The 222,085-nt window shown below is 42.1% G+C and overlaps 9 protein-coding genes and 1 non-coding gene across 15 annotated transcripts in view; 4 read left to right on the top strand and 6 right to left on the bottom strand.

Moving 5' to 3' along the window:
- CLSTN3 (calsyntenin 3) overlaps nt 1–34,259 on the bottom strand; it is a 42,440-nt gene extending 8,181 nt beyond the window's left edge. Inside the window, exons 1-13 of the mRNA XM_060762578.2 lie at nt 34,035–34,259; nt 21,817–21,939; nt 16,292–16,487; nt 13,472–13,680; nt 11,657–11,806; nt 8,840–9,025; nt 7,024–7,293; nt 6,423–6,535; nt 6,123–6,285; nt 3,670–3,726; nt 2,955–3,112; nt 2,580–2,728; nt 1–39 (exon numbers count right to left, since the gene is read on the bottom strand). The exon at nt 1–39 is cut by the window's left edge and continues 188 nt beyond it. Coding sequence (XP_060618561.2) covers nt 1–39; nt 2,580–2,728; nt 2,955–3,112; nt 3,670–3,726; nt 6,123–6,285; nt 6,423–6,535; nt 7,024–7,293; nt 8,840–9,025; nt 11,657–11,806; nt 13,472–13,680; nt 16,292–16,487; nt 21,817–21,939; nt 34,035–34,107 — 1,886 coding nt within the window. The 5' untranslated portion in view covers nt 34,108–34,259. The remainder of the gene's footprint in view (nt 40–2,579; nt 2,729–2,954; nt 3,113–3,669; nt 3,727–6,122; nt 6,286–6,422; nt 6,536–7,023; nt 7,294–8,839; nt 9,026–11,656; nt 11,807–13,471; nt 13,681–16,291; nt 16,488–21,816; nt 21,940–34,034) is intronic.
- Nucleotides 34,260–44,143: 9,884 nt separating this feature from the next.
- RBP5 (retinol binding protein 5) lies at nt 44,144–62,389 on the top strand. Its single transcript, XM_060762587.2, has 4 exons — nt 44,144–44,381; nt 49,245–49,423; nt 57,529–57,630; nt 62,187–62,389. The coding sequence occupies exons 1-4, from the start codon at nt 44,309–44,311 to the stop codon at nt 62,238–62,240; spliced, it is 408 nt and encodes a 135-aa protein (XP_060618570.2). The 5' UTR covers nt 44,144–44,308; the 3' UTR covers nt 62,241–62,389.
- A 9,630-nt stretch (nt 62,390–72,019) lies between these two features.
- C1R (complement C1r) lies at nt 72,020–100,179 on the top strand. Its single transcript, XM_060762580.2, has 11 exons — nt 72,020–72,200; nt 75,684–75,918; nt 76,194–76,386; nt 80,539–80,676; nt 86,908–87,104; nt 88,366–88,513; nt 88,603–88,724; nt 91,419–91,497; nt 94,494–94,634; nt 97,369–97,443; nt 98,636–100,179. Coding segments are annotated over exons 1-11 (2,160 nt in total). The 5' UTR covers nt 72,020–72,198; the 3' UTR covers nt 99,466–100,179.
- A 2,041-nt stretch (nt 100,180–102,220) lies between these two features.
- LOC132767523 (complement C1s subcomponent) lies at nt 102,221–113,781 on the bottom strand. Its single transcript, XM_067464338.1, has 7 exons — nt 113,192–113,781; nt 111,025–111,152; nt 110,411–110,615; nt 109,852–110,029; nt 107,484–107,621; nt 105,197–105,271; nt 102,221–103,276 (listed from the first exon to the last, which is right to left on the bottom strand). Exons 2-7 carry the CDS (start codon nt 111,042–111,044, stop codon nt 102,504–102,506), a joined length of 1,389 nt encoding a protein of 462 aa, XP_067320439.1. The 5' UTR covers nt 111,045–111,152; nt 113,192–113,781; the 3' UTR covers nt 102,221–102,503.
- A 3,570-nt stretch (nt 113,782–117,351) lies between these two features.
- LPCAT3 (lysophosphatidylcholine acyltransferase 3) lies at nt 117,352–139,439 on the top strand. Of its 2 annotated transcripts, none has more exons than XM_060762591.2 (13): nt 117,352–117,595; nt 127,601–127,708; nt 127,818–127,924; nt 128,066–128,159; nt 128,428–128,465; nt 130,648–130,826; nt 131,053–131,161; nt 133,375–133,461; nt 133,675–133,841; nt 135,898–136,045; nt 137,427–137,585; nt 138,882–139,008; nt 139,111–139,439. In XM_060762591.2, the coding sequence occupies exons 1-12, from the start codon at nt 117,367–117,369 to the stop codon at nt 138,996–138,998; spliced, it is 1,542 nt and encodes a 513-aa protein (XP_060618574.2). In that variant the 5' UTR covers nt 117,352–117,366; the 3' UTR covers nt 138,999–139,008; nt 139,111–139,439. The 2 variants fall into 2 exon arrangements, with proteins under 2 accessions (XP_060618574.2, XP_067320437.1); XM_067464336.1 differs by lacking the exon at nt 117,352–117,595 and adding an exon at nt 123,904–123,923.
- Nucleotides 139,440–142,799: 3,360 nt separating this feature from the next.
- EMG1 (EMG1 N1-specific pseudouridine methyltransferase) lies at nt 142,800–149,560 on the bottom strand. Its single transcript, XM_060762593.2, has 6 exons — nt 149,350–149,560; nt 148,865–148,966; nt 147,010–147,151; nt 144,074–144,132; nt 143,845–143,994; nt 142,800–143,074 (listed from the first exon to the last, which is right to left on the bottom strand). Exons 1-6 carry the CDS (start codon nt 149,470–149,472, stop codon nt 142,961–142,963), a joined length of 690 nt encoding a protein of 229 aa, XP_060618576.2. The 5' UTR covers nt 149,473–149,560; the 3' UTR covers nt 142,800–142,960.
- Nucleotides 149,561–149,655: 95 nt separating this feature from the next.
- On the top strand, nt 149,656–162,076 carry PHB2 (prohibitin 2). Its single transcript, XM_067464337.1, has 9 exons — nt 149,656–149,745; nt 153,633–153,776; nt 153,861–153,945; nt 154,398–154,477; nt 155,828–156,012; nt 156,261–156,390; nt 157,886–157,992; nt 158,386–158,460; nt 159,245–162,076. Exons 2-9 carry the CDS (start codon nt 153,650–153,652, stop codon nt 159,323–159,325), a joined length of 870 nt encoding a protein of 289 aa, XP_067320438.1. The 5' UTR covers nt 149,656–149,745; nt 153,633–153,649; the 3' UTR covers nt 159,326–162,076.
- Nucleotides 162,077–163,080: 1,004 nt separating this feature from the next.
- PTPN6 (protein tyrosine phosphatase non-receptor type 6) lies at nt 163,081–207,556 on the bottom strand. 4 transcript variants are annotated; one of them, XM_060762594.2, is made up of 16 exons: nt 207,392–207,556; nt 205,187–205,267; nt 196,526–196,651; nt 192,007–192,201; nt 180,947–181,169; nt 179,429–179,545; nt 176,445–176,558; nt 174,754–174,850; nt 173,713–173,792; nt 172,608–172,757; nt 171,696–171,827; nt 170,094–170,248; nt 167,699–167,766; nt 166,287–166,438; nt 165,140–165,237; nt 163,081–163,917 (listed from the first exon to the last, which is right to left on the bottom strand). In XM_060762594.2, exons 2-16 carry the CDS (start codon nt 205,198–205,200, stop codon nt 163,797–163,799), a joined length of 1,842 nt encoding a protein of 613 aa, XP_060618577.2. In that variant the 5' UTR covers nt 205,201–205,267; nt 207,392–207,556; the 3' UTR covers nt 163,081–163,796. The 4 variants fall into 4 exon arrangements, with proteins under 4 accessions (XP_060618577.2, XP_060618578.2, XP_060618579.2 ...); XM_060762595.2 differs by having other exon boundaries at nt 196,526–196,648; XM_060762596.2 differs by lacking the exons at nt 205,187–205,267; nt 207,392–207,556 and adding an exon at nt 197,437–197,756.
- Nucleotides 207,557–213,368: 5,812 nt separating this feature from the next.
- On the bottom strand, nt 213,369–218,027 carry C2H12orf57 (chromosome 2 C12orf57 homolog). Of its 2 annotated transcripts, none has more exons than XM_060760843.2 (3): nt 217,912–218,027; nt 215,719–215,895; nt 213,369–213,812 (listed from the first exon to the last, which is right to left on the bottom strand). In XM_060760843.2, exons 1-3 carry the CDS (start codon nt 217,979–217,981, stop codon nt 213,664–213,666), a joined length of 396 nt encoding a protein of 131 aa, XP_060616826.1. In that variant the 5' UTR covers nt 217,982–218,027; the 3' UTR covers nt 213,369–213,663. The 2 variants fall into 2 exon arrangements, with proteins under 2 accessions (XP_060616826.1, XP_067320436.1); XM_067464335.1 differs by lacking the exon at nt 217,912–218,027 and adding an exon at nt 217,726–217,805.
- A 325-nt stretch (nt 218,028–218,352) lies between these two features.
- Nucleotides 218,353–218,414, bottom strand: LOC132769545 (U7 small nuclear RNA). Its single transcript, XR_009630870.2, has one exon. It is a non-coding gene; the product is annotated as a U7 small nuclear RNA (small nuclear RNA).
- Nucleotides 218,415–222,085: the final 3,671 nt, after the last annotated feature.

The following is a 222,085-nucleotide window of genomic DNA, read 5'->3' as shown; positions in this document are numbered from 1 at the left end:
ACATCTGGGATGGAGACACAGGACTCCTCACTGAAGCATCTAGTGGGAGAAAGAATCAGTCTGGATTTTGTCGAAAACCAGTCTCCCATTCATAAATCAAAGAAACTTTTCTTTAAGGCATAGTAAAGGTAACGATTTCCCCTTGGCATTAAGTCTAGTTGTGTCCAACTCTGGGGGGTGGTGCTCATGTCAATTTTTAAGCCGAAGAGCCAGCGTTGTCCGTAGAGGCCTCCAAGGTCATGTGGCTGGCATGACTACATGGAGCACTGTTACCTTCTCACCAAGGCCATACCCTATTGATCAACTCACATTAGCATGTTTTCAAACCACGGCCCCTCCTTTAAGGCATACAGCATTATTATTATTATGTTTATGTTGATGTTTATGATGTTTATTTATGTCCCGCTTTTAACATACGGAGACTCAAAGTAGACCTGCTTATTATATGAGATTGTTGAATATGGTTTCATTTACATACAAAGAGCCTTGAGTATCATAGAATCATATAATATCATATCATAGAATAGCTCTGGAAAACCTAGAAAATGCCTAGAGAAGTGTTTTCAATCCAGCTACCATCAGAAGCTTCATCAGAAATTTACAATTGATTTATGCTGGCAACATCGAGAGAAAACATATCTTGGTATTTTCTAAGTCCTCCAGAGTGATTCTATGGGATGCCTCAACCAGACACCCAAAACAGCGTTTATTCAGGTAAGAATAATAGGGTTTCGGATTATGTGAAAATTGTATTACGTAAACGATCCTGGGAAGGATCCCTCACATAATATGTGTGTTTACTCTATGTGTTTAAAGAAATCTTGATATTCCATCCCTTTCCAGCGTTCACCACTACCTAATAAAGAGAATTTACAAAGTAAAAATGGAAAATAGCAATTCATATTAAGAATAAAAAATGAGATGTGTAAAAACAAGAGCATATTGTAGAAAAATATTTTGCTAGTTAGATTTGACAGGTGGATGGTAACATCCTAATATTTTCATATTTTCATTCAAACAGTATGCAATTTATGTATTTTAATATTTATTCTATACAGCACTATTACCGGAATATTTTCCTATAAACTGCATCTTATATACACACATGTGTGTGTGTGTGTGTATATATATGATTTTAAAAATGACAATAACAGAACTTCTATTCTGTTTTCACACTGTTGAGTTGAGCGTCAATGTTTTTACCAGTTTTAACATATTTTCCACAAAATAAACTTCTCAAAATAAATAAAGATGGGTGTTACCTCCCCCTGGACCCAACCGCTTGATATGTTATTTCCAAAACATAATTGTTTTCACTGCAGGTTTGCTCCCTTGCTCTCCAGCAAACACATATTCTATTAATTTATTCCATATAGTCCAAAATAATTTAATTTCCAAATCCCTTTTTTAGTCTTAATACCACATGTCAATTTATCATTTACTTGCCACCCCCTGCCATGCGTTGCTGTGGGCCAGTCTGTGTATATGAGTTTTGTGTGTGTATATATATGCATATATGTGGGTGTATATATTTGTGTATATGTGTATATATGTGTGTTTGTGTATATATGGGGTTTAGCGCATGAGTTGTAATGTATTTGGGGTGGTGGTGGTTTCAGTACCTTCCACTGTGTTTTTCCATGTTTTTATGAGTGATGGTCACTCATTTGTCCATTAGGTGTCTTCTGGCCAAATTTCATGTCATTTCATACAGTGGTTTTTTTATTTATATTAATCCCACAAATGAACATTACATTTTTATTTATATAGATTCCATACTTTGTACCAAGTTTCTAACTGAAAATCATGCTTTTCGTTCCAAATTTTAGCTATTATCAGCCTTGCTGTTGTTAGTAAATTGGAGATTAGCTCCTTTGTTTCTTGTGGTATTTTAATATTATCATATATCGACAGTAAAGATATTTCTGGTGTGCATCTTCAATTCTAAGATGCACTCCCCGCCTCCATATAAACAACTCTAAAAATAGGTGTATCTTAGAATCATGGGTGTGATATATATAGATGGGGGGAGCTTTTTTCGTGTTGGTGTGCATCTTACAATCGAAGGCATCTTAGTCCCCTTCTACACTGCCATATAAAATCCAGATTATTCAATTTGAACTGGATTATATAGCAGTGTGGACTCAAAGCAGGTAATATGGGTTTTATATGACAGTGTAGCAGGGGCTTTAGACCAGGAGAAATACAGTAAATGGTTTACAAACACACTTCTCTAAACCACCTTGTTCACTGGTGGTACTGGACAAAGAAAATCCTGATAATGTGTATAGCCTCCAAACTAGGCATGGGCAAACTTCAGCCCTCCAGGTTGAAGTCCAAAACACCTGGATGGCCGTAGTTTTCACATACCTACTGCAGACCCTAAAGCAGTGGTTCTCAACCTGGGGTCCCCAGATGTTTTTGGCCTACAACTCCCAGAAATCCCAGCCAGTTTGCCAGCTGTTAGGATTTCTGGGAATTGAAGATCAAAAACATCTGGGGACCCCAGGTTGAGAACCACTGCCCTAAAGTGAAGTAACATGCAGAGTTCTTAAACAACTGAAAGTGTTGTTACTTACTTGACTGTAGTGGTTAGCTTGAGGGGTCGGACTCCAGGAGTAGCAAAACGCAGAGAGTTCATGTAGGCGACATGCTGGATTGCATGGTTGAAGGTTTCAACATCGTCACCCTCCAAGGTAAGAAGAGACTGAGAGGGGTTAACATGAACCTGTGGTGAAGGAAGGAAAATGGTTCTGAGGTTGGCCATTTGGCAAAGATCCAGGCTAGTGGTCAAGAGACATACAGGAGGAGACAAGGAGGTTTTGCTGTAGGCAAGAGCAGGCACAGTCTGGGAAGCCAAGCCAATGTGCTAGCAGAAGGGAGGGAGGTAGGGAGAGAGGAAGGAAGGAAGGGAAGAGGTTCATGCCACCGGAAGAAGGCAGGGAAGGGTGTACCTTCATCCCTTTGCCGAGGCTGTCAAAGTCGCTGTAGTCCAGCCCCTCGCGACAGGCATAGAGACATTCAATCACCTCCCGGCTCTCAAGGCTGCCAGGACGTGCAGTGAAGCCAGCCAGGTAACCGTGGAAGTAGTGGTGAATCAGCAGAGGGTCTCCTAAGGGGGATACAGGAGGAGGGATGGTGTGAGAGACAGATGAAAAGAAAGGAAGGGAGGGGGGCACTGAACAAAGACAGCAAAATAATGAGAAATGGAAGGAGAGACTGAGAAAGTTGGAAGGGGAGGGAAAAAGTCTTTGATGCACAGCCAGCAGAAAGACAGAGCGACCAGAGCAAAGAAGGTGGAGGCTGGGAGTATGTGTGCAGACCTTGTTCGCTCTTTGTAGTTCCAGAGCAGAACAAATTCCCCAAAAGTTAGTCTGGGAGAAAGACACAATGAAAGGCAAATGGTGGAGAAATCTCAGAAGGAAACATGTTCTCTTTCCTTATTGACCTCTTTTTCTCATCGGCCAGCTTTGATGCATTCTGCCCCAGATTCGAGTCCTCTTACAAACCACAGAGATTAAACCACCATTGTGCTCAGAAGAAGCGTCTGTCCAAGTTGTCAAGGTGCCAAGACCTTTTTCCCAGGAGTGAGGGAAAGGAAATGGTCCAGAGAGTATGGGAAATGTCATGCGTGAAGAGGCATGCTTGGTGACACCGAAGGCACTGTACCTTGCCCCACATCTGTGGCATTCTCATTCACTTTTATTTTCTCTTTGTTTTTGTCTTCTGCAAAAGAAAATACATTTCAGAGCATTGAACGAGAGTCTCTCACTGAAAACTGCCTGGGAACCAAGGAAAATAGCACTCCTGAGATTTTCCAACCACCAGGTTCCCTGCCTTGCATACAATTCACTGGAAGAGCAAGCAGCCAAAAAGTCCAAGTTCAAAGATTTCTGTTGCCATTTGAAAACAAAGTGATGTCCCAGATGTGAGAAAAAAGGCAAGAAAAACTTCCCAGTCCTTAATTTCCAAGGTGGAAATCTGAAGACCATTTTTACTAAGGCAACCAAAACAGTGGCCATTCCACTGGCACAATGGGTTAAACCCTTGTGCCAACTGAACTGCTGACCTGAAGGTCGGCGGTTCGAATCCATGAGATGGGGTGAGCTTCTGTATGTCAGTCCAGCTTCCCATGCAGGGACATGAGATAAGCCTCTCACAGGATGGTCACAGATCTGGGCATCCCCTGGGCAATGTCCTTGCAGACAGCCAATTCTCTCACAACAGAAGTGACTTGCAGTTTCTCAAGTTACTTCTGACATGAAAAAAGTGACCATTCCAATAATCTTACATCTAGAATACACTAAGATGTGGATGGAAACACATTTTTTCTGGAAATAACAGAATCTGTGTCACATAATACTAAAGGACACTGTGTGCTCGTGTCACACTAAAGTCATCCTTCCACATTTGCAGTTTTGATTTTGGTGGATTGATTATTCACAGATTTGATTAAAATGTTCTTTCTAGCAATCTCTAGTTCCTGCAGTGGGAATCTAGTCATGCTGAAGGACATCGAGATTTCCAGAGAGAAAACATCTTTTGAAATCCCTAGATCCTCCACTGCAATTCTATGGTTAGCTTCCAATGGACTTCAACCACAAAGCCATGCCGGAAGATCTCAAATTTCCTAAAGTAATGTTCTCTCAGGTTTTAAAAAAATAGCTATTTCTTTATTCACAGTTTTTACTTTCACAGAAAGGGACAGAGTTTCATCTATGCTGACGATTGTGCCATCACCACTCAAGCAGGGAGTTTTGAACAGAAGCTCTCCGAAGCTTTAGGTGCTCTTATTGCCTATTACAGGGGAAACCAACTGATTCCTAATCCATCTAAAATGCAGGCACATGCTTTTCATTTTAAGAACAGACAAGCATCTCAAGCTCTGAGGATTACCTGGGAAGGAATCCCACTGGAGCATTGCAGCACACCCAAATACCTGGGAGTCACTCTGGGCATGATCTGACTTACAAGAAGCACTGCTTGACTATCAAGCAAAAAGTGGGTACTAGAAATAATATCATACGAAAGCTGACTAGCATAAACAAACACAGTGAAGACATCTGCCCTTGCGTTTTGCTACTCGACTGAATATGCATGCCCAGAATGGAATACATCTCATCACATTAAAACAGTAGATGTGGCTCTTAATGAGACATGACACATTATCATGGGAGGTCTATGCCCTACACCACTGGAAAAATTATATTGTTTAGCCAGCATTGCACCACCTGGCATCAGTTGGGAAGTAGCAGCCAGTGATAAAGGACCAAGGCAGTGACATCTCCAGCCCATCCTCTATTTGAATATCAGCCAGCAAACTAACACCTTAATAGCTTCCTAAAATCTACAGGGATACTCACAGGAACACTTAAGCAAGTGACAGTACAAAAGTGGCAGGCTAAAACCTTGAATCTCAATCAGTGGCTGGTACCAGATGAGAAACTCTGTCCTCGGCACACAGAAGGCTGGACGACTTGGAAGGAGCCGAACAGACTGTGCTCTGGCACCACGAGATGCAGAGCCAACCTTAAGAAATGGGGCCACAAAGTGGAGTCCACAAACATGTGAGTGTGGAGGAGAAGAGCAAACCACAGACTACTTATTACAATGCAGTCTGAACCCCACCACATGCACAATGGAGGACCTTCACACAACGACACCAGAGACACTCCAAGTGGCCAGTTTCTGGTCGAAGGAAATTTAATATAATGCCAAGTTTTTATAACCGCAGTCCCAATTCACTTCAGACACGATAAATAACATAACTTTCACAGAGAGTCCTGTGCCCCTAGCCTCCGTGAATGTGGAGGGCTGAGTATATAATAATGTAACAGCTTTTATATATTAACAGTTAGCTAATTTACAAACATGAGCTCTTCATGTGGGTAATAACATTTAGGTTTGACTCAATACTGCACAGATTTCAGTATATATTTCTCTAAAATAGGTCAAGTATTTTTAGCTGGAAACTTTTAAAGTGTTTTCTGAAAAATCTTACATTTTCCTGCTCCTTTTAAATATGAAGAAATCTCGCATGTCTGCCTTTTTAAATAGTCAAGGGCTTTAAACCACCAGTTCCCGTTCTCCCTTTCTGTCTGTAAGCCACAGGGAGTACTTACCAGCCCAGCAGGCTCCGATCATGAGGGAAGATTCACGCCGTGGGGAGTGGATGAGCCCATTGTCATGGATCAGTGCTGGGTCATAGGAGACACCATCCACATAAAGAGTAACAGTGGGGAATTCCAGGTTAAGGGCATAATGGTGCCACTCATCATCACAGACCTGCACCCAGAGAAAAAGGACAGACCAGTATATACACATGGTATGTGTCTGTGCATGTGTGTATAAACAAACAAACAAAAAGATATGGAGGGAGGTGGGTCAAAAAGAAAAGAATAAATAAGGCATCTCTTCCTCACCTGCTCCAGTTTCCAGAGGAATTTGACAGGCCTAGCACTCTCCAGCAACGGCCAGTAGAGAAAAGCTATGCGGCATCCATGCACAGCCAGAGAATAATGGGAGTAGCCATCCTCTGCAGATGAATACAGAAGGGACATCTGACAATCACCAACAACAGCAGCAGAATTCCAATCAATCTGCCCTAACTGATCTGAGATGATTTACATGCTCTTTTGTACGCCAGTGTGCCCTCTTTACCAAGGATAGTCTCGGCAGGGATCACAGTTCGATGAGAATCACCTTTGCATAGAAAAAAAACCAATGCTATTATTGCCGAGAGCCCCATTGTTCCTCTCAATCTCTGTCATTTGTCTGAAGACAAAGGAAAAAGCCTTCCCACCTGCCATCATTCAGAAACAGACAAAAAAGCAGCATGTCCAGGTGCACCTGAAATCTAAGCAGTAGGCAAGTGATGAGAAACAAAGCAGGAAGTGTGGCACACACAGATCTATCCTAAAGCCCACTGCCATCTTCCTGCAACTGCTGCCCAAAAGAACTATCTCGTTCCAACTAATAGTAGGGCTAGTAGCTCTTGTTTCAGATAAAGAGGAGCATCCTCACCGCTCTGCATGGTGCTGCAGATCACTGTCTCCTCCTCCCTCTTGCTCTTGCTTGGTGCCACGCCATGTTTCATCCACAGAGACAAAGTAAAATGGTCACTCAGTCCTTCGAGAGCACCAGTTCCACTGCCAATGGGCACCTGGGTGGCCTGGCTGCCATTGAACCAGTAGATGAGACTGCTATCCTGGCTGTAATGGACCGAGAGACGTGCCGTCCAGTTAGCCATGGGGCTAGGGACAGGCAGAAGGTCAATCTCACCTGTGGCAGCACCTGTGGACAACCAGAGAGGATAATAAGAAAATCCATTAGGTGAAAAGTGCTAGCAAGAAAGCCAGGTCCAACCTGGAAAATCCATTTTGATTACTCCAAAAATTTTCTTGAACAATCAAATTGGAAATGAAAAATATGAAAGCAGTGCATCCATACAGTGCACTTATGTGGCTCCCATTCACTTCAGTAGAATTTGTCAGAAATATTAAAAATTAACTAGATGTTTTTAGTTTAAAAAAACGTGAGTCAAGCACTGAATGGGTTACATGGATGCAATGTCTCAGCAAAAAACTTCCATTCAATATAAATAGGTGTGCTTGTAGCTTAGTACGCCTCAGTGTTAGTTGCCCTCTGTATGAGAGAAGCCTCAGTGTGAGATAAACCTCAGTGTTAGTAGGCCTCAGTGTGAGGTAGGCCTCAGAGTTAGTAGGCCTCAGTGTATGAGAGGCCTGATGTGAGAAGGCTTTGGTGAGAGAAGCCCCAGGTTGAAGGCCTCGTGTGTAAAGCTCCAGTGTGAAGGCTGCTGTGCGTAAAAAGCTACTGTGTGAAGCTTCTGTGTAAGTTCGGTGTGAGAGGATGTTCAGTTAGAGGCCTCAGTATGAGAAGGCTCCAGTGTCCTCAGTGTTAGTAGGCCTCAGAGTTAGTAGGCCACAGTGTATCAGAGATCTGGTGTGAGAAGGTTTCAGTGAGAGAAGCCCCAGGTTGAAGGCCTCGTGTGTAAAGCTCCAGTGTGAAGGCTGATGTGTGTAAAAAAACTACTGTGTGAAACACCTCTGTACATTCAGTGTGAGAAGAAGCTCAGTGAGAGTGAAGCTGTTTGTCTACATGAGAAAGTAGCCCAGTGTGGAAGCAAAGAAGGAAGCATAAAGAACTTTCTTTGTATTGTGGAAACCTTGTTCTTGTAAATAGTGCAACCATATTATTTTGCTATAAAGAAAAGCCTCCTAAGGAAGATATAACATTGGTCTGTGTGTTTTTGTTCTTTTTATCACTTTTGGCTATTGGTGCTGGGTCATGCTGCTACTAATAAGCTACTCTGCAGTACATTTGTAAGGAGGGTATTTTGTTAATAAGCCCACTCATCCAACAGATCTTGCACAGGAGAGCATCTCAGTAGATTGTGCTCAGTAGTCAGATCACGGGCCAACAGTCAATATACTTTTAGTACAGCATAAATACACACCTCCTTAGTTATGCCATAGATCCCATACTTGCACATCCAATTGTACAACAGTCCTTGAACTCAGTTATTCCACAATAACCAACCAGTTCCCAAACCACCGACTCACAAAGGAGTGAGAGGGCTCTTTGTGCCTCCTTCTGGTGCAACCAGCAGCACTGGGATCGCAGTGATGCAATCTTACAATTGTGTGGTACTCCAATTGGATTCTGGTCTCCATGTCAATTACTCTATTACCCAGGAAGTAAATGTTCACATGAATTGGCCATGGATGTCTTCGGAAGGATGTCTCCATCCACTTGTAACACAACCACTTGCTCCTTCTCTCCTCCTCCTAGCATAGCTTGGGGTTAAGATGATACGTACCACAGAGTTTGCGCAGAGACTTCTCAGAATAATTGTCACGGTCACAGCCTTTGGCCACGTGGTTTGTTTGCAGTTCCACAGTTGCTTGGATGTTCCAGAGGGGCTCATCACATGTCTCCAGGTGAATACTGGGGAAAAGAGCAAGGCTGCCTGTCCCTGGGGTGTACTCAATCCTCTTATTCCAACCTGTTGCAAGTTTTTAAAACAAGAAAATGATATTAGGCCAGGGTACTCACTTGGCACACCTTCCAGAGGTCAAATTAACTGCTTGCCACTGCTTCTGACAGGATTAGTTGCTGGTGGTATAATTAATTATGTTCTTATGTCTGATTGGTTTATACACTTATGTGTTAAGGAGTTTATTGAGTGCTTCATATTTGTTAGCCAACATCCTTGTGGTTGGGAGGTGGAGACGGAATATTTTCCACAACATAAAAACAGTGTCCACTCTACTTCAGTAGATCTTATTATACTGTTGGTCTGAAGGAGGCAAAGGGGAGGCTATAAGCATGGGGCAGATGCCCTTTGAGGATTCCTGATTACTACCACAGAGATCCTCCTGACTCTCCTGGCCCTTTTCAATGCTTTGAATGCAATTTTCCTCCTTTTTGGCAGGAATTTGGACTGGAAGACCCATGCGGTCTCTTCCAACTTTATGATTCTATGATTCTAATTGCTGCCACATTCCAGGATGTTGGAAATAGCAACCTCCTTCAAACCTCCACTACTTATTTGTTATGTATATAATTCAGATTGCTTACGGTATTGTATGTGTGTGTGTTGGTATGCAATTCTCCTTAACTCTATGTTGTGAAAGGGACTGCAGACCATGTGATCAGATCTGGGATTGTTCAGGACTCAGACTCCATTTTACAAACAGTATGTTTTCAGACACCAGTAGAAACAGTACAGTTTAGAAATCAGTAGAAACAATATGCTTTTAGAAGTCAGTAGAAACTAAAAGCTTTAGAGAACAGAGACGCTATTAGACTCTCAGAACAGAGAGATGCTTTTGACTTTGGACTGATTATAAGAACGATGTCCTGGGTTACCTATACAGAGAAACAACTTCAAATTCTATCTGTAACTGGTCTGATAAGCAATTGTACCTGTATGCTGAATACATGTAGTTTGTGAGTAAACCAGCTTTTAAAGAAGTCTGCTTATGTTTGGTCTCTTGAGAGCGTTATTTAAACTAGTATGTTTTGAGGGAGAGTAGATGTTTTTTGGACAACTGAAATAACGCTTCTGAAACTCTGATATCTATCTGTCTGTCTATCTATCTGTCTATCTGTCTATCTATCTTTGTGCATTGGCATATCTTTGTCCCTAACAGTTCAAAGAGATATCTATGTATATCAGTTTAACAGCTGAGAAACCTAGTTGCCTTGCATGAATACTAGTGGAGATTTACCACTAAGGAGAAGGTTGACTCAAGCGAGTTTTTAACTCTTCTCAGGGAGATTCCTGATTTTCCCAAATGGTGGTGAATGCCATTTTCCAGAAGGTTATGGAGATTTCCATTTCCCAAAAGGTTATGGCATCATTTTTCCAAAGCAGGCAGCCCCACCATCAAGCATCTGATGAACTCAAACACTTCACTTCTACGATTTGATGCAATAATCAGATCTGAAGTCTTTCGAAATTTAATAGCAGAAAAGTGTTACTCAGTACTACAACTTAAGGAATATTATAAAAAAATAATATGAAGAATTCTCCCTCTCTTCTCCTAAGCATAAGGACTTGTTGCAGATAGAGTATGTTCAGAATGGGAAAGCCCCCACAGGCTTTGAGAAGGCACATCAGTCATATCTTTCCTATGTGCTTTTTAATACTCTATTTTATGGGTATCACAGCACACTCAGAAACATATTAAATGCACATGTATCTGACCTGAGCCAACCCAGATAGAGGTGCAGAGAATATTAAGCTCAACACCTGGATCCAACATCTATGCACCTCATCTCTGGTAACCTGGCTGCATTTTTGGTTGTGCTTATAAGGTTGTGTTTGTGGGTGAGCCTAGTAGAATCACAGCCATCTAAAGTAACCCATAGCAAAACAACAGTTGTTCACTGCCCACCCATCTGTATGGCAACAGTCACTCTAAAGAACAAGTGGGTTGAAAACATGAGCTTCTCCCACTGAATCACATGTAGTCTGAAGTGGGGAGTGGGTGGGAGAGGAGAAATAGCTATTATTTACTTTATACATTTGCTGCATTTGTAGGCTGCCTTTTTCCTAAAGAAGGATCAAAGCTGGATTCCAAATATTCACAATATTTTTTACAATATTCATAATAAAAAACAAACTAATTAAAACCACCACATACAGTAATGATGCGATGTATGGAAATAATGATTATAATGAATTGTTGTAGGTTTTTTCGGGCTATGTGGCATGTTCTAGAGGCATTCTCTCCTCTCCTCTCCTAGACCATAACCATATAGCCTGAAAAAACCTACAACAACCCAGTGATTCCAGCCATTAAAGTATTCGACAATACAATGATTACAATAATGATAACAGAAACACAAAGTGTTTCTCTTGGGACTTCCTCACACAATTGGGCCGAAAGTGGGGGAAAGCAGCAGACAATGTGGGACATTGGAGGGAACCATCCTACTCTGTTCCTTCCCATTGAGTTCCATGTTCTGCTATCCCACGTTCTTTCCCCCTTCAGGTCCATCTTTATTTTTATTTATATAGATTATTATTAATAATAATTTTTAAACGCAATCAAAGGATTCAGAGAATGGTTATGGAAAGTCAAGTGAGGAGGGGGAAGGAAATATACCTGTAAAAAGGCCTTCCTACCTTGCCAACTGGGTTTACAAGTGGGCTTCACCTGAATCTCCACCTCTGCATCATCGGAGGCCCGTTTCTTGCCACAGTCATAGGCCGTCACAGTAAACCTATAGAGGCGGTCGCTGCTGTACTGCAGTTTCTCTGTATTCTCAATGTTCCCTGGCCAAAAACAATAAATGTAGGTTACAAGGCTGAAGAACATCACAGCAAACCAGGAAAGTATTAATTGTACATGATGGGAGTATTAATTGTACATGATGGGAGACCACATGAAAAAGAGAGAGGAGGAAAGAAAGCAAAAAGGAACTTAATAAAAATAATTCTGTACGCTCATAGTATCATAAGTACCTTTTCTTTTCAAAAGAAGGAAGGAAGTTGTGTGTGGATATGAATGTGGAAAGGGTGAAAACAGAGAGAGAGAGAGAGAGAGAGAGAGAGAGAGATAAGGGGCACATGCTGCTAATAATTTCAGTAATAACCCAAGCAACAGAGTCAACTTGTTTCCATCCTTTTGAGACACTCTGCACTATATGTGGAAGCAGTCAGGCTTCTGGTACACACATTGTAGGTACATATTTATTATTTGAACAGTCAAGAGAAAACTCTGTCCATGATATGTTTAGGGAATTCAGATCTGCCCTTCCCAGTTTTATGTTTTTTGCAAGAAACAGCAAAAGAGCACAACACTGCACAGTCTAAAAAACAAGACAGAGAACCTATAACTACTGAAGAAAGGAAATAATGTGAAGGGCCGGGGGGGGGGGGGGGTGTTCTTCTTGAGTTGATATATTGCAGCTGTTGAACTGCTGACCTGAAGGTTGGCATTTCCAATCTGCAGGATGGGGTGAGCGCCCAATGTTAGCCCTAGCTCATGCCAACCTAGCAGTTTGAAAACATGCAAATGTGAGTAGAACAATAGGTACTACTTTGGCGGGAAAAGGCAAAAAAGACACTCCAAGCGGTCATGCCAGCCACACAGCCAGGAGATGTCTATGGACAATGCAGGCTCCTCGGTTTGGAAATGGAGAAGAGCACCTCTCCTAGAGCTGGATATGAGCACTGCCTCCAGAGCCGGAAATGAAAGGAGAAGCCTTTACCTTTGTCTGTGTATTTGTGTCTCATTGTATTGCATTGTAACAAGGCACTGAATGTTTGCCTGTGTCTGTTTATATGCTGTGATCCACTCTGAGTCCCTTCGGGGAGAAGGGTGGAATATAAGTTGATTATTATTATTACTATTATTATTATCATCATCATCATCAACATCATCAACATCAACATCTTCCATAGAGTCCAGTAGATCCTTCCTTTACTGAACTGAACCCTGAAGTATGTAAGGAAACATTCACACACAACAAAGTCACGACATTTGCTACTCATCCACCGGAAAAATCAGCATGCTGGAAATAATGTGAACAAACCTTCTTTTAAAAAAAGGTTGTGATCAGGACCAGCAGTGTGACAGTGGGCCTAGGGACTGCTTAAACATCTTACATTCCTACCACTGTCCCACTCGGTAGAAACACTGCCAAGAGCTTTCTCAACCTGTGAAAGAAAGCTATGGGGGTCTTTGGCTGTGCTGAGTGAACAAGCGGCTTGTCAAGGAAAATTATAAATAGCCACATAGAAAAAAAAGAGTCAGCATGCACATTTTGTCCTACCCCATGCCTTGCAACTCCTCCAGTCCAAAAGCTGAATTGCAATTTGAACAAACAAACAAGAGACCATATTTTCCCGTTTCCCTTTAAAATCACAGCATCCAACTAATTCCAAAATCTATATGTTCCATAACAATATTCTCCCATTTATGTGGCATGCTCTCACCGTCATTGTCAATGAGGAAAGGGACATTGGGAGTCAGGATCTCATAGTAGCAGATCTGGCTGTACTGAGGGGAGCAGTCGCCATCAATGGCCTCCACGCGCAGGATGCGGTCATAGAGCTTTCCTTCGGTCACTGCAACATGATAAAGCTTATCCACAAAGACTGGAGCAAACTCGTTGACATCATTCACACGCACATGAACAGTGGCCCTGAACAAAAGAAAGTCAATGAAGAACTGAACCCATAAACTCTTACAATCATAGAATAATAGAGTTGGAAGAGACCTCATGGGCCATCCAGTCCAACCCTTTACCAAGAAGTAGGACAATCGCATTAAAAGCACCCCGACAGATGGCCATCAGCCTCTGTTTAAAAGCCTCCAAAGAAGGAGACTCCACCACACTCTGGGGCAGAGAGTTCCACTGCTGAACAGAAGGCAGGTCTTCTTCCTAATGTTCAGATGGAATCTCCTCTCCTGTAATTTGAAGCCATTCTTCTGCGTCCTAGTCTCCCTATGACTTCCCCCCTCATATGTATGGCCCTCATACACATGGCCCGCATCATGTCTCCTCTCAGCCTTCTCTTCTGCAGGCTAAACATGCCCAGCTCTTTAAGCCGCTCCTCATAGGGCTTGTTCTCCAGACCCTTGATCGTTTTAGTCACCCTCCTCTGGACATATACCAAAGAAGAGAGATGCCACACCATAAACTTCGCTGGTTCACTGCAAAATGGAATTTTCCCTATGCTTTTCCTTTCTAAAGTACAAGAGTGAGTAGTTACCTAGTGATCAGAGGAATGCCCTCTGCACTTGCTTGGGAGTATTCTTCCTTGTTAATGTGCTTTGTAGTTGGTAATGAAAGAGCCTGGGACTAAACCGAGGTTGTGCTTGGCACAAATTTAAATCCTGGTTGAGTCATGTTGCCTCAAAGAAATAGAACAGAGCTTTACAAAATGTGTGTTGCAACCCGTTAGTGTGCTGACTGTAGTATGTAGGTGTGTAATGCAAATATAATGGGCCTATTTGAAATAAGCAATAAATCATATATTTTTTTAAAAAACATCAATGAAACGTTTTTATGAGATACGTGTCCCCATACATTTTGGTATTACAATTTGTGTGTGTCTGTTTATCTCTTAGGAGGGACTGGTTTAACCTTCAGTTTGCTAGTAAAACTGAATTACTGTGTCACGAAATGATGCGTGTCTAAAAAGTGTGTCATCAACATGAAATGTTTGGAATGCTCTGAAGTAAAATCTCAAAGCACACAAAACCACAGTTCAAAGCAGAAATATTAGAAACACATTTTCCCAGACTCCCCAATCAATCAAGGCATACAGAAAATGCAAACATCAACAGAGGCTTAATGGGATTTTTTTTCCTTGCTAAAGGCAAAAAATGATCACTGGTCAAGACACCCAAGAAACCAATCTGATCCAAGGTGCAAAAGTATATGCTATGAGCCAGAAAAGGGGAAGTGCCTGTTTTGCATGGAGGAGATGCCAGGCTGGGTCCCTAACGTCTCTGGGCAGGACCAGAACTGCTCTAACATAAAACAGCTTCCTTGTGGTCCTATTCCCACTCCAGATGTCTCCTGTGATGGGTTGTCTTAGGCCCCTTCTACATTGCCATATAATCCAGATTATCAAAGAAAATAATCCATATTAACTGCTTTGAGCTGGATTATATGAGTCTACCATATCGAGCCCCCGGTGGTGCAATGGGTTAAACAGCTGAGCTTCTGAACTTGCAGACCAAAAGGTTGGCAGTTTGAATCCAGGGAGTGGGGTGAACTCCTGCTGTTAGCCCCAGCTTTACTGCCAACCTAGCAGTTCAAAAATATGCAAAAGTGAGTAAATCAATAGGTATCACTTTGACGAGAAGGTAACTGTACTCTGACATGACCTTGGAGGCGTCTACGGACAATGCCATCTCTTCGGCTTAGAAATAGAGATTAGCACCACCCCTCGGGGTTGGACATGACTAGACTTAATGTCAAGGGGAAACCTTTACCTTTTACACTGCCATATAATCCAGTTCAAAGTAGACAATCTAGATTTTATATGGCAGTGTAGAAGGGGCCTTAGTCAGCATCAGATTCCTCATCCTACCTATCGCCATCCAATATCAGGTTAATAATATTGACCCATCTTATAAGGTTTTTGTAAATGTTTACAAGAACAGAGGAACTGCAGTCCCATAAGCTTGTTTCCCTTGTAATAATAGTGGAGGGGAAGCTTCTGTGAAGTCTTCTCTCTCTGCCCATCAATCCTCACTGACAAACATTCTTCCCAGGTTAATTTGTCATCATATTTTCTGCAGTCATCTTTAGAAGTAAGTGAAATGAGTCTGTGAGGGAGTCTTGTAGGACGGGAAGCGCTTACATAGGAATCAGTGGGCACAGAACTGCTCAGGTCTCTCCATCTGCAACCACCACTATTTACTGTCAAGCATCCCATCACCACTGTCACATTATATCAGCAAACACAAGTTTCATACACAATTTGAGGCATCACATAATTCCATCCTACAGTTTGAGGTATTTTTAGAGCATAAGAAAATTACCTATGAATCTACACAGATCACATTAACAAAATGTATAAACAGCCAAAAGAAAACAGCATTCGACGGGCTGGATTAAAACCTAACTATGCTAAAGATTTTTAAATATCACGGGGATCTGATACTGCATATTTCCTGAATGAAGAGGTTTTTTTTTTCCTATGGGACTTAGTTCAAGACCGTGTCTCCTAAAACTTCTGAAAAGTTAAGGGGAAAGTAGCATCAGCATCACTCTGAATCTAATAAATCTTCAGACTTACTTGTGGGACTTCTTGGTGTTTGCACCATCTGGTCCTTCCCCACAGTCATAGGCCTGGATGGTGAAAGTGTGCTCCTTGTGAGCTTCGCAGTCCACTGGCTCTTTGGCCCGGATCAATCCCTCACCCGTTGCTTTGTCCAGAATCACTGCTTCAAAAGGCACCCCTGCCCCATGGATCCGGAATCCACATATTTCACCTATGTTCCCAGAAGAAGTAATTGGGAAGAGGCAGACAGGGAAACATAAAGAAAAACAATCAGGTACGGAGCAACAATTCCTCCTTTTCTGTAAATCAGATCACATCCACTCCACCCTGCCTCTCAGCAACACCTAGTTTCCTGTCACAGAAGATATCTACCTTGCAAATTCAATTTGGACCATGTCCATTAGATGACTTTGAAACATACTACAGTTGAGTCTCGCTTTGCTCATCCAAAGTTCTGTATTATCCAATGCAGTCTGCGTTCTACCCGGATCCATAGCTGTTTCAATACATTGCAAAGATTTGTGGCTAAATTCGTAAATCAGTAATTACTACATAATGTCACTGTGTATTGAACTGCTTTACTGTCAATTTGTTGTAAAAATGATGTTTTAGTTCTTCATTTGTACAATCATAACATAATTTAACATTTAATAGGTTTTTTTTCTTATTTCCTCCTTATTATCCAACAATTTTGCATATCCAACGTTCTGCCAGCCCATTTATGTTGGATAAGTGAGACTCTACTGCATAAAAAATCAATTTTTAATGGTTTCCTTTACAACACATTGCTTATTCCTCTGTTATTTTCCCTTTGCCTTTCAGTGAGTCAGGTGATCTCTAGATTTGTGTAACATTTGAAAAATTCCACTCAAACTGCCTCTAAAACGTCCCCTTAGATTAGAATAACTTTTAAAAGTATTGTAGTTCTGTCAATCAGGCAAACTCCTAGCAGTGCTTTCCACATCTTAGAAGCTGGCAGAAGACCAAGATACAATATTTCCTCCTGTAGCGGGAAGTTTTCCTGTCTCACTCATCGATATCTCTCTTCCTACTTCTATACTGCTCTATGAAGAAGTAATCTAACTTCAAACTCCAGACTGTAGGTCAAACAAGCTTAAAATATTGATGGTTTTCAAATAAACATATACCTTTGTATGGATAAATCATATTTTTGTCCTGAATTTGTGTTTACTTGAGCTTCTTTGGTGAGATTTAAGTATCTGAACCAAGGTAAAAAAAGTTTTTTTATTATTTATTCCATTAACATTTGCTGGAGTGATGCTGCACTACACTGATTCCATCGGGACATCCATGGTGTCATGCAGATCCAACCACCAGTGAGAGCAACGGATGCTGCGATTTGATTGGTGCAGAGGCGGCCCTAGGTAATTTTTAATGGTAAGCAAACAGTATTTTGGCGCCCCCCCCCCCCCCAAAACCAATCACTATCTATCTATCTATCTATCTATTAGGCCTGGGTAACAACGCAAAAAATTGTTTCTAAAATCGTTTTGTAATTGGGGTTTTTTTTTTGTTTCGATATTTAAAATAATTACAAAATTTTCAAAAAAAAAAGTTCGGTATTTACGAAATTTCGTAAATATTTACAAAACATTTTGTAAAGATGGCGCCCTTTTTTTCAATATTTTTTCAATATTTTTTCAATATTTTTTAAATTTAATTATTAATTTAGTAGAATAGGGAGGAGAAATTAAAATTATTATTAAGGAGGGAAGGCAGGCACTCACTCTGGCGGGCCCTCTAATCAAGGTGGTCAGTTGAAACATTCACACCTCGCTCCAGCAGACAAGAGTCCTTTGTCCCACCCTGGTCATTATTCCACATAAATATATAAACCCTTTTTCCTACTTCCAACAGACCTCACTAGTAGAGGATGCTTGCCATAGATGCAGGCAAAACGTCAGGAGAGAATGCCTCGCTCGCCCCTCTCGCTCGCCACTCGCTCGCCCCTCTCGCTCGCCGCTCGCTCGCCCCTCTCGCTCGCCGCTCGCTCGCCCCTCTCGCTCGCCCCTCTCGCTCGCCGCTCGCTCGCCCCTCTCGCTCGCCGCTCGCTCGCCCCTCTCACTCACCATAGATGCAGGCGAAAAGTCAGGAGAAAATGCCTCTAGGCCATGGCCATATGGCCTGAAAAAACCTACAACAACCCAATCAGGGACATCTGTAATCACCTCTCAACAAAAGATTGCTCCAGGCACTGCCAGGCCATCAAATGCTAATCAAGGTGGTCAGTTGAAACATTCACACCTCGCTCCAGCAGACAAGAGTCCTTTGTCCCACCCTGGTCATTATTCCACATAAATATAAACCCTTATAAATATAGACTTCACTACCTCTGAGGATGCTGCTTGCCATAGATGCAGGCAAAACGTCAGGAGAGAATGCCTCGCTCGCCCCTCTCGCTCGCCATAGATGCAGGCGAAAAGTCAGGAGAAAATGCCTCTAGGCCATGGCCATATGGCCTGAAAAAACCTACAACAACCCAATCAGGGACATCTGTAATCACCTCTCAACAAAAGATTGCTCCAGGCACTGCCAGGCCATCAAATGCTAATCAAGGTGGTCAGTTGAAACATTCACACCTCGCTCCAGCAGACAAGAGTCCTTTGTCCCACCCTGGTCATTATTCCACATAAATATAAACCCTTATAAATATAGACTTCACTACCTCTGAGGATGCTGCTTGCCATAGATGCAGGCAAAACGTCAGGAGAGAATGCCTCGCTCGCCCCTCTCGCTCGCCATAGATGCAGGCGAAAAGTCAGGAGAAAATGCCTCTAGGCCATGGCCATATGGCCTGAAAAAACCTACAACAACCCAATCAGGGACATCTGTAATCACCTCTCAACAAAAGATTGCTCCAGGCACTGCCAGGCCATCAAATGCTAATCAAGGTGGTCAGTTGAAACATTCACACCTCGCTCCAGCAGACAAGAGTCCTTTGTCCCACCCTGGTCATTATTCCACATAAATATAAACCCTTATAAATATAGACTTCACTACCTCTGAGGATGCTGCTTGCCATAGATGCAGGCAAAACGTCAGGAGAGAATGCCTCGCTCGCCCCTCTCGCTCGCCATAGATGCAGGCGAAAAGTCAGGAGAAAATGCCTCTAGGCCATGGCCATATGGCCTGAAAAAACCTACAACAACCCAATCAGGGACATCTGTAATCACCTCTCAACAAAAGATTCCTCCAGGCACTGCCAGGCCATCAAATGCTAATCAAGGTGGTCAGTTGAAACATTCACACCTCGCTCCAGCAGACAAGAGTCCTTTGTCCCACCCTGGTCATTATTCCACATAAATATAAACCCTTATAAATATAGACTTCACTACCTCTGAGGATGCTGCTTGCCATAGATGCAGGCAAAACGTCAGGAGAGAATGCCTCGCTCACCCCTCGCCCAAAATCTGGCTACCAGTACCCTCTAAAATAACCCTCTAAAATCAGAACAATAAATAAAGAGCAACACTAAAAAAAGGGGGGGGGGAATTCCTGACATGAAGCAATCAGGGCCAGTTAACCGCTCCCAACAAAGGATTCCTGGGCAGCAACTAGCTCGGCTTCGAAGCTGCAAGGCCATTAAATACTCATCAAGATGACCAATTGCAACATTCACACTTACCTCAAGCAGACATGAGTTCTTTTTCCCACCCTGGACATTCCACAGATATACAAACCCCACTTGCCTAGTTACAAACAGACCTCACAGCCTCTTGAGGATGCCTGCCATAGATGTGGGTGAAACATCAGGTGAGAATGCTTCACCAAGCACCAAAGAGCATTCTGAACTCCACCAATAATAGAACTGAACCAAACTTGGCATACAGGACTTTCATGACTAACAGAAAATACTGGAGAGGGGGGTTGGGAAAAATAGACCCTGACATTTGGGAATTGCAGTTTACCAAGCACCAAAGAACATTCTGAGCTCCACCAACAATAGAATTGAACCAAGCTTGGCATATAGGACTTCCATTACCAAATACTAGAGGGGTTTGGGGGAGGCATGTACAGAAGATGACATTTGCAGTACCTTTTGACCAGGCCTCCTTGCTGCCCTGAGAGGGGTCCAGGCTCAGCTGCAGGGAAGGAAAGGGAAAGCGAAAGAAAGAGCCTGGCTGGCTGGCTGGCTGGCTGCCTCCCTCCTGGCAGCAGCACGTGGAGGGAGGGAGGGAGGACTTCCCTCTCGCCTAGTGGGCGGGGCCTGCGCTTCTCCATTAGAAGAAGGCTGTGGAGGGCGCATGGGGCCTGCAGGAGGAGGCGTGGCCTAAGGACAGAACAGCGCCCCCTGGCAAAAAAAGTATTCCGCCACCGCTTACTTCGAGTAATGGACGGGCCGCCCCTGGATTGGTGGCTTCCCTGAGCTGTGCTCCACTCGGCCTTCCCTCCCACTGCCAAGTATCGACCTAGAGAAGTTGGTGCAGCAGAACTGCTCTACCATCTCTGCCATTTCCAGTTACTGTGCCATGACCTCACCACTAGCTAGGCATAGCCCAAAGTTGCTTCAAGTCACGTATACCTTATAGATTGACGGTACTGGGAAATTTTACCAACCAGCCCCCTTTTGACCCTCAACTTAGTACTGAAACTAGGCTGAGCTTGGATTGGGGCTGCTGACTTCTTTGCTGACACTCATCTTTTGACTCTGTTCCTCTTGGGCTTTAATGGGAACTTTTGGTTTTATTTTGTTTTCAGATTTTTAACATTTATTTATTTTGTGAAGACATCTCTTAATTTTCTTGCTGGCTCGTGGTTATCACTGATGACTGAGCTTAGCGAAATATACTATTTCATTGATGAGTCTCCACAATAATTGTAATAGGTTTTAAATGGTTTTAATGCTCAATACTTATTTATATCTTATTCCTGGACGTTATCATGCTTTGTGTGATTTTTGTCTTGTATTATATGTTTGTGTCTCATTGTAAGGAGGCATTTAATGTTTGCCTATGTCTGTTTATGTTTTTTTTATTTATTTAAAGCATTTATATTCCACCCTTCTCATCCCAGAGGGGACACAGGGTGGAGTACAACATACAAATGGCAAACATGCAATGCTGGGACATAAATAAATTACATGCATACATAAACATGAAAAAGATTTGTCTCAACATTAAAATCCACTGCTTAAACTTTCTCGATCAACCGCATCAAATCTAGTTAGCATGGTAAGGTTTCCTATTGCTGCTTTATATGCTGTAATCTGCTCTGAGTCCCCCCCCCCCCCCCCGCCAAACAATCATTGATATATATTTTCTGTTCGTCGTGGAAGTTCTGTGTGCCATATTTGGTTCAATTCCATCATTGGTGGAGTTCAGAATGCTCTTTGATTTTAGGTGAACTATACATCCCAGTAACTAACTACAACTTGCATATGTCAAGGTCTATTTTCCCCCAGAGCACGTCAAGAGCGCCCCTGGACAAAATCAACTATACTGCGAATGCTTACTTTGCATAATGGGTTGAGCCACCCCTGGCCACAAGTAAGGTCTCCCTGCCTTCTTTCACCCATTTACCTGCATAGCGCAATGGCGCATCCTTGTCCAAAGCAAAGAGTGGTGGGTTCAGCAGGACTGTATTGTCATTTTCCATGACGATACCTTGATACTCAGCCTCAATCCAGGGCTTGTGCTTGTTGGCTGTAAGAGTTGGGAATGGGGAAGAAGAAGGAAATAGGATGAACATCATTCAGATATGCTTACTAGTTGACAATCATAATCTTCTCTTTACACGTTACTGCTATATTGAAACCTCTATGTATTTTGCATTTTCATCAAGTTATGAAAGAGATATCACAAAAAGAAAGCATACATAAACATTATTAATCCACCCAACCATCCATCTGAGATCGCAATGATTAAGGGTGCAATCCTATTCATTTACTTGGCAGTGTATCCTGCTAAAAGCGGTATAGGACTGGGATGCACATCCAGTTTCAAACAACATGGTGTAAATTAGTTGCAAGTAAGACAGGACTTATTTCCAGTGAACTGTGATTTAGAGACAGGGTTGGCACGCTAGCCAATATGATATATTGTTCCAAGAGTCCCAATGTGCAGTTGGCAGCTATGAGCAAGGGCAATCTGCACAGACACCTGGCTTGAAAATAGCCCAAGTGAAAAGAATCTAGGAATCTTAATAGGCCACAAGCTGAACATGAACAAACAGTGAGATGTGGCAGATTTTAAAAAAAACCAATGTGATAGGAGTACAGTGTTGAGATCTGGGGAAAGCATAGCCCCACTCTATTCTGCTTTGGTCAGACCTCACCTGGAAGACTGTCTCCAGTTCAGGTACCAGATACAATTCAGGAAGGATATTGACAAGCTAGAATATATCCAGAAATGGGTGACCAAAATGATCAGAGGTTTAGAAACCAAGTCCTATGAAAAATGGTTTAGAGATCATGATATGTATAGCTTAGAGAAAAGAAGGCTGAAATCGGACATGATATTGAAATGTTTGAAAGGATGTCATGCTGAGGGGGAGCTTGTTTTCTGCTCCTATGGAGACTGTTAGTCTTATCATATGGGGCGGAAGAAACATTCTAGGGTAAAAAAAAGTTTGGGAACCACTGGAGGTGAAATCAAATAGGTCGAGGGACCAAGAAGAATGAAGAAGAACCATTCACCATCAGGTGATTCTGAGCCTGGGCTTTGCCTGATACGATTAATACAGGTGAATAGGGAGGGGGTTCCTTAAGTTTGGCCTGAGTTCTCTGCAGAAAGAATAAAATAAAATACCTAATAAACCAAATGACAGGATGATCACAAGAAGAGATACGGTAGATCTCTCACCAGCATAATGTCCCAAGTATACTTGGTTTCTTTCCAACAAGGCAGAAAGGGTGGGGAGCACAAGATGCTCCAGGAAATAATATTTCTGAATTACCACCATTGAGAATGGGATAGGGGTTGTGGTACCCCAGATCAAAAGCTGGTGAAGCCATCAGGCTGATAGTGGTCCTGACAAATGGAACAGAATGAAACCATTTTGAATCCATCAAAATGCATCTCCTGCTATGAACCATCTTGGAGGTTAAGATCTTCTGGGGGAAACCCTGCTCTTACTCCCGTCTCCGTTGCAAGTGCGGTTGGTGGGGATGAGAGACAGGGCCTTCTCAGTGGTGGCTCCTCGGCTCTGGAACTCCCTCCCCAGTGAGATTAGATCAGCGCCCTCCCTCCTGGCTTTTAGAAAGAAAACAAATAAATGGTTGTGGGCCCAAACAATGCAGTGCAATGAATAATTAGTAAATATGTACAATCATAATCGGAATGGCTACAGTGTACTATTTTTGGATCATGTGATTTTAATATTTATACTCGAATGTTTTTAATGCTTTGCTTTAATATTTAAAAGTTGTTTATGTCTTATGTTTAATGGTTTTAATTATTTTAATTTATAATTATATGTAAGTGTTTAGTCATTACAATTTCTTTCTTTCTATATGTATATGGCACTGGATTTTTGCCATTAATATGTTGTAAACCCCCCTGAGTCCTGCCCCCCCCCCCGGGGGTGAGAAAGGCAGTATATAAATATATTGGTAGTAAATAAATAAAACCGGGACTGTGGTGCAGCTGGCTGGGAGCCAGCTGCATTAAGATCACTACTGACCGAAACATCAGCCCGGGTCGGAGTGAGCTTCCGACCAATTTTGTGTAGCTTTCTGTCAACCTTTGCAGCCCAAAAGACAGTTGCATCTGTCAAATAGGAAATTTAGGTACCGCTTATGCGGGGAGGCAAATTTAACTAATTTACAAGGCCGTAAAAATCTCCAGCAAGCATGGAAAGAATGAGGAAGTACTTCATCAATGTCACAAATGGTCGGTGAAGGGACAACTTCCCTGATGGCCAGAATACCCTCAAGAAAAGCTGGAATGTGTCTGTCTATATATGTTGTGAGTCTATGGCATTGAATGTTTGCCATGTATGTGTGCATTGTAATTCGCCCTGAGTCCCTTGCGGGGTGAAAGGGCGAAATATAAATACTGTAAATAATAAATAAATAAACAAATAAATAAACAAATAAATCCTAGAGCACCCAATCTAGCTAGTATTGGTGAAAGTTTTGTAGTTCATTGCCTGTTAAGCAATTACTAGACAGATATGCACAGAGAAGGAGGGAGAGAGAATTAGCAGAGCTTTTCTTTCCTTATTCCAGTCCTTTTCCAGACATACCAAACATCTTCATGAAGCAAGAGCAGCATTCAAATTTGTTCCATTTTTCTTATGCTTTCAGACCTTGTTTCACAATACCAGATACATAATTAGTTGCAGGGTTAATACTGTGGTGAATGGAAGTATCTAATCTCTTTAACATTCCATTTTGTTCTGACAGCGCCAAATGCTCTTAAGTGCATGGGCATTATTTGTCAGTCATGGGCTGGGCAAAGATTTCTACTTTGAAATGCCTTCTCCTGAGAATCTCAATGGTATTAAACCAATCCCGACTGTTTCGTTTCGTTTTATATAACATGGATATAGAGGCAGATAATCTTCACTTTGATTGGAAAGCTCTTCAAGGTATTTCACACTATGAAATATAAACGTAAAATCATCTAATCTTCTCACATCTGCAGGAGTCTACCGTATACCACGCAGCTGTGGACAAGTCTATATATGGACCACCAAATGCAGCAAAGCCCAAACACGACTCAAGGAACATGAAAGGCACTGCAGACTAACTCAACCTGAGAAGTCAGTCATAGCAGAGGACCTGATGAACCAACCTGGACACAGCCTATTATCTGAGAACACAAAAATGCTGGACCACTCTAACAACTATCATGTCAGACTACACAGAGAAGCCATTCAAATCCACAAGCATGTGGACAATTTCAACATAAAGAAGGAAATCGTGAAAATGAACACAATATGGCTACCAGTATTAAAAAACTCTAAAATCAGGACAGTAAATAAAAAGCAACACTCAAAAAGCAGGGGAATTCCAGACAAGAATACATTAGGACCAGCTAACACCTCCCAACAAAGGATCCCCCAGGGAGCAATCAGCCAAGCTTTGAAGCTATAAGGCTATTAAATGCTGATCAAGGTGGTCAGTTGCAACATTCCCACTTGCTTCCAACAGACATCTTTCTTCCACCCTGGACATTATTCCACAGATATATAACCCCACTTGCCAAGTTTCCAACAGACCTCACAACCTCAGAGGATGCCTGCCATAGATATGGGTGAAACATCAGGAGAGAATGCTTCTGGAACATGGCCATACAGCCAAGAAAACTCACAGCAACCCAGTGATTCTGGTCACGAAAGCCTTCAACAACACAATAATACATTTACTTCCCATATCTCTATGTGGCTCTGTTTGTGGTTGAAACAGAGATATAAAACATTATTCAAATATGGTTCATATTTGTGTTTTGGACTATGGATTGTCCTGGGTAGTTGTGAACTTTGCTTTCACGTGTGTTTCAAGTAGCTAAAAACAGTTTCCACACAAGCTGAGGAATTATTGCATTGTCGAAGGCTTCCGTGACTAGAATCACTGGGTTGCTGTGAGTTTTCTGGGATGTGTGGCCATGTTCCAGAAGCATTCTCTCCTGACATTTCACCCCCATCTCTGGCAGGCATCCTCAGAGCTTGTGAGGTTTGTTGGAAACTAGTCAAGTGGGGTTTATGTATCTGTAGAATGTTCAGGATGGGAGAAAGAACTCTTGCCTGCTTGAGACAATTGTGAATGTTGCAAATGGCCACCTTGATTAGCATTTAATGGCCTTGCAGCTTCAAAGCCTGGCTAGTTGCTGCCTGGGAGAATCTTCTGTTGGAAGATGTTGGCTGGCCCTAATCAATTCTGTCTGGAATTCCCCTGCTTTTTGAGTGCTGCTCTTTATTTACTGTCCTGATTTTAATCAAGGTGGCTATTTGCAACATCCACACTTCAAGCAGACAACAATTCTTTCTCCCACCCTGGATTTTATTCCACAGATATATAAACCTCACTTGCCTAGTTTCTAACAGACCTCACAAACTCTGAGGATGCCTGCCATAGATGTGGGTGAAACGTCAGGAAAGAATGCTTCTGGAACATGGCCATACAGCCCGGAAAACTCACAACCACCCATTTAATTATTATTTTTTTAAATGAAGAATCATACAGACGAATACATTTTACTTCATGACAAGTTCTAAAATTTTAAAGTCCTTGAAGAGAGGAAGTAATTGTTATCCCTGCATTTAAGGAGCTGCAGAGGTCAGATCTGGAAAATGTCACCACCAGACAGTTTAAAACAGAGGCTTTGATGGCTTCCGGTAGAATATCATTGTCATTCCCATGCCATCCGTAGACCTGCCTTCTCTCTTTGAGGAATTTTGTAACCAAACAGTCCCTGGTCTCAAGGGCTTTGAAGCCACACGTTCGACAACAGAAAAGGTGACAGAAAGATCTGGACACGGGCATGGAATAGCTAAACCAAAGCCTGGAGGAAAAAGACGGAGGGAGCTTTCCATCATTCAGGTTTGTTGGGGAGTCTTTGGTGTGTACCTCGTAAAACGTACACCAATTGCCCTGTATTCCGCTCTCGCTCTGTATCCATCCCCAGCCCCTGCATCCCTTGTTCTGTCCTTGCGTGTGCCATGTTCTCTATGGCCCCTCCTCATTGCCCGAAGTGCTAATCTTGTTGCCTGGACCCAGTCCAAATTCAACATTGAGGCAGCAGCCAACAGAAGGCTCTGAAAAATGTCACCGTCCCAGAAATAGAAAATTAATCTTTATCACACAACCTCCAGGGCACAGAAACAGAAGAGGTTGGTGGGTAGAGAAAGGGGGAAAGAAGAAAAATCATTACAAACGAACACACCCTCCCTACTCCATCCCCCAACCAATCTCTATCAAATGGGGTCTCTGAGATTAGATCACAATGGCCTAGTTACAACCCACCACCCCGCCCCACTCTCCCCTTGATCTAGGCTTATCCTTCACAGATAGAGATGTGCCTCCCTCCATTCACAACCCTGGGAACATCCTGAAGACTTTCAAAATGGAAGGGGAGGAAGGTATCGGTATCCTTGGAAGTAACTGCTTCCCATCAGAAAACAATCCTTGCAGCAGAACTACTACCAGCCTTAGCAGAGCATCCCCAATGACATCGTAATAGGCAGAGGTAGCTCATGCCTCCGAACTAAAAAAATGAATTCCAACAGGGAGAAAGGGAAAGGGACTACGTTTCGTCAGGGAGAAAAGACATGTGCAAATACAGGATGGGTGCCGTCTGGGTACAGGATGACAGGATGGACACACCTGAAAAGGAACAAGGCATCTTAATAGTCTACAATTTAAACATAAAGTAACCATGTGGTTACCATAAGGATCCCCCAGTGATGCAGCAGGTTAAACCACTGAGCTGCTGAACTTGCTAACCAAAAGGTCAGCGGTTTGAATCCAGGAAGCAGAGTGAGCTCCCGCTGTTAGCCCCAGCTTCTGTCAAGCAAGCAGTTCAAAAACATGCAAATGTGAGTAGATCAATAGGTACTGACTCGGTAAGAAGGTAATGGCACTCCATGAAGTCATGCTGGTCACATAACCTTGGAGGCATCTACGGACAATGCTGGCTTCGAAACAGAGATGAGCATCACCCCCCAGAGTCAGACAAAATTAGACTTAATATCAAGGGAAAACCTTTACCTTTACCTTTAATGACTGTCTGTCCTTCTAGCTAAATAACTCTGCGACCTCATCACACAAGGCATGGGATCCATTGTTGGGAAGGTAATGCAGTCATGCCAGCCACGTGACCTTGGAGGTGTCTATGGACAACGCTGGCTCTTCAGCTTAGAAATGGAGATGAGCACCACCCCACAGAGTTGGGCACGACTAGACTTAATATCAAGGGGAAACCATTGAAACTTAATATGGTTGCCAAAAGTAGTATTATGCCTGCATCATCAGGATCTCAGGCCCCTTCCACACTGCTGAATAAAAATCCCCCATTAACTGCTTTGAACTGGAATATAGGGCAGTGTGGACTCAGATAACCCAGTTCAAAGCAGATCTTGTGGGGTTTTCTGCCTTGATATTCTGGGTTATATGGCTGCGTGGAAGGGCCCTCAGTGTCCAGGTGGAAGGAAGTAATAGAAGGATTCTATTCTGCCTTGTTCAGACTTCATCTGGAGTCCAGTGTGCATTTCTAAGCACTGCAGCACAAGGGTATTGGCAAGATGAGATGTTTCAAGATCAAATTATCAAAAGGTCTGGAACAAGCCCTTTGTGGAAAAGCTTAGTAAGGCCTGGTAAGTTTAGCTGTTGAGAAGACTAGGAGGTAACTTGATAGCAATCTTTAAATATCTCAGAGGCTGTCAAGGAGATGATGGAGCAAGCTCATTTTCTGATGCTGCAGAGACTAGAACAAGAACCAGCAGATTCAAATTACAAGAAAGTAGATTTCTAAAATGTAGGGAAATGTTCCTTAGTGTAAGAGCCGTTCAACAGTGAAATAGTTTTGCCTTGAGGCTGTGGATAGACTCCCTTTGGAGGCTTTTTGGACAGAGATTGGATGACCAGCTCTTTACAATTGTGTGTTCCTGCATGGCAGGGAGTTGGACCAGGTGACCATTTTTTTAGTCCTGTCTACTAGTTCCCTGATTCGATGATTCGCAAAGCACATTAGTCATGCTGACCCACACACAGAGGAGCTGTTCATCACTGCTGGAGAATCCCACAAGAGGATCTTCAAGGACATTAATTCATAACTAATCACAAGGCAAGACAAAGCAAGAGAACCATTTCAGAAGAATGGAATCAGAGCCCTTTTAGGAGGGACAGAGCGCACGTTGATATATTTGACCCATTTGGGTCAATCCAGTGCCTTTGGTCTCACTGAAATCCACAGTTCCTGCATAAAATCAAGATAGGCTTACGTAGGTGACACTTTGGGGAAACTGGAGTTGGTGTCAGTTAGTGGGAAGACTGTATTTTCTACCAGAGAGAGAAATCATCTTGGGCTGGTCCTTGTGCCACTGGGTTTGCAATCAAACCATACATGTGGACTTATATGTGGAAACCAGATGTGCAACAGCTACCATTTCTACAATCCCTCAGTTTAGGCCCCTTTAACTCTGCCATATAAAATCCAAACTATCTGATTTGAACTGGATTATTTGGCAATGTAGATGTATATAATCCAGTTCAAAGAAGATAATCTGGGATCATATCTTGGGACATAGGGCAGTGTAGATCTGCCCTAAGAAAAGGTGCTGCCATAGAAATAGAAATAGAAATGGAAGCAGCAACTTATCCAGCTTCCATGTGAACGTGTCTGAACTGACCTTGGTCCTGAATGTCCCAAGCAATCCCACACAAAGGAAAACTGAACTATTGGTATATACCAGGGGTTCTTGGCTTTTTTTCTTTTTTTGCCCAGGGACCACTCTCCAACATTAGTACCAAAATGGTTACGAATCAGTTCTTGGTCAATTTTAGATTCAGACAGGAAAGCTTAGAGAAGATAATTATGCTGGGGAAAATGGAAGGAAAAAGGAAGAGGGGCCAACCAAGGGCAAGATGGATGGATGGTATCCTTGAAGTGACTGGATTGACCTTGAAGGAGCTGGGGGTGGTGATGGCTGACAGGGAGCTCTGGCGTGGACTGGTCTATGAGGTCACAAAGAGTCAGAAACGACTGAACGAATGAACAACAACAACAACTTGGTTATTTGGGATGCTGATTCAGAAAATAGCATTGGATAGACCACATCAGCTCCAGTTTCCGATACAGAACATATGCCACCCAGTAGCCGCCATCTGCTCGCCCACAGAAAATTATATTTAATAAGCTTTGGCACTATAAGGTTTCGTGAGACCAGTCACTCTCGTTACAATGGTGTAGTAACGGTGAGGCTGTGGATCATACTTTAGTTCTTGTGGACCATTGGTGGTCCATGGACCACTGGTTGGGAACCACTGGTCTATACTACTGTTTCTTAAACTATAGGTCCTGACCCAAAATAGGGCCCCTACCACACAGTTTTATATCCCAGTATATCAAAGCTGAAAATCCCACATTATCTGAGTATGGACTCAGATAAACCAGGGCTCTTTCACACTGCCTTATATCCCAGAATATCAAGGCAGAAAATCCCACATTATCTGAATGTGGACTCAGATAACCCAGTTCAAAGCAGATATTGTGGGATTTTCAGCCTTTATATTCTGGGATATAGGGCTGTGTGGAAGGACCCTGGGTTCTCTTTAACTCAATGTTGGGATTACGAAAAAATTAGCAATAGTAAAAGGTTTCTGAATGCCATCCATTTAGACAAACCTGTAACAACATGCAGTGTTTACAATCGACTCTGCCGAAAATGCTTCAGCTGTGTTTCATAAAAAGGAAAATTGGCCTGTTTGGCAAGCCTTACAAATGCTGATTGTTTGATTTTTATATCTATTTTATATCCCTGGGGTCATGTAAACATTTTGTGGGCAGAATGGGATCAGAAGTGGAAACATTTTTAAAATACTCCGATATTTACTAATTCCAGAGTGTAGAGATAATACATAGAAATTAAGCTTGTTTCTGTCTCTTATAGTACGAGATCTTAGTAGTCACCTACCAAACATCATGGATGTGCAAGCATACATCAGAGCAGCACAGAAAGAACCTCCGGTTTTACTCCCAAAGATAATGTGGTGGTGACTGCTAGCTCTAGTATCGATCAAAAAAGCTTTTATATACATATATGTGCATTCTCGACTAGTTGCTGAACATCTACCTTCATTAATCTGCTGTTTACCATCTTCTAGTCAAATTTTAAGAGATTTTAAGGATTTAATATGTTGTAATTGTGTGAATTGCATTATGTATTATGTATTGTTTATTTAAGTGTTTTTGTATTTTTTATTGAGCTTGTTTGCGATTTATTATATGTTATCCTCGGCATTCAATGGTTGCTACTGTGTTTTATTTTGTTGTAAGCCACCCTGAGTGGGGAAGATAGGATGGTCAATAAAGTATTATTATTTGAAACACAACAAGATGCTGGCTGTTGTATTGGATCACACATCGGACACTTCCCAAGTGTCTAGGACTGTGTGATGTATCAGCGAATAATGCGTGCAGATCCCAGTAAGATGGCCTTTTGCAGCTGGCAGATGGTAATCTTGTCAGCGCTGATTGTGTTTAAGTGCAGGCCACGGTCTTTAGGCACTGTACCCAGTGTGCCAATCACCACTGGGACCATATTGACTGGTTTGTGCCAGAGTCTTTGCAGTTCAATCTTTAAATCCTATTATTATTATTATTATTATTATTATTATTCAGATAAGATAGAATGACACAAGTCTGTCCTATCAAAACCTACGACCATTTGGTATCCAAGCATGTGCCCTTGAATACTAGATGCTGGGAGCTAGCAGTAAGATAGGTGTGTAGCAGGCACTCATTTTTGTCTTGAGAATGCATCTCGAAACAGTATGCTGGTTTGTGCTAGTGGGATAACTCTGTGTACTAGTGGTAAATGAGAAGTAGGCACTGAAGGACATAGTCAGAATCAGAGAATCGTAAGGATGCACTGCAGTTTGGGATGAGGGAGCATCAGTCGTGAAAGAGCCAAAGATGCAGCTCAAACCTCATTAGGTGCTTAAAACCTAAAATGGAACAACAGAGGCCCTGTCTACATTGCCATATAACCTAGTTCAATCTGAGATTCTGGGCCCTTCCACACAGCCATATAACCCAGAATATTAAGTCCCCTGGTGGCGCAGCAGGTTAAACCACTGAGCTGCTGAACTTGCTGACCAAAAGGTTGGCAGTTCAAATCTGGGGTGCGGGATGAGCTCCTGCTGTTAGCCCAGCTTCTGCCAAACTAGCAATTTGAAAACATGCAAATGTGACTAGATCAATAGGCACCACTTCTGCAGGAAAGTAATGGCACATCATATAGTCATGCTGGCTACATGACCTTGGAGGTGTTTACGGACAACACCAGCTCTTCAGCTCAGGAATGGATATAAACATCACTCCACAGAGTCAGGTATGACTAGACTTAATATCAGGGGAAACCTTTACCTTTATCAAGGCAGAAAATCCCACAATATCTGCTTTGAAGTGGGATATCTGAGTCCACACTGCCATATATCGCAGTTCAAAGCAGATAATGTGGGATTTTATTCAGCTGTGTGGAAGGGGCCTCTGAGAGCGGGGGTGATGCAGCAGGAAGCCACAGACCATCTTGTGAGTCAAAATACTCATCTCATCAGGCTGATTTCAGGCTTGATGTAAAATGATCCAGCATTCAGAAAAGAAAAAAAAAAACCATTTGCCATCTCTCCTTTGTCATCAGGTTGCAGTGTGTACCTCTAACCTGAGCCATTCCCTGCACATCCCTTCCCATGTCCCTATGTTAAGTCTCCTTATTTCAGACATGGAAGGAAAAGCGAGGGTCAGCAGTGTGAGTGCAATGCAAAAAGATACCCCTGTTGCTGGGGTAACAAGCTAATGATGGAGGAACACATCCTCCCCTGTTCCCATTGGCCACGGGAAGAGCCCTCGGCACTTCCCTGGGGAAACAAGCATCGAAAAGAGGCAAAGCTAGCCATTCTGGGGGGTTTGCATGCATTTGGGGAAGGACAGGAGGAGATCTGTCCCGCAGGGTCTGCAAAACCAGGAGGCAGGCTGAATCCTAATGCTGCTGCAGAGCTCCCTCTCCCTCCCTCCCTTTTGCTCTCAATGTTCAAGGGAGGAGGACTCTCAATAGATGTTCTTCACACTCCCCTTGTGCTTCATGGGGTGGGGAGCATGACTAGGGTTTCCTCCACCTCCCCAGAATGTATGGGGCTCAACATAGGTGGGACCAGAGCAGGTCACACATATCCTTAAGGAGCAAGGACCTCACAACCTCTGAGGATGTCTGACATAGGTGCAGGCAAAACGTCAGGAGAGAATGCTTCTAGAACATGGCCATATAGCCCGAAAAACCTACAACAACCCAGTGATTCTGGTCATAAAAGCCTTTGACAACACAAGGAATCCATGGCTATCTTTTTCCTTGTACATAGAACCACCAACTTACACCTCGCCTTCTCCCACACAAGGTTGGGATGTGGAAAGCTTGTTTTGCATCCTCTACATGCAACACCCTCACAATGTTCAAGGAAGGAGGACTGTCAATAGATGCTCTTCACACTTCTCTTGTGCTTCATGAGAGTGGGGAGCATGACTAGGGTTTTCTCCACCTCCCCAGAATGTATGGGGCTCAACATAGGTCACACATCTTACCCTCACAACCTCTGAAGATGCCTGCCATAGATGGAGGCAAAACGTCAGGAGAGAATGCTTCTAGAACATGGCCATACAGCCCAAAAAACCTACAACAACCCAGTGATCCCAGCCATGAAAGCCTTGGACAATACAAGGAATCCATGCCTTGCCTTTCTCCTTGTAAAGAGAGCCACCAACTTACACCTCCCCTTCTCCCACACAATGTTGGGATGTGGGAAGCTTGTTTTGCATCCTCTACATGCAGCCCCCCCCCCCTCCACCTTCCACAGATGCCTCCATAATCACTAATGCAGGTGGAGATGATAGATGTGGCAGTGCTGGAGGGGGTGGGCAAAGGGAGCCTCCTCTCCTCAATGCAGCCTGGAGGAGAGGCAAAACAAGGGGTGTGTGCCCGCGGAGGGGCGCCAAATGGATAGGAGGAGGCAATACGCATGGTGGGGATGAATGGAGGGATGAAGGGTGGAGGAAGGGGCCGTCGGGGCGCCTCCCCAGCTCACCTTTGTTGCCCAGGGCGCCGGCGGAGAGGAGCAGGAGCGGCAGGAGGCAGGCCAAGGGCTGCCCGGACCCCATCTTGCAGGGAAAGAGGGAGGGAGCGGGGTCTCTCTCTCTCTCCTTCTCTCTCTCCGGGTGGCTCTCTGGCTGCCTGCGCTGCCTTCTCTGCCCTGCCCTGCCCAGCCCCGCTACTGCAGCATGATGTCAGCAGCGCCCGACGCTGATTGATGGGCGCGTGCAGCCAATGCGAGGGGCGCGGGAGCCAGGTGCTGCAGGGGGAGGGACAAGGGGGGTCCAGATTGGCAGGGCGGGACGGGGAGGGGCTTGCGGGGAAGAACAGGTGGGGGCGGGGCTAAGAAGCGCTCCCTCACTCAAGCACAGGCATGGGCGAACTTGGGACCTCCAGATGTTTTGCACTTCATAGGCATAATTTCGCTTTCCAGGTGTCTTGGACTTCATGGACAAACTTCATGGCCTTCCAGGACATGCATGGGCTAACTTGGGACCTCCAGGTGTTTTGAACTTCAACTCCCACAATTCCTAACAGCCAGGAGGTTCCAAGTTTGCCCAAGCATCGGGAGGGCCAAAGTTTGCCCATGAAGTCCAAAACACCTGGAGAGACAAATTTGCCCATGAGGTCCAAAACATCTGGAGAGACAAAGTTTGCTCATGCACCTGGAGGGCCGAAGTTTGCCCATGAAGTCCAAAACATCTGGAGAGCCAAAGTTTGCCCATGCACCTGTAGGACTGAAGTTTGCCCATGAAGTCCAAAACACCCAGAGAGCCAAAGTTTGCCCATGCACTCATAGGGCTGAAGTTTGCCCATGAAGTCCAAAACGGCTGGAGAGCCAAAGTTTGCCCATGCACTCGTAGGGCTGAAGTTTGACCATAAAGTCCCAAACACCTGGAGAGCCAAAGTTTGCCCATGTACTTGTAGGGCTGAAGTTTGCAATGAAGTCCAAAACTCCTGGGGAGCCAAAGTTTGCCCATGCACCTGTAGGGCTGAAGTTTGTCCATGAAGTCCAAAACACCTGGAGAGCGGAAGTTTGCCATACCAGCTCAAGGACCTCCAGAACTTGCTTTCTTGGTACCCAGATGCTTGGTGGCCAATGACAGTGCAAACCCTCAGATTGGAGGGGAAAAAACTTTTTCCAAGTTTGGAGAAAGTTTGTAATGGGTTCAGTTCAGCTCAGTTCCCTCCTAGGAGTGGCTATGCAATAACTACAGTCAAGGGATGAGCTTTAGTGTGCTGAGCCAACCCTTTGGGGGGAAATTGCTGGTATGTGCTACCCTCTGTCAATCAGTGTTGTATGTCAAAGCAGGAACGTCACCCCAGGACAAAAAAAACAAAACAAAAAAAAGCAGTAAGCAGTTTTTTAAAAAAAAAATATTGAGTTTCAAATTCAATAACATAAAAAGGATAGAAAAAAAGAGTTACCAAAAAAAAGGAAAACAAAAAATACAAGGTGAGAGAATTTTTTTTGACTTAATACATACAGATAATCAAACTATATATCACCCAAGTGAAATGGAAAAAGAAAAAAAGCTTAATAAACAGTGATTAAAATTTGACAGTAAGCAGTTTATTGAAGGATAAATGTAGCAAAGCAACAAAATTGCTAAAAAATAGAATAAAAGGTAAAGGTTTTCCTCTGACATTAAGTCCAGTCATGTCCAACTCTGGGGGTTGGTGCTCATCTCCATTTTTAAATCAAAGAGCCGACGTAGTTCGTAGGCGCCTCCAAGGTCATGTGGCCGGCATGACTGCATGGAGCACTGTTATCTTCCCATCGGAGAAGTACCTATTGATCTACTCACATTTACATATTTTGAACTACTAGGTTGGCAGAAGCTGGGGCTAACAGCGGGAGCTCACGCCACTCCCCGGATTCAAGCCTGTGACCTTTTGGTTAGCAAGTTTAGCAGCTCAGTGCTTTTACCCACTGTGCCACCCGGGGCTCCAAAAAGAGAAAACCAAAATAGATCAAATAAATGTTATTCCAAGATAAGAGTCAATCCATAAACTTCCAGGTAACAAGGTAAAAACACAAGGACCAGGTTATATAATCTCAAAAATTAGGCAGCATGAAAATTCAAGAAATCAAACTGGAACTTATTTATTTTATTTATTTCAATTACTTCTACCCCGCCCTTCTCACCCCCGAGGGGGGGCTCAGGGCGGCTTACAAACGAAGGCACAAGTCGATGCCTAAATCAATAAACAAACAATACATAAAAGCAATTTAAACGATTAACAAGTTAAAAACATTAATACATAGTAAAATAGCAAAACAATCTCATGCTCAGTGTTCAGAGTCCGTTTATCCATTCCATTCCGTTCGCCCTTGTTTATCGTCAGATCTTCCCTTAGCTGCCAGAATATCCAAAAGCTTGGTCCCATATCCAGGTCTTCAATTTTTTTCTGAACGCCAAAAGGGAAGTTGCTGTTCTAATCTCCCCGGGAAGTGAGTTCCACAGGTGAGGGGCCACCACTGAGAAGGCCCTGCTCCTTGTCCCCGCCAACCTCACTTGTGATAGTGGCGGGGTCGAGAGCAGGGCCTCCCCAGACGATCTTAAATTTCGAGATGGGATGTAGAGGGAGATCCGTTCGGACAAATACACTGGGCCGGAACCGTATAGGGTTTTGTAGGTCAAAACCAGCACTTTGAATTGTGCTCGGAATTGGATCGGCAGCCAGTGGAGCTGGCGTAACAGAGGGGTGGTATGCTCCCTGTACACCGCTCCGGTGAGTAATCTGGCTGCTTCTCACTGGACTAGTTGAAGTTTCCGAGCAGTCTTCAAAGGCAACCCCACGTAGAGTGCGTTGCAGTAATCCAACCGGGATGTAACAAGAGCGTGGACCACCATGGCCAGATCTGACTTCCCAAGGTACGGGCGCAGCTGGCGCACAAGTTTTAATTGTGTGAAAGCTCTCCCAGCCACCGCTGAGACCTGGGGTTCCAGGCTCAGCGATGAGTCCAGGATCACTCCCAAGCTCCGAACCTGCGTCTTCAGGGGGAGTGTAACCCCGTCTAACACAGGCTGTAACCCTATACCCTGTTCGGCCTTACGACTCACCAGTAGGACCTCTGTCTTGTCTGGATTCAATTTCAATTTGTTAGCTCTCATCCAGTCCGATACAGCGGCCAAGCACCGGTTCAAGGGCTGGACAGCCTCCTTGGTGACAGGTGGAAAGGAGTGACAGATTTGGACATCATCTGCGTAAAGATAACATCTCATTCCGAAACTCCGGATGATCTCCCCCAGCGGCTTCATGTAGATGTTAAATAACATCGGGGACAGAATTGAACCCTGTGGGACTCCACACAACAACGGTCGCGGAGCCGAACAGGTGTCACCCAGTAACACCTTCTGGGTCCGTCCCTCAAGGAAGGATCGGAGCCACTGCAAGGCAGTGCCCCCGAGCCCCATGTCCATGAGGCGCCCCAGAAGGATACCGTGATCGACGGTATCGAAGGCCGCTGAGAGGTCCAGCAGAACTAACAGGGACACACTCCCCCTGTCAAGCTCCCTGTGCAGATCATCTACCAAGGCGACCAAGGCTGTCTCAGTTCCATGTCCCGGCCTAAAGCCAGACTGTGCCGGATCTAGATAATCAGTGTCTACCAGAAACCCCTGGAGTTGTGTTGCCACCACACGTTCCATGACTTTGCCCAAATAGGGAAGATTGGAGACTGGCCGATAGTTGTCGAATTGAGTGGGATCCAGTGATGGTTTCTTCAACAGCGGTTTTATAATAGCTTGTTTTAAGCTCGCTGGAAATTTTCCTTCCTCTAAGGAGGCATTAACCATCACCTTCACCCACTCTGCCAATCCCCCTCTGGCTTCCTTAATCAGCCAGGATGGGCAGGGGTCAAGGATGCATGTGGTGGGTCGCACCTCTCCAAGGATCCTGTCCACATCCTCAAGCTGAACCAATTGAAAAGAATCCAACAAAACTGGACAAGCAGATGCTCTCGTTACATCCCCAGAGACTGCCGTTAACATGACGTCAAAACCCAACCGAATCCGCTCAATTTTATCCGCGAAGGATCGAGCAAATGCTTCACAGCGAGCCACCGAGTTGTCCGAGGCCTCGCCTTTTGGCGGATTTAACAGGCCCCTGACAGCTCGGAAAAGCTCTGCTGGACGATTCTTCGCTGATGCAATATTGGCTGTGATGAATGTTTTCTGAGCTGCCGTTATTGCCACACCGTAGGACCTTAAGAAGGCATTCAGGTGTGTTTGGGCTGGATTGGTGGGGTTCCGGCGCCACACGCACTCTAACCTCCTCTTCTTTCGCTTCATCGCTGCCAGCTCCTCAGTAAACCAAGAGGCTGGTTTAGCTCGGTTACTCGAGAGGGGGCGTTCCGGAGCGATAGTGTCAATTGCCCTGGTCAACTCACTATTCCAGCGAGAAACCAGAGCATCGACAGCGTCGCTAGCCAAGGAGGTGGAAAAATCCCCAAGAGCCGTCAGGAGTCCATTTGGATCCATAAGTCTCCTGGGGCGGACCATTCTAATGGGTCCACCACCCCTGCAAAGGTTAGAAGGCACAGTTAGTCTAAAACTGATCAGGTGGTGATCGGTCCATGGCAATGGAGCGATGGTCGGCTCCTCCATCCCGTCACCTTCATCCCATCCCTGGACAAAGACCAAATCCAAGGTGTGCCCGGCACTATGGGTGGGACCAGATATTAGCTGGGACAGGCCCATGGTTGCCATGGCGACCATGAAGTCCTGAGCCGCACCAGAAAGAGAGGCCTCAGCATGGATGTTGAAATCTCCGAAGACCAGAAGCTGTTGGAAGCTCAACGCCATGTCCGAGACCACTCCCAATAGCTCAGGTAAGGAGACTGTAGTGCAGCGGGGTGGTCGGTACACTAGCAGAATCCCTATCCTGTCCCGGTCACCAATCCTAAAGCCGGCACATTCAAAAGAAGATGATTGTGGGATGGGACACCTGATCAAGGGGATAAAATCCTTATAGACCACTGCGACTCCACCTCCCCGCCCTCCAAGCCTTGGTTGGTACTGAACAGAATAGCCTGGTGGACAGAGTTGGGAGAGATTAACCTCTCCCCCCTCGTCCAGCCCGGTTTCTGTTATACAAGCCAGGTCGGCTCGTTCTTCTTGAATTAGATCTTGAATAATGGAAGTTTTTCCATTCACTGACCTGGCATTGAGCAGCACCACCATTAGCTTGGAGGGGCCACCATCCTGGCACCTCAGTTGTATTTTGTCAGGAGAAGATTTTGGAATTGCCAATCTGTTTTTATTAATTTCGGGCCGAATAGTAGTGTTAATTTTTGGAGTTGCCAATGTCCTATTGAAAACTTGGCAAAACTTGGCAAAACTTGGCAAAACTTGATGCTCGAAAGTCCAATAAACAAGACAGGAACTTGACACAACTTGATGCATGAAAACTCAATTAACAAAACAAGAACTTGGCAAAACTTGATGCATGAAACTACAAATCCACTTGATGAACCAGGACTGTCATGAAGTATCAACTTTGAGACTAAAATGAAACCTTCCCTGGAATCAGTATAAAACCTTTCCTGGCCTCTGAAATGAAAGGAAAGCATTTCACTTGTCCTTAACATCAGATAAGGCTTTCTTATCTCTTTTCTCCTGAAGTCGGTGTAACCTCTGGAAAGTCTGGGAACTATGTCTCCATTTACAGAAGTCTAGCTCATCCTCATTATATTCTGCAGCTGACAAATCATCCTCAGAGAAAGACTGCTGTGACCTGTTCCCAGGAATTTGACTTTGTGTAACTGCAGGAGAAACAGTCTGTTCATCAGCTAGCTCAGACCCCTCTTCTGAGCCTAACTCAGGCCTAGCAAAAGCCTAATCCCCATTGCCAACAGACACAGTCCCAGAAGAGCACTCATCCCCATTGACATTAGACACAATCATAACCAGGCCCTTCAGCAGTCTCCCATAGGCAGGCATGAGCAAACTTCAACTTCCACAATTCCTAACAGCCATTCTCAAGTAAATAAGGCCCCAACTGGTAAAATGAGAAAACAAGTAAACTTCCCAGGCAGGCACAGGGCAGCTTGCTCATTCACAAGGCCACAAATAGGGCAGCCAGCACATTATTGCACATACTGATGAAGACAGGATCGAAGAGCAGTGGGCACTGGTAGGCAGAGAAGCTAGCTGCTCGGGAGAAAGCAGAAAGATTGCACGAGCAGCTAACCATTACATCAGAAGGATGGGGGAACAGATCAATACAAAAGATGGAGGAACTGATCAATATGAAAGGGAGGCCCTTGAACACAAGAGATCTCACAGGGGGATTGGAAAGAGAAACAACCAGACCAAGAGATATCCACCACCTCCAGTGGGTTGGAGAGATGCAGTGTGCACTGGAAATGACAACCTTCTTCATGCCTTCTCTAGTAATGTTTATCTATCATCCTGTTGCTTACTGTCTCCCTCTCTGTATGTTCTGGTATGCAGCTTCCTTTACTCTGTGGTTCCTGAGAAGTTATAAAAGGGGCTGCAGGCCATATGATCACTACAGATACACTACACAGACTACTACAGACTACTTCAGACCTCAGATCATACGCTTGCTTGCTGTTTTGCTGTAAGAGATATTCTAGCTGGATGGCACTGAGAATTATCTCAAACATATCTGAAACTGGACTGATAAGTTTTGTACCTGTGTATGCTGAACACATGAAGGCTGTGAGTAAACCAAATATGTTATTTTTTTCAAAGTCTACTTCATTTTTTTCTCTTGAGTGCATTATATAAAACAAGTTGTTTTATGGGACAGTATACACACACACACACAGCACTGAAAACACTTCTAAAGCTCTGCTGTTTTTATGCACTGGCAAACCTCTGTTTTCCTAACAGATCAGAGGCAAAGGGTTATTCAGTCTGACAACCGAAACCTTAGCCTAGCATAATTATATCTGGTTGTACACCACAATGGAAGATTCTACTCTAAACCATTTTTGGCTCTTCTCTGAAAAGTTGTACTTTTCTAAAAAGGTTATGATCTCCAAAATGTGATTTTCCAAAAGGTTATGAATGCCATTTTCAAAAACACTATAAACATTACACAATCCAACGACAACATTTCTTTTTTCCCTGTATCATATCTCTCTTTTTAAAATTTTTTTGATTTATAATACATAAAGGTACTGTTCCATTCTCTGTGCAGAGGCCACTAGGGGGTGCTAAAGGGAGAAGAATATATGGGGGGGGGATTGATGGAGTAAAACCATTTCCTGTTTGTGTTGGTCATTCCCCCTCCCCCCTTCCTATATCATAAACAAGGGTTGTTTCCATGGCAGGGACATGGATGGGGAGAATAAAAGGAAAAGGGGGATTTTTTCTGCCTTCAATCCACCCTCGTAAAATGGACTATCCTTCTCTTTAGTGCCCCCTAGTGGCCTCCGTCGGGATAATGTAACAGTAACGGTAAAGATAAAGGTTTTCCCCTGACATTAAATCTAGTTGTGTCCAATTCTGGGGAGTGGTACTCATCTCCATTTCTAAGTCAAAGAGCCAGCATTGTTCAGAGACACCTCCAAGGTCATGTGGCACCCAGAGTACATGGAGCACCATTACCTTTCAGCTGGAGCGGTACCTATTGATCTACTCACAGTTGGCCACATATGATTGTCTTCCAAGGGAAATCTTGGAGGTGGGCCTGTGACTGTGTAGAGGCCTATTCTGGATATGCATGGTCTTTCACATTGAGGACATAGATTTCTGGATGAAAGGTGGTCACGACAAGTGTTTGCTAGACACACCTTCATCTTGTCACATTTTGTACTTTTTCCCTCTTTTTCGTGCCTCTTCAAAATCTATAGCTCTGTTGGTAACAGTTGACCTCCAATTACAACACTCAAGTGCCAGGGATTCCCAGTTTTTGGTGTTTATGCCACTTTTTAAAAGTTAGCTTCAATCCCATCTTTAAATCTCTTTTTCTGTTTGCTGACATTCAATTTTCCATACTTCAGTTGAGAATAAAGTAGCTGCTTTGGAAGATGGTGGTCGGCAATCTGGTCAACATGACCAGTCCAGTGAAGTTGATGACAAACAAGGTGCTGCAACAGCCCTTTGCATACTCTTTAGAAACAGTTGTTAACATTTAGTAAAACTTTTTAAAATAGTAACTGGACTTAATTCTGGAGAATCACTGGATTTTTAATAAAAACAAGAACATCACAAGACTAAGCTCTTAGCCTGTATTACAAAGGCCATCATTCTTCTGAGACAAGCCAGCTCTTGAATCAGAGGTTTTTCCTTCTCATTGGACATTTAATTCTGCTCCTTTTTTCTTTTTCTTTTTTTTGGTTGTGTCGGGAGCATCCTGTTGTGAGAGAATTGGCTGTCTGCAAGGACGTTGCCCAGGCCTGGATGATTTTGATGTTTTATCATCCTTGTGGGAGGTTTCTCTCATGTCCCCGCATGAGGAGCTGGAGCTCATAGAGGGAGCTCCTGTGATGTGCATCCTGAGGGAATGTGGGACACGCAGTTCTGGGCTCCCTGGCACATGGTTGGTTGGAGAGAGTTAGAGTCAGTAAAGGACACAATGTATCACTTCAGAGAGGAAAAAGTTAGTAAAGGGTTACTTTTTATTGGGTGATTGTTACAAAGAGGCTAGAGGAAGTTAACATAGAGAGAAAGAAAGTGTTCTTTGTTGAAGCAGTTGCTGGTGCCACTGTCCTGCAGACTCTTAGAAAACTTGTACTTCCAGGAACTGTGGAACTCCCTGCTGTGGTCAGATCAATTTGAAGGCAGGGGTCTCCATGTTCGGTGACACAGTGGTCTCTAGTCAAAGTGGTCCCTGGTCCAGTGGTTCCTAGTCAAGTGGTCCCTGGTCTAAGTGGTCCCTGGTCTACGTGGTCCAGTGGTCCCTGGTCTACGTGGTTCCTGGTCTAAGTGGTTTAAGTGGTCCCTGGTCTAAGTGGTCCCTAGTCCAATGGTCCTTAGTCAAAGTGGTCCCTGGTCAAAGTGGTCCCTAGTCAAAGTGGTTCCTGGTCTAAGTGGTTCCTGGTCTAAGTGGTCCCTGGTCGAAGTGGTCAAAGTGGTCCTTGGTCCAGTGGTTCCTGGTCCAGTGGTTCCTGGTCCAGTGGTCCCTAGTCAAGTGATCCTTGGTCAAAGTTATCCCTGCTCAAAGTGATCCCTGGTCAAATGGTCCCTGGTCAAGTGGTCCCTGGTCAAATGGTCCCTGGTCAAAGTGGTCCCTGGTCAAGTGATCCCTGGCAGAGGTGACCCTAGGTAATTTTCAATGGTAAGCAAGCAATATTTTGGTGCCCCCACCCCCACAACCTTTCACTGATATATATTTTCTGTTCCTCATGGGAGTTCTGTGTGCCATATTTGGTTCAATTCCATCATTGGTGAAGTTTATTTATTTATTTATTTATTTGCTTTATTTTTTATACCGCATTTTTCAGCCTAAATCGGCGACTCAATGCGGTTTACAATACAATTTATATTATAGTTCAGAATGCTCTTTGATTGTTGGTGAACTATACATCCCAGTAAGTACAACTCGCATATGTCAAGGTCTATTTTCCCCCAAGAGCGCCTTAAGAACACCCCTGGGCAACATCAAATGCTTACTTTGCGTAATGGGTTGAGCCGCCCCTGATCCCTGGTCAAAGTGGTCCCTGGTCACAGTGGTCCCTGGCTGAAAAAAGGTTGAGAATCACTGGTATAAATGTTAAACAATAAAGGAGCAAGCACACTCCCTTGAGTGATGGGGATCATCTGGGGACCCAAATTAAGTAAAACCTAAAAAGCATGGACCGCTATGTGAAAAGATTGTTTTTTACCCCCTGTATCCACGGATTCTCCATGTATGGATTCAAGGGCAACTCGAAAGCTGGAGTGGCCCTTGATGAGGATGCGGTTGACCTTTGGGGTTTGAGCTTGAGCCCATGGCAGCCTTTGGAAACACTGGGTGGCCTCTTCTTGCTCCCCAGCAGTTCCCTGGGCCATTTCTCTCGGGGCAAAGGCTGCTCTCCGCCTTCGAAGGGCCTTCCTCCCCCCCCCCTCCTCCTCTCCTCCTCCTCCTCCTCCTCCTCCTCCTCCATGGGGCCGGAACTGGGGGACTCTTACGGCGGAGGGGCGCCGCCTATAAAAGCCAAGGAAGCAGGCAGGAAGCAGCCCGCCGGGTGCAGTCTTTCTCTCGCTCTCTTTCCCGACTTGTGCCGCAGCTCTGCCAAGTGCCCATTCCCCTCTCTTCCTCCTCCTCCCTCTCCATCTCCTCCGGGTCCTTGGCTTCTCCGGCGCCCCGATGCCTCCCAACCTCACGGGCTACTACCGCTTCGTCTCCCAGGACAACATGGAGAACTACCTCCGCGTCTTAGGTGAGCACAGCCGCTCCCCTCGGGTTTGGGATTCCACCAAGACATACGGGAACCAATCAAGGCTGCCTTGGGGCATGTGCAGAGGGCGTGCTCAGCACCCCGACTGAGCTGCTGTTACTATTATGATTAGCTTAGGTACCCGGCGATGGCCACGTTAGAGATTTGGTAAGGAGAAGCATCTGCATTGTTAGGTTTTGGATCTTAAGGATGGACTCATTGGGAAATGTTATCAGGATGTGGGTAAACTACAACTCCCAACATTCTGGATCAACACCCCCCCTCCCCAAATTCCAGAGATTGAAATGTGGATTCATAGAGTTGGAAGAGACCTCATGGGCCATCCAGTCCAACCTCCTGCCAAGAAGTAAGAAATTTGCATTAAAAGCACTCCCGACAGATGGCCATCCAGGCTATGTTTAAAAGCCTCCAAAGAAAGAGCCTCCACCACACTCCGGGGCAGAGAGTTCCCCTGCTGAACAGCTCTCACAGTCAGGAAGTTCCTCCTAATGTTCAAATGGAATCTTCTTTCTTGTAGTTTGAAGCCATTGTTCCCCGCCCTAGTCTCCAGGGCAGCAGAAAACAAGCCTCCTCCCTCCTCCCTATGACTTCCTCTCACATATTTATACATGGCTATCATGTCTCCTCTCAGCCTTCTCTTTTTCAGGCTAAATAAGCCCAGCTCTTTAAGCCGCTCCTCATAGGGCTTGTGGAGGGATGGGTGCTTGCTTTGCAGTTTGTAAGGGCGGGTCAAAATGTTTTGCCTCCTGTGTCGTAAAAACGTTATGAATGAATCTCTCACAGCAGAAGTTACTCCAGATCATAGCCTGAACTGTCCTCTAAACAAAACTACCGTTCAACATAGTCACCATCCACTTGGACATATTGGCACCATCGTTTAACCCAGGCATCGAAATCATTTTGGAAAAAATGCAGGGTTTTGCTTCATGATCCATGATTTTAAAGCTGTTTTAACATCATTCAAGTCATTGAATCTGGAACCACAGTAGGTTGTCTTTCAGAGGTCCAAACTTGTCAAAGTCAGAAGGGGCCAAATTATAGCCATTCTTCAAGCAATTATGGATTTGGGTCGCTGTGAGTTTTCCAGGCTATATGGCCATGTTCCAGAAGCATTCTTTCCTGACATTTTGCTCACATCTATGGCAGGCATCCTCAGAGGTTTGTGAGGGCTGTTGGAAATTAGGCAAGTGAGGTTTATATATCAGTGGAATAATGTCCAGGGTGGGAGAAAGAACTCTTGTGTGTTGAAGGCAAGTGTGAATGTTGCAATTGACTACCTTGAATGGCCTTGCAGCTTCAAAGCCTGACTGATTCCTACTTGGGGAAATCCTTTGTTGGGAGGTGTTAGCTGGCCCTGATTGTTCATTGTCTGGAATTCCCCTGTCTTCTGAGTGTTGTTCTTTACTTACTGTCCTGATTTTACAGATTTTTTTAATACTGGTAACCAGATTTTGTTCATTTTCATGGTTTCCTCCTTTCTGTTGAAATTGTCCACATGCTTGTGGATTTCAGTGGCTTCTCTGTGTAGTCTGACATGGTGGTTGTTAGAGTGGTCCAGCATTTCTGCATCTCAGATAATATGCTGTGTCCAGGTTGGTCCATCAGGTGCTCTGCTATGGCTGACTTCTCTGGTTGAAGTAGTCTGCCGTGCCTTTGATGTTCCTTGCTTCATGTTTGGGCAATGCTGCTTTTGGTAGTCCCTATGTAAATGTGTCCACAGTTGCAATGTATATGGTAGACTGCTGCAGCGGTGAGAGGACCCCTCTTGTCCTTTGCTGATTATGGATTTCCTTCTCAGTGCACAACCTTCTTTTGCCAGAAATTAAATGACAACTCTTTTAGCTTCAGATTCATGGTTCTCATCAGTCAATCTGGAAAAAGAAAAGACTATCAGTAGAGTAAGCTTACCGCTATCCTATCCTGCATAGATAATCCAGTAGCTCTGAAAGAAAGAAAAGTTAGAGCAGTGGAGGCATTACTTTTTGACCCACCCACATACATATGTAATTGTGATCTAGGATGGCATTTAATTTCATTGTATGCTTAAGTGGCCGAGGGGGAAAAGGATGGGGTGTTAGGAATTCTGGGAGTTCATGTCCAAAACACCTCGAGGGCCCAAGTTGGCCCATGCCTGGGTTAGGCTCTTAACTAGTCTGTTGTTTCCTACCCGTAAAAGAAAACTGGATCACAAAACTTTTATAACTGGCAGAAATGGACAAGTCGTCTTGCTTGATTAAGGCAATGTCAACTGATACCTTTTTGAAAAGAATGGGAACCATTGATACAATTCATAAAGACAAAAAAGGGAAAGCTTAAGACTCTGGCAGGTTTTGAAGATTAAAAAATAAGATAATAAAGTAGAATGAAGAAGCTGTCTAAAATGATTGACGGGAATATAACCATTTTACTTTCATTCTGATTGTTATTGTTTTTCAATGGGAGGGTTTAAATGGATGCATATAGCGATACAAATCAGAGGAGGGGAATAATTAACTTTAAATACACTAGCTTTGGTACGCGGTGTTGCCCGGGTTTTTTTGAAAAAGTCAATTTTGTTAATTGTACAAAATGCATAAGGTTGGACCCATTAGGGACTTGTGGGTGAACTACAACTCACATAATGCCACGTTAACCCTGGAAAACTTCATCAGTACTTAAAGTTTCTTCTGTTGGGCAAGTTTGCTCTAGATGCATCATTGGTGGGGTTCAGTGTGCTCTCTAGCTGCAGGGTAAACTTCAACTCCCGCTATGGTGAGTCAAGTTGAATTAGTCTTGGGTGTTCTGTGTGCCAAGTTTGGTCCAGGTCCCTCATCGGTGGAGGTTACAGTTTCTCTGGTTGTGAGTGAACTACAAATCCCAGAAAGGAAGGTTAGTCCCCCCCCCCCCAAAATACACCTCCAGTAATCCAATTTTGGCATATCAGGTATGCGTGCCAAGTTTGGTCCAGATCCATCAGTGTTTGGGTTGACAGTGATCACTGGATATAGGTACAGCTCCCCCAAAAGACATCCATTATTTTTTGCTGGTTATGGGGGCTCTATGTGCCAAGTTTGGTCCAATTCCATCTTTGGTGGACTTCAGAATGTTCCTTGTTTGCAGGTGAACTATAAATCCCAGTACCTACAACTCCAAAATGCCCAGGCCAATTCCCCTCAAAACCCACCAGTATTCAAATTTGGGCATATTAGGCATGCATGCCAAGTTTGGTCCAGATCCTTGGTTGTTTGTGTTCATAGTGCACCCTGGATATAGGTGAACTATAACTCCTATAAATCCCTCCAAAGACCTCCAGTGTTTTTTGGGGGGGGGGGGGTTTGGTCATGGAGGTTCTGTGTGCCAAGTTAGTTTCAGGTCCATTGTTGGTGGAGTTCAGAGTGCTCTTGGATTGCAGGTGAACTATGCATCCCAGTACTCATGGTGAATTCTACCCAAACTTCTCTAGTATATTCCGTTGCTGTGTGCCATAGAAAGGAATAGAAAAGAGTTAAGGGAGAGGCAGTGGGTGGGCTCATGCAAATCCCACACTAGTGGAGAGAGTCAGAAATACTGGGATGTCTGTGGTAGAGGCATAAAATTTAGGATGGAAATGTCTCTGTATGAAAGCCTTCACTTAGTGGGCAGTATGGTGTTTGTGGAGGACATTGACATGGCTCTTGTATATGTTTACAGTGCTCGCAGTAACCTGCAATGTCATCGGAGGGAGGGCCATTGGTGTCTCCTGAGTAGTGGGAGCTATAGCTGTTTGTTGAGGCAGGCACCTGTCTGTGTAAGTGGACATCCAGCCATACACACATCCATATTTTCACTTTTGTTATGTGTGCAGATAGATGGATTGTATAATCATAGAATCATAGACTCATAGAGTTGGAAGAGACCTCATGGGCCATCCAGTCCAACTCCCTGCCAAGAAACAGGAAAATTGCATTCAAAGCACCCCCGACAGATGGTCATCCAGCCTCTGTTTAAAAGCCTCCAAAGAAGGAGCCTCTACCACACTCTGGTGCAGAGAGTTCCACTGCTGAACAGCTCTCACAGTCAGGAAGTTCTTCCTAATGTTCAGATGGAATCTCCTTTCTTGTAGTTTGAAGCCATTGTTCCACATCCTACTCTCCAGGGCAGCCGAAAACAAGCTTGCTCCCTACTCCCTATGACTTCCTCTCACGTATTTATACATGGCTATCATGTCTCCTCTCAGCCTTCTCTTCTTCAGGCTAAACATGCCCAGCTCTTTAAGCTGCTCCTCATAGGGCTTGTTCTCCATAATAAATAATATTTATGTTGCATATATATAACAATGCAATCTCCTAAGGCAAGTTGGCGAGTAAAATACATATTTATTGAAACTAATGTCTTTTAAGTACACAGTTGTCATGTGCCCCAGAGGCCCGCAGGATTGAAGACTGACAGGTTGTTGGTTCAAATCTGGGGAGAGTGCCAATGAGCTCCCTCTGTCAGCTCCAGCTCCCCATGCGGGGACATGAGAGAAGCCTCCAACAAGGATGATAAGACATCAAAACATGCAGGCATCCCCTGGGTAATGTTCTTGCAGACGGCCAATTCTCTCACACCAAAAGGTACTTGCAGTTTCTGAAGTCACCCCTGACACGGAAAAAAAAAGCTGTCATGTCTAAACTGCCTTGAACAGGAGTGAAGGAAGCAAGATAAATGTTTGCAGTTAACTGTATTTTTGTTTCAGGTGGCCCTTCCTTCCTTCCTTTCCGGGGTCAATGGTGGGGTAAGAGAGAAATGGAAGAGAATCAATGGGATTGTTTAGTGCATGTGAAATATTACTGCATGTGCTCCCTTCTTATCTGTCCTACTTACCTCTTGTGTCATCCTGTTTAGACATCAATGTTGCTCTAAGGAAACTGGTTTGTCTTCTGAAGCCAGACAAAGAGATCATCCACAATGGAGACCACATGACTATCCGCACATTAACTTCGCTTCGGAACTATATCATGGACTTTGACCTGGGGGTTGAGTTTGAAGAAGACTTGGGCCCCGTAGACGGACGCAAGTGCCAGGTAAGAGACGGAAAAAAGCAGTGCCTCTGGGGTCACGGGATCAAGTCTGGTCTGTGCTAGAATGACGTCTAGAGCTCTGTTGCCAAATTTGTTTCAGATGACAAGTTCTTGGCCATGCGATGCGCTGGCTCAGCGGAGCTCAAAGCCTGGCTTGTGGTTCTACCTGACCTGCAGAAAGAAGGCCATTCACATGTTATGAAAAAAGTTCTCATTTGTGCAAAGACAAAAGAACAAGTCCGATGAGTGGTCTATTCACTTGACTAGGGGGTTGTAGAAATGCTATTGATGGCCCCTAATGTGCTGCAATGCAAGAACACTGCTCCTGTCTCTTCTCCCGTGTCCCCTCACTCACTCAGTGAGATAACCTGGATGCAAATGATGGCTTTTTTGTTGTGCAGAGTAGCCTTCAGGTTAGGTGAGGACTTCCCAACATGTGGGCCACCAAAATTCTGCATTGCCAAACACTTTATGACACACTAGCCATTCCCTGCCATGCATTGCTGTGGTCCAGTCTGTGTATATGTGCTTTGTGTGTATATTATGTGTATATTATGTATATGTGTATATATGTGTGTGTGTATTTGTGTATATGTGTGTTTGTGTGTGCATATATGTATGTGTGTGTGTGTATGTGTGTGCTTGTGTATATGCATATATATGTGTGTGTATATGTATGTGTGGCACAGTGGGTTAAAGTACTGAGCTGCTGAGCTTGTTGACCGAAAGGTCACAGGTTCGATTCCGGGGAGCAGCGTGAGCTTCCCCTGTCAGCCCTAGCTTCTGCCAACCTAGCAGTTCGAAAACATGAAAATGTGAGTAGATCAATAGGTACTGCTCCAGCAGGAAGGTAAGGGTGCTCCATGCAGTCATGCCAGCCACATGACCTTGGAGGCTCTTCGGCTTAGAAATGGAGATGAGCACCACCCCCCAGAGTCAGACATTACTAGGCTTAATGTCAGGGGACAACCTTTACCTTATCTGTATATAGGTGTATGTGTATGTGTGTATATGTGTATATTTTTGTGTGCTTGTACGTATATATATATGTGTGACTGTATGTATGCGTGCATGTGTATATGTATATTTCTATGTTTATATGTGTATATTGTGTATATGTGTGTGCTCATGTATATGCATATATGTGTGTTTATATGTGTATGTATGTGTATATGTATATAGGTGTATATGTATGTGTGCGTATATTTGTATATTTGTGTGTGCTTGCGTATATATGTGTGTGTGTCTGTATGTGTGGATGTGTGTATATATATATATGAATGTATGTATATATGGTTTATTTGGGGAGATTTTAAAGTCCGTTCTCCTGGTATTTTTGTATGTTTTAGGGGTGATGGTCACTCATTGGCCTAATAGGTTTATTGTGTCCAAATTTGGCATCAATTTGCCCAGTAGTTTTTGAGTTATGTTAATCCCACAAATGAACATTACATTTTTATTTATGTAGATATATGTCAAGCTCAAGGCCCATGGGGTAAATCTCCAGACACTGGACTACAACTCCTGTATTCCACACTATTAGACATCATGACTGTTGTGCTACAGCAGGCATGGGCAAACTTGGGCCTCAAGGTGTTTTGGACTTCAACTCCCACCATTCCTAACAACCCCAGGCCCCTTCCTTTTCCCTTCCTTTCCCCTTTTTAGGAATGGTGGGAGTTGGAGTCCAAAACACCTGGAGGGCCCAAGTTTGCCCATGCCTGTGATACAATAATATCTGGAAGAGTGCATTTGCTTAGTTAGGATAGTGGGGTTTCCATTTAGACACAAGACTTGTAAACATGATGTCCAACTTTAAAATGTCCTTTAGCTTTTCCCCAACCTTAGAGCCACAAGCGCTGTGGAGTTGCAATTCCCATTATCCCCATTCCACATGACGGATAAATGTGACGAGAGTTGGCATTCAATCACATCTGGGGAGCCAAACAAATAAGTGCTGACCGCTATGTAAAAAACAATAATAGTTAGCCCTCTGTATCCATGGATATATCCATGGGATGTAAACAAACCCTGTCCCTGCATAAAGGGTAGGCTGGGGTTACTTTCTTTCTAAATGCCAGTGATTGACAGCAGCTTCTTTTTGCTAATGAAGCCTGGATGCAGGATAAGTACCCCTCCTTTGGCTAGGCACAGCTTTCAGCAAAGGTTCTTGAGATGAAGATGCCTGGCAGAAGAAGGTAGAGTGTTACATAAGAATAATTCAGGAACAAAGAACATCTTGAATATTCAGAGTAATTGGACTTCGTTATCTTGGTCGTCCTTAACCAAGGGGTTGATTGGAAGGGAGGCTCAAAACATCTTGCCATTGCTTTAAAATAGGGGTAGGAATGCTGTGGTCTATTATTATTACACTGTATTATTATTATTATTATTATTATTATTATTATTATTATTATTATTATTTGAAACACAACAAGATGAGTCCACAGCAGACAAGATCACTCTGCTGGCTGTTGTATTGGATAACACGTTGGGCACTTCCCAAGTGTCTAGGACTGTGTGATGTATTGGCGAATAATGTATGCAGATCCAAGTAAGCTTGCAGCTTGCAGATGGTAATTTTGTCAGAGCCAATTGTGTTTAAGTGCAGGCCAAGGACTTTAGGCACTGCATCCAGTGTGCCAATCACCACTGGGACCACTTTTACTGGTTTGTGCCAGAGTTGTTGTTGTTGTTGTTGTTGTTGTTGTTATTGTTATTGTTATTCCCCTTCAGGGGAGATACAGTGTGGTATACATAAAATAATAATATTAATTTTATTTATACCCCACATTTCCCCCTGAGGGGACTCAAGGCGGCTAGCAACCGCACTCTTTTAAAACTATATATATATATATATATATATATATATATATTAAAAGAAACACTTTAAATAGTATTGTGTACCTGGTTACAAAAACAGTTAAAATATAATAAATACAATTAAAATACATTTTAAACACATAATCCCCCTCCCAAAATCCCACTCACAACCTCCCTAGCAGCGTGCCTTAAAGGGTAAAGGTTTCCCCTTGACATTAAGACTAATCTTGTCCAACTCTGGGGGGTGGTACTTATCTCCATTTCTAAGCCGAAGAGCCGGTGTTGTCCATAGATGCCTCCAAGGTCATGTGGCCAGCATGACTGCATGGAGCACCATTACCTTCTTGCCAGAGTGATACCTATTGTTCTACTCACATTTGCATGTTTTTGAACTGCTAGGATGGCAGAAGCTGGGGCTAACAGTGAAAGCGCACCCCCATCTCTGGATCTGAACTACCAGCCTTTCTATCAGCAAGTTCAGCAGCTCAGCAGTTTAACCTGCTGTGCTACCGGGGGCTCTTCTCCTTCTCCAAATCGCTGCTGGTAGAGAAAGGTCTTATAATTGTTTAGTAGACAATTTCTACTAGAAAAGATGGAAACTCTAGTTCAACCAAATTTGGAGACCACATCCCTAATTTAGGACAAGGACAGTGAGCCCAGTTCCCCTTAGGTATTCTTCAGTACCAGCTTGAAAATCTCAAGACTTCTGGCCAAGTTGATCAATGCTTATATGAGTTAGCAACTAAAACATTTGGAGAGCATCAAGTTGTTTGCCACTACTTTGAAGCACCATGAGCATCATGATTTTACCATCTAAATTGCACATGTAGTAGTTTTAACTCCAGTTTAAATCTAGGAGCCATGGTGGTGCAATAGGTTAAGCTCATGTGTTGGCTGAACTGCTGACGTGAAGGTCGGCAGTTTGAATCCGTGAGATGGGATGAGCTCCCCTCTGTCAGCTCCAGCCTTCCATGCGGGGATGTGAGAGAAGCCTCCCACAGGATGATAAAACATCTGGGCATCCCTTGGGCAACGTCCATCAGATGGCCAATTCTATCACATCAGAAGCAACTTGCAGTATCTCAAGTCACTTCTGACACGATAAAAAAAAAGTTTGAGTCTGGACCACAGGAGGGAAATGTTAACACTCTTCCCAGGGTCTTGGGCTGGTTACACTTGCATCTTGCACTTACTCCAAAGCCAAATGAGCAAACGTTTAGTTGTCAGTTGATGTCTATTCTATTCCATTCATCAAATTTCATGGATGAGAAGGAATTTGATACAGCGCTCCTGTCAATCCTATGGCTCATCTATTTTCACCGTTCAAAGCTAGCTTCAAACTGTGGATTTGTGTGTGTGTGTGTGTCAGGAACGACTTGAGAAACCTTGTGGGAGGCTTCTCTCATGTCCCCGCATGGGGAGCTGGAGCTGACAGAAGGAGCTCATTCGCACCTTCCCTGGATTTGAACCTCTGATCTGTTGGTCTTCAGTCCTGCCGCCACAAGGGTTTAACTCATTGCACCACCAGGGCTCCTTTCAAATTGTGGGGGCTAGATAGTACATATCAACAAAGTATGCTGCAGGAAAGGGCATCAATCAAGTTTTGGATATTGCAGATTCAGGAAGCAATTCAAGGCAGCCTTTCATAGCTAGTGTAATCACCTTCCTCAAACCTGTTCCTGGAATAGTATTCTAATAATCTGCACAGCAAAACCGTTTTCTACCAAACCAACCTCAATGTCCAGTGTAGAAGAGGCCCTAGTATCATGGAAATGACAGAACAATCAGCCAGAGAGCCAAGCCAATCCTTGCTTATCAGGCTTGATCGGTTTGCTGGTGTGAACTACCTAATCACCCCGACTTGTCACCGGATCAGGAAAACCAGGGAGTTGTTAGCTGTATTATCCAAATGAGGACACAGTTGGCATACTAATTGTTTCTTAGAGAGAAAACAGCATCATCATTTGGATAACACGGCAATCCTGCTACAAGTGGAAGTGACTGTACAATGTATACCAGCAATCCATTCATCTATATAAATAAAAATGTAATGTTCATTTGTGGGATTAATATAACTCAAAAACTACTGGTCGAATTGACAGCAATTTTGGACACAATATACCTGTCGGGCCAACGAGTGCCCATCACTCATAAAAACACCGAAAAAGACAGCAGAAGGGACTTTAAAAGCCAAAAAACCCCAAAAATGCATTACAACACAGGGATGGTTCATCTATATAAATAAAAATGTAATGTTTGGTTGTGGAATTAACATAACTCAAAAACTACTGGTTGAATTGACACAAAATTTGGACACAATACACCTATCAGGCCAACAAGCGACCATCACTCATAAAAACACCGAAAAACACAGCGGAAGAGATGTAAAAAGCCAAAACACAAAAAATACATTACAACACGGGGACGGTTAGTCTATATAAATAAAAATGTAATGTTCGTTTGTGGGATTAACATAACTCAAAAACCAGTGGATGAATTGACACAATACACCTATCAGGCCAACAAGCGACTATCACTCTGAAAAACACTGAAAAACACAGCGAAAGAGATGTAAAAAGCCAAAAACCAAAAAAATATATTACAACATGGGGACGGCTAGTCTATATAAATAAAATGTAATATTTGTTTGTGGAAGTAACATAACTCAAAAACCACTGGATGAATTGACACCAAATTTGGACACAATACACCTTTCAGGCCAACAAGTGACCATCGCTCATAAAAACACTGAAAAACACAGCAGAAGTTATTTAAAAAGCCAAATAATAAAAAATACATTACAATGTATGCACAAAACCATATATATACACATATACACAAATATATATACACACAAAACACATAAACACAGACTGAGCCACAGCAATGCATGGCAGGGGATGGCTAGTATTTGATAAACCTGGGTTTGCAGGGATTCCTGGCTGACTGTGCAATTGTGTGAATGTTGCCAGTAGGTCAGTTCCTTCAGTTTTATGAGCATTCTCTACATCATTTTCTAGGTCCTTTCCTTTGTATGAATGCAGCCATTTTCTAAGCTCAAGCAGGCAGACCTCTTCATGGAGACAATTTTCAGCAGCTTACATACATTCTGACCAATAATGAGAGAGGAGTCATTTCTTTGTTTTTGTTTGGGGATGTTTTGGAATTTCAAGTGGATCCTTGAGCCATTTTACAAACAAAAGGCACATGAGCCAAGTCTCACCTCTACTATATTTCATATCCTGTTCCAGTTCATTAAAAAAAGCCAAAAGCACCTCTGGGACGCCTGAAATAGCATTTATAACATTGTTCTGAAATTGCTCCAGCTCAGGCCATAAAAGCTAGATGCCGGAGCCATATAAAAGCTGTGGGTAAAATGTTATTTCTAAAATTCTAAAAATGGGAATGACTTACTGTTCCCAGTAGGATTTTCACAATTTCAAGACACATGAAAACATGCTCTAGTGTTATCTGTTCAATACTAATGGCTTTTCTGGATATTGTGAAGATTGAGTCAGAATGCTGAACACTTAGAATGGTTCTGAGTGTTCAGACAATCCTTTGAATGCTTACGTTATCTTGTAGCCTTTATAACAAGGTGAGAATTGTGTGGCCTTCAAGGTGTTATTGAACTCCAAACCACCCAACCTTGGCCAGCATAGCCAGTGATCCAAAATGTTGGGAGTTGCAGTCCAAAACATCTGTAGAGTCACCTAGTTCCCAGCCCTACCTGACCAGGCAAGGGAATAATAATAATAATAATAATAATAATAATAATAATAATAATAATTGATCGTGTTAAGAAACAAAGTATGGATTGTCAATACAATCCCAAGTGACAGCAGGATTGAAGAGAATTAACTGGAAAAGTTGACACGATATGAGGATTTAAAGATTGAACTGCAAAGACTCTGACACAAGCCAGTCAAGGTAGTCCCAGTGGTGATCGGCACACTGGGTGCAGTGTCTAAAAACCTTGGCCTGCAGTTAAACACAATCGACGCTGACAAAATTACCATCTGCCAGTTGCAGAAGGTCACCTTACTGGGATCTGCACGCATTATACGCGGATCCATCACACAGTCCTAGAGACTTGGGAAGTGTCTGACGTGTGATCCAATACAACAGCCAGCAGAGTGATCTTGTCTGCTGTGGACTCATCTTGTTGTGTTTCTAATAATAATAATAATAATAATAATAATAATAATAATAATAATAAGTATTAGATATGTATTTGTATCATATTTCAGTTCTTGCACTATGTATTTAAATATTTTGTGATGATGTGTTTTAATGTATGTACAATATTTTATGATATGTATTTTATAGTGGTGTGTTTTAACTTCTGTGCTCAGCCTCAAGCCATGAGGAGAGGTGGGTAACAAATACAAAGTTGTTGTTGTTGTTGTTGTTGTTGTTTGATGCACAACAATATTAGTTTACAGCAAACAAGATCACTATACTGGTTTTCATATTTGATCACACATCGGACACTTCCCAAGTATCTAGGACTATGTGATGTATTGGTGAATAATGTGTGCAGTTCTGAGTAGGGTGGCCTTTTGCAGCTGACAGATGATAATTTTGTCAGCGCCAATTGTTTTTAAGTACAGGACAAGGTCTTTAGGCACTGCACCTAGTGTGCCGATCCCCACTGCGACCACCTTGACTGGCTTGTCTTTGCAGTTCTATCTTTAAATCCTCATATTGTGTCAGCTTTTCCAATTGCTTCTCACCAATTCTGCTGTCACCTCGGATTACAACATCTATTATCCATACTTTGGTTCTCCCCCCCCCCCCCCCCACGATTGTGAGTTCAGGAGTATTGTGCTCCAAAACTCTGTCAGTCTGAATTTGGAAGTCCCAGGATAGTTTGACGTGTTCATTTTGTGTAACTTTTTCAGACTTGTGATCCCACCAGTTTTTTGTCGCAGGTATTTGTGACACATTATTGTTGTTGTTGTTGTTGTTATCATCTCACTTGGCAATTTGCAGAAGAGCTTGAGACAGAATGTATGGCTTACTTAACTATTAAGTTCATGGTAAAAGTGAGTTTCAAAAGCAAGCCCTCCTCTTTCATAGGTTAGTCTTGTAAATGGATATGAAGTCCCTAATAACTGGAGTAAACATACCCTGAAATAAGATGTACTTTAGGTAACTAGTCTTCCGATTATGTGTATGTGCCTCAAAAAATATTTTGCTGCATTAAAAAAATGGTATGTTTCATTTTAGCTAATGCTGTCATTTATCTTTCCTATGACTTCCTCCCCACCCTACATCTTCAGACAATTGTCGCCTGGGAAGGAGATCAACTGGTGTGTGAGCAGAAAGGAGAGAAGCGAAATCGGGGCTGGAGACATTGGCTAGAAGGGGATCAACTTCATCTGGTGAGAAAGGGACTCCAATCTGCTTTCCCCACCACAGAGGAAGCCTTTGAGAGGTGGCTACAGACATTTTCAGAAGCCTTGCCTTGGAAATCCCAAGCGAGGCCCCATGAGTTATGTGTGCCTTCTCTGGAGGCAATGGCCCCTTGACAAAAACATCCTTCCCAAGAGTTCAAAAGTTGACTTGGCTGAGCTCAGCAGGAGCCTCCCATTGTCCTCCTCTCCCTTCTTTGAAATTTGACAACAGATCATGGGGTGCTGTTTAAGGAAGGGTGGAGTGATTAAATCAAAGTGCAAAACCTTTGTGCATGATGTGACTTAAAGTCTTGGTATCATCACTGCTTGCAAACAGTCTCTGTGTGCCTGAATGAGAGGCCACAGCCATGCGTTCAACAGAGGGTGTAAGGAAGGATTAATGTTATCTCCTACCCAGTAGGGATGTGTATATCTTTCCATGCTGTGCTCTGTCTCCCAGCCGCATTCAAAGAGGAGATCTCCGCCATCTGTGTATCTATGGGGCAGCTGTGCTGAATCAGTAGAGTAGAATTCCTGGGAACAGCTCAGTTGGAGAAATGCCTGCAGGCAGAGATGGGAGGCTTATCACACAAGAAAGGGAAGCACGATTCTCCAAGCCTCTGCAGGGAATCAGTGCCAGCCTCACCATACAGCAGATGCTAGGTTGCATAAGAACAAACATTTCATGAAACGAAACCTTGCAACTGTATCTCGAAGAAGCTACAAAACAAGTTTATTTAAAGCCTGAGAGATGCCTTTAAAGCAGTGTTTCTTAAACTAGGGCTTGGGACCCCTGGGGGGGGGGGGGCGCAAGGGGAATTCGGAAGACACACATACACACACATATATATATATACACTAGCCGTCCCCTACCACACGTTGCTGTGACCCAGTCTGTGTATATGTGTTTTGTGTGTGTATATATGTGTTTATGTGTGTCTGTATTTGTGTATATATGTGTGTTTGCATATATGTGTGTGTGTATATATGTGTGTGTATATGTTTGTGTATTTGTGTATTTATATGTGTATATACATATTGTGTATATGTGTGTGCTTGTCTGTATGCATATTTGTTTGTATGTATGTGACTATGTGTGTGCATACATATATGTATATGTGTGTATATATGTATATTTGTGTGTGCATGTGTATATATATGGATGTGCATGCATATTTGTGTGTGGTTGTGCATATATATACGTGTGTGTGTATGAATATTTGTATATGTATATGAGTGTATGTGTATTTGTATATATGGTGTATTTTGGGGGGTTTTAAGTCTATTCCAATGTTTTGTGTGTGTGTGTTTTTAGGACTGATGGCCACTCGTTGGACTGGTAGGTTTATTGTGTCAAAATTTCGTGTCAATTCAACCAGTAGTTTCTGAGTTATGCTTCTCCCACAAATGAACATTACATATATATATATATATATATATATATATATATATATATATATATATATATAATATCTCAGAAAATGTATTTCTGATGCTCTTAGGTTCCCATTGACAGAGAAGGCTGAAGATCTCTTCCCCTGTCCTTCTCTTCCTTTTTGGAAACAGAAGGCGAATCCTCCCATGAAGACCTCCACTGCTGTGATTGGCCAGCCTCTCATCAAAGAGGAGGGCTATTTCTGAGATCCAAGTGGGGAGGGGACAGCAAGCGTGGTTAATGCATGGCAGTGTGGTGCGCATGTGTGGGCAAGGGAGAGTGCGAGACTGGAGAGAGTCCCTTCAAGACATGGGGGTTCTGTGTGGGATGTTGGCCCAATTCTATAGTTGGTGGGGTTCAGAATGCTCTTCGATTGTGGGTGAACTATACATCCCAGCCACTACAACTTCCAAATATCAAGGTCTGTTTTCCCCAAGCTCCACCAGCGTTCACATTGGGGTATGTTGAATATTTGGGCCAAGTTTGGTCCAGATATATCATTCTTTGAGTCCACAGTGCTCTCTGGGGGTAGGTGAACTACAAATCTAAAATTTCAAGTCAGTGCCCACCAAACCCTTCCAGTATTTTCTGTTGGTCTACAGAGTTCTGTGTGCCAAGTTAGGTTCAATTCCATCATTGGTGGAGTTCAGAATGTTCTTTGATTGTAGGTGAACTATAAATCCCAGCAACTACAACTTGGAAGTAACAAAATCAATCCCACTGCCCAACCCCACCAATATTCAAATTTGGGTGTATTGGATATTTGTGCCAAATTTGGTCTGGTGAATAAACAATACATCCTGCATATCAGATATTTACATTACAATTCATAACAGTAGCAAAAATACAGTTATGAAGTCGCAACAAAAATAATTTTATGGTTGGGGGTCACCACAGCATGAGAAACTGTATTAAGAGGTCGTGGCATTAGGAACGATGAGAACCACTGCTTTTAAGACTTCTGCTAAATCGACTGCTATGCAACAATTTATATAAACAGAACCCCTTCACTTTGGAGTACAAATGACAGAGAAGTAACAAAATACATATTCCATTCATTAGTTTCCTAAAACATATTAAGAGAACTGTGACTCTCAGTACAATGCTTACCCCCAAAACATAGATATATATAGAATGACAAACAGTGAATTTTCATTGGATTAGGATTTCCCTCCCCTTGGCTGAGTTAAGTATCTTCAGATGAAAAAAAAAAAAGCTTCAGTTTGATGATATCTTTATTAAGCTGAATAGCAAGTGCTAACATTTGAAGCTCACTGGTCCCTCTATGACAGTGGTTCTCAACCTGTGGCTCCCCAGATGCTTTGACCTCCAACTCCTGGTAAACTGTCTGGAATTTCTGGGAGTTGTAGGCCAGACACCCACAGGTTGAGAACCACTGCTCCTCTATGACAACTTGACTTTAAAAAGCTAGGTAAAGCTTTATAATTTGGCTTCTATTAGTACACTTTTATCTCCAGAACTGACATCATGAGACCTTCCCAGGAAGATCAGTAACCTTTGCCAAAAAGGAGCTTTATAGCTCCTAACTCTAGGAGCCCCAGGCGGTGCAATGGGTTAAACCCTTGTGCCAACGGGACTGCTTACCAAAAGGTTGGCAGTACAAATCCAGGGAGAGGGATGAGCTTCCGCCTTGTCAGCTCCAGCTTCTCATGCGGAGACATGAGAGAAGCCTCCCACAAGGATGGTAAAACATCTGGGCATCCCCTGGGCAACGTCCTTGCAGACGCCAATTCTCTCACACCAGAAGCAACCTGCAGTTTCCTCAGATTGCTCCTGACACACACAAAAAAGCCAACTTGAGAGGATCAGAACACTCTCAAAGTAAAAGGTTGAATAGCTACCATGGAAAACAGTCATTTTTGTGCCCCTCCTTTCTGGGCTTTATTTATATTTATTTATTTATTTACTGTATTTGTATACCGCCTTTCTCAGCCAATTGGCGACTCAAGGCGGTTTCCAACTAATCAGTATACATAAAAACATAATATAGATAAAAACATTAAACAATATGAATCATCACAAAAGCAATAAAAACAACATCGGTGTCTCATCAGCTTTGTTCCTGTCGCACCTACTTTTTGCTGGGAATGAGTTAAATTGACAGCCCAGACTATGGCATGAACACTCTCTCACTGTTTCTTTCATCCTTCAACAAAGAAGAATTGCTTTATTTCATACTGGAAGTGATGCAGTTTTGCTTGCAATAGAATTCCAACAGCCTGAAGTTTACATTCTGTGAGTGTCAATGACCTGAAGGCACCAGATCCCATCCCATCATGTGGATCACATGATCACTTCTCTGAACTTGGTCCTTCCTTAAGTATGTCGTTCTTGTGCTTTTGACAGAACTCTATTTCCACTGCATGCCCAGGGCAAACACAACACTCTGACAGCCTTTAGAAAAAGTTTAAAAACCTGGCTTTTTCGGTGTGCTTTTGGGGACTGAACAGTCAATTTCCATGCCATGTCCCATCCCAAGTCCAACTTTTTTTTCTGATTATCTTCATCTTATCTGTCAGATGAAGATTAATTCTACTGTTATTTATTTTATTTTATTTTATTTATTTAGACGTTTTATATACCGGTCTTCTCACCTCCGAGGAGGGACTCAGGCCGATTCACAACATGTGTTCATATACAGTAATATACAAAACAGCACAATGCATCATCATTATACACAAACCATAGCACTTTCTACCTATCTCACTTATGGTTTTTATCAATTTGTATCCACTTTTAGTCATGGGCCTCATTCTCTTTGTCTAATTCTATTACCATTTTATCATCTGTTTTTATTATGATTTTGTTATTATCATTTTACTATGTTATTATTAAGTATTTTATTTAATGTTATTGTTTTGTTTATATGTATTTTTGCTCTAGTGTAATTCGTTTGGGCTTGGCCTCATGTTAGCCGCCCCGAGTCCCATCTCAGGGAGATGGTGGCCGAGTATAAATAAAGTATATTGTTTACGGAGAACCCCAACACATATGGCAACCACGCCATTCATGGAACGATATGCCTTGTGAGAAATTCTCTTTGAAGCCCAGGAATAACAAGGTCTTGTTTTCTTTTTTCTCTCCATAGCGTATGACAGCAGAGGATGAGGTTTGCATCCAGGTTTTCCAGAAAGTGAAGTGATCCCAAACTCCTCATTTGCCTTCGACCAAACATTAACTTCTGGATGCAGTTGGCATTAGAACTTAAACATAGGACCAAAATCAAGCAAATGCCTTCTCACACGTTGTCTTAACATTTTTCTTTTTGATTAAAATAATATCAATGTCCAATGCCTCTGGGTAAATTACTTCTTGCTAAGTGTTGACTCAGCTGTTTAGTTTTCCTCCTGAGTTTTGAAATATGTAAACCATTCATCTTCCCCCTTCCTTTGTGTTGCCTCTTACGTCAGAATGATACTCATATTCTCATTGTGAAAGACCATGCGGATCCAGAATAGGCCTGTACAGTCACTTATGGGCCCACTGCCAAGACGCTTCTCATGGAAGACAATGCTACTTGACCACGGGTGATAGCCTATGGTGTGCCTTGGCACCTCAGGCTACAGTGAGTACAAGATTGAAGACATTTCCATGCAAAAGGGAAAGGTCTAAGGCAGTGGTTCTCAACCTTTGGTTCCTCAGGTGTTTTGACTTACAACTCCCAGAAATCCCAGCCTGTTTACCAGCTGTTAGGATTTCTGGGAGTTGAAGGCCAAAACAACTGGGGACCCACAAGTGAAGAACCACTGGTCTAAGACTTAACATTCCCCCTTCTACACTCAGGGATAGTTTTAAATGGAGGAGTATTCACTCTGCATACCACAACTGTAGTTTGAAGCATTATAGCAAAAACACATATTGACCATATTAATAAAGCAGTGGTTCCCAACCTGTGGTTCGCGGACCACCAGTGGTCCATAAGAACGAAAATATGGTCAGTGGCCTCACCATTACTACACCATTGCCTCGAAACCACGCAGCAATGAGAGCGACTGCTCTCGTGAAACTGTCTTATCGTGCCGAGGCAACGAGGATGTTGGGAGGGGAGAGGCTGACTACCCACAAAAGATTACCACTATCACATCAGCTCTAGATTATCAAATATGGTTTTCTGTGGGCGAGCAGATGATGTGTTCTGTATCAGAAACTAGAGCTGATGTGGTCTATCCAATGCAGTTTTCTGAATCAGCACCCCAAATAACCAAACTGAATCTAAAGTTGACCAAAAACCGATTCGTAACCCTTTGGTACTAATGTTGGAGAGTGGTCCTTGGTCAAATGGTCCCTGGTCAAAGTAGCCCTTGGTCAAGTGGTCCCTAGCCAAATGGTCACTGGTAAAGTGGTCCCTAATCAAAGTGGTCCCTGTTCCCTGGTCAAAGTGGTCCCTGGTTAAAGTGCTCCCTGGTCAAGATTCTCGTTGGTCACTGGTCAAAGTGTTTTCTGGTCAAAGTGGCCCTTGGTCAAAATGGTCCCTAGCCAAGTGGTCACTGATAAAGTGGTCCCTAGTCAAAGTGGTCCCTGTTCCCTGGTCAAAGTGGTCACTGATCAAGTGCTCCCTGGTCAAAGTGCTCCCTGGTCAAGATGCTTGCTGGTAAACTGGTCACTGGTCAACGTGGTCACTGGTCAAGGTGCTCCCTGGTCAAGGAGCTTGCTGGTCAAGTGATCTGTGGTCAAAGTGGTCCCTGGTCAAAAAAAGGTTGGAAACCACTGTAATGAAGAGTAGGGGATCTGTTTACTATGCAACCAAAACAACAACAACACCTCTATGCAACTTTTGTTTCCCAAATGTTGTCATACTAACAAGATTGGGTGCTGGGATAAGAAGATACCCTGCAGCAGCTCAAACAGAGAAAGGATGGAGCTTTCCCTTGCTTTCTGCAGGAGGAAAATCAATGCCAAGGCAAATGCTAGCAAGCAGAGGCATGAGCGTATAAAGATGTATTAGCAACTGGGTTGAAGGAGGGATGTTTTGGGAGGGGCAAGTCTTTTGTATGCAGGGGAAAGGGGCAGGCAGGGGAATGGAGCTTGAAGTGGCAGCAAAACCCATTTCAGAATAAGAGTTCTGGGATCCCAGGCAGGCAAGCAAGAAGGAAGGAAGGGGAGTGGACTGCTACGAAAAAGGAGGTTCTCAGTATGTGAAGTTTTCTTTAAAATGATATTTGCAGTTCAGTAGTGAACCTAGCAATATAAACTATTTTATTAAGAAAGCGTGGGTGGTGGTAAGGCTGATGCAAAGAAAATCAGAGATGGGAAACATGATGCTGCATGCCCCAGAAAATCCAGCTTTAGGCTGGTAGCAGTAATGTTGAGCACGGCCAGAGAAAAGATGGAGCTCAACAGCGCTACCTGCTGAAAGCAGATAAGGGTATCCATGATCCTTGCTATCAGCAAGCGGGCAGCAGCTTCCTATACCTTGACTTAGTATGGATGCCACACCTACTTGGAGCAACATGACCACAATGAGTAATATTACCCAGAGCATCAGAGAACAATTCAGGTCTTCTTGCGCCAATGCAGTATAGGCCATCCTATGGCAGTGATGCCCCTCTACAGTCGACATTGGTCAAGCAGGACAGTTTCCATGCAGGAGGGTAAATGGACACAATTGCTATTAGAAGTAGCCGCAGAGCGTTTCAACCTTCCTGGACAGAACAGTGCTGAATTTACAGGCTGAAATAACAAACGAAAAAGGAAAATTAGGAAGAGAAACAGCTGGATTGAACAATACGAGGGTTACAAGATTTTTTAAATACAAAGATTGAATATATTTTAATAAATCTTACATGGACTGTAGCATTACATTATATTTCCACATAATCACCATTCAGTTCAATACATTTTGTCACCCTTGGGACGAATTTTGATGCCTGAGTCATAGAAATTTCTGTCCCCCCTTTTCAGACAATTCGTCACTTGGATTTTCACCTTGTCATCTTCAGAAAAGTGTTTTCAACCAAGGTGTTCCTTCAATTCAGTGAACAGATGATAGTCACTGGGTGCGAGATCAGGGCTGTGACAAGAGTGGCTTAAACATCCCAACCAAATGAAATAAACTTTTGTGTTGCATGAGTGGTGTGCGGACGTGCATTGTCATTTTATCTTTTCATCATGTTATTTTGCATCTGTTTATTTCATTTTCTGTTATTATATTTATTTTATTTTGATGTTATTATTTGCTGTTTGTATTTTATTTTATTTTGTTGTACTGTACTTCTGGGCTTGGCCTCATGTTAATCGACCCGAGTCCCCTTCGGGGAGATGATAGCAGGGTACAAATAAAGTTTATTTATTAATTATTTGTATACTTCCCCTCTCAGCCTTCCGGCGACTTGAGGCGGTTACAAGGCAAAATTATTATTATATTATTATTAAGGAGACAGATTTCTACAGTCAGCATACCATGATGTTTGTTTTGAATGGCTCTGTAAAGATTCTTCATGGTCTCACAATATATTCCGTACTCATTTTGTCATATGCTGTCTTGATATTACATCCTCTCCATATACTGAAATGATTTCACAACGAATCACAGCGGTGTCCATGTCCTTAGCATTTAGGTAGCGTATTACAGCGCGAACTTCACACTTAGAAGAAACGGAATGAGGATGTTCATCTCTAATCTTCACCACAATGTCAGTTGATGAGCTACTGATGACTGGCACTGCTCATTTGCTTCTGCTGGCTTCCCACTACACGGCAGTGATACCAACTTCCCCCATGAAAATTCCTCATGCCTTTTAACCTTTCTTTCTGGATAGCCCTCGTATTCACAAATTCCAATCATTAGAAGAGGGTAAAATGTGTTAACTCACGATTTCAGCAAAGTGTGGATAGCAATGTATGATATCAGAGAGGAGTGGGCAGGCCTATTTTCTACTGACCTGGAGGACAAGGCTTAATGGTTTTAAGATACAGATGGGGAAGATTTCATTCGAACATTAGAAATAATTTCTTGACAGTAAAGCCCCATCTACACTGCTATATAAATTACAATTTATCTGCTTTGAACTGGATTATATGGCACTGTGGACTCATATAATACTGTTCAAAGCAGAAAATTCAGATTATTTGTGTTGATAATCTGGGTTATATGGCGGTGTAGATCCAGCCTAAGAGTGGTTTTGCAATGGAACCAATTGTTTAGATAGGTGGTGGGGTTTCTTGCCTCTGGATGTCTTCAGAAAGGAGTTGGAGAACTAACTAGTCAGGATGCTTCAGTGGATCCCAACTTGTGGGTCTCGAGGTGTTTCGGACTTCAACTCCCAGAAATCGCAGCCATCTTACTAGCTGTTAGGTTGGGAACCACTGCATGATCCTGCATTGAGCGGTGGGTTGTACTTGATAGTCTATGGCAGTGGTTCCCAACCTGTGAGTCTCCAGATGTTTTGACCTACAACTCCCAGAAATCCCAGCCAGTTTACCATCTGTTAGGATTTCTGGGAGTTTAAAGCCAAAACATCTGGAGACCCACAGGTTGAGGACCACTGGTCTATGGCATCTTTACCAACTCTATGGCCCCTTCTACACCGCCATATAATCCAGTTCAAAGCAGATAATCTGGATTGTATATGGCAGTGTAGAAGAGGCCTTTGATTCTATGATTCCATGACTCTATCCCCAGGTGTAAAAAAAATTGCAACCTAAGAACCATTAATTTTATTTTGTCAAATATCAGACTGTGATCAGGCATTGCTCCAAGGTGAAACTATAGTCATAAAGCTTTTCATTCTGCTCAGAGAGACCACAAGAGTATTACTTGTTGGAAATGTTACTTGATTTCTGCTTTAGTTTTAATGTTGTGTAATACTTTTCCTTTCAAAAGGAAATGGTGACAGTATCCTGAGGCAAATATAATAATGTCAAGCGTATAAAGTAACAAGAAAATATAATAATGTCAAGCGTATCATTTAACAAGAAAACTACTGCAATGACATCAGTCAGGTTTAAAGTAAGAAGGAAAAATAGTAGAATATATGTAAAAGTGCTAAAATGTTGAGCTATGTTGAAAAGCATTGCTATCAAATGCTGAAACACGTACAAATGCTTGTATAAGAGATTCCAATGCCCTCCAAAGATGAAATATAATCACAGCGCCTTGGTATGGTATGCATTAGGCTTGTTTGATTAAAAAAATGGCTCAAAACTTGTTTCAGCTGGTGGTTCGATTCTAAAGTCAATTCTGATTTTCACAGAAAAAAGTGTTCAAAACTTTTCAAAACTTCTGAGACTTCCAAATCCTTTCGTTAATGGTTTGAAAGTGTTATTTCTTGTTTCATTGGGTGATCTTTACTTTGAAAGTAGTTGTTTTACTCCAGAAGCAGGGAAAAGCAAGCAGAGGAAATTCCTTCCTTTTCTGGTTTAAAACTGGCTTCTCTGGCTTGAGCTGAGGCCAGGGACCAGAAGCATGGAAAATCTGAATAATTTCCGACTCACTTCATGAGTCGTAACGAAAATGCCGGAAAAAGCTTCAGAAGGTCAAATGGACTTCCAGTTTTCTTAAAAACTTCAAAATTGCTTCCAAAAAGGTAATTATTCCAACTTTATTCCAAATTACGAAGATTCCAACGGTACCTAGCCATGCCTAGTACGCATTGATATCCATTTAAGTGCAATGTACTACAAGTAACATGCTTGTATATTGCAGATGCCACGTTTCTTAACAGTGTAAGAAATAGTCCTCATAAGAAATAATATGCCTAGTCCAAATACTGTCTATAGAAATAAGATGCATATGTTACATAATGTGCACAGCATGCCTAAAATGAGATGTCTATCAAAAGGCGTAAAACAGTATAAATGAATAGTTTTATTCTATATGTAAAAGATACAATGTTTGTTCTCTATTTCTCTGTTATATAAACTTCCAAAAGTCCAAAGCTTAAGGGAAATGCTGGCATTGATATACCCACGTTGGTCAATCTTGTTGTTTATAACTCAGGATTACCAAAACGGTGAATTTTCAATACCTTTAAGCTAATATAGACTGATAAGCATAAGGCAAAGGACCTTTCATCCTTCAACAAAGAAGAACTGCTTTATTTCATGTTGGAAGTGATGCCGTTTTTGCTTGCAATAGAATTCCAGCAAAACAGCTTGAAGTTTATATTCTGTGAGTGTCAATGACCTGAAGGCACCAGATCCCATCCCATCATGTGGATCACATGATCATTTCTCTGACTTGGTCTTTAGAGCCATGTATCCTGGTGGCATCATGACTCTTATGATGGCAATGTTCATATATTCATTATGCATATGGCTACTGTAGCACTATTGTGATACTGAACTGTAGCATGACTGTCTTGTCGAAGGCTTTCATGGCCACAATCACTGGGTTGATGTGAATTTTCTGGGCTGTAGGGGGTCTATTCTAGAAGCATAGTCTCCTGATGTTTTGCTCACATCTATGGCAGGCACCCTCAGAAGTTGTGAGGTCTATTGGGAACTAGGCAAGTGGGGTTTACATATCTGTGGAATAATGTCCAGGGTGGGAGAAAGAATGCTTCTCTGTTGGAGGCAAGTGTGAATGTTTCAATTGGCCACCTTGATTAGCATTGAATAGCTTTGCAGCTTCAAAGCCTGGCCGCTTCCTGTCTGGGGGAATCCTTTGTTGGGAGCAGTTAGCTGGTCCCAATTGTTTGCTGTCTGGAATTCCCCTGGTTTTTTTTTTTTTTTTTTTTTTTTAGTATTGCTCTTTATTTACTATCCTGATTTTAGAGTTTTTTAAGCTGAAGAAACACAACATGCAAACTATCTACAGACCCACTAAGAAAATCCAACAAATGCTACGTTCAGCAAAGAACAAGAGGGATCCTCTCTCCTCTGCAGGAGTATACCGTATACCATGCAGCTGTGGACAAGTCTACATAGGGACCATCAAACACAGCTTTGTGAAACCAAAGCAAGGAACATGAAAGGCACTGCAGACTTATTCAACCTGAAAAGTCAGCAGAGCACCTGATGGACCCACCTGAAACAGCATATTATTAGAGAACACAGAAATGCTGGACCACTCTACAAACCACCATGTCAGTCTACACAGCGAAACCACTGAAATCCAAAGCATATGGATAATTTCAACAGAAATTAGGATAGCAAATAAAGAGCAACACTCAGAAGACAGGGGAATTCCAGACAAGAATCAATCAGGGCCACCTCCCAACAAAGGATTGCTGCAGCCAGGCCTTGAAGATGCAAGACTTTTCAATGCTAACTAAGGTGATTACTTGCAACATTCAAACCTGCCTCAAGCAGGCAAGAGTTCTTTCTCTGGACATTCGACAGATGTATAAACCCTACTTGCCTAGTTTCCAAAATGAACAAAATCTGGCTACCAGTATTAAAAGAACTCTAAAATCAGAACTGTAAACAAAGAGCAACACTCAAAAAACAGGGGAATTCCAGACAGGAAGCAATCAGGATCCAGCAGAGTAAATCATCTGGAGTTAGTGGAGAGACCTTTGAATGAATATCAGAAGGAACTTTTTCAGAGTAAGAGCTGTTCAACAACGGAACCAATTACTGGGTCTCTTTTCTCTATATGTTTTTTTTAAAAAACAAAAACAATTATGCACTGAGTGTGTGTGAGGAGGGTTGGATTCAGTAGCCTGTGGGGACTCTTCCAACTCTGCAAGGGAAGATGTTTTCTTGTTCCACCACCCATACAGGGCTTGCTGTGGAGGACATGGGAGAGAACTGTCGCTGCCTACTCCCAGACTATGGGATTACCTTCTCTGTGGTATCCAGTTGGCACTCTCCCTGCTGTCCTTCTATTAGTAGACAATGTCCTTTCTATTTAAGGAGGCGTTTGGTTTTTAATATGTTGTGGCAGATGGAGCTTTTGATGGCTAGCACTGTTGTTTTCATTTTATTATGTGTGGGGTTTTTTTGGAATTGCATTTATATGTGCATTTTTGACTTGTGCTTTTTAAAATAGAAGTTTGCTTTGTGTTTTAACTTCTGTATTGAGAGCTTTTTAGTTGTATTGTGTTTGGACACTGCTTTGGATTTCATGGCAGAATGGTGGGATATAAGTTTTGCTTCTTTGTGTTTACTCCCAATAATAATACTTCTATGTTTATGTCCTCCAAATCTATATACCGTATATACTCGAGTATAAGCCTACCTAATTTTATCACAAAAAACTGGGAAAACGTATTGACTCAAGTATAAGCCGAGGGTGGGAAATGCATCCACTATGGGTCAATTTAAAAATAAAAATAGATACCAATAAAATTACATTAATTGAGGCCTCGATAGGCTAAATGTTTCTGAATATTTACATAAAACTGTAATTTAAGATAAGACTGTCCAACTCTTATTAAACCATTATTCTAACCTCCTTCAATGTAAATGTACTTATTATTAAAATAATAAATATAATAAAAATAATAGAGTAAAATAATTAAAATGCAATAAAACAGTAATAATGGAGTAAAATAATAAATGTAGTAATAATGGGGTAAAATACTGTAAATGTAATAATAATAATAATAATAATAATAATAATAAATAGATTAAAATAATAAATGCAATAATAATAATAGGGTAAAATACTGTAAATGTAATAATAATAATAGAACAAAATAATAAATAGAATAATAATAGAGCAAAATAATATACATATAATAATAATAGAGTAAAATAATAAATCTAATAAAATTATACTAATAACAGAGTAAAAGAATAAATAACCTTGACTCGAGTATAAGCCGAGGGGAGCCTTTTCAGCCTAAAAAAGGGGTTGAAAAAGTAGGCTTATACTTGAGTATATACAGTAAATAAAAATGTAATGTTCATTTGTGGGATTAGCATAATTCAAAAACCACTGGACGATTTGACACCAAATTTGGGCACACTGAAAAACACAGCAAAAGAGACTTTAAAAGCCAAAAAATAAAAAATACTTTACAACGCATGCACAAAACCACATATATATACACAAACACACATATACACAAATATATACACACACATATACACACACACAAAACACATATACACAGACTGGGCCACAGCAATGCTTGGCAGGAGACGGCTAGTTTACCATAAATGATCAGAATGTAAATATATGCAAATGCTCCTCATAAAACCGGGAGTTTTTGTTTATGTGATGATGAAATTCTGGTACTTTGACAAAACAGTAGGTGACACACAACACATAGAAACGTGAGAGCTACTGCACGTATGCATCTGGTTTAAGTAGAGTCAATCATAGAAAAGTTATGATCATTTGGATGTAATGTATGAGTTTCTAAGGGCCCTTCCAGACAGGCCCTATATCCCAGGATCTGATCCCAGGTTTTCTGTTTTAAACTGGATTATATGAATCCGCAATGTCAGATAATCTGGGATAAACAGAAAACCAGGGTTCATATCCTGGGATACAGGGCCTATCTGGAAGGGTAGCAGCTTATTAAAACATTGCTTGGGCTCCCAGAGACCAAAATGCATATTTTAAAATCTTTTAATTGTATTGTTGAAGGCTTTCATGGCCAGAATCACTGGGTTGTTGTAGGTTTTTTGGGCTACATGGCCATGTTCTAGAAGCATTCTCTCCAGACGTTTCACTAAATCTATAGTAAGCATCCTCAGAGGTTATGAGAGTTTTGCTTCTTTGTGTTTACTCCCAATAATAATACCTCAATGTTTATGTCCTTCAAATGTACCATAAATGATGTTTCGCCTCCATCTATGGCAAGCATCCTCAGAGGTGGTGAGACCTCACAACCTCTGAGGATGCCTGTCATAGATTCAGGCAAAACGTCAGGAGAGAATGCTTCTAGAACATGGCCATATAGCCCGAAAACCCTACAACAACACAATCTTTTAATTCCAAGCACTTATCATACTCCAGCAGGAGGCAGCAGAGGACAATTTAAAATAAATCTTTTAGGTTTCCTTTAATGCCCAAAAATTTCCTCTATTGCCCAATAGATTTTGGAAAAGTTGTCTTTCTTCCCTCTTCTTAGTATGGTCTGCCCCAGCCGCACTAATTCACAGCTAACAAGATTAAGAGTTTACTGAAATCTCTGCTTTCAACATGCACGTACAGACTATATGAACTGCAGAGAGAAAGAGGGGATTACGTCCAATCTACGAACATGTGAGTGTTGACTGTGCGGGAAAGGAGAGGGTGGCATAAAAGGGAGGAAGCCGAATAGATGTCTAGTTGACAAAGATAAGAAAAGCATTAGGGGCTGGAATCCCCTATCAGCTTATACTTAACTAAGTACTTAACTCAGTAACTTCTCCTGTCCTGATCCTTCCAAACCTAACAAAAACATCAATCAGCCTTGCTTTAGTTGGTGGCAGAATGAACCTTCTTCTCTACAAGCAGTCATAAGTAAAGTAATTTGGGGGTGAGTTACGACGTAGGTAGTAGTATCCAAATTATAACTGGGTAGTGATAGAGAATATGAAGCAGTTACTATAACGGGCTGACATCTCCCTGCCAAAGATTGGAATTGAAGCTATACAGAAGCCAACAGTGTGATGCAGAAGCTTTAAAAAGGCCAATACGATTTTGGACTGCATCAAAAGGAGTATAGCGTCTTCATCAAGGGAAGTCATGGTGCCCCTCTATTCTGGTTTGGTCAGACCTCACCTGGAGTACTGTGTCCACTTCTGGGCACCACAATTCAAGAGGGATATTCAAGAGTTGGAAGGTGTCCAGAGGAGGGTGACTAAAATGATCAAAGGTCTTGAGAACATGAACCCCTATGAGGAGCGGCTTAAAGAGCTAGGTCTGTTTAGCCTGCAGAAGAGAAGGTGTCTTAAGGGTGAGGGAGGAGGATTGTTTTCTGCTACCTAGGACTCAAAGCAATGGGTTCAAATTATAGGGAAAGAGATTCTACCTGAACAATAGAAAGAACTTCCTGACTCTAGGAGCTGTTCAACCGTGGAACTCTCTGCCTCAGAGTGTGGTAGAAATTCCTTCTTTGGAGGCTTTTACAACCTCATCAGATGGACAAAATTGCCTATCCTATGCCATTTTGACTTCACTTGAGGCATGGAGCCCACCGACTCCCATCACATAATGTTGATCTACTTCTGGTGGGGCTCCGTGTCTCATGTGAAGTCAAAGTGTCATAAGAGGCAGTGCTGGCAACATGGGAGGCTACCCATGTAGCTCAGGAAATAACAAGGGGAAGCCGGGCAGTGACACGTCCCCCCATGGGATAAGGTTAGGGGCGATGCGGAGCACTGGGTTCCCAAGCCCCCCCCCCCCCCCCCCCCCCGGATTCAACACGAGCCATGGTAAATCCCCCCGCTATCACCCAGATCAGGGAATTCCTTGTGATGAGGTCCTAAAAACAAAGCCTGGATGGTCATCTGTCAGGGATGCTTTGGTTGTTCTTTTCCTGCATGGCAGGGGGTTGGACTGGATGGTTTTCCAAATCTAGGATTCTAGGATTCCACATCAGGACCATACAATATTCTTGGGAAAATGTTGTTACTTCCAGTTTTGAGAGATTCAAATTCACAGTGTTGTCACCAATGGTCCCCATATCCATGAGGTACTGATTCATCCCTTTCTAGAACAAGTAGAGAGATTTTTAATACAGCTGAGTATTTCTCAAAATGTCAATATTTCTCTCAGAAAAATTGAGGTCTAGTTCACCAACATATTGCTCACCAACTATACGTAGCTCCTTAAAGAGAAGAAACATAAAGGAGGGTTTTTGTGGGGTAGTAGATCTCAGGAAGCTGTTTTGTGATTTAAGGCATTGACTTCCTGGCTGATATCTGAACAGAGGATGGTCCGGAGAGGTCAATGCCTTGGTCCTTTCATTACCAGCTGCTACTTCTTGACGGATATCAGGTGGTGCAGTATGGGCTAAACAGTATAATTTCTCCAACGGTGTAGACATCCTGTGATATTGCGGCATTTGCCAAATTCAGCAGCTCTCATTAATGTGGAGGTCTTCAATGCAGAATTAGTATTCAGCCCTTTGGCTGAAAAAAAATCCCCTGCTATTAATTTTATTGATAGAATGTAAAATTATAATACAACTGTAATAAAGTGAGATATGGGCCCCTGGTGGCATGGCGAGTTTAACCACTGAGCTGTTGAACTTGCTGACCAAAAGGTCGGCACTTTGAATCCAGGGAGCGGGTGAGCTCCTGCTGTCAGCCCCAGCTCCTGCCAACCTAGCAGTTCGAACATGCAAATGTGAGTAGATCAATAGGTACTGCTCCGGTGGGAAGGTAATGGTGCTCCATGCAATCATTTTATTTATTTATTTATTTATTTCAATTACTTATACCCTGCCCTTCTCACCCCCGAGGGGGGACTCAGGGCGGCTTACAAACAACGGCACAATTTGATGCCTGAATCAATAAACAAACAATACCTACAACAATTTAGACAGTTAACAAGTTAAAAACATTAGTACATAATAAAATAGCAAAACAATCTCATGCTCAGTGTTCAGAGTTCCGTATATCCATTCCATTCGTCCATGTTTGTCGTCAGATCTTCCCTTAGCTGCCAGCATGTCCAAAAGCTTGGTCCCATAACCAGGTCTTCAGTTTTTTCCTGAACGTCAGAAGGGAGGTCGCTGATCTAATCTCCCCGGGGAGTGAGTTCCACAGGTGAGGGGCCACCACTGAGAAGGCCCTGCTCCTCATCCCCGCCAACCTCACTTGTGATAGTGGCAGAGTCGAGAGCAGGGCCTCCCCAGACGATCTTAAATTTTGTCATGCTGGCCACATGACCTTGGAGGTGTCTATGGAAAATGCTGGCTCTTCGGCTTAGATATAGAGTTGAGCACCACTGCTCAGTCAGACATGACAAGGCTTAATGTCAAGGGGAAACCTTTCCCTTTACTAAATAAAGTGAACTAACGCATTATAAAATTATACATTTTTTAAAAGCACCCTATTCATTTATTTTCTAACTAATAAACAAAATTTACACCTGACAACACACAAACATGTAAACACGAAAAGAAAACATGCCAACACAGTGACATACACTTAACATTTTATACTAAATCAAGACTAACACACATAAAGACTGGTCTACAGACTTCTAACTCTCTGTCTGATACTACAAGTTCATAAATCCCAGAAGTAATAACTCCTCCCCACCCCCCAAAAAAAGTTGGAGCATATTATTCAGTAAATCCCCAAATACTCTTAAATAGTCAAATATTCCTTCTCTATCAGCCTAATCAATTTGACCATCTCAATTAGTTCACAGATCTTTGTTAGCTGTTATCAAAACTCTGATCTTCAATCTTCCAGGGGCCCTTCCACACAGACCTATATCCCAGAATATCAAGGCAGAAAATCCCACAATAACTTTTTTGAACTGGGTTATCTGAGTCTACTCCACATTCTGATAATGTGGGATTTTCTGCCTTGATATTCTTGGATATAGGGCTGTGTGGAAGGACCCCAGGAGATCTGCATCAGGAAAAAGTTCATTCAGAAAGTCCTCCTCTTCTCTTTCACTTCCCTTTCAATGTATCTCAATTCAATGTATATCAAAGGATTTTGTCCAACACTGCTGCCTACTTCAGAGTTCTGGTTTCTGGTTTCATTATGTTTTCCATTTCACTTTTGCTCACTGTGTTTATAGGTTCCCTCTGCTGCTCCTGTCCCTGCAGGGAGCTTTTCTCTTTGGAGCAGCCAGTCCCTTGCCAACCTCAAAGAAGCTTTATGGAGAGGTCACATCCCCCAATTTCCCAAAACCGTATCCAGACAACAACATCAGCACCTGGGATATTTCAGTACCAAAGGGCTTCAGGGTGAAGCTGAATTTCTGGCAATTTGATCTGGAGCCATCGGAGGCCTGTCAATATGACTATGTCAAGGTACTTAAGCAGCAACCCATGTGCCACTGGGTAAACAAGGGCACCAAAAACTCGACTGAACCAAACTGTCTGTATTTTGATATCCTGCTTTAAGCTACAGCCTTCCACTTTATCAAGTATTCTGGTTTTCAAATCCGCATCCTCATGCATTTTGATGTCAGTTGCTTAAGCTGTCCTTTTGTGTTTGTAGAATTACTGGTGGGGTTCCTTGGATCTTGGTTGATGGGTTCTACACTTTCCAATGTTTGTTCCTTCCTCTTCTTGGGCTCTGATAGATCACGGCAGACAAAAAAGACCTTGGTCGGTTCTGTGGTCAGATAGATTCAAGCACTGGCAACCATCCCAGAAAGAGAGAGTTCTTCTCTGCTGGGAACCGAATGCAGCTCCTGTTCCACTCTGACTTCTCCAATGAAGAGAATGGCGTTGTTGTCTCTTACAAGGGATTCTTAGCTTACTATCAAGCTGTTGGTGAGTATGGAGTCTCTGTATTAGCACAGAACTAAAACAAACAGAACTAAAACCACTGGAGCCCCCAGTGGTGCAGTGGGTTAAAGCGCTGAGGTGCTGAATTTGCTAATTGAAAGGTTGCAGGTTCGAATATGGGGAACGGGGTGAGCTCCTGCTGTTAGCTCCAGCTTTTGACAACTTAGCAGTTCAAAAACATGCAAATGTGAGTAGATCAATAGGTACTGCTTCCAAGAAGGTAATGGCACTCCATGCAGTCATGCTGGCCACATGACCTTAGAGGTGTCTACGGACAACGCTGGCTCTTTGTCTTAGAAATGGAGATGAGCACCACCCCCAGAGTTGGACACAACTAGACTTAATGTCAGGGGGCAACCTTTACATTTACCTTAAAACAAACAGTACTGGCCAGCCTAACTATAGGCAGATGCCTGGTTTGAGCAGTTATGGAGGTAGCTTGACTCTATGCTGAGTCAATGGTGGAGAGAGAGGTGGTTTGGGTCGTTGGAAACAAAGAGAGTAGCTTCCTGGTGCCAGGCACCAAAGTCTGGCTTCTCAAGCAACTAGATAATATGGTGAGCAGCGCAAAGTAATTCTCTGAAATTATTTTTTTTTCATTGTCCAATTTTTCAGCTGCTTTCAAAATGTTTTCAGTTTCTTTCTCTTCCTTCCACTATCCCGCTCCTTTGCCCTTAGCTTACCTCATTTGCTGGAAACTGAGTTCAAAGTGCAAAGGTAGTTTCCACTCCATCAGCAATGGGGAAGGGGAGAAAAGAGGGCTGAATCTTCCCCTTCCCAATGGCTCACGCAAAAGCAAATTCTCCACTTCTGATCAGCAGCTCCGAGGGTATAGTTGGAGAATAATAGATCCCAAGGTTCTGATCCAAGTCCTGAACTGGATTGGTGCCTTTCACCTATTCTGGGGATGGTGGGCAGGTATGGGTCTCCAAGAGATTCCAGGGAAAGTAATGAAAGGCCATTTGCAAGTCTTATTACCAGCACGTGAAATTAGCTGTAACTATTGCCTAAAGAATGCATGGAAATAGTCACAAGAATGATCTTTAACTAAACAATAGGAAACAAACTACAGGAAAGGAGATTCCACCTGAACATTAGGAAGAACTTCCTGTTCAGCAGTGGTACTCTCTGCCCGGAGTGTGGTGGAGGCTTCTTCTTTGGAGGCTTTTAAGCAGAGGCTGGGTAGCCATCTGTCGGGGGGGTGCTTTGAATGCAATTTTCTTGCTTCTTGGCAGGGGGTTGGACTAGATGGCCCATGAGGTCTCTTCCAACTCAATGATTCTATGGTTCTATGAACACCCAAGGCTTACTCGTTTATTTATTTGTATTCATTTAATTAATTGGCATCCCACCATTCTGCCAAAATGAAATCCAAAGCAGTGTCCAAACACAATACAACTAAAAAGCTCTCAATACAGAAGTTAAAACACAAAGCAACCTTCTGTTTTAGAAGGCACAAGTCAAAAATGCAGATATAAATGCAACCCACACATAATAAAATGGAAACAACAGTGCCAGCCATCAAAAGCTCCATCTGCCACAACATATTAAAAACCAAACACCTCCTTAAATAGAAAGGACTTTGCCTACTGACAGAAAGACAGCAGGGAGAATGCCAGCTTGGTCTCAAAGGGAAGGTAATCCCATAGTGTGGGAGTAGCCACAAGGACAATTCTCTCCCATGTCCTCCCCAGCCAGGCCTATGTGGGTGGTGGAATAAGAAAACATCTTCCCTTGCAGACCTTAGAGTTTGGGGACTCTCCTGCCAGTTGTCAAATCATTGAATCATAGATCTCTAAGGGTCACAACAGGCCACTGAATCCAGCCTCCTCACACAATACTTTTTGGAGAATTATGATCTTTGGAAAGGCATGACCTTTTTAGAAATCATAACCTTTTGGAAAAATGATGCCACAACCTTTTGGGAAATGGAAATCTCCATAACCTTTTGGAAAATGGCATTCACCACCATTTGGGAAAATCAGGAATCTCCCTGAGAAGAGTTAAAAACTCGCTTGAGTCAACTTTCTCCTTAATCATAAATATCCACTAGAATTCATGCAAAGCAATTAGGTTTCTCAACTCTTAAACTGATATACCTAGATATCTCTTTGAACTATTAGGGACAAAGATATGCCAATGCACAAAATACACACACACACACAGAGTAGAGTTTCAGAAGTATTATTTTCAATTGCCCAAAAAACATCTTCGCTCCCTTAAAACATCTTGCTTTAAACCATGGTCTCAAAAGACAAAAATGAACAAACTTCTTTAAAAGTAACATAGTTGGTTTACTCACAAACTTCGTGTATTCAGCATACAGGTACTTTGGATATCAATCCAGTTACAGATAGGATTTGAAGCAGTTTCTCTGTGCAGATAACACAGGGCATCTTTCTTATAATTTATAACAGCCCATAGTAAAAAGTACCTCTCTGTTCTGAGAGTCTAATAGAGTCTCTAGTCTGAAAGTCAAATGGAGTATGAGATCTAAAATGGAGTCAGAGCTGAATAGTCCCAGATCTGATCACATGGTCTAGTGGAGGCTTGAAGAAGGTTGCTATTTCCAACAATACCCAATGCAGGAAATCTAACCAGAGCATCCCTAGCAGGTATCTGTCCAGGTTTTTAAATATATATATATAGAAAAAAGAGACCCAATCACTTAGATAATTGGCTCTGTTGGCTCTTACTGTTAAGATGTTCCTTCTAATATTCATTCAAATCTCTCTCTTCGGGGCTCAGATGCCTTGTTCTAATGCAGTGTTTCTCAACCTGGGGGTTGGGATCCCGGGCCGGGGGGGGGGGGGGGTCATGAGGGGGTGTCAGAGGGGTCACCAAAGACCATCAGAAAACACAGTATTTTCTGTTGGTCATGGGGGTTCTGTGTGGGAAGTCTGGCCCAATTCTATCGTTGGTGAAGTTCAGAATGCTCTTTGATTGTAGGTGAACTATAAATCCCAGCAACTACAACTCCCAAATGTCAAAGTCTATTTTCCCCAAACGCCGCCAGTGTTCACATTTGGGCATATTGAGTATCCATGCCACGTTTGGTCCAGATCCATCACTTTTGAGTCCATAGTGCTCTCTGGATATAGGTGAACTACAGCTCTAAAACTCAAGGTCAATGCCCACCAAACCCTTCTTTGTGCCAAGTTTGGTTCAATGCCATCGCTGGTGAAGTTCAGAATGCTCTTTGATTGCAGGTGAACTATAAATCCCAGCAACCAAAACTCCCAAATGGCAAAATCAATCCTCCTAACCCCATCAATATTCAAATTTGGGCGTATATGGTATTTGTGCAAAATTTGGTCCATGAATGAAAATACATCCTGCATATCAGTTATTTACATTAGGATTCATAATAGTAGCAAAATTTGAGTTATAAAGTAACAACAAAAATAATTTTACGGCTGGGGGTCACCACAACATGAGGAAGTGTAATAAGGGGTCGTGGCATTAGGAGGGTTGAAAATCACTGCTCTAATGGATCCTTTTCCAGGCATTGTGAGATCTTCTTGATCGGCCTACATTAAGATAATCATAGAACTAATAAAGAGAGCAGAGAGGCCATCTAGTCTGCACAAGAATCCACAGTGAAAGAATGATTTCATAGGAAACGTTCATCTCAATAAAGGATTTCCTGAAGTATTCAGTCACAGCACACATGAATTTCTGGTTTATAATGTGCACAACAAAACACAATGATAAATTATTATTATTATTATTATTATTATTATTATTATTCTGACACAAAAACAGTAAGACACAGCAAACAAGATATATAGGCTGGATTTCATATCACAAAATCACGAGTTGAACACTTTCCAAGCATTTAGGAATGTGTGATGATTGTTATTATTATTATTTATAAATATCTGGGGTGGGTATGGGGACTTCTTAGAAACTGCTTTTGTATAGTCAGAGGTTAGGAGTGACAAGGGGATGGGGGGCACGTCTCTTTTCTCCATGGACCTTAACTTCCACGGAGAAGCCTTAAATCAATCCTCAGGCTAAGGCTATCGACTGCTAACTTTAAAGTATTTTTCTTACTGAAAGGTAGAATACTGATAATGATTAAATAAGCAGAACAAATATTTGATTGTCACTTTCTTCCCTATGGCAAATTACCAGATTTGAATGAGTGTGCCCAGCGAAATGACATCGAAGATGGTCCTCAATGCCAGCACTTCTGCCACAACTATGTCGGGGGCTACTTCTGCTCCTGCCGACCTGGCTACCGTCTCCAGAGTGACCGGCATTCCTGTAAAGGTGAGAGAGCTCGTATCTCCCCAAGGAAGCAGAGAACAGAGTTCATATAGACTGTGAGAATAATCTGTGAGTTGCCAGTTGAAATCTGCGACCCTACCCAATGTGACCTTGGGTAATATTAAGCCTGTCTCTTGTCGGCAATGTGTGGAAAGCATTAGAGAAAGAACAAGTGAAAGAATGTATGACTACATGGCCTCAAAACATTGGATAAAATATTGAATTGCACAGCTTCTGCCAACCTAGCAGTTCGAAAACAGATACAAATAAATATTACTATTTCAGGTTTATTTATTTATTTATTTATTTGCTTTATTTCTATACCGCGTTTCTCAACCTATATTAGGTGACTCAATGCGGTTTACACAGAATTAATTACCACACAATAACAATTAAAACATAGCATACACAACAGCAAACACACAACATTCATACAATGCCTCGATCTCAAACAAGATCCAGTCTCATATCCTTATGCCGTTCCTATGTTCAGTTTACCGTCATTCTGTGTGCAATTGCGCTGATTAGCCAAATGCTTGCTCAAAAAGCCAGGTTTTGAGCTTCTTCCTAAATGCCAGCAGTGAAGGGGCCTGTCTGATGTCGCTTGGTAGGGCATTCCATAACCGAGGGGCCACCACCGAGAAGGCCCTGTCTCTCGTTCCCGCCAGCCGTGCCTGTGACGCAGGCGGAACCGAGAGCAGGGCCTCCCCGGACGATCTTAATGTCCGCGTCGGTTCGTAGGAGGAGATGCGTTCGGAGAGGTAGGTGGGGCCGGAACCGTTTAGAGCTTTGTAGGCTAGTGCCAGCACCTTGAATTGTGCCCGGTAGGGAATTGGCAGCCAGTGGAGCTGGCTCAACAGAGGAGTGGTGTGCTCCCTGAGAGCTGCTCCTGTTAGCAACCTGGCTGCCGAGCGCTGGACCATCTGGAGCTTCCGGGCAGTCTTCAAGGGCAGCCCCACGTAGAGCGCGTTGCAGTAATCTATACGGGATGTGACCAGAGCGTGGACTACCGTGGCCAAGTCCGACTTCCCGAGGTACGGGCGCAGCTGGCGCACGAGCCGAAGCTGTGCAAATGCTCCCCTGGCCACCGCTGAGACCTGGGGCTCCAGGCTCAGCGATGAATCCAGGGTCACACCCAAGCTGCGAACCTGCGTCTTCAGGGGGAGTGTAACCCCGTCCAACACAGGCTGTAACCCTATGCCCCGTTCGGCCTTTCGACTGACCAGGAGTGCCTCTGTCTTGTCTGGATTCAACTTCAATTTGTTCACCCTCATCCAGTCCGACACAGCAGCCAAGCACCGGTTCAGGACCTGAACAGCCTCCTTAGAAGTAGGTGGAAAGGAGTGACAGAGTTGGACGTCATCTGCGTACAGATAACACCGCACCCCGAAACTCCGGATGATCTCTCCCAACGGCTTCATGTAGATGTTAAACAACATGGGGGACAGTATTGAGCCCTGCGGAACCCCACAAGACAATGGTTGTGGGGACGAGCAGCTGTCCCCCATCAACACCTTCTGGGTACGATCCTCTAGGAAGGACCTGAGCCACTGTAAAACAGTGCCACCAAGGCCCATTCCCGCGAGGCGTCCCAGAAGGATACCGTGGTCGACGGTATCGAAGGCCGCTGAGAGATCCAGCAGGACCAACAGGGACACACTCCCCCTGTCGAGCTCCCTGCGGAGATCATCCACTAAGGCGACCAGGGCTGTCTCGGTACCATGTCCCGGCCTAAAGCCAGACTGTGCCGGATCCAGATAATCCGTGTCTACCAAGAATACCTGGAGTTGTGAGGCCACCACACGTTCCAGGACTTTGCTCAAAAAGGGAAGATTGGAAACAGGCCGATAGTTGACGAATTGAGTGGGGTCTAGTGATGGTTTTTTCAACAGCGGTTTTATTACAGCTTGTTTTAAGCTGGCTGGAATATTGCCTTCCCGAAGGGAGGCATTAACCACCACCTCCACCCACTCGGCCAATCCCCCTCTGGCCTCCTTTAGAAGCCAGGATGGGCAGGGGTCTAGGATGCATGTGGTAGCTCTCATTCCTCCAAGTATCTTGTCCACATCCTTGGGTTTCACCAATTGAAATGAATCCATCAAAATAGGACAAGCAGATGCTCGTGTTACATCCTCAGAGACTGCCGTTAACGTGGTATCCAGGTCAGAGCGGATCAAAGCGACTTTGTCCGCAAAGAACCGAGCAAATGCTTCACAGCGGGCCGTCGAGTTGTCAGGGTTCCCATCTGGAATGGTGGGGTTCAATAGCCCTCTGACAACTCGAAACAACTCCGCCGGACGGTTCTTTGCGGACGCAATATTGGCCGCAAAGAAAGCTTTCTTTGCCGCCTTTATTGCCACGGCGTATGCCCTTAATAGGGCAACAAACCGTGTTCGATTTAACTCGCTCGGGTCCGAACGCCACACGCGCTCTAGTCTCCTCTTCCTTCGCTTCATCGCTGCCAGCTCCTCGTTGAACCAAGGTGCTGGTTTAGCTCGGCTACTTGAGAGGGGACGTTCCGGAGCAATCGTGTTTATGGCCCTAGTCATCTCCCCATTCCAGAGAGACACCAGGGCTTCAACAGGATCACCAACCGAGGTAGCAGGAAAATCCCCAAGAGCCGTCAGGAATCCGCTCGGATCCATAAGCCTCTTGGGGCGGACCATCTTAATGGGTCCCCCACCTCTGCAGAGGTTGGAAGGTGTGGTGAGTCTAAATCTGACCAGATAGTGGTCGGTCCATGGCAACGGAGAGGTGGATAACTCCTCAACACCGCCACCTTGCTCCCATCCCTGACAGAAAACCAAATCTAATGTGTGTCCCGCACAGTGGGTGGGGCCAGATACTTGTTGGGACAGCCCCATGGTTGCCATGGATGACATGAAGTCCTGGGCCGCTCCTCCTAGGGTAGTCTCGGCATGTACATTGAAGTCCCCCAGCACAAGAAGCCGTTGAGACTCCAATGCCAGGCTCGAGACCAACCCCGCTAGCTCAGGTAGGGAGACCGTAGTGCAGCGAGGTGGGCGGTACACTAACAGAATCCCTATTCTGTCCCGGTCGCCCACCCTCAGGTGGACACACTCGAAGTTGGTTGACTGTGGAATGGGGCCTCTGGTCAGAGGGATAGAATTTTTGTAGACCACCGCAACTCCGCCTCCCCGCCCTCCAGGTCTCGACTGGTACTGTACGGAGAATCCTGGTGGACAAAGCTGGGTCAAATTAACTCCTCCAGCTTCATCCAGCCAGGTCTCCGTAATGCACGCCAGATCTGCCCGCTCCTCCAAGATTAAATCGTGGATGACAGATGTTTTGCCGTTGACAGATCTGGCGTTCAACAGCACCATCTTCAACCCAGAGGGACTGCCAACCTGGGTACACCCACTTACCAAGTCAGGAGACCGATTACAGGTGATTAAGTTTTTTTTCCTTCTTTCCCTAGGCCGAATTTGGGTTGTTAGATTTTTGCTATTTCTGGGCCGAATTAGCCGAATTAATGGGCTCCCTTTCCCGTATCTCCCCCTCCCCGCCACGGACTCTATGGGGGCCCCCCGGCCAGTGGAATGCCCTTCTTCTGCCATATTGCACTTGGAGTTCAGAGTTTCATCCCATGATTTGTACCAGGTTATTTGCTTTTGCCACTCAGTCTCAGTCCAATTCTTTCCTATTCCTGGAATGCTAATTCCAGGGTCCCCCCACTCGTTCCACCCTCTATTGTCCTCCCAATCCACCAGTAACACAGTAAGCAGAACCCAAGGGAGGAATGCTGACATTGGGGAACAGAGTTGATACAGGGTTGAGGTAGGATGTTAGGCTTCAAGTAGCAGTAGATTTTAAATTGCTAGGTCTTAAAGTGCTAAAAATTTAGTCTGAAGCTGTTAAGGTGCATAAAGAACTGTTAAGGTGCATACAATAACGCGTTATCAGAGACTGAATTGCTATGGTGGTCACTTAGTAACCTTAGTTATACAGGGTTAAAGTGCAAGATGTTGGTTAAAGTGCTGATCGTTGTTTAACTTAGCAGCAATTGGCCCCTATAAAGTGCTAACAGTTGGAAAATTTGGCAGCAATAGATCAATAAGGTGCTGGTGGTTGGAAGACTTAATAGCGTTGGCTCATATAAAGTGCTGGCAGCTGGCAGAGAATCAGCGTTGGCTCAGATGACAATTTACTAGCGCAATAAATGTGCAAATGTGCAAATTGATCGAATAGTCCTCAGTCCTATTGGTGGATGTAAAGCCCAGTTGGTCTCTCTCCTCCCCCTCCCACCATCAGTGTCAGGGTCGGATGACTGAGGGCCTTGCAATAGAGTGACGGATCGCTAAGATGGCCACCGGAACTGCTGATGAGCTGGATAATTCCGGAAATGGAGGCAGTAACGCGGTGGATGGCGTTACAGTAATGGCGGTTGATCACAAAACATGTAACAGCAGCTATGTAGCAATATATATAGTTCCAACCGCTCAGGAGTCAGCCTAACAACCGTGAAGTCAGTGATGCTGGTTAGGAGCGTTGCAGGCTAGAAGAACACGATCGCCGCAAAAGATCTTGAAAACGCTGAGTCACCACGCGGCGTTGGTCAGGCTCTCCCAGGAAGGCGCCGAGTCACCGCTGGCTCACCCAGCTGAGCTTGCCCCAGCGATATCAGCGCGCGGGAGAACCAGCCGGGACGCCTCCAGACCTCGGGCAAGTTGGAATGCGAGGCCTGTCTCAGTTGGAATCGCGGAAGAATCACACCTCCGAGTGCAGAGGAGTCCCAGCTTGACGCGGAGGGATCGGCACAACGTCCGGGGAGCGGGGAACGGAGTCACGCTGGGGACGCAGGCTGAGGGTTCAGGTGGAAATCAGGGCCGGATCACGCCGTGGGTGCAGATGGATGATGCAAAACGGCCAAGTCGCTGGTGCCGCAGCACTCGAAGCGACAGCCAGCAGCCCCAGCAACTCTCTCCGGCTCGGCAGTCCCTCGGCAGTTCCACAACCCGCTCCGACCAGCTCAAGCCGCGGGCCGGGTCCGAAGCACAACAACGCAGGCAGCACGGCGTACACTGCCGAACTCCAAGGGCGGCCGCCCCGACCTCCCTCCGGTAATCGTCACAACGGATGGTAGTTGGCGAGCTGGCGGTTAGATGTTCCAGGCCAGGCTAGACCGAGCAAGCAGGCTGGGAGGGAGCGTGCTAGGCCGTATCGGTAGTAGCGGCCTTCGCTCTACCTCCTTCTACTCCCTTCTTCTTTCCTCCCTGGTTTTCCTACCAGGGAGGTTGGAAGAAGATTGCTATTTCTAAGAAAATAAAACACTTCCCTCAAGAAAAAAATGTATTAAAACAGTGTTGGAACTGAAAATGGATACGTTATCAGTACTAAACAACAAAAAAGACAATAGACATTTTCCTAAAAGAATGAAAAATATTTGTACTGTTTTTAAAAAGAAAATGTAAAAATACTTGTGTGTTTTAAAATATGTAGATTAATGGGAATGTCAGGTAGAAACAGATAACTTTGTAAGAGTTAGTGGTATGATAACAATATTTTTACCATATGTCTCTTAAGTAATGAGGTGGGAAATCAATTGTGGTTGCTTTTTATGTAGTCCCCCGTTTTATTCTAGAGTTGATAGGGCGAAAGTGGGAGGTGGGTTCATTTTTTAGTCTTTAATGTTAGATCGGATGTGTTGGGAATATAAGGTATAACATAATCACCAACTTCCTGGAGCCCCTGGTGGCACAATCCCTTCTGCAAGCAGGACTGCTGACTGAAAGGTTGGCAGTTCAAATCCGGGGAGAGGGGTGAGCTCCCACCTGTCAGCTCCAGCTTCTCATGTGGGTACAGGAGATAAGCCTCCCACAGGATGGTAAAACATCTGGGCGCAAACTGGGCAACGTCCTTGCAAACTTTCCAAGTCGCTTCTGATACACACACACACAAAACCAACTTCCTTAATTGTATAATGAGGTCCTATATTGCTTGAATATAAAAAGCACTTTTCCCTAAGGTTTAAAAACGATTGGTTGTAAATGTTATTGTGACAGTTCCTTCAAGGTACTTTAAACACTGCAACGATGATGCAGATGCTATCATTGCTCTGTTACTCAAGGGATCCGTACTAAGGATGCACTGTCATGATTAAGTGTTGAAAGAGGAAAGGGTTCCATGTTGTGGGATATCTACAAGGCACAGCTGCTACAAAGACAGTGCTCTCCCAGCTTTTAATGCATCTTCTTGTGCTTCCTTGTCCTGCAGTGGATTGCAGCAATGAACTATTCACAGAGCCCTCGGGGCATCTATCAAGCCCTGGTTACCCTCAGCCCTATCCAGCCGAGCTTCAGTGTAACTACAGCATCCGAGTGGAGAAGGGGACATCCATCACGCTCCAGTTCCTGGAGCCCTTTGAAATCGACGATCACCCACAAGTTCGCTGTCCTTATGACCAACTCAAGGTAGGCCAAATCAAATCACTCTGCATTACCCAGCCCTCCTTCTTGCTGTCTGTACTGCTCTTCAAAATGTTGCTTTCCCCCTGAGATTGTTTTATTGTAGCATAAACATTCATGGATCTCGGTGCACTTCTTCAGGTGCACAATTGGAAATATCTCTGCTCCATTGAACCATTTCAACCTGCATACTTGATCATACAGACCAAATATGGTCTGTTCTTCTAGTAAGACCGAATATAAAATATTAATATTTCGCTCTCATTCCATAAATACTTATAGGCCCTCTCAAATACCTTAGACAAACACACAGATTCTTTGGTCCATCTACACTGCCATTGTAATGCAGATTGAACTGCAATCCAGTTCAATCTATATTATGTGAGTCTACAACAGGGGTCCTCAAACAAAGGCCCGAGGACCGGTTATGGCCCTCCAAGGTCATTTACGTGGCTCTCACTCAGGGTCAACCTAAGTCTGAAATGACTTGAAAGCACACAACAACAACAACAACAACAACAACAACAACAACAACAACAACCCTATCTCATCAGCCAAAAGCAGGCCCACACTTCCCATTGAAATACTAATAAGTTTATATTTGGTAAAATTGTTCTTCATTTTAATTATTGCATTATTTTAAGTGGGGGTTTTTTTGCACTACAAATAAGATATGTGCAGTGTGCATAGGAATTCATTCATGTTTTTTGCAAATTATAATCTGGCCCTCCAACAGCTTGAGGCACTGTGACCTGGCCCTCTGTTTAAAAAGTTTGAGGACCCCTGGTCTACACCATCATATAGTGCAGTTCAAACTGCATTATATGGCAATGTATATAGTAGGGCCTCAGATAGCTTATTTCATTCAGAACATAACCAAAATAATCCCCAGCTGTTTTCTACCAGTGATTCTCATTCTTTGGCCATCCAAATACTTGTAAAGCATCCTCCAGAAGCTAAAGTCAGCATGGAATAAGAATTGTACAGGAATTTCAGGGGAGAAAGAAGTCCAAAAGGTCAGTGATTGAGAACCACACTTCTTTAATTAGCATCTGACTGATGCTCTGTATGAGAAATGAGCAAAATATTAAAGGGTTGTTGTAGGTTTTTTCGGGCTATATGGCCATATTCTAGAGGAGAGAATGCCTCTAGAACATGGCCATATAGTCCAAAAAAATCTACAACAACCCATTGATTCTGGCCATGAAAGCCTTTGACAATACATTAAAATATTAAAGGCATTCCCAAACCCTCCATTTCTCACTAGATCCAAATTGGAAATAAAATAATTGGCGAGTTCTGCGGCACGGTGCCTCCAAAGAGCATTGAAACCAACAGCTCGTCGGTAGACATCCTTTTCTTCACAGACGAGTCAGGATTCAGCCGTGGGTGGAAGATCCAGTACAGCACAGAAAGTAATGTATTATCCCCGTCCAACAGACTAAGAGAAATAGTACCTAGCCATCTGCCAGGGCTTCCTTCATCTCTTTCTTATTTCCATTAGGAATCCGGTGCCCACAGCCAGTGACAAAGGATGAGTTCACCATCATCAAAGAGCCACAGCCTGTCTATCGATTTCAAGACTACTTCATTGTGAACTGTCAGACTGGCTATAACCTGATGGAGGTGAGGCACATTTATTGATCAGCTGCTTCGCTTTGTCTCTTTCAGGGATCAGCGGTCCTTGCTTATGGCAACTTCTTGCTTATTCAGGCCCCATTCATAAAGATTTCTTCTTTTTTACATCTCACCCTCTTTCTTATAGGAACAGATTAAAATATTTGTTAACATATGCAAAACATTTCTTTCAGCAAAATTCCCCTGGTGTTTGCAAATCCGGTGGTGGATTGCACAATTTTTGGCCAGTTAGAAAAAGCCAAACATGGAAGAGAGGGAAACCGAAAGTAGAACGTAATAGACAAACAGAGCTTAAATGAATCCAGAAGTCAGCCTCAGGGCATTCAGCTCTAATGTTTTTTGCATGCGTAGAGTGTGTTTTCCTTACTCCTGGATGACCATTGTTTTCGCAGTATCCCTCTCAAAAAATACAGAATAAGGATACCATGGCGTAGTTGTGTTCCTTCTGAAAAGAGAAAAACACCAATTGCTCTGTTGATAGGGCGGTTCCACACAGTCCTTTAATCCAGGAGCAACTGGGTTTCTTAAATGCGATTGTGCCTGGGTTAAAGTCCACACACGCACCAGAAGGGCACCAGGACACAAATCAAAATCTCCCAGGAAAGCCTTTTTTTAAAAAAAGAAAGAAAATAACTTACCCAGCCGCCATTCGCCCTTCTCCAGAGCTCTCTTGGCACATAAAAATGATGCATCAGAAGGAGGAGGGCCGGGAAGGATTTTCAGTCTCCCCTCCTTCTCCTAGCACACCATTCCTACACACCAGAAAAGAAGGAATGGCGGGTGAGTAAGTTATTTTCTTTATTAAAGGCTTTTTAAAGGGATTTTGGGAGCAGATGGGATCTGCCTTGGGTTTGTTGGACTCCAGGAGCCAAAGAAACCCGAGACAGGTGTGTGGATGGGCACCAGAAATTGCATAATACGATCCCCGGGCCCAATCCACGCAGTGCCCGCAGCTGGATTGACCCGGGTTTTCTGAAAGTCCTGGGTCTTTCCAGTGGACAAATTACCTCGGGACAAAGCAGGGGTTTCCTGCTTTATCCCGAATGCATTCGTTTTTACCTGAAAGTCATTTGAACGCCCTACTTAAAAACACAGGAGGACGCACATTTTGGGTGCTGTCTAGATATGTCCTTCTATATCATTCCCAATATTTTAACAGCATTTTAAAATCTAAAAAAGGGGCTATTGCATTGATCATTCAGTCCTCTTACAATGCTAGGAAACTGAAAGACATTCAACCATAGAATTTGCTTGTGGTGTGAGACCAGGTAACGAGGGTTGGGCTTTTAAAAGGGGTGTGGTTGGGATTTTATGCTGGATATAAAGTTTTAATGCATTTTAATATTTTTTATGTTTAGTCATTTTAATGTCTTGAATTATTTAATTGTTTTGAAAAGATATATTTATATTTTAATATATTCACATTGTTTTTATAAGCACTGTATTATGTTTGTGTTAGCTGCCTTGAGTCCCTATGTTGAGAAAAAGCCAAGATAAAAATAAAGTAAATAGAATTAAAATTACAATAAATAAATGTTCTAAGTAAAATCAGCTCTTCAGTTGGTGACATTTTAATTTTTAATTCCAGTGTGTTAAATCTATATCTTAGATGTGCTTATTTATTCATTCATTCATTTATTTATTTACCACATTTATATTCCGCCCTTCTCACCCTGAAGGAGTGTCAGGGTGGCTCACAGCAGAGGCACTATTCAATGCCTTGGAAACATATAAAATAATACAACAAATACTTTAAAATCACATAATTAAAACATATCACTTAAAATAATTACTTAAAATCACACTGTTCAAAAGCATATTCCAGGAGCCATTCCAATTGTCATTGTTCAGTATTGTACTGAGAAATCGTTGTTGCACTGGGAATCACTGTGCAAATGTTTGGTCCCACAGCCAGGATTTAATTTACTTCCTGAAGATCAGAAGGGAGGGAGCTGATCTAATTTCCCTGGGGAGGGAGTTCCATAGCCGGGGGGTCACCACCAAAAATGCCCTGTCTCTCATCCCCACTAGTTGCACCTGCGAGGGGGGTGGAATCGAGAGCAGGGCCTCCCCAGACAATCTTAACCTCCAAGATGGTTCATAGGGGGAAGATACATTCAGACAAGTTTACACTATAGAATTAATGCAGTTTGACGTTAATTTAACAGTCATAGCTCAATGCTGTGGAATTATGGAAGTTATACTTTGATGAGGCACCAAAACTCTTTGACAGAGAAGGCTAAAGACCTTGTAAAATTAAATTAATTATACAGTGTAGATGTACCCTTAGTTCATAGCAAACTCATTAAAATCAACAGCACTTTGATTAACCACAGCTTAATTTTAGGAATTGGGGCAACCATCCATAAGCCTAATTAAAATCTACCCTAGAAGAGGAGAAACCTGTTATTGATACACATTGAAGCACTGGGTTGAGGGATTTTTCATTGGCAGAAGAAACAAGAGATGTTTATCCTCACAGCCCTTATGCTGTCCTACACTCATTATGAAAATGGTCTCCCTTCTCATTGTCCTAGACACATTTTTTTTTAAAAAAGCGCACAGGCATCTTCTGCAGCACTCCATGTCATGTCCCATGTGGCCTTTAATCATCAGGGCTGGAGATAGACTTAAAAAGATCCCATGGGCTAGGCTGATTCTCTGTTGCTTTCTCCGGAGTAGGGACGGAAGAAACTGTCATCCTTCACCTCGGTCTGCCAAGATGATGGGACCTGGCACCGCTCTATGCCACGGTGTGAAAGTGAGTAGCAGACTCTCTCTACTGTTGCTTTCAATTGGGCCCAGATTGCTGATCGTATTATATAGGAAATTCCGGGAAATTTTGAGATATGGGTTAAATGGGAGCATGCAATCCAATGTATTTTCAATTTCTTAAAATATATTTATTTGGTTTCCTACTGCCCTTTTGAACATTTCTCATGAAAGGTTCCCACTCTGTGTGCAGAATGATTTTTAAGGGGATAGTATTTTTTTAATGTTACTCTTAATTGCTATCAAGTCAACTTTGACTTATGGTAACTTTGTCTTATGGTGGAATAAAAAATCAGGTCAATGTGGGAATTTGCATTCCCCTTAACTTCTGGTTTAATGTGAGTGTGGTGTGAGTGTGAAGAATTATCAGGGAAGGGATAACTTTTATTGGCTCTTGCTTTGTTTGGTTAAAATAGCTCCCAGGATGCTCTGTTCTTTAGACGTAGGCACAGGAATTCTTTATGATTTCACTGTTGGATGAGAAACCAGTTTAAAGGGTTGTGATTGCCAGTGAATAACTAGGTGTTGAAGTATCTTGCAGTGGGAAAACTGTCCTATGCAAACATCTACATATCACACTACTGATAGAGGTAAATATGCATCATGGCTGGTTGAGTCCTTTTGGAAAGGCATGACCTTTTAGAGATCATAACCTTTTGGAAAAACAGAATCACCATAACCTTTTGGAGTAAAATGGCATTCACAACCATTTGAAAATCATAACCTTTTGTAAAATATGATCTTCCAGAGACTTGTTTGAGTAAAATCTTTAGTGGTATATAATATCCACATGTACTTATGCAAGGCAATTTCACTTTCAGCTGTTAGTCCAGGCATGGGCAAACTTTGTAACTTGGGGGCTGCATGCTAGCATTCCCTGCTAGGAAAACAGGCTGCCCAGTGATGGAAGGAAGGAAGGAAGAGAAGGAGGAAGGGAAGAGAGAAGGAAGGAAGGACAGAAGGAGGAAGTGAAGGGTGGAAGAAGAAAAAGAGAGAGGGGGAAGGAGGAAGGAAACAGGGAAGGAAAGACAAAAGGGAAGGAAAGAAGGATGAAACTGTGGAAAAGAAGGATGGAAGGAAAAAGAGGATGGAAGAAAGGGTTAAAGAGAAGGAAGGAAGGGAGGGAGGGAGGGAGGGAGGGAGGGAAAGGAAGAATAAAGGAAAGAGAGAAGGAAAGAAAGACAAAAGGGAGGGAGGGAGGGTGGTAGGGACGGATGGAAGGAGAAAGAAGAAGGGACGGGAGGGAGGTAAGGAGGAAGAACATCGAAAGGAAGGAAAGACAAAAGGGATGGAAGGAGAGAAGGATAAAAGGGTGGAAGGGAAGGATAGATGGATGGATGGCAGGAAGGGAGGGAGGGAGGGAGGGAGGGAAGAGAGAAGGAAGAAAGGACTAAAGGATAGAAGAGAAGGTGAAAGAGGAAAGGAAGGAGGAAGGAAAGAGAGAAGGAAGGATAGGATGGTGAGAGAGAGGAGAGCTGAGGAAAGAGCACAATGGGCCATATCCGGTCCTCGGGCCAGCGTTTGCCCATACCTGTGTTAGACTGATAACCTGGTTGTCTCTGATCTGTTAGAAATAGGCATTATGCCAATGCACAAAAACATAACAGTTCTTCAAAATATTCTTTTCAATACCCCTATATTATGCTCTCAAAAGACAAAAATAAAGTAGACTTGGTTTAAAAAAAGTAACATATCTGGTTTACTCATGTGTTCAGCATAAATGTACATAATTTGTCAATCCAGTTACAGATGGATTTGAAGTGGTTTCTCTGTGGAAATAACACAGGGCATTTTCCTTACAATCAACAGCAACATGAGTTTGCTCTTTACAGTCCAAAGTCTAATGGCATCTGCCCTTGAAAATGGAGCCTGAGCTCTGAGCAGTCTGATCGGAACATGTGGTCTGCAGCCCCTCCCACAATCTCAAGAAAAATAGAATAATGGGAAAGCTGCATACCAAAACATATATATATACAATACAGTAAGCAAACATGATCATATACAAAACAAATTACTAGTGGAGGCTTGAAGAAGGTTGCTATTTCCAACAAGTTGTTATCTTCCATATGGAAGATACCCACTTGGAGTTCATTTCTTACCCCAGGAAATGCGAAATACATCCTATGATTTTTGCAATCACTTTACAAATAAAATATTTTCCTGCAGTTTGATTAACATTTGGTAAGAACCCTAAAAAATGAGAGACAAGTTCCACCCTCTGTAAGCTGCTTGTTTTTTTTCTGATTGTTACAGGCATACTTTATCCTTTTACCTATGAATGAGAAAGCAATTTAAGTCGTGTGATTGTCAATGGATAACTAGCAAGATAGGGAAATGTCCCTCTTTCACTCCCCCCCCCCCTTAAAAAAGCAAAAGCAAAATAGCATCAGAGGGAATCACACAATTAACAATGCATTGTTGGTGGCAGAGTTGAGATGCTTCATACCCATTAACTACAGTTTGCCAAACTACCACTGAGTGCTGGTGCTGGGTTATGATAACATTTGATCTCGGAGAGATTTGCAAAAGAAATACAGGCAATCACCAAGTGACAAATGATATATTGGTAAGAACGGGAGTGAGACAACAGGAGTTGAGTGAAATAGTTCCCTCAGGCGGGAAATTCACTCCTGGAAAAGTTATCATGGGGGAAAAGTGTCTTCACTGAAGCTTTCTCACCAATCCTTGTATCCACAATAAGCCATTTTTTTCAAAATCTAATTATCACAGGGACAGAAAGTAAGGTGAAATCTTCTGAACAGGGGCTGAAACAGCAAAACAAAAGCCACAGGGGTGTTAACCCTTTCCTATGTGATCCACAACTAAAAAATATATATTTTTGGTTGGAGGTTACACTTAAAAATGTACCTGTTCCAAATAAAACTTAAGAACAAACTTAAGAACAAAGATACAGAACCTGTCTTGTTTGCACCTTTGGGACTGCCTGTGCTCACCTCCCCTTTTACTTTCTGTTTTATCTTGTAGTTGTGAATTGTGGCAAACCTAGAACCCTGAAGAATGGAGCTTTTGATTACGTGTCACAGAAAAGAAATAACAACTATCAGTCCGTTGTCAGGTACCGCTGTAATGCACCGTATTACCATCTGGTCACCAACACAGGAAGTGGTAAGTTCTGGTGTATCAAGAACCATGGCATTTATATCCCTCCCCGTCCTGCTCTGTTTGGGGAATACCCTGATGGCACCTCCTCTTTCCTTCCACAAGGGCCATTTAACATCAGGGCAGTACAAGGTGTAACTTGAGCATTCTTTTTTTTTCATGCTTGGCAGAAGTTGCAAAGGCTGCAATGGAGTTTCTTTCCATCATAGGTCATTTCTGCCTTAAAAACATAGGCAGGGTGTGGTGGATGCAAATGCTGTTAATGTTTATCTGTTCATACGTTTCTCCCCCTACATACCACCAAGGACCTTAAGATCATCTGGCGAGGCCTGCTCTCGGTCCCACCACCATCGCAGTCGCGTTGGTGGGGATGAGAGACAGGGCCTTCTCCGTGGTGGCCCCACGGCTGCAGATCTCCCTCCCTTATGAGATTAGATCTGCCCCATCTCTCCTGATCTTCTGGAAGAAACTCAAATCCTGGCTGTGGGATCAAGCGTTTGCAGAATAGACTGATTTACTGGTGAAGATAAGGTTTTAGTGGACCGCAGTAGACTGATTTGGATGACCATTTGAACCGGATAAACTGTTTTAATGTATATTTATAACTGTTTTTAATGTATGCTAATACATGTATGCTAATACATAAGTCTGCCCACGCAAAACAGGTGAACGTAGCATTGAACGAAACATGCAGAATAATCACAGGATGTCTTAAATCCATACCTGTTGATAAACTCTACAAGCTAGCTGGCATTGCCCCCACCCCCATGTGCAACGGGAAGTTGCTGCTAAATGTGAGAGAAATAAGGTTAAACACTGTGAAAACCACTCACTACATGGCTACCAGTCTCCTCCCAGTAGACTCAAATCAAGTAAAAGCTTTATGAGAACTACCACTCCTCTTGGCGTCCCCCCGCAACAGCAAGGATATCCCTCTGGGTATAAACCAGGAAATCCAAACTGGATGCCCCCCTCGCGAGGGTCTTCCTCCAGGGGCAAACCAAGAATGGGCAACAGGGAAGTCCCTGAATAGACTCAGAAGTGGGGTGGGCAGATCAAAAGACAACCTGGCAAAATGGCACTACCTAAAAGAATCCCACACCTTGTGTGACTGTGGAACAGAACAGACAACTCTGCATCTGCATGCTTGTCCACTGTGCCCTGCCTCGTGTACAGAGGAGGAATTGTTGGAGGCTACAGATAACGCTGTTGCCCATTTTTGGTCAAAAGATATTTAGCCACCAGTGCACCTTCTATTTTTATCAGTTTTATACTAATTTATGCAATGCTTTTGATACAAAATAAATGTATGCTAATTGTATTTTATGTTATGTTATGTTATTATATTGTAACAGCATTGAATAGTTGCCCGTTGGAAGCCATCCTGAGTCCCTCTTTGGAGGCTGAGAAGGACGGGGTATAAATGTTCTAAATAAATAAAATAATGCACGTGGGAAGTAGAAAAGAGGAAACAATAGCCTCTATGTCTGCTTCCCTCTTGTTTTCTTGGTATCCCAACTGTGTTGTGAGTGCCGTGTGCTTTGTTCAAAATGGATCAGGTTTAGGAATCTCTGGGGTATCAACAGTTACTAAGCCAAGCTGTCAACCAGGTCTAGGGGCTGCTAAACTAGTGGTTCTCAACCTGTGGGTCCCCAGATGTTTTGGCCTTCAACTCCCAGAAATCCTAACAGCTGGTAAACTGGATGGGATTTCTGCGAGTTGTAGGCCAAAACACCCGGGGAACCAGAGGTTGAAAACCACTGTGGTAGAGTCATTTTGCAGAGGTGTAACTGCAGCAACAACAACTGCCCTGCAACTGGAACAAAATAAATTGCAGAGCCTTGCAAAGTTTAGTTTTGGATGGCAACTCCTAGAATCCCCAAGGAATGCTGGTGTGAGAGTGTGGAAGTTGTTGTCAACAAGTACCTTCCTAAATTATTACCTTTTGCGACATCATCCAAGCACAATTCATTGATCGCGTCTCCTTTTATTTTGTCCACTTCCCTCTTTTTTGTTTACCTACCTTGATCCTACCTTTTTCTCTTACTTCTTGCCCACCCCTTGTCTTCACCCTCTTTCTTTCTCATAGTCTTCCTTCGATCCTATTCAACAAACATCTGCAGATAGAAAATAAACTATATAAGGGCCAAATGGAAATCCCACAGTCAACATACCCTAAATAAAATTTAGTGATCAGGAGAAGCTACGAGTTGAGATACCTCATAACCATCAACTACAATTTGCCAAACTACTACTGAGTGCTGGAGCTGGGTATTTCCATGCCACATCATACTGACATGATCTTCCCTTAGCTAGCAGAATGACTCCTCTCATGGACTAACACTCTTCTCCCCATCTTGTTTAGAAGATACCTCCATGAACCAGAGTTCATCCCATTCAGTGGAGATTCCTGACTCCATATTTTAAGAGGGATGGAGAGGCTGCCAAACCACTGCTATTCACCTAAATCTGGACCAAGCTTTGGGAGCAGGAAGAAACTCACCTGTGCACTATAGTCCTGTATAGCAGAGCTTCTCAAACTGTGCTCCTCCAAGTGTTTTGGACTTCAGCTCCCAGAAACCCCAGCTATCTTACCAGCTGTTGGGAATGGTGGGAGCTGAAGTCCAAAACATCTGGAGGAGCACCATTTGAGAAACTCTCCTCTATAGAATTGGAAGATCTATAGATTATGTGACATTTCTGCAGAATTTGCTTCCATTCTTCTCATTTCCTCCCTTAGATACATACACCTGCTCTCCTCAGGGATCTTGGAAGGATGAAAATGACCAGGAGGAGATTCCAGTCTGCCTGCCAGGTAAGTGAGGCGCCATATTCTTTCTTCTCAAGTTGGCATAGAATGAGTGCAGCAGTGAGCTGCTATAATTAAGGAGCAAGGCTGCATAAAATACATTAAATTTCAATCCAATTTGGGCCACTTTGGGCGAAGTCAGGGGATATTCCAAACTCCAGAACATTCCCAATTTTGCCTAAAGAAACCAAAACTAGATACCCCCCCCCCTGCAAAAACAAAACAAAACAGAATACTCATCCAAAGTTGTTGTGTATCATGAAGACAGATAGTGGTAGATACGTGGAAGTCCAGGTTTTTAGACCTGTATAGACAAGCAATAAAAGAGGTTAGGATAGGTGGATAAGGCATGAGCAGATTTTAGGTAATTGAAACAATCATTAACCATACTATTGCTGCTCCCGTCCCTCTAAGACAGTGGTTCTCAACCTATGGGTCCCCAGGTGTTTTCGCTTTTAACTCCCAGAAATCCTAACAGCTGGTAAGCCTTTGATCATGAAATAAGCAAAGGTGTATCTCACTAACTCGTTGTCTGATGAACAGCCAAACTCATAGGGACTGAGGAAAGCCCATATGGGGAAACCAAACTAAGGTCCCTTCCACACAGCTGTAAAAATCCACATTGAACTGGATTATATGGCAGTGTTGACTCAGATAATCCAGTTTAAAGCAGTAGTTGTGGATTATCTGCCTTGATATTCTGGGTTATATGACTGTGTTGAAGGGCCCTAAAGTTGCCATCTCCAGTAAAGGGGGAATGGATGTTGGGGAGACATATAGTCTTTTGATTCTTGAAAACACTCTGGGATTTCAGCCATTTCAATACCTGCAGTGCCCTCCTCTGGTTCCGTAATGTGAAGGCAGAAATGTGACAAAAGTAATAGGTGTATCAATAAAAGTGAAAAGCAAAAGGAAGACAATACCAGTACTTGAGCAGGGCATACAAGTAAGAGTAAAGCCGGGAGAGTTTGCAGAGCTGAGGGCCCTTCCACACAGCCATATAACCCAGAATATCAAAGCAGGAAATCCCACATTTTCTGCTTTGAACTGGAGTATATGGCAGTGTGGACTCAAATAATCCAGATCAAAGCAGATATTGTGGGATTTCTTGCCTTGATATTCTGGGTTATATGGCTGTGTGGAAGGGCACAGAGAAGTAGGATGCAGATGCCTTTCTGAACTTTGCTTTCCTTTGCAGTGTGTGGAATGCCAGACAACCCCATTATAGAAGTCCAGCGAATAATTGGCGGCAAAAATGCACCTCCTGGCAGCTTCCCATGGCAAGCCATGACCATCATCTCTGGGCGCGCAGGTGGGGCATTGCTGGGTGACCGCTGGATCCTGACAGCTGCCCACATTGTGTTCCCCAAAGGCCAAAGTGACTCTGAGGAGACCCAGAGCCTTGAAGAGGTGGCTGAGAAGGCTGAAATATTCCTGGGTCACACCGTAGTGACGGACCTCTTCAAGCTCGGCAATCGGCCTGTCCTCCGGTTGTTTGTGCATCCAGACTATAATCCTGACGATGAGCAAAATTTTGATGGGGATATTGCACTCATTGAGCTGCGGGACCCAGTGACCCTTGGCCCAAATGTGCTCCCTGTCTGTCTCCCAGATCCAAGGAACAATTCGTTTTATGATCCAGGGTGGATGGGTTATGCTAGTGGCTTTGGAGTGGAGAAAAATATCCTTGCTAACCAGCTGAAATATGCACCAATCCCAGTAGCCAATCGGCTGCTGTGTCAGGAGTGGTTGCAAGGGAAGAAGATTAACAAGAAAGATCCAGTCTTCACGGCCAACATGTTTTGTGCAGGCTCTCCTAATGAAGGGAAAGATACCTGTCAAGGTGACAGTGGGGGGGCCTTGACCGTGCGTGACCCCGTGACCCAACGGTGGGTAGCCACAGGCATTGTGTCTTGGGGCATTGGGTGTGGCAAAGGGTATGGCTTTTACACTAAAGTCTTCAACTATTTGGACTGGATCAAGGGCATCGTGGGAAAGGACTGGGAGTCAATGCAAGCCCTTTCTTGATGTGCCCTATGATTTAATGAATGGTAACTTTCATTCTTTTCTATTTCTTCATCTTCAGTGTGTTCATTTTTCTTCCCAAAACCAAGGTACACCTCCACCCCACTTTGAATAAACACATATAGCTTTAACCCCATCTGTTAAACAATTCTTCCTCAACCTAAGCTTTAATTGTTTGTTATATTAATTAATTCAACCATATAACACAGTGGTTCTCAACCTTCCTAATGCCATGACCCCTTAATGCAGTTCCTCATGTTGTGACGACTCCCAATCTTCTGGTTGTATGGCCGGCAAGATTGTTTGGAACGTCTCTTTGCCTTTCCCCGCCAAAGCAGTACATATTTGTCTACTCACATTTGCATGTTTTTGAGCTGCTAGGTTGGCAGGAACTGGAGCTGACAGACAGGAGCTCACCCTGTCTCACGGATTCAAACTGCTAAACTTCAGGTCTGCAGTTCAGCAGCACAAGGATTTAATCCATTGCGGCTTCATTATGAAATGAAAAAGAATTATTAGCCAATTTCTGATGGCTGTTTTCTCCCTGCTGCAATATCTCTGCTAAATAATATTAATAAAATTCACCCACATTTCTAAAACCTGCCACATTCTTTGTCACATCTTGAAAGCTCCCAAGGAGTGATTCTCTGTAACTTTTATTTGTATGTATCTTTCCAGAACAGCACTGTTCAGATATTAAACTTACTGTTGGCAGAACTTGGAATTTTCTTTAAAGACTCAAATGTTTCACTGTCGTAACTATACTCATCATGCTATCTCAGTCTCCTGCTATGTTTACATTATCAAGATCCACAGCACAATATTGTCATGGCTTAAGTCAGTGGTTCTCAACCTGTGGGTCCCTAGGTGTTTTCACCAACAACTCCCAGAAATCTCAGCCAATTTGCCACCTGTGAGGATTTCTGGCAATTGAAGGCCAAAACATCTGTTGACCCACAGGTTGAGAACCACTGGCTTAAGTCATATTGTGTATATGGCTCTTTCCCCAGCTGGGTGATCTCTGGGAAGTTCATTCCTTTGCCGATTAGGTCAACTTCTTGATGTTTCATTTCTCGTGTGCCACACTGTCTCAAACCTGGATGGCTTCAGATGTCATATTTCAGATGAGTCACAACACCCTTCCTCCCACGAGTCAAGCATGCAGTGTCTATTGAGTCTTCCCTGAGAATCATACCAGACTAATACCAGCCTCCATATGACCCACCAACTGCCTTATGCTGAAATGCCATCTTTGTACTGATCTTGTTTTTGCGTTCTCTCCACACTTATTCTCTGTACAAAATGCAATCCTCCCTTTTCATCTGATGTCTCTGCTACTTCCAGAAGACTGCAACTGCTATCCTCATTTCTACTCTTTTTCCTTTTCACTAGCCTGTCTTAACAAATACTCAAGGACTACAATAGGTTGAATCAAGGTGAAAGCAGTCTCAGCTCCTTTGTCTAATTGGGACTGGAACAAAAATTATCCTTTCACTGTAGGGTCTTTTAACAGACTAGAGTTTTAACCTAAAATAAATAAACGTTATCAGTATAAATCTGGAGGGTGGGAGGGATGGAAGGGCAAAGTGCAAACTTCATGGAGCTCTGTTCTAGGGAGTGCGTGGTGAAGAGAGGAGGCCAGCAAACCAGAGAGGGGTAAACAAGAGAGGGGTAAACACCAGAGAGGGGTAAAATTTGCACAAAACGTCAACATTTGAAAGTATCAATATCCCCTCAGATCAAATGACAACAAGATAGCACTTGCAGTTTTGCATTTGGGGTTCTTAATGTAATCAAACACAATATGTCTTACAAGAATGATGATTTATTATTTCAAATTAGCTGTACCCTCCATGTGTAGCTGTGGCCAACCTTCCCTCCCTCTTTCTCTTCTTTCTTTCTCTCCTTCCCTCCTTCTCTTCCTCTTCCCTTCCTCCCCCCTTTTCTTTCCATTCCTCTTTCTCCCCTTTCTTCCTTTTCTACCTATTCTTGGACTGCAACTCCCAGCAGTCCTCCTGATCGATCTATCTACCTACCTATCTCTATCTAATCTATCTATCTGGAACATTACTGGGAGTTGCAGTCCAGGAATAGGAAATTGGAAATATGCATGGATTGGGATGATCTCAAAGAAATCTAAAGAGAAGAAAGCTTGGAGCTTGGAAGCAGTGCATTTGGATCATCCTTCTCTCCTAAAGAGCCTGGTCTAGGGAATGCTGGGAGCTGTAGTCCAGAAGAGAGTATGGATATGCTATTGTGTGTTTTGTTTGCCAGGGGGAGTCGTTTTTGCTCATGCACTGTAGCATCTTTTTGCTTTTTTGGCTTTTTAAGTCTCTTCTGCTGCATTTTTCAGTGTATTTATGAGTGATGGTCACTCATTGGCCTGATAGGTGTATTGCATCCAAATCTGGTGACAATGTGTCCAGTGGTTTTTGAGTTATGTTAATCTCACAAACGAACATTACATTTTTATTTATATAGATGATTTTTGTTTTCAGAAGACCTTCCAAGCATGCAAATATAGCCAGACAGATTGCTTTGACAGTGACATGGAATTATTTCAAGGGTAGGTTAAGGATATCATCATCAGAGACAAGGAGGTGCTCCTTGTCTCTGATGGACAGAGCATACGTTTTTTTCCCTTTGCACTTCAGGGACAGTAAGCAAGGAATTCAAGTCCTCTCCGCAAGGATTTCAAGGGGCACTCACACAATTCCAAAACCTCATTTCAGGAAGAACAAACAAACTCACAACCCACTGAAATAGAAGGGAATTTATTTTGAGTGTTCCTGTCTAGATAATGCTTGTGATACCAATGCTGATGAAAAACAATTTCTCTCTCCATTGGGAACACCCACCAGTCACAATTAAGCACTCAGAGCTGTTGCTATTCTGCTTTTCAGAAAAAGAGAAGAAAACAGCCAAGGTAAAGCATATAAACCTTGGCTCCAATCATCTCTTTAGTGGACTAACCCTTGAGAATGAACAAATCGAAACAGTTAGCGTCTAGGAGAACAACTGAGTCCTGGATGTGGATGCAACTAGTCTTTGTATTGGTTCATGATCTCTACAATCCAGTCCACATAGTTTGCCACCTTCGTGTAAAGGCCATAAGTGCCACATTTTGGTCCCCAAGAAACTAGGCCGGCAACATAGTAACGGGTCTCATTATGGGGATCTTGAATGACATATGCCCCACCACTATCCCCTTGACAGCTGTCCTGCCGGCCATCCCCAGCACAAATCATATTATCTGTGAAGACATAGGTCAACATATCTGCGGGGGAATCCGGCTTCACTCTTCGGCACACCTCCATCTCTTGCACTGGGACCTTCGCTGCCTTCAGTTTCATGGATTTTCTTTGTCTTTCTGTCCTGCCCCAACCAGTTACAAACCCTAGGGTCCCAATCTGAGGATCATAGTCAGAAGATGTGCCAGGAAGGCAGACTGGAGAAATGGTGGGACCCAGTGTCACGGGTTTCTTCAGTCTCAGCAGAGCAATGTCATTATCAAAGTTAGTCCAGGGTTCTGTTGCTGTTGTCCAGTTGGGATGAATGAACACATGATCCACATCTAGTGGGCTAGCTTCCCTCAATGCACTGGGGCCAACTAAGAACAGGCCAGCATAGATAGTTGGGTTTGGGTTTGCATCCAGCAATTGGGCTGCTGTAACTATCCAGCGGTCTGAAATGAGAGCTCCTCCACCTTGTGGACTGTAAAAATAGACATGCCAAGGGAAGTTTCCTGATTTAGCAAATACACCTCCAAAAATCCGCCCTGTTTCTTCAATGGGTGTATGGGGAACTCCACAGACTACAGAAAGAAAGTAAGACACAAGAACTTGTAAGCACTAGAGAGACAAGATCCAACAATTTATAGTGATATTTACATATTTATATACATATATAGAAATGCTCTGTAATAGTGTCTTGGCATGCACACTCTTCCTAACATCTCCTTTGACTGTTGTCTATTTATATTGCCTCATAACACTGACTGGGTGCTATTAAAAATTGAGCTGCCCTATGATCCTACCTCTTTATTACAGTACAGATAATTTCCACAACCTTATGCCCTTCAATATGTACTGGATTACCACTCGCATCATCTCCTGTCATTATGGACAATGCTGCATTCGAAGACATCTAAAGCATTCGGAAATGTATCAAATCCATTTTAAGTGGGGTAGTTCTACTGTCTGATGTGAGACAAACATTCCCAATGACACTACCTTCTCTCCAGCTCCCCTCACCTTGCTTGAATTCTCCTTACCTTGATATTAATCCCTAGAAGAAGTCTACACATTAGTGATGCCTCAGGGCTGCATGTCACATTCCATGAAGAAGCAAGATTTTGCACTTGGGATTCAATGATGCTAATTATATATTTGCTTTGTTCAAGTTTATCTTGTTTACTTTCCCATTCTTTGTACATTGATGTAGAGATACAAAGACCATGGGCCACTTCCAGCTGCTTATTTAAGGGCTTTTAAAAATTATCTTTGTTGAGTTCTTGTGTCTTTTGCTCAGTTCAAATTATCTCCTGTTAAACACCTGCCTTCACAAATACCTCTCTAATTGGATTGCTGTGAGTTTTCTGGGCTGAATAGCCATGTTCCAGAGACATTATCTCCTGACGTTTTGCCCACATCTATGGCAGGCATCCTCAGAGGTTGTAAGGTCTGTTGGAAACCAGGGTGGGAGAAAGAACTCTTGTCTGCTTGAGGCAAGTGTGAATGTTGCAAATGGACATCTTGATTAGCATTTAATGGCCTTGCAGCTTCAAAGCCTGGCTGGTTGCTGCCTGGGGGAATTCTTCGTTGGGTGCTCTTAGCTGTCCCTGATTGATTTTAGCAAGAAAATTCAATGCTAATCAAAACAGCCAATTGCAACATTCACACTTGCCTGAAGCAGACAAGAGCTGTTTCTCCCACCCTGGACATTCTGCAGATATATAAACCCCACTTGCCTAGTTTCCAACAGACCTCATTACCTCTGAGGATGCCTGCCATAAATGTGGGCAAAAAGTCAGGCGAGAATGCTTCTGGAACACGGCCAAACAGCCTGGAAAACTTACAGCAACCTAGTGATTCTGACCACGAAAGCCTTTGACTACACTTCCTTAATTCCCCCATATAAAGCTCCCTGGTCAGATTTGTTAGACTCTTAAAAAACATTATTCTTAACCTCTATGAGATGCAAGTCCTCTCTAGCCAGAACCCCAACTTCATTAAACCTCAGACTATGATCCAAATAATTCCTGGCAGCACCACCTGTTATTCACTTCTCCTATCCTTCTTGCCCTTGAATTGGAATGAAACATGAAATGACATGACAACGTAAGCATCAAGCGTCCTTCCCTGAAATCCCAAGGGATCTCCCAAAGGCTATTCCTTACAGTCTCATTGGTCTCCACATGGATCAAAAGGAAGGGGAAATGGTCTGTGGCTTTGACAAGCCTTTTCAGTGACACAATTATGTTGTGTTGGGCACAAGGTTACTCCACTAACCCATTTGCTCTTCTTTGGAAAAAAATTCTTGTGGCAGATAGTATATCATAACACTATCACAATACTGTTGTGCTTGATGCCTTGTCTTATCAGAAAAAGGGAAGCTACAAACTCTGTAGGTATTTGCACTCCTGGGCTTCAGCTATGTTTCACCTCATTCTGGTGCAGAACTACAAAGCCTATAAGTGGCCCCTTCCAGTGGGATGCAAAATTCGGCATTGTACCTGGGATGCAAACCGGAAGCTCTGTTTTCTCTTCTTCATCTACCCATTTCCCATTGGCTGAACACCGATAGATTCCTTCAAAAATAAAGAAACACAACAATGAGTTTCTTTAGAGTCAATCTTAAATTTAATCCAGGAAAGTGCTTCCTCTGCTCGTAAATATTTATTTATTTACGTTATTAGTATCCCGCCTTTTTCAGCCTGAAGGTGACTCAAGGCAGTTTACAGTCGGCAACAATTTGACACCCCAGCAGACATAAAATATAGTTAAAAACGTTTAGCATCTTCTTCTATATATATAAAAATGCTCTGTGCATAATGAGTACCTTAAAAACAAAAGAACCAATGAACGAAATCACACCCAATTTGGCAACAAAACGTCTCACAACACAAGGAGTGACCATCACTCAAAAATTATGATTTTGTCATTTGGGAGTTGTAGTTGCTGGGATTTATAGTTCACCTACAATCAAATGGCATTCTGAACTCTATCAATGATGGAATTGAACCAAACTTAGCACACAGAACTTCCTTGACCAACAGAAAATACTGGAAGGGTTTGGTGGACATTGACCTTGAGTTTGGGAGTTGTAGTTCACCTACATCCAGAGAGCACTGTGGACTCAAACAATGATGGATCTGGACCAAACTTGGCACAAGCACTCAATACTCCCAAATATGAACACAGATGGAATTTGGGGGAAATAGACCTTGACATTTGGGATTTGTAGTCACTGGGATTCACAGTTCACCTACAATCAAAGAGCATTCTGAACCTCACAAATGACAGAATCAGGGCAAACTTCCCCCACAGAACCCCCATGACCATCAGAAAATACTTAAGGCCATCCAATCCAACTCCCTTCATCAGGCAAGAAAACGTAATCAAAGCCCTCCTGACAAAGAGCCATCCAGCCATAGATATAGATAGATAGATGGATAGATAGATAGATAGACGATAGACATGCCTAAAGACATGGCTATTTGACGATAAATAAATAAATAAAGACGATAGATAGCCTAAAGACATGGCTATTTGAGAAGGCATTTAACTGAGCGCTACATTAACTGGTAATGACAACTGGAACGGTATATGGATTACGAGATTGGTTATGATTCTACGATAAGATGGAGCGGATTATTTTAGTGTAATTATATTATTGTGTACTAGTGATATGTTGATTTTTCGTTATCGCTTTATTGTAAATTGTCTTTTATATGTTGTACACTGCCGTGAGTCGCCCTAGGGCTGAGAACGGCGGTCAACAAATGCAGCAAATAAATAAATAAATAAATAATAGATATGATTCACACACAGAGAGATATAGTATCATAGATTTGAAAGGGACCCCTAAAGAAGGACAGTTATGTGTTGCATGTTCCAGAGTAGGCCAGCCAGACAATCTCCACATCAACACTGACAAAGAAACAGCAAGAAATACTGTTTACCCACAAGCGTAAAGAAATTACATATATTAGAAACCAACACTTTCTCATTACTTTATTTTCCAGATCAACAGACTGGGCCACAGCAACACATGGCAGGGGACAGCTAGTATAATATAAAAACCATACAAAACCAATAAATAATAAATAATCAGCATCTCCTTTCTAAAATCATTTTCCAGTCGCATCGTCAAATCGTTCCATGGTTCACATTTACCTGTTACGCTCCATTTGCAAAAGCTTGCTCAAAGAGCCAGGTTTTGCCTTTTTAATGAAATGTCAGGAGGGAGGGGGCTGATCTAATATCCCTAGGGAGGGCGTTTCATAGTCGATGGGCCAGCACTGAGAAGGCCCTGTCTCTTGTCCCTGCCAGACATATCTGCAAAGGAGGCAGGACTGAGAGCAGGGCCTCCCCAGATGATCTTAGAGTCCTAGATGGTTCGTAAGAACACATACATTTGGACAGGTAAGCTGGACCGGAACCAGATTACCTGTCTAAATGTATCTCTCCTTATGGACCATCTAGAACTCTAAGATTTTCTGGGGAAGCCCTGCTCTCAGTCCCGCCTCCTTCACAGATGCGTCTGCAGGATTGCAAAACATGGATTAGTACTATCTCCCAGTTTTAATGAATGCTGAATATGCCATGCTTTGTAAATAAACCTAGAGACCTTTTGTCTGAAATGAAGAAATATGGATGAAATTTCTTTCACACAAATACTGGAATGATGTAAAAATAAAGCACTCTTTAATACAGTGCACGACAATACTATAATCCTCAATTCTGCCTCTGAAAGTCACCAGAAGATGAATTGAGAGGAATGAATTGAATGGGACTCACCGCTTGCATTGCTGTTTAGTGTATAGTAGGGCTCACTGCATACGTAGCGGATAGTGGCTTGGTAATGAGTCTCCTCAGATTCGGTCAGGTAAACGACTGCTCCATTTTCAGGATGATGAGGCATACCACAATCGACGGCTGCAAAAACAAAGTAGGATAAGGTTAAAATAAGGCTCACAGGACCCTTCTACATTGCCATATAATCCAGACTATCCAGATAATCCAGATTATCTATCTTGAACTGGATTATCTGAGTCTACACTGCCATATAATCCAGTTCAAAGAAGATAATTTGGATTTTATATTGCAGTGTAGAAGGAGCCTCAGCTCCTCACCTATTTAACCCGTGTTCAAATAAGACTGAAGAAAGCCATTTCTTCCTCCTGTGTGTGTTGCATCACTTACACAAAATCTTCCAATCTTATCATCACATCCCTTTCTGGAACTAAGGCTCCTTCCACACAGCTGAACAAAATCCCACATTATCTGCTTTAAACTGTAATATATGACAGTGTAGACTCAGATAACCCAGTAGATATTGTGGGATTTTCTGCCTTGATATTCTGCATTATATGGTTGTGTGGAAGGGCCCAAAGTCTAAAACAACATCAATTCTTTCTACAAAGAACCATCCCAGATATCAAGTCATAAAGAAAACAGATGATTGTTTAACCAGTTATTGTTAATGTGTCAAGCATCAATCTGCCAAAAAAATGCTGCCAATTTCCAAGAGAATCTGATTAAATTAATCCCATCTCACTGGAAGTCAAAGAGAAAAGGTATGTTAAAATTGGAAATGCAGGTGAAACTCTGGGCTTCTTTGACATCCTTCCTAATTACAGTCTATACAAAAGGTGCTAAAGAAGTCTGCATCATAACCACTGGCAGCAAAAAGCAGCACTGTAGTGCTTTGTATCATTGCTGATGGTCATTGTATTATATTGTTGCCATTGTATTTAATTTTAAACTGGGAAAATGTACCCAAGAATGTACTCCAAAGATGTCATTGGAAAAATGGATGGATGGATAGGTGACTGGAGGGCTCGTGGAAGATTGGCTAAGTGTTGCATGCGGGAACATGAGAGAGAAGCCTCCCACAAGGATGGTAAAACATCAAAACACCCAGGCGTCCTCTGGGCAACATCCTTGCAGACGGCCAATTCTTTCACATCAGAAGTGACTTGAAGTTTCTCAAGTTGCTCCTGACACGAAAAAAAAAGTCTGTACCTATACATCTGGACATTTTAAGACCATGTGAAAAATCTGCAAGAGCACTAACATTTCTGGCCATTTCCTGATCTTATAACCTAGGTGAACACTGGAAGAAAGAATAATAGGGATCAATGGGCTACGAGAGTTGAATGACAAGTAGTGCCTCCACCTTCGTTACTTGGGTTTGGATGGGAATATTTGAATAAATCAAACGCAGAAATAATCCTTAGAAGGTGCTCTTTAACTACCACTATTCACTTTTCCACATGATCACCACACAATTGGATACATTTTTGCCAATGAGGAACATGTTTTCTGAAGCCGTCATGGAAGAAGTCGACACTCTGTTTCCACAACCCATCATGCACAGAACTTTCGATAGCCAAGCAAAGCAATAATGTGACACATACGTTCTTGTGAAATGCCTATTATGGCTTAAAATTTCTCTCTGAGTGATATGACAATCGTCCTGAATCAATCTGTCAAGCTTTTGCTTGTGAAACTTGGTGCTTGCTGTCACAGGATGTCCAATGCTTTGTTTGTCATGCAAGTCAGATGTTCCCACCTCAACATCTTTACTCACCCAACAATGCACAGTACTCACATCAACACAATCACCATAAACAGCTTGCATTCTCTGATGAATCTCCTTTGGGGTGACACCTTCTGCCCTCAAGAATTCAATGATCGCATTGACTGACTGTCTGCACAGGGTTCCATACTTTGCACTTTAGCAACACAACCATTCAATGCTAAGACTTTCCACCAAAATGGAACTGTAGAAGAGAGTCTACTGAACAAGCCAGTGCCTGTCGCATACCACTACTGCCATCATTGACGAGTTATGAAGGTGGAGGCATTACTTTTCATTCAATCCTCGTACATCCCTTGCAACAGAGTAGGTGTGTATGTAGGTGTGTGTGTGTGGGGGGGGGGGGTATTGCTTTGACCTGTGATGATAATCCTGCTACAGTTCAGGGGTATTGAAATTTAACCATAACTGTTCTTAATAGGCTGACTTTGTCCACAGATGACGTTTGAATTTTCAAACCATGCAAACAATCTTAGTTTCATGCTCAGTGAAAATCATGCCGCCCCGCAGCCTTTCCATCCCAGGGCACTAATGCTTAAATACAAATAACAGCCAAGAACTTACCCACTGCAGTGTAATAAGCAGCAAACCCAGTGAATCTTCCTTCATTAGAAAAGTCAGACTGAAAGATGACAGTCAAATTATTGTAGAGGATATGAAATTCCATCAGGACATGTGAACCAGGGTAATGTCTTGTCCTCTGACCACAAAGTTGGCCCTCAACACGACTACCAGACAAGACCTAAAAGAGACAGATAGACCTTGGTTTCTGCAACTGAAACGTTGGTTGTCATCATTATACCTGGCTGGCACAACACATATCCATATACATTTACTTATATTCAAATTAATCATACTTTGAGTTGGTCCATTGAAAACTATGGACCTAAGTGAATTAAGATTACTTAGACCAGTAGTTCTCAACCTGTGGGTCCCCAGATGTTTTGGCCTTCAACTCCCAAAAATGCCAAAACACCTAGGGACCAGAGGTTGAGAACCACTGCCTTAGACCTACTATGCATATGACTCAATCCAGATCTAAACCAGAATACCCTCTCCATATTAGGCTGGGATCATCCCACCTCAGTTCTACAGTGCTCTAAGAAAGGACATAGCTCTTTACCTTCACAAAATCATGCTCGCAGTTTTGAGATGGTTCTATATCCAAGTGGGTGAAGTAAAGGTGAATACCATAACCTGGAGGAACACTTATTCCCCAAAACTCTAAAGCATTGTTGGGATATGCCTGAGGATAGTTTGGAGAGTGGATCCCTCCATCCATGGAGAATGCCTCCGTGCAAGCCAGGAGGGACCAAATGATGAAACTCCTAGAGATGGGGGGGAAAGAAAATTAAGTTGTTTGCTACTTCTATACTCAGGCCCCAACTGCCTGTACTCCAAGAGCCTAGAAGAGTCTGCATCACCGCTTGGTTTCTCAGCCTTCAATTGTAGTCCTACTAACCACCTTTCTACTGACTCAAGTTGTGCAAAAATATAGTTTGGTCTGAAATGCTTCAGAGCAGAAGAACAGAGGGGTGTTTTCGTGTCTGAGATGAACAGCTGAGAGCCCAATCCACCTGCAAAGCTCTGGGAGAAATATCTAACCTCATGGTTAAAGGGGATTGTTGTTGAGCAAAATTGTTTTGGGAAGACATAGGTGAGAGAGGGGATAGGTGCCTTGGCTTGCAACACCTCCCCCTGCCCTCATGAAGTATGCCATGGACTTCAATAACTTACCACATTTGTAAAATCTCCATTTCAATCAACTTCTTTCTCAAAACCAGAATGGTAGAACTTCAGATTTCAACAAACACAAGTCACTTCTGAGTCAATTGTTCTTTTCCACCTCTTCCTCTGAAATAGCCCTGCAAGGTTGACAAGAAAATGGAATTCCAGTTCACAGAGAACTAAGGAGTTAAGGAATCTAGGACTTAAGAAGGAAAATTGATTCTAAAACAACATTCTTTACTACTAATGCTAATAATAATACAATATAAGAATTACGGTATATATTTTATATTACATGTGATATAGTATAATATATATAATAAACAAACTAGTCCAATGTGGGCTAGGCAAAACTACGGTTAGGTGAATCTGTAATTGGTTAAGCGGACAAACCCAGAGGGTGATTCTCCCCAATGCTTCCTCTTCATCCTAGAAAGAAATGACGAGCAGAGCCATAAGCAGGGCTCCATCCTGGGCCCAGTCCTGTTCAACATCTTTATTAATGACTTAAATGAAGGGTTAGAAGGCATAGTCATCAAGTTTGCAGAGGACACCAAATTGGGAGGGATAGCCAATAGTCCAGAGGACAGGAGCAGAATTCAAAACGATCTTGACAGATTAGAGAGATGGGCCAAAACTAACAAATGAAGTTCAACAGTGGCAAATGGAAGATACTCCACTTTGTCAGGAAAAATGAAATGCAAAGATACAGAATGGGGGACACCTGGCTCGAGAGCAGTACGTGTGAAAAAGATCTTGGAATCCTTGTGGACAGCAAGTTAAATATGAGCCAACAATGTCATGTGGTGGCAAAAAAAGCCAATGGGATTTTGGCCTGCATCAATAGGAACATAGTGTCTAGATCCAGGGAAGTAATGCTACCCCTCTACTCTGCCTTGGTTAGACCACACCTGGAATATTGCATCCAATTCTGGGCACCACAATTGAAGAGAGATATTGACAAACTGGAATGTGTCCAGAGGAGGGTGACTAAAATAATCAAGGGTCTGGAGAACAAGCCCTATGAAGAGCGGCTTAAAGAGCTGGGCATGTTTAGCCTGAAGAAGAGAAGGCTGAGAGGAGACACGATAGCAATGTATAAATATGTGAGAGGAAATCATGGGGATGAGGGAGCAAGCTTGTTTTCTGCTTCCCTGGACATGGAACAATGGCTTCAAACTACAAGAGAGGAGATTCCATCTGAACATGAGGAAGAACTTCCTGACTGTGAGAGCTGTTCAGCAGTGAAACTCTCTGTCACTGAGTGTGGTGGAGGCTCCTTCTTTGGAAGCTTTTAAACAGAGGCTGGACGGTCATCTGTTGGGGGTGCTTTGAATGCAATTTTCCTGCTTCTTGGCAGGGGGTTGGACTGGATGGCCCATGAGGTCTCTTTCAACTCTATGATTCTACTAATACTAATACTAATATTGTGTTGTGCTAATAATGTAATATATTGTACACATATAATATTGATTATAATATTATAATGTAATACAATATAATAATAATAATAATACAATATAATAATTATATATTTCATATTACATGTAATATTACTAATAATATTACAGTACAGTGGTATAGTGCAATATGGGAATGTATGGTACTAATATTGTGCTATGCTAATAATATAATATATTGTGTATATATATAATATTAATAGTAATATTATAGTGTAATTTAATATAATAATACAATATAATAATTATATATTTCATATTACATATAATATTACTAATAATATTACAATACAGTGGTATACTACAATATGGGAATGTATGGTACTAATACTATGCTATGCTAATAATATAATATATTGTATTTACATGTAATCTGTAAGCCGCTCTGAGTCCCCTTCGGGATGAGAAGGGCGGCATAGAAATGTCGTAAATAAATAAATGCCACAATGTACATATTTCCACAAAGCATCAAGGAACACTTGAGCACAAGGTCAGGCATTGAGCAAGATGGGGGGCCAAGAAGACCACCTTGTCACAGAGTTAACTTCCAGATCGCAACCCAAGAGTGACTAATGCCTCCAGTCCCAAAAAGTCACATTATTTTAGGGAAAGCACTATCTTTCCCAGTATAAAGGATGGATGAATTCCATAACAAGAAACATTTCACCCATATCCTAATATCCAAAAATCTCAATTTCATTTTTTTCAGAGGTTACCTTTTAGTCCTTCTTTCTTCAGCTGTTTCTCACCTGCCTCTTCTATTTCTCTCTTCTTTTTTCCAAACAACACATACTGTAGGAGGTACTTGATAGGTTTGTACTGAATTGAAGAACTCTGCTCCCCTCTGCTGTTTGACAGTGGCATCCTTCATTCCCTTGCATTGGAAAACAATATCAAAAGTGAAAGCAGTGTAATCTAATTGCACCATCTCTATTTTGGCAGGGTGAAGTTTGGATTTTTTTTTTAATCCTCCAAAGAGGTCATATGACTTCTGAGAAAAGAACTGAGGGAAATTCCAAATTCCTGTTGAAAAAACCAAACTGTGATATTAGGCAACCAAACTGGAGAAATGCCTTAAAATCACTGACCTTCTCATCTGTTGATCATTCAATTTAGGTTTATCATGTCTCTCTTCCACACACAAGAGTATTTCATTCCCAGGCCTCATCTACACTGACTACTTAACTCAGTATGGAGTCAGATCAGACCCCAGACGGCTACCCAGTGCATGAGGGCTGATCCAATTGCTAAACAAGGCTTTCACTTGGTTCCAACCAAGTGAATAGGAGCCCCTGTTGGTGCAGTGGGTACCGGCAGGTCTGAAGACTGACAGGTTGCAGGTTTGAATCCGGGGAGAGTGTGGATGAGCTCCCTCTGTCAGCTCCAGCTCTCCATGCAGGGACATGAGAGAAGCCTCCCACAAGGATGGTAAAACATCAAAACATCTGGGCATTCCCTGGGCAACATCCTTGCAGATGGCCAATTCTCTCACACCAGATGTAACTTGCGGTTTCTCAAGGTGTTCTTTTCCATGGCTGAAAGCTTTGGTGACCATTTCCGCTACCTTGGCAGCCACCTCTCTACAAAAGTCGACACTGAAACACAACACCGCCTGAGCTCTGTAAGTGCAGCATTTTTCCAAATGAAGCAGAGAGTGTTTGAGCACGAGGACATCTGTAGGGAGATCAAGGTGCTTGTTTATAAAGCTATTGTCCTCCCAATCCTGCTATATGCCTGCGAAGCGTGGACTGTCTACAGACGTCACACTTAACTCCTGGAACAATTCCATCAGCAATGTCTCTGAAAAAAACCTGCAAATCTCTTGGGAAGATAGGCAGACAAATGTCAGTGTGCTGGAAGAAGCAAAGACCACCGGCATTGAAGCGATAGTCCTATGCCATTACCCCAGCTGGACTGGCCATGCTATCCAAATGCCCTATCACCAGCTCCCAAAGCAGTTACTATACTCCCAACTCAAGAATGGGAAATGTAACATTGGAGGACAGGAAAATATATTTAAATATGAGTTTAAAGTCAGCCTTCAAAACTGTGGTATAGACACCAAGTATTGGGAAGCCCTGGCCCTTGAGCACTGTGACCAGCAGTGCTTTAGAATTCGAAGAGACATGAACAGAGGGTGAAAGGGAGAAGCGTGCCAAGAGGAAAACGCATCAAGCCAACACTGACCGGGACCACCTTCCACCTGGAAACTAATGCCACCTTTGCGAAAGAACATATGGATCAAGAATAGGGCTCCACAGCCACTGACAGACCCACCACCAAGACACCAGATATACGGTTGTGTGGGAGGGCCCAATATCTGCTTTGAACTGAATTATCTGAGTCCACACTCAGATAATGTGGGATAATCCAGTTCAAAGCAGATATTGGGCCCTTCCACACAGTACTTGGAGGACCTTTATCCTCAGGCTACAAGGGATCGTCTAAGTAAGTTTTTAAAGAAGGACTCCTAAGCAGGCAGCTACTGTAATGTATACCTTTTTTTCAGCTAAATTTTACATTCACCAGGAAATACTTTTTATGGTTTTGGGGTTTTGAAAATTGAGGTGGGCATTAGATTTGGTGGCCCATTAGACTTGAGTAAATATGGGCATATATTAGCTTTGGATCCCATAGGGAAGGGTTAACATTTGTTTCATTGTCTGAAGAGAAAAATGATAGGTGATTCAAAATTGGACCAGTTATTACATGCTGAAGATAAACATCCACTTCCCTCTCCCCCTTCCTGCCCAATAGTAACTTCCACACAGTTGTATAAAATCTACATTGAACTGGATTATATAGCAGTGTGGACACAGCCCTATATTCCAGAATATCTGTTGCACTCCAGGACAGGGAACGCCCTCTGATTTTAAACACCACACTGTTGGATGGAAAATAATCCTTTTATTGAAGATAATTAAAAAGCAATAAGGTAAAAAAAACACTTTAAAGAAATAGGTAAATCCAATTAGGTAGGAAGATAAGCAGGAACAAAGTAGTCCAGGGTAATAGTCCAGGAAATTCCATAAAAACAAAGGCAAAACTTCCCAAATAAAATGCAAGGAATCAAGAAACATGAACCCAAGGCATGAATGTAGAGCATAAAATTCAAGGATCAAAACCATGAAACAAAGGCACTTAAAAATGAATTTCCCAAGCAAACTTGCACGATCAAGAACAAGATCTTGACTTGATTCCAAATGATGCGTCATCTGACTACATATCCTGTACTTGGGACTTTTATCTCCTCGTTAGCTAAGTCTCTAGCATTCAGAAATTGGTTTCGTTTTAACTGTCAATTTCTTATTTTTTTTCTCTCGGAGCCTAGCAGACCGCCAAAGCCACTGTTCAGCTCTCCTGTTTTGACTAATCTCCTTGTGCCTATCTATTTGCTCATTATCTATCTGCCCATTCATTTCTGCAGCTGGGCCAGGTGCTGAGCTGTTTTTATGTTCCCTATTATGGGAACTCTCTGGTAACAATTCAGAAAGCACACCATTATCCCTACACTCTTCAGGGACATTCTCATGGGAAACCACACTTTGAACAGGAATCTCCTGGTCATTCTCTGCATCAAGATCACTGACCAAACCATTGCCACCTTGCAACTCATTGACATCACTCCCCACATCCAAAGCACCCTGATCCTGGAAAACAATTACAGGCCGAACTCCAACAATATCAAGGCAGAAAATCCCACATTATCTGAGTGTGGACACAGATAACACAGATCAAAGCAGATATTGTGGGATTTCCTGCCTTGATATTCTGGGATATAGGGCTGTGTGGAAGGGCCCAATATCTGCTTTGAACTGGATTATCCCACATTATCTGAGTGTGGACTCAGATAATCCAGTTCAAAGCAGACATTGGGCCCTCCCACACAGCCCTATATCCCAGAACATCAAGGCAGAAAATCCCACATTATCTGAGTATGGACTCAGATAACCCAGTTCAAAGCAGATATTCTGGGATATAGGGAAGGGCCCAATATCTGTTTTGAACTGGATTATCCCACATTATCTGAGTGTGGACTCAGATAATCCAGTTCAAAGCAGATATTGGGCCCTCCCACACAGCTCTATATCCCAGAATATCAAGCCAGGAAATCCCACAGCATCTGAGTGTAAACACAGATAACCCAGTTCAAAAAAGCAATGTTTGTGTGACTGTGAAGCAGAACAGACAACTCTGCATCTGTATGCTTGTCCATTGCGCCCTGCCTCATGTACAGAGGAGGAATTGTTAGAGGCTACAGACAATGCCGTTGCTGTTGCCCGTTTTTGGTCAAAAGATATTTAGCCGCCTGCACACCTTTATCAGTTTTATACTAATGTATGCAAAGCTTTTGATACGCAATAAAATAACCCAGTTCAAAACAGATATTGTGGGGTTTCCTGCCTTGATATTCTGGGCTGTGTGGAAGGGCCCGCAGAATAAACGCGCGCGGCCATATCAACAAAGAGAGGGGAAAGGGGCGGGGCTAGCCTTGCCGAACGTGGGCAGACCGGGATGTTTAATATTCATGAGGTGGGCGTGGCTTGTAGGAGGAGCGGTCGGTTGGCCTCCTCTGGGGCCCCGCCCACCCCTCCCTCCTTCTCCCCTTCCTGCCCGATAGTAACCTCGGCCACGGCTCCTACCCGGAGCCCCCTCCCTGCCGGGCTCTCTCCTGTCCCGGCACAGCCAATGAGGAGCCGAGATCCGCCTCGCGCTCCTTCCTCCCCGATGGGAGGGGACCTCCCCTTTCCCTCCTTCCGAAAAAAAAAAAAGAGGGTGTGGATAACCTTTGCCTCAGTTAAGCGACGAGGTTCGTGGCTCCGCCCACCTGCCACCTGTTAGCCAATGGGAAGCGGGGAGAGGACGCCGGGGGCCAATCGGCTTGGCAGGAATGGGCGAGGGGGCGTGGCTGAGGTGCGGGCCCGCGGCGGCGGCGGGGCTGCTGCTGCTGCTTGTGGCTGGAGTTGCCGGGTTCGAGGGGGGCCTCGCGGCCGAGAAGATGGCAGCAGCGGCAGGAAGCAGCGGCGCCTTCCGGATAGGCGGCACGAGCCTGGCGGAAATCGCGGCGTCGCTAGGCTCCTCGGAGCAGGCGCTGCGCCTCATCCTGTCCATCCTCATGGGTGGGTAGCAGCTGTTGCTGAGGAGAAGCCTCTTTTCCTGTGTGTTGGGGGGGGGGGGTGGTTGAGGACCCCGACTCAGGCCCGGTTTCTTGGGAGAAGGTCCCTCAGGGTCCCTCCAGGCGCCCCCTCGGCTGCTACAGGTGTCCCTTGGCCTGCCTTGTGCCACCACCAACCCACTCGTCGCCTTCCTCACACTTTGTACAGTTGCAGGTTGAAAGCCCGCCTTTTGGTAGGCCGAGGGAGCCCAGAATCTAGGCAAATTACAGACAGAATAGGTTCTATAGGTTTGTTCTTAAGTCGAGTTTGTATGTAAGTCGGAACAGGTACTTTTTAAAGCAGGCCTGGGCCAACTTGAGGCCTCCAGGTGTTTTGGATTTCAACTCCCACCATTCCTAACAGCCTCAGGCCCTTTTCTTTTCCCCCTAAGCCGCTTAAGCTTAAGCGGCTGAGGGGGAAAAGAAAAGGGCCTGAGGCTGTTAGGAATGGTGGGAGTTGAAATCCAAAACACCTGGAGGCCCCAATTTTCCCCTTACCTGGCCTAGGGAAAGATTAACACCTCTGTGAGCTTTGTTTTTCTATCAGTGCCACTCTCAACCTTGCAGCCTCCTCAGGACCCCTGAGGAGGTCGCGAGGGGGTTGTCAGGGGTCGCCAAAGACCATCAGAAAACACGGTATTCTCTGTTGGTCATGGGGGTTCTCTGCTGGAAGTTTGGCCCAGTTCTGTCATTGGTGGAGTTCAGAATGCTCTCATAGTAGGTCAACAATAAATCCCAGCAACTACAATTCCCAAATGTCAAGGTCTGTTTTCCCCAAACTCCACCAGTTTTTACATTTGGGCATATTGATTATCCGTGCCAAGTTTGGTCCACATCCATCATTGTTTGAGTCCACCTGCATGTAGGTGAACTACAACCCCAAAACTCGAGGTCAATGACCACCAAACCCTCCCAGTATTTTCTATTGGTCATGGGTTAGACCAGGGGCCCTCAAACTAAGGCCCGAGGGCTGGATGCAGCCCTCCAAGGTCATTTACCTGGTCCTCACTCAGGGTCAACCTAAGTCTGAAATGACTTGAAAGCACATAACAACAACAACAATCCTATATCATCAGCCAGAAACAGGCCCACACTTCCCATTGAAATACTAATAAGTTTATATTTGTTAACATTGTTCCTCATTTTAATTATTGTATTGTTTTTTACACTACAACTAAGATATGTGCAGCATGCATAGGAATTCATTCATGTATTTTTTTTTTCAAATTATAATCCAGCCCTCCAACAGTTTGATGGACTGTGACCTGCCCCTCTGTTTAAAAAGTTTATGGACCCCTGGGTCAGACAATGAGCAGCATTTCTCAACCTGGGGGCCGGACCCCTGGGGGGGGGGGTCACGAAGAGGTGTCAGAGGGATTGCCAAAGACCATCAGAAAACACAGTATTATTGTTGGTCATGGGAGTTCTGCATGCCAAGTTTGGTTCAATTCCATCATTGGTGGAGTTCACAGTGCTCTTTGATTGTAGGTGAGCTATAAATCCCAGCAACTACAACTCCCAAATGGCAAAAATCAACCCCCTGCCCTGACCCTACCAGTATTCAGATTTGGGCGTATCGAGTATTTGTGCCAAATTTCATCCAGTTAATGAAAATACATCCTGCATATCAGATATTTACATTGCAATTCACAACAGTAGCAAAATTACAGTTGTGAAGTAGCGACTAAAATAATTTTATGGTTGGGGGGTCGCCACAACAAGAGAAACTGTACTAAAGGGTTGCAGCATTAGAAAGGTTGAGAAACACTGCTTTAGAACACTTCACCTCACTTTCTGTCCCTGTAATCATTCGGATTTTGAAAAAAAAGTGTTTTGTTGTGGAAACAAGGATTGGTGATAAAGCTTCAGTGGGCACACCTTTTGCCCAGGACAACTCTTTTAGGGATGAATGTCCTTTCCAAAGGGCAGATTTCTCTCCCACCTTTGTTCTTGACTACGAGTCATATGTAAATTGGATGTCTGTAATGTTTAGTTACGATTAATTTTAAATATTATTTGCATTTTCAATTTATTCTGTATTTGTGTGGCATTCGAATGGTTGCTACTTATATTGTGAGCTGCTCCGAGTCCCCACAGGAAGATAGCGATACAAATAAAGTTGATTGATTAAGGTTAGTTGTTAAAGCTGTCTGAAATGCTTTCTTGCATCATAGAGTTGGAAGAGTCTTCGTCGTCCAGTCCAACCCCATTCTGCCAAGAAGCAGGATAATTGCATTCAAAGCACCCCCAACAGATGGCCATCCAGCCTCTGTTTAAAAGCTTCCAAAAAAGGAGCCTCCACCACATTCTATGGCAGAGAGTTCCACAGCTGAACAGCTTTCACCGTTACGCAGTTCTTCTTAATGTTCAGGTGGAATCTCCCTTCTTGTAGTTTGAAGCCATTGTTCCGTGTCCTTTTCTCCACGGTAGCAGAAAACAAGCCTGCTCCTTCCTCCCTATGACTTCCCCAGCCATATTTATACATGGCCCTCATCATGTCTCCTCTCAGACTTCTTTTCTACAGGCTAAATATGCCCAGCTCCTCATAGGACTAGTTCTCCAGACCCTTGATCGTTTTAATCACCCTCCTTGCCTGCTTTCTCTTACTTGAAACTTTTGGTGCTCATACTGTAGAGCAGGAGGCTTTGTGAGGAAGCAGTAATATCGTACTTCAGAGCTTTCCAAGCATTTCATGTGGGTGACACACTTTTTAGACAGGCTTCATTTCATGACACAGTAATTCAGTTTTACTAGAAAACTGGAGGTTAAACCAACCCCTTATAAGCGATGCAGACACATACATAAATTGTAATATTGAAATGTATGAGCACACAACATAGCTCATGAAAAACTTTAGATTTTTAGAAAGATATACATTATTGCTGATTTCACATACTCACGTTCCTCCTTACATTTGCACAACACACCTCAACGCTGCAGGTGCCACACGAATGTGTCTTGACACACTGTTTGGAAACCTCTGCTATACTCTGTTAATGCATCTTAAGAAGCAGATAAAATCTATGAGAGCTCATGCCGAACCATTTTGTCTTAAAGGTGCAGCTAGATTCCTTCCTCCTCTTCTTTTTTATACTGAAAAAGATTAACATAATAGTTTGAAAAAATTGTGTGAATCCTTCACCTTAGGTTTTGGTTGTCATGCAAAGTGTTCTGTTTAACTGTTTGTTATTGCATTTTTAACTATGTTTATAGTTGGTAAACTTTTTTTGTTCATTCTGGGTTCGGTTCCACATCTAAACTGCCCCAAGTCCCTTTAGGGAGATGGTGGCAGGGTATTATTACCATTAAAAATGGCAGAGAGGCTGTGCTGCATTTCCATCGGTGAAGTTGCCAGAGTTCTCTGGAAGGGCCACATGTTGCGGAGTCCATTGCATCACAAGCCACTCTTAGGCTGGACGCAGAGAAGGAATTTATGACTTTCCAGTGCCCATCCCCAGAGAATAAGGCCTGCTTTAGAGCAGTGTTTCTGAACTCCATACTCCTTGATTTAATTTACCCCATACATTCCCACACTGTGCAACTTGGATAAGAACCAAAGTTGGGGCCATAGTCCAATCTGACATTAGTGGAGAACTTGTGCAAGACATTGTATATTCAGTTTTAAGTCTCCAATGCAGGGAAGAGGCAGCATGTGGAAGAATTGTTCTTTGGCATGGACTTGCACAAGTTCCCTGTGTGTACAGCTTCATTGGAACATGGCTAAATCATTAGTGTTGGGAGAAGCTTGTCTCTGGCTAGTGAAGAATCGTTTGTTGCCTTGAGATTTGAGATTTTCTCCTCAGGCTGACAGGGAATTTGCCATTTGAGAGCCAGTAGTTCAAACTGCCCCTTACTTTTGTGTTTCTGTGGTCCATAAGCACTCTGAAGTCAGGATGGTGGCTCACTTTACCCAGAGACCTGTTCAGTTGTAGTTGGGCATGTTAAAATTTCTGTATTTATAAAGAAGAAAACACTTCCAGATGAGGTGTTCCTTGTATTTAGGCCCTGTATAAGGAAGGTTTCTTGTGGAGAGTGGGTGGAAGTTGTCCTGTTTTCCTTAATGGATTTTCTTTAGTAAGAAGACAAGAGAAAATGGAAACGTGTAGAAAGCCTGCTTATTATGTCATCAGACCTTCTTGTAAACGTCCAGAATGAAGCAATGCAATTGCACAATAAGAGCCCGACCTGGAAGCATCCAAATACCTTTCTATATTTTTGCTTGCATTAAAACCAAGCATGATTGTACACTTATTCAGATGTATGCCCGAGTTCTGTGGAACTTGGACCATTTTTCAGAAGCCAATCTCACTTGTTTTGCTAATGAATAAACATAAATGTAATAGGGTTGTTACACAGGAGCATCTTCAGCACAACTACAAAGGAGCAAAAGTATCCAAACCTGACAGGGAACTCTCTTTGAAGGCGTGGTTGTTCTACTAGCAGAACAGCTTGGGAATTCTGGATCATAGATAAGTAAGTGGGGAGATGCTGATCTGTGGATTTTTCTTGATGCTATCTGATGAAATCAGGCCCTCCCCAGATGCAACGCATTTTGCCTGTGGGTTATTATAACCTACAAGTTTCACAATTCTTTCCTCTTCCTGTTCTCAGTAAAGAACATTTGTAGTGGCCTCTGGTTCTTTTTCATATCTTGATAGTCTTGAACTTCTGTAGGAGATATGCTAGGATTGTGAAAGTGAAACCCACCTATATATGAGGTATGTAGAGTATCCCCATATCTCATTACATTCTAATGTCTCAAAGGCGCACCTTAAGTTTCCAAAGTCTGCCAGAGCGTAAGGATCATGATCCTCATTCCCCCATGCATATAGATATACTTGTCATCCTTCCTCCTTTCTCTCTCATTTCACTTGTTGCCCAAGTTTTATTTTCTGCTCAACCTCTCTTCTAAACAACCCAATACCATAGCCCACTTTCTTGGCCACAAAGGATAGATGAAAAGTGTTTCACCTGTTGCCTGTTTACTTAGTCAATACAGAATAGTTCATTTCCACGAAGCCTGGAAAAATAAAACAAAAATCATAGAACTCCTGAAAGAAAAGAGGGTTTTAGGTCTGCTCTAGGATGAGCTTTTTCAGATCAATTCTAGCTTCTCTCTTTTTCATTTTGAAGTTATATATTTCTGTCATCTTTCAAAAATAGAATAGCATGCTTTAGACACTTACATACTCTGGTTGCCTCACTCTAAAGCTTAAACCTGTGCCTGACGGCGTGACGGCTTTTCTCCTCCCTCACACACCTGCACTCCCTATCTTGCAATTTATTTCATCTAGCCTGTTTTAAAATGAGGCTAAGTAAGGACTAGTATGTGTGAGACACTGTCTCTACATGTATCAATGCTGGCATTTTTATGTCTACCAGCATTGAGGATTTGCAAGAAGGTACTGCTGGCTCAGCAGTCGTGTGCAAATGGATTGTTAGGATTCACTACAACTCTATGCAGTGCATTTTTTATCCCAGTCGTTGCTTTTCTGTGTGGTCATTCATGTTATAAATTCAAATTCCCAATTATGCTACTTAGCATATGGGTTACATTATAATCTGATTTTGACAATTTGCATCTGTTTGATCGTAGAATAAGAAACACATCTCATTGAGTTTGAATCAAGTTTAGTCATTCTTGGTGAGTGATATAAGCCTCCTTATCACAAAAGGTACAAGATCTCTAAAATCTAGTATAGCACGCTATTTTTCCATGATTCTGAAAATTATATAGAGACAGTACTTCCAGGATTTCTCTACTGACTTTATCATCATTATACCGATAGTATGTGTGCTATCATATTTATGATTCTGTGGTATCTTTTATGTTTTTCAAATAGGAAAGAAAATGGCACTAGCACAGGTTGGTTGTATACGACCAGTTATAGATAACTATTTAATCATCTTAAAACGGAAACTTTGGTAGTTCTCATTAGATGCATTAGTATTAATATATTTTACTGTTAGCAATGTTTAAAGTCAGCTTTATTCCTATCAACCCTTACATGTGGTTGTGTAGTTCCATAACCCATCTCTCGAAATTTTAGCAAACTGCCAATTCTACTTCTGAAGAAGACTTTTGGTTCATCTAACCAGAGTCTTATCCGCTCCGATTGCAGGAGCTCTTCAAGATCTTAACAAGAGACAGATCTTTCCTATCACTGTTCCCTGAGATCCTCAACCAGAGGTGTCAGAGTTAGACCCTGGGATCTGCTGCATGGAAAACACGTATTCTGTCACTGACCTGTGACCCTTCCAAGGTGGCGGCCCAAAGTCTCAGTCAGTCTGAAGTAAGCATAAGTAATGATATTGTCTCTGGTTGTTCTCACCAATGTGGCTCATGTAGTTGTAGTAAAGACAGAATCGTTTAATATAATAGTCACTGTTGAAGTCGAAGATTAAATTCATATTAGATTCTTATAGTGTAAAACACAATCAAATTACTGTTTTCAGCATCTCCTGTATGTACTAGTAGGTCTTGCAGTGGAGAATATTCAAATAGAGAACAGGCTATGTTTGTTTATTAGTTTCCTTTTATTTCAGAGTTTTTTTTTCCCTGCCCCTCATCCTGGGGATGGATTATGATGAGGGGGGGGGGGAACTATAGTCAGAAAATGTAAAGCTTACATAACACCCTAAATGCATCAAAATTTATGAAAGCAGAATTAAAATCATCAGGAGAGATAAAGCATTTTAAGTTAGAAGGCTGAAAAAATTAAAATGTTAAAATGTTATCAAAGTAAGCACCTGGCAAGCTTTGCTAGGAGACCACTGCTCCACCACTGTCACTCCCCATAATGTCTATTCACTCATAGCTGCTTGTCACATTTCTGATAGCAGATCCTGTGGAAAATAATCCTCTGCCACAAATCATATTATATGTAAAAGCACATGCAGGGACAGTGTACCAGAAGGTGGGGACAGTTTACTGATTGCTTATCTTACTAGTCCAGTGTATAGAGTATTGTGAGTGAAGACGATCCTCTTTTTATGTTGAAAGAATAATCAAATTCCCTAGTACTATTAGTATTTTGAGGGCCTGAGTTTGTGATTAGTGCTGTTGTTAGGGCTACTCCTCCATAGTCAATTTGGCAAGGACTAACTACATGGTACTTTCTGTGACTTGTAGACTTTGACAGGATCAACTTTTTTTTTTTTTTTTTTTTGCTTCTGGATATACTTTGAACATTCAGAGAAAATTACTAGTGATATCCTTGCAAAGTGATAAGCATACTATTTCACAGTACAATGTGCCAGAATTAATGTGGTCCATAAAATGCTGTGTGAGGTGGCTTTTTTCATTTGAGAAAAGAGCACAAGCTGTCTAACACTGGGGATATGCATTTGGTTTTGTCACTCTTTCCAGAAACTAAGACTGGTGTTATATAACTTGTATTATGGCTAGTACATTATGTACCAGGTGCCCCCCTTGTCAGTTCTGGACAAATAAGTTGGGTAGTTATTTGTAATGTCTCAAAAACTATTCAGTCTTTGGCATATAAAGTATAGGGCAGTGGTTCTCAACCTGTGGTCCCCAGGTGTTTTGGCCTACAAGTCCCAGAAATTCCAGCCAGTTTACCAGCTGTTAGGATTTCTGGGAGTTGAAAGGCAAAACATCTGGGGACTCACAGGTTGAGAACCACTGGAGGGGGAGTAATTGCTCTGATATGCTTCCAAGATCATATGAGTTCACAATGAAATTCCCGTGGAAAATTTGGGCTACTGCTAATAGTGCTCCATTCTAAAATATTAGTCAGAATAGGGAAGATGGAGGAGTTTACAAGAGAGTGGAATAAATGGCCTTCCAAATGTTGTTTTCCTTTTAATCTGCTGCAGCCATTTACACAAGGCAAGAAATGGTTGAATTGGTAGTTCAGCATCATCTGGAAGGTCACACAATTCTGCCCTCAGTTTAAAACCTTTCCATACGTTAATTATTAAATTATTCCATATGTTAATTATTAAACATCACATCCAGAGTTATTTGTGGGTAGTATGGATCTAGACCTTTGGAGTTTGAGTTTATAATATCAGTGACTTGCCAAAGAGACATTTCATTTTTCAGACATAAATAAGAAAATAGGTATGCTGAAATATACCACTTCATTCAAAAACCACATTACATTGTAAACATATGGTAGCTTGATAGTCATGCATGGCATGACTGACTGTCCTGGAGAGCAATGACTGTAGTAAAATTGCAGGGTACTTGTAAAATTGTAGTGCCGTAGCTCACTTGTCTAAAGAGTTAAATGCAAAACTGGAAAGGTCATAAATAAGAAAAATGTCAGAAGTACTCTTTTTCATACCTCCCAGATCACATCAATTTTTGTCTAATTTCAGAAGCTAAGTAGGGTCAGGCCTGATTTGGACTGAGGTGAGAGTCCACCAGGAATTTTCATTTGCCTAAGAGTGGTTCCCGATCGCTTCTCAGAACTGCTACTTACAGTACTGGGCTAAAGGATATCATCTAATTTAATGTAAGGCAGTTTCCTAAAATGTTAGCAGTATAAAAATCTGCTTGATGATTTGAAAAAAAAATCACACTCTACACATTTCATTATATCTCAGAAAATCTATTGCAGTCTGAGCAGTTATCTTCACTGCAAGCATTCTGAAGTGAGAGATGGTATGGACCCATAGGACAGCATGTCGCATTTCCGTTCACTTGTGCAGTGGGACACAGATTGCATTCCCTTGCAGGATTTGTGGAGGTTGCCCAATAAAGGCATTTTCCTAATACACATGTAGAATTTGGCTATTTCCCGACACAGCTAACCCTGCTTTTAGTTAAGTTTTATTGGATTACTATCAATCGTATTAAAATATTTTATTACCACCAGATATTGTGTAACCATTACCAGAGGGGTAGCCATGTTTGTCTACATTATATAACCATTAATTCAGATGTAGAAAAAGTAAACCCTTTCAATGTTGGACTGTAGCTTCTAGCATTCCTTACTTTGGCTATGCTGCCTAATGTTAATGGGAACTGCAGTTAAAACAGCAACTATAAAGCCAACCAATGCCTGCCTTAGATTACTATATCTGTGGAGTATTTGGAAGAACAGTAAGTGAGTGCTACTTATTATGGACAGCAGCTTAATTAAGGCTGGCTTTGGAAATGGTCTGTGTTTCTTTTGGAAAACCGTAGCACACTGTCAGGGTTTTCACCTGAATTGTCTATCTGATTGCGATCAGTGTATGCAGTTTAATGTTTATTTGTTGTAGGTACACTTTTACAAACTTTGATATTGGAAGTTGTAATGAAGGATGCTCTCAGTGGCTCCTTGTGATAGTGATTGTGTATTACTATAGAGACAATGTGACTCTTGCTACCAGCACAAAGATGCTTTTATGCTCTTGTCCTGTTTGTATGCCTCCAACATGTGTCTTAATGGCCAGTATGGAAAGAGAAAGCTAGATTAGATAATTATCTACTCCAGAATAGTTCTGTTCTCTTAATAAAGTTTCTACTATAATGTTAATAGAAATTTATTTTATCAAGTTCCTCTGTTGTGTTGTGTTAAAGCAAGGACAGTGTATTTAATGCATGCCAGCTTATACAAAGAAAAAAACCCTCTATAATCTTTATGAGAGCAAACCAAAATACTATCAATCAGTGAGCATTTTTTGGAGTTTTCAAAAACCTTAGTTTTGGAATAGCTCTGTTGCGAGGATAGTAATAACTACTTTTACATCTTTTCTGTAAACTAACCCCAGTATCAGATTCCATATTGGCAATCCTCTGTACAGATTGGGCTAAAGCTAAAGCTCAATCTTGTACAAAGAACACCATAAAACTGTCCAGAAGGTTTGCAGCTATTATAGGATTTGAGCAGGAGTTCATTGTCTGTGTTCATTGTATACTGTGCAACCATCAAAAGGATGTGTGAAGTTCAGGTTTTATGTCCTGTCCCTTTTGTGTTTGTGTAGACTGATTTGTGTTCCTGTTTTCTCCCTTTAGGATACCCCTTTGCCTTGTTCCAGCGTTATTTCCTTTTCCAGAAAGAGCTCTACCTCATTCACCTGTACAACATATTAATGGGGATCTCAGTTGCCTACTTCAACTTTGGTAAGGGGGCTGAGAAGATGGCTGCCCAACTCGTGAGTACCAGGGTGTAGGAGGGAGAATTATACTGCTTCTTTGTTTGGTTTCTGATTACTTTCATTTGCCTTTTCAGGGACAATGTTCTGTCACTCGCTCATATGTGTCTTAGTCCAGTTTCTCATACTGAGGCTCATGGGTCGCACAATCAGTGCAGTTGTTACTACCTTCTGCTTCCAGATGGTAAACATTTTATCTTCTTTTTTATCTTTTTGGTGGGATCCTGCTTTTGCTCTCTTCTGTTCTGTTCAGGAACTTTTGGGGAAGTGAGGGAGGACATCAAGCCTGGGTATTGATGTATCATTATGGCTCATGATTTTTCAGGTGTATCTGATGGCCGGCTATTACTATACTGCCACAGAGCACTATGACATCAAGTGGACCATGCCACACTGTGTCTTGACTCTCAAGCTAATTGGTAAGCAGTTCTGTTTCATCGTAATTCCAGTACTGAAATGTCACCTCGTATTCACACAAGTTTGCCGTGCTGCATTGGTAGGCTTAATGTAACATTTTACTTGAAGAACATTCTTAGTGCATTTTCCATGGAGTCCCAGCAGTTTCTCAGCCGGAGAGTAATCTAATCACACTGATTGAGCTCCCATATTAGACACTTTGGAGTTAGATACACCCAGACTCTTCTGGTACCGAGTGGCTTCATCATATGTTTATGTTTTCACCTCTAGGTCTGGTCATTGATTACTATGATGGTAGGAAAGAAGTGGTAAGTGAAATCCAATTGCTTTCTTTCCTTCATTTACTGAGGAAGTTGGTCCAGAGAGTGACTGGAGAATTAAGATGGGTTACTTGTGAATGTGGGACTTCCTATCAGAATACTCCATAAAGTATAAAAACCATTCACTTGTTAAAATACAGTTTGTGAGGAAACCTGGAAATTCAATTTTTCTGAGCATTCACAGGCATGTAGAAATGTGTTGGCCTGTTATCTACCGTATATACTCGAGTATAAGCTGACCCAAATATAAGCTGAAGCACCTAATTTTACCACAGAAAAATGGGAAACCATATTGACTCGAGTATAAGTCAAGAGTGGGAAATTGAGGCTGTAGAATTGGTTGAATGAGGAAAAACGTGTTAATATAGGAAGAGAGGCAAAGGCCTGAGAACTAACGTGTATCCCATAAAACATTCCTTGTATATTTTGAACAGAAAGGGAAGAGTGTCCCAGAAAGGCTCTTGGGTTCATTTGCCATGGAAGGTGACTGTGATGTGCCTCCCTAGGTCTCCTTCTACCACCCTTAAAATGAAAACCAAAGACAGAGTCTGGCAAATCAGGAGGCAAACTGTGGGCAGAGGCTACCATCTAGGACTCTCACTGAGCCCAGTCTCAGTATGGAACCCAAGGAAATTAGCCAAGAATAGAAACAACCTCAAGCCAAGCAGAAACTAGACTTCTGTTTTGAATCTGTCCTCCCAATCTCAGTTTTTACTCCAGAGGAACATTCTGAAAGACATCAGGGGAAATCTTGGGATTTGATGTCCTAACAAAGGTAGATATCTCCCCAATCAGTTTTATAATTACCATATATACTCAAGTATAAGCCGACCCAAAGATAAGCCGAGGCACCTAATTTTACCACAAAAACTGTGAAAACAGATTGACTTGAGTATAAACCGTGGGTGGGAAATGCAGCAGCTACTGGTACAAATAGATACCAATAAAATTACATTAATTGAGGCATCAGTAGGTTAAATGTTTTTGAATATTTACATAAAACTGTAATTTAAGATATGACTGTCCAACTCGGATTAAACCCTTATTTTAACCTCCTTCAATGTAAATGTGCTCACGTATCCTTCCAATAAAAAGAGAGTAAAATAATAAATGTAATAAAAACAGTAGAGTATAATAATAGATGCAATAAAATAGAGTAAAATAATGTAAATATAATAAATAGAGTAAAATAATAACTGCAATAACAACAACAGAATAAAATAATAAATAACCTTGACTCAGGTAAAAGCCATGGGGGGCTTTTTCAGCCTTTAAAAAAGGTCTTTAAAACTCTGCTTATACTTGAGTATATACGGTACGTTGATTTCAATTTGTAAGCTGAAACACTTGCTAAATGCTTTCACATATATTGAGGGAGGTGTCAGACACCTAATAATATGTGTATTAATCAGTGGGCTGATGGGAATAATGACAAGAGAACCAAATTCTAACTTTTTGCACTATAAAACTGGGCTTCTATACAGACCTGCTATCTTCAATTATTTGGCAAAGGTCACAAGTAATATTGGGATGAACTAAGGGAAAAATCAGAAAGTTTTTGTAATGTCTCTTTATTCTTGCTTATCCAGCCCCTTTCCAAAACCTCCACTTTTCCATATCTGCCATGTGTCGTTGGCAGGAGCATTAATCTGTGTATATAAGGGGGTTTCTTAATCTCTTAAAATGTGTGATATATTTTGTTGATATGCATATCTGGGGGAATACTGAAAATTGGGCCAAGTCATATTCTCTACAGTTGTATCCCTGTTGTGCCAGGTCCTGCTGCAGTTTCTGTAGCTCCAAAAGAAAGAGTTAGAAAATTGTACTGTTGGCAAGCACTTTTTGCCCTTGGCAATATATTGGTTTCCCAAACTATTTTTGCTTCTTAATGGATAGTAAATACCATAATAGTTTATGATAAGGATTATGGATGCGAGTGTAAAGCATGAAAAGGCCATGGAGATGACTTGTTTGGTTGACCATATAGGATTGGGTGTCCTTGAGGACTTTTGTGAGAAGAACTCATTTATTTGTTTATTTATTTATTTACTGTATTTGTATACCGCCCCTCTCAGCCCTCAGGAGACATGAGGTGGTTTACAAGGCAAAATTCAATGCCCCAAAAGTATAAATACAATTTATGCTAATGTTGACATTTTTATTCTTATAGGAGAGCCTCACTCCTGAGCAACAGAAGTATGTTGTTCAAGGAGTGCCTACTTTACTAGAGGTTGCTGGCTTCTCCTATTTCTATGGTGCCTTCATGGTGGGGCCTCAATTTTCCATGACACGATATCAGAAGTTAGTAAGAGGAGAGTTGACAGATGTTCCAGGCCAGAGACCCAACAGGTAATCTTCTTATGTTGAAACCCCCCAAACACCAGCTCTCAAACACATGAATGTTTAAGAAGTGCTATTAAGATGTGCTATTCTTTGTACATGTTAACACTACCATCACACTGTTCTGAGATGCACATTGCAACAGGGTATTTCAAATCCAGCACGTTCTTCTCCCATATTTTGAAATGCTACACTTCATAAGGTCTATTTTTTTTCTTTCTGACACTCCTTTCAGCTTTGTGCCTGCTCTTAAGCGCATGATGCTGGGCCTCTTCTTCATGGTAGTCTACACTGTGGCAGGTCCATACTTCCCTGAGGAATACATGGTCTCTGATGATTATCTGGTAAGTAGTCCCACAGGGGAATGAAGTTTGAAATAAAATATATTAAAACCTAAGGTGATAAAAGTATGAAATTATTCACTCCTATCTAGCAGTTTTGAATGAGGAGGAACAGTCACCATTCCAATGTGACGTAGCATTTATTGTTAGAATCATAGAATCATTGATTTGGAAGAGACCTCGTGGTTCATCCAGTCCAACCCCCTTCCAAGAAGCAGGAAAATCACATTCAAAGCACCCCCAACAGATGGCCATCCAGCCAGTGCTTAAAAGCCTCCAAAGAAGGAACCTCCAACACACTCCTGGGCAGAGAGTTCCTCTGCTGAACAGCTCTCACAGTCAGAAAGTTCTTGCTAAAGTTCAGGTGAATCTCCTTTCCTGTAGTTTGAAGCCATTGTTCCCTCCTCCCTAAGACTTCCCCTCACATATTTATACATGGCCATCATGTCTCCTCTCAGCTTTCTCTTCTGAAGACTAAACATGCCCATATTTTTAAGCTACTCCTCATGGGGCTTGTTCTCCAGACCCTTCATCATTTCAGTTGCCCTATTGAACAAGAGCAGAAAAAAACCCCCCAAATTTCCTTTTGATTGTGAAGCTCGGACTAGTTTATGACAAACAGCATTGTTGTAGTGTGCCTCCAAGTCATTTTCAACATTCTCATCCTAAGAGAAGCTTATCCTGGAGGTTTCTTGGCAAGATTTGTTGGGGACAAAGGATGTCTCTGCCTTCCTCTGAAGCTGAAAGAGTGGGACTTGTACAAAGTCACCCCATGGGTTTCCATAACTGAGTGGGGATTTGAACCCCGATCGCCAGAAACCTAATCCAACACTCAAACCACTGCAACATACATCTGAGCGAATATTACAAATTTACAGCATTGTTAGGACTAGAATACCTAATAACCTCAAACAATATTATGTTCTTACAATTTATATTACAGTCCCTAGCTGGAAAATTATTGGGACTAGCTTGTAATACATCAGAGTCTGTTATTCAATGCAGTCATAAGGGCATGTGGCTATATATATATTGTTTATACTTATGAAAGATGTCAGCTAGTACTTTCTGTCATAGAAGAAACTTTGTGGTCTTTTCCCATGTTTCTTTTCTGAGGCATCAAAATGGTATGAGAATCAGCATATCGCTAGTACAAGTACACAACTGCATGTTACATCTAGGAGTACATGAGAAATAACACTTAGTATCAGACTTTCGCCCAAAGCTTTAAATAATTCTGATTTTCTATTGTTATATGCTGCTCCAAAGGTTCAAGTGGCTTATGGAGCATAAGCAGTGGTTTCACTCAGATACAGACCTCACAAGGTGAATTATATGATAAATATGCACCCACAAACATGTTATGTTCAATGTGTTATCGAAGGCTTTCATGGCCGGAATCACTGAGTTACTGTTAGTTTTCCAGGCTGTATGGCCATGTTCCAGAAGCATTATCTCCTGACGTTTCACCTACATGTATGGCAGGCATCCTCACAACCTTTGAGGATGCCTGCCATAGATGTGAGTGAAACATCAGGAGAGAATGCTTCTGGAACATGGCCATACAGCCTGGAAAACTTACAGCAACCCATATATTGCTGTTAGGTGCCTCCAAATGATATTTTACTTACAGCAACTCTAAAATGAGCCTATCATGGAGTTTTATTCACAAGATTTATTAAGAGGCAGTTTGCTTTTGTCTTCTTCTGAGGCTGAGAAAGTGTGACTTGCCCAAGGTCACCCCAGTGGATTTCCATAGCCGAGTGGGGATTCAGATCCAGGACTCCAGGTTGTAATCCAGTATCCAAACCATTGTACCACACTGGATCTGAAATAATATGTATGCCAGTCTGTTCACTGTTAACATCTTCTCTGGCTTGATCCACTTGTGTCTGTTCTGTTTTTACATTATGAGTGCCATCGCTTTTGACAAGAATGGCATAACTGATGTATTGTCAGATTCTAAGAGCCCAATGTAACAATAATAACCACTTATTTGAAAAGCTTCCTTAAATTTGGAAGAAAATATAGCCAGCTGCCTGAGAATCAATCCACAGACCATTGTGATGTAGTGTTTATTGTTGAAATAGAACAGAAAAAAATCTAAGAAATGCATACAAATAAATAAACAAACAATTACTGTGTATTAATTGTGCAAGTCCTACCTCCGACTTCCAGGACAAGTCTTACCTTAGTAATGTATTGTCTTCCTACAGAATCGGCCCTTCTGGTTTCGCTGTGCTTATATACCGATGTGGGGCAAGGTGATGCTCAACAAGTATGTTACCTGCTGGCTTATTACGGTAAGGCTGCAAATAGAATAATAGAATTACAGGGTTGGAAGAGTCCAACCTCCTGCCATGCAGGAAAAACACAATCAAAGCACTCTTGACAGATGGCCATCCAGCTTTTGTTTAAAAGCTTCCAAAGAAGGAGCATGATGTAGAGGACCTGTTCCTCCCATTGGGCAAGGCAGGGTGTTCTCATGTTGTTACTGTATGTAACTCTCATTGCAGGAAGGAGTCTGTATCCTAACTGGTCTTGGATATAATGGAAAAGATGAAAACGGGAAGCCCCTGTGGAACGCGTGTGCCAATATGAAAGTCTGGTTATTTGAGACAACTCCCTATTTTACAGGAACCATTGCCTCTTTCAACACGAACACCAATGACTGGGTGGCCCGGTAAGAACTACTGACAGACTTTTGGAGAGCAATTGTAGTTGGAGAAGGTTGACCTTCCTATGAGAAAGGCTATGCAGATTATATGTGTCTCATCCTGAGGATACAGGCTTTATTTTTGAAAACACATTTTTAGTTTTGAGTAATGTGGCCAATTTCTTGCAAGCCTTCCAGAAGACAAGGAGGTTTAGTAGGAAATGCCAGTGATTACAAGTAGTGTTTCAGTATTTGGTGTAATTACTTTGACTTCTAGAATAGCCAGTGTTAAATAGAATTACCAAGCTAGTAACTGAACACAGTATTTTGTTTTGTATTTTTTCTTTCTTGTTCAAAGCATTGGAAGGCCAGACTTACTTGTGTGAGCAAAGCAGCTGCTGTGTCATGTGCCCTCATACCATGCATATAAAACTTCTAAAGTAGTCCTTACCATTAGAATCTCATGACCGTCTTCATATCTCTTCTCTGCTCGAGGGAATGGCTTCTTGCAACAGGGTGTAACATCCCAGTGGATATAAACCTGTGGGTCCCCAGATGTTTTGGTCTTCAACTCCCAAAAATCCTAACAGCTGGTAAACCTGCTGGGATTTCTGGGAGTTGTAGGCCAAAACACCTGGGGACCCACAGGTTGAGAACCACTGCTCTAGACAGAGAGGAGCCCCAAAACACATAGAAACTAAACTGCATATTTAGTGAGTAGAAACATATGTTGCCACAAACAGTAAAGCTGTTTTCAAGAGAATAAAACCAAACATTACAAAATACAGTCAAGACGAATGTTAGCACAGCAATCACAATGCAATTTCCAGTTATACATCTAAGCATCATTTACTACTCCAAATTATTATCCTGGCGCGATATACCATGTTTACTTAATTGTAAAATGCCACCAGTTGTAAGATGCATCCTAATTTCAATGCCACCAAAAATAAAAATACAAAAGATACAACTGTGATTCTGAGATGTTTATATGGGGGGAAAGTGTTTCTTAGAAATGAAGAAATGTAGTAGCAGTATTTATTTATTTGTTTGATTCACTTGTATACTGTTTTTCTCACCCTGGGGGAGGGGGGACGGGACTCAAAGCAGTTTCCATCATATTTGTGGCAAAACTTAATGCCTCACATACAAATGACACCTAACTTAAAACAACAATAACATATAACTATCAATTAAATCATAAAAACGTAGCAACATTTGGACATTAAAACATAGTTAAAAACATATTAATGTAAACATTAAAATCATATAATCCAAAAATCGTAGTCCAGGCCATTCAAAATATCGAATATCAATCAATATCATAATCCCTGATCATCATTCCTTGTATTGCTTACTGCTCAAAGGCTTGGTCCCATAGCCAAGTTTTTACTTTTTTTCTGAAGGCCAGGAGGGAGTGTGCTGATCTAATTTCATTGGGGAGGGAGTTCCATAGTTGAGGAGCCACCACTGAGAAGGCCCTGTCTCTTGTTCCCACCAGTCACATCAGTGAGGGAAGTGGGACCAAGAGCAGGGCCTCCCCAGACCATCCTAACCTCCGAGATGGTTCATAGAGGGAGATACATTCGGACAGGTAAGCTGGGCTGGAACCGTTTAGGACTTTATAGGCTAAATAGATTTTGCATACTTCTGGGCAACTCATGTTTTTAAATGTTTTATTGGGAAAATAAAACAAAAGTCTTGTGAAAAGAGAAGTCTTTTATTATCTTAAGGATCAACCAATTTATTTCACATTACATTTGACGGATTACATTTTCGATGAGCTACACAGTTCCTTTTGTGTGTTTAATGGTACACATGTTTAAAAGATCTAACGAGCACCCCTCCATTAAATCAAAAAACAAAGTTGTAGGAATTTCAAGGAAAACAGAGGGTAAGTTTAAGACAGGGTCCAGTAAAATATTTATGGCTGATGTAGTCTTTTATTTATTTTTTCTCACATTGAATAGACAGAAACAAAGGAAATGCTGGTGCTCATCGACCTTTTCCCACACTATCTGATTAAGTATCCTTCTGGAGAAAATAAATAGTTGCCAGTAAAAAGTAACATTTTGTTTTACAGCTATATCTACAAACGACTGAAATTCTTGGGAAACAAGTTGCTTTCACAAGCCCTATCCTTACTTTTCCTGGCTATCTGGCATGGGCTGCACTGTGGTTACTTGGTGTGCTTCCAGATGGAGTTCCTTATCGTCATTGTGGAGAGACAGGTGAGGATCCTTTGAGGGCTCAGTGCTGATACTATTCAAACTTGTACTTTGTGTCCACCATCAGATGAATGTGAACTACATCATGCAATAGCTGAGAATGGGGAGGTATTCTTGATAACAGTGATATGATGCTTATGTGCTTCCTAAGTAGCATCAGCAGCATCCATGTAGGTGCTGGGCTATTTTTTTCAGGTTACTTAAGCTGCTTTGTGAGAAGAGAAAGAAGTTGTAAGATGCTCGTGCATTTCTGTATTCCGAAGACTGTATTTACTTAGGCAAGAAAATGCTTTTGAGGCCTGGGGGCTTACTTCCAATATTGTGAGGGTCTCAGGAGGCTCTGGCCCCATCTATACCGCCATATAATCCAAACTGCATCGAACTGAATTAAATAAGTCTGTGCTGCCACATAATGCAGTTCAATGACATTCTGAAACTATAATATACTAGCCGTCCCCTGCCATGCCTTGCTGTGGCCTGGTCTGTGTATATGTGTTTTGTTTGTGTATCTATGTGTATATGTGTGTGTATATATTTATGTATATGTGTATATAGGTGGTTTTGTGCATGCATTGTAATATATTTTTTAATGTTGGGGCTTTTTAAGTCTCTTCTGCTGTGCTTTTCAGTATTTTTATGGGTGATGGTCACTCGTTGACCTGATAGGTGTATTGTGTCCAAATTTGGTGTCAATTCGCCCAGTGATTTTTGAGTTATGTTAATCCCACAAGCAAACATTACATTTTTATTTATATAGATAGATGGCAATGTCTATAAGGCCTGTGTTCCAGCCACAGACGGGTCCTGCAGATTTGAACAATCACAAAACACAGTTCTACGCATGGCTACTTAGGAGTCAGTCTAGAATCACTTATATATAACAACAGAAACTTGTAGGCCAAATCTAGCCTGTGGTGTGGAGGTTTCCCTTCCTTGCTGGATAGAATGCACGTCTACTTTAAATGATGGATCAAACTAATGCAGATTAAATAGCTTGCATTGCTTGACCATGGTAAAGTCAATTTGGAGAAATACAGTCTTTCTTGGGTGGAAATCTAACTCAAAAGCAAAGCCATTTCAAATTGCTCTTAGTCAATATTGAATTCAGACCATGGGTTATTTTAAGATATTAAACTCAAGCCTGTCTACAGACTGTAATCGGCAAATGTAGTCTGCTATTTATGACAAACTCTAACTACCAGCACGCCAGTACAGTTATTGCTGTACCCCAAGCTGTTGTTACTGCAATCAAATGGGAGTGAAATTGCAAAGCATGAATTGTGAGAGGATGGGAATTGAAGGTTTTTCAGGTGCTGGTATAGGTTTTTTGGTTGGCACAAAGCATGATTGTTTCTGCTCTAAAGAAACCATTCTTTTGTTACAGATGATTAGCCTGGTGCAAGACAGCAAACTATTGACTGCATTGACTTCAGTCACTATCTTGCGACCTGTCTTCTATGGGCTTCAACAGGCAGTCCACTGGATGTTTATGGGATATTCTCTTGTGCCATTTTGCCTCTTCAGTTGGGAAAAATGGATCAAGGTATAGTCTTTTGTCAACTTTATAGTTCATAGCCATAGGTCATCACACTTTTGTACGTAAAATTAAAACACATATTACCGTATATACTCAAGTACAAGACGACCTGAATATAATCCAAGGCACCTAATTTTACCTCAGAAACCTGGGAAAATGTATTAACTTGAGTATAAACTGAGGTGGGAAATGCAGCAGCTACTGACAAATTTCAAAATAAAAATAGATACCAATAAAATTACATTAATTGAGGCATCAGTAGGTTAAATGTTTTTGAATATTTACATAAAACTGTAATTTAAGATAAGACTGTCCAACTCTAAACCATTATTCTAACCTTCTTCAATGTAAATGTGCTTATGTATGCTTCCAATAATAATAAAGTAAAATAATAGAAAGGTAATAATAACATAATAGGGTAAAATAATAAATGTAATAATAGAGTAAAATAATAAATGCAATATTAATAATAGAGCAAAATAATAAATGTAATAATAAATGATTAAAATAATAAATGTAATAAAAATAATAGAGTAAAATAGTATAAATATAATAACAATAATAATAGAGTAAAATAATAAATGTAATTAAAATAATAACAACAGAGTAAAATAATAAATAACCTTGGCTCGAGTATAAGCTGAGGGGGGCTTTTTCAGCATTTAAAAAGGGCTGAAAACTTGGTTTATATTCAAGTATATACAGTAGAATATGAACTTTAACTTAGTATGCCATTTATACTTGTCAAACAGCAGCCATTCATTAAAATAACCCTAAAATTGTTTTCAGATTTTCCTTCTACTTCTTAAAATGTTTAGTTCTTCATTTTCTAGCAAACAGAGCAGAATTAGCAAGATGCATAGTCATAAAAATCTCACTCCCTCCTAGCAATGTACAGATCTCTTCCAAGAGGAATCTGTTTGGCAAAGAGTAGAAGAAATGCACAAGGAATAGAAGTCTTGTGAGCATTTTAATAACTGCTGATATCACCCACTTCAGCAGACTTGCAGATATAGGACCTTTAGTGTGCCATACTGTTAAACCTGAAATCTGAAAAACAGTAGGCATATTAAGGAACCACAAAGCAGTGGATGCTTTTCTTAAGAGAGCCACAGAGAAGAGTCTGAAATAGGGTTTTAAACCAAATGTCCTTTTGTATAAAGGATAGCATGTAGAACAAGACATTTGTGTGGATACACATAAGGGACTAAAATCCTGAAGAGACTGAATTCTGCTCACACTTATTGTTAGCGAGAAGAATGATCAAGAGGCATAATACTGACCTTGTGTTTTTCTTCTTAGGTATACAAGTCTATTTATTTCATAGGGCATCTATGGTTCTTCACCCTACTGTTGATAATGCCTTACCTCCGAAAAATACTAGTGCCACAAAAAGAAAAGTTAAAGAAAGATGAGTAACAACCAAAAGGTAAAGAGAAATCCTCCTGGACTGTTTTGCTGGGTTTAAAAAAAAATCTGGGATGGGTTGTTGATGGTACATATCCAAAAAATGTTGTTTTTCCTCTTTCAGATTGTACCATGTGTGCATTTATTATGGAGATTGTTGAAGCATCACCTGCCAAATTTGCCAGCGTCTGCCCTTACGGAGTGACTAAGGGAGAAGAGAGCACAGGGGTTAGGATCCCAGCACGAGGGGGAAGAGAGGAACTGCTGCGAACTCCTCCTCCCCTTTGACAGATTGCCTTATCTTTCAACTTCTCTCCATCGACACTCCTGTCTCTGGAAATGTCAGATGATTGTAAAGCACTAAACGCAGCTGCCATTTGAGAATGGAGCCACTGCCTGACTTTTTCTACTTTCTGATTCTGCTAGATAAAATTGGTCCCAGTTCATTTTTCATTGCTGCCTGAACTGCCTTTTTTCCAACATTTTTAGGAGTTTGTTTCTTGACTTGGGGGGGGGGGGGGTCCCAGCCTCCTTGGCCCATGGGCATGGGTTGTGAACAATATCTACTCTATCTACAAAGTGGCTGCTACATGACACATGGCCATTTCACAGAAGACAAGAATGGTGAGAGACAAGGAAATTGCCCAGTAATCTCATTAGGCAGAAGTGGGATTGGAACACCAAAAACAAAATCATGACTATGGATCCAGTTTTCTATAACAGAACATTCATTTTACAAAAGGCAGTCTCTCAACCAGCTAATCCAGAAAGAAAGAAAAAACAGGATAGGGAGAAAACATACACGGGTATGACAGAATAGCATGGCCCTGCTCTTTCTGCACCCTGTGTGCCTTCCAGTTGCCTGTTGACTTAAGGCAGCCCCAGGAGTATCTTAAGCAAGGAGTACTCTCAGATGCTTTTTCAAGTCCCTTCCTCTGAAATAAAGCTTTTATTACCTGGCATTGCTTGGCAGTCGTCTCCCAAGTGGACTGACCCTGCTTAGCTGCTAAGATCCGACAGAATCTGGTGTATTTAGTGAGAGAAGAAATCAAAGACTACCTCTGCAGTATTCTCATTCTTAAGGAAGAGCAGGATTGGTTGTGGGTCAGAAGAAAAACGAATATGTGAATGAGCAGATCTCTCAGGAGAATAGATTATGCCCTCTCTTACATGAAGGCACTGTTAGGGATATCTACCCTAAAAATAGCAGAGCATCCAAAAACAAACAGGATACAAAAGTTGAACATCAACTCATTAACAAGCAGAGTGTGAAATGCCATTGGTTGTGGTTGTAAAGAATTTGGAGTTTAGGCAGGCAAAAATGCAGAGTCCAATCTTTAAAAAAAATCACAAAAGTATTGTCGAAGGCTTTCATGGCTGAAATCACTAGGTTGTTGTAGGTTTTTCAGGCTATATGATCATGTTCTAGAAGCATTCTCTCCTGACGTTTTGCCTGAGTCTGTAGCAAGCATCCTCAGAGGTTGTGAGGTGAGGATGCTTGCCATAGATACAGGCAAAACGTTAAGAAAGAATGCTTCTAGAACATGACCATATAGCCCAAGAAACCTACAACAACCCAAATCACAAAAGGTTTATTTACAATAAGAAGAAATAACTGCATCTATATAAATAAAAATGTAATGTTCGTTTGTAGGATTAACATAACTCAAAACCCAATTTACAAATTGGACACAATACACCTATCAGGCCAACGAGTGACCATTGCTCATAAAAACACTGGAAAAAAACAGCAGAGGAGACTTTAAAAGCCAAAAAACAAAAACCCCATTACAACGCCTGCGCAAAACCACACACTCACACACATATATACACACACACAGAGACACACACATATACACACACAAAATACATATACACAGACTGGGCCACAGCATCGTGTGGCAGGGGACAGCTAGTATCTTAATAATCAAGAACTGGGTCTGAACTACTCTTAATACCCATCTCATCTCAGGTTTCAAGAGAGGGAAAAAAATACCAATCGTACATCTCTCCTGACAAGCAGAGAAAGAGCTCAAAGCAGACAGCACATATTCAAAATGTAGGGAATTGATGGCAGTTTTTAGAAAGGCTTGCAGTAGAAAAGTATCCATTTTACACAACCTGTCAAGATAATAACAGAAACAGAAGAAATAGATACATTCCCAAGTGTAATGCAGGAGACATGGGGGAAGGGAACCTTTACCCTATTCTAAGCTAACTAAACTGTTCCTCATCGAGGACTTGAGACTTGGGCAGTGTGGGGTTGAATTCCAACAGGCACCCCTTAGATTCATGGATTGCCTCCAATAATAGTGTAATATGAATTACATCAGCAGATGAAGGTGAAGATGGGATGGAAATAATAGTATCCTGCCTCCCCTTGCAACTCAAGGCAGGATACAACAGGGTTAAAACAAAGAGGATACTATTAAAATACAACAAAATACACACAAAACTATGCAAGTTTTGCAATAAAATGCAAGTTAAAACGAGTAGAGTCTCACTTATCCAACCTTTGCTTATTCTGTATTATCCAACAGTCTGCCTCCCGCCCAGATCCACAGGCAAGGGAAGTGGAGTGTATCCTGTGGAATGTCCAGGCTGGGAGAAAAAAGAATTCTTGTCTGTTTTGGTGCTAAATTCGTAAATGCAGTAATGTAAAACATGATATTTTGGTGCTTAATTTGTAAAATCATAATGTAATTTGACGTTTAATAGGCTTCTTCTTGATCCCTCCTTATTATCCAACATTTTTGCTTATCTAACGTTCTGCCGGTCTGTTTATGTTGGATAAGCGAGACTCTACTGTAACTGGGAAGGCCTGCTGGAAGAAATTGGTCTTTTGTTGTCTTAAATTCTGACAGCTGATTTTCACTGTCAGATCTTTTCCAGCAGGTTGTTCTATAATCTTGGGGCTGGTGGGAGTAGTCACCCCCTAAAGGATCTCAGTGTTTGGGGCAGACTGTGTTGGAGAAGGCGATGTTGTAGGTAACCTGGACCCAAACCATGTAGGGCTTTCAAGGTCAAAACCAAAATATTTTGTATTTTGCCCATAAACTAATCAGAAACCAGTGGAGTGGCATTAGGACATGTGTAATGTGATCACTCCTAGATGTTCTTGTAACCGATCTGGCTGCCTTATTTTGAACCAACTGGAGTTTCTGAACTTGGTACAAAGGCAGCCCAATGTAAAGCACATTGCAGAAGTCCAACTTTGAGGTTACCAGCGCATGCACTACCATCTTTATCTCTTCCAAATCCAGGAAGAGGAACAGTTGGCATATCAACCAAAGCTGATACTAAACACTCCTGACTGTCGTATCTATATGGGCTGACACTTGGAGAGACGGGTCCAGGAGCACTCCCAAGCAGCAAACATTCTTTCAGGGGCAGCGCAACCCAATCCAGAACTGGTTGACAGACCTCGATCCAAGACCCTTGATAGCAAGCACCTGCATTGCCTGGATTCAGTTTCTATTTGTTTTTCCTCATCCAGCCCATTACCTCCTTCAGGCATTCATTGAGAGATGACACGCTATCCTTAGCTAGAGCTGTTAAGTTACACAATCAGCTATACATATACCTGGTATGTACACTTTAACTAAAGTAGCTATTCTTAAGCATTCTTGAGTTAATTAGCATGGGAAAGGGAGATTTATAGCAGTCAGAATTAATACTAACACTTTCATTACCCAGTCAAGAAAGATTCCATTTTTAATTTTCAGTCGAAGTTCTGGGAAGGGAACCTAGCCACGCTTGGTGAACATGAAACTGCCAGTTTTTTTAGATTACCCCTAAAGACAGACAAAACACTATGTTCAAAAATAGTTTATTTGCTATAGAAGAGAACAAAGGAATGCCAAGGTTCATATATTCCCCAAAACAAGGAATGTGCCATGTAGAACCCTAAAACATCACTTTGGAAGGTGAAGAAACAGACTGAGTCCAATGAAATGAGATTAACATGGGAAAGCTCACACTACGCCCCACGCTTCTTCAAAAGCTGATGTGATCTTGGCACACGTCAAGGCAGCAGAGAGTGGATAATTGCTGATTGAAATCATTTTCTCTGTGTAGTCAACGTTAAGCTGAAAAAGAAAGACAGACAGCTTTCATATATTACAATGTATTAATTATAGTAAGAGGGTGCAGTGAGTCCAGAGCCAACCATTAACCCTGGGATTGTTAGCCATAAAAATTGCTAAAACATATAAACTCAAAGTGGTCAGAAGTAAACTGATTTGGAAATGCCCTCCCTGCTGGAAAGGCAATCTATCTTTTAAATAGGTTATGGGCCTCCATGCACAATTTAATACTTTTTTAAAATATATTATCCAGAAGGGTCCTTTCAATTCTTTTTTTAGACCAGAAAAGTAGTGGTTTAGTGTTCTGAAAGGTTCAAGGACTGCAAAAACAGCTTGAGGAATCCTGTTTGGCCCTAGGTTGTACTTTGATGTCCTCTACTGTACTACCAGAGAGCCAATGTGGTATATATTGGTTTGAGTGCTGAATTCTGGATCAGCTGTGTAAACCTACTGAGTGACCTACAGCAAATCGCAATATACTGCCTCAAAGAAAAGAAAAGCCCTTGCAAAGAAAATCTTGATCAGAAACTTCAAAAGCACACAAAACAACTGGAGAACTGCAAAACACACTGAGCTATATTATTAGCTTGTTAGTAAGACAGTTCCCGTTCCTTCGCTATGTACAGTTTTGTGTACTTAATAACACAGGGACTGTTTACAGTATATCTATCCTATATGAGTACAGCATATTTGTATTGTCTTGCCAGCAACCCATCTGATGAGTCTGAAGTGTAATGCTTGCTTTGCAAGACACTGTTGTATGCAGCCCTTACCGAGCCATGAGCAAACGCTCCTACAACAATAGCTATGGGATCTGCAGTCGGCACTAGGTCACGCACATCTGTCACAGTAGGAACTGAAAAGGATGTGCCAATCTTCATACATCCCACAGGAAGATGATCTGTCACTGGATTTTTAATTACCTATGAAAGAAAAATATGATTAGATTATCAATATCAACAGCCATTTCAGAGACTCACAATATACTAGTAAAGTTATTACCTTTAATAATTTCTGTGGTCCATCAGCAGCTCTGACACTGAATTTATGTAACAACTGAACTAAGAGGAAAGAGATGTAAGATGCTTATATTAGTTGCAAGACAGAAGTATGCCTCTAAGGCACATGCATGGCATCTATCCGGATTCTTGGCCCTGCTTCTTTTTGCCCAGTGATCTGTTGAACCCTTTCCTTGGAACAACCTTCCACAAGTCATGATATATCAAGTTCACCAACCAGAAAAGACAACTAAATAGGTATTCAACATCATTCATTTTTGTAGTTCCAAAAGTTTGAATTGGTGGAGCACATTTAATGCTGGGTTTTTTTTTAAAGTATTGTGTCCATGGTCCACCAGGTAATTTCTGATTACAGCCTCTATTATTCCTGATCACTGGCCTATGGAGAGGACTAATGGTAATTGGAGGGAACAGATTCCCCATCCCTTTTAGCAGTTCGTATAGCCTTCAGCTCAAAGCAATTACCAGAGTGCCAGTGGAATTGAGATGCATTAAGGCAGATTTGGAAGAGCTGCTTGTGTAGCTAGACCACCTCTGTTGCTCAGAGGTTCTGCTGACTAGTAGAATTACTACTAGTTCAAATGGTTAAAAGTAACCTTCAATATAAGATTAATCATGCCTCAGGATATTAATGGTCGGAAAGGTCAATAAAAGATCTAGCAGTATTCCTGATAGTGAGCTTTCCTTGAGCAACTAACTGGCCATTGTGTTCAGAGAACAATGGGCTAGATTCAAATCCTGCCTTTTCCCTAATACCAATATTCATGGCAACTTAAAAATTACAACAGATACATTCTGGTCTCCACATCCATAGGTTCTGCACCCACAGATTTAACCAACCATAGTTCAAACACACAGAGGCAGACAAACACATACTCATATTCTCAAACTCTCTCTGACACTCCATGCGAGTTATCTGACATTATATAAGGGATGCCATTTTGGTAGGTCATTGTAGGAACTTGAGCATTTTTTGGTATTTAGCAGGGGAAGGAATTTCCGGAACCAGATCCTAGCAGTTACCAAGGGCCCACTGTGAAATTTAAAAACATTTTCAAAAGAGAAATAACATGTGCAACCTTATTGTTCAAAAACAAGCAATAAATAGAATTAAAATTCTTCAAAATAAATCCATCCAAACAAAATCAGAACAGCATTCCAGTTACACAGCACACTCTAAATTGCAGTCAATTTCCCTGAAGCTCTTGGGAACCCAGGCCCAGTCATTTAGGGATATAAAACCCTTCAGATAGTCTGGACCCAGATGTCTAGAACTTTATGTGCCTTGGATCTATTTTGACATGGTTTCTATTTGTAAATTTTTGAATTATCAAATTGCTACATGTGTTTCCCTCAAGCTGTATTAATAACCCAATGGTTTATCTACTGAAGTTCTGAAAGTTCAGGGTTTTTCCACCTATTTTTGTGTGGATTTATTTGAACTTTAAAAAAATCTGAAGTTCAAATCAATCCACTCAAAAAATTAGGTACAAAGATACTCTTAGGCCTCAGCGCACAACGTCTTCATACTTTTAGCATTCATTTTCCTCCTAACTTCAACGCTCTATGGGAAGCTTATCCACTTTTGCCTTCAGTTTCCTTTATACTCCATGTAGCCTACCGTTGACTTCTTCCTACTACAGAGTTTCTAATTCTGTTGCTTTGTGTAATTTCTTCCCATTAATCTTATCTTAGTTTCTAGTCTTAGGAGCTGCATAATCCTTTCTAACCAAATTGAGTTTATTTCTCATTGAAGGTGATCCTTTTGTCAAGTGTACTGCAAGAAATAACTTTTCTCTCCAGAATGAACCTTCACTGTGACATTATCATAATGTACAGGGTGAGGCAGCATAACTTCTTTTTTTAAAATGCGCGCTATTCAGTCGGTTGAAGACATAGCGCAGCGCTAGTGGTCTCATTCAAGAGGCGGGAATATAAAGTTTTGTCCTGACACAGTTCAGTCGCCATCATGCGTTGGAACAGTGAGGAGCGTGCTTTTGCCATTGAGGCCTACTTTTCCATCGGATTTGGAGTGGCCGGCCCACTCTCCAGATTTGACCCCTTGTGATTTTTTTCTATGGGTTTTTTGAAATCCCGTGTTTATGTGAACCGTCCAAGGACCCTACAATCCAGGAAGAAATTGCCAACATAATGCCTGCTATGCTGGCAAGCCATGACAAACGCCAGAAATCAGTTTACTCGGTGTATGGAGAATGGAGGACGTCACCTACCTAATTTAATCTTCAAAACTTTAGGTATGCGCTTACATTATAAAAAAAACCTAAAAATTTCTGATTCATACAATGGGTTTTATTAAGTTTTTAAAAAAGGAAGCTATGCTGCTTCACCCTGTATGAAGTACAGGATGATTCAAAAAGATGGACCTGAACTGAAATGGCTATATCTCTGCAATCACAAACTGCTCATGAATAAAAAAAACAAACTCTTACTCTTTGAAAGGGTGAGGCAGAGTTTCCAATTATTATTGCTAGATGCCGCCTCTCCTAATACACCAAGAGCCTTAAGTCATTTGCAAGAAGGCAACCCCTACAACATAAGGCTTAATGAGATATTCTTCATTTGCGGAGTTATCTTTTAAATTTGATTCTGGCTCAAAATGCTTAGTAAAACTTGATAACGCACTAAACTGTTTGTAAATTTTTGCGTAATTGTAATATGTTGCTATCATGAATTACACGGCTTTGAAACTGGATCCATCAATTTGAAACACTCTGTACTTTCCAGTGCCCTCTCAAGAAATTCAACTACCACTTCGAGGTTACTACAGATCCAGTAGCAGTGAAAAGTGATATGCAGCTACAAGAAAAAAAGGCCCGCAAACCTGGAATATTTAAACCTGAGGCCCTTCTCATTCAGAGCATTTGATTAGAGGAGAAATTATAGATTGCATTCTCTTACCCATCAGGCCACAGAAGCGATCAAACGTGCGAGGGATTCTTGTCTGTGGGTTAACTTCAATCAGAACATTCTTTTCTGTGTGGATATAAACCTGGAGAAGACCAGCTCGGTTCAAAGGACTATCCATGAGCATCAGGAGGCTCTGAGGGGAAGTGGGAAAGGCAAAGGATGTCATAAGAAGAATCAGGCTTGTTTTCTGCTGCCTTGAAAACTAGGATTCAGAGCAATGGGTTCAAATTACAGAAAAGGAGATCCCACTTGAACATTAGAAAGAACTTCCCGACTGTAAAAGCTGTTTATCAGCAGAACTCTTTGCCTCGGAGTACAGTGGAGGGTCCTTCCATGGAGGCTTTTAAACAGAGTCTGGATGGCTATCTGTTGGGGGTACTTTGTGCTTTTCCTGCATGGCAGAATGGGGTTGGACTAGAAACTTCCCACTGGGCACACAGAAGACTTGGAAGGCACAGAAGAGACTGTGCTCTGGGACCATCAGATGCAGGGCCAATCTTAAGAAATGGGGCCTCAAAGTGGAGTCCACAACATGTGAGTGTGAAAAAGAGCAAACCACAAACCACTTACAACATTGCAGTCTAAACCCTGCCACATGCACAATGGAGTGTCTTCTCCCAGGGACACCAGAGGCACTCCAAGTGGCCAGCTATTGGTCAAAGAACGTTTAATATACAAGGGTTGAAGGAAAAGTAATGCCTCCAGCTTTGTTTCTTGGGCTTGGATGGAAATGTTTTAATAAATCAAACGCAGAAATAATCCTTAGAATGTGCTCTTTAACTACCACTATTCACTTTCTGAAGACGTCACGGAAGAAGTTGACACTCTGTTTCTGCAACCAGCATCTCACAGTTCTCTCAATGTTTCCATCAGAAGCATAATGATGTCCCCACAGATCTTCTTTTATTATCGGAAACAGATGGAAGTCAGACGGTGCTAAATCTGGACTGTATGGAGGATGTCGTATGATGGTGAGATCCAGTCTCTGAAGTTTCAAGTCTGTGCACTTTCATTTCAGGCATCAGCATCCTGGTTACCCATTGTGCACAGAACTTCCGATAGCCAAGCAAAGAAATAATGTGACCCACATGTTCTTGTGAAATGCCAATTGTGCTTGAAATTTATCTCTGAGTGATATGAGGATTGTCCTGAATCAATCTGTCAACCTTTTGCTTATGAAACTTGGTGATTGCTGTAACAAGACGTCCAACTCTTTGTTTGTCACGCAAGTCAGATTTCCCACCTCAACATCTTTAAACTTACTTGGCCAATGACACACAGTACTAACATCAACACAATCACCATAAACAGCTTGCATTCTCAGATTAATCTCGTTTGGGGTGACCCCTTCTGCTGTCAAGAACTCAATGACTGCACGTTGCTTAAGTAACATTGATCGACAGTGTGCGCAGAGTTCCATACTTTGCACTTTCACAACTGTTCATTGCTAAGGCTTCCCGCCAAAATGGAACTGCAGAGGAGTCTACTGAACAAGCCAGTACCTGCTGCATACCAGTACTGTTGAGGAGTTACGAAGGTGGAGACATTTTTCATTCAACCCTCGTGATGCCAAGTTTTTAACGTCATGTTTTCTAAAATACATTATAACGGTAACAATAATACTAAAACTTTATTTATATTCTGCTCTATCTCCCCGAAGGGACTCAGAGTGTCCCTCAATTTGCTTCTGACACAATAAATACATAACAAAAAAATAAAATGTTGATGACAATTTGTTTGAAACAGAACTGACAACACCATTTGAATGGCATTTTCACAAAAGGACAACCAATATTCCAAATAAGAGCGAACAGCATATAGCAAACTATGCTTTACAAGGAATTACCTGGTGTGTGATGTCCGGTCGAACCACTCCAGGGTCCCGGCCGCTTCGCAGGAGCAATGATTTATGCTTGTCGCAGTTCAACAGCTCATACGTTTTCCCAACCTGGAAGTGTATTTTCAAATTATTTGAAAATTCTACTTTTTCTTCACAGAGATTACAATAAATGCAGCGTAGATCAGGCGTGGGCTAGCTTGGGCCCTGCAGGTGTTTTGGACTTCAACTCCCACCATTCCTAACAGCCTCAGGCCCCTTCCTTTTCCCCCTCAGCCGCGGCTGAGGGGGAAAAGGAAGGGGCCTGAGGCTGTTAGGAATGGTGGGAGTTGAAGTCCAAAACACCTGCAGGACCCAGGCTAGCCCAAAACAGGGCCTAAGTTTCCCCTTGCCTGGAGGGCCTAAGTTTCCCCTTGCCTGTAGGCGCACTTCCCCAAAGACTGAGCCCAAACCACAGTCCCTGAAATGTTGATCCCTTCTGCTGCCTTCCAGACCTTCACTGTCTCCAGGGAGGCCCCTTCCAGGATGACCAGGAGCCGCCTCCTCCCCGCGCGCTGCGGATCCGGCCCCGCATTCCTGTCTCCACTCAGGCGCTTCCTCGATGAGTCCTCCGCCATCTTCGGCACGCTCGCTGGTTGCCCGGCTGCCTCAACTTCCGGTCTTTGACCTCCCACTTCCGCTCAACATCCTTCCCGTGCTCAGCTGACTCCTTTCACTCGTTTATTCTGAAGGAATTTAATCAGGAACCGGAAGTACAGGGCAGAGGCGAGAACTTCCGAGGCGCGTGCTACCCGAAGGGGGTTTCGTCACATCCGGTGTCCTTCTCCCTTCAGAGCGACGGCGTGGTGAGCAGCGCGAGCCAAAGGGCGCAAGCAAGCAAGCAAAAGGTGGTGAGTGGAGCTCAGTCTCTCTGCAAAGTTTAGCTCAGTCGGGGTTTGGAATGTATTTTGGTAAAAAGGTAAAGGTGTTCCCCTGATATTAAGTCTTGTCGCGTCCAACTCTGGGGGGTTGGTGCTCATCTCCATTTCTAAGCCGAAGAGCCGGCGTTGCCCGTAGACACCTCCAAGGTCATGTGGCCGGCATGACTGCATATCGCGCCGTTACCTTCCCGGAGCGGTACCTATTGATCTCACATTTGCATGTGTTAGAACTGCTAGGTTGGCAGGAATTGCGGCTGACAGCGGGAGGTCACGCCACTTCCCAGATTCATAAAATTATAGAGTTGGAAGAGACCTCATGGGCCACCCAGTCCAGCCCCCTGCAAAGAAGCAGGAATATTGCATTCAAAGCACCCCCAACAGATGGCCGTCCAGCCTCTGTTTAAAAGCTTCCAAAAAAAGGAGCCTCTAGCACACTCCGGGGCAGAGAGTTCCACTGCTGAACAGCTCTCGCAGTCAGGAAGTTCTTCCCAATGTTCAGATGGAATCTCCTTTCTTGTAGTTTGAAGCCATTTGTCCACATCCTAGTCTCTAGGGCAGCAGAAAACAAGCTTGCTCCCTCCTCCCTGTGACTTCCCCTCACATATTTATACATGGCTATCATGTCTCCTCTCAGCCTTCCCTTCTGCAGGCTAAACATGCCCAGCTCTCTAAGCCGCTCCTCATGGGGCTTGTTCTCCAGACCCTTCATCATTTAGGTTGCCCTATTGAACTAGAGTGGAAAAATATCCAAATTTCCCTTTGATTGTGAAGCTCGGACTAGTTTATAAAAAACTGCATTGCTGTAGTGTGCCTCCAAATCATTTGCATTCAAAGCACCTCCAACAGATGGCCATCCAGCGTCTGTTTAAAAGCCTCCAAAGAAGAAGCCTCTACCACACTCCAGGACAGAGAGTTCCACTGCTGAACAGCTCTCACACTCAGGAAGTTTTTCCTAATGTTCAAATGGAACCTCCTTTCTTGTAGTTTGAAGCCATTTGTCCACATCCTAGTCTCCAGGGCAGCAGAAAACAAGCTTGCTCCCTCCTCCCTATCACTTTCTCTCACATACTTATACATGGCCCTCATCATGTCTTCTCTCAGCCTTCTCTTCTTCAGGCTAAACATGCCCAGCTCTTTAAGCCACTCCTCATAGGGCTTGTTCTCCAGACCCTTGATCATTTTAGTCAGCCTCCTCAGGACACATTCCAACCTGTCAATATATCTCTTCAGTTGTGGTGCCCAGAATTGGACACAAAAATGTTGGTCAGCAAGTTCAGCAGCTCAGCGGTTTAACCCACTGCGCCAAAAAAAACCCCAAAACAACAGCGCTGTGCGTCTTTGGCCCCATTGTTCTTTAAAAGTTGCCAGATCGGTATTATTACAGTGTGTAACAAAATTAGAGGGGGGAAATCCTGTTCCTGATTTGAAACTTTTGTTTCATGTTGCAGTCCTTAATTTGAAAGTTGTTGTTGTATTCCAGACACTTCGTTTTGGTGGCTGCCATTTTGAACTTTTCCTATGCCGTTTTGAACCATGGCTGCAGGCCGTAAAAACAAAGTTTGTGCAGCTTAATAAATCTTTCCCCATATTTTTGTGAAAGTGAAGAGACATAGGTTGGAATAGTTAAAATCAGTGCTATTTGTTTTTGCTTGACAAATATTCAACACACTTGCTAATAACTACTTAATTACTTAACAAATGTATGTGTATTTAATTCAGCAATTGCATATGTATTAACCACTTCTTGATTTGCCAAACAACACTGTGTGTATTGCTAATTGCCTAACAATTTTTTTAAAAAGCATGACCTTTAAGGGATCATAACCTCTTAGAAAATAATATTTATAACATTTTATAGAAGAGTCAAAAACCTGTTTGAATAGAATCTTCTCAAGCGGTATACATCCAAATGTAATCATTCAAGGCAATTGACTTCAGTTGTTAGGCTGAAGCAACCTGTTATCTCTGATCTGTTAGGAAACAGAGAATAGGCCATTGCATAAATAGCAGTTCTTCAGAAGTGTTTTTCAGTGCCCAAAAATATATCTACTCTCCCATAAAACAGCATGTTTTATAATATGCATTCAAGAGTAGAATTTGGTAAAAAAATAACATATTTGGTTTACTCACAACCTTAATGTGTTCAAGGTCATAATAATAACAACAACAATATAAAACTTGCTGCCTTCCAGCAAGTTTTATATTCCAGTCTCTCCCCAAAGGGACTCAGGGCAGTTTGCACACAAAAGAGGAAAACATTCAATGCCCAAACATGTGCAAATACATCAAAGTAATATGACATAATACAAAATAATAACAACAGTGAACTAATCAATACAAAACTTATCTGTGCCATCCGATCAGAGTATCTCTCTTAGAATAAACAGCAAGGCAAGTGTTTGCAATTCTGCGATCTGAGCAGTCCCAAAGTCTAAAGAAGTCCGTGCTCTGCTCGTTCCAGAGCAGATCATGTGGTGTGCAGCCCCTCCCACAACTTCTCACAAAAACAGAACAAGGAAAGAAAGCTTCATACCAAAACATACATACAATAAGTAAGCAACAGGATTATAGATTTTAAAAAATACTAGAAGAGGCTTGAAGAAGGTTGTAATTTCTAACACAAATTGGTATTGATTGCTGCTGTGCCTCGCCCTGAAAGTTAGTTTTATCTGGCTCTAACAGCCTCCAAGTTTGACCCCGCAAAGAATTTAATGAGCTGTTTTTCTGGGCATGGGTGAGGTAATGAGAATGGAGGTCTGGTCAACACAGCAAGATCATAAATCCTCTCTTGGAAGGTAAGAAATGTAGGAGATGAATTAGTTTAGCACTGATTCAATGAGCCTGAAGTATGCATGTGCTCACAATATACATTGATGAGCTAATGTGCTTATATATATATATATATATATATATCACACACACACACACATATACGAACATGTACACATACATAGAGAGCCCACTGCCAATGTTGCTGTTACTCATCGTCCAATGAGGTAATGGTTTTTGATGCCTGCACACAGCAATTTGCTGTTTAAAATTTCTTTGTATTCTGATGTCTGCTCTCAAATTGTGGAGGTGCTCATCGTGGGAGTTCTACCTCCAAAGAGAAGCTCTCCCTTATTCACTATGATCAAACACATTCTTGAATGTTTACTCTTTGGCTAACCATTTTTAAAATTGCATTTGTTTGTCATACACTTTTCACTAAAACTGAGGCTTACGGTGGCCTAAAAGCACGAAGTTGCAAATAAAATGCACATAAAGAAAAATGCTCTTAACAACTTACAGAGTTAAAGTATGTATAGGCAGTCCCCAACTTGCAAACAAGATAGTTTCTGTAGGTTTGTTCTTAAGTTAAATTTGTTTGAAAATCAGAACAGGTACATTTTTCAAGCATGTATATTAGTTTTGGATAGGATAGGGAAGGGTTAACACCCCAGTGGTGTTTCTTTTGCTGTCTGTTCCACTGTTCAGAAGATTCCACTTCACTTTCTGTCCCTGTCTGTTATCATTGGTTTCTGAAAATTTTGGCTTCGTGTGGAAGCAAGGATTGGTGCTACAGCTTCAGTGAAGACACCTTTTCTCCATGATAACTCTGCCAGAGGTGAATTTCCCTTCCAAGGGATAGATTTCTCTCACTTCTTGTTGTCTCACCTCTGTTCTTAACTGAGTCATTGTAAGTCAGATGTGTATAACTCTGGGACTTACTGTAGAGAAATATATGTACAAAACCTATAACATTTTGGTGGGATTGTATTTTGTTGAGAGTCATGACCAGAGTTTCAAAAGTTTGAATAAGGAAATTTTAGGGATGACTGAAATAGAGCATTTTAATTGTCGTTTTATGACCCTAGATCTGGTAAAGGCTGCCATGGCTCAGAGCCTGAAGGATTTTGCAGGCCGCCTGCCCGCTGGCCCCCGTGGCATGGGCACTGCCTTAAAGCTGCTTTTGGGAGCTGGAGCTGCTGCCTATGGCATCCGTGAGTCTGTCTTTACAGGTAAGGCACTTCTATGGTTGTGGCATCTTCTTACTGTATTTCTGATGGCAAACTTTTACTGATTTTTTATTATTATTTCCACAGTGGATGGTGGCCATAGAGCGATATTCTTCAATCGCATTGGTGGGGTTCAACAGGACACCATTCTTGCAGAAGGACTGCATTTCAGGTTTCAATTTAGGAATTATGTTATAGGAAGCACATCTATTAAAGAATCATATTCCTCACCAGCGCTTTATATGCACAAATCCCCCAAAATGTAGTGTGGTAGTATGGGGCTTTATCATCTTATTACAATTTGCTATGTGGTCAGTCATTGTGCCATATTTTTCTTCCATGTATTTCGTTCTACAAAACTGTAATGATGACTTTTTAAATATTGTATGTTTGGATGATGCAACTGGAAAATGATTTTAGTCATGAGATGCTGAGGACTTGTATTTTATTGTTCGTATTGCTCCTATTGTTTTTATATGGGTTATATGATATGTTAATGTTTTTAATTATATTTTATGTTGTTGGGGGCATTGAATTATGCTGATTGTAAACCGCCTTGAGTCGCCTTCAGGCTGGGAAAGGTAATATATAAATACAATCAATAAATAAATATTCTCTCTCCAGAATTCCGTGGTTCCAGTATCCAATCATTTATGATATTCGAGCTCGGCCTCGCAAGATATCTTCGCCAACAGGTTCCAAAGGTAAGGGTGTAGAGGTGCATTCTACCCCTTGTGTGCCTTATCCTTCAAAAAACCAGGATGGTGTACATAGCTTTGGGTCATAGAATAATAGAGTTGGAAGAGACCACATGGGCCATATAGGCCAACCCCCTGTCATGTGGGAAAGGTACAATCAAAGTACCCCTGACAGATGACCATCCAGCCTCTGTTCAAAAGCTTCCAAGGAAGGAGCTTCCACCGTACTTCTTCTCCTTCGTCTTTACTATAATCCTGTGTTTTGGAGAAGGCTTCAGGACAGTGTATATGATGAGTTTTGACTTGATGTCATGAATAAATATGATATATAGTTTGACTGGAATTGTATGGAAAATGAATGAATGGGAGCTAAAAATTTTGGAGACAACTGCTTGCTTGCTGGATTGTCAATTAAAAGTTGCTAATGAGAACTGAAATGGTTGGCCTGCCATAGTAAACTGTAACAGTAATAAGAAAAATGTTTACATCTGTTTATCTGTGGCAATGGCTTTAGGTTAAGGAAATGTTTACAAGATTCCTTATGTTAAGAAGGAAGTCAAGACAAGGCTTGCGTTTATCAACATCAATCAAGGAGAGTCAATATCTGCCGGGAAACTGATGGAAATTAACATGTTTCAGGATGAGAATATACCATAAGTCTGTCAGTAATTACTGAAAATGTCTATCAGTAATTTACAATTTTGGGACAACATCAGCAAAATATTGCTATATAACAGGCATTATTACAATCCAAAAATTGTGACAAACAGAGACGCTGTTCACGTTCTGTGCTCTGCTCCATTGGGAAGGAGAGTGATCGTGTGCCTTGGAGTGTCAAATCTGCAGTGGAACGCAGTCTGCACTTTGCCTCCTCTTTGGAGTCATGTTCTTTTTGGCATTTTGACATTGTGCTTAGGGAAAGGATACATTTTGGAAGTTTTGAAACTATGCATTGGCAGATTTGCAAGGAAGCAGTCTGGCCTAAGTGATGTTCTTCATGGAGGAAGAATGGTAAAATAGTGATGTATGCATGCTGATGGAATAATGTTTGTATGGGTAAGTGAATGCTGCGTAAAAATGTAATTTTTGTTTGTTAGTCAATGTAAGTGTAGGTTGTTTGTGGATCCAATGTTGTTACATAGAATCTGTGTGTCTGTATGTCTAAAATGTTGTTCTGTAAAAGTTATGATACCCTTTCTCTTACTGGAAAATTGCAATAAAAAGAACCCATGCTTTAAAGTTATTGAAAAGTTATCCATAACAATGAGACCTGGGTTTATGGCTGAACTGGGAAGAGAAGTAGATTTTAGAGAAATAAAACTCACTTCTTCTCTGGTGTTTTGACGCTTATTCTAGACTTGCAGATGGTGAACATTTCCTTGCGGGTTTTGTCACGCCCCAATGCTTCAGAATTGCCCAGTTTATACCAGCGCCTTGGTATGGACTATGAAGAACGAGTCTTGCCTTCCATTGTCAATGAAGTGCTCAAAAGTGTGGTGGCGAAGTTTAATGCCTCCCAGCTCATTACTCAACGAGCTCAGGTGAGTTTTCTTCCCATATGGGCAGACCTAATTGATCTGGTTCCACTTCTCGCAGGAGATTAGGCTTTAAAAGTGTGGGAATGTCAGTCATAAGGCTGTGGATCCTTCATGCTACTTGTATCATTGTTGGAAGCATCAAGGGGCAGGTGGGAAACTCCTAAGCACTTTTGAGACCCTTCTTGAGCTGAAGCTCTCAGGCTCTGCTCATAGAGATATATGCCGACCACAGATTGCCATTATTCCTTCAGGTATCTCTGCTTATTCGTCGGGAGTTGACAGAGCGGGCAAAGGATTTTAGCCTTATTCTCGATGATGTAGCCATTACAGAGCTGAGCTTCAGCAGGGAATACACAGCAGCAGTTGAGGCCAAGCAAGTGGGTGAGTTTCTATCTAAATAGAGATGAGGTTTGTATTTTGCAGCCTTGGTGGGTGGGGGCAAAAAGATGGGAATGTGTGGTGTTGAAATATGGTTCCCCCAAGGTACTCTAGTTTTCTACTTCAGGCCACAGAGAAAGGTGGATAAGAAATGTATTGTTATCATTATCAAATGTTAGGACTGCTACATCATACACAGATACCTGAGAGTAGTCCTGCTGATTGAAATAAGTAGCATAGCTAATGTCCATTGGAATACTGGTTTTTGGTTTTGTTGAGCATTGTTTTGAGTTTCAACATTGCTGTTTTATATTCTTATGTTTTATTTAATTGTGTTTTTTTCAGGAATGTTATGTTTTACTATGCTCTTATTTTAATTGTGTTTTTGTTTTTATGGATTGTTTTGTGTTTACATTTTGTGAGCATTCTGGTCTATGTGTAAGCCACCCCAGGTCCCTTCGGGGAGATGGTGGCAGTGTATAAGAATAAAGTTTTGTTGTTGCTATTGTAAATAAGTATTAGATAAACGCTTTCCTTGCAGATCTCCAAGTTTATATCTCTTTTAATTCTGGGTAGGAAATATTCTTGCCTATAACCCTGGTGAGATATTGTTAGGCAGTACTGCATTAAATAAATCACTATTTGACTCAGTAAAGCACAAATAGTGTTCCTATGTTTTTGTGTTGGAACAAACACACATAGGATTTTATTGTACACCAGGGATGTCAAACTTATTTCCATCGGTGGCCACCTTAGCCTTATGGCTGGCTTCAAAAGGCAATTGAATCCATGGACGGAGAATCCATGGATACAAAGGGCCAACTCATATGTGCGCGTATGCACGCGCGCACACATACACACATACACATAGTGGTCAGTGCTCTTTAGTTCATACCCTGTTTGGGTCCTCAGATGTTGTTGAACAACAACTCCCATAGCTTTTGAATATCCACAATGCAGACTGGGGGTAATGGGCATTGCCATCCAACAGCACTTGTGGCTCTGAGGTTGGGGGAAGGTTAAAGGACATTTTAAGATCACACAAATCCTATATCTAAATTCAAACCTCACTGTCTTTACTAAACAGAACAAACTACATCCATATGTTAATGTGTCATAAGTCTCATCAGCTGTAGTCATGATATCTACTGATGAGGAATACAGGAGTGATAGTCGAGCGACTGGAGTGCCACATAAAAGGATCTAGTAGACCTTGAGTTTGAGGACCCTTCTATACCGCCATATAATCCAGAATATCAAGGCAGAAAATCCCACAATATCTGCTTTGAGCTAGGTTATTTGAGTCCACACTGCCATATATTCCAGTTCGAAGCAGAAAATGTCTGATTTTATTCAACTGTGTGGAAGGGGGCCTGAGACATGTGTTGCAAATCATTAAAGAGCAATGACACCTCAGAAATTATTGTATGGAGGATTTTGACGAGGAGTCTCTACTTGATCCTCTGGAAAACCAACTCTCTTTCCTTTCCTACTGTAGCTCAGCAAGAAGCACAACGAGCTCAATTCCTGGTGGAGAAAGCTAAACAGGAACAAAGGCAAAAGATTGTTCAGGCTGAAGGGGAAGCCACTGCTGCCAAGATGATATCCTTATTTGTTCCTAAGGAGACAAACCGTTACATTTACTCAAAAATATGGAAAGCTGTCTCTTCCAGAATTGCTTTCTAAGCTTTTTTTTGGGGGGGGGGGGAGGATGGGGGGGGAGCGGTAAAAGGAAAACGTAAGCAACAGCTAGAAACCATTCCCTCCCACTAAAAAAAGAAGCAAGGTGCTGTTGCTCTTCTCACCCTGGCCAGGCGTGGGCAAACTTTGGTCCGTCATTTGTTTTGGGCTACAACTCCCACAGCCAGTAGACTGTTAGGAATTGTGGGAGTTGAAGTCCAAAACCTCTGGAAGGTTGGAGTTTGCCCATGCCTGATCTAGGGTGAGGGCTGAGTTCCAGAAGTCTTTGAAATGTTACCTTAGCCAATCCCTCACATAGGTGAATCTCTCGGCAAGAACCCAGGCTATATCAAACTGCGCAAGATCCGTGCTGCCCAGAACATATCCAAGACGGTAGGTTTTGAGGTTCTGTGCTTGGCTTTCCCTCCTTTAGTCCCTCATTGTCCTAGGCCAAGCGACAGGTGCAAGGCAAATTTGGTAGGCCCATGTTTGATTTCTGCATGTTTTATGTCTGCATCTTACTTTTTGTAAGAGGATCCCCTGTTATGTTGAGTGTGAAATGTCTGGCTGTAGCCACTCAAGGACTGCGGTATGCCATAGGCCAAGGAAAGGCTCCCAGGGAAAGCAGAAAGAATGCAGACATTTCAAGGACTGTTAGTTATGCAAATCTTTTAGCAACAACATGCAGTGTTTACAATGGACTCTGCAGATAATGCTTCAACAGTATTTCATAAAAAGGAAAATCGGCCTGTTTAGCAAACCTTACCAATGCTGATCTATTTTCAGTAAACGTTTTATTTTTATACCTATCTACCTGGGGATCATGTAAACATTTCTTTGGCAGAAAAGTGTAATGAATGGAAAACATTTAATAAGCCCTGTTTTAGAACAATAAGAAAATATTTCAGAAGTGAACATTTTCAAAATTTTATCTCCCATCATAGTTACAATGTCTTATTTATGCCACTTGGTCAGCAAATGTTAAGTTCAATGATGGCTGATGATGATGTTCGTTTAGGTCCAGCTTTTTTTTTTTTTAACAAGACTAGAACTGGAGCTGAAATAATGACTGCTCCCAACCCTTGTGTTTATGAAAAACCTTTATTTGGTTGGTCTCATGCTTAGGCCAGTATATCTTTTCTGCCTCTCTTTTGATCCCATTCCTCATCTTTTCCAGATTGCATCGTCGCAAAACCGTGTTTATCTTACTGCTGACAACTTAGTGCTGAATCTACAGGATGAAGATTTTACTAGGTGAGGAGACTTGTGGAGATACAAATTACAAAACAGCTTTAGGGGGTGTTCTTCTAGAGTGGCCCTTGACATGCTACATCTGCAGAATATGATTTAGGCCAATAATGACAGCTGTGTAGCTTGTAGGTTGTGTGGAGCCCTCACCAGGCTCCCTCTATAAAATCCAACCTAGAAACTTCTAAACAGATACTGATAGATCATTTAAAGCAGGCATGGGCAAACTTGGGTCCTACAAGTTTTTCGGACTTCAACTCCTACAATTCCTAACAGCTGGCAGGCTGTTAAGAATTGTGGGAGTTGAAGTCCAAAACATCTGGAGGGCCCAACTTTGGCCATGCCTGATCTAAAAAATGTTTTGAAAGACCATCCAACCTGTCCTAAGGCTAAAATGTTCCTTATTTAAAAATCAGAAGTTAATATGATCGCTGTCATTTTTGAAAAGAGATTTGTGTATGGATAATCAAGGATGAGTGAAACCAAGGAGCTGCTTCTACATGGTTTAAGGGAGCTCTGAAAGCACCAATACATCTGTTGGAGGTGGTTGTGAGCAGGAAGCCTTGTATTAAGTTTCTTGAAGGAAGACTTGTGTTGTAATTAATACACCTTATTTTTTGGAGTGTTATTCAAATGCACAGGTTCTCTGAAGTATATTTGATTCTCCCATCACTCTCCTTTCAAGCACACAAAAACTCTTTCCTCCTCCTATAATATATGAAACTTTTCTAGATCTTTCTAACACTCTTTTTTTTCTCTCCCATTTCCCTTCCCCTTTTCTCGATGGATGCAGAGGAAGGTAAGATACACTATTTATTCTATGACTTCATTAGTGGGGGATAGTTAGTCAAAGTATTTTGCCCTCACATTCTAAACATGGCAGACAACAGCTTGGGACTGGTTAGTCCCAAGTAAAGTAGACCTATTCAAGCAATTATTGAATGGGGATTCTTCGTGTAAAGGTAAAGGTTTCCCCTTGACATTAAGTCTAGTCGTGTCCAACTGGGGGAGGGGGTGCTTATCTCCATTTCTAAGGTGAAGAGCTGGCGTTGTCCATAGATGCCTCCAAGATTATGTGGTTGGCATGAGTGCCATTACTTTCCCACAGAAACGGTACCTATTGATCTACACACATTTGCATGTTTTCAAATTGCTAGGTTGGCAGAAGCTAGGGCCAATAGCCAATGACCTTTTGGTCAGTAGCTCAGTGATTTAACCCGCTGCTCCACCAGGGGGTCCTACATGATTCTTCATGTAAATGTAGTTTATTCTACCCTATTCAGGGTTAACAGGATTTATAGACCTTAATCATTTTAGTAAATTAAAATATTTTTAAGTGAGTAATAAACCTAATGGTTCTAGTAGAGATGGGAGTGGAAGAGGAATTATGTGGAAATCATGAAGTTACAGAGAATAGTATTGGAGAAGGTGAAAGGATTGGATTTGGTTTCTTCTGAACCTTGTCCTGAGTAATACCTATGAGAATGAAGTGATAGAGTTTTAATAATTGGAGAAAGAAGCTGCATAAAAGAAAGTAACTAGGGAAGTGTACAACAGAAGAGGTTTCCTCCCAGTTAGGTAGGAAGTACCACAAAGTTGGGAAGAAAGGAAAAGTGAAGAAAATGTGAAGCAAAGAGTGCAAAATGGCACAAACAGGAAAAACTAAATCACGTTTGAGTTTGTCAAAGCCAGTTGCAACAAGACACGGGGATCACTGGGCTCTTCTTCGTTAGTGAAACCAGGCACCCAAAGCTATAATTGGTCCACTTCTCATAATTAAATGAAACATAGAGCTGGAGGCCTGAATCCTTTTGGTAATCCTGGCAAGAGTAACTGTATTTAATCCATTGAATATACAAAATAAGCTGAGTGATATTCAAATAAGAATTCAGCCCAGAAACAACGTAGCTATTCCTGCACTTCATCAGTAAGAATTGTGTGGACCTGCAGATTTTTTAATTATTATTTATTTATTTATTTATTTATGGGCAACCAGCTTAACAGTCCTTGCCATCATAGCTAGTGAGGAGGAATGTTGGGATTTGCAGTCCCAGGAGCATCTGGAGAGCCAGCTGTCATGTCAAGATGATCTTGAGTGAGTTCTTGTTCTCCATATATTGTGTATGATTCTCACAGTGCTTTGTTTTCCGCTTGCAGTGACAGTCTCCTGATAAAGCAGGCGAAAAAATGAATTGGCAGTGGCCTCCAAGAACCCTCCAAACAGGGAGCATGGTAATCATGGACAGCCTCAGCAGTGCCCTACACATATTTTCTGTCCATATGCATTCTCCTTGGCCTGGGCGTTGTTTCCGGTTCTCATCTTCACTTGTATCAATTTCCCAGCCCACCAAGAGCTCTTTCTGACTAATCTGGGTTCTGTTTTTGAGAGTTTGACGATGACATGAGGGAGAGACAAGCACGGGAAAGAGACCGTGCGCCACTGAACACTGAACTGGTCCATCTCAACATAAAGGATTGGGGCCAAGTAGGCAGCAGAGTGGATGCACGATGCTATCTTCTCCGTGGACTTACACAGACCATGTTACTGCTCTCCTCTGCCTGCTGGACCTGAGTGAGGCCTTAATACACAACATAGGCTGTTTCTCATCTCAGTGGGTGTCCCCTCTGCCCTCTATTGAGCATCCCATCTCAGGAATAGGGGGCTGTGTCGCTTCTATAATTGCTGTGTTCATTCATGTAAATTCGATCGCCTTGTAATTCACATCTTTATAAAAAAATAAAATCAGGTCTAAAATTTCCAGTGCTGGTGTCAATGTAATGTTCTTTTTCTAAATGGAAAGATGGTTTCACATGAAAATTAGTAAAAGTGGAAAACAAAAGGTTGGTTTTTAAAATTTCTGTGTACAGCAGGCATGGGCAAACTTCAGCCCTCCAGGTGTTTTGAACTTCAGCTCCCACAATTCGTAACAGCTGCTAAGCTGGCTGGGATTTTTGGCAGTTGAAGTCCAAAACACCCAGAGGGCCAAAGTTTGTCCACGCCTGGTGTAGAGAGACCTCTTCTTTGGAAACGATTACACTCAGTAGCAAAATTTAAAAAATGTTCTGTTCCTGGTTTCAAAGTCTTATTTCCTGTTTAATTGTGCATTTGAAAATAGTTGTTATACTCCAGAAGCTTCATTTTTGTGGCTGCCCCAAACTCTTTTTGCTTACCACTAACTCCTCCACTTTTGAAGATGTGGCAATTGAATCTCTGTGAGCAATGAGGTCACTCCCTCTTTAAAGGTATTTTTATTGCCCTGGGGTTTTGGCCATGTGGTCATTCTCCATTGCCCTCTCTCTGCCTTTGTCTCCTTTCCAGTGAGGACGCATTTTGCCATTTTCCAGGCAAAAAGTAACTGCATGGATATATTTTTTATTTTTTTCCCTTTTACCTTCCTTAGACGATGAGCTTAGCAAGCTAGTTAGCTCCAAGACCTTTTCTATCTAGAATGTATTTCTTTTCTTGAATAAATATTTTGACCCTAAAGTTCTGTACCATCCTGTTCAGTGGAAGTTAATTCTGACTCACCACATGTAAGTTTCTGCTGGTTATGAAGTTTGCTTTTAGCATTTTGCTATATTTATGGTGGAATCACCCGAAGTGAGGGTTATTTTTGAACCTAACAACTCTGATTCCCAACAAGAAGGAACTTTAATGCTATGGCTATGGCTCCGTTCCAGAATCCCAGTCTCTTTCCCATCCACATGTTAACACTCCACAATGCAATAGCAGTGATGAGGACACAATCTTTCCAAGTCTGCAAATCATCCAAAATCTAGTTTATTTACAAAATAAAGGAAATTAATCTACTTGACTAGAAAACCATTATTTACAAAGTGCGGTGGGAATATCTGGTAGCAAAGCAGTGGGTGTTGGACTTTTGCAGACGGTGTTCAGAAGGCACCAATGCACTAAACAAGATTAGTATTGACCCATCGGGCAAAGTTTCAAACAAGCCGCAAAAAGGAATTGGATCGGAAAGAAAGTTTCAACTACGGAGCTAATATTTAATCAGAAGCAGCAAATGAAGGTTTTGGACCTGATGAGGCCTAATACCTAGGCTGACCTAGGATAAATAGATTTGGGAGCCCATGTGGAGGAAAGAGATATGGGCATGAGTATGTATACTGAAAAAGAACAATTAACATATTGTCAGCTCTCAAAGATGCCCTTTGAAGTCAAAACTGGTAAACAGATTTAGTGGTACACGAGGCTGGCCATTTCTCAGTATCCCAGTTTACGCACATGCAGAGAACGAGTGTTTCAGGGCTCCCAACCTACAGATATAGAGGCTCATAGGCAACTAGGTGGGTGAATCAAAAGACACAAAGGAACACATTCATTAGTAAAAGCAGAAGGTGCCATGCAAGTTTCCCACGCCAAGAACCAAAATGTCTTCTCCTGGTGCTCCCAATTCAAGAAACATATTGGAGTTTTCCTAGCAAGGAACAAGACAATGTCTATAGGGACTTGGGTGGCATTACTTTTTCTTCAAGGAGCCCTTGGGTTTTTTCTCCTTGCCCAATGGCTTTTGACCTTTTTCCTCTTTCTTGGCTTTGGCTTTGTCTAAATTCTCATAGAGGGTGGGTTCCTCCTTTTGCCTGTGGAAGGAGAAATGAAGGAAAAAGGAGAAAATTCATCAAACAGCACTTTGGGGAGAGGCACAAGGCCACAACATACTGAAAACAGGAAATGAAGAAGGGATTTGCCATGGATTGGGAATGGGGCAGAAGGTTCAATAGGAGCCCAAGAGGCAGGCTAGGCTCATGCATATAATAATAATAATAATAATAATAATAATAATCCTGCAAAGATAGTGGAAAATGAACACACAAAAATACTGTGGGACTTTCGAATCCAGACTGACATGAAACACAATTCACCAGACATCACGACTGTGGAAAAGAAAATGTTTGGATTATTGATGTCGCCATACCAGGTGACAATCACATTGAGGAAAAACAACAGGAAAAACTCGGCCGTTATAAGGCCCTCAAAATTGAACTGCAAAGGCTCTGGCATCAACCAGTACAGCTGTTCCCAGTGGTCATTGGCACACTGGGTGCCATGCCAAAAGATCTCAGCCAGCATTTGGAAACAATAAACATTGACAAAATTATGATCTGTCAACTGCAAAAGGCCACTTTACTTTGATCTGCGTGCATCATTCGAAAATACATCACACAGTCCTAGACGCTTGAGAAGTATTCAACTTGTGATTTTGTGATGTGAAATCCAGCATATAGATCTCATTTGCTGTGACGTACTGTGGATTTGTGTCAGTAAAATAATAATAATAATATTTGTTTCTAGACCATCCTCTCTCTCTGAAGGGACTCAGGGTGGTTTGAACACAAAAAGGCAAGCATATAGTGTCAAACCATATCCAAACTTCTTGAAAGATACATGCAAAGAGCACCTGCAGCGTAAACCCATTTTCCCACTCTCAATACAAGCATTCATACCAGATCAGACAATAGAGCGGGGGCTGCCGGTGGTACAATGGGTTAATAATAGTTAACAATAATAGGTTAAACCCTTGTGCCAGCAGGACCGACAAGTCAGAGATTTTTTGACATTTGTCCCAGAGGTGAACAAAGATCATCTGAAGATGCCAGTAGCCACAGGTGCAGGCGTTTTGCCTCCTGACGTTTTGTCAGGAGAAAATGCTGCTAGAACATGGCCATACAGACATGGGAAACAGTCATGCTATTCTCAATCACTGCTGCTGTCAAAATGTTATACCTTGCCCTCATCGATGCTATATTTTTTTTTGCTGTCCTTTAGCTACAACTAGAATAGATATTACCACTGAATTCTTACTTAGAGGATTTCCGTGAAGCTTTTGCATGGGGAGTCTTCTGTGCAGGTGGGTAGGTAATATTCCCATATTCAGACTCATTTGGTCTTCCTTTCTGAGACTGTAGCAAAAGAAAAGCATTACGGAGTGGATCATGCTTGCTGTTGTCATGGATAAATATGATACATGGTACAAATGAACTGTATGAAAGGTGTATGAATGAGAGCTAATAATTTTGGAGACACCATTCTGAAGCTAAGGCCTGCAATGACTAACTGTAATTAAAACCTACTAATGAGAACTGAAATGACCTGCTGTAGTATATTGCCAAAAACTGTGACAGTGATAAGAGAAATGTTTACATCTGTCAACATTTGCTGACCAGAAACTGGATTAACTCTAAGGGAAATTGTCCCTGTTTACATTTGTCAAAGACAATGTTCTTTCAAGTCAAACCCAGAACACAATGGTTCGTTACCAACACCAATTACGCAAAGTCAACATTTGCCCAGGAACTGATGGAATCAACATGTTTCAGGCTAGAAAAACATATGTCATTCATTTACAACTCTGGGACAACATCAGAGAAAATTTTGCTATCTAAGAGACCTTATTACAATCCAAAAATTGTGACAGAAAGCGGTCCTGTTCACCCGCCATGGAGAGATGGTGTACTCTCCATGGCAGAGAGTGTCAGATGTGCAACGGAAAGCAGGATTCTGAACACTTGGCCTCCTTTTTTCAAGGGAAGAGAAAGGAGTGTCTTTTGGAGTCATGCTATGTGTTGCAGAGAGTCAGTTTATGATCCTTGTTATTGTTCTTATGGAAAGAGGATGCATTTTGGAGTTTTACAAATTTTGGAAGTATTGGAAAAGTGGCAGTTTTGCAAGGAAGCAGTCTGACCTAAGAGATGGTGAAATGGTGATGTATGCATGAGAGTGAATGAATGGGTGTGTGAATGCTGAGTGAAAATGTAATTCCCCTTTGTTTGTTTAGTGTAGCCTGTTTGTGAATTCAATGTAGTTACATAGAATCTGCATGTCTGTATGTCTAAATGTTGTTCTGTAAAAGTTATGATACCCTTTCTCTTACTGGAAAATCACAATAAAAAGAACCTATGCTTGAAAGTTATTGAAAAGTTATGCCTAACAGTGTTCCATTGCCCTATACCTGCATTACATCCAACTTCTTCTTAGTGGTCTCTATAAACTGGCAAATGGCCATATAGATGAATTTGTACTGAGCTTCAGTCTGCACCATTCCAGAGCGCTGGGACCGGACCATCTGGATCACTTTTGGGATATCTATATCACAGTCCAGCCCTAGGACGAAATGAAGAAAACAATGAGGAGGGTGAAGCAGCAGCAATGGATGACTTACATATGTCAACAAAGATGTAAATCTCACAAAGCATATTTATGCACAGTCCCAAGAAAGTGGTATAGAAAAGAAAGTTCACTGTATCATTGTTCCAAACCAAACATTGCTGGCTGCAAGTCTATGACCACAAGCTGGCCCCACAACAACAGCAGCAGTAGCAGCAACAACTTTGAGGATAGAGAGGGAGAAAATCTTTTAGACTTCTTTTATGGCCCTCCCATTTCACACAGACTACATGGCTTGAGGGTTAATAAGACAGAAAGTTGAGGATTCCTGTGCAATCTTGGGAAGTAATACTCAGTTTGCAAAGGTGACATTCTCCCGCTCATCACCTGCGAGCAGACTGAAAACATTTTGCCATACATTTGGAAAGAAAGAATGAGGATGGTCAGCTGCAGAAGATGTTTGAAGGACCAAGAAGTGGGCATCAACAGATGCTTAGCTCATACCTCCCAGGATAGCAAAGACAGGTTAAATCTCAATTACAGTATCATACAAAGGACATTACGCTCAGTTAGTGCTCCCATTAGGTAAAGGTAAAGGTTTTCACCTGACATTAAGTCCAGTCATGTCCGACTCTGGGGAGTGGTGCTCATCTCCATTTCTAAGCTGAAGAGCCGGCATTGTCCATAGACACCTACAAGGTCATGTGGACGGCATGACTGCATGGAGCACCGTTACCTTCCCAACGGAGCAGTACCTATTATCTACTCACATTTGCATGTTTTTGAACTGCTAGGTTGTATTTATCATATTTCATTATGCATCTCAATCTTTTCCAAAGTACAGTGAAACCTCAATTTATGAGCAATCAAACAAACACATTTTTTAATATATGAGCCGCTGTGTAGCTTTTTCTTTTTCTTTTTTGCTTCGAGGTACGAGTGTAGATCCAAGTTACGAGCTAGTGCAAGAGATAGCAGAGCAAGCCACCCACTATCTGAACCAGGGCTTCAAGTGAAAGGTCTTTGCTGCAGAATTTGAGGAAGGATGCCCACCAGCTCCCTTCCACCAGGTTTCCAATTACCACTGGAAATGCCCCATCCTTGAGTCATGGCTTTGTGAATTTGCAAAAGGAGGAGGCAAATTCCCTAAATTTCTCTCTGTGTCCTAAATGAGAGAAAGCTTTCAGTCTGCACAACTGCCATAAAGTCCATTTGGCATGGATACAGCAGAGAGATGTGAAAAAGGAGTGGACTCACCTTTTGTGGAGATCATATCCACAATCATATCAATGACAATGATGGTCCCAGTGCGACCAATTCCAGCACTGTGTGGAGAAGCACAAGACGGGCATTAGGAGCATGACAATGCATTCTGAACAATGCGCAGCTTAGAATTGCCCTTTATATTTTGAAATTAAGGTTTAGCTGGTATAGGGTTTTGTTTAATGACTAGGTACAGAAAAGTGCATCCTCAATGGAGCAAAGTATTTGGCTGCTTGGCTGGTCTTGAGAAGCACATGGCGTTTGGTCTTCAAATATCTCCACTTCCCATGAACTTTTCTGAACCCTTTCCAACATTATAAGAATGACCACTAATGCGCACACCACTTTTAGGAGAGAATTTGTGGGTTTAAGTATGCCTTGTGTGAAAAAATGAATACTGTTTTCCATCAGCTAAACACTCATTCACATATGCCCTTCTTGTTTATTTATTTACAGTATTTATACCCTGCCCTTCTTAACCCCGAAGGTCACTCAGAGCAGCCTTGTTGGAAAGAGCAACCTTCTTCAAGCCTTCACTAGTAATTTGTTTTGTATATGATTCTGTTTGCTTACTGTATTATATATGTATGTTTTGGTATGTAGTTTTCCCTTTACTCTATGTTTCGTGAGACTGTGAGAGGGACTGCAGACTACATGATCAGATCTGAGACTGCTCAGAGCTCAGATTCCATTTTAGAGGATAGACGCCACTAGACTTTGGACTGTTAAGAGAAAACTCATGTTGCTGTTGATTGTAAGAAAGATGCTCTGTGTTATTCGCACAGAGAAACCACTTCAAATCCATCTGTAACTGGATTGACAAGTTATGTATCTGTATGCTGAATAATGATGAAGGTTGTGAGTAAACCAGATATGTTACTTTTAATGAAGTCTACTTTATTTTTATCTCTTGAGAGCATGATGTAGAAACAAGATGTTTTATGAGGGATTAGATGTTTTGGGGCACTGGAAAAAAAACATTTCTTAAGAATGGCTATATTTTTTACCTTGGCTTAATCTCTGTTCCTAACATATCAGAGACAACTACGTTATCAGTCTAACAACTGATAATCAAATTGCCTTACATAAGTACATATGGTTATATACCACTGAAGAGAAGATTTTACTCAAACAAGGTTTTTTGGCTCTTTTCTGGAAGATCATACTTTTACAAAAGGTTATGATTTTTAAATGGTTGTGAATGCCATTTTTCTACAAAAGATTACAGAGATTCTTATTTTCCAAAACTTCTAGTGTTGGAACTGCAGGGTTACTATCCAGAATAGTTGTAAATATTGAGTCCACTGCATTCCCCATGTAAAGGAGGTTGCTTCACAGATGTTAACAGGTGGTGAAGAGGGCTCCTTTACCCACAATATAATGAAAAAAACTAATTGCCCTTTAATAATGTCCTGTGATACACCTTGAGCCATGAGAGATGGGTAAGAAATAAAAAGTATTATTGTTGTTGTTGTTGTTGTTGATATTAATATTATTATATACCACTATCCTATTAAAACAAGCTGGAGCCTCCGGTGGCGCAGTGGGTTAGACCCCTGTGCCGGCAGAACTGAAGACCTACAGGTCGCAGGTTCGAATCCGGGGAGAGGCGGATGAGCTCCCTCCATCAGCTCCAGGTCCACATGCAGGGACATGAGAGAAGCCTCCCACAAAGATGGTAAAAACATCAAAACATCCGGGTGTCCCCTGGGCAACGTCCTTACAGATGGTCAATTCTTTCACACCAGAAACTACTTGCAGTTTCTCAAGTCGTTCCTGACATGACCAAAAAAAATATTTGCCTTTGTTGCTGCAGCATCACATTACTGGGTCATTTTCCACTTATGATCAGCAATAATCCCAAAGTATTTTTTCACATGTACTGCTGTTATGCCAAGTCTTTCCCATCCTACACCTGTGCATTTTATTGTTCTAGCCTAAATGTAGATTTTTTCATTCCTCTCTGGGCTGGTCTAAGTGTCAACACATGTCCAGTCTCCCTAGACACTGTCACTTTCCTCCCTCAGTTAGTGTCATATGCATTCCTCCATGGTTTACATCAATAAGAAGCCAATTTGCAAAGAGAGTTTTGAAAAGAGAAATTCTTCGGATATTCGGCTCTATTGTGTATACACAACATTTGTGAGATGAGGAAGAACTATCTATTTGAATTGAGGAGGTAAAAAAATACTGAAATGCTGAAGTTTCTCCTGCCATCATCATTCTCTTCCTGCATCATTAAGAACATAACTATTAAGTCTTTGGAGCAGAAAACTGGAATCACAGGCAGGATGGTGTTACCTTCCAGATTAGCTTTCTGACCATTCTGTGGATTTCATATCCAGCAAAAGACTAATTCCTCAAGATTTGTGCCAACTAGCTGGCTTACCTGCAGTGTACTACAATGGCTCCAGCCTCAGGGACACTCTCTTGCTTCTGGTTGATTTGGTCAAGGAAGCCAAGAACTCCTCCAGGTTCACTGGGAACGCCATGGTCAGGCCAGCTCAGGTACTGGTAATGCCAAATGTCTCTCACAGCCTCACCCTAAACAACAACAAGGGCAACATCACAGCCTCATGCAGCAGAAATCTGCTACCCCCTCTGTCTCTTGTCCTCTCTCCCCTTTGCTCTTCCCATCTGAAAACCTGCCTCACTTCCTGGACCAACAATTTGAGGATGGACTAATTCCCCATCTACACTGACATATAATGTAGTTTGAAATCAAATGGCTTAAACTAAAATAAATTAAACCGGTTAAACTGCTGCAGAAAAACTTATTGACCAAAAGGTGGGTAGTTCAAAGCCACAGGTCAGGGTGAACTCCCACTGCCAACCCTAGCTTCTGCCTACCTAGCAGTTCGAAAACATGTAATGTGAGTAGATCACATTCACTGCTTCAGCTGGAAGGTAAAGGCACCCTGCAGCCATGTTGGCAAAAACATGACCAGGAGGGAGAACAGGCTCCTTGGCATGGAAAATGGAACAAGAGCACCTCCCCATGGCCGAAGTTGAGTATTGCCCCCAGACACTGGAGATGGAAAGGGAAACCTTTGCCTTTGTTTGTATATTGTATGTCATTGTTCACTGTATAAAAGGCATTTAATGTTTGTCTATATATGTGTATACTGTGATCCACACTGAGTCCCCTCAGTGAGCTAGAACACAATATAAATAAAGCGTATTATTATTATTGTTATTCTCACATAATGCAGCCCAATGCAGTTAAATGGCATTATATGAGCTTCCACTCAGTTTTAAAATGGATCCATCAACCCCAATGAACAAGCCTAGCTCTACCTGCCTGAAGGTGGCTTTGAAGGCATGGGGTAAGCCGCAAGGAAATTGGTAGACTTTGTTCAACTGCACAGGTGTTCATTGAAGTCGGTTAAAATAAGTCACTAATTAATTGCAGTCCCGGCATACCCAAACTCTACAAATCACAACTCTGTGATTATTCCTACACTTCAAAAATTAGTTATTTTAAGATCCTTTTGGGTTTAAATTGTGTTATCGTGTGTGTCAGACCCCTTCTATACTGCCATATAATCCAGATTGTCAAAATAATCCACATTATCTGATTTGAACTGGATTATATGAGTCTACACAACCAGATAATCCAGTTCAAAGCAATTAATCTGGATTTTATATGGCAGTGTATGGGCCTCGACAGCTCTGCTAAAGCATTTTGAAGGTCAGGCAAATTATGATGTACAGATTCATATTCAAATCAATGACAAAAGAAGCTTCTTCTGGAACCAACTATATTGCAGAACAAGGAAAGAGTTTAACCTCATGTCTGTTGCCTGAACTAAAAGCATCCCACAAACCACCACCACCCTTATATAGACAAATTTAAAATAATTTAAAACTATTTCCTGATTTGTTAGCATAACCACAACACTGCTAGTTGACTTTCTCTCACATACTTCAAATACTTTCTCTCACATACTTCTGCCGGCAATTTATTAAGACTAGCAATTGTATTACTTACATTATCGACAGGTGAGATACGGAGCTGTCGGAGTTTATACTCAAGGGCGTCATGTTCTCCAATGTTTTCCACTATGTATGGTCTATATTCTTTGCTGCTTCCCACCTCTGGCCAGTAAGGGACACATTTGTTCTAGAAGGAAACACATTTTCCTCAGGTTAAATGTCTACAGAAATTTTTAGAAATCCAAAAACGTTTTAGCAAGTCATGGAAACAGTTGGGAAGCAGAAGCAGCTGGCAGAACCTTTCACATCACACCTATAGCATTTCCACTGAAAGCTGACTCAACCACCACCCAATTTTTCCCATCCATCACCATACATCTGTAAGCTAGAATTTAGAAACAATAGGGAATGGCAGGTAATCAAATCACCAACAATCAAAGAGCATTCTGAACTCCACCAATGATGGAACTGAACCAAACTTGGCACACAGAACTCTCATGACCAACAGAAAATACTGGAACAGTTTGGTGGGCATTGACCCTGAGTTTTGGAGCTGTAGTTTACCTACATCCAGAGAGCACTGTGGACTCAATCAATGATGGATCTGGACCAAATTTGGCACAAATACTCAATATGCCCCAATGTGAACACCAGTGGAGTTTGGGGAAAATAGACCTTGACATTTGGGAGTTGTAACGACAGAATTGGGCCAAACTTCCCACACAGAACCCCCATGAACAACAGAAAATACTGTGATTTCTGATGCTCTTTGGCGACCCCTCTGATATCCTCCTTACGACACCCCCCCCCCAAGGGTCCCGACCGCCAGGTTGAGAAATGCTGTACTAAACTCTATGACTAGAGTTTAGTCACTGAAGACAAAAGAAACAAATGATAAGGTATATATTGTGAAGGCAGGTGGATGACCGGATCAGACTCCTTTTGGAGGACAAGGGCTTCTACTTACCCTTCCTTTCTCCACCTCCCGGGTGGTCATCACAATGATACGTGAATTTTCCTGCCATACCATCTGCCAGAAATCATTGACGGTGGCGTCCAGGCAACCTTGGCTAGCAATATATGTTTTGGTGCACTCTTCAGGGCTAACCATTGTGTTCTGCAAAGAATCAGAAACACCAGGAACTGCTTTCATGTTGGAAATGCAAACAAACAACTGGGACTTTTTACTATTTGTGGTGGACTTGTCCAAAAGCTAAAGAGTACTGGATAAAAATCCAAAGAGACATGGAAACTATATTAAAGTGCAAAATCCCATTGAAACCAGAACTTTTCCTTTTGGAAATATTAGACAAGCAGGCATTGAAATGCCAAGAAAGAATCTCTCTTTATATGATAACAGTGGCAAGAATTGAATATGCAAAACTATGGAAACAACAAAACCCACCAAGATCAGAAAATTGGCTTACAAATGTTTTTGAAATGGCCGAAATGCCTCCACCTTCGTAACTCCTCAACAGATGGCAGTACTGGTATGTGGCAGGTAGTGGCTTATTCAGTAGACTCTCCTCTACAGTTCCATTTTGGGAGGAAGCCTTAGCATTGAATGGTTGTGTTGTTAAAGTGTGAAGTATGGAACCCTGAGCAGACGTTTGGTCAATGCGACTCAAGAAATGTGCAGTCATTAAATTCTTGACCGCAGAAGGTACCACCCCAAAGGAGATTAATCAGAGAATGCAAGCTGTTTATGGTGATTGTGTTGATGTGAGTACTGTGTGTCATTGGGCAAGTAAGTTTAAAGATGTTGAGGTGACACCTTCTGCTGTCAAGAATTCAAAGACTGCACATTGCATAAGTCGCATTGACCGACCATCTGTGCAGGGTTCTGTACTTCGCACTTTAACAACACAACCGTTCAATGCTAAGGCTTCCTGCCAAAATGGAATTGTAGAGGAGAGTCTACTGAACAAGCCAGTACTTGCTACATACCAGTACTGCCATCTGTTGAGGAGTTACGAAGGTGGAGATATTACTTTTCATTCAACCCTCGTATAATAAACACAAGGCTTCTTTTGCTCCGCCTGCTCACCCCAGCAGGGGACTCTTTTCCTCACCTTGATGTAGTTGGCATTGATATAATCCGATCCAGCAACATTCCCATCTCTGTCTTGGAGGATGACACGGGAGCGGTCAACTAGAAGAGCAGAGTTAACATGTCACTAAAGCAACAGTGCCTTTGGGTAAGGTGGCATTTGCAAGCTGAGTAGTACAAAGAAGACAGATATCATGACAAGGCTTTGCAAATCATCTCCCTCCCTCAATCTCTCTCTTTTTTTCATTATCTGGGGAAAATTACATTAAAGGGACAACCAAATTGCTAGGACGCCCATGAGTCTAATTGTTCTGGTGCAGAAAGAAGCCTGGTTGCCCATAGTTTACAGAACTTACTACCACACATTGTTACAATGGCTCCAAAAGTGACTGGACAAATCAAGGGAAGAAAGAGCAGCCAATGTCTCTTAGGCTTTTAAACAGAGACTGGATGGCCAACTGTTGGGAGTGCTTCGAATGCAATTTTCCTGCTTCTTGGCAGGGGATTGGACTGGATGACCCACGAAGTCTCTTCCAACTCTATGATTCTATAATTTTATGATTATAGGCTGGATCTACACTGCTTTGACAACCTTCCTGGAGCAAGACACCAAGATGAGGGATGGTGTGAGTTTGCCTTTTGTAACTGAATCCATTTGAATGCTGCCCTAGAGGAGTCTCATCCAAATACTACAGAAATAATGTTCTCCCAAAATAATCCCCCACAGATCAATCTCTCCACCTCAAACAACCTCAGCTTCAATACTTGAAGCCAATAGTGTTAGACGAAGAGCCCTTTCACACAGCCATATATCCCAGAATATCAAGGCAGAAAATCCCTCAATATCTGCTTTGAACTGGGTTATTTGAGTCCGCGCTGCTATATATTCCAGTTTAAAGTAGATAATGTGGGATTTTAGTCAATCCTCCTTTATTAGGAGGTGGTCTTTCCAGCCAGAACTTAGTCTCTGTGACAATGTTCTACTTCAGTTTGGAGCATTTGCTTCTTTGAAGCACTGAACAGACAATATTTCTTGCTGAGAGAGATAACGCTCAAAACTCACATGGCAAAATGTTCTTATAGCGGTTCTTGCACTTATTTTCTGGTCTTTGGCCCTCAGTCCGTTCATGCAAATTCTTAGTCTCCTGTTTCTGCAAGCTCTGCAAAAGAAAGAGGTGGAGAAGAAGGACATTTAGGGAAGAGAGAGGCTCACGTGGCACATCGGAAAGTGGGAGAGGATACTTACTGAATATACTTGAGTATAAGCCTAGTTTTCAACCCCTTTTAGAGGCTGAAAAAGCTCCCCTTGGCTTATACTCAAGTCCAAGGTTATTTATTATTTACTCTTTATTAGAATTATTTTATTAAATTTATTATTTTACTCTATTTATTATTATTATTATTAAATTTACATTATTTACTCTATTATTATTATTATTATTATTATTATTATTATTATTATTGAATTTCTTATTTTTCTCTATTTATTATTGTTATTATCCTATTTATTATTTTACTCTCTTAATTATTATTGGAAGGATATGCAAGCACACTTACACTGAAGAAGGTTAGAATAACAAGATGACACCGATGAATATATGCTTTAACGTTTTTTATTTATGTTTTATATTGTAATGTTGATTGTTTTTAATGGCACTTTTATGAATGCCTGACATTGAATTGTGTCAATCTGTAACCCACCTTGAGTCGCTGTATGATTGAGAAAGGCAGGCTATAAATATCGTAAATAAATAAATTTATTTATCTATTATTTATTTACATTTATATACCGCTTTTCTCAGCCCCTAGGCAACTCAAAGCAGTTAACAACAGCAAAATTCAATGCAAAACATTACAAAACTAATATAGGACAGTTAAAAACAGTAGCATCATCAACAATTAAACATCAATAAATATCGTAAATAAATAAAGGTTTAATCAGAGTTTGACAGTCTTATCTTAAATTACATTTCTATGTAAATATTCAAAAACATTTAACCTACCGATGCTTCTATTACTGTAATTTTATTGGTATCTATTTTTATTTTGAAATTTACCAGTAGCTGCTGCATTTCCCACCCACGACTTATACTCGAGTCAATACGTTTTCCCAGTGTTTTTGTGGTAAAATTAGGTGACTCAGCTTATATTCAGGCTTACACTCAAGTATATATGGGTAAATGTTAAATACAAGGTTCAAAAGCAGCTAGCAAAAATAAATGTTTGGAATCAACTTCCAAGTCCTGCCCTGAAGCATGAGACGATAGCGGCATCATCAGCATAGAGCAATAAGGGGATTCTTCTTGTTCCAAGCTTGGGGAAATGTCTGATAAGATTTCTTCCAGATAATTTATGAATATATGAAAAAAGGTAGGGGCAAGTCACTTCCTATTGGGAAAAGGTCTGATTTGGGGGCTTAAAACAATTAATCAATTGTTTTAATTATTGTTTTAATATTTTTAATATTTTAATGTATTGCTGATTGTTTTATTATGATGACACCGTATGGTGTTTGTGAGGCCACCTTGAGTCCCCTCTTGGGGGTGAGAAGAGCGAGGTATAAATATAGGAAATAAATAAATAAATAAATAAAACAACTCAAGTGGGTCCAAATTGTCTCCCACACTTACCTCAGGAACATCATAGAGCAAAAAAAATGGAGCTTAAAAATCTGAGCCCACAAAAACATCCTTAGGATCCCCATTCAGTCCGTGGGCCACTCTCCTCCCACTCCAAGCGCAACTCTCTACTTACATCAAACTCCTCCCAGAAGCCACCTTTGGCTGCCTCTTCTATTTGGCTCCTCTTGTTGAGCATTTGAACCCTGTCTTCAATGTCAGCTGCATTCACCCGGGTGGCGTTAAAAGGCTGGAGCAAGGGATAAGCACACAAAAAACGTGGTTCAAAGAAGGTGCTTCTCCAAGACAGAAATAAAAGGTAGGAATCAAAGGACAAGGCTTTGTGGCACATCAGAATGTGGATGGGTTCATCCCTGTCAATGCATTGCTTCAAACAGTTCCAGTTGAGACCCTCATCCCACACTTGTCCTGCTTCACCCAGGATGGATCTACACTGCCATAGATTATCAAAGCAGATAATCCACATTTTCTGCTTTGAACCGGATTATATGAGTCTACACTGCCATGTAATCCTGTTCAAATAAAATAATCTGGATTTTATATGACAGCGTAGATCCATCCTAAGGCTGCATCTACTTCACTATAGAATTACTGTAGTTTGACACCGCTTTAAACTGCATGGCTCAATGCATTCTAAACATGGGATTTGGCATTTGGTGAAGGACTAAAACTATAGTGCAATAATAGATACAGAATATGTGCAATGATTATTGGAATGGCCTGGATTATGATTGTGGGTGGCGTGATTTTAATAGTGAATGGAATTTTTAAAAATGTTTTAAAGTGTATTAATTTCAATTTTGAATTTTAACTTAAATGTATTTTAATTGTATGTTGTTTAAAGGCATTCAATAGCTGCCTATATGTAAATCCGCCTTGAGTCCCTTTCGGAGTAGAGAAAGGTGGGATATAAGTAGAGTAAATAAGTAAATAAATAAGGAAGGAAGGCTAGAGACTTTGTAAAGCCACGGCTCATAGAATCATAGAGTTGGAAGAGACCTCATGGGCCATCCAGTCCAACCTCCTTGCCAAGAAGCAGGAAAATTGCATTCAAAGCACCCCCAACAGATGGCCATCCAGCCTCTGTTCAAAAGCTTCCAAAGGAGGAGCCTCCACCACACTCCGGGGCAGAGAGTTCCACTGCTGAACAGCTCTCACAGTCAAGAAGTTCTTCCTCATGTTCAGATGGAATCTCCTCTCTTGTAGTTTGAAGCCATTTTTCCGCATCCTAGACTCAAGGGCACCATGATTACATAACATTGAGCCATGGCAGTTAAAATGGAGCTAAACTGCATTGTAAATACACCATCTATTTCCCTGAAGAAGGTTTAAACCGTTCCTTAGGCAAAACCACTTCCCCCAATTATTTTGGACAGAAGAAGAATATCTCTCCTCAATCTTTTCTATACATATTCCATACTTTGAAAAGTTTCTTGTCAGATACTTTACATTTTACTTGCTACAGACGAGAGGATAGGAGAAGTCTGAGGCTGAGTTTACTTTTGAAATCCAAGTTTTATGATTTGTTTGAACAAATCATGTCTTTCTTCACTATCGTCTACTTTAGCTTTGTGCTTCTTCAGCTGTTTAAAAGGAAATACCTAACAAGCATTATAAAAAATAGCAATGGAGACAGTCAGGCAAGGGGAACCCCCCTTTTTATGAACAGCCATATTTACCTGCCGATTTGGTTTGTTTTCTTTTTTAAAAAAAATAATGTTTTACAGTATATACAATGTAACAGTACAGTAATAAACTGTAGTTTAAACCTTGCTGTTTATCTCATCCTCCCTCCCCTCTCCTAATTATAGATGCATAGAAACTACATCCCCGTCAATCCTATTACTAATCAATTATCCTCTGTTTACTTGTCTGTTTTTTTATCAATAGTTGTATCTTGCCTTGGTCATTTATCAAAAATTTCTCCTGTTTTAAGTCTGCTATTGCTCTAGCACATATAGGTAGTAAATATCTGAGCCGCGGTGGTGCAATGGGTTAAACCCTTGTACTGCTGAACTGCTGACATGAAGGTCAGCAGTTCAAATCTGTAAGATGGGGTGAGCTCCCATCTGTCAGCTCCAGTTGCTGTCAACCTAACAGTTTGAAAAAATACAAAATGTGAGTAGATAAATAGGTACCGCTTCAGCAGGAAAAGGCAAAGAGATGCTCCAAAGCAACCTTGCCGGCCACACAACCAGGAGATGACAACGCAGGCTCCTCGCTTTGCAAAAGAGCCAGAGATGAGCACCACCTCCAGAAGCCAGAAATGAAAGGAGAAGCCTCTGCCTTGGTTTGAGTTTCTGTGTCTCATTTTATAGGAATGTAAAGGCATAGACCAGGGGTCCTCAAACTATGGCCCGGGGGCTGAATACGGCCCTCCAAGGTCATTTACCCGGCCCTCACTCAGGGTCAACCTAAGTCAGAAACGACTTGAAAGCACACAACAACAATCCTATCTCATCGGCCAAAAACAGGCCCACACTTCCCAATGAAATGCTAATAAGGTTGTTGTTGTAGGTTTTTTCCGGGCTATATGGTCATGTTCTAGAGGCATTTTCTCCTGACGTTACACCTGTATCTATGGCAAGCATCCTCAGAGGTAGTGAGGTCTATTGGAACTAGGAAAATGGGTTTATATATCTGTGGAATGACCAGGGTGGGACAAAGGACTCTTGTCTGCTGGAGCTAGATGTGAATGTTTCAAGTGACCACCTTGATTAGCATTTGATGGCCTGCCAATATATTAAATACTAATAAGTTTATATTTGTTAAAATTGTTCTTCATTTTAATTATTGTATTGTTCTAAAGTGTTTTTTGTACTACAAATAAAATATGTGCACTGTGCATAGGAATTCATTCTTTTTTTTTCCAAATTGTAATCCGGCCCTCCAACAGTTTGAGGGATTGTGACCTGGCCCTTTGTTTAAAAAGTTTGTGGACCCCTGGCATAGACTGTTTGCCTATATATGTAAATGCTGTAATCCGCTCTGAGTCTTCTAGTCTTTTATTATTAAGTGGTTTCTATATTACCTTGAACACACTCCGTTTTACTTCTTCTCTCTCCAATCTTACTTTGTATGTTAATTTTTCATATTTACCTGTCTTAAATACACATAGGATCCAGATGCCTCTTCAATGCCAGCCTTCTTAAAATGATCCACGAGGTCAGACAAATTGCTGAATTTTTCTGGGCCACCGATAGTGTATTTTCCTTTCTAAAGTAAACAATACTGAATATTAATTTTCTGAGGATTTTGTCAAGACCAACACAAATTACTCTGGGGCCATGTGGCCACGCTAAAATGTCCGTTCTCCTGATCACAGTGGCTACAGTTGGCAGTTTGAATCCGCAAGATGGGGTGAGCTCCTGCTGTTAGCCCTAGCTCCTGCCAACCTAGCAGTTTGAAAACATGCAAATGTGAGTAGATCAATAGGTACCGCATTGGTGGGAAAAGGCAAAAAGACGCTCCAAGCAGTCATGCCGGCCACATGACCAGGAGGTGTCTACAGATGCAGGAGTTGAGCACCGCCTCCAAAGCTGGGAATGAAAGGAGAAGCCTTGGCCTTTGCCTGTGTGTTTGTTAGAATGTGCTCTTTAACTACCACTATTCACTTTTCCACATAATCACCAGACAATTGGATACATTTCTGCCAACAATGAACAAGTTTTCCGAAGCCGTCACGGAAGAAGTCAATACTCTGTTTTCGCAACCAGCGTCTCATAGTTCTCTCATCCTGGGTACGCATCGTACGCATCTTCCAATAGCCAAGCAAAGCAATAATGTGACCCACACGTTCTTGTGAAATGCCGATTATGCTTGAAATTTCTCTCTGAGTGATACGACGATTGTCCTGAGTCAATCTGTCAACCTTTCACTTGTGAAACTCGTCCAACTCTTTGTTTGTCATGCAAGTCAAATGTTCCCACCTCAACATCTTTAAACTTACTCGCCCAACCACGCACAGTACTAACATCAACACAATCACCATAACCAACTTGCATTCTCTCATGACTCTCCTTTGGGGTGACACATTCTGCTGTCAATAATTCAATGACTGCACATTGCATAAGTCGCATCGACCAACTGTCTGTGCAGGGTTCCATACTTCGCACTTTAACAACACAATCATTCAATGCTAAGGCTTCCCACCAAAATGGAACTGTAGAGGGGAGTCCACTGAACAAGCCGCATACCAGTACTGCCATCTGTTGAGGAGTTACGAAGGTGGAGGCATTACTTTTCATTCAAGCCTCGTACCTTGCTTAAAGAAGAGTCAGATACAAATTCGTAAAGTATACTAACTAAATAAATGAGATTGACGGGGGTCTTGATCATTTCTAAATTTGGAGATGTGAGGCCTTAGCTACACTGCCATATAATCCAGTTTCTGAATCCAGATTATCTGCTTTGAACTGGATTATGTGGCAGTGTATACTCATATAATATACTCATATAATCTAGTTCAAAGCAGAGAATCTGAAGTTAGAAACTGGATTATATGGCAGTGTAGACAGAGCCTAAGGGAAATGCACTGAGGGTGCATGACAGGCTGCCCTGTGGGAAGGAAGAGGGTTCCTGGTTCCTCCTCCCCCTGCCTTACTCCTGGAGTCTCACCTCGCACATGACCTTGACATGAGTGACTTTGAACTGCTCTTTGGGGGTGTTGGTGGCTCCAGCTGGAGTAGCATCACTTCCAGATTTAGGCTGGTCTGTCAGCACAGACAACACAAAATCGCCAGGTTTACTAAGGCTCTCTCGCACCAAGAAGGTCCATGGTGTAGCCTTGGTTTGAAGTAAAGTTTCAGCTGCTGGTCCAGAAAGGTGTCCATGATACCACCTGAGGAGGAGATGTGAACACAGAAGCAGAGTAAATATTGATGGAGCATAACCAGAGTAACAGAAACTATCTGGGGAACCTTCCACACAGCTGTATAAAATCCACATTGAACTGGGTTATATGGCAGTGTGGACTCAGATAACCCAGCGCAGAGCAGATATTGTGGGATTTTCTGACTTGATATTCTGGGTTACATGGCTGTGTGGAAGGTTCCTTAGGGTCACCCAAAATCTGGAATGACTTAAAGGTACACAACAACAACAACCCTAATTAACTTGACTATCTCTTAGAAATGGAGATGAGCACGCCTAGCCATTTCAAGAAATTGGCATCTGAAGGCCCTTCCACACAGCCATATAACCCAGAATATCAAGGCAGAAAATCCCACAGTGTCTGCTTTGAACTGGGTTATCTGAGTCCACACTGCCATATAACCCCGTTCAAAGTAGATAATGTGGGATTTTATACAGCTGTGTGGAAGGGCCTAGATTGAAAGCAGTTGCTCACAACAATAACATACAGGTTGAGGATCTATTATCTGGAATTCTGATATCCAAAGTACGCCCAATTCCAAAATTGTCCACATGGGTGGCTGAGATAGTGACACCTTTGCTTTTTTATGGTTCAATATGCACTTTGTAACATGCACAAAATAATCTAAAATATTGTGTATAAAATTATATATTTAAGGTACGTGTGAAGCAAAACTAAATTTTGTGTTTAGACTTGGGTCTCCTCTCCAAAATATCACATTAGGTACATTTATGGAAGTGCAGGTATTTCAAAATCCATAAATAAATAAATAAATAAATAAATAAAATCTGAAAATCCAGAACACTTTTAGCCCCAAGCATTTTGGATAAGGAATGTTCAACCTCTACTGTTATTACTTGCAAAATCCATTCCCAAATGAATTGCGGATAAGTTTAGAAGGACAAAAACACTGAAGGGATAGTAGGTTACATTATCGTCCCTCCTAATCTATAAATCCCAACACTTTGATCCTGTGAACCCTGGCTCCACTATCCCACTCCATGTTTACATCAAATCGATTACTGTCCATTATTCTAACAATTCTAATAATAATACTGTAAGACACATTAATTGTTCTATTTCCATTATATTTTGCCAGGGGCAAAATTTCCAAGCCCAGGTTTGCAAAGGCAAGGCAAAATTATGTGAGCATATCTCAGGCCCCTTCTACACTGCCATATAAAAACTAGATTCTTTGCTTTGAACTGGATTATATGACAGTGTAGACTCATATAATCCACTTCAAAGTAGATAATGTGGATTATCAGATTTGATAATCTGGATTATATGGTAGTGTAGAAGGGGCCTTAATTAGGATCCCATGCTCTCTCAGCCCAAAGCAGAGAATAACAACAGCAACAAAAACAAACAAGAAGCAGTACAATGACCATCACCAGCAAATATTAACAATTTCCATAGCAATACCAGGACTGTCAAGTGACACACACAGGGACTACAGGCGGCACGCTAGTATGCCCCAACACACGCTTTGGAAAGCTCTGCTCTAGGGATCACTTCTTATTAGTGAGACTCTAATTTATTTATTTTTTTGTTGTGTCAGGAGTGACTTGAGAAACTGCAAGTGCTTCTGGTGTGAGAGAATTGGCTGTCTGCTAGGACATTTCCCAGGGGACGCCCAGATGATTTGATGTTTTATCATCCTTGTGGAAGGCTTCTCTCATGTCCCCGCATGAGGAGCTGGAGCTGATAGAGGGAGCTCATCCGCCTCTCCCCTGATTCAAACCTGCGACCTGTTGGTCTTCAGTCCTGCTGGCACAGGGGTTTAACCCACTGCGCCACCGGGGACTCTGATGCTGGATATGGAAGGATCTAATATACAAGCAACGGTGACGAAGCACAACTTCCAGGGGCCAAAACATTGCTCTCAAAACTACTTCCATCATCTAAGTAAAAGCAGCCCCCAAAATCCATCCAGAGCGATTATCATGTTTGACAATACGGATAGCTTCCAAAAAGTCGACAATAATCCATAGGATGACACTCCTTTTTTCCCATTCTTTCAGAAAACAAACCCCAGGGGGCAGGCCCGTAGCCAGGATTTTGATTCGGGGGGGGGGGAGGGGCTGAGTTTGTTTCGGGGGGGCGGGCTGAGTCTGAGTGAAAGAGGGTCTACCCTAGCAAACCTTTTGCATCGTTACCCCAATACCCCCATGCATATGGGATATATTGAGCATGGTGATCAGATCATGATATGAATAAACATAACAGTTTAAATAATGCACCAGTAAGGCCTTTCCGCGAACCATCATGAGAATTTCGGGGGGGGGCTGAAGCCCCTCAAGCCCCCTCCCCCCCCCGGCTACATGCCTGCCAGGGGGTGACTATGGTACTTTCTATTCCAAAAGCAGTCCTGAAGTGCAATTGCAATAGATCCAGAAAATCAAGTTTCATTGGTTGGCCAATACCACACACCCAGACTCCTTGCCTAATAAGAGGGAATGGTTTATATTGCTCAAGTCAAGGTCATGGCTGGCTACTAGGCTTGTACATTTGTATAGAATCAGTATCAGTTTCAGTTTGTTTTATTCATAAGCCCCTGTTTTCCTTTTTGCGCACCTCCCGAAATTGGCTGCTTTTTCGAAAGGGCGTTTTTGTTCTACGAACAAAAAAATGAAAATTTTCAGTCCATTGGTGGCAATGGCCAGCCTTCCCCAGGCTCCCCTTCACCTTAGTTTTAGGGCTAGATCCTTCATTACCACCTGGATTAAAAGCATCAGAGTTACTTAGGATGCCACTCTTCCTGTGATGCTTTCTCCTCAGTCTGCAGAGGAGACCTGGGTTTAAAGAAAGTGTTTAAGATACCACTCTTCCTGTGATGCTTTCCCCTCCGTTTACAGAGGACGTGGGTGGCGGTGGTTGAGGCAAAGCAGGCAGACAACAGGTGAGGCAGACAGCGGCCCAACAGGCAGGGCTCTGAAGGAAGAGCATGTGGCAGTTCTCAGTGGGACCACATGAGGAGTGCCATGAAAAACAGGCCAGGAGCCGGTAACCACTACTGCTTGCTTTCGTGTCGAGTTTAATTTCGTGCTGGAAGGGGGCTTCCCGTTATGTGCTCCCAAAAGGAATGAAAGGAATGAAATAACAAATTAAACAGACAAAACGAATTCCGTGCACGACTCTACTGGCTATTATTTATTTTCCCTGTCCAGGAGGAATCCAGCACCTGCACAGAAACAGTTTTTAAGGTCTTCTTCTGGAGTGAAAAGTTCTCCATACAGCTTGAAATGACAGGAGTGGGGGTGGGGTTGCAGGTTTTGTATGGAGATGAGACTTGGAGGATTTAACCTGTCATCGCAGTTTTGGATTGTTATCTTTTAAAAAAACTTTTAGCCGTGCTGTTTATGGCTCTTTTGCTTTTCAAGATTTTATTTTTCATATGTGTGTGTATGGGACAGATGTATATATATATACACACACTAGCCGTCCCCTGCCACGTGTTGCTGTGGCCCAGTCTGTGTATATGTGTATATATGTGTGTTTGTGTATATATGTGGTTTTGCACATGCGTTGTAATGCATTTTTTGTTTTTGGGCTTTTTAAGTCTCTTCTGCTATGTTTTTCGGTGTTTTAATGAGTGATGGTCACTCGTTGGCCTGATAGGTGTATTGTGTCCAATTTTAGTGTCAATTCGTCCAATGATTTTTCAGTTATGTTAACACCACAAACGAACAATACATTTTTATTTATATAAATATATATATGGGAACCCCCGGTGGCACAGTGGGTTAAATCGCTGAGCTGCTAAACTTGTTGACCGAAAGGTTGCAGATTTGAATCCAGGGAGTGGCGTGGGATTCCGTTGTCAGCCCCAACTTCTGCCAACCTAGCAGTTCGAAAACATACAAATGTGAGTAGATCAATAGGTACCGCTCCAGCGGGAAGGTAACGGTGCTCCATGCAGTCATGCTGGCTACATGACCTTGGAGGTGTCTGCAGACAACGCCTGCTCTTCGATTTAGAAATGAAGATGAGCACCAATACCCAGAATCGGACTCAACTGGACTTAATGTCAGGGGAAAACCTTTACCTTTACTATATATAATTAAATTTTGATTGAAAAGAAATAGAGATTCAGTGGAAGTTAAACAAAAGAAGAACTGAGAGATGAAGAGTGGAGCAAGAATTAATATCCTGGGCAAAAAGAGAAAGAGACAGCGAAAAAGGAAGAGACAAAAGATCACCAACAACTGAAAATTCACCAAAAATTGTGAATATGAGCCAACATCCCTCAAAGACATTCAGTCTTTGAATTAAAAGAATTGACATGGAGATTTTTTTGGCAAGAATGAAAAAAAAAATCAATCACAACTGGACTGTGAGATGTATCAGCGAATAATGTGTGCAGATCCAAATAGGGTGGCCTTTTGCAGCTGACAGTGTTGGCCAAGGTCTTTAAGCACTGCACCCAGTGCGCCGATCACTAATGGGACCACCTTTACTAGTTTGTGCCAGAGTCTTTGCAGTTTGATCTTTAAATCCTCATATTGTGTAAGCTTTTCCAGTTGCATATTATTATTATTAGCATAAGGGGAATTGTGTGCTTATTGAAATGGGTGCTAGGGAACTTCTAATGCTCGACTGCTTGTGTTTTGGAAATGTCCCCTCTTTCTCTTTATCTTTTGAAAGATGCATGGAAATACAGAATTGCAACGCTTGCCATTTACAAATGCTCAAGCATAGTAGCTATGGAGAAAGGCCTTCCTCTCTGCAGGGAGGAAACAGTTAAGCTGAGAGGACCAAATGGGAGGAAGCCACGTGATGGAAAATCTTGGGTGGGAGGGATGGCAGAAAGAGCTAGAGAGCTTTCGTAAGGGCCCGAAGGGCAGAACTTTCCAACCGCAAGGGAGGAAGCAGCAGGGTCCCTGACCAACTGCTACACTTTGGATGCACACAAACGCACACACATACACTCCCTAGAGAGTTGAAACTACTCTATAAGGCACGGGTCCTCAAACTTTTAAAGCAGGGGGCCAGGTCACGATCCGTCAGACTGTCGAGGGGCCAGATTATCATTTGAGGAGAAATGAACAAATTCCAATGCACACTGCACATATCTTATTTGTAGTGCAAAACAAAACAAAACAAAAAACACCATGAAAGAACAATACAATATCTAAAATGAAGAAAAAATTGAACCAACATGGTAAAGGTTTCCCCTGACATTAAGTCCAGTTGTGTCTGACTCTAGGGGTTGGTGCTCATCTCAATTTCTAAGCTGAAGAGCCAGCATTGTCCATAGACACCTCCATGACTGCATGGAGCGCCATTACCTTCCCGCTGAAGCGGTACCTATTGATCTACTCACATTTGCATGTTTTCGGACTGCTAGGTTGGCAGAAGCTGCGGCTGACAGCGGAACCTCACGCCGCTCCCTGGAACTGAACCTGCAACCTTTTGCTCAACAAGTTTAGCAGCTCAGCGGTTTAACCCACTGCCCCACAGGGGGCTCCCCAACCAACATGAACTTACCAGTATTTCAGTGGGAAGTGTGGGCCTGCTTTTGGCTGATGGCTGACTGTTGTTGCTGTTATATGCCTTCAAGTCGCTTCAGACTTAGGGTGACCCTAAATCTAAAGTGAGGGCTGGGTACAACACCTTGGAGGGCTGCATCCGACCCGTAGGCCTTAGTTTGGGGACCCCTGATATAAGAGGACACCTATCTATGGGGTGAAGGAAGAGGAGAAGCCTCACTCTCCACCATGATCTCTGAAGCTTGGAGCTTCTGTCTAATACAGTGGTTCCCAACTTTTTTTTGATCAGGGACCACTCTCCAACATTAGTACCAAAAGGGTTACAAATCATTTTTTGGTCAACTCTAGATTCGGTTTGGTTATTTGGGGTGCCGATTCAGAAAATTGCATTGGATAAACCACATCAGCTCTAGTTTCAAATACAGAACATATGCCAGCCAATAGTCGGCATCTGCTCACCCACAGAAAACCATATATAATAAGCCTCTGCACTATAAGAGGGTTTTGCGAGACCAGTACTCTCGTTGCAACAGTGTAGTAATGGTGAGGCCAAGGACCATATTTTAGTTCTTACGGACCACTGGTGGTCCACAGACCACAGGTTGAGACCACACTAGTCTAATACAAAGCAAAATGTACAAAATCCTCATTTGGAAACAGAAATTTTGTGCTAGAGATTTGAAGTAAAGGCAAAAGATAATCTTGGATACAGTACTAGCACTGAGAGTCAAACTTAATCCTATACAGATTATCTGATCTATGTGCCTTCATTTCCTAAAATATCTCTGACCCATCTACACTGCCATATAATCCAGATTATCAAAGCAGATAATCCACATTATCCTCTTTGAACTGGATTATAAAGGAGATTCCATCTGAACATTAGGAAGAACTTCCTGACTGTGAGAGCTGTTCAGCAGTGGAACTCTCTGCACCAGAGTGTGGAAGAGGCTCCTTCTTTGGAAGCTTTTAATCAGAGGCTGGATGGCCATCTGTCAGGGGTGCTTTGAATGCAATTTTCCTGCTTCTTGGCAGGGGATTGGACTGGATGGCCCACGAGGTCTCTTCCAACTCTATGATTCTACATGAGTCTACACTGTCATATAATCCAGTTCAAAGCAGATAATCTGGATTTTATATAGTAGGGGCGTCTGCCACTGGGTTTTCTTGGCTGGATTTGTTCAGAGGGGGCTGCCTTTGCCTTTCTCTGGGATCGAAAGAGTGTGACTTGTCCAAGGCCACCCAGTAGGTTTCCATGGCTGATCAGGGATTCAAAGTCAGGTCTCCAGAGTTGTATCCCAATGCCCAAAATGCTATGCCACGTACGCTTTCTTAGCTGCTCTCCTTGTATGTTGAACATAAGAGTTCTACAGCTTATCTAAACCACAATTTTCACATTTAACCATGGGCCAAAAATAGCAAATCGGTGAAACAGAGGAAATCCACAGACACTGAAACTTCATCACATGGCCATAGGCAGATTATGAGTCCTTGCTCAGGCGATCTCTCCACACTGAAATACGTGGAAGAGCCACGAGGGAGATTGATATCTTATCAGAACCAAGTGGGGGATTCTTCTATATTAGAGAACCAGAATTGAAACGTGTGCAATTGTCCTGAACATCTACAACATGGTGATTATGAGAATCTGTTTCTTTGCATGGATACCTGATTCCAGGTATTGGAATACAAGACGCAGGTTGTACTTGGGGTGGCATTCACATATGGACACATGAATGGATGAATATGACAGCTGGCTCAGTCCAGGTTGTCTTGACACATCATTCTTTTCAGCCCCCAGAAGATACTCTAGAAAATCCTGAGGAGTGTTTTGAGAGGCAATTTGAGAGGCAATTTTAAGGGAAAGTGGCATTTCTATAGGACACTGTGAGCAGACTACAGCAAGAGTGAATAAAAGGCACAAGACTAGGGAAGAGAAGCAAATGAGAAATGGTTGAGGCAAATATCCTCAAGTTCTTTCCACACAGCCAATAACCCAGAATATCAAGGTAGAAAATTCCACAGTATCGGCTTTGAACTGGGTTATCTGAGTCCACACTGCCATAAATTCCAGTTCAAAGCAGAGAATGTGGGATTTTAGTCAGCTGTGTGGAAGGGGCCTCATGGAACATCAGTCTGGCTCTGAAGCCAGTAAATGGCAAATGCCAATCTCAAATGGATGTTGCCATGCACAGCTCTGTAGCAGCCAAGGCCCCAGGGAGCAGATGGTCTTATTTGGCATGTTAATGTATGCATTTACATCAGTGTTTCTCAACCTGGGGGTCAGAACCCCTGGGAGGGTCACAAGGGGGTGTCGCCAAAGACCATCAGAAAACACAGTATTTTCTGTTGGTCATGGGAAGTTTGGCCAAATTCTGTAGTTGGTGGGGTTCAGAATGCTCTTTGATTGTAGGTGAACTATAAATCCCAACAACTACAACTCTCAAATGTCAAGGTTATTTTCCTCAAACTCCATCAGTGTTCACATTTGGGCATATTGAATATCTGTGTCAAGTTTGGTCCAGATCCATCATTGTTTGAGTCCAAACAATGTAGGTGAACTACAACTCCAAAACTCAAGGCTAATGCCCACCAAACCCTTCCAGTATTTTCTGTTGGTCATGGGAGTTCTGTCTGCCAAGATTGGTTCAATTCCATCATTGGTGTTCAGAATGTTCTTTGATCGTAGGTGAACTATAAATCCCAAGCAACTGCAACTCCCAAATGAAAACATAATCTCCCCCAACTCCACCAGTATTCAAATTTGGGTGTAACGGGTATTTGTGCCAAATTTGGTCCAATTAATGAAAATACATCCTGCAGATGAGGTATTTACATTAGGATTCATAACAGTAGTAAAATTACAGTTATTAAGTGGCAACGAAAATAATTTTACGGTTAGAGGTCACCACAACATGAGGAAATGTATTAAGGGGTCATGACACTAGGAAGGTTGAGAAACACTGATTTACATTATCAGTCCTCTCCCCTTTTGCTTACCTTTTTTAGACCTTAAACATATTTCGGCATAGGCTACAAGAGTATTTTTAGGAACCAGAAATCAGCTAACTCAAGAACCACCTCCCGGTTTTTACTATCTTTGCATCAGGAAGTTTAAATATCTAAAGACTGAAGCAAGAGAAGGAACCTCTTCCAACCTGAGAGGGAAACAGAGTCTCAGTCTGGAGCCATGTTCCAGCACTAAGAGGTCCCAACAGTGAAAGGATAGGGACAAAATGCATACTTTGGCTTAAAATATCTTATTGCCTGCAACAGACAGGTTGGAAAGGCATTTTGTTCTTTCAAGAATAGGGAAAGTTCCATAAGCTAGGAAGCCCTAAAGCAGTTGTATTATGGGGAGATTCATTCATCTGGTGAAGCCAAAAGGACCCAAAGTGACATTGGGCTATCAGTTCAGAAACTCCCCGGTAACAAGTGTAAAGAAATGCCGTATATTGAGAGCTAACGTTACATTTAAATAATTGCATTTGAACCAATTAACTGCAAAGACATGTACAGTCAGCTTCCACATTTGCTAGAGTTAGAGCAGGTATGGGCAAACTTAGGCCCGGGGGCCGGATGCAGCCCCTTGGGCTCTTTTTTCAGGTCCTCCTCTCTCTCACCATCCTATCCTTCCTTCCTTCTCTCTTTCCTTCCTCCTTCCATCCTTCCCCCCCCCCCCGCTTCTTTACCTTCCTCTTCCTCCTTCCTTCCTTCCTTCCTTCCTTCCCTCTTTCCTCCTTCCCTCTCTCCCTCTTTCTCTTTACTTCCTTAACTCCCTCTTTCTCCTTTCATCCTTCCCTTCCACCCTTTTGTTCTTCCTTCCCTTTTGTCTTTCTTTCCTCCTTACTGCCCTCCCTTCCCTCCCTCTTTATCCTTCCACCCTTTCTTCCTTACTTCCCTCTTTCCTCCCTACTTCCCTCTCTCCCTCTTTCTCCTTCCATCCTTCCCTTCCACCCTTTCGTCCTTCCTTCCCTCTGAGGATGCTTGTCATAGATGCAGGCAAAACGTCAGGAGAGAATGCTTCTAGAACATGGCCATATAGCCCGAAAAATCTACAACAACCCAGGGATTCCAGCTATGAAAGCCTTCAACAATACAAGGAATCCCTGTTCACAGGTTGGACTGAAAGGAGGAGGACCCAGTCAAACCTCACAGGTCGCTGAAGGTGTGGCACAAGGGAAAGCTCCACCACTGGCTCCTTATGAGAAGGAAAGGGAAAGGAGAACATGGGTGATCTTGCCTTTTGGCTAGCCCAACAGGAGAGAGCGCCCTTTGTGTACAGGTGACAGGGAGAGGGATTGATTGATCTTGATGGTCTATGATGCATCCGATTTTTGCCTCAGTGGTTCATGGTCTCTTAAAGATTGGGAACCACTACTCTAGGATGACCACAGAATTGCACTGGAGGACCTAGGGATCCCTAGAGAGGGTATTCTCTAGACATCGCTATGTTCTCCAGTGATATTGGAGGAAGTTGACCATAGAATCACGCTTGAGGACCATGGACCACTTAGAGATAACATTTTCAATCAGTGTTTCTCAACCTTCATGTTGTGCTGACCCCAACCATAAAATTATTTTCGTTGCTACTTCATAACTGAAATTTTGCTACTGTTATGAATCATAATGTAAATATCTGGTATGCAGGATGTATTTTCATTCATGGGACCAAATTTGGCACAAATACCTGATACACCCAAATTTGAATACTGGTGAGGTTGGAGGGGGGATTGATTTTTTTCATTTGGGAGTTGTAGTTGCTGGGATTTATAGTTAACCTCGAATCAAAGAGTGCTTTTCCCCAAGCCTTGAAAGGGACATGAGCCTCCCTCCAGCCTTGCGCGCTCTCCCTCACTCCCGCGCTCTCCTTCACTCGCACATACGCACCACACTGCACGCCTGCTCTCCCCTCACCACTAGGAGTCTCAGAAACAGTCTCCCCTTGGCTGAGAGGCTGGCCAATCACAGCAGGAGGAGGACCTTTGGTGGAAGGATTTGCCATCTGTTTCCAAAAAGGAAGAGAAGGACAGATGGAGAGATCTTCGCCCTTCTTTGCCACAAGGGTTCCTAAGAAATATGTTTTCTGATAGCCTTTAGTGACTCCTCTGAAACCCCCTCACGACCAACCCCCAGGTTGAGAAACACTATTTTAATTAAATTCCATGGATAATCAAACCCATAAAAGTCAAAGCACAAATGCGGGGGGGGGGGGGGGGGGAGGACAACTGTACAAATGCTGGTGCATGAGTTTGGATGCAGAAAGGGGAGAGCGTTCAGTTGTAGGCATAAGCCAGTCTGTTTTCTCATACCTTTCTGTCGTGGGATCGGAGCAGTTCAGCGGATATCGCAAATCGATAATGGTTCCATCTTTGTCTTGCAGACATCCCTGCTGCTGTGTGTAGTACTCCACCAGTTCAGACAAAGTGGCAAATTTTTCTCCTCCATAGAGGTCATAAAAATCCCCCGTATTCTGGATGCGGATGTGGGTTACCTGATCACCAATCCTGTAGGGGCACGAAGAAGTATATGATCAAGAAGAACGGAGGGAACTAACAGAAGTAGGTATGCAAGGGAGGAGAAGATAGGAAACCCGTTCCTCTATCCATTAACTCCAGAATCGTGGGCAAAAAGCATGGGAAGGATATACCTGGAAATTGTCCTGATGAGACTTATCCTCAGCATACCTTACACATGCCAAGCCTCATATGCTGAGTCCCAGAATTTGACCCTTTCACCCAGGCCAGAGCATGAAATAAAAGTATGTGTCAAGCTCCATTATGTCTCTCATCCATACTTTTCCATACTCAGGTGCTTAAAATGGAACGACAGAGGCCCGGTCTACACTGCCATATAACCCAGTTCAATCTGGGAGAGATTCTGGGCCCTTCCACACAGCCATATAGCCCAGAATATCAAGGCTCCCAGTGGTGCAGCAGGTTAAACCGCTGAGCTGCTGAACTTGCTGATCAAAAGGTCACAGGTTCGAATCCGGGAAGCCGGATAAGCCCCCGCATGCCCAACTTCTGTCAGCCTAGCAGTTTGAAAGCATGCAAATGTGAGTAGATCAATAGGTAACGGCGCTCCATGCAGTCATGCCAGCCATATGACCTTGGAGGTGTCTACGGATAATGACAGCTCTTCAGCTTAGAAATGGAGATGAGCACCACACCCCAGAGTCGGATATGACTGGACTTAATGTCAGAGGAAAACCTTTACCTAAGAACTTTTCGTTTGATGTTTCGCCCACATTTATGACAGGCATCCTCAGAGCTTGTGAGGTCTGTTGGAAACTAGTCAAGTGACATTTATATATCTGTGGAATAATGTCCAGGGTGGGAGAAAGAACTCTTGTCTGCTTGAGGCAAGTGTGAACATTGCAATTGACCACCTTGATTAGCATTGAATGGCCTTGCAGCTTCAAAGCCTGGTTGGTTGCTGCCTGGGGGATCCTTTTACAACACCAGCTCTTCAGCTCAGAAATGGAGATGAGCAACAACCCCCAAAGTCAGACACAACTGGACTTAATGTCAGGGGAAAACCTTTACCTAAGAACTTTTCGTTTGACGTTTCGCCCATATCTCTGGCAGGCATCCTCAGAGCTTGTGAGGTCTGTTGGAAACTAGGCAAGTGACATTTATATATCTGTGGAATGCCCAGGGTGGGAGAAAGAACTCTAGCTGCTGGAGGCAAGTGTGAACGTTGCAACTGACCACCTTGATTAGCATTGAATGGCCTTGCAGCTTCAAAACCTGGCTGGTTGCTGCCTGGGGGGATCCTTTCACAATGCTGGCTCTTCAGTTTAGAAATGGAGATGAATACCAACCTCCAAAGACAGACACAACTGGACTTAATGTCAGGGGAAAACCTTTACCTAAGAACTAGAGTGTTACGATTGTTACGAGCAATTCCATTCCACATGAAATTCCATGTGAGTCTTGGGATTTTTCTGCAAATTCAAAATATGAGGAATTTTGTATGACACCAAGTGAGTTTTTGAAGACTATTGAGGGGAGAGGGATTGACACATTTTCAGCCAACTTGAGGTAGTGACAATTTGGAAGAATGGAGAAAAATTGGGCAAACCGAAGTTGGTCTGCTGGTCAGAAGACAGGAAATTGGTGAAGGAAGTTCTGTGACAGAAGGCCTGCAGGCTTGGGCCAATGCTAGGAAAAGGACTTCCTGGCCCAGTGTCTAAAGCCTTCCCAGAAACACTCAACTTGAGGAAGTGTTTGGAAACCACTGGGACATGTGGGACGCAGGCTAGAAAATAACTGGACTGTTAAATCCTTCTGCTTTTGGCACAGGACCCCACACCAGATCCAAATTCTCTCACACAGAGCTGCAAAAAGAAATAAAAAAGCCTGGGCTTCATCACTGAGTGCTTCTTCTGATGCAGTGAGATCAACTCCCAGGTCCTGTCCAGCAGATCAGAATAGCTGCTGGGAATAATCCTAGTCAAGTGGCAGCAAGTCACAATGGTCCCAGCTTCATCTTTTCATTTGTGGCACCCACTATTCATTCTGTCTTCTCTCTTCCTCCATGCAGTCATGCCAGCCACATGACCTTGGAGGTGTCTATGGACAACGCTGGCTCTTCAGCTTAGAAATGGAGGTGAGCACCACACCCCAGAGTCAGACATGACTGGACTTCATGTCAGGGGAAAACCTTTACCTTTACTCTCTCTCTCCCAGTATCCCACTTTCACTGGAAACACTGTTATAATTGAGTATTCCAGGCTGTATGGCCATGTTCCCAAAGCATTCTCTCTTGACGTTTTGCCCACATCTATGGCAGACATCCTCAGATGTTGTGAGGTCTGTTGGAAACTAGGCAAGTGGAGTTTATATATCTGTGGAATTCCCAGGGTGGGAGAAATAACTCTTGTCTGCATGAGACAAGTTTGAATGTTGCATTTGGCCACCTTGATTAGTATTGAATGGCCTTGCAGCTTCAAACCCTGGCTGGTTGCTGCCTGGGGGAGAATTCTTTGTTTGCTCCAGATTTTTTCTGGAAATAGGTTTAAATATTAAACACAGGAACAGACCTTAACATTTCTCATCCCCATTAAGTGCAACTCTCTCTTGCAATTACTCATGAGACAGTTTGGATATACCTATGCTTTATCATGGAAAGTACAACAGTACAATAGCACAGCTTTCTCCCTTTACATGAGCATTCTTATGTTCGCAGAATTGTATGATTCTGTAAGTTGCATGAAAGAAACTTTAATATTAGCAAAATGAAACTTCTGGAATTAAGTTTTTTCAATATTAAGAAAATGGCATGCTATCACTACGTATGTTTTTAATCTGTTTTATTGTATTTATATGTTTTAACTGTTTATATGTTTTAACTGTTTTATAATTTGATATGGTATGTTTATTCTTGTGTGTAAAATAATAATAATAATAATAATAATTATTATTATTATTATTATTATTATTATTATTATTATTTATACCCTGCCACCATCTCCCCAAGGTACTCGGAGCGGCTTACATGAGGCCAAGCCCAACAACAACACATCAATAAAAACAACAGGGAATAAGCAAAATAAATACATTAATATAACTCACACATAGAGTAACACACAAGATTTAAAAACCTATGGCTGGGCCATAGTAATAGTTGTAATAGTTAAAACTTTAAAATAAGTGCTGGACATGATCAGAGGGTGTATCTAGTTGGAGGGTTTTAAACGAAATGTAAAGAATGAAATGTAAAGAACATTGAATTTTTGCCGTAATTTGTAAGCCGCTGCAAGTCCCTTTCAGGGTGAGAAGGGTGGGTATAAATATAGTATATAAATATAGTAAATAATACTGTGAAATTATGTGGTTTTAATCAAGTTTAAGAGAAAGACTTTAAGAGTAACAGGACTGCATATTTCATTTCAGAACAATGCAGAGATGTATGACTTAAAAAGCTTGTAGGAAGCTTGTTGGAGCAACAGAAGGAAATTTATATAGTATTTTATCAAACATGGCAAGACACACATGGTACTTAATGTGATGCCCAGTGATGTTTATACTTTTTGAACGGATTTTACATTGCAGACATAGTTTTGTTGACATGTACAGTTCATTATGTTTATCTACGTCTTAATTTTCTTATGGCTTGGCTAGTTCCTATATAGTCTTGTAAGTTCATATTGATGTTGTCTTATTTATTGTAGTTGATTTGTTTTTGTTGTCTGTTTTGGCATTGAATGTTTGCCATTTGTTATGTTGCTGGAAACTGCCCTGAGTCCACTCGGGTAGATAGGGCCGGTTACAAATAAAGTATTATTATTATTATTATTATTATTATTATTATTATTTGATACATAACAAGATTAGTACACAACAAATAAGATCACTATGCTAGCTTTTGTATTTGATCACACATTGGACACTTCACAAGTGTCTAGGACTGTGTGATATATCGGTGAATAATGTGTGCAGATTTGAGTAAGGTGGCCTTTTGCAGATGGTAATTTTGACAGTGCCAATTGTTTTTAAATCCAGGCCAAGGTCTTTAGGCACTGGACCCAGTGTGTCAGTCACCACTGGGACTACCTTTACTGGCTTGTGCCAGAGTCTTTGCAGTTCTATCTTTAAATCCTCATATCGTGTAAGCTTTTCCAGTTGCTTCTCGTCAATCCTGCTGTCACCTAGGATTGCAAAATTGATGATCCATACTTTCTTTCCCCCCACGATTGTGAGGTCAGGAGTATTGTGCTCCAAAAAATTATTATTATTGTTATCTGAAACCTTCTGCATAAGGAATGACAGGCAACAGAGTTTAAAGAAGTTTCATAAGCAAAGATAATAATAGCAGATGAATTACCTGACGGAAAGGGAGAAGTCCCCTTTGTTCTTTCGACTAGGGCGAGCCAAGAAACTGCCATGGATTCCTCGTGCTTTCAGCAAGGCCTCAGCATCGATGCCACTCAGGTCACGGTGGAACCACCTGCTTTGAGAGGGAGGTGTGGAAAGGAGGGATTTGGGAGAGAAAGAGACAGGAAGAATCCTCTTTAGGTGAATGCGTCAAGACTTTGCCACAATCCGTAAAGAGAGAAAAAGTAGACAGAATGATTACAGTAACTCCCACTCTTACAGCTGAGTATACATGTGCATGCTAAACAAATGCATGTACCGGAGCCTTGTGTGTACCAAGAGCTGGTGGTTTGAGCAGGGAAGACGGGGTTTGGAACATTGGCCATCCCTGCTTGCAGGGGCCAATGGGTCAGATCAGTCCAGATGCCACTAAAGGTCCAGATGCCACCTTGAACACATTGCTTTTGAACAGAGTCGCAGTTCACCTGCAGCTCTCTGCTATCCGTCCCTAAGTGTTAACTAGTCAAGCAACAATAAATTAAATGTTGTACATGAGTTGTCACTTTAAGCAACAGGATGGACATTTGTGGCCTCCAACAATGCGGCACACCAAAAGCGAGCAAAGAGAGAAAGTGGTAGAGAAACATTCACTGGCTAAATATTTTGCAAAATACAGTAGTAGATGCAGTGCTTAAAAGAGGAAGAAAGAAGAGGTTCAAGGATGGAAAAAAAGTGTTAATCCTGACTCCACCTTAGCCCAGTGCCCACACTTGCAAGGCCATGTGCAACTGGTGGTCTCACGGCATCCCTCCCCACAAACAAATATTTGGAGCAGAGATCTTTGCTCATGATGTAGCCCAAGAGAAGACCTTTCAAAGCCTCGACAGAAAGATTGAACTAGTCCAGTATTTAATTCCTTACCTCATTATTGATAGGGGACAGGCGATAGGGTTGTTTATGGTCCCAAAATATAACAATTCAGTTAATTGGAGGAAGCTCTCCTTACGGTACCGACAAAAGAGAAACGGACGCCTTATGATTTCTGTAAGACTTCTGAGCCTTGAATTCTTCGTCGCTCTTGTTGTCCATCTACCTCATACATGTGTTGTCCCAATTACGCTTTCATATACTACTCCGCATTCTGTCTGTATTGGTAAGTACGGGAAGATCAACAGAACCGAGGCAAATTCAGAGTTGCTGCCCACTGTGACAGGAACAGGAAGCATAGCTAACTTATCGTCGCTTTTCACTGCAAGCTGCTATGCATGCACTTCTGCTTCTCCTTTTGGGTCTTTTTCCTTCCGTCTCCTCACTGTGCACCATTATTTCTGGGCCTGATGTGTGTATGTGTGTGGTAATGATGACTATATCATGACAGAAATGAATGCAAGGCTACTTGTTTCATTTCCTTCTGTGATGAATCAACAGGAGCAACTAATGCAGTTTATTTCAAAAACAACAACAACAACAACAACAACAACAACAACAACAACCTTTATTTATACCCCGCCACCATCTCCCCAAAGGGGACTTGGAGCGGCTTATATGCGGCCAAGCCCAGTGATACATTACAGCAATATAAAATATAAACAACAAAATAACATCACAATAAAATAAAGAAATCAATCAAGTAAAATAAACAGTACAAAATAACATAATGGAAAATCAAACACAGTGGGCGGGCCAACTGCACGACATAAAATGATAAAACTCTGGATGAGATAGCAATGAAAAAGGTATATTTGTGGGAGAGGAGCTCGTATGAGACTGAACAGTGGAATTAGACTTTCAATAAGGTGGGGGAAAGTGCAATATGAGGAAAGCAGTGTAGGTGAAACAACAGGACTGGAATATATGGTCACTCTCCAAAGGCAAAACAATGTCATCCCAAAAGTATATGACACAGAATGAAGACAGAAAAGCAATGGCATATAGATTGTGAGATGAAATCATAGAATCATAGAATCCTAGAGTTGGAAGAGACCTCATGGGCCATCCAGTCCAACCCCCTGCCAAGAAGCAGGACAAAGCACCCCCAACAGATGGCCATCCAGCCTCTGTTTAAAAGGCTCCATAGAAGGAGCTTCTACCTTGATTCCTTGTACAAAAGAACAAGGAATCAACCTCACTGCATGTCAGGCCCTATGTACACTATAATATGATGCATTGAAACTGCATTATATGATCAGTGCAGATTCAAATACAGCAGTCTCGCTTATCCAACATAAACAGCCCAGCAAAATGTTGGATAAGCAAAAATGTTGGATAATAAGAAAGGATTAAGGAAAAGCCTATTAAATATCATAAATATGTGTTATGATGTTACAAATTAAGCACCAAAACATCATGTTTTACAACAAATTGACAGAAAAAGCAGTTCAATACACAGTAACGTTATGTAGTAATTACAGTACAAATCTCACTAGGCAAACATCTACATTGATGTTAATCTTTAAATTTTCCTTTATAGGACCTCTTCGTTTACTGTTGAGCATAGCAGATTGTTTGGTGTCCCCTGAATAATCATCAATGTAAATGGTGATTTCCATAAGCACAGATATTCTCTCTTTTAAAAAAAGGCTAAAGTCATCAGGTAGATGAGTTGTTGTATTGTCAAATCACAATAACTCCCCCCAAAAGATTTATAGTTTACCAAATGTAATATATTATTTTTATCTATTTATTAAAAAATACTTTTTTGAACTTTTGCTGATCTGCCCCAGCGGAGATTGGGAACAGACCAGAGGCAGCTTTATAGTTATCAAAGACTTTATCATTATCTAACCCTTTAAGAAACTGTATCTCACTACCTCTGAGGATGCTTGCCATAGATGCAGGCGAAACGTCAGGAGAAATGCCTCTAGAACATAGCCCGAAAAAACCCACAAGAACCTAGTGTATCTATTTTTCCCTGACTTTCTATGTAACTTGTATCTTTCTGTACTGTATCTATTATTTCTTATATAAAATGTAGCAAGATGTAGCCCAGAGACAATTGCTTCTATGTAACCCCGCTGAGGCATTTTCCCGAAACAGGAAAGTGGGGCAAATCCCTCTGGTTGTTTCCCAACCCGGCAATCATCATAACCCATTGTTCATGTATGCAAAGATAGACAAGTTTCTTGTGTCAGCCAAGATAAGACAGAAAGTATTTGGCTAGTTAAGAGGTCCACTTGAAGCTGAGAGATTGCTAACTGTGGAAACAGAGGTTCAGAGTATGTACATCCGTTAAACCTCTTCATTGACAGCCCAATTCTTGATTGCCAAAATCATCACCTTTTGACTCAGAAATCTTGCACCTTTGTTAATACGGCAGAACTGGACCATTAAGCTAATGAAGAGCTCATTATCATTTATTTGACATTGTCTTTACAAGTGATGTCTCCTCCCAGAGAGATGTCCCCTCAACTGATTGGTTCCCTGGCTGGCAAATCCCTGGCTGTCATTTCCCTAGAAAAGGTAATCTCTGCCTGGAGGCACAACTTTAGCTGCGTCCTCAGCCAATCAGAACACAGATCAAGTCCAGCCTCTCTCTCAGCCAATTAGGGAAGGGAGTGGGAGTTTTGAATTGTTGTCAAACTATATAAGATGGCTTGCTTTCTCTGTATGGTTTATGTTTGTACACTTTGAAGCATCTACTTCTACTTGCATCCCTTTTGGCCACCTTGAATCAACTTAGGAGAGTGTTTCTCTGTCCTGATCAATTTGGTTTAGCTTGCGCTCTACGGGCACGGATCATTTTATCCATGGTCCTAGTTATCCACAACAGTTGCGACCAACCTAAGAATTGTCTTTGTCAATCTCAGTGCTGGGAATAAAAATTGTGATATAGAATGCCCATACAAATTGGAAAGAGCATCAAAGGGAAGGTAGCAGGCTTGTCAATAAAGCTGTTCTCCCAGGCAATAGGGACATAAATATAATATAATATAAATAAAAAAATAGTACAGAAATAAAATGACTATAATGCAATTAGGATTCTGAAAGGCACAAGAACCCTTAAAGTCTTAATAGTGCATTGCCTGCTCACCAAGGGCACAGCAATGGTGCACTTTTATCGAGGACTTTAAACTAGAGTAGATCAATTGAAGTGGCTCAATAGATAATCAACACAAAGCAAATCCCATTGACTCAGGCCCCAGCTACACTGCCATATAATGCAATTTGTAATGCAGTTTAATTGCATTAGATTGCAATATATGGCACTCTTGACTCATACACATGCAGTACCCATGCTACAAATACCCAACTTGCAAACAATTCATAGTTAAGAACAGGAATAAGACAACAGGAAGTGAGTAATCTAGCCCTAAGAAGGGAAGATCACTCCTGAAAGAGTTATAATTACTGAAGCTTTCTTGCCAATCCTTGTTTCCACAACAAGCCAAATTTTTCAAAATCCAGTTCTCACAGGGGCAGAAAGTGAGCTGAAATCTTCTGAACGGGGCACAGGCAGCAAAACAAACATTTCTGGGGGGTGATAATCCTTCCCTGTGCAATTCAAAACTACAGTATATACTCGAATATAAGTCAACCCGACTATAAGCTGAGGCATCTAATTTTACCACAAAAAACTGGGAAAGCATATTGACTTGAAGATAAGCCAAGGGTAAGAAATGCCAAAAATAGATACCAATAAAAGTACATTAATTGAGGCATCAGTAGGTTAAATGTTTTTGAATATTTACATAAAACTATAATTTAAGATAAGACTATCCAACTCTGATTAAACCATTATTCTAACCTTCTTCTTTGTAAATGTGCTTACGTATCCTTCTAATAATAAATAGAGTAAAATAAAAAATATAATAATAATAGAGCAAAATAATAAATGTAAAAATAACAACAATAAAGTAAAATAATAAATGCAATAAAAATAATAATAGAGTAAAACGATAAATGTAATAATAATAATAATAATAATAAATAGAGTAAAACAATAAATGTAATAAAATAATAACAGAATAAAATAATAAATAACTTTGACTCGAGTATAAGCAAGGAGGACTTCTTTAGTCTAAAAAAAGGGCTGAAAAACTAGGCTTATACACAAGTATATACAGTAATCTATATGAATTTTTGGCTGAAGTTATACTTAAAATACATACAAATTCAATTTAAGAACAAACCTACAGAACCTATCTTGTTCGTAACTTGGGGACAACCTGTAATACAGTTCACTGCAGTTCACTGCAGTTAAACTGCATTATGAAACTGCATTATATGGCAGTGGAGACAGGGCTTTGACAGTTCTACTGTAGTCAGGATTAACAACAGAGTCTGGGTCTCTTTTAATCAGGTTTCGGGGTGGACCACAGAGAAATCACAGTTATTATAACACGAGTGTTTGCTTTCTCCATTAAAAAACAAGTGGGCATAGGTTGAATTTTTGAATGTGGAAGGAACTCTTTCCACGGTAGTGAAAAGACATGTTGTTTGGGGGCTAGTATATAGAAATGCAGGAAGAGAACCCTGTATTTCCTACGTAGATATAAGAAATTTTGTTTTAAGAAGATCAGCACAATGCAGGGATGAAAGTAAGCAAGCCACCTGAGACGGCACAGTGCTTGTCATTGTTCTCTTAGGCAAAAATAATTACAGGCAGGTCTCAGAGAGGCGTAAAAGATGTCCTCTTTTAGATAGGATCCTCTTTGCATGTGAGGCAGGAAAACGATGGCCACATTCAAGGTTACCAAATCTGGCCAACAAAATTTGTGTACTAGGCAAATAAAATCCACTATATTCAGACATCTCATTTACATAATTTCCAGAAAGAACCTCACTTCTCTTCCTATCGTGTGCTAAAAGAAGAAACAGGAAAAGGCCAACACAAGGTCTTAAGTTATATATAAAAGGCACTCTTTTATTCCGTGGAGCAACATATAAGGAGCCAGTTGTCAAGGCGAAACAATATAGTCCTTTTTGTTACTTTCTCAATTTGTCCTTCTCTTTAAATGAAAAAAAAAAAGCAACTCTTTGAACCAACCGAGACACAGCATATTATTTGAGAGCACGGAAATGCTGGGCCATTCTGACAACCACCATGTCAGACTACACAGAGAAGCCATTGAAATCTATAAGCATGTGGACAATTTCAACAGAAAGGAGGAAACCCTGGAAATGAACAAAATCTGGCTACCAGTATTGAAAAAAAAAAAAACCCTCCAAAATCAGGACAGTAAATAAAGAGCAACACTCAGAAAACAGAGGAATTCCAGACAAGAAACAATCAGGGCTAGCTAACACCTCTCAAAAAAGGATTCCACAGGCAGGAAGCAGCCAGGCTTTGGAGCTGCAAGGCTATTCAATGCTAATCAAACTGGCCAATTGCAACACTCACATTTGCCTCAAACAAACAAGAGTTCTTTCTCCCACCCGGGACATTCCACAGATATATAAATTTCACTTGCCTAGTTTCCAACAGACCTCACAAACTTCTGAGGATGCCTGCCATAGGTGTGGGCAAAACATGATTTACAGGATAATAATCACAATTGTGTGGCTTGTAAGTTGTGTTGAGCCCTCACCAGACTCCCTCTTTTAATCTCTAAAATCCAGCCTTGAAATGGCTGCATGTCCCTAGAAACTTCAAAAGCAGTGGTTCTCAACCTGTGGTCCGTGGACCACCAGTGGTCCACAAGAACTAACATGTGGTCTGCAGCCTCACCGTTACTACACCATTGCAATGAGAGCAACTGTTCTCACAAAACCTGAGGCTTATTAAATATAGTTTTCTGTGGGCAAGCAGATGGTGACTATTGGATGGTGTCTGTTCTGCATCAGAAACTAGAGCTGATGTGGTCTATCCAATGCAATTTTCTGAATCAGCACCCCAAATAACCAAACCGAATCGAAAGTTGACCAAAAATGATTTGTAACCCTTTTCCCTGGTCAAGTGGTCCCTGGTCAAAAAAAGCTTGGGAACCATTCATTTAGCCAATACTCAACCTAGCTTCACAAGAAAGAAGCAAGTGACAGATGGAAGAGGTCTGTGGATCCACAAAACTGATTCAGACCTCGCCAATCCAGCTATTTCACAGTAATTCCTTCTCCAGCAGGAGAACAACTTGAGCAAATATCTGCTACAAAAATTTAGGTTTAGTTGGTGATGTCAGAGCTTAAGCGAGGGCATTTCTGCATGCATAATATTTGCTTATCACTGTGGTTGCCACAATACAATGTCCAATCATTATCCTCTCTTATGGCCCAGGTGAAAACAGGATTTAAATGGACATTAAATGTTGGTCTCCTCTTCCATTCAAAAGAGAAAGAAAGGAAATGAAGACACCACTGGTGACACTTCTCTCACCAGAAAGTGATACATTCAATCTCAAAGGGTACAACATTTCAAGCAGAATGAAATGTGTAAAAATGTGGATCTGGGAGAGATTTTGCAAGCCAAGTTCCTGTGATCTTGCATCAGACTAGCCATAGCTCTGATGTTTTGCATCAGCCATAAAATACCTTTCGCATCAGTCCAGAGACAAAAGCCCTGAGCCGTGAAGGAAGGAAGACTGCAGCAGCCCCAAATCATTTAAGGAACAGCCAGAAGCCTTCCACCCACATTTTTTTGTTTAACTTTGAAACATCAACTGCCAAATAAATACAGAAAGCATGACAGACACACTCACTGCCAACTGAGGAAGATATGTTTACTGACATAATAAACTTATGGGAAGACAGGCATGATGAAATGGGTATTTAGCAAGGCAGTACAAATATGCCCTTTAATTCCGTCACAGAAGTCACCACATTAAGGCTTTTTCAACACTGCCATATAAAATCCAGATTATCTGCCTTGAACTGGATTATATGACAGTGTAGACTCATATAATCCAGTTCAAAGCAGATAATGTGGATTATCTGCTTTAATAATTTGGATTATATGGCAGCGTAAAAGGAGCCTAGAGATCACCTGCAAAATGTGGGGTGGGGTGGGGAGTGTCATCTTGAGATACAAGTGAATTATAATACCCATCATCCCTATTCAATGGCCATGTTGGTTGTAGCTGATGAAAGATTGGAATCTAAACATTTTGGGATTACTCTTGTTTATTTATTTATTTATTTACTATATTTATATACCATCCCTCTCAGCCCACAGGCAACTCGGGGAGGTTTACAGTTGGTACCAAGACCATAAAATACAATTTCAATCCAATAAAAACAATTGGATAATAAAACCATAATAAAATTAATAAAAACACAAACATTAGGGTCGCCCGTTAAAAACATTGTCCAATCACATTGTCCAACCATTCCATTTCCCTATGTCTATTACACTGTATTTGCAAATGCCTGCTCAAAACGCCAAGTCTTGACTTTCTTCTGAAATGTTAAAAGGAAGGGGGCCGATCAGATATCCTTAGGGAGGGTGCTCCATAGCTGAGGGGCCACCACTGAGAAGGCCCTGTCTTTCGTCCCCACCAGCCATACTTGTGATGAAGTTGGGGCTGAGAGCAGGGCCTCCCCAGATGATCTTAAAGTCCTGGAAGGTTCATAAGGAGAAACACGTGGTTCCCCACAACTGCTTCAAACTTCATTATAGACACTGCTAGCAAAATCGTTATTTTAATTTTCCTTACAGTTTCTGATTCCCTTCCCAAAGATATTCTTCTGCTATGAATTAGGTTCCTAGGCAAAATAAAAATCCAGCTTGGGAGAAACGTACCTGCAGGATGGCATCAGGATCCCAGACACTGGGGACCCCACTAAGGAAAGCTGAAAAGGTGGGATTCCACAGCATGCAGTCCTGGGGAGAAAAAAAACCAAATCAGGAGGATGATCAAAAACTGAAGAAAAAAACATGCAGTACCTGCATACACCAAACACACACACAGTAGAGTCTTGCTTATCCACCCTTCACTTATCCAACATTGTGTATTATCCAACGCAGTCTGCTTCCAGCCCGAATCCACAGCTGTTTCAATACATTGTAATGTTATGGTGCTAAATTCATAAATACAGTAATTACTACATAACGTTACTGTGTATTGAATTGCTTTTTCTATTGCTTTGTTGTAAAACATGATGTTTTGGTGCTTAATTTGTAAAATCATAATGTAATTTGACTTTTAATAGGCTTTTCCTTAATCCCTCCTTATTATCCAATATCCAACATTCTCCCAGCCCGTTTACGTTGGGTGTGTGTGTGTGTGCGTGCGTGCGTGTGTGTGTGTATATATATATATATAATATGTCATTATCTTTAAGGCCCCTTCTGCATTGCCTTACAAAATCCAGATTATCTGCTTTGAACTGGATTATATGACAATATAGACCAGGCACTGGCAAACTTTGGCCCTCTGGGTGTTTTGGACTTCGACTCCCACAATTCCTAACAGCCTACTGGCTGTTAGGAATTGTGGGAGTCAAAGTCCAAAACACCCAGAGGGCCAGAGTTTGCCTGTGCCTGCTGTAGACCCATATAATCTAGTTCAATTTTGATTATCTAAATTATATGGTAGTGTAGAAGGGGCCATAACTATATATACAATTGTCATTTTGCTTTCTGTGTTTCTGGGATTATTCTATTATCTAGAACAACAAATGGAAATAAGTAAATAAGTATTGCACATATGCCCCAAGAATATAACAACATATTGAATTGTGTATATGTTTGTGTGTAGATTTGAGAGACTGCAAGTCACTTCTGGTGTGGGAGAATTGGCCGTCTGCAAGGATGTTGGCCAGGGGATGCCCAGATGTTTTGATGTTTTACCATCCTAGTGGGAGCCTTCACTCATGTCCCCATATAGAGAGCTGGAGCTGACAGAGGGAGCTCATCCATGTTCTCCCCATATTCGAACCTCCAACCTGTCGATCTTCAGTCCTGCCGGCACAAGGGTTTAACCCGTTGCACCACCGGGGGCGCCTATCGATCTGTTCTTGATCATATTAACAATTACCATAATGACCATAACGCTGTCTTTGTATTTCCTTTCGAAACAATTTATGTTTCAATACATTATAATATTTCCCACCATTACAAAACCTCTAGACGTTGCTGTATCTTTCCACATCCAAAGACTATTACATCCCCTTCCATACAGCTGAATAAAATCTCCCACTTTCTGCTTTGAACTGGAATATAATGCACTGTGGACTCAGATAATCCAGTTCAAAGCAGATATTGTGGGATTTTCTGCCTTGATATATATCTTCCCGCAGGAGTGGTACCTATTTATCTACTCACATTTGCATGTGTTTGAACTGCTAGGTTGTCAGAAGCTGGGGCTAACAGCAGGAGCTCAGCCCACTCCCTGGATCTGAACTGCCGACCTCTCAGTCAGCAAGTTCAGCAGCTCAGCAGTTTAATCCACTGCACCACGGGGGGCTCCAATCAATAGGGTTTCGTCCAATAGGATTATAATCCCATGTCAGATTTTCAATTAATGATTTGTTGATTTCCTATCCAAGATTTCATTCAGAACATCAACTTAGGTACTAACAAATGTGCCGGTAACTTTGAATTTCTTTTTTACAGTTTCTTTGTTGCCTAAAGTATCTTTGGTGTAAATATATACCTCCTGTGAGGGATCTCATCCTATTGGGGGAGCGATCTTGTAAAAGTTGACTCAAGGGTTAAGTCCATTGGCCCCAATGACACTTATTTCCAGGAATGTGGAAATACAAACCGAGCCTGAGGATATCTTTCTTTGTCAAGTGCTGCATTGCTCCCAGATATACAAAATTTAAAAGTTGGCAACTATGTTTTTACACTGACAATAGTTGCTGGAGAAAAACAGGAATATAATATTAATTATTGTGTTAGTTATTAATATCAATAAAAGCAAGAGGCCTAATGCAATAAAACATTGCATCGGGTGCATGCCTGTTGCATTCAAACTGGAAAGGCTCATAGCTAAAAATTTACCTGTTCAGGCGTGAAGGTTCTTCCTTAGTGACCCAGGGAGAAGGAGATGGAAATCCGGCTCAAACGTTTAGTTTTTGTAAACAAGGCCCCATTATTTTCCCTGGCAAATGTCTCCCTGAGCACTAGTTAGTTAATGAACACACAGGAATGGTATCAGGAAGGGAAAAGCGCAACCTGAGGGAGAAACAGGTAACCAGGGGAGGGACAACCTGTTCTCCCCGCCCCGTTCACCTTCGGCAGGGCTCTCTCTAGGTGGATCTGTGCTCAGTTTGGAACTGAAATGCACCCATCAGAACAAAACACACAATTGCTGTGCATTTAACTGGCCCTGCGGACCCTCTGCAGCACCCAGTTTAGCAGCCCAATGGTGACTAAAGCTGCCACTTCTTCAGAGACACAGATCCTTGACTGCCATCATAAGGACCCAGCTTACTTACTTACTTAGGCGATCCCTCGTTGTCAGAGTAGGATAATCCTCCAGGGTGGGTCCGTAGATCAGTGTACTGATGGGTCCGGAGGTGGCTATAGAGCCCTATTCTTGATCTGCATCTTCTCCCGCAGTGAAGGCATTGGTTTCCAGGTGGAAAGCGATCTCGGTTGGGGTTGGCTTGATGCGCCATCCTCTTGGTACGTTTCTCTTTCGTGCCTCTTCAAATTCTACAGCACTGTTGGTCACAGCTGACCTCCAGCTGGAGACCCTGCACTTCACATGTGAACAATTTTAAGGCCTAAACCAGGCATGGGCAAATGTCAGCCCTCCAGGTGTTTTGGACTTCAACTCCCACAATTCCTAACAGCCTATGCCTGTCCTAAACTCTTCATGCTCTGTATAAATATGGCATTGATTATTGATCCAAATTAATATTTTCTCTAAAAAGGTAAATACACCCATGAGATTCCAGTTCTATTGTAAGAGAGCTATACTTTTGTTGCTTGCATGAGTCAATGATATTATTTATACACTCACCACTTTGAATCTTTATCATTCCTAAACACACTTTAGGAATGATAAAGAGGAAACGGCCCCGGCCCAGTTTACCTGTCCCTTTACGAACCACCTCGGAAACCAAGATCATCAGGGGAGGCCCTGCTCTCGGTCCCACTACCATCACATGTGCGTTTGATGGGAACGAGAGACAGGGCCTTCTCAGTGATTGCCCTCCAGTTATGGAACTCCCTTCCTGGCAATATTAGATCAGCCCCTTCCCTCCTGTCCTTCAGAAGGATGGTGAAGACCTGGCTGTGGGACCAAGCCTTTAGGGCCGTGCAATGAGGCAAAATGGTGTCCTGAGATGGTTTTTAAGCAACTTTCAATGTGGATATAAGTGATTTTAATGTTTGTATATATTTATGGTTATATGTCCCGGCATTGAATGTTTGCCGTAAATATGTAGTGCTCCGCCCTGTGTCCCCTGCAGGGTGAGAAGGGGGGGGGGGATATAAATGTTTTAAATAAAAATAAAATAAATTCTGTCCTGACATTTCTGCCACATCTATGGCAGGCATCCTCAGAGGGTGAGAGGTCTGTTGGAAACAAAGCAAGTGAGGTTTATATATCTGTGGAATGTCCAGGGTGGGAGAAAAAAAGTCTTATTGCTATTGGCCACCTTGATTGGCATTGAATGGCAGTGCAGCTTCAAAGACTGGCTGCTTCCTGCTTGGGGGAATCCTTTGTTTGTAGATGTTAGCTGGCTTTGATTGTTTCATGTGTTTTGTGTGTTGCTCTTTATTTACAGTCTTGATTTTAGTTTTTTTAAATACTGGTAGCCAGATTTTGTTCATTTTTATGGTTTCCTCCTTGATGTTGAAGTTGTCCACAGCCTCTGAGGATGCCTGCCATAGATGTAGGCGAAACGGCAGGAGAGAATGCTTCTTGAATATGTCCATACATGTTCTCCTCAGAACATGTTGCTGACATGTACTCCTCAGAAGCATCTCTTCAACCAGTGCACTGGACTGGACAGGACTTTGGTCTGACCCAAAGCGGGCCTCTTTTTTTTACATCTACTCAAAAGGTTCCCATGGCTGCAGTCTGAAGGGTGGTTATAGCCCCAGTAGAAACCACTCAGTCCCCACACCATTTTCTCAATGTAAGTCTCTCCACCAATTATAACTTGGTAACAGAGGAGCCCATGGTGGCGCAGTGGGTTAAAGCACTGAGCTGCTGAATTTGCTAACCGAAAGGTCGCAGTTTCGAATCCAGGGAGCGGTGTGAGCTCCCATTGTTAGCCCCTGCTTCTGCCAACCTAGCAGTTTGAAAACATGCAAATGTAAGTAGATCAATAGGTACCGCTTCTGCAGGAAGGTAACAGTGCTCCATCCAGTCATGCGGACCACATGACTTTGGAGGTTCTATGGACAATGCCAGCTCTTCGGCTTAGAAATTGAGATTAACACCAATCCCCCAGAGTCGGACACGACTGGACTTAATGTCAGGAGAAAACCTTTGTTTATACAAACTGGGAAGATTCAAAATGAAGTATAAGGAGCAGAATTGGGTCCCCCCCCCCCTCCCATGAATGGAAACTATATTAAGGCCCCTTCTGCATGGCCATATAAAATCCAGATTATCTCCCTTAAACTGGATTATATGGCAGTGTAGACTCATATAATCGAGTTCATGTCAATTATCTGCATTGATAATCTGGATTATATGGTGGTATATGTATAAATGTATAAATATATTTGGAGGTATATGTATAAATCTGTAAATGCTGAATTCCTACGTCGCCAGTCGTTTGTAAGCCACTTTGTGTCCCATATTGGAAGAAGGCCAGGTTAATCAACATAGATATTGGTTTAACTATGGGCCATGAGCATTAGACATGATTTAGGAAAAAAATAGTACCTGCTCAGTAATTAATTTATAACAAAGCATGTTGTTTCAGCACGTATCATTAATAGATAAATAACAAGAAAAGGGGCATCCATGTGTTCCTGATTTGCATACTTGCAGACTTTGCATTTTACTGCTTATTAATGACCATAAGACATTTTACTGCCAGTCCTGCTATCTGTCACAAGTAGAGCTCGGCTTCACAGAAACTGGAGACCAAAAGGAGAGACACTATTCCTGGGGAAAGATCCAACCTCCATTACTGGATATCTTAACAGAAGCTGAAAAATATTATTATAGAACATTTGACTGTTCAATCTACAGTGTCAAGAACCTTTATTGCTCTTTCGAATGAAGTCCATCTTTTAGCAATGATGCACCAATTCATTTTTGAGACTCTGCAAAAGCCAACACTTAGCTGTTGGGGAAAAGGCCATTAGGCGGATGTTTATTTTTACCCATAGTCACTGTTGGTCAAACTTTATATGATAACTGAAAATAAGCTTATCCGGGAACAATGTCCATCTAATTGCATACAGATTGTCATCCTAGATAAGTGTTCCTAGAAGTTGAAAAAAAGTTTTCCCTTGATCACTCATTCAAGTATGCGAAGTAGCAATGACACGTTTGTGACCCAGCATTTGCTCTCAGATGCAGCTCAGCTTGTTCTGCAAGGTAAGACTTGCCTCTATTACTGTCATGTCATACTGTGTTTTCACATATTTAGTGGACAGAGATCTATGAGCCTGAGATTCAGGTTTCTAAAGCAATGAAAAGATTGTGATTGAAATACCAAAGCATATCTTCCCCCATGAACCAATGGAGCACCTGTGGTGCAATGGGTTAAACCTTTTTGCCAGCAGGACTGCTGACTGAAAGGTTGGCGATGGGAGCAGGGAGCGGAGCTCCCATGGGAGCGGGGTGAGCTCCCATTTGTCAGCTCCAGCTTCTCATGCAGGGACATGAGAGAAGCCTCCCACAGGATGGTAAAACACCCTGGCGTCTCCTTGGCAATGTCCTTGCAGACAACCAGTTCTCTCAAACAGAAGCAACTTGCAATTTCTCAAGTCACTCCTGACACAGAAAAACAAAACAAAACCATGAACCAATACTAAGACTGCCAATGTGGGTTCGACAACTTTTCTGATTGCCAAGGGCATCTGTCGTCGTCATCATCATCATCATATCTGATATCAATTTCCATCAGAGATTATTCAGGTCTACGAGGAACAATGTTTTGTTTGTATTGTTTTGCTTGCTCTTTGGTGTTGCCTATACTTTAAGGTAAAATTATTTCTCAAGTATAATTAGTGTGTTGTTTCCAAGGAGACGTTGGCAAATATTTTTTGCTGCTTCCACTTTTGTCTGGTAATCAGATTTATAACAGAACGATAGCATTGTAACTATTTTGACGCACCTTTTGGATTCTCCCTTTCAAGTAAGATGGACAGATGCCTAATTTTCAGCTTTCTATAATTATCAGGGTGCCTTGGCTTTTGTGTACAAAACTTCCCAAGTATCCAGTTTCTTGGTATGTGTTTTCATTATTTTTATATTTTCATAAGCGAATCTGGGCCTTAACACACTGACTATCCAGCCTCGAAATAGTATTATGGAAACAAGAGAGTTAGAACACGGGGGATATCTTGTCCAACCCCTTCTGCCATGCCAGAATACACAATCAAAGGACTCCCAGTAGATGGTCATTCAGCCTGTACTTTAAAACCTCCAGAGAAGGAACTCCAGCACACTCCAAGGAAATATATTCCACTGTCAAACAGCTCTTACTGTCGGGATGTTCTTCCTAATTTTTACGTGGGATCGCTTTTCCTGAAGTTTGAATCCATTGCTCCAAATCCAAGTCTTTGGAGCAGCAGAAAACTTGGTTGGTCCATCTTCAGTATACTATCCCTTGATTTTTTTTCTCTCGCATGGCTATCATGTCATCTCTTCCTCAGTCTAAACATACACTGTCCCTAAGCTACTCTTCGTATGACATGGCTTTCAGGTCCTTGATCATTTTGGTTGCCCTGCTCTGGACACATTTTAGCTTATCAATACCTTTCTTGAATTGAACACAGTATCCCAAGTCAAATCTGACCAAAGCAGAATAGAGTGGCACTCATGCATCCTTCAGTCTAGATCAGGCATTGGCAAACTTTGGCCCTCTAGGTGTTTTGGGCTTTTCAATGTAAATCTCTCCACAAACCGGCTGTTAGGAATTGTGGAAATTGAAGTCCAAACACCTGGAGGGTTGAAATTTGCCCATGCCTGATCTAGACACTATACTCCTATTGATGCAGTTTTTAATTGCATTGACTTTTTTTAGCAGCTGAATCACCGTGTTGTCTCATATTTAGCTTGAGGTCTACCGAAACTCCAAAATTCCCTTCACATGTACTGTTTTCAGGCCAGGTGTAACCCATGAGATAGATAAATATTTATTTACTTTGCTTATATACCGCTGTTCTCAGCCCGCATTTATATATGCGCATTTCATTTTTCTACCTAAGTGTATCTTGCATTTCTCCCTGTTGAAATTGATTTGGTTTGTTTTAGTCCATCTCAATGTTCTGTTAAAGTCATTTAAAATTATAATCTTGCCCTGTAATTTGGTGTCATCTGAAATTTTATAAGCATGTTTTCTATTCCATCATCCAGGTCACTGATGAATGTCATTATTTGGGGGGGGGGGGGATTGACTGTTTTAATTATATTGTTCATTGTTAATTTTTTTAATTACTTTGTGAATTCTTGTTGATGCTGGGCTTAGTCCCCATGTAAGCCGCCTCGAGTCCCTTTGGGGAAGATGGTGGCGGGATATAATAGCTATTACTATTATTTGAAACACAACAAGATGAATCCACAGCAAACAAAACCACTCTGCTGGCTGTTGTATTGGATCGCATGTCTGACACTGCCCACATCTCTTCAGGATGAAGAGGAGCCATTGGTCATCTCCCTTTGGCTTTGGCCAGTCACCCAATTCCCAATCCACCCAACAGTAGTATTGTCTATCCCACAACTTACTATCTTGTTTGCAACAATACAGGATATTTCAAGAAGATAGACTGAATGTCAGATTTATATATCTCTGCAACCACAAACCCCACCATGAATGGAACTCAAACAGAGAGTGTGTGATGCGGTAACCTTAGAGCGGTTGTATTTTATGTCATTGGTTGTGGTTTATCACCATGAGGTTGAAAAAGTCTAGCTCAAAGAGGTTCACTGTTATACAAATGTTGGTAGGTATTTACAAAGTTTTTATCACAAGAATTATGCAAGGAAGCATACATTCACAACACTGAAGGAAGACTGTACATAAATGTGACAAATATGATGCCACTTCAAGGAAATCCAGTTGTCTCAAAATCCAGTTAACTAACACTGATGCAAGGATAATAACAGGAAAACACAGAAGAGGCTGGCAGCTTCACGATGCTGCAACCCCGCCTGTCCCGGCCCCATGCGGAGGCAGTGTCATCGGAGGCAGGAACATAGATTTTAGCTTTCCAGACATGCTTGCAATCTCAGGGTCCTGGGTCTCATAAGATTTTATCAAGCGGGCAAACTTTAGGACTCCTAGAAAAGAAAGAAAGGTAAATAGCATGAAAACAACTTACTTCACCATGACCTTGCTGTTTTTCTTCCAATTCTCAGATCGCATGATCTACAAAGAAGGAAAGTCTTCTTCAATTTACTTGAAGGAGGGGCATCTTCCATTGGCCATCAGAGAATCCTAGAGTTGAAAGAGACCCCCCCAAGGGTCATCCAGTACAACCTCATTCTGCCATGCAGGGAAAGCACAATCAAAGCACTTCTGACAGATGGCCATCCAGTCTCTGCTTAATAACATCTAGAGAAAGAGTCCACCATGCCCCAAGGCTGCTCATTCCACTGCTGAACAGCCCTTACCTTCCTAATGTTTAGTTGGAATCTCTTTTCTTGCGACTTGAATCCACTGCCCCGTGTCCTGGTCTCTGGAGCAGCAGAGACCAAGCTTGCCCCCTCCTCAATGTCACATCTTTTCAAATATTTAAACATGGGTTGCTGTGAGTTTTCTGGGCTTTCATGGCCAGTGATTCAAACCATGAAAGCCTTCGACAACATATTTAAACATGACCATCATGTCTCCTCAAGTGAGGTATCCCCCCTCCTGTATCTGTTCATTTCATTTTATTGCCATACATTTCTCCCTGTTAAAATGCATTATTTTAGCCTTGACCCACCTTTCTAATCTGTTATGGTCCATTTGGATTCTGATCCTGTCCTGTATTAGCTATCTTTCCCAAACTGGGGCCATTTGCTGATTGGATAACCATGCCTTCTATACCATCATCTAAGTCATTAGGAACCGCGGTAGCGCAACGGGTTAATTAATTAATTCATTCATTCATTTGCTGTATTTGTATATTGCCTTTCTCAGCCAATTGGCGACTCAAGGCAGTTTCCAACAAATCAGTATACATAAAATATAATATAGATAAAAAAATTAAACAGTATAAGACATCACAAAAGCAATAAAAACAACATCAGCGTCTCATTATTCTCAAGCATTGTCCAATTCCATTGTCAGGTCATTTGATTTCCTATATTAGCTATTCTGTATTTGTAAATGCTTGCTCGAATAGCCACGTTTTAACTTGCTATCTGATCTCCCTAGGGAGGGCATTCCATAGCCAAGGGGCCACCACTGAGAAGGCCCTCTCTTTCATCCCCGCCAAACGTGCTTGTGACGAAGGCGGGACTGAGAGCAGGGCCTCCTCAGATGATCTTAAAGTCCTCAGTGGTTCGTAAAGGGAGATACGTTCGGACAGGTAAGTAGGGCCAGAACCATTTAGGGCTTTATAGGCCAAAGTCAGCACTTTAATTAATAAACCCTTGTGCTGGCTGAACTGCTGTCCTAAGGGTCGGCGGTTCAAATCCGTGAGATGGGGTGAGCTCCCATATGTCTGCCCCAGCTTCCCATGTGGGGATGTGAGAGAAGTCTCCCACAGGATGGTAATACATCCGGGCGTCCCCTGGGCAACATCCTCGCACACAGACAATTCTCTCACACAAGAAGTGACTTGCAGTTTCTCAAGTTGCTGTAAATAAAGTAAATAAATAAATAAAGATGTGGAATAGTTCTGGGCCCAGGACAGATTCGTGAGGCACCCCATTGGCCACTTCCCTCCAGGTTGAGGAGGAGCCATTACTGAGCCGCCTTTGGGTTCAGCCAGTTAACCCATTACAAATCCACCCAACAGTAATATTGTCTAACCCACATTTTATTAAATTGTTTGTGAAAATATTATGGGGGACTTTATCAAAGGCCTTATTGAAATTGAAATATGCTACATTCACAGCATTCCCTTCATCTACAAAGTGTTTAACTCTATTTTAAAAAGAGATGTGGTTTGTGTGCCATGGCTTGTTTGTGAGGAACTCATGTTGAGTTTTACTCCGTATCATTTGGGTTCTAAATAACTCAGCACTTTGAACCTACCTTCTCCATCATTGCTGAAACCGTAGGCTTTGATCACGTCTTGTTGGATCTGAGTGGCCACAGGCAGCAAGAACTGCAGCATCTTGCCCATGTCGTTGCAGGCGTTGTCCCTTGCTTCCTCCATGCGCTGAGCATTTTCTGGTGAAGCAAATGCCTTGATGACTTCAGCCAGAACCACTAAGGAAGAGAGCAGAAAGGTCATGAATCTGTTCCCACAAGAACCCCCAAACCTGTGAACTTGAGCAGATGAAAGAGGGAAAGGCTACCTGCTCCTAATACCAGGAAGACAAATGAGAAAAGTGATGATCAGGTACCATATTTGTCTGGGCAAGACTACCAAGCATTAAATGCATTTAACAACTTAAAAACAGAGTTTCTTTGGAGGCAAGATCCTTCACTGATGTATGCATTAATATTTTGTTTCCACTGCAGAACTTCTTCACCCAAGCCTACAGCAGTGGTTCCCAATTTTTTTTACCAGGGACCACTCCCCAATATTAGTACCAAAAGGATTACAAATCTGTTTTTGGTCACCTTTAGATTCAATTTGGTTATTTGGGGTGCCAATTCAGAAAATTGCATTGGCTAACCACATTAGCTCTAGTTTCTGATACAGAATCACCATCTGCTTTCCCACAGAAAACCATATATAATAAGCCTTAGCACTATAAGAGGGTTTTGTAAGACCAGTCGCTCTCACTGCAACAGTGTAGCTAATGTATAAATTTACTAAATTTATATAATATATAAGTTGGACCAAAATTAAAGCAGAATGCTAACCAGAGCTGGAAAAAGGCTAGAGGAGTGCATCCATCGCAGTCCTTAATAACATATACCTTTGCAAAAGTATATGAAAAGCTTGGCCTCTTTGAGAAAACCAAAGTGCTCTTCCAGCAGGCACCAACCAATCCCTCTGCGATGCCAGAAATACAGCTTAATGGTGTAATACTAGAAAATCATAACCTAGGCAGCCACCTCTCCACACAAGTTGACATCCTCACTGAAATACAACACTGTCAGAGCTCTATGAGTGCAACATTTTTTCAAACGAAGTAGAGAATGTTTGAGGATTTGGCCATTTGTAGGGAGACCAAGGAACTTATTTATAAAGCTATTGTCCTCCCAACCCTGTTATACACCTGCAAAATGTGGACCGTCTACATGTCTCTCTCAACTTGCTGACACTCTGAAAAATCCTGAAAATCATTTGGGAAGATAGGAGGACAAATGTCAGTGTTGTGGAAGAAGCAAAGACCATCTGCAGATGCAATGATCCTTTGCCATCAACTTTGCTGAACTGGCTAGATTATCCGAATGCCTAATCACCGACTCCCAAAGCAGTGACTTTACACTCGGCCCAAGAACAGAAAAAAAGATTTAAAGATGGGCTTAAAGCCAACCTTAAAAACTGTGGCATAGACAGTGAAAACTGGGAAGTGCTGGCCTTTGAGTGTCTAACTGGAGACAGATGTGGATTTTGAAGAGTCACAATCAGAGTGCAAATGGGAGAAACATGCCAAGAGGAAGGCGCATCAAGCAAACGTTTGTCAGAACTGCCTTCTACCTGGAAATGAACGTTCTCACTGGGAAAGACCACGCAGATTCAGAATAGGCTTTCACAGTCACTCATGGACAATAATGATGGTCAGGTTATTGTATTTGTCTGGGCAAGACTACCAAGCATTAAATGCACCCAACTGCCTAAGAAATCGAGTTTATTTGGAGGCAAGACTCTTGGAAGACCATGCTTTGGCTATGTTCCAGAAGCATTTTCTCCTAACATTTCGCCTACATCTATGGCAGGCATCCTCAGAGACCTCAGGCCCTTTCCTTTCCCCCCTCAGCCACTTATTTATATAGAAGATAGAAGAAGATGACGCTGAGGGGCAAAAGTGAGCAAGGCCTCCTTCCCGGAAGTGTGCTCCAACTACGAATTCGGTTACCACTTGGGGGCGGGGCTTCTCAACATCCGGGTCCCTGCTGGGTCCCTTATGCAGGCCTCCTTACCTAGAGCCTTTTTGGAAGCCCTGTGTGCCACTCACGGGAGAGGCGGGGCGAGCCTGTCACGTGAGCTTCCGGAGTGGGCGGAGGAATGGTTTCCATGCCAACGGCGCGAGGCCCCTCCCCGGCGCGCGCACAGGCTCAGTTTTAGGGAGGAGGGGGGAGTGAGGGAGGTCGGCGCGAGGCACCCACCTTTGGCCTGCTCCGCGCTGAGGGAGACTGGCTGCGGCGACGGGGCTGAGGGGCGCTGGAGGCTCGACATCGCGCGGAAGGAGGAGGAGGAGGAGGGGGCGGAGCCAGAGGCGGAAGTGACGGAAGGCAGGCCACGGAAGCCGCGCGCCCGCAGGAAACAGCTCTGCCTTTCCGCCCCACCCAGCAGAGTCTGAAACCGCATTAAGTAGTCAATGTAGACAAGGTTTGGGCAAACTTCAGCCCCGCATGTGTTTTGGATTTTCACTCCCCCGCGTCATCTGCATATAACAATGTTGGTGGAGGTAGCACTCGGGCTTTTGTAACAGTTTAATTTAAATATATACATTCAAAACTAACATACGGAAATAAGGACTTAGCTAATATATGAAAAAGGACTTTCCTTCAAGGGAATTAACACATCTGTTATTTAACCGAGCGCTGGGTGGCTCTCCGCTAACCGCAGAAAGCCTGCTAGACAAATACTAAAAGAGCTGAAATCACTGAAAGCCCACATTACCGAGCATTACACCCACAGAAAAGAGAAGATGGATCAGGTCATGGTGAGCAAAATTTATTTTACATCCCTGAGAGTTCATTGCGAGCCCTTAATAACAACCTCACCAAAATATTTATTTATTTTCCCGGAAATGTTGCTTTATTTACTTAAAAGTCTTCCCTCGGACGCTGCAAATTCATATGCTAATGAATTCCTTTCCATTGGTCGGAAGGGCAGGAGACCACGCCCCACCGGTGAGGTTTCCCTATAGGAGCGGCAGGCAAAAGGAGGTGGGATCAGAATTCTATTGAACAAGCTGGCTAGGGCTTCTGGGAGTTGGAGGCCCAAGCAACTGCCCAAGGTGTTCCAACTGTTTCTGGCCCTGGTTGGATTGCCCACTGTTCACTCGCTCTTGGGGCCAAATTTAAACAGAAGGTGTAGTCTCGAGGAGAGAGATGTCAGGAGCACGTTCAAAGGGACGCTTCACACTGTTGTTATTATTGTGTACCTTCAAGTCCGTTCCAGCTTCATCATCATAGAACGGAAAACAGAATGTTGGCGGGCAGGAAAAAAGATTTAAAGATGGGTTTAAAGCCAACCTTAAAAACTCTGGCATAGACACTGAGAACTGTGAAGCCCTGGCCCTTGAGTGCTCCAGTTGGAGGTCAGCTGTGACCAGCAGTGCTGCAGAATTTGAAGAGGCATGAATGGAGGGTGAAAGAGAGAAACATGCCAAGAGGAAGGCGTGTCAAGCCAACTCCAATCGGGACCACCTTCCACCTGGAAACCAATGACCTCACTGTGGGATAACATGCAGATCAAGAATAGGACTCCACAGTCACCTATGGACCCACCGTCAGGACACCGATCTTGGAAGACTATCCTACTTGGACAAGGGATCACCTAAGTAAGCAAACATAGGCTAATGATGGTATCAATCCATAATTGACCGCAAATGAGAGACACAGAAGGCTGGGTGACTTGGAAGGCACTGAACAGACTGCGCTCTGGCACCACGAGGTACAGAGGCAACCTTCAGAAATGGGTCCATAAAGTGGAGTCCACAACATGTGAGTGTGGAGAAGAGCAAACCACAGACCTCCTACAATGCAGCCTGAGCTCCGCCACATTCACAATGGAGGACCTTCTTACGAGAGACACTCCCAACTGGCCAGCTACTGGTCAAAGGGCATTTAGTAGAATGCCAAGCTTTTAAACTTTGTTTGTTTTTAAAGACATTACAACTGTACCCTTAATTTGCTTCTGATACGATGAATAAATGAACAAATCATAGGCTATCACTAGTGGTCGAGGATTATTGTCTTCCCAAAGTAGAGTCTTTGACGGTGGCTCCATAAGTGGCTATGGAGACTTATTCTGGATTCGCATGACCTTTTGCAATGAGGGCTCTCACCTATTGAAAAGGCAGGGCAGAGAGTTCCCAAAGACTAGCACAATACCTGTCCCAGGTCACAAACAGTCGATAACAGCAGTCAATATGCAAGGTACTTGCAGCATAAAGCCGTATGCCTGTAAACTGCCTTGAGTCACCTGCAGGCTGAGAAAGGCAGTATACAGATACAGTAAATAAATAGATTATGAGATATTCTCTATTTGTATGATTATGATTATTATTTGGATTTGCTTCTGGCTCAAAATGGAAGCAAAACTCAATAAGTCCTTCAACCATTTGTAACTTTTGTGCAATTGTAACGGGATGCCATTGTGAAATATACTGCTTTGAAACTGGGTCCATCACTTTGAAAAACCCTGTATTTCAGGATTATTGTAGACAGCTATATTCTTTCCCATGTTTTCATTACTTTTTCTATTCAGCTCAGGAAGAAATTACACCCCCTTCACCTATATCCTAGACCCCTACCACACTGTCCCTCTATATCCCAGGATCTGGTCCCAGATTATCTGGCAGTGGAGACTCATATAATCCAGTTTAAAGCAGATAATCTGAGATCAGATCCTGGGATATAGAAGTGTAGAAGGGACCATAGTTTTGTGAATTCAGTTTGTTAAGAGCTGCTGGTCTTAAGGCAAGTTCTACAAATTCTCATTTGTTCACACACGCCCCAGCTGAAGGGAGAATGGGGATCTGTGAACGCTCCATTCACTATTACAGCACCGTGATAACTGTTAGGGGTCTCTCCCATAGAAATCTGGACAGGCAGCTTAAAAGGGTGTCTTCTGACCTCCTCCAGCTCCCCCAGTGCTTTTGGCCAAACAAGACCCAGTGTCTCACAGAGGATGCAGAAGCAGAATCACAGCACCATAACTGTGCACATCTGGGTCTCTTTCAGGCTCTTTCACTGTTATGGTGCTGTGATTCCGCTTCTGCATCCTCTATGGGACATTGGGTCTTGTTGTTTCACCATTATAAATCCCTGGCTCAAGGGGCTGTGCATGAAGTACAGGTTCAAGAAAAAGGAAAGCTTTACAACTATGCCTTTTTACCACTTCACAGAACACATTCTTGTGAATGCAATGGTTTTTAATAGCGGGCTCTCCACTCACAGGCACCTCATGCAGGCTTGAGAACAGAGGGAGAAACAATTCCCCTCCTAAAATTCTGTTTTTCTAAAACTGTAAATCTCTTGCTCTTTTCATCAACTTTGGAGTTTTGCTTGACATAAATAGAAACCCAGATCTTAGAACATTATCTTTCTCAAGAATAATCTGATTACGATGTTTGAAAAAGAAATGTCGCCATTGTGACATTTCTTTCAATCTTAAAACAATACAGTATAGGCAGTCCCTAAGTTACAGACATCCGACTTACATACGGTTCCTAGTTAAGAGCAGAGTGAGACAACAAGAGAAAGACTACCCCTAATAAGGGAAATTTACCCCTGAAAGGTGTCTCCACTGAAACTTTAGCACCAATCCTTGTTTCCATGACAAGAAATGTTTTCAAAATCCAGTTGTCACAGGGATAAAAAGTGAGTGGAAATCTTCTAAACACTGGCACAGGCAAAAAAATAAACACTACAGGGGTGTTCACTGTTCCCTATGCTATCCAAAACTGGGGGGGGGGGGGGAAGGGGGGTAAATTGGCTGGAGTTCCACTTCAAAAATGTACCTGTTCTGACTTACATACAAATTCAATTTCAGAAAAACCCATATTGTTCATAACCCAGGGACTGCCTGTACTTCCTTTCTTCCTTTCATTGTTGGAGTGGGATTCAGAAAAGCTTCAAAATTCTTGCTAAAACATTTCCAAAATGCATTTTAAAAGAACTTTTAAAAGTAACTAGAAACCATTACTCCTTGCACTGATAAAATTATTATTTCTACTCATCTGAAGAAGAGTGACTGAAATGGTCAAAGGTATGGAAACCATGCCTTATGAGGAATGGTTTAAAGAGCTTGGTATGTTTAGCCTGCAGGAGAGAAGGTTGAAGGATGACCTAAGGTAGAGGCAGCAGACTAGGACTCAGAGTAATGGATTCAAATTCCAGGAAATGAGATTCCACCTGAACATTACGAAGACCTTTCTGAAGGTAAGGGTTGGTAATGGAATATGCTGCTGCCTCAGAGTGGAGTTTCCTTTTCTGGAGGTTTTTACGCAGAGGCTGGATGTTCATGTGTCAAGAGCGCTTTAAATGTGTGTTCCTGTGTGGCAGAATGGGGATCTTGGATTCTCTTCCAACTCTATAATTCTATGAT

This window comes from Anolis sagrei, chromosome 2 (assembly GCF_037176765.1).
Source record: "Anolis sagrei isolate rAnoSag1 chromosome 2, rAnoSag1.mat, whole genome shotgun sequence".
In the NCBI taxonomy this organism is placed as follows: Eukaryota; Metazoa; Chordata; class Lepidosauria; order Squamata; family Dactyloidae; genus Anolis; species Anolis sagrei.
The sequence above is the reverse complement of the archived record's forward strand: the minus strand, read 5'-3'. Positions and strand labels throughout refer to the sequence as shown.

Excerpts from the sequence above, each read along its gene's own strand:
- RBP5 (XM_060762587.2), top strand. The coding sequence starts at position 44,309 with ATGCCTCCCAACCTCACGGGCTACTACCGCTTCGTCTCCCAGGACAAC. Across the intron at positions 44,382-49,244 it reads GAACTACCTCCGCGTCTTAG|ACATCAATGTTGCTCTAAGG; the intron begins GTGAGCACAGCC and ends CATCCTGTTTAG. Across the intron at positions 49,424-57,528 it reads TAGACGGACGCAAGTGCCAG|ACAATTGTCGCCTGGGAAGG; the intron begins GTAAGAGACGGA and ends CTACATCTTCAG.
- C1R (XM_060762580.2), top strand. Across the intron at positions 76,387-80,538 it reads AGCTTACTATCAAGCTGTTG|ATTTGAATGAGTGTGCCCAG; the intron begins GTGAGTATGGAG and ends GCAAATTACCAG. Across the intron at positions 94,635-97,368 it reads GGTCACCAACACAGGAAGTG|ATACATACACCTGCTCTCCT; the intron begins GTAAGTTCTGGT and ends TTCCTCCCTTAG.
- LOC132767523 (XM_067464338.1), bottom strand. The coding sequence starts at position 111,044 with ATGGAGATTTTACAAATGTG. Across the intron at positions 110,030-110,410 it reads GCGAGCATGATTTTGTGAAG|GTCTTGTCTGGTAGTCGTGT; the intron begins GTAAAGAGCTAT and ends TGTCTCTTTTAG. Across the intron at positions 105,272-107,483 it reads ACTAAACAGCAATGCAAGCG|GAATCTATCGGTGTTCAGCC; the intron begins GTGAGTCCCATT and ends TTATTTTTGAAG.
- LPCAT3 (XM_060762591.2), top strand. The coding sequence starts at position 117,367 with ATGGGCGAGGGGGCGTGGCTGAGGTGCGGGCCCGCGGCGGCGGCGGGG. Across the intron at positions 128,160-128,427 it reads CTTGACTCTCAAGCTAATTG|GTCTGGTCATTGATTACTAT; the intron begins GTAAGCAGTTCT and ends TTTCACCTCTAG. Across the intron at positions 133,842-135,897 it reads ACCAATGACTGGGTGGCCCG|CTATATCTACAAACGACTGA; the intron begins GTAAGAACTACT and ends TTTGTTTTACAG.
- EMG1 (XM_060762593.2), bottom strand. The coding sequence starts at position 149,472 with ATGGCGGAGGACTCATCGAGGAAGCGCCTGAGTGGAGACAGGAATGCG. Across the intron at positions 144,133-147,009 it reads TCGCTTCTGTGGCCTGATGG|TTCAGTTGTTACATAAATTC; the intron begins GTAAGAGAATGC and ends CTTTCCTCTTAG. Across the intron at positions 143,075-143,844 it reads GAGCGTTTGCTCATGGCTCG|CTTAACGTTGACTACACAGA; the intron begins GTAAGGGCTGCA and ends TTTCTTTTTCAG.
- PHB2 (XM_067464337.1), top strand. The coding sequence starts at position 153,650 with ATGGCTCAGAGCCTGAAGGATTTTGCAGGCCGCCTGCCCGCTGGCCCC. Across the intron at positions 153,946-154,397 it reads GCAGAAGGACTGCATTTCAG|AATTCCGTGGTTCCAGTATC; the intron begins GTTTCAATTTAG and ends TTCTCTCTCCAG. Across the intron at positions 156,391-157,885 it reads AGTTGAGGCCAAGCAAGTGG|CTCAGCAAGAAGCACAACGA; the intron begins GTGAGTTTCTAT and ends TTCCTACTGTAG.
- PTPN6 (XM_060762594.2), bottom strand. Across the intron at positions 172,758-173,712 it reads TCAATGCCAACTACATCAAG|AACACAATGGTTAGCCCTGA; the intron begins GTGAGGAAAAGA and ends GATTCTTTGCAG. Across the intron at positions 166,439-167,698 it reads GGATATGATCTCCACAAAAG|GGCTGGACTGTGATATAGAT; the intron begins GTGAGTCCACTC and ends ATTTCGTCCTAG.
- C2H12orf57 (XM_060760843.2), bottom strand. The coding sequence starts at position 217,981 with ATGTCGAGCCTCCAGCGCCCCTCAGCCCCGTCGCCGCAGCCAGTCTCC. Across the intron at positions 215,896-217,911 it reads CAGCGCGGAGCAGGCCAAAG|TGGTTCTGGCTGAAGTCATC; the intron begins GTGGGTGCCTCG and ends TCTCTTCCTTAG. Across the intron at positions 213,813-215,718 it reads TTTCAGCAATGATGGAGAAG|GAGTCCTAAAGTTTGCCCGC; the intron begins GTAGGTTCAAAG and ends TTTCTTTTCTAG.